The 245815-nt window shown below is 51.3% G+C and overlaps 4 protein-coding genes across 8 annotated transcripts; 2 read left to right on the forward strand and 2 right to left on the reverse strand.

Moving 5' to 3' along the window:
* The first annotated feature begins 868 nt into the window (after nt 1–868).
* On the forward strand, nt 869–41115 carry ACSF3 (acyl-CoA synthetase family member 3). Its single transcript, XM_061138371.1, has 10 exons — nt 869–978; nt 7391–8087; nt 9219–9374; nt 11886–12040; nt 12854–12999; nt 16574–16686; nt 30894–31020; nt 38033–38167; nt 38501–38612; nt 40778–41115. The coding sequence occupies exons 2-10, from the start codon at nt 7419–7421 to the stop codon at nt 40923–40925; spliced, it is 1761 nt and encodes a 586-aa protein (XP_060994354.1). The 5' UTR covers nt 869–978; nt 7391–7418; the 3' UTR covers nt 40926–41115.
* Nucleotides 41116–51120: 10005 nt separating this feature from the next.
* Nucleotides 51121–70537, forward strand: CDH15 (cadherin 15). Its single transcript, XM_061134309.1, has 15 exons — nt 51121–51130; nt 51504–51596; nt 57652–57810; nt 57976–58131; nt 59126–59270; nt 64678–64838; nt 65525–65653; nt 66043–66228; nt 67127–67380; nt 68018–68160; nt 68321–68557; nt 68791–69030; nt 69221–69357; nt 69476–69643; nt 69941–70537. The coding sequence occupies exons 2-15, from the start codon at nt 51555–51557 to the stop codon at nt 70139–70141; spliced, it is 2358 nt and encodes a 785-aa protein (XP_060990292.1). The 5' UTR covers nt 51121–51130; nt 51504–51554; the 3' UTR covers nt 70142–70537.
* A 307-nt stretch (nt 70538–70844) lies between these two features.
* On the reverse strand, nt 70845–75323 carry SLC22A31 (solute carrier family 22 member 31). The gene is made up of 9 exons (XM_061134320.1): nt 75021–75323; nt 73758–73861; nt 73511–73669; nt 73061–73103; nt 72741–72886; nt 72537–72641; nt 72208–72422; nt 71526–71637; nt 70845–71151 (listed from the first exon to the last, which is right to left on the reverse strand). Exons 1-9 carry the CDS (start codon nt 75321–75323, stop codon nt 70845–70847), a joined length of 1494 nt encoding a protein of 497 aa, XP_060990303.1.
* A 36063-nt stretch (nt 75324–111386) lies between these two features.
* ANKRD11 (ankyrin repeat domain containing 11) lies at nt 111387–230799 on the reverse strand. Of its 5 annotated transcripts, none has more exons than XM_061138377.1 (14): nt 230677–230798; nt 179357–179438; nt 138610–138750; nt 134063–134201; nt 127999–128095; nt 127403–127573; nt 127114–127317; nt 126479–126621; nt 124219–124366; nt 117531–123928; nt 115721–115819; nt 115507–115650; nt 114218–114310; nt 111387–112335 (listed from the first exon to the last, which is right to left on the reverse strand). In XM_061138377.1, the coding sequence occupies exons 4-14, from the start codon at nt 134087–134089 to the stop codon at nt 112150–112152; spliced, it is 7710 nt and encodes a 2569-aa protein (XP_060994360.1). In that variant the 5' UTR covers nt 134090–134201; nt 138610–138750; nt 179357–179438; nt 230677–230798; the 3' UTR covers nt 111387–112149. The 5 variants fall into 5 exon arrangements, with proteins under 5 accessions (XP_060994360.1, XP_060994356.1, XP_060994355.1 ...); XM_061138375.1 differs by lacking the exon at nt 127999–128095 and adding an exon at nt 113882–114041 and having other exon boundaries at nt 112196–112335; nt 230677–230799; XM_061138373.1 differs by lacking the exon at nt 127999–128095 and having other exon boundaries at nt 138610–138753; nt 230677–230799.
* Between the last annotated feature and the right edge of the window lie 15016 nt (nt 230800–245815).

A 245815-nucleotide genomic window follows, 5' to 3' on the forward strand; every position in this document is an offset into this window, starting at 1 on the left:
GGGTCCTTTCACTGTACCCTCACCTGGAGAAGGGGGTGAGGGAGCCCTTGGGGTCTCTTTTCTAGGAACACTGATCCCATTCATGGAACCCCTGCCCTAAGGACCTAATCACTTCCCTGAAGCTCCCCCACCTCCTGACACCATCACACTGAGGGGTCCAGGCTTCAACAAAAGAATTTGTCCGGGGCACAGACATTCAGATCATAGCAAGGAAGATCCCGAGTTCTCGTGGGGCCACGTCCACGTAGCTATCAGGTCAAGTGGGCGGTTAGGATCGTCCCCAACCCCAGGCTCGGAAACAGCCCCGTTGTTCGCCCAAGGTCTCTGGGTCTACTGCCACTCACTCCCACCAGGAGCTTCTGCTGATTTTCTTGAATTTCTTCGGTGATTCCTCCTTTGTCTTGTCTGCGGTCCCTTCCTGAAACGATTACACTTTTCTTACTGGACTGCTCGGAGGCCCAGGGATCTTGTCGTCTTCCCTCTCCATCGCAGTCGTTCTGCTGCTCCTGGGAGATTCCCAACCTCTCTTCCCTCAGGATCCGCGTCTTCAGCCCCCCGGGGGTTCACGACCCCGAAGGTGCAGCGGTCCAGCCCTGGATCGGCCCGCCCCGGCCCGCGGCGCCGCGGGAGGAGGGAGGGAAGCGCGCTGGCTCTAACCGTGTGTCTGCGGCCCCACAGAGTGCGTGTTTATTGATTTGTTACTTAGGAGAAGTCTCACGTTTCGGTCAAGTGGACTTCGTGCCCAGCTCCGCCCCACAGGGAGTTAGCATACCTGCGGCGCCTGATTCCCAGCCCGCTTTGGGGCCAGGAGCGGCGCCGACCCCCTGAGGGGAACGTTCGCGCCCGGAACCCTCGGCGCCGCGCCGCGTCGCACTGGGGGAACGCGGCTGGGTGCAGGACGCGCTGTGCGCGGGTACTGCGGTTCCTGTTCCGGTGTTGACCCGGCTAGGAGGAGGCGCGCGATCCCGGCCTGCGGAGGTAGAGCCCGCCCCCTCACCCCTCACCCTTCACCCCCCTCACCCCGCCCACCGCGTCCCGTCCCGCCCCGCCCCCTCCCACTCAAGGGCCGCGTCACGTGGGGACCCTGCCTGGCCTTCTGGGCGCTGAGGCGACGTCCAGGCCCCTAATGGTGTGGGAGGGAGTCAAGTTCAAGTTCAACCAGCGTTGGAGGGGAACTTGATCTGTTGTGACAGAAGCAAATCCATTTCCTTCCTCGTTGGCCGATGGAATTCTCGTCAAAGCACCCCCACACAGTTTTTCACACTAAAGAGAAGGTGGTAGTGAAGGGGACTCTGAAGGATGATTAGGAGTTTACCGAAAAGGGGAAGGATGACAACGTAGAAGCGGGAAGAGGAATCACGTGTTTGGGAAGTCTGTAGGTTTCCAGCCTGGGGAGGGGCGATGTTTGTCTGGAGGCCTAGGCAGGGACATTTGGGGGTAGGGGGCACCGGTGCTGAGCCCAGGAGCACACAGGTCCACAATGGGCTTCCGAGGGCCCCTGGCGGTTCTGATGTGAAACGTGACAGACCAGCAAGTCTAGCGACCTTTCTTCTCAGCCCCTGCTGGGCCCCAGCTACGCGCAAAAGATCCACTCTTCAAGGCAGACAGATTAAACCACGGGCCAGGGGTCATAAGCTTCTTCCTTCCAGCTGGCATCTTTAAAATGGTATTTTATGCCCAAATATGGATATGGATTTAAGCATTTGTTTTCTTCCTTTTTTTTTTTTTTTTTTTTAATACAGTGTGAATGTCTGTTACTTAAAAATGTAACTTTGAAAACAGCTCCCAAACCGCAGGTGGCGTGCTGAAACAAGTGTTCCACCCTAGAGGGAGAGTGTGATCCCCTCTCCTGCCCCACACCTCCACCCAGGCCTCAAGACAGCGGGCAGGAGGGTGGGGGAAGGTGGTGCTGACCCATCAGGTGCCATTTTATTCATTTCGAAACCAGCCGCCTTCATTTGAATGCAAGTATCATTCTTATCGAGTAATTTTTGTCACACGGCTCCGTGGTGAGCAAGGTGCTGAGCATGGCTGGTCCACTTGCCTCCCCCCTCCGTCAGTTCTCACAGGAACTGAAGGCTCAGACAGGTGAGGAAAACTCAGAAGAACCAGTGAATGTTTCAGTCTGGGTCTGTTTTGACTAAAATCTGTGCTGTCAACCAGCACCCTGGTTAGGACACGACAGATGTTATCATCTTCCAGGTGTCAGGCTTGTGTCCTGAGAGGGCCGTGCGCCTCAGTGCTCTGACCCGAGAACCTGATGGTCAGAGCACCGAGTGGCCTCTGCCGGGTCTCTGCTGGGCTCCAGCCACCTGGCGGAATCTGAACACAGGGTGGCCTTCCTAGGAGCAGGCATCTGGCTCACCACAACTCAGGTTTCCGTGCTCTTGGCTGGGATCCTTTCCTGTTGCACACTGTGACAGTGGTCTCATGATGTTGGTTGACTGAGACAGGGAAGATTCATGGCCATGTTGCACTTACTTGGTGGCAGCATCACTCCAGTCTGTACCATGGTGGGTGAGGGCAGCCTGTGACGAAGCGCACCTGTGGTTAGGAGGCAGGGCTCTTCCTGAGGCAGCTGACACAGTCCTCTGCCCTGACCTGATGCTTTTTGCTGCTCCCATGACCTTGGACATGTCTGTGACCGTGGACGGAAGAGCCTGGCAGGCTATAGTCCGTGGAGTCACAAGAGTAGGGCACGACTTAGCAACTAAGCCACCACTATGACCTTGGAGGTTTTAGCTCTATTGAACGACTGAAAGATGAGTGGCTTCAGGAGCACATGAAAGCTGTTCTGAAGGGGTGACCCCTGTTCCCACACATTTGGCCGGAGAATAAGTTAGTGCAACCTCTCTGGAGGCCACTTGGGCCATATTTACCCAGTTGAAAATCACTGTTGTTGTAAGGCTCAAGGGTGAGCAGGAGGGGCCCTTCTCAGCCTCTGCTTCACAGAAACCCCTGGGTGAGCACAGCTAAACATCCCCCCAGCTTTCTTCCCTGCAGGCTGATATGATAGCCCAGCCCCACTGTGCCATGGAACACCCATCTCCACATGGAGCTAGCCGATCTCGCCACCTCCCAGCTCTGGGGCACTGGGGTCAGGTCACTGCTGTTGGATACCAGCCTGGCGGTGCTCTGAGCGCCAGTGTAGCAGGCCTTCCAACCAACTTGATAACTGAATTCTTCATTCTCCACGTGAGACTTTTGTGAACTGCTAGCTTTAATTAAGAGAAGAAGGCCGTTGTCTCATTTTTACTTGCTTCTGTCATTTTGAGAAATTAATGAGTTAACTGATAATTACAAACACCCTGTAGAAACACCATCCAGAACACATAATTTTAATATTTTCTTGTTTCTTTTCTGTATCAAAATGTTTATCCTGGGGTTGAAATATCTCCATTTTAAAATATAAGCATCATTTACTAAACTTTTATTTTCTTGGGCTCCAAAATCACTGCAGATGGTGACTGCAGCCATGAAATTAAAAGATGCTTGTTCCTTGGAAGAAAAGCTATGACAAACCTAGACAGTGTATTAAAAAGCAGAGACATTACTTTGCCACCAAAGGTGCATATAGTCAAAGCTATGGTTTTTCCAGTAGTCACGTATGAATGTGAGAGTTGGACCATAAAGAAGGCTGAGCGCTGAAAAATTGATGCTTTTGAACTGTGGTGTTGGAGAAGACTCTTGAGAGTCCCTTGGACAGCAAGGAGATCCAACCAGTCCATCCTAAAGGAAATCAGTCCTGAATATTCATTGAAAGGACTGATGCTGAAGCTGAAGCTCCAATACTTTGGCCACCTGATGGGAAGAGCCGAAGCCCCTGATGCTGGGGAAGATCGAAGGTAGGAGAAGGGGATGACAGAGGACAAGATGGTTGGATGACATCACCAACTTGATAGATATGAGTTTGAGCAAGCTCCCGGAGATGGTGAAGGACAGAGAAGCCTGGAGTGTTGGAGTTCATGGGGTCGCAAAGAGTCGGACATGACTGAGAGACTGAACAACAGCTAGACTTTTAAAATCTGATCACAAAAGTCATACATGCTCATTGCATAAAAACTGCAGAGAGTGGAGAAGCACGAAGAAGAAAACAAAAGCCACCTGCCACCTGGAGGCTCACCTTCCTGTCCCTGAGTGGAATGTCCCTCCCCTGGGCCTCGCTGAGGGGGCTTGTGCGGTCAGGCTGTGGCCCAGCCCCACACACGTGTGTGCACCCTGCTTCCCTCAGATATTCCGGATCACCCAGGTCAGCCCCAGTTTTTCAGTATCAGAAATAATGCTGCAGTGAAGACCCATGGTGAACCTTCACGTACATCGCTGATTATTTCCTTAGGACGCATTTGAAAAACAGCCGTAGGAACAGAGGGCTTGCATTTCCTATTTTCATGTTTCATCTTGAAGGGACTACTGAATGTCCACTCAGATGGCTGAGCCGAGGCCCCAAGCCTCACTAGGCTGGGGGCACTGGCCAGTTAATGTGTGGTGTCTCTTGGGGCAACTCACAGCATGGTCTTGACCTTCCTTGCCCAAGGCCTTTCTCACCACTCATGGTGTCACAGAGTGGTCAGGGCCTGTGGGCCAGCCAGGCCTAGGTCTGGGAGCTGCTTTTCCTGCTCCTCTGCGGCCCTGGGCAGGTGGCTTCCCCTCTCTGTCTTTCTTGGAGGCACTACTCTGACTGCTGGCTCACTGCATCCGTTCCCGCCTGCCCCATGTGCAGTCAGAGGTCAGCTAGCCCTCCTGCCCTGGCCGGGAAGGGGGGTAGGGAGGTGGGCAGGGAAAGTGGGGTTCAGCCCTGTTTTTTCCAGTTCAAGTCCTAGAACCCCAGCTTTTCGCTGGGGTGGTGCAGCCCCTGATTCCCCAGAGGGAGCAGGCAGATGGCTCACCCCTCCTTGGCCCCTTGTGGTGTTAGAGGAAGGCCGCTCCAGTGGTCTCTCTGGCAGCAGTGTGACACTGCCCGTGACACCCTGTGAGGCCTGGTGGGTAGATGGATGGGAGCAGCAGCCACTCCTGGCCATCCATCTGTCTGCTCCTCGGCACCCCAGAAAATGCTGCCACCTCAGCAGGCATCCCTGAACATCTCTCTTGCCTTGTCACCAGCAAAAGTCAGGCCTCGGGCCGTAACCCAGAAACAGGCAGTAGGTTTTCTGTTTACGGTTTCCCTTTGTTTTTGTTTCTCTGCCCTTAAAGCAAATAGAGAAGGATTTGCTAGAAGTGAGAACGGGAAGCACTGAACCCCTGGTTTGCTTTTCAGTGTCTCACTTTCTCTCTGAAACTGTCACGTCCCACATGTTCATCACATCTCTTGTTTTCTCTGGTCCAGCTGAACTGTTTTCTTAGAACTTGTCAGGTTTCTTTATGGTAACAAAAATCCAGAGGTGTGAACGGCTGCGAGCCCACCTCTGAACCCTGCATAGAGGGTAAGCCATAAGACACTCCAGCTTTTGGTCACTGCCTCTGAAAGGGGTGTGGGCCACGTGCCCTGGAGGGTCCGTGATGGTGGAGGCCTGGAGCCTTCCGGAGCAGCTGCTGGGCCACGCAGGCGTCTCCCCTGTTCCAGCTTCTGCCTGCTGGGCCTGGAGGCTGGCAGACCTTGTGTCAGGAGCCCATGCTGCAGGGAGCAGGTGGCCGGCAGCCTTCACGAGGAGAGGCTCAGGACAGGCCTTCACTGCTGGGGGCTGTGTTTGTTTTGTTAGGTGATTATACAGTACTGTGTGTAATCTTTTTTTTAATGAAAAACAGAGGGCAAAACTGTTTGGTACATGATAACAGACACAACACATTCTCTTTCCCCTGGAGCAAGTTAGTGACAAAGGGAGGCTTGTCAGGAACAGGATGCCTGAATCCAGGGCAGGGTGGGGGGGCTGGGGTGGGGGGCAAGCCACCGAGCCATGGGTGAGGGGCCACCTGCTCATTTTAGCCCCTGACATTCAGAAGAGCCCTCTGGGGTCCCTGTGCCTGTCCTCTGCCCCTTGAACATAGAGAGATGCTTCCCCCACAGCGCAGCCAGGATCAGGCCATTTCCTTGTGCTCTCGTGGGCGAGGCGGATGTGAGGTCTGGCATGGTGGCTGGTGGGGGACGATGGCTGGGGGTGAAAGGCTCTGGCTGGACTCTGGGCTCTGATTTAGGAGCAGCCTGACTTGGAATTTTCTCCTGGGTGAGATAGGGTTAACAGATGTTGCCCTGTTTACTGAATAAGGCAGTTGAAGATGAAAACACATCATGATATATTAAGTATAGTATCACTGTCAAATAACACTTATTAAAAATTCTCTAGGAGGACTTGCCTCATGGTGCAGTGGCTAATAAGAGTCCGCTCCCAGTGCAGGAAGCCTGGGTTCAATCCCTGATCAGGGAACTAGATCCTACATGCTGCAACTAACACCCACTGCAGCCAATTAAATAAATATTTTAAAAAGTCCTTTAGGAACAACTCGGAAAGCTAGTCCGCCCATCATCTCCTGGTCAGGGACACTGCTCTGGCCAAGAGCACCGAGGTGGAACAGAAGTGGGCCTTGGGACAGGGCAGGCAGTGTTCTATGGACCTCGCAGGACACCCTGGTGCTGGGTCGGAACCATCTTCAGTGGTACTGAGTGGCAGGCGGTTCCTGACTGCTCCAGGTGGGGGGAGGCGTGGAGAGGGTGTGCCCAGGTCCCTGGCCACCCAGGGTGGGTGGGATCCTAGAGCAGGGCATAGAGTCGGACTGGCCCTTCCTCAGGCTTCCTCCTCTCAGGCAGTCTGAAGAATTCCAGGTGCGTGTGGCGGGTCATGGCCCTCCTTCTGGCTGTGTTTGTCGTTCTTTTGTCATCAAGTTGTGGGGGAGAAGGAGGGAGATCTCTTCTCACTTAAAGAACAGACACGCAGGCTGTGAGCATGCTGCCTCTGAGGGTCTGCTTTGCTTTAGACAAGTTCCTGGGTGACCACAGTGGGGCAAGTGTCCAGAGCAGAAGCGAGCCCTGTGTCTATATCCAGCTCGCTGGAGCCTCCAGGCCCCTGTTGAGGGCGAGGGAGCACAGTCTGGGGGGCTGGGGTGGGAGTTAAAGCACCGACCCCACACAGCTAGAAATCCAGGTAACCTCACAGTCAGCCCTCCTGTGCATCCCCAGTCTCCATGTTCATGTCATGGAAGGACGTAAGTAGTTGAGTTCTGTTTGTCCTTGACTTACCTAATTTAGTTCATTGTTTTAGAATCTTGTATGTTTTTTAAAATCCTTAACATAATGAGATTAAACAAAAAGCCATTTAAGTTCCAAAGGCATGCATCGAGAGGGCATTAGTGTTTCCTATCTTGGGACAACCCCCGACTGGAGGTGAGGCTGCCTTTCCTGGCCGCCGTGGGAGTCAGGCCAGGACAGGCTGTGACCTCAGCGCACTCTTTTCCCACCCAGGTACCGCCAGCTGGCATCTGCTGCCGCGATGCCGTCGCCACACGTGGGGATGGCCCTCCGGCGCCTGGCCTGGGCCGTGGCTTCCCGCCGGCTGGCCCCCTGGACACGTGGAGCGAGTGGCCACCTCCACACAGCCCCAGCTGCACGCGCGGACTGCGGTGCCCCGGTCTTCAGCCGCGCCCCGGCCTTCGGGGACAGGCTCGCCCTTGTCGACCAGCATGGCCGCCACACGTACAAGGACCTCTACTCTCGCAGCCTCCGCCTGTCCCGGGAGATCTGCCAGCTCCGCGCGTGTGCCGACGGGGACCTCCGGGAGGAGCGGGTCTCCCTCCTGTGCTCCAACGACGTCTCCTTCGTGGTGGCGCAGTGGGCCGCGTGGATGAGCGGCGGCGTGGCCGTCCCCCTCTACAGGAAGCACCCCCGGGCCCAGCTGGAGTACTTCATCCAGGACTCGCGCAGCTCCGTGGTCCTTGCCGGCCCGGAGCATGTGGAACTCCTAAGCCCAGTGGCCCAGAAGCTGGGAGTCCCGCTCTTACCTCTCCCACCCACAGTCTACCAGGGGGTGGCCGAGGACCCCGAAGAGGGCTGGGTGCCAGAGCGGGACTGGAGAGACCGGGGCGCCATGATCATCTACACCAGCGGGACCACGGGGAGGCCCAAGGGCGTCCTGAGCACCCATGACAACATCAGGGCCGTGGTGAGTGACTGGGGTGCCACCTTCCAGAGGGGTGAGCTCTGTCCCTGCGGTCAGTCCCTGCAACAGCCATGGCCAGACAAGTGCCTTCCTGGTGGCCTTCTCTTCACAGGCCCGTGACAGCTCTCACCATCACCCCCACCCTGCTAGAAGCACCCAGAGATGTAGGGCCAGAGCCGTGGGACCACCAGCCCCACTGGCCATGTAGGGGCGCTGTGCCCAGGTGCCAGGGTTATGGGCCCCCCAGGCTTCTCCAGCTCAGGATGGGTCACTGTACATGGGGGGAGGTTTTCAAAGAAACCAGCTGCAAGTGAGTACCAGGACGGTGCCCTCAGCATCTTGAAGCACAGCTTCTTTGGGAAGCAAGAGAGCAGGAGGTGCGTGCCACGGCTCAGGTATTACTCTGCATACTCAGTTACTGTCTTTGTAAAGCTCTGCAGCTGCTTTATTCATCTGTAGTTTATACTCTTCTTGCTTCCGAAATGTATGTGCATGTACAGCAGGAGCAGGAAATAGAAGTTCAGACCCACCAGAGTGAGACCAGAGGTCTGGCTAATTCAGTCCAGCTAAGTCAGCATGAACTGAGTCGGGCTGGCTGCAGGCCAAGCGAGATTACAGACTGTCTCTGTCTCCCAGGAGAGGCCATCTCTGGGCCAGTATTTCGGGGGGGTGGCAGTCACCACGACACGCACAAGGATGAGCTCGGCAGTGACTCGGGAGTTTTTGGTGGAGCTGGGGAGAAAGAGGTGCTGGAATCAGTAGGCTCAGACTGGAAGCTGGATTTAAGCCTGGGCTTGAGTCTACAGGTAGCACCTGTAGATTCTCTGACCGCCTTGGGGGAGAGCTGCCCAGAGTCTGCAGAGGCCTTAGGACCCCAAATCTAAGGTCCTTTTAAACTGGCTGAAGCCCCTGACTGCATGCAGCCCTGTTCTCCAACAGAAGGGTTGGTGGCTAGACAGACAGCCCTGGGTCAGACCCGAGGTCATTTCGTTATCAGCTCCCCGGGATGCCCCAAGGACGGGCCAACGGGTCTCCCGCCTGCCCTTCCCCCTCTTCCTGCCACCCTCCCCCCTCTCCCCACATTGGCCAGGGAGGCCAGCCCTCCTGCCCTGAGGCTGTGCTGTCGTCCTGCAGGTGACTGGGCTGGTCCACAAGTGGGCCTGGACAAAGGACGACGTGATCCTCCACATCCTCCCACTGCACCACGCCCACGGTGTGGTCAACAAGCTGCTGTGCCCACTCTGGGTAGGGGCCACCTGTGTGATGCTGCCCGAGTTCAGTGCTCAGCTGGTAAGTTGGGGACAAGCTCTTAGCATTGCCGGCCAGGCCCACAGGGGGCGCAGGCACCCAGCAGGGAGTTTCCTACTGCAGCTGGAGCCAGGGATCCCGAGTTGGGGCTTCAGGCAGCACAAGTTATTCTGTCAGTTCTGGAAGTCCAAGTCCAGAAGGGTCTCACGGAGCTGGGGTCCAGGTGTCACGGGCCTGATTCTTTCTGGAGGCCCCAGCAGGATTTGCTCCTGCCTCTCTCAGCTTGTGGAGGTACCTGCATCACTCCAGCCTCTGCTTCCGTGTCCTCATGGCCGCCTCCCTTCTGTGGTCAGACCTCTGCTGCCCGCCTCTCATAAGAACCCTGTGATTGCATCGGACCCACCCAGCGTCTGGTCTGGTGGAGTGTGTCCCTGTGGTGTTGTCTAGTGTGTCTCACTGTCCCTTCTTCTTCGAGAGGTGTGATGCCAAACTGTTTCCCAGAGTGGCGGTTGTGTTCACGTTCTCACCAACAAATGCACAAGGACGCCAGCTCCCCCACATCTCACCAGCATTCATTATCTCACTGTGGTTTAAGTTTGTGTTTCCCTGATGACTGAGGATAGCATTTTTTCATGGTCTTATTTGCATCTGTGTATCTTCTTTGGTGAACTGTCTATTCAGATGTTTTGCCCATTTTAAAGTCAGGTTGTTTGACTTCTTAAGTTTGTTTATTCTGGATGCTGGTCCCTCATCACATAGATGGTTTGCAGGTATTTTCACCCATTTTGGCTTGTCTTCTCATTTTCTTAATGACATCTTTTGAAGCACACATGCTTTTAATTTTTTTTATGAAACCCATTTCATCAGCTTTTTTCATTTCTTAGATCATGTTTTTGCTGCCATACCTAAGAAATCTTCACCTAACCAAAAGTCATGAAGATTTTCTCCTATGGTTTTTCCTTGAAGTTTTATGGTTTTAACTGATACATTTAAGTCTCTGACCCACTTTGGATTACTTCTTAGGTATGGTGAGAAATGAATCTAGAAGTCCTCTTTTTGGATGTGGATATTCAGTTGTCTCTGCACTGTTAGTTGGAAAGATTGTCCTACTGGAGTGATATGGTGCCCCTGTCACAGATCAATTGGCCATCATTGTATTGATTGTTTCTGGAATTTCGTCTGCTCCAATGGTCTGTGTATCTGACCTTACACCAGCATCACATGCTGTTGAATGTAGCGCTCTAGAGTCAGTTTGGGGGCATTCTCCACTTTCCTCCCTCCTTTTCCCATTTGTTTTGATTCCTCCGAGTCCTCTACCTTTTCCTGTTAATTGTAGGGTCAGCCTGTTGATTTCTGCAAAACAGAGCATGCTGGGGTTTGGGGAGAACTGCTGTCTTAGCAACACTGGGTCTTCCCACCCATGGACATGGATGCATCTCTACTGACCGAGCACTCTGTCTCTCCTGACGTGTCATGTTGTGTCATCTCGTCCTACACACGGTGACACTCTTCTTTCTCCTCTTCTCTCCTGTGTGTATTTCTGTTGAGACCATCTCCATTGACTTGTGCCTGACTTCTGTCTTTTCTCCGCTGCGTTTAGTCTGTTAAGTGTTTGCAGTGAATTCCTAGGTTCACATAATGTACTTTCCAGCTTATAATGGTTCTCTTGTATTTCTACTTCTCTGATGAAGTCCTTGATCATCCCCCAATTCACTTATGTTCTCAAATTTCTTAACCTATCTATTAATTTATACTCCTTGCCATAATTTCAACATGTGTATTCTGAGGGTCTGCTCCTATTGACTTTTCTTCTTTTCATACAGGCTTTATAATGGGGCGGGGTTGTCTGTAAAAGAACAATAGTTTTCTTTCTACAGAGGCACGCCTTTCCTGTGGAGTAGCTCAGGTGAGGAACTAGTTACCAGCGTCTGATTAGGAACTGGGGCTGGGGCTGCCTCTGGGGGAGGCTATCTGTGTGAGGTGTGCTGAACCCCTGTCCCGCCCTGACCACATGGTGCAGTGGCTCCATGGAGATGAGGGTGAGCACACATGAGCACTTTGTCAGCGTGAGCTGAAAAACTTGAAGCATCTCTATATTACAACAAGAAACATCTGTTAAAGAGAATAAAATACAAAATTCATGTGACTTCTTCGGATACAACAGCCCCACTCTCTACCCCCGTTGTGCGTGGTCTGTGCTGCGCTCCGGGCTGCATGGCCCTTTGCCCAGCTGCATCCATGCTCGTCTGCATGGCTGGAAAAGTCTGAGGTGCCACCTCTCCCCTGATGGCAGATCTGAGGCCAGTCCCTGAGCCAGGACCCATCCCCACCCCCTGATCCCCTTCCTCCTCAGACCAGATGCCAGGGTCCCCTGCACAGTGACTCCACGAGGGCCAGGAGCTTCTGTCACCCTGTGAAAGTGAGACCCTCTGACACTTGAGAAAAGGGGGTCCTCTGCTGATAGCACTATTCCTGGAGCTGAAGGCCCACACACCTGTCTGTGCAGGTGTGTCTTCTAGTCTCTTTGCTGTCTGTGTCCTCTTCTCTTTTTAGGTTTGGGAGAAGTTCTTAAGTTCTGAAGCTCCCCAGATTAATGTATTTATGGCAGTGCCTACCATCTACAGCAAGTTGATGGATTATTATGACAAGCATTTTACCCAGCCTCACGTCCAGGATTTTGTGCGTGCAGTTTGTGAAGAAAAAATCAGGTTGGTGAACATAGTCCACCTTCCCATCTGGAAAGTTCTAAAGATTCGCAAATGTAGCTTACATTTAGTGAGTCAGTTCTACTAAGTTTTAGGAAGCACTGTGTTCTGTTTACTTTAAAATGTGTCTCTACATCTCTCTCTACACACCTGTGTTCTCAGCACAGCTGCCTGGGTTCTGCATCCATGTCTCTGTTCTGTCTCTGGGTCCCTCTGTCTGTCTGTCTCTGTCTACCCACCCGTCTTCCAGTGGAGTCTGAAGGATGAGGGTAAATGTCCTGAGCCCACATCTGCAGGCTCTCAGCAGCCCCCCAACCCCCACTCAGACCCCCTTCCTAAAAGACATGCTGGCTCTTTGGCCCCATCGGTGGCGTGTTTGGTCTCCATGTTCCCACAAGTCTGCAGACCACGGCTCCCCTCCGTTTGTAGTTGGGCAGTTCACTTGAGAGTGCATGGAAGTGACTAGTTTGGCAGGTCTTTACAGACCTGATGACATGTGCACCAAGAGCCCAGACAGCCATGAACTTTGCACCCTCTGTGCATCTGATTCCTGGTCCTTATGAGGAGCTCACGAAGGGTTTCCTGGAGAGAGTTCCCGACTGCCCGAGATGAATACCTGATCTGGCCCTTCTGCTTCCGTTTAACCGCTCTCTGCTCCTCTTCTGTAAGATGCTTGGTGGAACTGGAGCCCTCTGTGAGGATGCCACCCTCCCACGAGGCACTGCTCTGGGGCCCCCAGGACAAGAATGGTGTGCACTGTGCTGAAGCAGCCGTGTGCTCGTGAGAGACTGAGGTGCCTGTGGTTGTGCTGGGCAGGTTGATGGTCTCGGGCTCTGCTGCGCTGCCCCTGCCGGTGCTGGAGAAGTGGAAAGGCATCACCGGCCACACACTGCTGGAGAGGTACGGGATGACGGAGATTGGCATGGCCCTGTCCAACCCCCTGACCGCAGCTCGCCAGCCAGGTATGAGCAGTGCCCGCCAGCTGTGTCCTCCCTCTGCTCTGGGTCCTCGGGTGGACCAGTCTACAGGCAGTGCTGCCCTGCTGGGTTAGGGGAGCCTCCCCAGGTGACCCTGGATTCCAGGTGACCCAGAAGCTATGTGCTTGGTAGGGCACACCCGGGCTGGGTGCTGCTTCCTCCAGACCAGGTCACCTGTGGCCCAGAGCCTCCCATCCAGGTGCCCTGAGCCACACAAGGGTAATGGCAACAGAGGAGAAGGCGGGTGTGGGGGGCAGTGGAGCAAGGCCCCCACCTGTGCTTGGTGACCTATGTGCCTCTGGATGGCCTGCTGCTCTGGGAGGCCTCCTGCCCTTTGGTCTTCCTGTTCCTCCTTCTCTAGGGCATTCCACACAAACAGCCTTCGGGTCTCAGATCCCTGAGAGGAAACCTGAGGGCAGAATCCAAGGCCTGAGATGTGAGCCTGTTCTGTTCTGTTCTGGGCTCTTTTCCAGCCCTCGTGGTCTGTCTCCTCCAGTTTGTCCAAAACACAGGAGTCTCAGAAATAAATCTAAGGTGATTCTGTGCCTGTACTTCTGTCTGTCCATTCACTTGTCTTGCATGGACAGTAAAAGGTACCCTTCTTGGGGGGTGGTCTGTGAGTTCTCAGTATGTCCACCATCACTGTCAGGTAGACGACTCTGAGTCACCTCAAGAGTCTCCCCATTTTGTGATCAGCACCTCCTCTCTGGCCAGCGAGCAGGTCCCTGGTTGCACTCCCTGTAGCTGTGCATCTCCTGGACAGTCACACAGACTCGGCCTCTGGTCCTGCCTTTGGGGTCTGTCTACTCTCATGTGGCAGGACGAGTCTGAGACACATCCTGTGCCGAGCAGCATCTATGGTGTGCATGGGCTGCCTTTTGCTAACCTGTCCACCACCAACGGACACTGGGTTGTGTCCAGTCTTGGACAGTTTACTAGTCAGGCTGTTGTGAAGGTTTGTGTGCAGGCTGCTGTGTGAACACGTCCTCACATCTCGTGGGCAGATACCTCAGAATGCAACTGCTAGGTCAAGAGGTAGGTGTGAACTGTGCACAGAACAGCCCTGAAGTGGAGCTGATACCCCCCTGACAGATGAGGACCCTGAGGCTTGAGCAGGTGTTCATGCTCAGTTGCCACTAAAGACGGCCAGGTCTGGGGTAAGAGAGGGGCCAAGAGGTGGGCAGGGAATCTCCTGGTCAAGACCAAGAGCAAGCTCAGGCTGGGAGCCGGGACCAGGGCCGGGATAGGATTCAGCAGCACAGGGCCACTCGGGCGTCTGCAGGAAGGTGTGGAGCGTGCTTGGGGTGGAGTCAGAGGCCGGGGAAAGAGGGACCTGCGCCAGCGCCCTCCTAGGGTGAGGCCCCGGGGGTGACCTGGACAGACACTGACGGGAGGCTGCCAGCACTTACTGGACCCGGCCGAACAGGCAGCCCAGGACCCAGTGCAGGGCGGCCTCCTGCCCCAGAAGCCAGGAGGGGCCATAAGACAAAGTCACCCGGACACAGCTAACAACCATTCTAAAGGGAAGTGGAAGGATGGAGTGATCCTGACCACAGCCAGCATGCTCTTTGGTGGACAAAAGTCCATGCAGTGTGGGAGGGGCTGTGTCCCCGCGCTGTGGGAGGGGTCGTCATGCCGTGTGGGAGGGGTCACGCCGCACGCTGTGGGCGGGTCTGTGTGACGCAGTGTGGGAGAGGACTCGTTCCGTGTTGTCGGAGGGGCGGTGTCCAAGCAGTGTGGGAGGAGTCACGTCCCATAGTATGAAAGGGGTTGCGTCATGCACTGTGGGCGGGGCCACACCCACGCAGCGTGGGATGGCTTTGTCACGTGGTGTGGAAGGGGCTGCGTCATGCAGCGTGGGAGGGTCTGTCACGCACCGTGGGCAGGCCGGTAATGTTCACGCCATGGGGGAGGGGCCATGTCAACATCGTGTGGGACAGGTTTCTTTTTGGACTGACAGAAAGTTCTGGAACTCGATAGAGGTGCTGCTTGCACAACGTTGTGAATGTACTAAATGCCACTGAGTTCTATGCCTTATACTAAATAACTGCATCATATATAGATTTTGCTTCAGCTTTAAAAACCTTTGGGAGCAAAAGAGGAGGAGGTCCCTAGAACCTTAAAAGACAGGCTGAAATGAACAAGACGGCACCATCTAGCAAACTGAGATCCGGTCATAGACTCTCCCAAGAAGTGTGGATCCCAGAATACTGGGCAGCTCGTGGAGTTTGCCACCTGGCTTTCCTGGGGGGTTTTCAGCTCAGTTCAGTCGCTCAGTCGTGTCCGACTCTTTGCAACCCCATGAACCGCAGCACGCCAGGCCTCCCTGTCCATCACCAACTCCTGGAGTCCACCCAAACCCATGTCCATTGAGTTGGTGATGCCATCCAACCATCTCATCCTCTGTCGTCCCCTTCTCCTCCTGCCTTCAATCTTTCCCAGCATCAGGGTCTTTTCAAATGAGTCAGCTCTTCGCATCAGGTGGCCAAAGTATTGGAGCTTCAGCTTCAGCATCAGTCCTACCAATGAATATTCAGGACTGATTTCCTTTAGGATGGACTGGTTGGATCTCCTTGCCGTCCAAGGGACTCTCAAGAATCTTCTCCAACACCACAGTTCAAAAGCATCAATTCTTCGGTGCTCAGCTTTCTTTATAGTTCAACTCTCATATCCATACATGACCACTGGAAAAACCATAGCCTTGATTAGATGGACCTTTGTTGACAAAGTAATGTCTCTGTTTTTCAGTATGCGGTCTAGGTTGGTCATAACTTTCCTTCTAAGGAGTAAGCGTCTTTTAATTTCATGGCTGCAATCACCATCTGCAGTGATTTTGGAGCCCAGAAAAATAAAGTCAGCCCTTGTTTCCCCATCTATTTGCCATGAAGTGAGTTTTTATCCTGTGACAAATGTTGAAATAAAGGGCCTGAAACCTTGAATTGAAGGCTCAGACACCAGGCCTCTAGCCCTGGAGGCTCTGTCCCACCTCAGCTGTTCATTACAGTGTCGTTGCGGCCACCACCTGCCCTCACTTTTCCAGGTTCAAAAGTTGATTGTAACTACGCAGGGGAATGCACTGAGCAAACTACAGGCATCTAATAAGTGAGCCAGGATGCTGGCTGCATCACCCCTGCTGTGAGGATGCCCACCGCCCCCGCCCTACACCCATTCCACTCCTGCCCCTCACCAGCGACAAATTACAGTCACCAAGGCCCTGACTACCCAGACAGGTGCTCCAGTGAGGCAGACGTGCCCTGCATCTAGCTCTGGGTGCTGGGTGACCCCCGAGGTGACCTGAAGACCTTCTGGGGCATTCAGAGCCCCAGCTGCTCTGTGAGTCCCGCCTAAGGCTGTGCTCTCAGCTGCTGGTGCTTTGCCCCTCAGTGCGCACCTGACCCCAGGCGGGATCCCCCTGTCTGTGCATGTGACGACCACGGGTCTCCCCCACCCCACCCCCGTGTGCGCTCAACGTCAGGCATCTCCCAGCACCTCCACATGCCAGCACTCTCCAGAATCCTACTGACCGCCTCTGTTGCTTGTGCCTCCCGGCCCCTTGCAGGCTCTGTGGGGACCCCCCTGCCCGGCGTCGAGGTGCGCATTGTGTCAGAAAACCCACAGAAGGATGGCTGCCCCTACGTTATCCATGCAGAGGGAAACGAAGAGGACACTAAGGTGAGTCTGTTCACACTGGTGGCAACTGGGCATCGCGCCGGCCGCAGCCACCCAGAAGGCTGGCAGCAGAGGTGAAGTCCCCACCGTGCAGGGCAGCCCCTGGACCAGAGCGGCACTGGTGGGCCTTGATTACGGGCACTGATGTTTGGGGCGCTGTCTGCCATGTGGACAGTGCAGAGCAGAGTGAGGCCAGGCTTCACCCCAGGTGCTTCCTTCACACCGCATTGAGATGAGTCAGGAGGGCCGCGGCTAGGACAGCCGGAGCTGACGGTGTGACTGGCCCCCCAGCCTAACCGTCACCCCTTTGGAGAAATTCACTGGAAGCGGAGGTACCCACTTGGGAAGCGACTGTTGTCTGCTTTCTGTGTTGTTCTAAGATCCAGAGGTGAAGGGAAACAAGGACTGTGGTCTCGTTTCAGTGAGGCCTGTCACAGCCACAGGCCTGCTGGTCACAAGTGATCAGGGTCACAGAAGAAGCTGGGATTGGTGGGAAGGAGAATTTTTAAGAGATGGTTTTTTCTACATCTGCTCTTTATACTGTGGACTTGTGTTAAATCTGAAAGCAGCAGTGGTTCCTCATTTCAGAGTTTTTCTTCTTCCTGCACACATTCTGGCGTCACTCCCTGCACCCTCCCACCCCACCCCTCACCTGTGCCTGGAGGGGCCCAGGCAGCCCTGCCCTTGTGGACCTTGATCTCATCATGGGAGATGGCAGCATCCAGGAGATAGTTGTTGAATGTCTGAGCTCAAACACCTGGGGGGGAGCGTGGGTGGTTTTTACTGTAATTATATGAAAAATGACAGCAATGCCATGGTCTTTGCATGGGTTGAAAAGAATTTCCAGAAAAAAGGCAGAATGAGAGGAGAATGGAGTTTATTAGGATGGGAGACACTGAGCTGACACCTTTCGTGGGCTAGGAGCCAGTTTTTACAGCCTCAAGACAAAGCTACTGGAAGGGTGGCATTAGATGATTGGTTAGGGTGCTATAAGGTGGGTCTTTTTAGCTAATGTGAGGTCAGGGAGCTGCTGGTTTAGGTCCTGGGGACTCATGGCAGTGGTTGCTATGGGACTGGGTTGTTCTGGAGATGACCTTAGTATAGGGCTCCACAATCAAGAAGTATGTTCCTTTAACTCAAGAACCTCTCATCTGGGTTGCTTTTGCTGGGCATGTGCCCTCTTGGCCTCTCCTCCCAGGCGTAATGGGCCTTTAGACCAGCCTTGCTCATGTCCACAGTGTGTGGGCAGCTTTCAGGGTGGCCTAGAGGTCCCCAGCCCTGGTCATCACTCCCTGACCATGCTCTGCCTGGGCTCTAACATCAGCCCAGCTGGTCTAGGGCCAACAGCCACACTCGCATCCCAGGATCCTTTTCTGGCTCTTGGCCTGTACCGTGAGGTCTCCTCTCCCTCCTCATGGACTCCTGCGCGCACCCAAGTCACCTGCCCCAAACTTTCAGCCCTCCCTGCAGTATCGGGCAGCCTCCTCCCACTCCCCGCCACCCTCCAGATGCTCAGCCTGCCCCCATTTTTGGTGTGATTCCAGGGACCCCGCACTGGAGGAGGTCTCCCCAGCAGAGGAACAGTGTGGGTAGCTGGGCGCATAGGCGCCAGTAGCACAGACGGCGTGGGGGCCCCTGCACCACCCTCCTCTGGGTGCCTGAGCACCTTTCTGTGGGATGTCTCAGGGAACCTGACAGAGAGAAGGTGGGCTGGGGAGCGGGTCCCTTCTCAGTCACAGCTAAGCCTAGTGACTTTGCGCCTGTGGGGCGAGCAGTCCGCCCCATCCAGCAGCTCCTTCTCCAGCTTTTAGGGCCTTCCTCACTGAAACATGCTCAGAATAGGAGGTTCTGAAGCGGCAGCCCGGGCCCTGAGCATCTTGACAGTCAGAGAAGGAAGCGAGTGGTCCACAGGGGTGGGGGCTCCAGGACCCTGGAGCAGAGGTGAGGAAGCTTGGGACTTGGAGCTCTAGGCGGCGTGCTCCGGAGTGTTTGCAGTTCAGTCGAAGGGCCCATGGGAATGGAGCTGTCTGGATGGCTCACCAACAGGTCTTTTGCCCCCTCTGCCACACGCCCCTTCCTCATGCTTGTGCTCACAAGAGGGGTGGCAGCCCACCCCCACTCTGAGGCTGGGTGGGACTCGGGGTACTTCTCACCACCCCGACCCTGTAGGGAGAAGAAAGCAAGTCTCCGCACAGGGGCAAAACCCACGTGGAGCCTCCGCCCGGCTCCCTGCACTTATCGAGACATAGCAGCCAGGGTGGGGCCCAGAGGCACAGCACCCAGGCTCAGGCCTTGCTGGGGGTAGCTGGACGCAGGTACTGCCCACTGCTGACGGCCGTAGAGGAGGATGCGGGCTCCCAGGTGCTCACCTGGTCTGAACACGTTGCTGAGAAGTACTGGTTGTGTCCCTAACCCGGGACTCGCAGCAAAACCCTCCAGCTCCTATATGATGACTGCCGGCACGCCACACAGTCCAGACAGGAGTGACTATAATGTTCAGAAGTCAGGGGGTCTACTGCTGATGTGGTTCAGGGGTTTTGTTAACATCTAATTGGAAATCACTTCAAACTTACAGGAAAGTTGCAAAAATACCTGAGTCAGGAAAGCCCGCTGGCCTGCGCCCAGTGCACCTGTCCTTCCCCACACATGCGGGCTTACCCTCCTGACAGTGGCCCCAGGCAGGCGTCCACTCCTGCCGGTCCTTGGCTCACTGCCTACACACCCTGCCACCCCACCTCTGTGCATTGACACCACATGGCAACTTCCTCCCTGTAGGCTCATCAGGGGTCTTATTTTTTCCATATGGAAATCCAGTTGTTCATACACTATTTGCTGAGATTACTCTTTCTTTTTTGTGAAGTGTATACCTTTTGAATATATGTGGTGTTGTTTAGTTGCTCAGTCCTGTCTGACTCTTTTCCACCTCAAGGGTAGCCTACCAGGCTCCTCTGTCCATGGGATTTCCCAGGCAATAATACTGGAGTGGGTTGCCATTTCCTTTGCTAGATCTTCCCCACCCAGGGACTGAACTGATGACTCCTCCATTGCAGGCAAATTCTTTACTGCTGAGCCCCCAGATATATTTTCTTCCATTGATACGTGATCTGTTCTTCTGCAATTCCACAGTCTTGACCACTGTGACTTTATAGTAAATCTCAAAATTGTAGTGTTAATCTAGCAACTTTATTCTTATTCAAAGTTTTTTTGGCTGTTCTAGTTCTCTTGCTTGCCCATACCATTTTAGAAAGAGTTTGCCTATATCTTCAAAAAATCCTTTTGGGAGCTTGGTGAAAAATGCATTCAATTACATATCAGTTTGGGGAGAGTTAACATCTCTACTCTGAGGAGTCTTTCAATCTGTAAACATGGTACACCTCCCCATTTACTTAGTTCTGCTTTGGCAGGGGTTGTGTGAGTGAGATCTTCAGCATGCTGCTGCTACATATTCTGTTAGAGTCATACCTGAATATTTCCTCCTTTCTCCATCTCTTACTCCTTTTCCTCTTTTTCAATGACTGTAAGTGCAGGATTTTTTTGGTTTTTGTTTCTAATTATTTATCACTAGTATATAGAAATACAATTGATTCAAGCTATTGACTTTGTATCTTGGTAAATTCATTTTTTAACTTTCAGTTCAGTCTCTCAGTTGTGTCTGACTCTTTGTGACCCCATGGACTGCAGCACACCAGGCCTCCCTGTCCATCATCAACTCCCAGAGTTTACTCAAACTCATGTCTGTTGAGTCGGTGATGCCATCCAACCATCTCATCTCTCGTCCCCTTCTCCTTCCGCCTTCAATCTTCCCAGCATCAGGGTCTTTTCCAGCGAGTCCGTTCTTCGCATCAGGTGGCCAAAGTATTGGAGTTTTAACTTCAGCATCAGTCCTTCCAATGAATATTCAGAACTGATTTCCCTTAGGTTGGACTGGTTGGATCTCCTTGCTGTCCAAGGGATTCTCGAGAGTCTTCTCCAACACCACAGTTCAAAAGTATCAATTCTTCAGCGCTCAGTTTTCTTTATGGTCTAACTCTCACATCCATACATGACTACTGGAAAAACCGTAGCTTTCACTAGACAGACCTTTGTTGGCAAAGTAATGTCTCTACTTTTTAATATGCTGTCTAGGTTGGTCATAGCTTTTCTTTCAAGGAGCAAGCGTCTTAATTTCATGGCTACAGTCACCATCTGCAGTGATTTGGGAGCCCAAAAAAATAGTCTGTCACTGTCTCCATTGTTTCCCCATCTATTTGCCATGAAGTGATAGAACCAGATGCCATGATCTTAGTTTTCTGAATGCTGAGTTTTAAGCCAACTTTTTCACTCTCCTCTTTCACTTTCATCAAGAGGCTCTTTAGTTCTTCTCTTTCTGCCATAAGGGTGGTGTCATCTGCATATCTGAGGTTATTGATATTTCTCCCTGCAGTCTTGATTCCAGCTTGTGCTTCATCCAATCCAGTATTTCTCATGATGTACTCTGCACATAAGTTAAATAAGCAGGGTGACAATATACAGCCTTGACATACTCCTTTCCTGATTAGGAACCAGTCTGTTGTTCCATATCCAGTTCCAACTTTTGCTTCTTGACCTGCATGCAGCTTTCTTAGGAGACAGGTCAGGTGGTCTGGTATTCCCATCTCTTTAAAAATTTTCCAGTTTGTTGTGATCCACACAGTCAAAGTCTTTGGCATAGTCAATAAAGCAGAAGTAGATGTTTTTCTGGAAATCTCTTGCTTTTTTGATGATCCAACAGATGTTGGCAATTTGTTCTCTGGTTTCTCTGCCTTTTCTAAATCTAGCTTGAATGTCTGGAAGTTCATGGCTCATGTATTGTTGAAGCCTGGCTTGGAGAATTTTGAGCATTACTTTGCTAGTGTGTGAGATGAGTGCAGTTGTGTAGTCGTTTGAGCATTCTTTGGCATTGCCTTTCTTTGGGATTGGAATGAAAACTGACCTTTTCCAGTCCTGAGGTCACTGCTGAGTTTTCCAAATTTGTTGGCATATTGAGTGCAGCACTTTCACAGCATCATCTTTTAGGATTTGAAATAGCTCAACTGGAATTCCAACACCTCCACTAGCTTTGTTCATAGTGATGCTTCCTAAGGCCCACTTGACTTTGCATTCCAGGATGTCTGGCTCTAAGTGAGTGATCATACCATCGTGATTATCTGGGTCATGAAGATCTTTTTTGTATAGTTCTATGTATTCTTGTCACCCCTTCTTAATATCTTCTGCTTCTGTTAGGTCCGTACCATTTCTGCCCTTTATTATGCCCATCGTTGCATGAAATGTTCCCTTGGTAGCTCTAAGTTTCTTGAAGAGATCTCTAGTCTTTCCCATTCTGTTGTTTTCCTCTATTTCTTTACATTGATCACTTAGGAAGACTTTCTTATCTCTCCTTGCTATTCTTTGGCACTCTGCTTTCAAGTGGGAATATCTTTTCTTTTCTTTTCTCCCTTGCCTTTTGCTTCTCTTCTTTTCACAGCTATTTGTAAGGCGTCCTCAGACAACCATTTTGCCTTTTTGCATTTCTTTTTCTTGGTGATAGTCTTGATCACTGCTTCCTGTACAATGTCACGAACCTCCATCCATAGTTCTTCAGGCACTCTGTCAATCAGATCTAATCCCTTGAATCTATTTCTCACTTCCACTGTATAATTGTAAGGGATTTGATTTAGGTCATACCTGAATGGTCTAGTGATTTTCCCTACTTTCTTCAATTTAAGTCTGAATTTGACGATAAGGAATTCATGATCTGAGCCACAGTCAGCTCCCAGTCTTGTTTTTGCTGACTGTATAGAGCTTCTCCATTGTTAGCTGCAAAGAATATAATCAATCTGAATTCATCGTTGCCCATCTGGTGATGTCCATGTGAAGTCTTCTCTTGTGTTGTTGGAAGAGGGTATTCGCTATGACCAGTGTGTTCTCTTGGCAAAACTCTATTAGCCTTTGCCCTGCTTCATTCTGTACTCCAAGGCCAAATTTGCTTGTTACTCCAGGTATTTCTTGACTTCCTACTTTTTAGCTTTAGGACTTTTTTTTTAATGCCTTGAGATTTTCTACATAAGCAGTTGTTTTCTGCAAATAGAACAGTTTTATTTCTTCTTTTCCAGTCTGTATCCCTCATTTCTTTTTCTTGCCTTATTGCCCTGACTAGGATTTCCCGTATGATGTCAAATAAGAGTAATGAGAGTGAATGTCCTTATCCTATTTCTGATCTTATGGGGAAGGTATTTGGTCTTTCACTGGTAAGCATGACAGTAGCTAGACTTTTTGTAGAGCCCATTCCATTTTTGATATGCTGAGGGTTTTTTCTCATGAATGGATATTTTCAAATGTCTTTTCTGCATTAATTTCTTCTTCGTTGTTTGGCTGCTAATATGATGGATTATGGCCTTCCCTAGTGGCTCAGACAGTAAAGAGTCTCCCTGCAATGCAGGAGACCCAAGTTCAATCCCTGGGTTGGGAAAATCCCCTCGAGAAGGGAATGGCAGCCCACCCCAGTATTCTGGCCTGGCGAATCCCCTGGACAGAGGAGCCTGGTGGGCTGCAGTCCACTGGGTTGGACACAACTGAGCGACTAACTCACATGGTGATTGCACTGAATGATTTTTCTTTTTTTACCATTTACTTATTTATTTGGCTGTATCAGGCCTTAGTTGTGGCACTGGGAATCTTGGTTGCCTCATGCAATAGTCTCTCACTGTGCTGCACGGGCTCTTTAGCTATGACCCCATGAACTGTAGCCCACATGTGGGACCTTAGCTCCTTGACCAGGGATCAAACCCCTGTCCCTTGCATTGTACAGTGGATTCTTAACCACTGGACTACCAGCGAAGTCCCTGCATGGTTTTTCTAATAATGAATCAGCCTTGCATTTCCAGGACACACCCCACTTGGTTATGGTATATCATTCTTTCTATATAGTATTGAATTTGCGTTACTGACATTTGTTGAGTATTTTTACATCTGTGTTCATGAGGGGTTTTAGTCTGTAGTTTTCTTGTACTGTTTTCTGTCTTGCATATGAAGACATATGCTGGCATCATAAAATTACTGGCATCATAAAATTACTTGGGAGGTGCTCCCTCTTTTATTTTCTAGAGAAGATTGCATATAATTTGTGTTATATATTTTATAGAATTTCTACTGAACCATCAGCCCTAGTGGTTTCTTTTTTTTTTATTTTTTATTTTTGGAAGGTTTTAACTATGAATTAATTTCTCTAATAGTTATAGACTATTCAGGTCATCTCTTGCATTTGGGGTGAGCTTTGGTAGATTGTGGCTTTTGAGATACTGAATACTTTATGCATGGAGTTTTTCACTGTATTCCCTTATTGACCTTTTAATGTCTGCTTAGTATAAAGTGGTATCCTTCTCACAACACATATTCACAATTTGTCTCTTCTATTTATTTTTTTCTTTGTTATTCTTGCTAGAATTTTATCCATTTTTAAAATGTCTTTTTAAAAAATTCACTTCAGGATTCCTTGATTTTTCTCTTATTTCTTTTCTCTTTTCAATTTTAATTGATTTCAGTTTTAATTTATATTGTTTCTTTTCTTCTGCTTGCTTTTGGCTTACTTTTCTATTTTTCTAGTTTCTTAAGGTAAAACTTTGGGTTATTGATTTGAGACTCCCTTTTTTCTAATATATGCATTTAATGATATGAACTTCCCTCTAAACGTTGCTTTACCTTTGGTGGTTTAGTTGCTAAGTCGTGTCTGACTCTTGCAACCCCATGAACTGTAGCCCACCAGGCTCCTCTTTCCATGGAATTTTCCAGGCAAGAGTGCTGGAATGGGTTGCCATTTCCTTCTCCAAGGGATCTTCCCAACCCAGGGATCGAACCCTTTGACTCTTGCATTGCAGGTGATTTCTTTACCACTGAGCCACCACGGAAGCCTTACCTCTGAAATTTTGATATGTTGTATTTTAATTTTCATTATGTTCAAAATATTTTCTAATTTCCCTTAAAATTTTTTCTTTGACTGATAGATAAGTTAGAAGTATGTTGTTTCTTTTCCAAGTTTAAAAAAATTTTTCTTTTATTGATTTCCAATTTAATTCCACTGCAGTCAGAAAACATAGTCAGTATTATTTCAGTTTTTATAAATTTGTTGAGATGTGTTTTATGTCTCAGAATGTGGTCTTTCTTGGTGACTGTTCTGGTGCACTTGAACAGTGTGTATTCTGCTGATTTTGGTTGGGGTGTAAATGTCCCTTAGATGAAAATGGTTGATGGTGTTGTTCAGGTTTCTCTCATATCTGTGCTGGTTTTCTGACAACAAGTTCTAGTACCACGTGAGGAGTGTTGAATTCCCCAGCCACAGTTGTCTGTTTCTCCTGTCAGTCATGTGCAGCTTGTGGGATTTTAGTTCCTTGACCACGCATCGAACGCAGGCCCGCAGGAATAAGAGTGCAGAACCCCAGCCCCTTTACCCCCAGGGAATTCCCTCCTGTCAGTCTTTTGTTTTATGCACTTTGAAAGTCTGTTGCTTGGTGAATACACATTTATAATTGCTCTGCCTTCTTGGTGAATTGACTTTTTATCATCATGTAAGGTCTTCTTCAATAAACAATGCAAAGAAATAGAGGAAAACAATAGAATGGGAAAGATTAGAGGCTCTTCAAGAAAACTGGAGATACCAAGGGAACATTTCACCAAGGATGGGAACAATAAAGAATAGAAACGATTCGGACCTAAAGAAGCAGAAGAGTTAAGAAGAGGTGGCAAGAATATACAGAAGAGCTATACAAAAAAAAGGTCTTAATGACCTGGATAACCACGATGGTATGGTCACTTACCTAGAGCCAGACATCCTGGAATGTGAAGTCAGTGGACCTTAGGAAGCATTTTTACAAACAAAGCTAGTGGCGGTGATGGAGTTTCACCTGAACTATTTAAAATCCTAAAAGATGATGCTGTTAAAAGTGCTGTGCTCAGTATGTCAGAAAATTTGGAAAACTCAGCAGTGGCCACAGGACTGGAAAAGTTCAGTTTTCATTCTAATCCAAAGAAGAGCAGTGCCACGGAATGTTTAAACTACTGTACAGTTGCACTCATTTCACATGCTAGTAAGGCAGTGCTCAGAATCCTTCCAGTTAGGCTTAAGCAGTACATGAATTGAAAATTTCCAAGTGTACAAGCTGGGTTTAGACAAGGCAGAAGAACCAGAGATCAAATTGTCAACATTTGTTGGATCATAGAGAAGACAAGAGAATGCACAAAAACATCTACTTCTGCTTCACTGACTGCACAAAAGCTTTTGACTGTGTGAATCACAACAAACTGTGAAAATTTTTTAGAGATAGGAATACCAGACCACCTTACCTGTTTGCTGAGAATCCTGTATGTGGGTCAAGAAGCAACAGTTAGAACCAGACCTGGAACAACTGACTGGTTCAAAACTGGGAAAGGATTATGACAAGGCTGTATGCTGTCACCCTGATTATTTAGTTTATATGCAGAGTACATCATATGAAATACCGGGCTGGATGAATCACAAGCTGGAATCAAAACTGCCGGGAGAAATACCAATAGTCTCATATGTGCGTATGATACCCCTCTAATGGCAGAAAGTGAAGAGGAACTAAAGAGCCTCTTGATGAGGGTGAAAGAGGGGAGTGAAAAAGCTGGCTTAAAACTCAGCATTCAAAAACTGAGGACATGGCATCTGATCCCATCACTTCATGGCAAATATAAGGGGGGAAAGTCGAAGCAATGACAGGTTTTCTTTCCTTGGGCTCCAAAATCACTGCAGATGGTGATTGCAGCCATGAAATTCAAAGACACTTGCTCCTTGGAGGGAAAGCTGTGACAAACCTAGACAGGGTATTAAAAAGCAGAGACATCACTTTGCCGACAAAGGTCCATTTAGTCAAAGCTTTGGTTTTTCCAGCAGTCATGTATGGATGTGAGAGGTGGGCCATAAAGAAGGCTGAGCACTGAAGAATTGATGCTTTCAAATTGTGGTGCTGGAGAAGACTCTTGAGAGTCCCTTGGACTGCAAGGAGATCAAACCAGTCAATCCTAAGGGAAATCAATCCTGAAGATTCACTGGAAGGACTAATGCTAAAGCTAAAGCTCCAATGCTTTGGCCACATGATGCAAAGAGTTGAATTACTGGAAAAGACCCGGATGCTGGGAAAGATTGAAAGCAAAAGGAGGAGGGGGCAGCAGAAGATGAGATGGTTAGATATTATCACTGACTTAATGGACATGAATTTGTGCAAACTTCTGAAGATAGTGGAGGACAGAGGAGCCTGGCATTCTGCAGTCCATGGGGTCACAAGAGTTGGACACGACTTAGTGACTCTGCAACCACGAAGCTGCTGGTAACATTCTGCTGTTAAGTTCATTTTGTTTGTATTAATATAGACTCCTCCTGATACATGGCTTGGTTTCTTCTGATTGATGTTTGCATGGCATATATTGTTCCATCTCTTTGCTCCTAACCTGCCATGTAACTGTATTTGAAGTGAGTTTCTTATAGATAGCACTTGTGTGTGTTAGTCGCTCAGTCATGTCCGTCTCTTTGCAACCCCATAGACTGTAACCCACCAGTCTCCTTTGTCCATGGAATTCTCCAGGCAAGAATACTGGAGTGGGTTACCATGCCCTCCTCCAGGGGATCTTCCTGACCCAGGGATTGAACCAGGTTCTTCCGCATTGCAGGCAGATTCTTTACCTTCTGAGCCACCAAGGAAGCCCTGCAGATAGCACATAGTTGGATCATGTATGTCTTTTAATCTGATTTGAAGTTTGTCTTCTAATTGTTATTTCCAGACCACGTGTAGACCATGTACATTTAATGTGACTGTTAATATGTTTGAATTTAAGCCTCTCATTTGTTATTTGCTTACTGTTCTGGCCCTCAGTTTTTCATTGCTTGGCTTTCCTCCAACTGCCCTGTTTGGGGTCATTATTTTTAGTATTTCATTTTAATTTTTCTGCCGAGTTTTTGAACATACATCTTACAGTTTTTAGTAATTGGTCTAAGGACTACAAAATACATGCTTCACTGTTTGAGATCTACTTAGACTCAACATTGTGACACTTCCAGCAGGACACAGAACTACTACTGCCAAAGAAAGGGTAATCATCGCTCTTGTTAAGTGCTGAGGCTGACGAGGACCCACGTGATGGGCGTAGGGACCTCTCATGGGAAATGCAGAAGGGAGAGAGACTGGGCTCAGCCCTGAAAAGAGCATCAGCAAGAGGGGCTGACAGCCAAGGAGCAGTGGGGGTCACAGGATGGAAGTTTACGAAGAGGAAACCTCATGGGTCAGGGGGATCCTGGCTAAACAGGAACCTAACAGGATTTGTGCTGAAGGCCAGCTGGGTGGGTGGTCAGCCATCACCAGCGAGGTGACAGGGGACAAGGACCGGACAGATAGGAGGGTGAGCAGATATCTGAGTGGAGGGGCCTCTCACTACACTGACTTAGCTGAGTTCTTGCTAAAACTGGCTTTCATAGGAAGTACACTTTAGCTCAGTTGGTAAAGAATCCACCTGCAATGCAGGAGACCCTGGTTCGATTCCTGGGTCCAGAAGATCTGCTGGAAAAGGGTTAGGCTACCCACTCCAGTATTCTTGGGCTTCCCTTGTGGCTTAGCTGGTAAAGAATCTGCCTGCAATGCGCGAGACCTAGGTTTGATCCCTGGGTTGGGAAGATCCCCTGGAGAAGGGAAAGGCTACCCACTCCAGTATTCTGCCCTGGAGAATTCCATGGACTGTATAGTCCATGGGGTCGCAAAGAGTTGGACACGACTGAGCAACTTTCACTTTCACTTTCACACTGATGGGCCTAGGAGGGGTTTAGGAGGCTGACCACAGTTGAGTGGAGCAGAGGGTCTTTGTCACACCACATGGGTCACTGTGCCCTCTCGCTTTTAGGTTGTCGTTGTCATATGTAATGGCCCGGTATATGGCAAGCTTCCTTAGACAGTGGTACAATTTTTACTTTCAGTGGTCAAAAATTCATAAGGAAAAGAAGTGTCAGTTTTATTCAACCAAATATTTACCAATTCTGTTGCTTTTTCTTTACTTCTGATCTTCCAGGTTCATTCTGACTGAGGAATTTTGTAGTAACTTTTCTAGGTCAGATTTGCTGATGACAGATTCTTTTATTTCTTTCTTCATCTAAGACTGTCTTTACTTTATCTTCATTCTTGAAAGTTATTTTCACTGGATTTGAAATTCTGGGTTGACAGTTATTTCAATGCCTAAAACACGTTATTCTGTTGTTGTTTGTTTTTTTTTTTCTGGTCTCCATTGTTTCCGCAGAGAAGTCAGTAGTTGTTTGAATGCCTCAAAGTTATGCCCTGATGTCAAGAGTTTTGTCTTTCTTTTTAGTTTTCAGTGATTGGATTATGATATGTCTTGGTTTGTATTTCTTTGGGCTTATTTGGGGCTCTTGTAGCTTCTTGAGTCTTGAATCTTGAGCTTCTTGAATACATTTATGTATTTCACCAAACTTGAGGGATTTTACGCCAAATTTTATCAAGTATCTTTGTGTCCCTAGCAGTCACTTAGTCGTGTCCAACTCTTTGTGACCCCATGTACTATAGCCCACCAGGCTCCTCTGTCCGTGGGATTTCCCAGGCAAGAATACTGGAGTGGGTTGCCATTTCCTTCTCCAAGGGATTTTCCCGACCCAGGGATTGAGCCCAGGTCTCCTGCATTGCAGGCAGCTTCTTTGCCATCTGAGCCACCAGGGAGCCTGTTCAGTAAGTTTTCCTTCTTTCTGTTGTTGTAGTTTTAGTTCTAAAATTTCTGTTTGGTTCTGCCCTGTGTCTTTTATTTCTCTGCTGAGACTCTGTGTTCCCACGTATCTGCAGTGTTTGCCCTTACCTATCGGAGCATCTTGATAATCTGTGCTTTAGCATCTTTCTAGGTGCACCCGGCGCCTGTACCTTCTGGTGTTTTCCCACACTGATGCCCTTTTCCCTTAAGCGTTGGCACTTTCTTGGCATTTCACCTGCTGAGTTAATTTTGCATTGTGTCCTGGACACTCTGAGTATTGTGTTATGAGACTCTGGATCTTGTTCACGTCCAGTGGAGAGGTCGGTATTTTACTGTTACTGTTATCTAGTTGGTCTAAGTCTGTAGCCTGCCATCTCTGGGGTCGGTTTCCATGTCAGTTTCATTTTCACAGCCTCTGCTTTACTGTGCATACCTGCCCTGCAGATATGGCACCCCGTGGCCAGGCCGACGTTAGCAGGGCAGCAGATGAAGGATGGCAGTGGGAAAAACGGTGAAATTCAAATAAAGTCTGTGGTGTAATTGAAAAAACAAACACCTCCTCTGAGCAGGCTGGATGGCAGAAGCCCTGCTGGCCCGGAACACGCAGCCCCATCCCCCTGAGTGACATCACTCCTTGTGGGAGCCAGGCGGTGGGGAGGGTCCCCTCACTGTCCACCCACTGTGTCGGTCCCAGGGGCATTCAGCTTTCCATCCAGGCCTCAGACAACTCAGATGATTTTACAGCACATTTCCAAGGGTGTCTTTTCTTTAAAATAGGGGGATGTTCTCTCCCACAAAAAGCTCATCCCAAGTGGGAGCTGATGAGCTGAGCAGGGTTGTCTGGGGGCACTTGGTCTCGTGGGTCATGGTTACGTTGCTGTCAGCCGAGCCGTGAGTGCAGAGCCAGCGAGGCCCCACTGAACGTGGTTCCACCTTTGCTCTGTCCTTTCCCGGAATTGCAGACCCCGACTCCATGTCTTAGCCCTCTTCCGCCCTCACCGTGCCCACAGCGGGGAGACTCTGGGGTTCCTGCTCATGACCACCTAGCTCTCTCTCCCAGGTGCCCGGCTCCTCCCCCCATAACTGGCTGCCCCGTGGGCCCCCTTCCCACCCTGCAAAGCCACCAACCCCAAGCTTTTCCCAGCAGCCATGGCCGGTGTGGGCAGCTGCCCACTTTTCCCGTGTCCAAGCTCAGTCTAAGAGACACCCTGAAGACAGTTTCACAGGAGCCTGGCCCTCAGAAGTGGACAGACAGGCCAATCGGGCCGGGCTGTGAGCTCTGGGATGGGGTGGGCACAGAGGCCTCGGGCGGCGTTTCTGAGGTGGGGGCATGAAAAGCTGGTTGATGCTTCCCACCAAAGTATCTAATTTCAGTAGAGCGTGTGGGCCTCGGGAGGAGCCGGGGTGGTAGAGACCAGCCCGAAGGGGTGAACTCTGACGCCCACCTTTCTGTCCCACCACAGGTGACCCCAGGGTTCGAGGAGAAGGAGGGTGAACTCCTGGTCAGGGGGCCCTCTGTGTTCCGAGAATACTGGGACAGGCCGGAGGAAACAAAAGCTGCCTTCACCTCAGACGGCTGGTTCAAAACAGGTAGGCGGGTGGCTCCAGAGGGGATGAAGCGGAGCCAGTGCCACTGCACTGGGACACCCCCAGAATCCTCCCTGGAGAGGGGAAGGGGGCACTTTGCATCTCCTGTCTTTAAAGCTGCACCCCTGACACTGTACCCCAGCCCCCTGCAGCCTCTAGAAAGAAGGTGCTGAGGCTGTGAACCTCAGGGGCCAGCTTCCCCAAGCCCTGCGGCCAGACTCTGGCCCTGTCCCTCGCCCGGCCACCATGCATGTGGTGGTCTGTCTGCCCCTCGAAGGTCAGGATTCCCCCTCCTGAGGGACCGCTGCTCTCCACATCAGAGACCCTCCCCGCCTTCCCATCCCTACTCCCCCTGCTTCCTAACTCCGCCCCCATCCCCACAGAAGGAGTTTGCGTGTGGTTTGTTTCGGTCCCTGAAGTCTGCTCTCTGTCACCTGCCTGCAGAGTGTGTAGCTAGAGCCTGGGGCCCTGTGCAAGGGCAGGCAGGGGTCCCCCAATGTCTGCCTGCCCAGAGACTGCTCTGAGGTGCCTCACGCCCCTGTCCGCTGTGCCCTTCTCCTTGGTCCCAGTGGTCCCGTCGAGTATGAGGCCAATTCAGCAGATCCTGGGAGTGTTCGAGTTTGTAGCTGCGTGGATTCCCTGGTGTATGCTCACACAGGACACTCCCAGCAGTTCCTGACAGCCAGGAGAGGGGCCCCAGGCATTTGTCCTTTGCTTGTTGCCTGTCTGAATTTCTAAAACTTGCATGCTGAGCATGCATTATGTCACAATAATCTTAATAATCTTACAGCAATATTTTCCAAAAAGAAAGGCCTTCCTCTCTGTTGTCGTGAGACGGCTTCCTAATTAGAAATGCACCTCTTGGCAGTTCCTCTGTGGGCAGCAGAGCTGAGGAGAGAGTGATGGGCAGCCGTGAGGGCACACGGGTGCATCTGGGGGTGGGAGAGGCAGTGGGTGTGCCCTTGGCCTGGTGATCCCCTGGGAACCACTTCTGGCCGAGGCACACATGTGAGTCTTCGTGGGCTCAGGCAGTGTGGGTTCTCAGGGTAGAATTCACTCTCCAGTCTGCCGCCATCGTGGGCCTCAGGTCACCGGGTGACAGAGCAGGGCCATGCGCACACCCTCCAGCATTCCTGGGATGCTGGGGGCCCGTCAGGTGGGGTTCAAGGGAGAAGGGGCAGATGAGAGTTCCCCAGAGCAGAGTAGAGGCCTGCGCCAGGAGCCCTGGCTGGTGCCGGCAGAGGGCTCAGTGGTTGGGCCCCGGGGCTGGGGCAGCTGTTCACGTACTCCAGCTTCCCCTTGTAAATGTTGAATTCGTACAGGCCAGCCTGGTGGCAACAAGATTACTGCTGCCCTTCAAATGCAGGGTTTAAGAAATACAACTTTGGGCTCATCCTGCTTTTGCGTGTCCCTCCTGGAGCCCTCAGAGCATCCTGACTTGGAAATCTGACTTCTTTGTGGCCATCTTCCTTTATTTTTAAACTCAGCTAAAGAGCTGCAGTCTTTTTCTTTAAAAGCACGGGAACCAAAGCCCTGTGGACTTTGCCAATAGCAGGGCTTGCGCACGCCGGGCCGGCAGCATGCAAAGTGAGGGGCAGTCAGCATAACACGTCTCAGTCCCTGGTCGTGATGAATATTTCAGTTGAAAGGAATAGCATGCATTAATTATCGTAAAGAGATGTCTTTAGGAGAAAATGATTTTGAAATTCAGTTTAATTTCATTGTAATGCGCAGCAAACAGGAAGGGAGTCTGTGTGTTTAATTGGCTCTCGGGGGTGAGGCCTGGAAGCCGCGTGCCTTTGTCACAGGCCATTAGTGATACAGGCTGCATAATGTGCGCGGCAATCAGCTCACAGCTGCCGCTCCTGCGGGGCAAGCAAGCGGGATATTAAGTAGAAATCAGGATGAATTAAACTTAACCCTTTCCCCGACCAGCCCTCCTGCCACACACATTCTGGCCCAGGCTGCAGGGGGCTGCATCCATGGCTTCTCAGAGGATGAGGGGAGAGAGGCTGCCCTCCCTGGCCTGCACAGAGCCCAGTTTCCATCACCGGGAGTTCCCTGCCAGCCCCTGGGGTCCTGGCTGCTGCTCAGGCAGGAAATCAGAGCCCTCCCTTCTGGAGCGCCCCCGATGATGACCCTAACTGCATCCCACCTTCCACACGGGTGAGCACACTGGCTCAGTGCTGGCCCCCGGGGTGGGGAAATGGTGATGCCAGAACTCCCTCCTCAGGGCTTTACACTGACCCTGCTATCAAAGACGAGGATGCAGGACGACAGGTGTAAGGACACAGGATGGAGCTAAGATGGAGATGTGGACACAGACAACCTGAGGCAGAGATGATGACCAGGACAGAGCTGAGGACACAGGACAGACATGGGGACATGGCATGTATATGGGGATGTAGAACTGAGCCGAGCCAGCACTGCAATCCTCCTGCCCTCTGGATGTGGTAGAGCGACTGGCAACTGAACAAGGAAACAGAAATGGCACCTCTGCCTTATTCTAAAGAAGATCTCCTGGGGCTTCTCTGGTGGCCCAGAGGTAAAGAATCCGCCTGCCAACGGAGACGCAGGTCCATCCCTGACCCAGGAGGACCGCACATGCCATGGAGGAACTGAGCCCATGTGCCCTAGAGCCCAGGCTCTGCAATAAGAGAGGCCACCACAGGGAGAGGTCCACTCGCTCGCCACGACTAGAGAAAGCCTGCCCACCAGCAAAGACGCAGCACAGCCAGTTAAATTAAACGTATGAAAAAAGAGACAAAGTCTCTACCCTTTAAAGGTCTCCTCACACAGTTTGCTGTTAGAAAGTGACACAGGAGATGGAACATCCCTGATGATAAATCCACACATTTATAGAAGCTCAGGTAACTGGGGGAAGGGTGCGTAAGAAGTCCACCAGAATGTAACAGGGTACCTTGGCACTGAGTTGCTGATCCCTTTTTCTCTGTTAAAGAGCACACAATGCTATTACCAGAGAAAAACCTTAAAGGATATTTATCTAAGAAAGAAGAAGACTCATCAGCAGAAAACAGAAGGGAGCTGTTCTGTGGCCCTGTGCACACTCGGCTGAGCGTGGGGTCTGCTGAGAGTTTGGGGAACCTGGGACATGAGGGCTGACCCAGGCCAAGAGTGTGGCCCCCTGCGCCCAGAGCCCAGGAGGAAAATAAGGCCACAGGCAGGTGGAGGGGAAGTGCAGTCAGCCATAAAAATGGGGAAACTGTTTCACTTCCCAGTGGTGAAAGGCAAGTATGGAGACAGACTCCATCCACTAAACTGGCAGGGACTCTTCCGGAACCGACGCTCGGTGCTGCGAGGCGGGTGCTTGGCTCCCACGGGCAGGGTGCGTGTGAGGAGGGCTCCTGGGAATCCATTCACAGGAGACAGAGGTGGAGGCTCCGATGTTTATAGACCCCTGGTTTGGTGCTGGGTTTGTGGGCGCCTCGGGTGCGTCCAAACCGCGGAAGATCGCAAGCCTTCTGCACCCACGGCTTGAGTTATCCCAGCCTCAGGGAGCCCTGCTGGCGTGTGCCACACACGCGTGTCCGTGGGTGTGCGCGGCCATCACACACGGGTTTGCACACCATGCGCAAGACACTAGCTGCTGTCTCTGCATGACTCCCTCTAGTCCTTTGTTTTCTCTCAGCAGAATTTCCCGGGTGAGCTGTGTCCTCCACCGCCACAGGTGAGGGTGAGACTCTCTCAGTTGTCTGAGACAAAGGTCCCCCCTGCCTAGCGCTCACCCTGCGCCAGGCTCACCTGCGCTGTGCTCACCCGGTGCACTCTGAGCTCTGACATGTTTCTTCCATGACCCGTGCATCCATTGTGACCAACAACAGTCAGGAATCAGGCAGCGTATTGAAAAAGAGGGGGTTTCTTGTTAGGGTGTGACAGCACGTGTAGCTGGAGGATGTCAACCCCCTTTGTGTCTGCAGACAGTGAACAACTAGCACGTCCGTGCCCCCCAGCAGGGCCCAGCAAGTCCCCAGGATGCGCAGTGCGGGCAGGCCGCTGACCCCCTGGCCCCTGCCACCCCGCGGGGCACAGCCTGTGTGGCGGGCTGTGGCGCTGCCTGGCAGCCGTCCCTTTGTATGGGCTTTACTTTGTGTCTTGCGTGAAACCCTTTGTTCCCCGGTGGTCGCCGAGATCTGCTTCTCTGTGTCTCCTGGCACACCCCGCTTTGCTTCGCCTGGCACAGCTCCTGTGCGGACGACGGGTCCCATCCGGTCTCACTCCTGCTGGGCCTCTGTGCTGCCCTTTGGCCTCCATGTCTGCCCAGGCTGGCCCAGGCCTCTGGGCAGAGGGTCCCTGTTTTCATCAAGGTCCCATACAGGCAGCTGGGAGACTCCAGGCCGTCTGTCAGGTTTGGGGAGGAGTCCTCGTACCCCAGCTGTGTCCACACCGGCAATTGGAAGGCGCCCAGGGACTGCCAGATACTCGTGGACACACTGTTCGGGGCTTCCTGAGTTGGGGTGCTGGTCTGTCCAGTCCCCCCAAGAGATCCCCCAGTGCCCCCCCTCTCCCACACCAGCACACAGCTCCCACCCGCCTCCTCCTTCCTCCAGGGTCACGTCTGTCCCTGCACCCCTGCGTCCTCCTCCTCGGCTCGGGCCATGTCCACTGGCATACTCGTCTGGCTGGGTCGGGCACAGAGCTCTAGTGTCCGGCTTTCAGGGGCAGTGCTGGCCGCAGCCGCCTTGCTCCTGGTGCGTCGTGACCTTTCCCCTCTCTCGAATCTCTTTGCCCTGGGAGCCCTCTGGTTGACAAGCCCCCTGCCTCCGGGGCTCTGACTGTCCTGTCTCGCCAGAGCACTTGATGGCTGAGTTCTCCTCGCCGATGTCAGCGGGGGTCTGAGAGCAGGAGGCGGGGTTGGGGAGGCCCCTGGGCTCCATGCTGCTGTCCACCTCCTCTGTCCCCAGAGCATGAGCGGTGGCCGTGCACTGAGGGCCAGTGCCCCTGCCGCGTGCTCTCAGCCATCCTCTGCGCCTCCCCCAGGGCACCTGCCAGCCCGGCTGTAAACGACCCACAGAGTCTGTCTACCTGCCTTCCAGCTGCCAGTTTTCTCAACAACACGCCCTCTCCTGTTCCCTCTGCATAACTTTTGTGCCTTAAAAAACGGTTGCTGTTGACTTTATTCCAGGAGGGAGCGATCCGAGCTCCCTGCCTCTGTGGTCCTAGGAAGCTGTGTTGAGGCAGGCCCCGCTCAAGGGAGATGTCGTGTGTCTGTTTTCCTTCTCCTATCCTTCTTGGCCTCCTGCTCGGCCACGCTGAGGGGCGCAGACCCACAGGTACCTTCTGCCTCCATCCTCATGTCCTGTGTCCGTCTGTCTGTCTCAAATCTCCGTCTTCTTCCCTTTTATGAGGTCATTGTGACCAATTTGAGGCCGCCGAGTAATCAAGGACTGCCATGATGTGTGTCCTTACTTCCTGCCTGACGGTGACCCCAGGAAGTAGCAGGGTCTCCCACCGGCCTTTCCTCACTCAGCACACAGACCCGGGACCTCCCCCAGTATGGCGTCCATGTGTCCTCCCACCAGCCCTGCCATCTCGGGGCTGGCTTTGCTCAAAGACCCTAGTCTCGCTGCTCTTCATGTGGCTGGAGGAGGTCAGTAAGTGGACCACCTGGTGTGCAGGGGGCGGCGGAGGGGGATGGCAGGGAGGTGAGTAGCGGGGGAGGCAGCAGGTGAGGCCATGGGAGTGACGTCTGAGCGGAGCAGCGGACAGGTGGAGAAGCAGACGCTGCCAGTGGGTGGCGGGTGTGAGGACCCCTGGGCGAGGGGCATGGCCGGGGGTCTGCCGGAGGGCGTGGGTGCGGCCATTGGGAGCTCTCGCCCTGGGTTAAGTTGACATCAGAGCAGGGAGGGTGCAGGTGTTGTGGCCAGGGGCCCTGAGGCCACCTCAGCCTTGGTGTGGGCATTGGGGGTGTCCCTGGCAGGACCAGGTGTGGGACGCAGAGCCCAGGGCAGGGCAGTGACCCCCACACCCCTGGGTCTCTGGCAGGCGGAGGCCGGTGGGAGCCGGGTCTGGAAGCCGCAGGAGGAACCACCTTGGGCCAGGGTTGGTATTTAGGGATGGAGAAGCCGTCCAGTGTGGAGAGGATGCGGCCAGAGCCAGAGACACACAGCAGGCGCCCTGGTCGGCCTCGGGGGATGGGGCACCCTATGTCCTGTCCCTGCAGCCTGCCTGTCACTCTTGTCACACGCGTCCTTCCCTGCCATCCACCTACCCATCACGCATCCAGGGACCACGGTGGCTCCCAGGACCTCCCCTTCCTCCTGCTTAGTGTTGGGCAGGAGGGCCCCCACCTCAGGAGCCCAGCTCCTGCCGTGGCCAGCCGGGCACAGCCATCCATCTTGTTTAATAGGCTGGGGTGCCCCACGCGGCTGGGCTCCAGGAGAGCGAGCTGATGGATGGGCCTCCTGCGTTGGACGGCAATGTATCATGAAATATTGATTTATTCCAGCTAATCAGCCGCGTGAAGTGTGTGAGAGCAGACGGTGGTGCGTCAGTGTGGCTCTCAGAGCACGGGCAGGCGTTCCCATGTGCACAGTCTCACACATGCGTGCACACTTGTGTGAGCGCACTCACCCTCAGCCCTGCTCCCCGTTCCCGCGATGCCCCAGTGGGCATGTGCCCCGTGCCCTTGCCGGGGTGGGAAGCACCCACACTGAGCATGGCAGGGGGGGGCCCTTCCTCCTGCCAGATCCCCCACGCGACACCACATGTGGCCCACGCCCAGTCGGGAAGGGTCTGCCCTGATGCCCACGCCAGGCCCTTCTGTGGCTAGAACCCAGGGAGGCCCTGTGGGTTGTATCTCCTGCCTCCGTGGTCCTGGGAAGCTGTGGGCTATTTCTCACAATGGTCCCTGTGGGATGTGGTCGCAGATGTGTCTGTGTGGGCATCACGCAAGGCCCCAGCTGTCCACGTGGCACTAGCCAGCTTGTTCCAGAGAGATGTAGATGCCCTGAGACACAGGGCCACACCCAGCCGGCTGACCCAGGCCTCTTCCCAGGTGACACGGCAGTGTTCAAGGATGGCAGCTACTGGATCCGCGGCCGCACCTCTGTGGACATCATCAAGAGTGGCGGCTATAAGGTCAGCGCCCTGGAGGTGGAGCGGCTCCTGCTGGCCCATCCCAGCATCACTGGTGAGTGGCCCTGTGACCCTGCCCTTTAGCTGACACAGCTGCTCTCGGCTCTCCGGGCCATCTTGGGACCGGTCCAGATGCAGCTTCCTGTGTGTGTATTGGGGCATACCATCAGGTCCTCTGCTCCCCTCACCGTCCCACCTCGCAGGTCCAGGCTGGCCAGTGCAGGCCATGACCCCGTGGTCAGGAATGGTGGTGTCCTGGGCTCTCCTGACACCCCAGGGGTGCCCTGTGCCCCCGTTTCTGGCCACTCGGGCTTCTCTGGGTCCTTCCTGCAGCCTTCGGTGCTCGTTCTCGTGTGTCCTGAGATCCCTCCCTCTGCTTCCTCCACAGACGTCGCTGTGATTGGAGTTCCAGACATCACGTGGGGCCAGCGGGTCACTGCAGTGGTGACCCTTCAAGAAGGCCACTCGCTGTCCCACCGGGAGCTCAAGGAGTGGGCCAGGTGAGGGCTGAGCTATGTGGTCTTTATAGGAGCTGCCCCTGCCATACACACAGACACTCGAGGTGTTAAGGACCCGAAGACAGCTATGTAGTGATGGCTAGCAGGCAACGTGTTCCTCACAGGAGCTGCCCCCACATACATAGACATAAGGCGTGAAGGTAGTCCTTAAGGACCTGTCCCCTCCCCCACACATACACATGCGAGGCATGAAGGACCCCGAGAAGGCTGCGTTGTGATGGCAGGAGCAGATGTAGGACCCTGACCCTTGACTCAGGTCTGAGCTTCCGAGGCACGTTCTGAGGCAGATGGGGGCACACATGAGCACCTGCATCCTCTCCTGGGTGTAGGAGGGACATTGTCAGGGAAGGTCCATTTGCAGAGCCCAGCTCAGAGGACCCTGGGGCAAACTGAGCAGGCTAGGGGTGCCGTTGAGCTTGGGGCATCGCAGGGGCCTGTGGGTGCTCGCTGCTGGCCCGAGCTCAGAGAGAAGCTGTTAGTTCCGTCCCCAGGTTCTTTATCTTAGATGTAGGAGGTTCCTCCTCTCCCCTCCCCACCCCCCCTTCTGCCTCCTCCTCAACACTGAAGATACTTGTGGCTCTCCCAGCGGGGTCTCGGGAGCTGTCGGAGTCCTTGTTTATCGGGCAGCACAGCTGGGCCATTAGATTCCCCTGGATTTGCAGAATCACAGCTGGAACGTTATAGTTTCACAAAGGCGTGAGCAGGATTCTAGTTGGCTTTGCCGCTTTGCTTAAACAGTCGCTTTGTTAAAAGGCAGAGCTCGCCATCCTGTGCCAAGAGCCGGCCTCCCAACATTAGAGATGCTCCTTGTCGCCCCAGGCTCCCGGCGTCCCTCTGCGGGGTCTGCTGCCTGCCGAGAGCTTAGGGTCCTGGGAGATGCTCCCCGCAGGGTGGGCCTGGGGCAGCTGGCACCCTGGGCTTTGTGTTCTCACACTGGGTGGCCACGGACAGTGACCCCGCGACTGCCCACCCTGTGGAGGGACGGCAAAGGTCCTCCTCTCAGAGGGCAGGGCCGGCTCCAGACCTGTCTGCACTCCCAGTGGGGGAGTATGCAGGAGGGTCCTCACTCCAGTCGCTCTTGACACTTGGCTCAGTGAAGCTGCCGTTTCTGTGTCGTGTTTGTTGCCATATGAGGGTCTTTTTTAAAGGTTATTTAAAAATAATGTTTTCCCCTCCGCTGCTGTTTTTTCATTCCTGAAGATTCTTGCCTCACAGTCTGTCTGCCCCTCAGTAAAGGTCCATCCTGCCCCTTCCCCCAGACCGTTATGCTCCTAGCGGAGTGGGGAGAAGCTGGCAGCCACCCCCTCCCCAGCTCAGGCACTGGGACACTGTGGGTGAGCACGGCTTGGGGCTGGGCAGCAGTGCCACATTCCCTAGTCTGGACACAGCCCGCCCACCACACTGTCCAGTCGCAGAGGCCCATGTGGGGCTTACACCCCCTGGGCGGGGACGGGGGGTGTAGTTCAGGAATCCCGTGCCTAGATGGAGCTCTGTGGGATCAGGTCTTGAGCAGGGACGGTGCTCCCAAGGGGCTGAGCGGTGGGGATTTCCCTGCAAGGAAGCTCTGGAACAAACAGCTCAGTTCTGCGGGGTTCCCGCTCTGGCGGCATTTTGCCCTGACCGGTTCCTCCCAGACCACTTGCTGAGCTGATGCTCTCCAGAGGAGAACGGGTCTGTTCTCAGAAATGGCGAGCTCACAGGCTTTTAGACTGGGCCCCTCCATGCCTGCAACTTCTCTTCCGTTTTGGTGACTGTGGGTTGGGGTTCGGGCTGCGCATCCTGCCTCTATTGCCCCTCTGCCCCAGGCAGCACCTGTGCTTCTGCTGGTCTCTTAGAAAGGGGCCGAGTGCGGTCATGGTGCAGGGAGCTCTGCTCGGGATAGCCGCCCGTGCCTGCAGCCTCCACGTGCTGCCTGGGGCTGGGCCCCCAGGGGGCTGTTCACAGGAGGACGCCTCTTCCAACGGGGCCCCTCTCACTTTGTGGACATCGGCTCTGGTGTGGGAGGGGCAGTGCTAGCCGGTGTGCATGCATGGTCAGGACACCCAGGGGTGTGCGAGGTGCCAACCACCCCCCTCCGGTAACCTCCCACTGGAGAAAGGTGCCAACCACCCCCGCGGCCCCTGCACTCAGGCCCCTTGTCTCTGCAGAGGCGTCCTGGCCCCGTACGCGGTGCCCTCAGAGCTGCTGCTGGTGGAGGAGATCCCGCGGAACCAGATGGGGAAGGTCAACAAGCGAGACCTCGTCCGGCAGCTTTACCCACACAAGAAGGGCACCCCTGAGGCTGGGCACCAGTGAGCCAGCCTCCCGCGTGGCCAGAATGAAACCACTGTAAATCCTGCAACGGCATTGTGGCTGCAGCCAGACCTCACAGTTCCATATGCTCGGCACCCTTGAAACCCGGGTCCCTGCGTGTCCAGAGGTGTCTCGGGGAAGCCGGTCTCCCTGGAAACTCAATAAAGGCCTCGCAGAGAAGCCAGTGCCTGTCCAGTGATCCTGCCTGGGCCTGTCTGGTCCCTGCCCCCACATGGGGAGGGCGCAGTCTGCACGTGTGTGCACACTGCAGGGCAGGGTGGACGGCGGCCCTGGGCATCCAGGGGAGGGCGTTTCCCGCAACAAGAGCAGGTGGCTGTGGGGTGTCCAGCACCTATGGCCCTGGCCGAGGCTCACTAGGCCTTCAGGGCCAGGGCTGTGGCTCAGGCGACCAGAGGGCAGGGACTGCCTGACTCTTGGCCCCAGAGTGGCCACCTAGACCAGGGACGAGCTGGGAGCCAGTATCTGGGATTCTGGGGCCACTTGTTCCCGGTCATGGTTGCAGCCTGGATCCCACCATCCTCAGGGTCCAGAGTGCTCAGTAGCCAGAGGTTGACCACGAATGGCCCCACTACTGCACCCCTGACCCTTGACCCCACCTCTCCCCTGTACTGTCCCTCTGCAACACCCCCAGTCCCCTTCGGTCTTCGGTCTTCGTCTGGATATCTCCCTCTCCTTCCCAGACCCCCACCGGCCCCTACTGCCCGGCCCCAGGCCCCCCTGCCCTCCACAACCAAAGGCAGAGGTGCCCTCAGAGGCCCAAGGGTCATGGGGAGGCTGAGTGGGAACCAGGACAGAGCCAAGGCCTAGGTGGGCAGCATGTGGGGCCAGGACCCCTGCCCCACCCCAGTGCGTGGCCCAAGACTGCCTGAGGCCAGCCCCGGGCGCATCCACCTCAGCACCCTCCCGCGAGAGGCCTGGCCATGCACAGTCACCACCCATGCAGCAGGCTGGCCTCCCCAGCTGGGCGCTGGCCAGCGGCCAGTCCTCTTGGGCGGCACTGGACCTCTGGCTCCCGCTGTCCTCGTGTCGCCAGGTCTTTTCCTGATCCCACTGGCTGACTCTGGGCTGAGGGGGTTGCAGGGGTAAGAGTTAGTCGTTCTTTAACTTAGTTGTTCATTTTTCTTTTTGTCCAGGAAAAGCATCGGCAGGTTGGACAATGCATGGTGTCCACTCAGGAGAGTGTGAGTCAGGAGTCAGTTTTGGCTGCCTAGTGATGTCACCCCTATAATTAGGTTCTTGTAAGAGAGGGGGAGAGAGCTGCCTTCACCTTGCCAAACCTGCCACAGACACCTGGAGATGGAGTCCCCACACACTGGCCAGGGGTCTCACTTAGGGCTCTGAGGGAGGGTGAGACTGGCCCGAGACCCCCAGGGCCAGCGGTCTCCTCAGTTGGGCTGGGCTGTCTTGGTGACGGATTTGGGTTCTTTGGGGGTTACTGGTTTATTCAGAGTTATTACTTCCATTTAAGGACCTGAATCGTCGATAAAGCCATTCACTTCATCCAGGTTTCAGACTTACTGACACGAAGTCACTCACCAGTCTTGCTAGTGCATCTGGCTGACTCTCCTTTTTGTTGGCTCATCCTCCTCCCGGTTTCTTCTGTTTCTTTAGCATCTCTTTTCCTGGTGGCTGACCGGACCTGCCCTCACTGTCTTCACCTGGCTGTTCTCCTAACCCTCACCTGGGCGCCTCCCTCCCCACCCAGCTCCAAACTCTGGGTCACTTCTGCTTTGATTTTTTTCCCTTAATTTTTAAATTTTGCTTTGTTTTTGGCTGCGCTGGGTCTTCGTTGCTGCGTGCAGGCTTTCTCTATTTTCAGTGAGCCAGGGCTACTCTCCAGTTGTGGTGCACAGGCTTCTCGTTGTGGTGGCTTCTTTCATTGCAGTGAGAACACAGACTCAGTAGTTGGGTCTCCCGGGCTTAGTTGCTCCACAGCATGTGGAATCCTTCTTTAACCAGGGATTGAGCCGATTTTTAATCACTGGACCACCAGAGAAGTCCGTTGCTTTGATTTACTCTCTTAACCCATAAGTGATGAGAGCACGTCCTGTGTCCACCGTTTCCCCACTAGTCTCTGCCACGACCCTGAGAATGTGGGCCACAGGGCTCCAGTGCTTTGGAGTGCCCCCTTCACAGCAGCAACTTCTGTCCCTTTGGGAGGCTGCTCTTCTGAGATGTTTCAGCACTAGGTGCTTAGCCCCTGGTCATACCCCATTATTACATATCAGTTCAATTCATTTGCTCAGTCATGTGGCTGACTCTTTGTGACCCCATGGACTGCAGCACACCAGGCTTCCCTGTCTGTCACCTACTCCCGGAGCTTGCTCAAACTCATGTCCATCAAGTCAGTGATGCCATCCAACCATCTAACCCTCTGTCATCCCCTTCTCCTCCTGCCTTCAATCTTTCCCAGCATCAGGGTCTTTTTCAATGAGTCAGTTTTTTGCATCAAGTGGCCAAAGTATTAGAGCTTCAGTTTCAGCATCAGTCCTTCCAATGAATATTCAGGACTGATTTCCTTTAGGATTGACTGGTTTGATCTCCTTGCAGTCCTAGGGACTCACAAGAGTCTTCTCCAAAACCACATTTCAAATTACATATAGAGTCTATCTTTATCTCTATTTGAGTTTCCCTGTTAAGTCACAAACTGTCTGAGTTCAGTACTGCTGTCCAGCTTCTGGGGTTGGTGTTTGAGTGTTCTATCTCTGGGCTCCACACCCCGCCCCCATGTAGCTGTACTGTCTCGTGAGCAGCGCAACTAGGTCTGGTGTTTTTACTCCAGTCTCTCCTTTAGTGAGCAAATGCAATGCATTTATTGTGACTGTTGATGTCTTTGGACTTATCTCCACAATCCCTAGTTGTGTTCTCTGCCGCCACCTTAGGGATGTGGGGTTGCTGTTTTGCCTCTTCTTTCATTGTAGTAATAAACTTCTCTACTTTTTTCTCTTTGTTCGGAAAGAGTACCCTTTTTTTTTTTTTTTTTTTTGAGTACCCTTAAGACGTTTAAATACTGGCTAATATTAAAAAGCAGAGACATTACTTTGCCAACAAAGGTCTGATAGTCAAAGCTATGGTTTTTCCAGTAGTCATGCATGGATGTGAGAGTTGGACTATAAAGAAAGCTAAGTGCCAAAGAATTGATGCTTTTGAACTGTGGTGTGGGAGAAGACTATTGAGAGTCCCTTGGGCTACAAGGAGATCCAGCCAGTCAGTCCTAAAGGAAGTCAGTCCTAAATATTCATTGGAAGGACTGATGCTTAAACTGAAGCTCCAATACTTTGGCCATCTGCTGTTGGGAAAGATTGAAGGCAGGAGGAGGAGGGGACGACAGAGGATGAGATGGTTAGATGACATCACCGACTCAATGGACATGAGTATGGGTGAACTTCGGGAATTGGTGATGGACAGGGAGGCCTGGGGTCGCAAAGAGCTGGACACGACTGAGTGACTAAACTGAACTGATGCAAAGAACTGACTCATTGGAAAAGACCCTGATGCTGGGAAAGATTGAAGGCAGGAGGAGAAGGGGACGACAGAGGTTGAGATGGTTGGATGGCATTACTGACACGATGGACATGAGTTTGAACAAGTTCCAAGAGTTGGTGATGGACAGGGAAGCCTGGTGTGCTGCAGTCCATGGGGTTGCAGAGTCAGACACGACTGAGCGACTGAACTGATAAAGCCTTAAGTTCTTCACGGTTATGCAGCACAGGGCTCCCCCATGGCCAGGATGATGCCTGCCAGTACCTGCCCCACTGCCATCTCAATAGGTTTCTGTAACATCTCAGTTTTGGTTTTGATACAAAAATTAATAGGCTTCTGGGCTTCCCTGGTGGTCCAGTGGTTAAGAGTCCACCTGCCAGTGCAGGGGCGTGGGTTTGATCCCTGGATCACCGGACTGAGAAGATCGCACAGGCCTAGAGGCAGCTAAGGCCGTGTGCCACGCTACTGAGCTCGAGCTCTGGAGCCTGAGGGCTGCAGCTACTGAGGCTGCACAGCCTGAGCCTGTGCTCCACAGCAGGAGGAGCCCCGGCGATGAGAAGGCCGCACACCACAACTGGAGAGCAGCCCCCCCACCCCCGTGACTAGAGAAAAGCCAGCACAGCAACAAAGACCCAGCACAGCCAAAAATAAATAAAATTTTAAAAAATTACTATACTTTTCCACGGTCATTAAATTTCCTGAAATTTTATCCACTTCTTGGCTCAATGGGATTTCATTTTAACCAGAAATTCTCTGCAATTGTTTCAGTAACGCAGCTGAGGGTGTATAGGAGTCCCTACTTATCCTCACTCTCGAGTGACGGGCTGTCTGCTCCTCTAGTGCCGAAAAGGTTTTCCTTGTCCTGGACACCAGTAAGTGTCTGCCTCACTCACACCTAGGACGGAGCCCTGAGGGCCTGGGTTGGGGCAGGTCCAGAGGAGGACTGACAGGAGGGGAGCCACAGGGCACGACAGTCTGGGAGGTTCTGGTCCCCAGCAGTCGGGGTGGAGAACGTGTGGGGAAAGGGGCGGAGGTGGGGCTGGGCTACCTGCCAGGTGCGCAAAGGCTCCCAGCTTTCAGGAGAGAGCGGGGCTTCAGGACCAAGGAGAGTGGCCGAAACGTATGACTCTTCTCTGAGAGAGGCCAGAAGGCTGCCAGCTGGGCGCTGCACTGTGGGGCCCGGGTCTGCAGCTCCGACCAGTGCAGGTCTCTCCCTGGACGTTTTGCCGGGGTCCTGTGCCTGGAGGAGAAAGGCCGACAGGAAGGGCCCAGGTCCCCAAGCCCACCCAGCCCGCATCTTCCTCCTCAGGCGGGTCCCAGGAGAGGGCCGCCGGGTGAGCGGGCGGGCCAGTGAGCTCCCGCCCTCGCGGAATGGGCGGGGTGACTCGTTTCCCCGCCCCCTGGGTGGGCGTGTCCGGGTCCTCTTAAAGTGGCTGATTTACTCTGGTGGTTAATGTGGTTTATGTAGCAGTTTGGGATCCTTTGCTCCCAAGTTTGTCACCAGTCCTCTTGGTATTGATTGAGAGACAGTATCGCTGATGCCCAGTCGGGCGGGCTGGGGATGGGGAGAGAGAGTCTGCCTCTGCAGACGGGGACCCTACGTTCCTTCTGGAGGTCCCTCCTGGCGCACCACATGTCCCCCTCCCATGCCAGCACCCCTCCATTCCTCCTGGCCCTCATCAGCTCTGATTGGGGAGGTGCCAAGGAACTGCTGCGCTGGTGGCATCTCTGCGCCTGGGAAGAGCCTAGAGGCAGATGAAAGGACTGGTGCCCTGCAGCCTGGGGATCCTGTGGTGCCCGTGGTGCCCGGGAACAGCCCCTGACCTCCCCTCCCCTCTCCCCAGGCCAGAAGGACCAGCCACTGAGCGGCCTCATTTGCCAGAGCCCATCATTGGATCATAGAGAAAAAAAGGGTGTTCCAGAAAACATCTGCTTCATTGACTACACAAAAATCTTTGTGTGGATCACAACAAACTGTGGAAAATTCTTAAAGACATGGGAATACCAGACCACCTTACCTGCCTCCTGAGAAACCTGTATGCAGGTCAAGAAAGCCAGTTAGAGCCAGACATGGAACAATAGACTGGTTCAAAATTAGGAAAGGGGTATGACAAGACTGTATGTTGTCACCCTGCTTATTTAACTTATGTGCAGAGTACATCCTGCAAAATACTGAGCTGGGTGAATCATTACCCGGAATCAAGATTGCCCAGAGAAATATCAGAGACCTCAGATTTGCAGATGATACCACCCTTATGGCAGAAATCGAAGAGGAACTAAAGAGCCTCTTGATGAAGGTGCAAGAAGAGAGGCCTCTGCTATGGCCCCAGGAGCTCCACATCAGAACCAAGAGCCCCAGGCAGCACCATGGGTCTCTCCCAACATTTTCTTCATGCCCCACCAGGAACACAAAAAGAAAGTGGAAAAGCTGGCTTAAAACCCAACATTGAAAAAACTAAGGTCATGGCATCTGATCCCGTTACTTTGTGGCAAATAGAAGGGGGAAAAGTGGATGCAGTGACAGATTTTCTTTTCTTGGGCTCCAAAATCACTGTAGACAGTGACTGCAGCCACCAAATCAAAAGATGCTTGCTCATTGGAAGAAAAGCTGTGACAAACCTAGACCATGTATTAAAAAGCAGAGACATCACTTGGCCAACAAAGGTCCGTATAGTCAATGGTTTTTCCATATGGTTTTTCCAGTAGTCATGTATGGATGTCAGAGTGGACTACAAAGACTACAAAGCGCTGAAGAATTGATGCTTTCGAATAGTGGTGCTGGAGAAGACTCTTGAAAGTCCCTGGACTGCAAGGAGAGCAAACCTAAATCTTAAAGAAAATCAACCCTGAATATTCATTGTAAGGACTGATGGTGAAGCTCCAATACTTTGGCCATCTGATGCAAAGAGCTGACTCATTGGAAAAGACCCTGATGCTAGGAAAGATTGAATGCAAAAGAAGGGGGCGACAGAGGATGAGATGGTTAGATGGCATCACCAACTCAATGGACATGAATCTGAGCAAACTCCGGGAGATAGTGGAAGACAGGGAAGCTGGTGTGCCGCAGTCCATGGAGTCCCACAGATTCAGACAGGACTTAGGGACTAAACAACAACATCCCCCCAGTTTCTTTAAGACAAGGACCCTCTCCAGCCCAGGCTTGTACCAGGTGTACATGACGTTCACATGATGTGGCTCACGAGGGCTGTGACATGACGTGTGTGCAGGGCACAGGCTCACTGAGGCCTCTGAGTGAGCAGGACAGGGGCGTGCACTCCTGCCCTGGAGTCTTAGGGTGCAGGGGTGCCCTGGCCCTGCCCGCTTGGTCAAGGTTTTTCCTGGAGTGGGTTTTTCCATGAGAACCACCCCAGTTATGTTTACAAATTGCTTTCAAGCTTGACCATTTGAGCCCAGAGACCTCTGTTCTCTGGCCTGTCCTGCAACACGTCAGTGTGGCTAGGCCTGGTCCCCTGGACCTTGCAGGTATCCACCACGGCCTGAGGCTCAGGCTGGCCTCAGGGGCTCAGGATTCTGGTGGGGCAGCCTGGTTTGGTCATTGAAGATGCCACTTGGCAGAGGCCATGCCCTCCAGACTCAGGGCCGGCTGCATCAGGGAGGACCAGACAACCACCTCCACCTTACCTGGAGCCACACTGCCCTCTGCTGGTGTTGCTGGGCCTAGCAGGGATAGATGGAGGAGGTATCCCTTCCCTCCTTCTGCTCCAGTACCTGTTGGGACCCTCCATCCCTTGTGTCAGGGCTGCTGGGCAGGAAGGACCCTGGTCCCAGAAGCTGGGGGGCGGTGGGGGGGGGGGTAGTTTGGAACTCAGAGACAGCCCTGGGGATGGCCGGGACAGAACCTGCCACCCCAGGGCCTCTAGCCCGGCTCCCATTTTCTCAGGGCTATAGGGCCAGCAGGAGCTGCCAGTTCCCCCAGCTCCTGCTCTGTCTTCTGTCTCTGTCCATCTGTTTGCCAACGTCTTCTTTGGACCCAAGACTTTAGAAACAGTTTGAGAATGACCATTCGGTGTGTGTTTGGGAACCGTCACTGGGCTCCAGAATATGCAAGGCCCCCCCAAATCTGCCTGTGGACACTCATACCTGTGCCGTCCTGGAAGGCCCTGCCTGGCTGTGCTGTGGCCGCCAGGGGGCGCACACAGCCTGGACGGGGTAGTGACACCCTGCGTTGCCCATGCTCCAGCCCACCCCTCTGTCCTCTCTGACCCTGGGCCGCATTTAAGAGACAGGAAGCCCTCTGCAGGGCCCTACTGCTCCATCCTGACCATGGGGCCAGGCAGCGCTTCAGGACCCTCCCAGATCTGCCCCACTGTTTGCCTGACTCCATTGAAGACCACCCCCGGCCCCCAACACATGCTGCCTCACCACGTTGGGATCTGTTGGTGCCTGACTTCCCAGGGAGGGCAGCCTTGTGAGAGCTGATGCCCCAGAGCCTGGAAGGGGCCTGGCACGGGAAACTGCATAGTGGGAGGGTTGGGAGGGGGACACAGGGAGGAGAAAGAGCCTCCACCCAGGCTTCAGACCAGGCTTGAACTTGGAAAGGGCGAGGGTCTTGCAGCCTGTTGCCTGGACTCCTTCCCAGACCCCACCAATATTGGCTGTGTCACCTTGGCCTCTGGGTCCTTGCCTGGTAAAATGGGGCTCCACAGGGGCCAGCCACTATGGGGTGAGATCAGTGCCTGGCCCCCCTGGAGCAACACTGCCCTTGACAGTTGTTACCAACAGCGGCCCCTGGGCACCTCCACCTGGACGACTACAGGCACTCCGTTCATGTCCACAAGAAACCTGTCCTCATCCAGGTCAATGCCTAGTGTCCAGGTCACCTCCTTTCTGTCCAATCCTCCTGAACCCCCAGGCATTCTCCCTCCCCTCTGTGTCCCCATTCTAGACACAGAGCCTGAAGCCTGGGTGGGCGGGTGGGCACCCCTCTGCAGCCCCAGGAGCTAGTCATCTGGCCATCTGTCCCCTTGCCACACGACCCTAGCTGACCCTCTCTTGCAGAATAGGCATGTGCACCATGGAGCCCTGGGCAGACAGGGCCAAGGGTGGGGGCATGCAATTATCCCAGGGAGCCCAGCGAACAAATGCCCACTTGAATACCAGCAGTGCGGCCCAGTTACACACCGACTACATTGCCAGGAAGTTACTGTAAACTTAGCAGCTGAAACAACTTTATAACCTCACAGTTTTATTCTTTTACATGTAATAATAATCCTTGTTACACTATCATTATGTTATTATTGATATAACTACATTATTTTTTAAAATTATAGGAGCTTCACTTCCCTGCTGAAAGCCTCAGTGCCTCTCTTTTATCAAGAGAAAGCTGCAAATTCCTAAACAGGTAGATGAACCTCCCAAAGTTTGACCCCCACCTCCCACACCCCCTACACCTACTGCCTCCTCCAAGGCTCCCCCTAGTGCAGCCTCTGCCCTCCACCCAGTTCACAGGTGCCTAAGCCCCACCAGAATCAGGGGAGACCATCTAGGGAAGGGGGTCCAGACCCCTCAGGGCTGGGTGAGGACTCCCATGCCTCAGGCCCTGCACATTGACACAGGACCCCAGGGAGGGTCTGCTGGTGGTGAAGGGTTGAACTCTGGGGTTGGCAGCCTGGGGTCTGCAGAGTTGGGAAGGGGAGGGGATGCCCAGAGGGTCAGTAGCCCTGAGTCCACTGGGAAAAAGGCCAACTAGCCCTGGCACCCTGGGGTGGACCAGTGCTGGATAGGCCCTCGAGGCTCAGACATAAGCAGTCAGCAGAGAGAACTTCCTGTGCAAGGCCCAGAGCTGAACTGGGCCCCAGGCTTCCACATCTCTTGGGCCACCCCCCACCCCCCACCCCCGCACAGCTCCACGACCAGGTCCAGCTCACCCTCCCCCTGGAGCCCCCACCCCCAGAGGTTGTTGAGGGGACAGATGGTGCAGAGCAGGGATGGACTAGCGAGAGGAGAGAGTGCCTGAGGGTAATCAGGAGACTTGGGCACTCAGCGTCCCCCCCCCCCCTTATCCCCTGTACCTCACCTATGGGGGCAGAAACCCAAAAGCATTCAGAGGGCTCCTCCTCCTTCCGGGTTTGAGGTCCCTGACCTCAGAGGCGGACGGTGGCCTCCAGGAACTGTTCAGCATCAGGGCCTCAGAGCCTGCAGATGGAAGGGACTCCCGCCCTCCACCCCCACCCTGGAGCCATGAGTGCCAGGGATACAGTCACTGCCGGAGCCCCCACCCCACCCCGGCAGCCGGGCCTCCTTCCAAGCAGGCTACGGGCACAGATGGTGCTGCACCTGCTCAACCTAGAGAGGAGGGCAGAGGCCCCATGCCTGCTTCTGCCGCGGAGACCAGCTCCCGCACAGGACACTCCTCACTCCCCTCCTCACTCCGCAGGGCACCCCTTACCTCCCTACCTCCTGCCCTCCCCTGGTTCTGAGCGACACACCAGGAGGTCGGCCTGGGAGGGGAGAGACAGCCTGCCCCTTCCACCGAGTAGTTTCCAACCGAGGAGGAAGGAAAGGAGGGTGCAGGCAGGGCTGGGCTCTCTTTCCTGTACGCTAGCCCTAGGGGGCAGCCAGGGTCAACCCGCCCTGAGGAGCTCCACCCACAGCGGGAACACTAAATGAACACGCCAATTGTGATCCGAGCCCTCAAGGCGGCAAGCGCCTTGCCGTGGGATTGGAGCCTGACGGCAGTCTGGGTAAAGGCATGGCCAGTGCAAAGGCCCTGAGGCAGGAGCACGAAGGTGCTTAGTATGAGAAAATGCTCGCAGCCTTTCTGACAGGCTTCCTCTCCACCGCCTGAGCCAGAGCCCAGCTTTCGGCTCCGCCCTGGACACGTGCTGTCACTCAGCCGCAGGCTCCGCCCAGGCCCCGCCCCACCTCGCCCCCGCACACGTGCTGTCACTCAGCCGCAGGCTCCGCCCAGGCCCCGCCCCACCTCGCCCCCGCACACGTGCTGTCACTCAGCCGCAGGCTCCGCCCAGGCCCCGCCCCACCTCGCCCCCGCACACGTGCTGTCACTCCCTCGCCTGCACACTTGTGCTGTCACTCAGCCGGGTCCTGTCCCAGCAGAAGGCGCCGCTCCCGCCGCCCGACACTCTGCCCGCCGCCTGCAACCGGCCCATGGACGCCGCTCTCCTCCTCGCCCTCGGGCTGCTGGCCCAGGTAAGGCCCCCGCGCTAAGCACCGCGTCTCAGAGTGGGGCACCCCGGCCTCCGGCCTCCGGGACCACTGGCTCTGGGTTCCCGTGGGCGGCTGTGAGCTGAGGGGCCCGGGGTAAGTTCTGGGTGGGGTAGTCCTGTCGAGCGTGCTCTGTGCCCCTGGGGGAGAGTAGTGTAACCGCCTCCAGTGGACGGGACTGGAGCCAAGTTCAGGGACCGAGGATAGAGGACCCAGAAGGCTGCCCTCACGCTGGAGGTGCTGGCCTTAGCCCTAGGGTTTGGGGGTATTCAGTCTTCAGGGGTGCATGGGAAGAGGGGGCAGCAGGAGCACCCCTGGCTGGGAAAGCCTGGAGGCCAGGTTCCGGCCACGGCAACCCCCCATGAGTTGGCTCCTGACCGGCCTAGTTGGATGGAGCCCAAGGCCCCCTTGTGTCCGGTGGGGAGGGGCAGCTCTGCCCTCCAGGAACCCACTCTCCTTGGGGAGCCCCGTGCCCAATAGAGACAGGTCCCAGCACACATAGTCGCTGCCTCCACAGTTCCTGCTGGCCCTCCAGCACCCTAGCCCTGTGGCCTCTGAAGCCTGGGAGCCAGCAGCTGGGGGGAAGCACAGAGCCCCCACTCCGCACATGGCACCCCAGGATACGACCGGGTTCTCACAATCCTTAGCTGCTGGGCAGGTGCTGGGCTGGGCCCAGGAGTGGAGTGTGTGAACCAGGGCCGCTGGTGAGGCTGGAGGGGACAGCCTCAGACCTCTTAGCCTGGACAGGTGATGATCACGGGGGCGAGGAGCCGCGCTCAGGACCCGTTGTTTGTTGTTACACTTCCACACCCACCAAGGCATCCCCTCTCATCCCCATAGACCCTCCCACGGCTCCCGTGTGCCAGCTTGGGTTTCAGCCCCTGGCTGCTAAGTGCCTGCCATCTGGACGCTCCAGTGGCTGGCCCCTCAGGCCCCCAGCCCCACAGCTCCAGACACCTCCACGCCTGCCTTTGGGCCCTTTCACTGACATCCCCACCCGCTGTAGACCATGCTCACCACTCCCCACTGTTGTGTTTAGCTAGCTCAGAGAGGTCATGGTCACCCTCTGCCCAGCACAGCCCAGCTGCCCACGACCTGTGCCCCTCAACCCCCTGCTAGGAGCTCGTTGGGTGCAGTGGGCTCTCTGCTTCTCCCAAGCCAGGCCCAGATGCCCCACACACTCCAGAAGGCTCCACTCGGTCCAGGAACAGCGTTCTGGCCCCTGGTTCCCAGAGACCCACTCCTTTGAGACTGAGGGTATCATCCTCTTACCAGGCCCCAAGGGAGGGGAGGAGAGCTCAGATTCCTCTCCCCTCCCCCAGGGCTAGTGCAGAATGCACCCCCTCCCAGACAGCTGGGACTGCAAGGATTCTGGGGGGCGGGAGTTGGGGGTAGACCAGTCAGTGGTCCTGGCCGCTCATGTTCCTTCACTCAGTCCAGCTCGGATCAGTACCCAAGCGAGGGGAGCATCCCCTGGACCGGCCCTCCCCAACCCAGTTCAGCTTTCAGACTTTTGTCCCTTCCTGTCCAGCCACAGGGGTCCTGTGGCTGCTTCCTAGACACATCTTCCTTCCCCTCCGAGAGGCACTGAGCAGGCTGTCTGGGGTGGGCTCCTGGGGTGGGGCCTGTTGACCAGACTCTGTGCAGGCCTATTGCCAGCTTGGTGGGCTTGAAGGAGGCTCACCTCCCCGCTGCCTGTGTCCCCTGAAATCTCAGCCAGGGGGCTTTGTGTGTGTCTTTTCAGAGCCGGCCTCTGTCAGTCCCTCCCCTGTGCCCAGAGTGTCCCCAGTAGCTGGGTCCATACTGGGACCCCACACCAGGACCCCACCCTGCCTGGGGGTGGGGAGCAGATAGTTCAGAGCTGACCCACACACTGCTGGAAGGAGCCCCCAGCTCCGGTGAGCTGCATGGTAGACCTTGCACTTGTGTGTGGGGACACCCCTCCAACATCACTTCCGAGCCTGGGTTCCTCAGATTTTAGGGACCCGGGGGAGGCCTGGAGCCTTGGGTCATGTGGGTGCGGTTTGCCTGGGCCAGGGAGAGGCCGAGGTACATTGTGGGCAAAACGTTCCCAGTCTGGTTTCCCCCGCAAGCTTCCCAGGCCTGAGCCCCTTCCCCCCACCTCCTGGGCTGGAATCCAGGCCACCCCGTTCCTGGATGGCCTGGCAGGCATCAGGCACGCCAGGAATGGAGCCAGCTGTCCGCCTGGCCCAGAGGCCCTGTGGTTCTCCCTTGAGCCCCCCTCCAGCTGTTGCAGGCCTCAGCGGAGGGACAGGACGGTGAGGCAGAGGACAGCTGTTCCCCCCACCCCCACTGGGGCAAGCACCATGCTCCCCGCTGTCCCGCCCACCATGGGAGGGCGGCACCTCAGCTTCCCTCCCTGCAGCCCCGCTTACTGTCATGCTGACATGGGGCTGAACCCCTGGCCTGCTCTGGAGGAAACCGTGGGTCTGCTGTGGGGGCTGCCCTCTTCCAGGACTTTCTTGTTGTCCCAGGGGGTCTTCAGAGTTTGCAGAGCCCCTGGAGCATGGCTGAGGTTTCCTCCCAGAGGCCACATGACTCAGCAGAGCCCCAGAACCCCTTCCCCAGTCCACGGCGACCTCTGCTTGCACCGGGCAGGGAGATTGAAAACACCCTTCTGTCAGCAAAGACGCACGGGGGTCCGCTGCCCACCACTCACAGGGACCCCTGGAGGCCACAGGGCCAGGAGCTGAAGCAGGCTCTCCCTGCTGTCCCACTGGCTGCCCTGATCACCAGTGTCTCTACGCAGCATGGGGGAGTGTCCAACTCTTTTCCCCGGGCCCCTGGGAGACAGCCTGCCTCGTAATTCTTTGTTCTAAGCCTGAGGATTGGTGAAGACAGCAAAGAGCTCTGCAGGCTGCCTCCAGGCCCCCAGGCAGGATGGACCCCAGTGGAGGTCAAGGGCAGCTGGCCGCTGCTCTGGGGTTCTGGCACTTCTTTACTTCTGTACAGTCGATGGTAGGGATGGATCCACCAGGGACCCTGACACCAGCCCACACACAGAGCCTCTGAGAGGTGGGGTGGAGCCTGGTTGGGGTCCCCCAGCCCTACCTTTCAGCCCCATGCCTACCTGGATTCCCAACTCAGTAGGTCTGGGGTGAACTGGTGAAATCTGTCCGTGTTGTTTACCGATCCTGGTTGATTCTGATGACAAGTCAAGCTGAAGTAGCCCAGCCGCACTGTGGCAGCCAGGTGGAGAAGGCACCCCACAGGTCCCAGGGGATGAGCGGTCCTGGGCCAGAAAGGCCCCAGAAGGAGGTTTTGGCCTCGGGGCCTGGCCCTGGGTAGCCCGCAGCTGGACAGTGTCACCCCCTCCAGCCCTTGCCTGGTCTGGGGTGGGCAAGGCCATTCCTGCCCCTGCTGCCAGTTTGTGGGGCGCTCACCACAGGCTGGGCCCCATGAACTCCAAATGCAGCAGGGAGCTCTATTACTCAGGAGCCTTGGGGTTGGGGGCCCAAGAGCAGGGCAGGGGTCCCGGCATCTCTAGGGGTTCCAAGTGTTGTACTCAGCTCTTGGTTAAGGGTGGGGATGAGGGTAAACCTGAGGAGCTGCAGGACACCCGCTGGGGGAAGGGGGCCCCTGACACCCACTGCTTCTGTGTGGCACATGGGCTTTTGTGAGCTACTTCCAGTCAATGTCCACAGTTCTGTCCACGTGGCTTCATTCCAGATTGATGTTTTGTGATTCCTAGGCAGCTCCCAGGCCTTCACTGACCACCAGTGTCTCTGGGAAGGGGGTGTCAGGAGAACAAAGGACAAACTGAGGCACATCCCCAGAGTGGGAAATGGGCTACAGCCCCACCCCTTGCAGCCTCTCATTTGGGCGAGGGGCCCCTGCCAAGGCTCCGTGGCTTCTGCTGACCTTGTGACCTTGGGCTGGGGAGAGAGTCTGGTGGCCGGGACTCCCACAGCCCGCCCTGGCCACTTGCCCTGTGCCAAGTTGGTGGGCATCATGGGGTGTCGCCAAGGCCGGAAGTGGGGAAGAGTCAGCCAGAGGCTCGATGGGGGTCTGTAGGAGGGTAAGGGCCAGTGCAGGTGTGGACAGGGCAAAGTGTGTCCCTCAGGGTCCCTCCAAGAGCCTAAGGTCAAGGAGTACCTGCAGACTATTCCCCACACCTGCCTAGCCCAGCCCCCCACCAAGTTGAGGTCAGGGCAGGGCCTCTGTGTCACTGGGTGGCTCAGAAACGCTTCTCTTGATGGAGGTTCCAGCGTTGGTGGTCCTGGGGCTCCCGGCTCTGCTGCTCCCTGAGGGCCATCGGGAGGGGCAGGCAGGGTAGGGTGGGGGGCAAAGGAGCTGCTGCCTTGAGATGCCCAGGAAACAGACGTTGTCCCCTGAGCCTGTGACAAAGGCCAGCAGGTCCTTGCCTGGCGGGAGCACCACGCTGGCCTATGCTTGGTGAGAGGCCAGCGGCCTGGGAGCTTGGAAGCCTTGTGGCCATCTGTCAGGCTGCAGGGAGCTTGGGGGCCTGGTGAAACGCCTGGTCCTCTCTCCTAATCGAGTTTGCTACTTTCTGGACCGCAGGCTCCTGGCACTTCAGGTGATGGGGCAGGACGGGCACTCAGAAGTGTGGAGGTGGCCCGGGGCCCCTAGGGAGGCCAGCCTTAGTCCGGGTGTCGCTGTGGTTCTGTAAGCAAAGTGTGCGAGGACCCAGCTGGGCAGAACAAGGAGGCTGTGCTGGGGAGGGGGGCGTAGGCCAGAGGTTGCCCGGAACAGCAGCCTCCTGGCTGAGGGGCTTCTCATCCCTCTCAGCCCCCACCCTGAGACCCCCCCCCACTCACCAGTCACCTCGCCCTCCTTTCCTGAAGCCACCAGCCCAGTTGGGGGGCTCATAACAGCCATGAAAAGCACATTGCTCACATTCTCCTATAGCCACGCCAAGCTAGGTCCCCGCAGTGCCACCACCCCGCCCCACCTTGGGCCCTGACAGGCCTCATCCAAGACCACCCAGGCTCCGTGTCCCCCAAAAGTGCACCAGCCTCAGCCCCACTCACCACTCTGGGAGCGTGGAGGACCCCTAATACCTCTGTGCTCAGCTGGCCACAGTGCCTGAGCCAGGCTCAGACCAGTCACTCCCCGATCAAGGAGCGGACACAGAAATCACGTGCTTCAACCAGGCCTCAGGAAACTCTGGGTCTTAGCTGGGGCTGCTGTCAGCTTTGCCTCAGGCCCCAACTGGGTTCCTTCTCTGGGCCTCAGCTTCCTTTCTGAGTGTGGCAGTGGGGTGAGCTCACGGTGGGTCTGGGAGCATTTTGGCAGGTGCTCTGTCTCCCAGCAGGCTCCGTACTGGCCTGGTTCTGAGTCCAGAGCTCAATAGGTGGCAATCAGGCAGGGCCTGGGAGGTGGGTGATGTGCCCACTCCTGCCTGTTGGGTAGACTTGGGGAAGCATGGCAGCCTTACACAGCGGCCCCACACGCTGTCCTGCCTCCCCTGGCCCAATTCCTGGAGGAGGAGGTCTGTGCATGGGGGAGCCTGCACCCTCCCCAGTCTGGCAAAGGAGGCTTGCAGTGTGCGCAGCTGCCCTGGGTGTGGGAGGGGTGCCCCTGCCCCTGCCTCTTTGGACAGAAGCGTTGGCCTGGTCAGTCTCAATCAACCATCAAGAACTCAAACCATGGTGAGGCCTGGGATGGCCGTGTGTCACTCCCACTGTCCCCAGCCAGGAGTCTCTCACTCACCTCTGGCAAATCAGCCATGTGGGGGGAGGCTGATCTCTTCCTGCCCCTACACCCTGTTATCTGCACTCCTTACCCACAAAGTGGGGGGAGGCGTGGGAGGGCTGCCCAGCTTGGCCCAGCTGTCTTTTCTGGACAACCCACCTCCCCCACCCCCTGCCTCCCCAGGATCCTGGGAGCCAAGCCACCTTCTGTCCTCCTGAGCTCCCCATGCCACCCAGGTCCTGGCCCTGTAGCCTCCCCTGGCCACACAGGGGAGGGCCTGGCATCCAGGGAGGGCACGTCCGGGCTGTGGCGGGGGAGCCCTGGCCTCTGCTGTGCTGGTGACGGCCGTTCTTCTTCGTTGCAGAGCTTGTGCCCCTCAGCAGGGGTCCCCAGGCTGAGGCAGCCCCGCACCCTGTACCCCTGGCGCCGGGCACCCACGCTGGGTCGCGTGCGGAGAGCCTGGGTCATCCCTCCCATCAGCGTGTCGGAGAACCACAAGCGCCTCCCTTTCCCCCTGGTGCAGGTGAGGAGCCAAGTGGAGGGGGACCCTGAGGGTGTGTGCTTTAGGAAGGGGGAACCCTGGGGCCACAGGCCGAGTGCCTTCGTCCTAGCTGGGGGAGGGGCCAAGGACTAGGGGAGAGACCCCTCCCCTGGGGGCACCTTCCCCAGCCGGTTTCCTGGCCCGCAGATCAAGTCGGACAAACAGCAGCTGGGCAGCGTCATCTACAGTATCCAGGGGCCCGGTGTGGACGAGGAGCCGCGAGGCGTGTTCTCCATAGACAAGTTCACCGGGAAGGTGTCCCTGAACGCGATGCTGGACCGAGAGAAGACCGACCGCTTCAGGGTGGGCCACGCCACGCCACGCCCATCCCCTCCGGGGCCCCGCCCACACCCCCGCCTGCAAGACTAGCGTCCTTAGCTGGGCGGCGCGGGCAGGATTTGGGACCCGCTCCCACAGAGGGAGGTGTTCAGGGTCGCTCGCCCATCGGACAGATGCGCGTGAGCAGGCTGAGGGCTGCATCCTGCCCGGGAGGACTGGGCAGCCAGCAGCAGGGTGGGCGTCAGCTTTCCCAGGTGTGGGCGGTTCTCCCCCCAGACTGCTTAGTGTGGCGGGGACCGGGCGCCGTGGGGAAACCCACGGAATTGGCCACACGCAACGCAGCTGCCCCATAGTGACTGTCAGGGTGGGGTGGGTGGCAGGGGACCTGCCCGTTGGAGGTCTTGGGATTGTGGAGCCTGAGAGGAAGGGCGGGGGAGGGGGGTGAGGACTGGGTGAGCCAGGCGTGGAAGAGGGGAACCTGGCATTCACCCGAGTCTCCTGTAAACAGAGGATCAGCCCCCCAGCCTGGCCCAGGGAGGGAGCTTCGGATTTTGTTTTCATGTGCTCTGAGTTGTCCCAGACTTTGAGAGGCTAGTTCCCTTACACAGAGTCAGAGAGCGTGTTTCCCTGGAAGTTGTATCAAGTCTATCCTCCAAAGGGACAGAAGCTGGCTTAATTTAAAATTTCACGTGTGAAGAGGAAACTTCAAAAGCAGCCAAAACCGTTTACAGAAAAAGGGCCCCGAGACCAGGAGCAATTAGGGAGCGCTCCAGGCACACTTAACACAAGGCTGTGACTTCCCGGAAAGTGGGCAGGCTTGGTGGCTGGCTGGCTTGTTGGGATGACGCAGGCGCCCCCTGGTGGGGAAATGCCGCCTGCCCAGCACTGCAGGGCCGCGGGCCGCTTCTCACCTATTCGCTGCAGGAAGCAAAATAGGCTCTCACTGTCCCTGTCGCCCTCGTGGGAGCTACTGGAAATTGGGGGCCACAGTGCCAGCCCTTGCTGTCTGCTTCACTAGCTCAGGGCCTTTGCTCTGGACCTGGGGGGGTCCACCCTGGAGGAGCCCACGGACCTGGAGATCGTGGTGGTGGACCAGAACGACAACCGGCCTGTCTTCAGGCAGGAGGTGTTCACTGGCCGGGTGCTGGAGGGTGCCGTCCCAGGTGAGCCGGGTGGGGTCCCAGTGGGGGAGGGGGCTTTGCCATGGGCACTGGTGGTTCAGAAGTCCAGGATTTCCCGTCAGTGAGAACTTGAGAGGTCCTTCAGAGAGTCTTCAAGATGGAGGGAATTTCCACAAGTCAAGTCAAGTCACTTCCTGTTGCAATATAAATTTCTATGCCCCAGTCTTCCAAAATGCAGAGATGGAAAAAAAACAAAACAAAATGCAGAGATGGCAGATCCTGGATGGTAAACCTCTGGTGGTTTCTGTTGCCCTCCCCTTCTGCTTCTACCTCCTTCCCTTCCTCTCCCTCCCACCCCTCCTTCCTCTTCCCCACTTCTCCTTCTAAATAGAGGTGAATTCACATAATGTAAAATTATGCATTTTGAAGTGAACATTCAGTGGTGTTTACCACATTCACAGTGTTGTGAAACCAGCACCTCTGTTCCTTCCGAAACAGTCTCAGGCCCAAGAGGAGACCCCCTGCTCATTATCGGCACTGCTTTTACTGCTTATTAATTCTACACTTTGATTGCGGAACCCCCCACCCTCTACCCCTCATGAGTCCTCGCAGGACGGACTCGCTGGCCTGATTCTGTTCCAAAGAAGACAGACATTGCAGACAGCAGTCTACCCCTGCCCCTCCCACCCTGGTCCCAGGGGCTCCAGTCTGATCCCCAGCCAGTAGTGCTGCAGAGGTGGGAAGGCTCAGGGTCACCACCAACGCATGCCCATCCTTTGCCACATGCGTGTGTGTATGTTTAATCTGACTGTGCTGGGTCTTAGCTGCAGCATACAGTCTTCAGTTTCCACACTGAACTCTTACTTGTGGCATACGGGATCTAGTTCCCCAACCAGGGGTTGAACCTGGGGCCCCTGCTTTGTGAGCCCAGAGTCTTAGCCGCTGGACCACCAGAGAAGTCCCCACGTGTGTTTATGTCATCCCATTGTATGCTTTTCAAGACTTCAAATGACAATAACTTCTTTTTTTTTTTACTTCTAATTTCTCATTCTGACATGGTTTCAGAGTTTCAGGAAAGTTGCCCTAAATCCCTGGACAGGCATCAGAGAGGTGCACTGTGTATCGTGTTTGCCTCAGCCACTGTTTCCTTGTTTCCCATCCTTCCTGTCTGGACCTGGTTACAGACGTGAGGCCTTCAGAGCACACACTTCAGTGACTTAGTGTCACCATCATCAGGAGGCGACACAGTTACTGACACAGTAACATCTCGCCTACGGCCTCAGTGGGTGCATGGGGAAGGGCGCCGCCCCCCGTGTGGGCACCAGTGGCTGCGACGGCCTCGGCTCCTCTTCCTGCTTCCACGGGGCACTCTTCCTGCTATACCGGGGGGCCCCCATGTGTACAACTCCCTGGGGGCCACTCACAGCCTGGACCCCCAGGACGTCAGGTCGCCTGTGCCCCACCGTCTGACATGCTCACACAGGGGTGATCTTGAGAATTCCCCCTTGTTCTGGTTGTGGGGCAAGACTGACACCCCCACCTGCTCATCCCCCCTTGTTGGGGACAGTTCCTAGGCCACTAGGTCTTCACAATGCTGCCTTTTGTTTTGCAAACTTTTATTGTAGCAAAATGCATTTAAGAAAATTTACCCTCATAACCATCTCTAAGTGGCTTTAAGTCCATTCACATTGCTGTGCAGCTACCACCACCATAGTATTTTCTCATTTTCCCAAACCAAAACTCTGTCTCCATTAAATACTAGCTCTCCATTTCCCCTCTCCAGCCCCCGGCACCTACTGGCTACTTTTTCCTGCATGACTTGACTGTGTATGGGTGAAATCACACAGCATTTGTCCATCCATGTCTGGCCTATTTCACTGAGTGTCACGTCCTCAAGGTTCGTCAGTGTGGTGCCCGGGTCAGCATCACCTTCCTTTTCAAGCCTGAATAACACTCGCTGGATGTTTGTACCACATTTTGCTGATCTGCTTATTCTTCAGTGGACACTTGGGTTGCTTTCACTTTTTAGCTGTTGTGAGTAGTGCCGTACTGGACATGGGTGTGCAAATATGTCTTTGAGACCCTGCTTTCAAATCCTTTGGGTACGTACCCAGGTGGGATTTCTAGATCATGTAGTTCTATTTTTAACTTTTTGAGGATCTTCCATAGTGTTCTCCATCATGGCTGCACCATTTTTCATTCCCACCAACAGTGTAGGAGGGTCCCAGTTTCCGCACATCCTCACCAGCACCTGCTGTTTTCTGTTTTGTTGTTGTGTTGTCAGCAGCCATCCTGTGAGGCTGCTAACAAAGCAGGGGCCCAGGTTCAATCCCTGGTTGTGTGACTGGTGTCAGGAGGTATCTCATGTGGTTCTCATTTGCTTTTCCCCAGTGATTAGTCATGTAGAGCATTTGTTCATGTGTTTATTGACCATTTGTACATCTTCCTTGGAGAAAGGACTGTCCAGTCTTTTGCCCATTTTTTGAATAGAGTTGTTTGTTTTTTGTGTGTGGTTGAGTTTTACAGGTTCTCTACATATCCTGGATATCATATCCCTTATCCCTTAACAAACAGATGATTTGAAAATGTTCTGTAGATCTCACGGGTTGTCTTCTTGCTCTGTTGATTGTGTCTTTTGATGCATTTCTGATGCATCATGAAGTTCAGTTCATCTGTTCTTGCTGCTGTTGACTATGCCTTTATTGTCATAAACAAGAAATCATTGCCAAATCCAGCATTGTAAAGTTTTTGCACTGTGTTTTCTTCTAGGAGTTTTATAGTTTTGGGTTGTACTTTTAGACTTGATCCCCTTTGAGTTGTTTTTTGTATGTTGTGTTAAGTAATTCCAGGTCCAGCTCCATCCTTCTGCAGGGGGATATTCAGCTTTTGCAGCACCGTTTGCTGGGAGACGGCCTGCTCCCTGTTGAACGGTCCTGGTGTCCTGTGTAGACTCACCTGCCCAGGGGGGTAAGGCTTATACCTGGGGTCTCTGTTCTGTTCCATTGGCCTGTGTGTCTGTCTTGAGGGCAAATGCGCACGGATTACTGTACCTGTGGAGAAAGCTTTGAAATCAGGAAGTGTGTCCTCTAACTTTGTTCTTTTTCAAAATTGTTTTAGCTGTTCAGGGTCCCTTGAGATTAGACAGGAACTTTAGAATGATTTTTTTTTTTAATGTGAAGAAAATATCCTTGGGATTTTGAGAAGGCTTGCATTGAATCTGTAGGTCACTCTGGGTGGTACTGACAACTTGGCAGCAAGTCTTCCAGCCCACGATCATGGGCTGTGTGTCCATTTATTTATGTTTTCTCCAACTTCTCTTGCTGACGTTTTATAATTTTCATTGTGAAAAGTCTCTTGCCTCATTGGTCATGACACTGACATCCTGAGGTATGTAGGCAGTCACTGTGAACCTTGTCTCTGAGTGAGGCTGTGTGGCTGGACCCCCTCAGGAGATGCACAGGTCCTGTTCCTGGAGATGCCTGACTTTGGCCAGTGGTTAGAAGGGTGTCTGCCAGGCGTCTCCGCTGTGATTGTTCTACTTTTCTCTTCGTGGAGATCCTTTGAGACGGTGCAGGTGTCCCCTCATGCTTACACAGAAGCTTTAATGTCCCTGAGGCTCCTGCCTGCCAGGTATTAACTGTCCTGATGGTTAGGAAGTGACAGGGTTCTAGTTCCATCTTTTCCCCTTTGTCATCACTTGGCTTTCTATTACATGATAGAACTTTCAGTCCCCGCTTTATGAATGTATGAGTGTATGTGTTGCCCACCAAGGTGCTTGGCCTCCTTAATCAATATAAGTTATTCAAAGGCCAGGCAAGAAATTCAGGCAAGGCTTTATTGAGTCTTCTGCACAGGAGTGGGGGACAAATACAAGTAACAGATTTCTTTGTTCACTCCCCAAGTGGGGGCAAGCTTGTTCCTTATATGGGGTGAGGGGAAGAGGTATCCAGGGTTCAGGGGTCAGGTGGGAGGTTGTGGCTTAAATGATTTGCCCACCCCTTAATGGGTGTTGAGTGCAGAGCGCATGCGCAGTACCCTGCTTTTGCTTCCAACCCCGTTTTTGCTCTTCAAAAGTGGCAGTTGGGGCTTTTTTGGTCTTTTTTATCTTGTCCATAATTTGACCCACTGCACATGCACACAGGCATGCAGCTACTTTCAATCCATTAGTTTCTTTGTATTTGTTGATTGAGGAGAAGTCTGTCCAGATGCAAGCACTGCAGCACTGGGTCTCAGATCCCAGCCTGTCTCATATGTATTTTGTTCATATGTATCAGTCTGCCTTTATGGAGTCTCTCTTCATTCAATGAGTTATTATTCTTTGCACCATTATTTTGAAGCTGAAAGCTTCACTGATCAGAAGATCATCAAAGCAGCCCAGGCCCTTTCAGTAGCTGAAGCTGCTCATGTATAGAGTCCAGAGTGTGTGTGTGCATGTTTGTATGTGTGTTTGTGCATATATGTGTGCTCACTCACAGCCATGTTTGCACATGTTTCTACCTTCATCACAAGTCATGAGTCCTCTGTGGCACTTCCACTTCTGATCCAGCTCCATAGATCCCTTCTGCATCTCTGACAGTGAGAAGCTGGTCTCCCATCACCCCAGGAGTTTGCTCACTTGCTTGGTCGTATAGAGCATGGCAGGTGCTTTAGGAAGCGCTCACTTGCCTACCGGTGCCTGTTCTAAGCATTCTTTTTGGCTTCAGCCTGGGGTCCAACATTGTGCCAGGAGTTGGTAGCTCCCCACCTCTAAGGCTAGGCCAATGGCTCAGTCATTACTGCTCATCAGACACCAGCGTGACTCTCAGATGACCCGACAGGGCCCAGGAGGGTCTGCGGTGAGCCCAGTCACAGGTTGAGGGGCAGCTCCCCAGATGGTCCGAGGCCAGCCCACCTCATTGGGTTCACTTAGTACGCAGGAGCTGGGGTGAGGGGTCAGGTCTGAATCGCTGCAGAGGAAAAGCAAGGTGGGCACAGGTGCTGAGGTGTCTCCAGGGGCTGGTGGACCCCCCTCTCCTGAGATTGAGAACACCAGTGGGCACAGGTGCCGAGTGCCTGGGGGGCCCACGTGCCCCTCTCTTGAGATATGGGGCCATGTTTGGCCCAGAGTGCAGGTACAACCCAGGCACTGCTTCACTCTGCAGGTGGGCTGAGGTCAGGGCCTGCTCAGTGGTGGGCTCACCAGCTACCTCCCCAGGGGCTGGTTCCCAGTGAGCTTGCCTGGTCCGTCTTGGGGTCCTGTGGGAGACAGGTGTCAGCTGTGTGCACTGGACACCCCGCCTCCTCCCCGACAAGCAGCACAAGCCAGGATGCTGGGACGTTCGTGTGTGCACAGGCTGACCGAGGGCCTGGAACTGGCACGGTTGCATGCCGCAGGGGAGCAGGCAATGCACCCTGGAGCTGGAGGCTGGCACCCGTGGGCATCACCCCCACATGTCCCTGTCCTTCACAGGCACCTATGTGACCAGGGCTGAGGCCACGGATGCAGACGATCCGGAGACAGACAATGCAGCGCTGCGGTATTCCATCCTGGAACAGGGTGGCCCCCAGCTCTTCAGTATCGACCCGCTCACGGGGGAGATCCGCACGGTGCAAGTGGGCCTGGACCGCGAGGTGAGGCCACACCGCTGTGCCTCAACAGCTGGACAGGGCAGTCCGCACTAGGGGCCTGATTGCCACAGACCCTCCCAGTTGCCCTGGGCTCCCGCAGACCTGCCTTGTGGGTGGTTGTGCCGTTGGATGCAAAGACAGTGTGAGGGGCCCTCAGCTTGTTTTCTGTTGAAAAATCTCCCTCACCTCATTGCCTGCAAAGCAGTCGGGCTCCCTGGCCTGGGTTAGGGCCACCAAAAAGTGCCCCTCACCTCTTGGGCCCCATGGTGTCTGCTCATTCTCTGTGGGGCCCCTGCAGCCCCTCACTGCCAGGCATCTGTGTGGCATTGGCACCTCCAGGAAATCCTCCTTGGTTTCCCCAGGGCCAGTCACTATGTTAGCTGATCTCTGTCCCCTCTCTTGGCCATTGCTCCTGTCTCTCCAGGGCAGAGACCTGTCCCCCAAAGCACTTATCCAGTGTGGCAGCTGACCTCTTGCCTACTCACAGGCTGGGGCAGAGTCTGGGGTCAGCAGTAGTGCCATCCAACCCCGAGAGGACAGGCAGCCTCTTTTGCTCCAGAGCTTGGGAGCAGGATAGGAGCTGGAGCCTCCTGGAGTATGCATGCCCTTCCCCCCAGGCCCTAAGGTGGCCAACCAACCTTGCCCTGTGCTCCACCTGGGTGTCCTGACCCCCATCACTGTGTCCCCAGGTGGTCGCCGTGTACAATCTGACCTTGCAGGTGGCGGACATGTCTGGAGACGGCCTTACCGCCACCGCCTCAGCCATCATCACGCTGGAGGACATCAATGACAACGCCCCTGAGTTCACTGGGGACCAGGTGCCACCTCTACCTGCTGTTGCCCGGGGCTGCCCTCCCCCATTCCTGGTTGTCGGAGGACTGGGAGGCTGGGTGCTCAGAGGAGGCACCCTGCGTGGGTTGTGCAGGACCCCAGGCTAGAGGCCAGCATGGGGCCTGTGAGCATGTCAGGAGCTGGAGGGCCCTGGAGGGAAGCCACCGAGACCCTGGGTTAGGATGTGTCCCCAGTTCCTCCTAGGTGGGAGTGGGGGCAGCCCTGCTCCAGGGGAGGACGCGCCCAGGGCATGGCTGAACCTGGAGGGGGCTCCCTGGGTCCTGGACTCCCCGAATGTAGGTAGCAGGAGGGTGAGCCCCCAGGGGACCATTGCCCACCCCGCCTGCCAGTGAGTAATGGGGCTGGGTTCCCGCAGTTCTTCATGGAGGCCTCAGAGGCTGTCAGTGGAGTGGATGTGGGGCGGCTTGAGGTGGAGGACCGGGACCTGCCTGGCTCCCCCAACTGGGCAGCCCGGTTCACCATCCTGGAGGGTGACCCCGACGGGCAGTTCACCATCCGCACCGACCCCAGGACCAACGAGGGTGTGCTGTCCGTGGTGAAGGTGAGCTGAGGAAGGCGCCTCTCCTTATACTCTGGAAGCCTGTTTGGACCCTCTGTGCATCCTAAGAATGGAACCGAGGGGACTGGGAACACAGACTGGGGCCACGCTGACCACACAGGGCCAGGGCTGAATGGAGTGGGCAGCCCCCAAGCCCATGTGTTATTTCTGGTATTTTGCCCCTTAATGTAAGTGATCAATGTGCACAAGTACAGACTTCATGTGTCAGCCAGCCAGAGACAAAACCAGCAGGAGATATGTGTGCACACATGCACATACACACCCATGCCTACACACGTGCCTCCACACATCTGCAGAGAGACACAGATGTAGCTATCGCTATATGAAGACCTTTCTTGCAAGAGACTGACTTGAGCTGGCCAGCCAGGTGGTTGTGAGGGCAGCTGGTGAGTCCAGAATCTGCAAGGCTGCGAGAAGCTGCAGAGTCAAGAGCTGAGGCTATGTCAGAGGCAGGATCCCATCTTCCTAGGGGAAACCTCAGGTTTGCTCTCAGAGACTTACCCACACATGAGACCCACCCAGGTTCTCCAGGATCATCTTTATTTACAGTCAGCTGGTTGTACAGGTCAGTTCAACCACATTCACCAGACATCTTCTTAGCAATAAGACCCAGATCACTGTCTGCTTGAGTCACTGAGGAGGAAGCCTGGCCAGGGGATGGAAACTGACCTCACAACACCTGACAGGCATTCGAGTGTTGAGAGTATTTTCCCGTTATTCTCTCTGCATAGTTTTTATCTTTCCAAGGCTACAAAGAAGAAGGAAAGAAGGCACTCCGAGGAAAGAGCAGGAGAGGCCTCGCCAGCCTATAGCTGCCTCTGGGTGCCCTGAATGTGGGGTCCAGAGTCCTGACGGGCCACCACCCTGCTTCCTCCTACAGCCCCTGGACTATGAGAGTCGGGAGCGGTATGACCTCAAAGTGGCCGTGCAGAATGAGGCCCCCCTGCAGGCAGCTGCCCCCAGGGCTGAGCGGGGCCAGGCCAGGGTCAGCGTGCAGGTGCGGGATGTCAACGAGGCACCTGTGTTCCAGGAGAATCCACTGCGGACCAGCTTAGCTGAGGGGGCTGCCCCAGGAACGCCTGTGGCCACCTTCTCTGCCCGGGACCCTGACACACAGCAGCCACAGAGGCTCAGGTGAGGGCCCACCCCTCTGCCTCCCAGCCAGGGCAGGAGCACAGCTAAGGGGACACAGCCCTGTGTCCTAGGGATTCTCTTCCCATGAGAGACCCGGCCAGAGGGCGGAGGGCTTCTCTGCGTGGTCACTGAGGGCTCAGGGGCTCTCAAGGGCCTGTGTGCTTGTTCACACGACCTCATCCTGTAGGCAGGGCTGGGCTCCAGATGGCACATGCCTACACAACCAGTCTGTGTTGGCCAGCCTCTGGGTGTCTGGCCCTGTCCATTCTGGGGAGCCCTTGCTCCCTGGGACTGGTTGTCACTGTGTTGGATTTCACCCCCTTCCCTGGCCCTGTTTGTCTGTGTTTGTATCCATTGTGCCCACCAGTGTGTCTTGGCTATCACCTCTGGCCATGGGGCCTGGGCAGCTCCCCTGCCCCACCCAAGCCTGTTTCTTCGTCTGTTGATTGGGACAGAAAACACCTGGCCCACCTGGGCTGTGGGAGGACTATCCTTAAAGGGGGCATGTGTGTGTGAGTGTGTGTGTGTGTGTAAGTGTGTGTGTGAGTGTGCTCCCATCTACACATGACTACGCACCTCTGGGAGTTCTGCTCAGGCTCAGTGCCATTCTGCACCCTCCTCCCCTCCTCACCAACAGCTACTCCAAGGACTATGACCCTGAGGACTGGCTGCAGGTAGATGGGGCCACTGGCCAGGTCCAGACTCAGCGAGTGCTCAGCCCCGCATCCCCCTTCCTCAAGGATGGCTGGTACAGGGCCATCATCCTGGCCCGAGATGATGGTGAGTGGGGAGCCCAGCCTGGTTCCTGGGCTCCCTAATCCAAGCTGAGGCCCCCGCTGCTGCCCAAGAGCTGAGAGCCGGGCGCTCCACTCAGCAGGCTTACAGGGTGGGCAGGGGCTCTGCAGGGGCCAGGGGCCCACTAGGCCTCTCCCACCTGCAGCCTCCCCACCCAGCACGGCCACTGGGACCCTGTCCATTGAGATCCTGGAGGTCAACGACCACGCCCCTGAGCTGTCCCCGCCTTGGGGCAGCCTGTGCAGCACACCAGACCGGGGTTCTGGCCTTCTCTTGGGGGCCACGGATGAGGACCTGCCCCCCCACGGGGCTCCCTTCCACTTCCAGCTGAGCCCCAGGGTCCCAGAGCTGGCCCGGAACTGGAGCCTCAGCCAGGTTAATGGTGAGCCCCCCCACACACACCCCTGGGGTTCAGAGCCTGGGGGAGGTTCCCGCTGGTGCCACATCAGCGCACCCTCAGGCCTGGCAAGGATTGGTTATCAGACGCAGAGGACGGATGGGGAAACCGAGGCCTAGCGTGCCAGGAGCGCCACCCAGTCGGCTGCTTCCCGGTGCACAGGCACGGAGGGGTACGGCCGCCCCCGGCCCTGGCTTGACCGCAAGCGCCCTCCGCAGTGAGCCACGCGCGCCTGCGGCCGAGGCTCCGGGTCCCGGAGGGGCTGCACCGCCTCAGCCTGCTGCTCCAGGACTCCGGACAGCCGCCCCAGCAGCGCGAGCAGCCCCTGAACGTGACCGTGTGCCGCTGCGGCCAGGACGGCGCCTGCCTGCCGGGAGCCGCTGCACTGCGGGCGGGCGGCGCGGGCATCAGCCTAGGTGCCCTGGTCATCATGCTGGCCAGCGTCATCCTGCTGCTCTGTGAGTGCCGGCGCCCGCAGGCCCTAGCCCTTGGACCCCAGCCTCCTGGCAGCCCCACCCGCCCTCTAGCCCCGCCCCCGGCAGCCCACTCGCCCTCCGGCCCCCGCCCCCTGCGCTCCCCTCGGCCCCGCGCCCCACCCCCGCGCTCCACCCCACCCCGACCCCGACCTCCGCCCCGAACCCCACCCAGTGCTCGCCCTGCTGGTGGCCCTCCTGGCGCGGTTCCGGCAGCAGTCCTGGGACAAGAGGCTTCTGCATGGACTGCAGGACGACCTCCGGGACAACATCCTTAACTACGACGAACAGGGGGGCGGGGAGGAGGACCAGGTGAGGGAGCCGGGGCGGCTTACAAGTGCTGCGGGTAGGGCCAGGGGCCCCAGCTGGCCCGCAGCCTCCCTACCCGCGACGGTTGCGGCTGACTCGAACGCGCTCCGTTCGCCCTCAGGACGCCTACGACATGGACCAGCTGCGCCACCCAGCAGAACTGGCGGCCCTCGGCCCCTCCTCGGGACGGCCGCCGCTGCGCAGAGACGCCCCGTTCGGCCGAGCGCGCCCCCAGGTGACCCGCGCGCTGCCCACCAGCCCCGCAGACATCGCGGACTTCATCAACGACGTAGGTGCCCCGGGGGTGCCCCTTACCCCCCCTCTCCGAAGCCTGAGGCATCGCTCTGGAGCGGGATAGGGAGGTGGTGGCTACAGACTAAGGAAAGAGAACCGCCCAGAGGAAACTTGCCTTTAATCGCCTTCTGGGGCAGGGGCAGCACAGGGCTCCGAGCTGCTCTGAGTACCTTCGGCCTCCACTTAGGCCTCCTCTGCCCCCTCCCCTTCCCGGTTCCAGGCCTCGCCCCAGCCGGTGGCGTAGGGCACCCGGCCAGCATGTGCTGGTCCTGAGACCCCGGCCTCTCCACAGGGTTTGGAGGCCGCGGACAGTGACCCCAGCGTCCCGCCCTACGACACGGCTCTCATCTATGACTACGAGGGGGACGGCTCCGTGGCAGGGACACTGAGCTCCATCCTGTCCAGCCTGGACGATGAGGACCAGGACTACAGCTGCCTCCGGGAATGGGGCCCCCGTTTCTCCCGCCTGGCTGACTTGTATGGGCCCCCATGAGGGCGCAAGGGCTCTCTGTTGGGGACCTGCACCGCCCAGTGGAGGGCACAGCCTCCTGGACACAGAGGGCAGACCTCAGGGGCCAGAGCGGACACACCTAACTGGGCTGTGTACCTGGGAATTCCAGCGGACCTCCATCAAGGTGGAAGACGGCTCTGGGCCCCACCCTGGCTCCTTGGTCCTTGGTCAGTCTGGTTTGCCCCAGGGGAGGTCAAGGCTCAGAGCTGGAGTGGGGCAGCCAGAAGGAAACACCCCTCCTGCCCCTGTCAGTTGCCTACAGTGGGGTCAGGCCCCATTCCCAGCTGGGCCTCCCACCCACGCTGACCTTATCTCTGTGTGAAAGAGCGCAGCCCTGGGGCAAATGTGAATTAAAAGTGTGCTCCTCTCTTCCTTGCACGGTTGGCCGCCTCCACCTCACTTCTACCAGAGCTGTGACAGCCGGCTGGCCCCCAGCTGCTCCTGGGGTGGGGGGCCATGGGAGGGGCTGTGGATGCTGGTTGTGAGGGGGAGGTGGACGCCAGAAGCCCATTTCAGCCAAGAGTAGGGCCTGAGGGAAGAGCCAGAGAGGAAGCCAAGTTCCACACACACCTTTATCTTCCCCACTTGGAGGGGGGCCAGGGCCCCTGAAAACAAGCCGGCTCCCCACCACCCTCCTGAGACCCTTCCACCAGCACTGGTGGGTGGCAGTGTCTCTGCAGCCTGGTCACCCCTCCTGGACCAGCTGTGTCCCTGCCCCAGGGAGGGAGGCTGGCAGCAGGGGCAGGAGGTCTTGGTGTGGGCAGCCCCGAAGGAGCGGGGAGCGGCGCAGGCGGTCAGCGTCCTGCAGTGAGTGGGGCAGCGCGCGGCCGCGGCTCTCTGGCAGCAGCAGGATGCACAGAAGGGCAAGGAGAGCGAAAGATGTGAAGACCACGTGTTGCAGGAAGAAGCCATGCCGGCCGTGCATTTTGGTGAGCGGGGCGGCTGACTGGCCCAGGAACCCAGCTCCCAGCACCAGGCCCAGCCCGGCCCCCCTGCAAGAGAGGGCGGTAGAACATGGCTCCCATAGGGCAGGCACCCAGTGCTCCTGGGGTGGGTACCCTTAGTGGGGGCCAAGGTGTGGGGGCCCCAGGAAAGCAGCTGAAAAGTCTGAGGGAAAGCTGCCCTGGAACCAGAGTTGTCCTTTCCTTTAGAAAATCCAAAGCCAATTTTCCTCTGGAATCCCACCCTCTCTGGGGGCTTTCACTTCTGACCACCCCATCCTCCACTCCTGAGCTGATGGGGCCAACCGTTCTGGGACCAGTGTCCCCCTCACCACCCAGGAAGAGACAGCTGAACTCCCGTCCTGAGGGCACAGAGCTGGGGAGTGTAGGGAGCATTTTGGGGTGTGTTGGCAGGGCCTGCTCACCTGATCACTGTGGGGAAGACCTCAGCTGAAAAGAGACTGCTGAGGGCAGACACGGCCTGGGAGGCCAAGAGCCCCAGGACAGAGAGGAACAGCACGGTCCAGCTGGGCAGGTCTGGGGAGGAGAAGAGTCTCCCATACTGCCCATGCACCCACACTGCCCACGCACCCTCCCTCCTCTCACCATGTCTCAGGGCTCTGGGCCTCGCCAGCCTTCCCTCTCTGCTCCTACACTTGGGAGTTGGGGGGTCATAGGCTGCCCTTATTCAAAAGTGTTAGTCTATTAATTGTTTCCGACTCTGCAACCTTGTGAACCGTAACCCACCAGGCTCTCCTGTCCATGGGATTCTCCAGGCAAGAATACTGGAGAGGGTAGGTGGGTTCCCTTCTCCCAACCTAGGGATCGAACCAGGTCCCCTGCATTGCAGGCAGATTCTCTACCATCTGAGCCACCAGGGAAGCCCTCGTCCAATCCAAACCCTTACATTTAACCTCTTCTACTGAATCATTTTGGGCCTCAGTTTCTCCGGGTGCACAGTGGGGAGATGATGGATGGGGTGAACAGCAACATTATCCTGCCTCCCCAGCTCTGGGAGGGGGCTCATCTCAGAACTCCCCCCACACACATTGGGCAAACCCCAGCCAAACACGACAGCCCTGCCAGCCTGCAGGACCCCACACTCACACTGGGCCCCTGCAAGGAGCAGCAGGGATGCCAGGCCCAGGATCAAGGTGCTCAGTAGCAGGACTGAGCGGCGCCCCCAGAGATCCGCTGTCAGGAGCAGGAAGATGGTGGCTGCTGCCTCCAGGCCAGCCACCAGGAAGTAAGGCCAATAGAAGCTGGGATCACTTGGGACCAGGCTGTGCAGGAAGCTGGCTCTGATGCCCCCACTGATGAGCCTGGGAGGGATGCAAAGTTACAAGCCCAGCCAGAGGCGGGACTCTCACCCAGGGGGAAGAGGAAGACCCCTCCCTCCCTCCCTTAGCCTGCCCATACCCCCCCTCCTCACGAACTGAAGCCCAGGATGAGTGCATTCTTCCAGGTGACGTGTGTATGCCGGAGTTCCAGGACCGAGTGGTGCCGGGGCTGGGGGCATCCCGCGCACAGCACATCCAGCTCTGTGGCCCAGGGGACACAGTGGGGCACCAGTGAAGGAATGATGCTTCTCCTCCTTCCTCTAGCACCCAAGTCTCTTTTCTCCCTAGCTGGTCAATTACCCATAGCCAGGGAGCTTTCCTCCTCCCTGCTGTCCTCGGGGTCCACACCGCTGGCTTTGGCAAAGTGCCACAAGATCCTCCTGGCTCGGGCCGGCTGTCCTGTGGCCAGCAGCCAGCAGGGAGACTCGGGGAACACAGCTGGAAACCTGTGGGGGTTGAGTGAGGATGCTGCAGGACCTCCCCATAGGGCAGGACCCAGTGGGGATACACAAAGCATGACTTTCTGTGTCCCTGTCCTGTGCCCACCTGCGTGGTGTTGAACAGTCAGAGGGAAGCAACACACATGGTCTCTGCAGTGGACATGACCCCAGCTCACTTACCCCCAAAAGAGCAGCAGCAGTCCCGTTGTCAGGGCGCTCAGTCCTTGCAAGAGGTGCCAGTCCTGGGCGAGCAAGGCCAGGCCAGGCAGCAGCAGTGTGCCCACCACTGAGAAGAGGCCAGCCCCCATGGAGAATGCCAGGCGGTTTGGGGGGTCACACAGCTCCAGGCCTGGGCAGACACGGATAGCCTGAGGCCCAGGCCTCTCAGGAGGACTGCTTTGTCCAGGGAGGTGAGGGCCAGTGGCTGACCTGACCAGGACCTGGACGTCTGAGGCCAACATGCAGCCCGCTCTGTCACCCGGGCCTGCCCATGAAAAGCAGAGCCCACAGAGTGAACAGTGTCTCTCCTGCCTTCTGGAGAAGGGCCCTCAACTGGAGTGCTAGAAAGGCACCCTCCAATGGGTCAGAGGCCTAGCCTGAATGGGCGCCTCCCAGGGCCCCCCATGGTACTCACGAGCCACGTAGAGGGCAAGGGAGGCCCCTGCCAAGGCCCCGCCCCGAAGCAGCCGCAGAATCAGCAGGGTGGGAAAGCTGGCAACCAGGGCCTCACCGGCCCCCAGGCCCGTGGCCAGTACCAGGGAGCCCACAAACACAGCCCGGCGGCCAAACCTGGTGGGCAGCAGGGGACACACATTGATTCAATCAGGAGAACTCCGGGGAGGGCTGTCAGAGTAGGAGGGAAGGGGCAGCACCTCACCAGTCACAGCCCAGGCCCAGGAGGACACAGCCCAGCAACCAGCCCAGGAGGTGGTCCACCTGCTCCAGGGGTAACTTCCAGTCATCCTCACACACGAGGTTCCTCTGTAGGGGACACCAGTTACCCGTCAGCTAGCCAAGACCCTCCTCTCCCTCTCCGGCTGGAGTTCCCTGAATGTCAGGGTGGAAAGGACCGTAGAGGTGTTGCCCCAATGCCTCCCTGGGCGGGGCTGCACCCACTTTCTCCAGCCATCACCCTCCCCCAGGCTGGCCCCAAGGCCTCTCCCGAACCTCCCCTGCCCTCCACACTTCAAGAGCCACTTCCAGAACAGGTTGTGGGGCCTTGCTCACCGTTTTTTCCCGGCCAAGGGCCCTTGACCTCAGCTTTGCAGCTCCCTGCCTACCCTGTTCCTTCTCCCTAAGCCTAACATTATTTTGGGTCACACTACATCAGAGATTTTGTTTTAAAATCTGGCTGCTAAAAAAAATAAAATAAAATCTGACTGCTTGTGAAAGCTGGTAGACATGAATCTGTCACCACACCAAACAGGTGGGCAGGAAGAAGAGGCACAGCTGGTTCAAGGCCCCAGAAGAGCCTGAGCAGGGATGTGGCAACCCTGTCCCAGTTTCCAGTTAGGGGCCCTTCCTCCCAGGGGTAGGGTGTGGCTGCCGCACATAGGCTGCCAAGAGGGAGGCAGGGGTGAGTAGGCCCTAGTTGGGAGGGGGATATGGGGTGGGAGTTGGGGGTGTGAGAGTGGGGGGGGGTGGGTGGGAGGTTCCAGTTACCCCCTCCCAGAGTCCTGGGATGTCTCCATGGCACCCCTACCTCTAGGCCAGCCTGCACACACCTCACAGTGGAGAGACCTGCTGTTCAAAACGAACTGACCAAATCACTCCTTGGACTCAAAGTATTGGGAATCCAGTCTGGACACCTGCACAGGCTGCTCGATTGTTCATGGCACTGCTGACCTCTGTGAACTCACCTGCTCAGCTTCAGTTTACCGGCTCCGTCTCCCCAGACTGCTTGCCTACCTGGGCAGCCCCCAGCCTCAGACTCTGCCTTTAGGCCTGGCACCCTGCCTACTGGGACATCTGCTACACCATCAGACAGGAGGGGGCTGACCCCCCAATCAAAAGCCCCAGGATGACAGCCCCCGTCGAGCGAGGAGGACCCGAGGAGGGGACAGAGGGCAGGGGGATGGAGGGTGGGGGAGACAGAGCAGGGAAGCAGAGGACGAGGGACAGAGGGGCAAGTAAAGAAGACCTGGGTGACCGGGCTGCGCAGCAGGTCGGCGGCGGGCTGCGCGTAGTACCAGCCGCGTGAGCAGGGCCGAGAGTCGTAGGAGCCAGCGCGCGGCACGGACTCCGGGTAGCTTAGCGGCAGGCAGGTGCTCGGGGCGCGCGCGGGGTCTGAGCCGCAGTGGTGCGCCGGCAGCGCGGTGAGCAGGAGCTCCGAGCCCAGCGCCAACGCCAGCGCCACGCACGGTAGCCACGAAGCGGCGGCCAGGAGGCACCGGGCCCGGCCGAAGCCGCCGGCTAAGCGAAGCACCCGCACCTCGGGCTCCATCCGAGGCCTCTGCGCCCTGGTGGCGGGTGGTGGCGGGGCTTGAGAGGGACAGTGTGTGAGGGGCGGGGCCGATAGGGGCGTTGTCTGCGCTCTAGCTGTTAGTGGGGCGGGACCTGGGCGGGGCACGGAGAGAGGTGGGGCGGGGCCTTGGAAGGCAAACACAGTCTCTGGGCGGGGCCTGTGAGGAAAGCCCGGGTGAAGGGCGGGGCGGGTGGGGGTGTGGCCTGGAGCTGACGGAGGGCGGGGCCCTCGAGGACCTGGCAGGTGAGGGGCCTGGGCCCGTGGTCGCGGGGGCGTGGTTAGCGAGACGTCCTGGCGCGGAGCGTGGTTTGGGGCGTGGCCAGAGGGGCGCTCACGTGCGCGCGAGGTCGGAGCGGCGTGAGGCAGCGGGCGACTTGCGAGGCGGCTTCTCCGTCGTGCCCGCGGACCTGGCCGGACGCTCTCTCAGGAGGCTCCGATCCGGGGCGACGTGCAGCGGTGGCGGGCCGGATACTTCCTGGACCCCATGCCGGCCTGAGACCGGGCCTGCGGAGCGCGGGCCACCACTGCTCCCAGGCGGCCGGCCGCGGCGCTGCAGCGTGCGAGCGAGCGGCTTCGTCCGTCCAGCGCGGACCGTCCAGCTCCTGTGGCTTGCTCTGACCTTCCTGCGTGGCCACCAGGCTGCGGCCCCGGGGAAGCGTGGTGTCCGGAAGGGAGGGACCCCGCTCGGTGCTGCGCGCCCTCAGAAGTTTGAGGCTTATTGAAGGGATAAGCGGAACGAGCTCATTCGTCCGGGGCTGGGCCTCCCTTGAGCTGGGCTCGGATTCGCTGCGCTTCGGCTTCTTCCGTCTCGGGAACAAGGTAAGTCGAGTTTGTTTTTCATTTTCCTTCTTCACAGGAAGGAAACTTAAAATAGGTCCTATAGATTACGCTTAAATTTTGGTTTTTTCTCCTAAGGAGAAATTCACATCGCATAAAACTAACCATGTTTGGTACCGCCACCTTTCTCACCGCAGAAGAAAACCTGGTACCAATTAAGTAACGGCAGAGTAATCACCGCTATCCCCCCGCCCCAACCACCTGGCGACCGCCCGCCAGCCCGCGCGTGGCCTTTGGGGGTCTGGCTGCTTTCACTTAGAATAATGTTTTCCAGGTTCACCCACAGTGTCGCAGGTATCAGGACTTCATTCCCTTTTATGGCTGCATAATATTCCATTATGTAGATTCGTCACATTGTGAATGTCCATTCATCCTTTGGTGGACATTTAGGTTGATTCCACTATTTGTTGTGACTAATATTGTCGTGAACATTTGTGTACAAGTGTTTGAGTCCCTATTTTCACTTCTTTCGGGTGTATACCTTGGAGTGGAATGGCTGGGTCCTGTGGTGAGTCTGTTTAATTTTTTGAGGAACCACCAGGCCATTTTCCACAGTGGTTGGGTATTTTGCATTCCCACCTGAGATATATGAGGGTTCCAAGTTCTCCATCTCCTTGCCAGCACCTGTTTTCTCTTTAAAAAAAGAAAAAAAAAAATGATCTATCTACATCCTGGTTGATGTGAGATATTTCAGTGCGGTGTGTGTTTTTATTTTTTGTTTTGGCCCTACTGCAAAGCTTGTGGGGGTCCAGTTTCCCCAACCAGCGATCAACCTTGGGCCCTGGCAGTGAAAGCTCAGAGGCTTTTTTTTTTTTTTTTAAGCTTATTTCTTTATTTTTATTTATATTTGGCTACACTGGGTCTCTGTTGCTGCAGGCGGGCTTTCTCTAGCTGCGGCAAGTGGGGTTACTCTCTAGTTCCGGTGCGCGGGCTTCTCATTTCGGTGGCTTCTTAGTTGTGCAGCATGGGCTCAAGGGCGCAGGCTCAGTAGTTGTGGCGCCGGGGCTTGGTTGCCCTGCCGCATGTGGAATCTTCTTGGGCCAGGGATCGAACTGGTTTCCATGGCATTGGTAGGCATTCTTAACTACTGGACCACCAGGGAAGTCCCTGTTTTTGTTTCTAAATATTTATTTATTTGGCTGCCCCCGGGCTTAGTTGTGGCATGTGGGATCTGGTTTCCTGACCTGGATGGAACCCGGGCCCTCTCTGTTGGGAGCCCAAAGTCTTAGCCACTCATCCACCAGGGAAGTTCCTCAGGGAGGTTTTGATTTCCATTTTCCTAATGGCTAGTGATGTTGAGCAGATTTTCATATGCTTGTTGGATGTTTTGTCTTTGGAGAAGTCACTGCTGAGATGTTTTGCCCGTTTTTTACTTGGGGTGCCTGTCTTTTTGTTGTTGAGTTGTATGAGTTCTTTACCTGTTGTTCTGAATCCTGGCATCATTAAATATATGATGTGCAAATATTTTCTCCTATTCTGTAGGTTGCCTTTTCACTTTCTTGATTGTGTCTTTTGATGTACATATGTTTTTAATGCTGATGAACTTCAATTAATTTTTTCTTTATGCTCATGCTTGTAGTGTCATGTAAGAAACCATGACCAAATTCAAGACCATGAAAACTTACGACTTCTAACTGTTTTATAGTTTCCACTCTTGATTTAGGGCTTTAATCTAAATTAATTTAATTTTATATATGTGATAAGGGTCCAACTTCATTGTTTTGCATGTGAATATCCAGACTTCCAAGCATCATTTGTTGAAAGATGTATTTTTTTCCCATTGCATCATGTTGGCACCCTTAATTAAACCAGTCATGTGGTTAATATATGGACTCTGAATTTTGTTCCATTGATCTATGTCTGACCTCATGTCAGAAACATAACGTCTTGAAAACTGGAGCTTTGTGCTACAGTTTTGAAATAGAGAAGTGTGGGCCCACCAATGCTATTTTTTTTTTAAATGACTTTGACTATTTGACTATTTTTCACTAGCAACTCCATGTGAATTTTAAAATCACATTTTCTGTTTCTGCAAAAAAAAATGTTGGGGAATCTGTAGAATGCTTGAGGAATACTGCCCTCTTAACCATTTTAAGTTTCACAAGATGTCTTTTCATTAATTTAAATTGTCTTTAGTTTCTTTCAGAAGGGTTTTATGGTTTGGGTATATAAATCTTGGACATGATTAAATTTATTCCTAATTTTTAAATTGTTTTTATGCTATTGTAAATGAGAGGTTATCTAATAAATTTCCTTTTTAGATTGCTTACTGCTTGTGTAATAAGGCTTCCCAGGTGGCGCTAGTGGTAAAGAATCCACTTGCCAGTGCAGGAGATGCAAAAGACATGGCTTCCCTGGGTTGGGAAGATCCCCTGGAGAAAGGAATGGCAACCCACTGCAGTATTCTTGCCTGGAGAATTCCATGGACAGAGAGGAGCCTGGCGGGCTACAGTCCATGGGGTCGCAGAGAGTCAGATACGACCAAGCACAAAGCACAGCAAGCATGTAGAAGTACAAGTCATTAAACAAACAGACTCATCTGGTGTCCAGCAGTCTGGCTGAACTTCTTTATCAGGACTTTCTATTAATACATATGACACCAAGTCATCTGCCTATAGAGACAATTCTACTTCTTATCTAATTTGGATGCCTTTTATTTCTTTCTCTGACTAGAACTTCTGTTATAGTGTTGAATGTGTGTGTGTGTTAGTCGTTCAGTTGTGTCTGACTCTTTGCGACCCCAGGGACTATAGCCTGCCAGGCCCCTCTGTCCCTGGAATTATCAAGGCAAGAATACTGGAGTGGGTTGCCATTCCCTTCTCCAGACGATCTTCCTGACCCAGGGATTGAACCCAGGTCTCCTGTATTACAGGCCGATTCTTTACTGTCTGAGCCACCAGGGAATAGAAGTGGTGAAAGCAGTCCTCCTTGTCTTGCACCAGATCTCAGAGGGAAAGTTTTCAGTCTCTCATCACTGATTATTGTATTAGCTTTGGGTATTTGGGATGTCAGCTTGGGGGCATGTTGAGGTACTCTCCTATTACTGGTTTGAAAAGTGTTTTATCATGAAATGATGCTGGATTTTATTGAATGTCTTTTCTGTATTAATTGAGATGATCATATGGTTTTTTCTTTCTTCTATTCATGTGATGTATTATGTTGATTGATTTTTTCGCGTGGAACCACCCTTCTATTTCTTGGATAAGTCCCATGTGATCATAGTGTATAATCATTCTAATGTTCTAGTGGATTCAACTTGCTAGTATTTTCTTTCTTTTTTAAAAGAATTTTATTTATAGATGATTTACAGTATTGTGTTAGTTTCAGTGTCCAGCAAAGTGTTTCAGTTATACATATATCCATTCTTTTTCAGATTCTTTTCTCATAGAGGTTATCACAGAATATTGAGTAGAGTTCTCTCTGCTATACAGTAGGTCCTTGTTGATTATTATATATGGTATTTTGTGTATCTTAATCCCAAGACCCTGATTTATCCCCACCCCATGTCACCCCTTTGGTAATCATAAATTTGTTTTTGATGTCTATAAGTCTGTTTCTGCTTGGTAAATACATTCATTTGTATAATCTTTAAAATTCCACGTGTGAGTGATATTTGATAGTATTTTCCTGAGGATATTAGCATCTGTTTTCTTAGGCTCCTGGTTTGTAGTTTTTTGCTTTGGTGTCTTTGACTTTGGAATCAAGGTTGTGCTGTCCTCATAACTTAGGGCATGTCGAGTAACTTCAGTGATGTTCCTTCCTCTTCTACTTCTTGGAAGAGTGTGGTATGGATTGGGGTGAATTCCTTAATGTTTGGTAGAATTCACCTGTGAAGTCATCCGATTCTGGGCTTGCTTGCTTGCTTGGGCTGTTTTTGTTTCCTGACTTAGCCTCTTTATTTCTTATAGGTCTATTTAGATTTTTGTTTCCTCTTTAATCAGTTTGGGTAGTTTGTGTGTTTCTAGGCATTTGTCCTTTTCATCTAGGTTTTCTAATATGCTGGCATTGTTTATTGTATGACCTTTCCTTGTTTCTGCAAAATTCATAGTAATGCCACTTTGTTCACTCCTGTTTATAGTAATTTGAGTCTTTTTTCTTAGCTTATATAGAGAATTGTTCATTCTATTGAACTTTTCAAAGAACCAACTTGTTTTGCTGATTCTGTTGTTTATTTCATGTACCTCCACTTCAGTCTTTGTCCTTTCCCACTTCTAGTGGCTTTCGGTTTAGTTTTCCCCTCTTTTTCTTGTTCCTTAAAGTGTGCTTATTGATTTCATTGCTTTCTATGTAGCAGTCATTCACAGCAGTAAGAGTCCCTCAGTGTTCCTCTGCATTCACCACATCCTTTGTGTTTTTTCATTTTCTATATTCTCAAAGCATTTTTTAAAGTTTCCCTTGTGACTTCTTCTTTGACTCGTTGGTTACGTAAGTGTTCTTTAATTTCCACATGTTTGGGATTTTCCACTTTCCTTTCTGTTATTGATTTCTAGCTTCGTTCCACCATGGTCAGAGAAGATTATTTGTGTTGTTCCAGTCGTTTCAGATTTATTGGGTGTTGTCTTATGCCCAGTGAGTGACCTGTTGCTTTTGAGATTGCTCCATGTGCACATGAGAAGAGTGTGTGTTCTGCTTTAGGTGAAATGTTCTCTATATGCCTGTTAACTCTGACTAGTGTATAGTGTTCAGGTCCTCTGTATCCTTACTGAATTTCTATCCATTATGAAAGTGAGGAATTGAAGTTTTCAACTATTGTTGAAGAACCATCTATTTCTGCCTTCAATTCTGTCAATGTTTAGTTCATGCATTTGGGGGCTCTGTTATTTGGTGTGTATATAATTGTTATATCTCCTTGATGGGTTGACTTTTTAAAAATCAATATATAATGTCATTCTTTGATTCTGGTAACAATTTTAGGTCATATTCTATTCTGTCTGATTTTAGTATAACCACCCCAGCTCTCTTTTGGATTTACTTCTGCATTAATTTGTTTTATGTATGTGTTGTGTTTTTGTTGATGTTGCTCAGTTCTTCTGTTACTGCCTGCTTTTGTATTTAGTTCATTTTTTTAAGCATACATCTTGATTCCATTCTCTTTTCCCATATTTTTTTTAGTGATTTGTTCATGGTTACCTTGGGGATACAGTTAATATCTTATGGCAACCTTAGTTAAACTTACTTGAATTATCATTTAAATGGAATTTAATAATACCATGTTTGTATTATTTGAATAATACCAGTTTGTTTCAGTAATATATACCTTGTTCCTGTATGTCTCTGTCTCTCCTTTAGATTGTTATTTTAATAGATTACATCTTTTTTACAGATTACATCTTTATATGTTTTAATATTTATAATGATTATCTATTAAATAATACAGGGAAAAGTGTAGTTACAAGCCAAAGTACAGTAATAGTGGCTTTTTAAAATATTTTTTATTTTTAGCTTTTCTTCACTTAATATTCGTTGCTAATTTCTTGTCAGGACTTTATACCAGTAGTGTCCTTTTTTCTTTTTTTAATTTAATTTAATTTTTAATTGGAGGATAATTATTTTTCAATATTGTGATGGTTTCTGCCATACATCAACATGAATCAGCCACGTGTGCATGCTCAGAAGCTTCAGTTGTGTCCAGCTATGCTACCCCATGGACTGTAGCCCACCAGGCTCCTTTGTCCTTCACTGTCTCCTGGAGTTTGCTCAAATTCATGGCCGTTGAGTCAGTGATGATATTTAACCATCTCATCCTCTGGTGCACCCTTCTCCTTTTACCTTCAATCTTTCCCAGCATCAGAGTCTTTTCCAGAGTCGTCTCTTCGCATCAGGTAGCCAACGTATTGGAGCTTAACCTTTGGCATCAGTCCTTCCAATGAACATTCAGGGTCGATCCCTTTTAGGATTGACTGGTTTGATCTCCTTGCAGTCCAGGGACTCTTCAAGAGTCTTCTCCAGCACTACAATTCAAAAGCATCAGTTCTTTGGCACTCAGCCTTCTTTATGGTCCACCTATCACATCTGTACATGACTACTGGAAAAACTATAGCTTTGACTATGAGGACCTTTGTCAGCAAAGTGATGTCTCTGCTTTTTAATATGCTGTGTAGGTTTGTCATATTTTTTCTTCCAAGGAGCAGGCATCTTTTAGTTTCATGGCTGTAGTCCCTATTCGCTGTGATTTTGGAGCCCAAGAAAATAAAGTCTGTCACTATTCCCCATCTATTTGCCATGAACTAGCAAATAGATGGGCCTGGATGCCATGATCTTAGTTTTTTGAATGTTGAGGTGTAAGCCAGCTTTTTCACTCTCCTTTTTCACCCTCATCAAGAGTCTCTTTAGTTTGTCTTCACTTTCTGCTGTTAGAGCGGTATCATCTGCATATCTGAGGTTGTTGATATTTCTCCCAGCAACCTTAATTCCAACTTGTGATTCATCCAACCTGGCATTTCACGTGATGTACTTCATGTAAGTTAAGTAAACAGGGTGACAATATACAGCCTTAATGTACTCCTTTCCCAATATTGAACCAGTCCATTGTCCCATGTCTGGTTCTAACTGTTGCTTCTTGACCTGCATACAGCTTTCTCAGGAGACAAGTAAGGTGGTCTAGTATTCCCATCTCTTTAAGAATTCTCCACAGTTTGTTGTGATCCACACAATCAAAGGCTTTGGAATAGTCAGTGAAGCAGAAGTAGATTTTTTTTTTAATTCTCTTGCTTTTTCTATGATTCAAGAGATGTTGGCAGTTTGATCTCTGGTTCCTCTGCCTTTTCTGAATCCAACTTGAACATCTGGAAGTCCTCAGTTCACAAACTGTTGAAGCCTAGCTTGAAGGATTTTGAGCATTACCTCGCTAGCATGTGAGATGAGCACAATTGTACAGTAGTTTGAACATTCTTTGGCATTGCCCTTCTTTGGGTTGGAATGAAAACTGAACCTTTTCCATTCCTGTGGCCACTGCTGAATTTTTCAAATTTGCTGGCATACTGAATGCAGCACTTTAACAGCATCATCTTTTAGGATTTGAAATAGCTTCAGCTTTAATTCCATCACCTCCCTTAGCTTTGTTTGTAATAATGCTTCCTAAGGCCCACTTGACTTCACATTCTAGGTTGTCTGGCTCTAGGTGAGTGACCACACCATCGTGATTATCTGGGTCATTAAGACCTTTTTCGTATAGTTCTTCTGTGTATTCTTGCCACTTCTTAATGTCTTCTGCTTCTGTTAGATCCTTGCTGTTTCTGTCTTTTATTTTGCCCATCTTTGCATGAAATGTTCCCTTGGTGTCTCTAATTTTCTTTAAAACATCTCTTTATCTTTTCCATTCTATTGTTTTCCTCTGTTTCTTTGCATTGTTCACTTAAGGCTTTCTTATTTCTCCTTGCTATTCTCTGGAACTCTGCTTTCAGTTGGGTTTATCTTTCCCTTTCTCCTTTGCCTTTTGCTTCTCTTTTCTCATATTGTCACATAAAATGAGAAATGTTCAATAAAATGATGTATAGCATAACCACATTTATTAAGAATGATTCCAGTATCAAATGCCAAATTTCAACAATATGAAAACTGCGATTATGTTTGCACCAACCCAATACAATTTGGGTTCATAAAAAAGAAAATTTGAATTTTTAAACTTTATTCTTTTGACATTGGAAACTAGATCTGTTAGCTCCATACCACAGTCTCTAGCTTTGTAAATGTGAATATGGTACAATTCTCAAATCTCTCCACTTTTGACCTGTTAATGTTGTTATATTTAAAGTTTGTTTCTTGTTGTTGTTGTCATTGTCTAGTCACTAAGTCGTGTCCGACTCTTTGTGACCTCATGGACTGAGCCCTCCAGCTCCTCTGTCCATGGGATTTTCCAGGCAAGAATACTAGAGTGGGTTGCCATTTTCTTCCTCTAAGGGATGTTCCCAGCCCAGGGACTGAACCCATGTCTCCTGCATTGGCACGTGGGTTCTTGACCACTGAGCCACCCAGGAAGCCCATGTGTTTCTTACAGGCAGCATACAGTTGGGTCTCTGCCTGTTGTAACGTTCAGGACAGTGACACCTTCACACTTGGTGTGACTGCTGCCCTGCTCTTTGTTCTCTGCTGGTCCCATCTCTTCTTTATTCTTCTATTTCTGCTTTTGGATCTTTTTAATGATTTCATTTTATTTCTATTGTTTTATTAGTTGTAGCTTTTTGTTTTGTTATTCTCTTCTTTGCATTAGGGTTTTTAATATATGTGTAACTTAACAATCTGTCTTCAAGTGATGGGGTGCCATTTTGTACCCTGGAAGACCACGGTTCTTGGCCTTCCCCAATTTGATCAGGGGCCAGATGAGAAATCGAGAGAAGGCTTTATTGGGGCCCCTACTGCAGCAGGAGGAGCGAGCAAGTAGCAGGTCCCCTTGCTCACTCCCCAAAAAGGGGTGAGCTGGTTTCTTACGTGGGGGGGAGGGGAGAGGTATGTCCAGGGGTTGGGCCGCAGGATGGCTGGGGTGGTTTGCCCACCCCTTCGGTGGTGCTGCCATGCAGGGGCATGCTCAGTACCGTGCTCTTGCTCCCTGCTCGTCAGAAATGGCAGTTGGGTTTTCTGGTCTCAAATCTTTTGTCCATAATTTGCCACACAGCACCTGCAGGCAGCCATTTTTAGTCCCTTATAGTTTCTTTGTATTTGTTGATCAGGGAGACATCTGTCCAGGTACAAGCATTGCAGCACTGCCAGGAAGGGTCTTAGGTCCCAGGCTGCCTGGTTCCCCCAAGAAACTCTACACCCTTATTCCTAAGGGGATGTGGCCTAAGGTCTCTTCTAGACTTCCCCCTGCTTGACAGGGGCCACAGACCCCCGCCTGCCTTGGAGGTGTGAAGCTCCTCGCTGAGTGTTCTGGGAAGCTGGGGGTACTCATGCCACTCTCCCCTGGAATGGGCTGGATTCCTTGCGTCATTTTGAGCCTCACTCCAAACTGTTGGAGCCTAAAAGACACAAACTTAACCAGAAGGTTAAACAAACAAGGCCAGAAAAGGGAGAAAACAACAATATCCATTAAAGGGCCTAGAAAGAGGAAGAACCAGGGTAACTTTGAAAGGGCCTCCTTAACTGTTGACCAGACAGGTTAGGCAGTACTATCCTTGCCAAAATTAGGAAGCCATTCTGCTTGGCTGTATATTTTTGTTAACCTCAGGGTTAAAGTTTAACATGTCTGTCTATTTTTAGAATGGAAGATCTGGACCTGTTGGTCACAGGTCTCCTTGTGGACCAGAAAGTCTTAGTCACAGATTCACAATAGTAGGGAAGACAACAAAACACTATAAATGAGATGCAGCATAAAACAGCATGGTTGAAAAGAGGAGGGTTATGAGAAAATGAAAACCTCCTGCCAGAAAGTTTTTTTTATATTTATTTATTTTTAATTGATTGCTTTACAGTATTGGTTTAACTTCTGCCATATATCAACATGAATTAGCCATAGGTGTACATATGTCTCCCCCTTTTTGAACCTCCCTCCCTTTCCCACCCTCTAGGTTGTTACAGAGCCCCGGTTTGAGCCCCAGTTCGAGTTCCCTGAGTCATATAGTAAATTTCCATTGGCTATTTATTTACATATGGCATAAAGTTTTTTATACCTGTGGGATCCACAAGAATAAACTAGAGAACCAGTTTTCAGTGTCCTCACCCATGTTGAATAGCAAGGATTGACAGCTACTTGTGTTTGTGTTGGTTTTTGTTTTTAAAATTTTTATTGGAGTATAGTTGATTTAACAGAGAAGGCAGTGGCAACCCACTCCAATACTCTTGCCTGGAAAATCCCATGGACAGAGGAACCTGGTGGGCTGCAGTCCATGGGGTCTCGAAGAGTTGGAAACGACTGAGTGACTTCACTTTCACTTTTCCCTTTCATGCACTGGAGAAGAAAATGGCAACCCACTCCAGTGTTCTTGCCTGGAGAATCCCAGGGACGGCGGAGCCTGGTGGGCTGCCATCTATGGGGTCGCACAGAGTCAGACACAACTGAAGCGACTTAGCAGCAGTAGCAGCAGTTGATTTAAAGTGTTGTGATTTTAAAAAAATTTTTTATTGGACTGTTGTGTTTGGTTTTGAACCACTTCTGTGAGATGTAAAAATCTCAGCCCCATATTTTACATGGGAATTTTTTGCATTCCTCTTTTCTTACCATATAGCTGCATGGGCATATAAGACAAGGAAACATATTTTGAGTCTGTGTATAATTTTTCCTTCCCCTCAGGTTAAGGCTCAAGTCAGGGCTATTATCTCAGCCCTCTGGGCTCAAGTGTTGGATTCAGAGGTTTTGCTTCCGTAGCACTGTGGGTGCTTCCCAGAGCATGCCGTGCCCTCTTGACTCCATCTGTAAGGAAGCTGCGGCCAAGTCAGTAAACCAGGCTCCTCAGGGTCTTCCGTGGCCTGCTCTGTAAGATCAGATAGACCTGGTCAAGGTTCCAGAGCAGCAGTGTGTTACATCTGGGCTTTCCATGGGCATTCGTGTAACCGAGTCAGGGTGTGGCAGGTTAGAGGATTAGCTCTGGGCAGTCAAGGAGCAAAGCCTGGTCCTTAGTTAAGTGGCCTCCTGTTAGCCAGGGGTGACCTTTAGTCTCCAGGAGCCCCTGTACTTGATGATGGGTCCTGGACCTCCAGAGACTGTGCAAAGGTAAGCTTGTTAGCTTCTTCCACCAATAAAGTGGGGGAGCTGCAACCTGGAGGCATCCAGGCCAACCTTGGGGCACAGACTCTAGTTGTTTGGAAGAATAAATAGCCAAGAGTCGGAGGAACTTCTCTTAGCTTTTGTACAGGAACTCCCAGAATGTCCCCTGTGTTCAGCTTTGTACGGTTAAATTGTTTTTTTAATTGGGGAGATGCAGAGCAGGGGCTCGGGTGGTATTATTAAAAGCTTTTCTGTGTTCCCCAGTCCAAAGTAACAGTTCTGTATCTGGATCTGCAGTGACTTCATCTGTAGGGACTTAGCCCTTAGGCCAAATCCTGGAAATCAAATTCTGAAAAATCCTGCCTTGCCTAAAAAAGTACAAAGATGTTTCTTTGTCTTTGGGGTACGTAGGCCTAACAGCTTGTTTTCCCTATCAAGATAGCTGTTTACCTCCAGGGCTTATAATATATCCCAGATATTTAACTTGATTGTGCTTTTTCTCTGAGGTACCCTATAGCCCTGGGCTCCAAGGAAATGAAGGATTTCAGTGATGTTCTGCTCTGAGGGCTCCATGATGGGACTACTTGTTCGTATGTCATCTACATACTGTAGAATAACTCCTCCATGGTTAATATATCATCTACTGTAGAATAACTCCTCTCTTTAGCTGTGTTTCCCTTAGTTCTTTACCTAGGGTCTGGGCAAACATATGTGGGCTGTCCTGAAACCTTTGAGGCAGTACTGTCCAGGTACTGGACTACTATACTATATATAGTATAGTACTATATTGTTGCATTTGGCCCAAGTGGAGGTTAGGCCACTCGAAAGCAAACAGATACTGAGATGAGGCATAAACTGGGATGCAAAAGAAAGCATCCTTGAGGTCAAGCACAGAGAACTGTTTGGCATCTCCAGGATTCTAGACTGATATATAACAAGGATTGGCCACAGGGGGATAGGTAGGGACCCCTGCCTCATTTCCTGCCCCTAGATCTTGTGCCATCCTGTATTCCCCATTTGACTTAACAACTGGCAGAATAGGGGTTTGACAGGGAGATTGATGGGGCCACAAGATGCCGTGTTTTAAGGACTCATCTACAAGGGGTTGCAGACCTTTTCTGCTTCCAGCTTTATGAAGTCTTGTCTCTAGTTAGGATAAGTGGCTTCTGGTTTAAGGCTAACTTTTACAGGTTGGGCATTTATAGCCTTCCCAGGGATCTCTTTGTTCCAAACTGCCTGGTTTTGTTGTTATTCATTTGCTCAGTCATGTCTGACTTTTTTTGACCCCATGGACTGTAGCACACCAGGCTTCCCTGTCCTTCACCATCTCCCAAAGCTTGCTCAAACTCATGTCCATTGAGTCAGTGATGCCATCCAACCATCTCGTCCTCTGTCATCCCCTTCTCCTCCTGCCTTCAGTCTTTCCCAGTATCAGCATTTTTTCTAATGAGTCAACTTTTCACATCAGGTGGCCAAATTATTGGAACTTCAGCTTCAACATCAGTCTTTCCAATGCATATTCAGGATTGATTTCCTTTAGAATTGCCTAGTTTGATCTCCTTGCAGTCCAAGGGACTCTGAATAATCTTCTCCAACACCACAGTTCAAAAGCATGAATTCTTCAGTGCTCAGCTTTCTTGATAGTCCAACTCTCATGTCCATACATGACTACTGGATAAACCATAGCTTTGACTAGATGGACCTTTGTTGGCAAAATAATGTCTCTGCTTTTTAGTACGCTGTCTAGGTTTGTCATAGCTTTCCTTCCAAGTTCAGCTCAGTCGTGTCCGACTCTTTGCAACCCCATGGTTTCTTCCAAAGAGCAATTAAATGTCTTTTCATTTCATGGTTGCAGTCACCATCTGCAATGATTTTGGAGCCCAAGAAAATAAAGTCTGTCACTGTTTCCATTGTTTCCCCATCTATTTGCCATGAACGATGGGACCGGGTGCCATTATCTTCGTTTTTTTGAATATTGAGTTTTAAGCCAGCTTTTTCACTCTCCTCTTTCACCTTCATCAAGAGGCTGTTTAGTTCCTCTTCGCTTTCTGCCATAAGGTTGGTGTTATCTGCATATCTGAGGTTATTGATATTTCTCCCGGCAATCTTGATTCCAGGTTGCGCTTCATCCAGCCTGGCATTTCTCATGATGTACTCTGCATGTAAATTAAATAAGCAGAGTGACAAAATACAGCCTTGATGTACTCCTTTCCCAATTTGGAACCCGTCCGTTGTTCCATGTCCGATTCTAACTGTGCTTCTTGACCTGCATACACGTTTTTCAGAAGGAAGTGTTTACTGCGTGTAGAATACAGCTGGGAACAGGCCATTGCTCTTTCAGTTAATCTGTCTAGAGTCAAGAAAAGCGGTTGCTCAGGGTCTCCTAATGATGTGACTCCGAGAAAGCCCAGAGTGGGGTAGGACATGCAGGCGCACCTGAAAAGGCATGTAAGATCAGATGCTGTTCAGATTGGCCAGTTAGAGGCCCAGCAAAGAAACAGATGCGAGGTTTTCTGTCCACACGAGTCACAGTACAGCTTTTGGAGGCCCAGCATGAGAGGTCAGGACAGAGTGGTAAATGGCTCCCATGTCAGTTAAAAAAAACTGGCTGTCTTGCGTGCCTCATCAAGGACACCTGGCGCTTCCGATGGGGACAGACATCTTGTTTCAGGGAGCTGCCAGAATCCCCGGGCCGCCTCAGTTGCCCAGCACCGCTCTCTGTGGAGCGGGAGCCCCCCTTCCCTTTCAGGACTGGGGTAGTCCCATTTCCAGTGACCTGTTTGTTTGCGGGCTGGGCATGGTCCAAGGGGTGGTTTTTGGCACTGTGGGGCCCAGTGGCCGGCTGACTTAGATTTGAAGCCTTCCCCTTCTGGTTTTATCTCCAGGTGGATGGTTAAACTTCTTTGATCCTTGGTTGTCCTGAGGTCGAAAGATGTAGTTGACAGCTCAGTTTAGCTTGAGCCCTGACCTTCCTGTTTTCACGTTGGGTTTTCTCTTCCTCCTCAGCTTGATCTGGGTTATTAAATAGCCCAAAGATCGTCTCTAGAAGTTGGGGCGTCAGAGTTTGTGGGCCTAATTGTAACTTTTGGAGTTTCTGCCTAATATGAGGGGGATACTGGCTGAGAAAATGTTGTCCCAGCAGGATTAACCCTTGGGGAGATGGGTCAACATTAGTCAGTTTTCTAAAAGCCTCCACAAGCTGTGCCTGAAAGAGGGCTCGGTTTTCTTTTCCTTTTTGGTCACTCCTTTAGCCCTTTCATAGTTAACCAGCTTTTTGATACACTTTCTAATCCCTGCTAATGCACAGTAGATTGTGTGCTCCCTGGCTTCTGTTCCCTCCTGGGAATTATAATTCCTCATTTGGGACCACACCCATAGCAAAATGTTTGGATTGGTCCCTGGGAAGCTGGTCAGCCTGCCCCTGGGCTGCTGCCCAAAGTCTCTGTGTGTCCTCACAGGCACAGCAAGTAGGCAGGACCACTTGGACACCCTTCCAAATTAAATCAAAGGCCAGAGTTAAGGCTGAAACCCTTCCACAAATTCACCAGCATCTTTGGAAACCCTCCAGGCTCTGTCTGCATCGGGCTGAGTGGGTTGGACGGGCATGTACTCTGCTTGTCCCTTTGCCATTTGCCACTTCCTGAGAGGGTGCACTTTTCCCCATCTTGGGTTACCGCAGAGGTTCTGGTCTCTTTCCTGAAGTAACGGAGGATGTGAGGGACACAGGGAGGCGGAGTGTGGGATGGTCAGAGGAGTCTGGAGAGGTGGGTGGGGCTCAATTCCCCCTGAGAGTTGGGGAGGCTTAGAAGGGATTGTCTGGAATGTTGGGAGTACTTTGTGACTCCCCAAGCACAGGAGCTGCACAGATCAGGGATTGGTCAAGTGCCATGAAGGCTTGGACACAGGGAACCTCAGTCCATTTTCCCATCTTGTTACAATAAAGAGCCAGTTGCAAGATGGTGTTGTAATTTAGAACCCATTTTCAGGCCATTTTTCTCTACCCCCTCACCCAACTCATATAAAGGTCAGGCAGTGTTACAATACAGGTTAAGTTTTTCCCTTTTCAGTCTGTCTTTTTTTTTTTTTTAATGTTTATTTATTTGGCTGCTCCAGGTCTTAGTTGCAGCATGTGGGATCTAGTTTGCCAATCAGTGATCGAACCTTGGCCTCCTGCCTTGGGAGCACTAAGACTTAGCCATTGGACCCTTAGGGAAGTCCCGACCCATCTCTTTCTAAAGATATTAATCCTTAAAAATGTATTTGGCCATGCCGGGTCTTAGTCGCGGTGTGCAGATTCTTTAGTTGCACCATGCACTCTTAGTTTCAGCATGTGGGATCTACTTCCCTAACTAGGGATGGAACTTGGGTCCCCTGCAGTGGGAGTGCGAAGTCTAGCCACTGGACCACCAGGGAAGTCCAGGATTTTTATTTTCCAAGGATATACTCCAGGGGTGTCTCTTCTGGCTTAGAAGAGGATCCTGCTGTGTTGAGTAACCTGCACCTGAGAAAGAGCGCTCCTAGAAATGAAGTCCTGCGTTCTGGAGACGTTGTACCAGGAGGCTGTGTGGAAAGGCGGTCGGGGTAATCCTCCAGGTTCCCTTCTCACCTAATGGGGTTTGGAGCACCCTCTCCTCTCCCAGCACCTGACCAGACGTCTCTGGTTGACCTAGGCCCCCCATGAGAGTAGTCCCTGAGAGGGGGGCATTTGAACCAGTCCCAGTGCATTCCCAGGGCTCCCCAAGGGGGTCTGTTGTCTATAAAGCTAATGTCTGGGACTTCCCTGGTGGTCCACTGGTTAAGACTCCACGCTTCCAGGGCCGAGATTCAATCCCTGGTTGGGGAGCTAGATCCCACACGCCAAGTGGCACAGCCAGCAAAGCACGCCTGTGTCCTGTGGTCAGTGTCCCTGTGTTGGGGTGTGTTCCTTGAGACTGAGCATCTGTAGAGGTTACAGTGCAGGCTTCTGGGCAGCCCCCAGCCCAGTAGGTTGTCCGTAGCCTTGGATGTGCTGCCGCAGCCTGTACTGAAGTGGTCCTGCAGGTGCAGAAAGGACCTCCTGGAGGAGCTGGAGCTGGGCACAGTGGAAAATGCCATGAGGTCAGGACCGTCTGATGGCCTGGAGGTGGGAGTATTCACACAGGGGATTTGGGACATAAAGTTAAAAGACTAGATAGAAGAAGAAGCTGAAACCCTGTGATAAAACTGGGGAGAGGCTGATGATTCCATCCGACACAAGCAACAGCGTGTCAGAGGAGCCCAGCTAGTGTAGGGTCTCTTTGGGATGCTCCAGGGGCCCTTTGAAGTAGTCCAGAGTTAGCTAGAGATCAAAAGCACTTTAGTTAGAATTTGATGTTTGGAAAGTCTGTCAAAAGCTTTAAAATACCTGGTCAGATAGAATGATAGGTTGCTGTGAAACAGTTATCCTAATGTGAAAAAAAGATTTCAAAGTAAATGCAGATCACTTAAAGACACAGAAACTCACACAATTTTATATCAAGAGCAGTGTTCCAAGAAAGCTTTGTTCTCTTGTGAGAGAGAAAAACCAAATCCAGTCTTGCATAGCCTACTTTTAATAGAATCCATTTACCTAATTAAATTTAATCCAGCCTTAGAATTCCTGACCACATACAAAAATATATTCTCAGTGTTCCTTTTCTGCAAACATTCTGTAACTTTCTGTAAGCATATTTTCTCCCATTCAGAAACAGCCAGCTTTATTTTAAAAATCCTCTTTTTTCCTGTCAATTATGTTTCCATTTCTCATACCTTCCTTTCTTATAGCACACATCCTACTTTCCATAAGCAACCAGGAATTGTCTTTTACATTATATCCTATAGATTGATAGAGAACTCAAGTGGCACCAGACAGCTTTAGTTTCTCCCTCATAAGAAGACAAATGTAGGTAAATCTAGACCTACTTAGCAGTTAACTTTCCAATAGTTCATCTTATTTGAAGTGGCCTGGATATTCAATGAACTCCTATTTTTTAATTTAGTTTCAAGTTTCCAACATTTGGTGATGGACATTTCTGCAACATAGTCATTCCCATAGAGTTGACCAATAAGCTCTTATCTCAGTTACATTTATTTAAAAATTTGACTGTATCAGGTTATTCTCCTTGATGACAGACCTTATGACAGAAACAATATGCACATACTGACTTTCAGTGACCCTTGGTACAACAGAAGGCAGGAATACTGGAGTGGGTTGCCATTTCCTACTCCAGGGTATCTTCTGGACCCAGGGATCGAACCCACATCTCTTTCCCCTCCTGCATTGCAGGCAGATTCTTTACCATTGCCCCACCTGGGAAACCCGACAATAAAAGTATTATGCTTAAGGTCTATGGACTGTATAGTCCATGGGGTTGCAGAGTCGGACATGACTGAGCGACTTTCACTTTAATGTCGATGACTGTAAAGACAAGTCTGTGTTAATTAAATCCGCAAGCTTCAGCCAGCTCTAGTACCAGCTATTAATTCAATATTGAATGTTTCCCAAATCACAAGATCCTGAAGTACTCACCTGAATACATTCTGGTGAGTTTTCTTTCACATTTCTGGTAATATATACATGCACGCACTTTCCTTTAAGCCAATTAAATACAGTTCACTTGCAAGTTAGTTGTTACATAAAGACAGAACCAGAGACCTCATAGTTTTGTTGTTTGACTTTTGAAAGGCATCTTTCCCTCCTTGTCTGGGGACTACAGATGGGTCGGGAGGTTCCTGAGAGCCCAGGCGGAAGAGTCACTGTGAAAACAGGAGAGATGACGCTCCTGCTCCCGGAAGTGACCCAAGGCTGGAGCCTCAGGATATGTGGGGCCCGCTTGTATTTCAAGATTTAAATGCTCCATCGTGCCTGCAGTGTCGACAGACAAAACAGCATAAAACCAAGATGTCAATGATGAAAACCTAAAGACACAATCAAGAAATTTGGGGATAAAGCGGACGGGAGTGTAGGTGTAAGGGTCAAGAGGGAGGGACAGAAGAAGCTGAAAAAGAAAACAAGATGGCAGGGAAATAAAGGCGAGAACACTGGGACGGTAGGACTTCCAGCCACTACATGACTAGGGTCTGAACTGCTGTCCCTCTCCTCTCTAGTTAGGGGGATCCTGCTGGACCAGGGTCTGCTCGGGGCGAGGCCAGCCCCTCTTCCTCCGCCTGTCACCTGTCAGAGGGAGCAGGTTCACAGGCCGAGCTAGAGGAGTGAGACTGTAGCTGCCTGACATCCACTCTCTCAGTGAGAAGACAGAGACGTAGAGAGATTTCAGGGAGGGAAAGTGCTGCCTGAATGAGGGTCTGAGGCCCCAGGGGCCAGGAAGGCAGACTTACAAACATGGTGATGCTGAAGTAAGAAATTCAGGCAGCCACTCGTCACCCGAGGGGAAGCTCTGTTCAGCGGGCCCGGAGGTGCCCAGCCCCTCTCCTCGGAAGGGGACAGCTGCCCCCCGTTGGGTCCCACGAAGTCTTTATGGACCGGGGTTCCTAGCCTCCTCCTCATCAAGAGAAATTGGCTAGAGGTCAGACGAGAAGTTCAGGCAAGGCTTTATTGGGGCCCCTGCTTGCCTGCTCCCTGGGAGTGGGGGAGCTGGTTCCTTCTGGGAGGGGAGGGGAGAGGTGTGTCCAGGACTCGGGCCACGGCAGGGCTTGGGTGGTCTGCCCAGCCCTTCGGTGGTGGCGTATGTGCAGCACTGAGCTCTTAGGTGGCAGCTGGGACTCGTTAGGGCTTGGTGTATCTCACTGTCTGTAATCTGCCCCAGCTGCTGGGAGAAGAGGCCTGGCCAGGTGCCAGCACTGCAGCCAGGGGTCCCAGGTCCCACCCAGTCTGTCTCAGTTTCATATTCCCATCTCTCCCATACTTTTCTTGAGCTGTTGTTAACATTTATTTTCATGTTTATTCCATAAGTGCACTGTTATTTATTAAACAGGCAATTATGTTTTGAAGAAATACGTAAGATATACCTACCTTATCTGTTTAGCCATGTAATTGACAGTTCTAAAGATCTCTGCGTCCTTAGGTAGATGCAGGATTCTCTGATGTTACTTTACTTTTGTCTGGACTTCTTTTAACACTTCTTGAAGGACGGGTCTATTTGAGATTAATTATTTTTACTTTGTATTACATTGTAGATATCTTTATTTCATTCAAGGTTTTCTTTTTATTGTGTTAAAATACGCATAACACAAATTTACCATTTAACCACTATTTAGGGTACAGATCAGTGGTATTAAATACTTCCACATTATTGTGTAGCCCTCACTACCCTCCATCCACATAACTCTCTTCATCTTGTAAAACTGAAACTCTATACCTATTAAATAACGCCTGGTTCTCCCATCCCCCTGGTGACCACCATTGTATATTGTGTCTCTCTGATTTTGACTACAGTATTAATCTCACATAAGTGGAATCATCCAGCATTTGTCTTACTTCATTTAGCATAATGCCCTTAAAGTTCCTCCATGCTGTAAGCATCTGTCAGTACTGCATTTCTTGTAAATGCTGAAAAAATACCAATGTCTGCATACACCACCTTTTCCTTATCCATTCACCTGCCAATGGGTAGTGGGTTTGCTCCATGTTTTAGCTGTTGTGAATAGTACTGCAAAGAACATGGGTGTACATGTGCATCTTTGAGACCTTGGTTTCAATTACTTTGGGGTATGTACCCAGAAGTCAGTGATTTTAAAATGTTCTGTCTGATCTCACAGGTTGTCTTCTTGCTCTGTCTATGGTGTCTTTTGAGGCATTTCTGATGCATCATGAAGTCCAGTTTGTCTGTTTTTGCTGCTGTTGCCTGGGCCTTTGTTGTCGTAAACAAGAAATCATCTCTAAATCCAGCATTGTAAAGCTTTTGTTCTGTGTTTTCTTCTAAGAGTTTTATAGTTTTGGGTTGTACTTTTAGACTTGATCCATTTTGAGTTGTTTCTTTGGTATGTGGTGGTAAGTAATTCCAGGTCCAGCTCCATCCTTCTGCAGGGGGATATTCAGCTTTTGCAGCACCGTTTGCTGGGAGACGGCCTGCTCCCTGTTGAACGGTCCTGGCGTCCTGTGTAGACTCACCTGTCCAGGGGGGTGAGGCTTATTCTTGGGGTCTCTGTTCTGTTCCATTGGCCTGTGTGTCTGTCTTGAGGGCAGATGCACACGGATTACTGTACCTGTGGAGAAAGCTTTGAAATCAGGAAGTGTGTATTGTAACTTTGTTCTTTTTCAAGATCATTTTGGCTGCTCAGGGTCCCTTGAGATTGGACAGGAACTTTAGAATGAATTTTTTTTAATGTGAAGAAAATATCCTTGGGATTTTTTGAGGGCTTGTGTTGAATCTGTAGTCACTCTGGGTGGTACTGACATCTTGGCAACATGAAATCTTCCAACCCATGATCATGGGCTGTGTGTCCATTTATTTATGTTTTCTTTTAAGTTCTTTTATAGTTTTCACTGTGTAATTCTTCACTCCATTAAGTTAATTCCTAAAAATTTTGTGTTTTTATGAAGTTTTGTAAAAGAACTTTTCTTAGTCATTTCCTTTTCAGATTATTCATTTCTTTTTCTTTAGCTTTCCCCAGTTTGATTATGATTTACTTGGGTATGGCTTCCTTTGGGTTTACCTTCTTTAGGGTTTTCTTAGCTTTTTGAATCTTTGGTTTATATCTTTTGCCCAGCTGGAACGTATTTTTTTAGTTTTTTATTTCCTCAACCTTTGCAGCACTGTCTTTCTTCTCTCCTCCTTCCGCGACTCCAGTTTCACACGAATGTTAGACCTACTGTTTACGTCCCCCGAGGTACCTATGGATCTGTTCTTTCTTAAAAATGTTCTTTAACTTTATAATTAAAACTGAACAATTTCTATTGATTTCTCTTCAAGTTCACTGACTCTTTCCATTCTACGGTTAAGTGCACACAATGAGTTTATTGTGCCTATTACTTTATTTTTCAGTTTTAAAATTTCAACTTGGGTTTTCTTTATATCTTTTATTTCTTTTATGAGATGTTTTATTTTTTAACATTTGTTTGAAGAACGTTAGTGATTACAGTTTGTGTATTTGCATAGTCAGTACTTTATCATATTTGTGAGAGAATTCCCACATCGTTGCCATTTTTGCACTGGAGTATCTGTTGATTGACTTCCTGTGTGAATTGAAATTCTTCTGGTTTTCATATGCTGAAGAGTCTTTTAAATTGTATCCCTTCCCTGATTATGGGATGCTGGATCTTGTTTAAAAATTATGAAGCTAGGTATATTAGTTTTATTGGGCAGCCCACCTGGATAGAGTCAAGCTGTAAGTTCCAGCCTGTGTCTGTGGGCTCCAGCTCAGAGCCTTCCTGGCTGCTTCTCATCTGTCCCAGATGGGCATCACACAAGGCAGTCTGTGGTCTGGGAGTGCATGGTCCCTGCTCCAGAGTTTGTCCCGTGCTCATTAGAGACAAACCCATGTGTGTATGGGTGGGGCTGAGCCCTGGAGTGAAAAGATCACCTGGGGACTCAACGTTTCTGAGCTCCTCGCCACCCACAGTCTCCTGGTGCTCCCTTCACCCCTTTGATCCTCAGGCAGATACTTGGGCCTCTAGTTAGTTACCCAGCTCTGCTGTGAACTTGGGTGTGGGTCCATATCCAGGACCACCTACTGGGAGACTTGTTGTTTAGTCGCTAAGTCGTATCCGACTCTTTTGTGACCCTGTGGACAGTAGCCTGCCAAGCTTCTCTGGCTGTGGGATTTCCCCGGCAAGAATACTGGAGCAGGTTACTGTTTGCTTCTCCAGGGGATCTTCCCAACCCAGGGATCAAACCCGCATCTTCTGCATTGCAAGGTGGATTCTTCCTTACCACTGAGCCACCAGGGAAACCTAGTGGGAGGACAGAGAGAGAAAAAAGCCATGGGAGTTGGCCCACCTCTTGGTCTCAGAGCTGCTCTCAGCAGAAAAAGTTTCCATTCCTCAGTATTGGCCCTCCCGGACCCCACCTCACCACCCAGCTCCTTTACCAGCTATTGCCAGTCCCACCACAGAGTTGCCTGGACTGGGACATTAGAAGATGGAGGAGAAGGAACAGGGGATTTCCATGCTCAGTCTGACCATTAGGAATCCCTGCTTTCCCTCCTCCAGCCAGCAGTGTTTTCTCCTGGATCTCAGATCATGTAGTTCAAGCTGGGTGACACTTCAGGAAAAGACAGTTGTAGACATAGGGCTGGGTCGGCAGTACTTGAGGTCTGTGTCTCCCAGCTCTGTCTACTGGCTGTGCTCCCTTTCTGCTCAAGTTCAGCGCTGTATCAGCAGAGAAGGAGGTGGAGTGTGTTGGCTCCGTCTCACCTGGGGGTCGTGACTCTTACCCTCTGGTCGTGGTGCTGGCCTCAGGGATGTCCTCGGGCGTCCCTGTTCCGGTGGCTCAGCACACAGGCTCAGTGGGCACCCTTCCCACATGTTTCTATTGCTAATTCTGTGGTGCATTAGCTCCATTTTTTTCTATTAAGTTTCTCAGAGTATGTTCTGATTTTTCTTGTAACCTCTTATGTGAATATTTATGAGTGTGGTATCTAATTTCCACATAATTTTTGTATTTTCCAAATTCTCACCTGTTACTGATTTCTGATTTTATTCCATTGTGGTTGGAATGGAATAAAATGGAATGGTGTACTTTATCTCAGTACTGAGCCTTGATTTATGGCCTAACTGATTGTCTTTCCTGGAGAATATTCCTTGTGCACTTGAGAAGAATTAGTGTTCTATAGAAGTCTCATTGGTTTATGGTGTCAAGTGTTCTGTTTCCTCATTGATGTTCTGCCTACCTACCCCATCCATTATGAAAAATGAGAGTGACATCTCCAGCTATGATTGTTGTCTGTCTAGTTCTCCTTTCTAGAGTGCCAGTTTTTGCTGAGTCTCTTGTTGGTAGCGTGTGTGTGCGCACACGCATGTGCACGCACTCAGCCCCTCAGTCGTGTCTGACTGTGACTTTGTGGACTATAGCCCGCCAGGCTCCTCTGTCCATGGTATTTTCCAGTCAAGAATAATGGACTGGATTGCTATTTCCTTCTCCAGGGGAACTTCCTGACCCAGGGATCAAACTCCAGAGGGTAACAAATAGTTGAGTCATAATCTTTTTAAAATTAATTCTGCCAGTCTCTGCCTTTTAATTGGAGAGTTTTAACTCACGTATATTTAAAGTAATTACTAATAAGGCTTCTGACATTTTGCTGTTTTTATGTGTTGTTGAATCTGTTTTGTCAGTTCCTCCATCACTGCCTTCTTTTGTTCAGTTTTCTAGTATTCCATGTAAATTTCTATTTCTTTTACTGTATATTAAAAAAAAATTGGTGTGGGGCTTCCAATTAACATCTTCACTAAAACACTGTAGCTTAAGTGAACAGTAAGGGATTTCCATAATATCCAAAAGTTTTGCTCCAACATAGCGGTCTCCTTCCTGCCTTTGTGCTGCAAATTACATACAAATCACATCTTTATACATTATAAATGCATGAACAGTTTTATAATTACTGCTTTGTGTAGTTGTCTTCTAAATAAAGCAGAAGTTTAAAACAGAAATGCACTCACACTGTCTTTTATGTTTGTCCATGTAGTTGCTTTAGCAGTGTCTTTTTATTAATTCCTGTAAATTCAAGTTATTGTTGTTTTTCATTTGAGCCAGAGGGGCTCTTTTTTTGTATTACTTGAAGGGCAGATATGCTAGCAATAAGTTTTCTGTTTTTGTCTATTTGGAAATGGCCTACTGTCACCTTCATTTTTTGGATAGTTCCACCAGGTATAGAAGTCTGGGTTGACAGCCTTTTAGTGCCTTGAATATGTCATCCCACTGCCTTCCGGCCTCTGTGGTTTCTGATAAGAAATCAGCTGTAAATCCTACTGGAGGTCTGTCCTGAGGGCTGAAATGACTTCTCTTGCTACTTTCAAGATTTGTTTTTTAGCTTTTGACAATCAGATCTTGATGCACCCAGGTGTGGATCTCTTATCCTCCTTGTAGTTCATTGAACTTTTTGAAGATAGTTTTTTTCAGTAAATTTGGATAAGTTTTGGCCATTATTTCTTCAAATATTCTTTCTGCCCCCATTGTCTCTGTCCAGGATTCCCGCTGTGAGTAAGTCGGTACCCTCGAGAGCAACCACTGTGTCTCTAAGGCTCTTTTTATTCAGTCTTTCTCTTTCTCTTCCTCAAATAGATGATCTTAATTGACTTAACTCCAAATTTTCTGACTCTTCTACCAACTCAAATGCAGCTTTTGTACTTTTCAATTACATAATTTCCCCTTGGGTCTTTTTAAAAAGTATTTATTTATTTGGCTGTGTTGGGTCTTAGTTGCAATATGCAGGATCTTTGTTGTGGCATGTGAGATCTTTTAATTGTGGCATGTGGAATATTTAATTGCAGCATGTGGGATCTAGTTCCCTGACCAGGGATCAAACCCAGCCCCACTGTGTTGGAAATGGCAGTCTTAGCCACTGGACCACCAGGCAAGTCCCTCCCCTTTGGTCTTTAAACATTTTGATTCTCTCTCTTTATTGGTATCTTCTACTTGTTAAGATAGCCATTCTCTTAACTGTCATATTAATTATTTAGACATGATTTCCTTTAGTATTTGTACATAACTTATAAAAAGTGGTTCTTTACTTTGATGTATTAGGGTTCTCCAAGGAAACAGAATCATTAGAAGATATTATACGTAGATGGGTAGATAGGTAGGTTTCAGGACTTGGTTTCCATGATTATGGAGGCTGGCAGGCCAAAGACTCAGGGATGAGTGGATGCTGCATTTGAGTTTTAAAAAAGTCTGGGGCCAGTTCCCCTCATCTCTATGGGATTCAGTCATTTTCTGTTAAGGCCTTGAAGTGACTGGGTGGCAACTTGCTGTGAGCCCCATAATATCTACTTTACTCAGCCTCTTGTGATTTACAGTAGATATTAACCTCATCTAAAATATCCTCACAGAAGCATCTAGAGGGATATTTGGTTGAATTTCTGGGTACTGTGGCCTAGCCACATATGTAAAATTAACCATCTTCCCTTTTGTCTCTTTCTTTCTGGCCCTCCCTTTCAGTATATTGATACCCTTGGTCACATCCTGAGGGTCTCTGGAACTGTTCCTTTTCCTTCATTGTTTTTTTCTGGTCCTCACATTATAATAATCTCAGTTGACGTGTCTTCAGGTTTGCTGGTTCTTCTGCTCACTCAAAGGCTTCCCTTGTGGCTCAGCTGGTAAAGAATCTGCGTACTATGCAGGAGACCTGGGTTCGATCCCTGGGTTAGGAAGATCCCCTGGAGAAGGGAAAGGCTACCCACTCCAGTATTCTGGCCTGGAGAATTCCATGGATTGTATAGTCCATGGGGTCACAAAAGAGTCAGACATGACTGAGCAACTTTTACTTTCACTTTCTTTCTGCCCACTCAAATTCTGTTAATGTACTTTCAACTGCAGAATTTGTTTTCTTTTTAAAATAATTTTTCTCTTTACTAGTATTCTGTTGGTGAAAACCATTCTGTCATATTAATTCCTTAGACATAGTTTCATTTAGTTCTTTGAACCTGATTTTTGAAAACTGACTTTGTCTTATCTAGTACGTTTAACATTTGAGCATACTCAGAGATAGTATCTATTAGTTTCTTTTTGAAAACTTTCCTAGTTGATGGGCCATATTTCGTTCCTTTGTATAACTAAGTTTCTGCTCAAAAGTATTCATTTTAAATAACATCAGTATAATGTGGTGACTCAAGAAATCAGTTTCCTGCTTCCCAGACTTTTTGTCTCCCTTCTGTGTTTAGTGACTTTCCTGAAAAGATTCTGTAAAGTCTGAGACCCTGCTGTGTGTGGGTCAGGAGGTCTCTGTGCTCTTAGCTTGTTGCTCAGCTGATGACTAGACAGAGATGTCTGTGATCCAGTTAGTCATCTCTCCTTTACCCAAAGACTCTTAAATTCCCTCAGGTTACAGCTCTGCCTTGGCCTTCACTTCCTGCCTCACGAGGTCTCAGGGTTCTGTTATTTCCTACACAGACCTACACATGTGCATGGCCTTGTGTGTTCCCAGGTATGTCAGAACATTAAAGAGTATTTTGGGGCATTTTATTCCCCAGGTCTTCCTCCCCGCCCCAGCTTTATATGTTTATATATATATGTATGTGTCTGTGTGTGGACATATATGTGTGTGTATATTATGTGTATGTGTGTACATGTGTATATCATGTGCGACTGTGTGTGTAATTATATGTATGTGTGTATGTGTGTGTACATGTGCATGTGTGTATATATGTGTATTGTGTGTATATTATGTGTGTATGTGTGTATACATGTGTGTATATGTATGAATGTTGCACATGTGTATTGTGTGTGCGTATACACGCATGTGTTGTGTGTGCATGTGTGTACATATGTATTATGTGTATGCATGTATTTGTGTGTACATGTGTATACACGTGTGTGTTATTTATATGTAAATGCATACGTGTGTGTGTGTGTGTGTGTGTGTGTGGTTTTCTTGAAGTAAAGTTGACTTACAATGTTGTATTAGTAACTGCTGTCAGCAAAATGTTTCTGTCATATACAGCTGTTCTTTTTATTGTATTCTTTTCTATTATGGTTTATCATAGAACATTGAATATAGTTCTCTGTGCTATACAGTGGGACCTTGTTTATCCATTCTATATATAATAGTTTGCATCTGCTAACTCCAACCTCCCATTCCATCCCTCCTCCAGCCCCCATCCCCTTGGCAAACACCAATCTGTGCTCTGTATCTGTGATTGTTTGTTTCACAGATAGGTTCGTGTTGTCATATTTTAGATTACACACATTAAGTGATATCATATGGTATTTGGTTTTTTGTTACTTCACTTATTATGATAATCTCTAGTTGCATCAGTGTTGGCATTATTCATTCTTTTTTATGCCTAAGTAGAATTTCATTGTATATACTAAATGCATATATATATATATCACATGTTCTTTATCCATTCATCTGCTGATGGACATTGAGGTTTCTTCCATGTCTTGGCTGTTATGAATAGGCTGCTATGAACATAGTGGCTCATGTATCTTAATTCTTTGAATTACAGTTTTGTTTGGATATATATCCAGGGGTAGGATTGCTGGATGATGTTTTGTGAGAAACCTCTGTACTGTTTTCCTCAGTGGCTGCACCAGCTCACATTCCCACTAACAGTGCAGAAGGGTTCCCTTTTCCCCTCACCATCGCCAGCATTTATTTTTAATTTGGCTGCATCAGATCTTAGTTGCAGTATGTGGGATATTTGTTGTGTCATATGGGATCTTTCATTGCAGCATGCCGACTCTCTATTTGTGTTGTGTGGGCTCAGTAGTTGTGGAACATGGGCATCAGATCCAGCATTTGTTTTTGTAGACTTTTTAATGATGGCCATTTTGACCAGTGTGAGGTGGTACCTCACTGTAGTTTTGATTTGCATTTCTCTGATCACTAGCGATGTTGAGCATGTTTTCCTGTCCCTATTGGCCATCTGTATTTCTTCTCTGGAGAGATGTCTATGTAGGTCTAATGTCCTTTTTTCAATTGGGTGGTTTGGTTTTTGTTATTGAGTTGTATGAGCTGTTTGTATCTTTTGGAAATTAAATCCTTGTTGGTCACATCATTTGCAAATATTTTTTCCTATTCTGTAGATTGTCTTTTTGTTTTGTTTATGGTTTCCTGTGCTGTGCAAAAGTGTGATTGGATCTCATTTGTTTATTTTTGTTTTCTATTTCCTTAGGAGACTGATGTTACAAAAACTTTAGTAAGATTTATGTCAGAGAATGTTTTGCCTGTGCTCTCTTCTAGGAGTTTTATGGTATCTTATATTTAAGTCTTTAAGCCATTTTGAGTTTATTTTTGTGAATGGTGAGTGTGTTCTAAATAACTTCATTGATTTACATGCAGCTGTCCAGCTTTCTTAACGCCACTTGTTGAAGACACTTTTGCCCATTTCCCATATTCTTGCCTCCTTTGTCAAAGATTGATTTGTGTGGGTTTCTTTCTGGGTTCTGTGTTCTGTTCCATTGATTCATATGTCTTGTTTTTTGCCAGTGCCACACTGTTTTTATTACTGTAGCTTTATAGTATTGTCTGAAGTCTGGAAGGGTTATGCCTCCTGTTTTGTTCTTTTTCTTCAGGTTTGCTGTGGCAATTCTGGGTCTTTTATGGTTCCATATGAATTTCAGGATTACTTTGTTCTAGTTCTGTGAAAAACATCATGGGTAACTTGATAGAAATCACATTATATCTGTAGATTGCTCTGAAAAATATGACTGTTTAACAATATTCTTCCAATCCAAGAGCATGGGATATCTTTCTATTTCTTTGAATCATCTTTGATTCCCTTTATCAACCTTACAGGTCTCAGTGTATAAGTCTTTCACCTCCTTGGTCAGGTTTATTCCCAAACACTTTATTTTGGGGAGTACAATTTTAAAAGATATTGTTGGACTTCCCTGGCAGTTCAGTGGTTAAGACTCTGCACTTCCACTACAAGGTACATGGGTTTAATTCCTGGTCAGGGGACTAAGATGCTTGCATGCTGCATGGCATGGCAAAACAAACAAACAGTTACTGTTTAAATACCTTTCTGCTGTTTCATCGTTGGTGTGAAGAATGCAGCCCATTTCTTACGTTAATCTTGTATCCCACCTACCTTGCTGAATTTGTTCATCAGTTCTAGTAGTTTTTGCATGAAGTCTAGGGTTTTCAGTATACAGTAGTATATTACCTGCATATAGTGAATTTTACCTCTTCCCTTCCAGTTTGGGTACCTTTTCTTTCTTTTTCTTTTATTCTGTAGCTGGGACGTCCAGTCTTCTGTGTTGAATAGAAGAGGTGACAGTGGGCATCCTTATTTTGCTCCAGATTTTAGTGGGAAGGTTTTCAGTTTTTCACCATTATTATTATGTTGGCTGTGGGTTTGTCATCAGTTCAGTTCAGTCACTCAGTCATGTCCGACTCTTTGCAACCCCGTGAACTGCAGCACGCCAGGGCTTCCTGTCCATCACCAACTCCCGGAGTCCACCCAAACCCATGTCCATTGAGTCGGTGATGGTTGGCCATCCAACCATCTCATCCTCTGTCGTCCCCTTCTCTTCCTGCCCTCAATCTTTCCGAGCATCCGGGTCTTTTCAAATGAGTCAGCTCTTCGCATCAGGTGGCCAAAGTATTGGAGTTTCAGCTTCAACATCAGTCCCTCCAATGAACACCCAGGACTGATCTCTTTTAAGATGGACTGGTTGGATCTCCTTGCAGTCCAAGGGACTCTCAAGAGTCTTCTCCAACACCACAGTTCAAAAGCATCAATTCTTTGGTGCTCAGCTTTCTTTATAGTCCAACTCTCACATCCATACATGACCACTGGAAAAATCACAGCCTTGACTAGATGGACCTTTGTTGACAAAGTGATGTCTCTGCTTTTTAATATGCTGTCTAAGTTGGTCATAACTTTCCTTCCAAGGATTAAGCGTCTTTTAATTTCATGGCTGCAGTCACCATCTGCAGTGATTTTGGAGCCCAAAAAAATAAAGTCTGTCACTGTTTCCATTGTTTCCCCATCTATTTGCCATGAAGTGATGGGACCGGATGCCATGATCTTAGTTTTCTGAATGTTAAGCTTTAAGCCAACTTTTTCACTGTGCTCTTTCACTTTCATCAAGAGGCTCTTTAGTTCTTCTATTTCTGTCATAAGGGTGGTGTCATCTGCATATCTGAGGTTATTGATATTTCTCCCGCCCGGCAATCTTGATTCCAGCTTGTGCTTCTTCCAGCCCAGCGTTTCTCATGATGTACTCTGCATATAAGTTAAATAAGCAGGGTGATAATATACAGCCTTGATGTACTCCTTTTCCTATTTGGAACCAGTCTGTTGTTCCATGTCTAGTTCTAACTGTTGTTTCCTGACTTGCATACGGGTTTCTCAAGAGGCAGGTCAGGTGGTCTGGTATTCCCATCTCTTTCAGAATTTTCCACAGTTTATTGTCATAAATAGCTTTAAAAAATACATATATATATATATATATATATATATATATATACATATATATATTTGATGTTGTTGTTACTCTGGGTCTTTGTGGGTATGTGCAGGCTTCTCACTGTGATGGCTTCTCTTGTTGTGGAGCAGGGGCTTTAGATGTGCAGGCTTCAGTGGTTGTGACACACAGGCTTAGTTGCCCTGAGGCAAGTACATGTGGGATCTTCCTGGACCAGGGGTCAAACCAGTGTCCCTTGCATTGCAAAGTGGATTCTTAACCACCGGACCATCAAAGAAGCCTCATAAATAGCTTTTATTATATTGAGGTATGTTCCCCCCATACTCACTTTGCTAAGAGTTTTTATCACGAATGGATGTTGAATTTTGTCAAATGCTTTTCTGCATCTGTTGAGATGATTGTGTTTTTGTCTCTTATGTGGCGTATCACATTGACTGATTTATCTATATTGAACCATCCTTAAGAACCTGCGATGAATCTCACTTGGTTTTGGTTTGTTCTTTTTATGTGTTGTTCGATTTGGTTTGCTAATATTTTGTTGAGGATTTTTGCATCTGTGTTCATCAAAGACATTGGCCTGTAATTGTGTTTGGTTTTGGTATCAGGGTAATGGTGGCTTTATAGCATGTCTCTGAGAGTGTTCCCTCCTCTTCTTTTTGTGGGGGAAAGAAGAGTTTGAGAAGAATCTATATAAGTTCTTTATATGTTTGGTAGAATTCACCCCTGGAGCCATCTGGTTCTGGACTTACATTTATAGGGTTTTCTTTAAAAAATTATTTACATTTGGCAGTGCTGGGTCTTTGTTGCTGCATGTTTTCTCCTCTAGTGTGTAGAGTAGGGGCTACTCTCTCATGGTGGCACGTGGGCTGAACAGCTGTGGCTGCTGGCCTCTGGAGCACAGGCTCAGTAGCTGTGGCTTAATACATGGCATGTGGGATCTTCCCAGATCAGGGGGCAAACCCGTCTCCTGCACTGGCAGGTGGATTGTTTGTCACTGAGCAACCAAGGAAGTGTGGGAGGTTTTTTTGTTTTTTGGGTTTTTTTGTTTTTTTTTTTTTTTAATTACAGATTTTTTTTCACTTCTAATGATTGGTCTCTTCAAATTATGTTTCTTCTTCAGTTTTGGTGGACTGTGTATTTCTAGAAACTTATCCATTTCTTTTAGGTTGTCAAATGTGTTAGCATATAATCGTACGTAGTATCCCCTTACGGTTTCTGTATTTCTGTGGTATGAGCTGTTATGGTTGTTTTCGTTCATTTGGGTCCTCTCTTCTCGGTGCGCCTGGTCAGAGCTGTCACCTGTTTACCCTTAAAGAGAAACAACTCTTGTTCTATTTATTTTTTCTGTTCTTTTTAAATACCTACTTCCTCTCTGTTGTTTATCTTCTTCCTTGTGCTGATTTTAGTTTTTTGTTTGTTCTTCTAATTCTTTTAAGTGGTAGGTTAGATTGTTTGAGATCTTCCTTGTTTTTGGAGGAAGGCCTATATCACTATGAACTTCCTTCTAAGAACTTCTTTTGCCACATTCTGTAGCTTTTGAATGGTTGTATTTTGATTTTCTCAAGGTATTTTTTAATTTCCTCTTTGATTTCATCACTGACCTATTTTTTTTTAAACAAATTATTTATTTTTGGCTGGGCTGGGTCTTCGTTGCTGTGTGGGCTGCCTCTAGTTGCAGCGAGTGGGCGCTGCACACGGTTGCGGTGTGCGGGCTCTCACTGCGGCAGCCACTCCCGTTGTGGAGTGTGGGCTCTAGGCGGGTGCAGTAGGCGCGGTGTGTGGGCGCAGTATCTGTGCTGCGTGGGCTTAGTTGCCCCACAGCATGTGGGATCTTCCTGGACCAGGGATCAAACCTCAGTGCCCTGTGTTGGCAGGCAGATTCTTAACCACTCAAAGTCTTGACCCATTGGTTTTCCAGTAGCATGTTGTTTAGCATGTGATTTTCTGTTTTTCCTCCTTTCTTTCTTTTATTCCTGATGTCTGAGCTTATTTACTTGTTACTCTAAGAATATCTCATTTTTGACTGGGTTCAGGTAGACACTATCAGAGAGGACAGCCTCCCCCTCTTGGCAGTCTACTCCTGGCATTTTTCTTTGGATAAGAGGATGAAGGAGGCCAACTACTTAGCATATTCTGCAGCCTCTTGCTTATTTTTCCTGATATGCTGATTCTTCAGAGCAGGACACTGACATTTGTGTTGCAGAATGGAGTGGAGAAGAAAGACACTGAATCTAAGGTGTGTTGATGGTTTCTTACCTTCTCTGTTTAGGATCTTTCTCACAGTGTCCTGGTGGACATCACATTACTTAGAGATTGAAAAATCTGTGGATTCTGCAGCTTTTGGGGGCCCCAGGCAGTGAGGTATAGTAGTGTCAGGGAGTCCAGGAATGTTTTTCTACCCTCCCTTTTTTTTAATAATGACCAAATTGAGAACACTCAGATTGGCATCCAGAAAGCAACTTGGTACAGACTTGGACAGGAATGTCCCTTACTCAGTGGCAGGCAGACTCAGCCATGGGGCAGGACATCAGCTTTGTGGAGAAGCCTTGTCTGTCATCCCCACCACTGACTCAGACCACATGACCTTCCTGTGTTTTTCACCCAGAGGGCCAGCAGCAACTTCTTTGGCCACACGCTTCTCATAAAAGGTACAAAGTGTTACTCATCATCCACCAGGAAAGAGACGTTCAGCTTCGTCCTACAATGGCAGAGCGCCTCCACGGTGCCACAGGGAAGAGCAGCCGTTTGTTTCCTGTGATCAGTTTGTTTCACGCCATTGTGGTCAGAGAAGACGCCCGGGGTCACTTCTGTCCTCTTAAATGTGTCAAGGCTTGCTTTATGCCCTGGTTTGTGGTCCTGGCGGCTTCCCGGGTGACGCTAGTGGTAAAGAGCCGGTCTGCCAATGCAGGAGATGCAAGAGACATGGGTTTGCTCCCTGAGTCGGAAAGATCCTCTGGAGAAGGGCAAGGCAATCCACTCCAGTATTTTTGCTGGGGAAATCCTATGGACAGAGGAGCCTGACGGGAAACAGCCGGTAGGGTTGCAAAGAGTTGGACATGACTAAAGTGACTTAGCACAGCATGGCACATGCAGTACTACAGAATGTTCTGTGTGTGTGCACTTGAAAAGAATGTGTATTCAGGGTTTTTGGATGTAAGGTCCTGAAAAGATCAATTAAAGTCTGTTTTCTCGTGTCATTTAGGATCTCTACTGCTTCATTGATTCTCTGTTGAAGATCTCTCCATTGGTGTGAGTGGGGTGTTAGTTTCCTACTATTACTGTATTCCTGTCGATTTCTCCCTTTACATGTTAGTACCATTGTTGTTCAGTCACTGAGTTGTGTCCAACTCTCTGCAACCCCATGAACTGCAGCAGGCCAGGCTTCCCTGTCCTTTAACTGTCTCCCGGAGTTTGCTCAAACTCATGTCCATTGACTTGGTGATAGCATTCAACCATCTTGCCCTCTGTCGTCCCCTTCTCCTCCCGCCTTCAGTCTTTCCCAGCATCAGGGCCTTTTCCAGTGAGTCAGCTCTTTGCACCAGGTGGCCAGAGTATTGGAGCCTGAGCTTCAGCATCAGTCATTCCAACAAATATTCAGGGTTGATTTCCTTTAAAAGGATTGACTGGTTTGATCTCCTTGCTCCCCAAAGGACTCTCAAGAGTCTTCTCCAACACCACAGTTCAAAAGCATCAATTCTTTGGTGCTCAGATTTCTTTATAGTCCAACTCTCACATCCATACGTGACTACAAACCACAGTTTTAACTAGATGGAACTTTGTTGGCAAAGAAATGTCTCTGCTTTTTAATATGCCGCCTAGGTTTGTCATAGCTTTCCTTCCAAGAAGCAAGCAACTTTTAATTTTATGACTGCAGTCACCATCTGCAGTGATTTTGGAGCCCAGGAAAATAAAGTGTGTCATATTTTGTCTGAGTTTGATTACTCATAAGTATGTCATGTAAGTGAAACGGTCCAGTATTTGTCTTATAGTATAATGTCATTAAGGTTCATCCATCATGCCTCGTTTTAAGGCTGAAAAACTTCACCTTTTCCTGGTCCATTCATCTGTCAGTGGATAGTTCAGGTTGACTCCGTGTTGTAGCTGTTGTGGACAGTGCTGTAGTGAACATTGGGGTGTAGACATGTCTTTGAAACCCTGCTTTCAGTTCCTGTGGCGTGTGGTCCTAGAAGTTGGATCAATGGATTATGTTACTTACATTTCTTGAAGAACCTCCAGTCTTCTCCATCATGGCTGCACCACTTTTCATTCCCACCAGCAGTGCAGGAGGATCCCACTTTCTGCACATCTTCACCAGCACCTGATGTTTTTTATTTGTTCTTGTGTTGTTAGCAGCCATCCTGATGGGTGTAAGGGGGTATCTCATCGTGGTTCTGGTTTGCTTTTCCCCAGGGATTAGTCATGTTGAGCATTTGTTCATGTGTTTATTGACCATTTGTTCATCTTCTTTGGAGAAAGGATTGTTCAAATCTTTTGCCCACTTTTGAACAGAATTGTTTTTTATGGTTGAGTTTTACAGCTTCTCTACGTATCCTGAAATTTAATTCCTTTTTGTTCTCTGGGTCCCACCCCTGCACAGGCATGCAGATGACAGCATCTGTGACGTTTGTCTCTCGTGGGCAGGAGTCGTACGTGATGCCACTGTGGTTCAGACCTGCCAGAACACAGGGCACGCTTCTGCACAGGTTCGTTGGTGCAGAACCAGCACCTGCAGCAGGCGGGACCGACACCAGGTGTGGGCTCCGCCAGGTGCAGGATCTCCACGGGGGTGGCCTGAAGGTGCTGAGGCCAGGATGGGCCAGGTGAACGGGTGTGGCCTAATTCCTGATGTTGAGAAAGGTGCCAGGCGATGAAGAGGAACACAAAGTTGGCGGGCTGGTGAGAGCTTAGGCCAGGGAGCCCACAAAGAGGAAACTGAATGGGGTCGTGTCTGCAGCTCCCACCCCTACCAGGTATTGAAAAGCACGGGAGTGGGGGTCAAGGTGCCCAGGGATACACCCTAAGGCCAGGCTTACCCCAGCTTGGTCCTGTGGCCTACACCTGTCGCCTTCCACCTGGGGCCAGCCATTGGACAGGGCGTTATGAACTTAGCGGGCAGGGCACCTCTGCTCAGAAGACACCCCTGGCCTGAGACGAGCACAGACCCCAAGATGTAATGAGCTTAGATCTCTGACTCCTAGAGATCAGAGTACGTGATTTCAGGCGGGACTTGTGTCCTAAGTGGGGACCCTGCGTGGCGGGGTCCCATGGGGAACTACGAGACCAGGGATCCATATTTGCACTGCCCAGGGCACCAGCTGTCCCATGGCTCACACCTCACCTGTCTCCTCCCACACTCTGATGGGCCCTGGGGACACAGCCTCTGGGTGACCTCCACCCTCACGGCCACCTAGTTGTGAGCAAAGGACAGCCCCTTGGGTCCCAGTAAGGGCAGGAAAGGAGGTGCAAGTATAATCTGTCTCAAAAGGAAAAAGGTTGAAGGCATTGGGGTTTCCAGGGAGGGACCCCTCCCCTCACAGCCACATCTGCCCTCCTGAGAGGGGTTGTGTACAAAGAGCATGTAATTAATTTATTTATTTCTTTACACATAACTGAAGTGATGTTACAGTACATAAGTTATTTACAACTGTGCAGTAATGTGTTGCAAAATAAATTATCTAGAAGGCAGCAAAAGTACATTGTGAACGTGTATAAAACTGTACAGCGTTTACGGGTACACTTTTTATATGATTATTGGCTCTGTAGTGTTTCAAGTTATGTTCTCAGAAAGAGAAACAAAATGCCCAAGATTAAAGGAAAAAATATACAAACCACGTGGATTTGACTCCATTAAAAACACAACTGAGTGTCCTGCCTCCATGTCCCTGTGAGGTGGGCGGGCGGCGCAGCCAGGCCCTCGCCCAGCCCAGCGTCCTGGCCCCAGTCGGAGGCCCGAGCCATCGGCAGCTTCGTGGCGACAGGACGGTAGCCGGTCCGGTGCTCTCCCCACCCTCTGACCAGAGACCACTCTTGCTGAGGGGTAGACGCCTTAGTTTTATTCTCTTGAGTCGATCAAAAATGGAACCAGGAATTTAAAGACTGCTCTCCATCCTGCAGCTCCTGAGATGCCTGTGCAGCCGCCAGAGAAGAGCCCGAGGCCACCGTGCCCGTGCCCCCGGCTCCGCGTCCTCCCGCGGGGGCCGGTAGGAAGGAGGCGCACCAGGGACCCAGTGCGGTTTCTCCCTGGGTGTCCCCACTGGGGACGTGGTCTCCTCCCGCCGCCTGGACTCGGCAGCAGACGTCAGGGGGGCTCGCCTGTGTCCTGTGCAGCTGTCCCTGCGCGTCAGGCCGGCAGGAGCACAAAGTCGTCATTGACGTCGACCATGGGCACGTAGAAGGACGGCACCTCATTCACGCACAGGGACTTGTGCCCGGCGGGGTCCAGCTCCTGGACCTTCAGCTGCCACTCCATCCTCTGCACGGCGTTGAGAGCCGCCGCCTCGTGCTGCTGCCGCATCAGGAGACACGTCTGCACGGGAAACGCAGCAGGTGAGGAGGGAGGAGAGACCCTGCCTCACCCACTCCCCCTGCCACAGCGCTTCTGCGAGGTCAGGGCGGGGGACCCTTTTGAGCTCTGGCCTTGGGACGGCCTCTTGCATCTGGGTCTCATCCTGCCCAGTGAGTGGCCTTGCTGAGCACACAGGCGTCTGTCCATCCCTGCTTCATGCCCCTACCCCTGGGGGTTTCGCCTCTAGTCAGAACTTGTAACAGTTTTGCTTTTCTGTTTTCATTTTACAATTACTTTTTTTATGGCTGGTGAGATTGGCTTTATTTGCATTCTCAATATTAGAAATAGGTACCAAGACAAACAGACTGTTAAAGCCTGTGCTGTGTATTTCATGTTAAGAATGCCGAATGTTGAAATGAGGACAGTACCTGGGTTACCCAAGTGGGTCTTAACCCGAGGCAGCACATGTGGACTTGGGGGGTGGTGTGAGGGAGTGAGGGTGCGGGGCACATTTTGGGAACACATGGGAGATGGAAGCATGGCAGGTGGGAGCACAGACTTGGGTTAACAGACCTAACCTTAACGATGTGCCAGTGATTGTGCCGGAAGCTCATCTTATTTTCTTGGATGAGCACACAAGCATTTAGGGCAGGATATCACAATCTCTAGATTGCTTTAAAATAATTCAGTTTAAAAAACTTTCAGAACTAAGCCCCGTGTGCACCAGCAGGCCAGGCGTCCTCGGCACACACAGTCACTCGTGATCCTCAGAGTCACGCTGCTCTTACTTAATTTAAGGTACTACATAGTGTCTCCATCTCTGGGTGCTCCTGAGACGGAGCTACTCCTGGGCTTCTGAACTGCTGTACAGTCCGAGTTTTCAGACTGAAATGAAACTGTTAGGCTGAAACCCCGTGACACCCAACAGGCAGGCCCGTTTACCCAGAAAACTGCCCTGAAGATGTGTCCGCGGCTGCGGGACCTGAGGAGGGCAGCCTGTCTCCTAGTGGGACCTCTTCCACACTGTGGTCCCAAACAAGCGGCCACGCGCAAGGAGCCCGTTCCATGGGGGTATGGCCATTTCGTGCCCCTGCACTCTCTGTACCTCACCAGTTTCTTTTTCTGTCCATTAATTTTTAAGTTCTTGGCACATTAAGGACTTTTTAATGTACCAAGTCTCATTTTACTTTGGTCAAAAAGTATCTCCCTATAGCAAAGTTTTCCACGCAGCTCCCTTCAGGCAGGCTGGTGGTGGGAGGACTGACCATGTGACCTCCACACTGTGACCCTGGAGCTTGTCAGAAACGCGGCCTCAGCCAAGCCTGAATGCCCTGTAAGCTGTTGGCCTCTCTGCTCTGGGCCCCTGGCCACCCCCTTGGGTATGGTGCTGGGGGCAGGGGTCACCGAGGTAAGGTGGGGGTGAGGCTGGCAGCCCAGTGTGGAACCTGGGTCTCGCCTCCATCAACTCCACACTTGGCAGGCCCTGCCTCATGGGCGCTAACTCTGTAGCAGGCGCATCACTGCCGGTGTGTGTTCACGCGCCTACAGAGGAGGACGTGCTTCTTACTTGCTAAGCTCTCTATCTCCCCCCCGTCCTCTGCCTGCTGCACTGGTCAGCATATCCAGGGCAGGGCTGCTGGTGGATGCTGTGACCTTTGAGGAGGGTCAAGGTGGGGTCCCACAGAGGTCTGACCGCCAGCTGGTGACAGGAGCTGCTCCCCGCACACCTGGACAGGAGGGAAGACACTCTAAGAGGCAACATGGGGGCGGGGAGGCCTCGCTCGCTTGCTGCCAGCTGGGCTCAGAGCCGGTGTGAAGCTGCCTCCTCCACACGCAGCCCCACAGCAGCCGCCCCCACCCGGAGAGCCCGGCCCACCGCTGCCGCTCAGGGAGGAGGGCTCACCTTCATGCGGTCGTACTTGTCGTCCACGTCCTGCAGCCAGGATATGAACTGGCGGGCATTGAACCGGTCCCGCACTGACTTGTTCTCATCACCCTGCAGGGAGAGCCAAATGCACGTGAGCATCCGGAAGGGGGAGCTTCCTGGCGGTCAAGACCCCCCCAGTGCCCCCATGTCAAGGGCCAACCGGCAGGACACACACACACCCCCCGCCCTCCTAAGGGGCCCAGGCAGCCACCCCTCCCCAACACTGTCCAGGGTGGAGCCGCCCTGCTCGTGACTCTGGACCCCCCCAGGGTGAGTGCACGATGGTATCTGTCCAGTTTCTTCTTTGTGAAAACTGCAAGTGGTTTTTTCTTTCAAAAGGACACTTGGGAGGCCTGAGGTGGCTGAGGTCCCCTGCAGTGGACAGTGGTTTAGGACCAGGTGTCCCCACTGGCTCCTGCCAGCTGGGTGGGTGGGGGCCACCTGCCTGAAGGGGCCCCAGCCCAAGACCTCCCGTCTCCTGGACCTTCAAGAGGAAACCCAGAAACGCCCTTTCAAGGTCAGCAGATCCTTTTTCCTTTTATATGCAAAAAGCAAAACTTGCACGTGTCACCACTAGCACATCACCTAAGGAAAGCTTTAAAGTTTTTGTATCCTTAAAGATTGTATGTAAGTGAATGGAAAATCTTAAAGTTTCTAACCACTGTTATGTCACATGTGGCGGCCTCCATGTGATCTGCCAGTGGGTGGGGGAACTTGGTGCCGAGGCCTGAACAGGGACAGAGGCAGAAGGCAGGCCTAGAAGGACACACTCTGGGCTGTTTTCAGAGTTGCAGTGGCTGATGAGAGGAGAAAGGTCAGGGTGCACACAAGTTGGCTTGCTTTTTGCACATTAGATCTCTGACATGTCCATGCATGGGGTGGGGGCCCTGAGGGGCACAGGTTCCACCTACTGGGACAGAGGTCAGGCGGGAAAGGTTGTGACCTTGTGGGACAAGTCCACCCCTGGGGGTGGAGAGAGGCGGGCTGGACCCTTGGAGTGGACACGCAGGGCCACCCTAGAGGACCGACGAGGCAGACCGTGTGCTCCAAGAGGTGGCGCCCTGGGCCCTGCCCCAGACCAGCGAGTCACTGGTAACGGGCCCCTGGGGCTGCCTGCTGTTGGTGGCAGCACCGTGTCCCCAGGGCGACGGTCTCTCTGGGTCCTCTGCTCAGAAAGCCCCAGGGCAGCAGCTCTGGCTGCTCGTGTCCAAAATGCATGTGAGCCTCAGAGGAAATGGTCAGCAGATGCCCAGCCCATACCCCACCTGGCTCTCCAGCGGCATGTTGTACACCTCCGAGTCCAGCAGCATGGTGCAAGCACTGAACGGCACCGCCTGGTTCGCGATGGTCCTCGCCGCCCGGCAGTGGACTCGTAGGATCTCCTGTTCGCAGGAGACGATCAGCTTTTCCTGAAGAAGAGGGGCCAGTAAGCTGAGAGGGTGGGAGCCGGGTGCCCCAGGCCCATGGCCGCACACTCACCCGCTCGATGCTGTGCTGCAGGCGAAGCTTCCCCCGCACGGCCTCCTGCTGCTTGAACAGCTCCTTCAGGGGCTCTGCCAGTGAGGGTGGGGGCGCGATCTGTGGTCACAGGAGAGACGGGCTCACCAGGGGCCGGGAGCTGCCCCAGCCCCACTCACCCTGAGGACCACAGTCCCATGATACCAAGCCAGGAGCCCGCAGCAGATGGACACTTTGTCCCTGAGAGCAGGTGAGTGAGCCCCCCTCCCCTGAGAGGGAGTTGCAGGCACCTGTGAAGAGGGCGGGGGACAAGGCAAGGGAAGCCAAGAACCGGGTGTCTGCACTACCCTGGTACGGTGAGGGGACAGAGGACTGGCAGGGTCCTCTGTTTACCACAGGCTTCACGCACCCCAAGTGATATGAGGCCCACTGGGACGCCGCTGCCCAGAGGCAACACAGACAGGACAGTGGGCCTGCCCGTCTCCAGGGTGTAGGGCTCGCCCGGCCACCTTGGAAGAGACATCGCCAGGCCAGAGGAGCCCATGGATGCCAGTGGCGACCCCCCAGGGAGAAGCCAGTGCTTCTGAGTCACACAGGAAACGTGCAGCCATGACCACGGGCTGGAGGGGGCAGGAGGGAGGAACAGCCCCCAGCTGCAGACAGACTGCACTTGAGGCCCACACTTGAGGTATGTGCTGTCTTCCAATCTCTTGGTTTAAAATAGGCTCAAAACTTGAAAAGAGAAACCCAGCTGGGTCTCTTCAGCTGCCTGCCTGCCCCCTCAGGGCCCAGGGCACCTGGCAGATGTCTCTGTCAGGGTCTCGGCCCTGAGAACCCCTCCTCCTACTCCTGAGGGTGGAAGCCCAGGCCCAGCTGCGGGGCAGTCTGCTGTGACCCCGAGCCCTGCACCCCAGACAGGGTTGGCCTGGCACACAGGCAGGCTGCTGGGGGTGAACTCGGGTGGCAGGGGCACAGCGCCCTCAGCTGTTGCCGGTTTTCTAGTTCTGAGTTTTCTACAGACAAACAGCAGAAAGTCCCTCTCCCTGAACAGAGATCCCAGGACAGGTTCCTGAACCTAGTGCCTCAGGCCCCGTCTGTCTGGGGATAGGCCACACATGTGGGACATGGCCAGCCTTGAGCCTGATGGACAGAACAAGAGGAAAGCTGGGTTTTCCGCAGAGGTGGGGGTGGTGTCGATGTAGTGCACACGTGTGAACAGGTGGCGCCTGGGGAGCATCGCGAAGCTCGAGCGGCCAGGCTCTGGCTACGGGTGAAGAGGGGTGGCCCAGCGGGGCTCTCCTGGCCATAAGCCCCGTGCCTGCTCCCGGGTAGGGGGTGGGGGGACAGCCGAACTTGGAGGACACGCTTCCCCAGAGGTCCTTGTGGCAGGACCTGCCCACTGCCCAGATGCAAGTATGAGGATGGGACAGGGGGTGTGCATGGCGGGGCTTGGATGGTCACAGCTGCACGAATGTGGGGTGAACTATGGCACAAGGGAGCATGGGACATGTGAGCAGACGGCCGACAGGCAGGGTAGGGGCCTGTGTCTGGCAGGCCTGCTGGGTGGGGACCTGCTTCAAGGAGGCAGGAGCAGCGCCCTTGGGCCCCTGGGGAAGAGAGGTCTAGGGCCAGGTTCTGTAGAGGCCTCATGCTGTGGGAAGGGCCGCAGAGGGGGTTGGGCATGCCTGAGGCGAGTGGGCCGGGGTCCAAGCACAAGGTGACCTGGTGGCTGCGGGGCAGGAGGCGACACTGGGCAGTGTCGTGGGCAGACGGTGAGTGGCAGAGGCCAGTGTGGAGGGGGCTGCTCCCCGCCTCCTGGGTGGGCACTCACCACGGGGATGTGCAGCTTGCTGAGTGGCTTGCCGTCCAGGAGGTAGGAGCCGGTGTAGGTGACGTACTCGGCGTAGCACTGCGGCGCCTGCGGGCTGATGTAGCACAGGATTTTGCGCTTCTCCTCGATCTTCTTCCGGATCTGCAGGTACTCAAAGTATGGGTTGGACCTGTCGCTGTGGTAAGGCTCAATGGCGTCCAGCTTGATGGCGTCCACGATGGCGGCCAGCGTCTGCTGGATTACCTCACGTGTCTGCCGCGTGGACGTGTGCATCTGCTGGGCCAGCTGCTGGCTGGAGCGCTGGAAGCGGCGTTTGCGTGGGTGCTGGGCCTGGGGGTCGTCATCCTCAGAGCCACGACCCTTGGCCCTGGGGGTGGGCGTGGGCGCGGGCTCCTTTTCAGTGGGCGGTGAGCTCTGCTTGTGCTGGTTGGCCAGCATCTGGGCGCGGGTCCTGGTCATGCGCTGAGGGATCTCCTCCACTTTGGGTGCCTTCGGGGCCTCGGCCATCGGTTTAGGTTCTGGTTCGGTGGATTCAGGCTGGACGCCGTCAGGGGGCCCCTCGAGCCCGGCACTGTCCTGAGGGCCAGCCCCATCTGCCACGTGGGCCTGAGCCGAGCCATCCACGGGGGCGTCAGGGGCGCTGTGGGGCGAGGCCGAGGAGTCTTGGCCCTCAGCCTCCTCACCTCCACTCCCTGGTAGACGCTGCTCTGAGAGGGCTGGTGTGAGCCCTGAGCCAGGGTGGGAGTCCTCGGGCGCTCTCCCCTCTGGCCTGGACCCTGCCTCTGCCGTGGCCTCAGGCAGCACTGCTGGCTTCGGCTCCTCCGGGGGCTCCGTTGCGGCTTCGGTGGGGAGCCGGGCGGCCACCTGGTCAGGAGGCGACACCAGCTGTTGGTCAGCAGCTGCCCCAGTGGGCTCCCCGCCGCCTGGGAGCACAGGGGCCCCCAAGGGGGTGTTCTCTGGAGGAACGAGAGGAGACTCTTCCACAGGCTCTGCTTCCACGTCAGGAACATCCTTGGTCTGGAGAGGGAGCTCTGGCAGTGAGAAAGGCCCCAGGTCGAGGTCATCCTCGGCAGCGGGGAAGGCACCGGGCCAGGGCACCGGCTCCACCTGGCCGAGCGCCGACAGGTTGTGACCCCCTTCCAGGAAGTTATTCTCCAGGGGCCCCAGTGCCTCCACCTGAGCCACAGCCGTCACACACGCAGGCTCTGGGGGCGCGTCAGGGGGCGCGTCCGGAAGGGGCTTGCAGTTACTGAAGAAGGACTCCAGCCGAGAGGGAGGGGCGAACGCGCCCGACTCCTCGGAAGTGTTCACTGCGGCTGGGGCTGCTCCCTCGGCCTCGTCCTTAGCTTCCAGTCCTGGCTCGGGGACCGGCAGAGGGTATGAGACAGGGGATGCCGGGTAAGGGGGCTCAGGATGGAGCGACTCGGCCGGGCAGAAATGTTTCGGGGACTCTGGGAACCTCTGTGGGGACTTAAGTAGGAGGTCCGACCCCACAGGCCAACTGGCTGTGTCACCAGGAGCACCCCCAATAAGGCCAGGGGGCAGGCCCTGCTCTGCGGCAGTAGGATGCGCCCATTCGACTGGCTCCTCTGTGATGACCGTGCTGAAAGGGCCCTCATCCAGGGGCTCCAGGAAGCTGGGCTCTGGGGGGATGATGGCTGCAGTGGCCTGCTGGTCCTCCGTGGCATCCAGGGGAATGCCAAGGTCAGGGGGGAGGGCCCCCTCCATGGACGGGGCCAAAAGCTCATCTCTGTGTGAAGGGGGGGACTTGGCTTGTAAACTAACGAAGGCGCCCTCTGGGGAGGGGGTGAGGTTGACTGTGGCCGCAGGCGGGCAGTGCAAGGTGTCGACTTTGGGGGAGGGCATGCCGTAGTCCGGGGAGTAATACCCTGGAGACAGGCAGGCGAACTTTTCCGCAGGTGCTGGCGGGCCAGGGGCTTTGTCCTCGGGATGCTGCCCTGGCGAGCTGTAGCTGGGTGCAGCGGGGACGCTCTGCTGTCTGAACAGCTTGTCCCCAAGGCCAAACTCCTCCTCGGGGGTCCTCCTGACGTCCACGGAGACCGAGCGGTAAAGGTTCGTGCACAGTGGCCTCGTTGGTGTCTGGCTCGGGGTCTCTGAAATCCCACTTGTGGCCACGGAGAACCTGTCAAAGAAAGAGGGTGAGCAGGCGCTGGCGGAGGTGCTGGACATCGGCTGGGGGTCCGTGCAGTCAAACATGAGGTCGGGGTAGTCGTCAGCGCTGCAGGACGGGGTCCGGGGTGTGTGCATGGCCTCCTCGTAGCTGGGGCAGGACACTACCGAGGCAGGGGTGGGGACCCCAGTGGGCCGGCCATGGTCAGGCCTGGGGGACGCAGGCAAGACCTCTTTCATGTGGGGTCCCGCCAGCCAGTCCCGGGGGTCCACTGCTAGTCCTGGGTGGGGCTTGTTCTCGGCGGCAGAGGCAGGAGGAGCAGACTCCTTAGGTTTTCTGTCCTTCGGGGCAAGGTCGGGACCAGGCGGCTTCTTGGGCGGGCCGTCCAGACTCTTCTTGCGCGCGTCCTCGGCGGGCCGCGCCTTCTCCTTGAGCTTGGGGTCCCCGGAGCGGTGCCGCAGCTTCTCCATCTGCCTCATCCTCTCCTTGTGCCGCTTGTGCCGCTCCTCGATCTCCAGGTCCTTCTGGGACAGCATCCGCTCGAAGCTGGTCATCATCAGGTCCCCGTCGCCCAGAAGCTTCTCCCGGGGTCTCACATCTTTCTTGCCCGGGTCTCTGGTCGGGAGCAGCTTGTCATTTCCATTGCTGAGCTTCGTGGGGTCACCCTTCTCCTTCTCAGGATTCTCCTTGATCTTCTCCTTCAGCCTGGCCTCACCAAGCTTCCCACCCTCGTCCTTGGCCTTGTCTCGGAAGGCACCGGGGGCAGTGTCCCTGGCCAGGGGCTTGGGCTCCTCGCGATGGTGCCGCTCCCGGTGCCGCTCCTTGTCCTCCCGCCACCGCTCGCGGTGCTTCTCCCGCCGCCGCTTCTCCTTCAGGAGGCTGAGGGCGCTGGAGCCATAAGGCCGCAGCTCCTTCTCCACCTTCTTGGGGGGTTCTCGTTCAGGATCGTTTTTCTCCTTCTTTTCAGTAGAAAACAACTCAAGGGCTTTATCCAGCTCATCCTCTGCGTCAGCTTTGGAGCTGTAGGAGGTGCCGTAAGCATCGCTGTCCAGGAGCTCCTTCTCGTACTGGCTGGTGTCCTTCCGGCTGCTTGCGTCCTTATAGTCATCGCTCTTGTCCTTCTTCTCGAGCTTGTCCTTCTTGCCCCGCTCTCGATCGTGGCTCTTCTTGGAGGATGATGAGGCGTGCCGGTGCCGCTCCCTCTCCCGCACCCGCTCCTCTGGGGGCTCCGGGAAGGACACGTCCAGGAGGGCGCTGAGGCTGGGGTCCTGGCCGCGGTCGGGGAAGCCGTCGGAGGATGCCTCACTGGCCTTGTCATTGGAGTCCTCCCGGAAGTCCTGCAGGGCCTCCTCCTCCAGCCGCTCCAGCAGGCTCTTTTCCGCCTCGGCGCCCTTGCTGGCCTTCCTCTCACGGCCCTGCTCTCGGTCCGGCCTCTCCCGGTGCCTGGTCTTGGTCTTGTCTTCCACAGGGGGCCTTTTCTCCCCCTTCTCGGGCGGCTTCTGCTTGCTCCTCTTGTCCTGCACAGAGTCCACAGACGTGCGGTCCTTCCTGTCCTTCTTCTCCTTGTGCTTCTCAAAGGTCTTCTCCCTCCTGTCCTTCCCCCCGTCTGTGGCCCCCTTCTCCTTCTTCTTCTCCCTCATTTCTTTGTCCTTCTGCTTCTCAGCATGGGGTTGCCTGTCGGCTGAGTGCTTCCGGTGCCGGTCAGGGGGGTGCACCTCCCGCCCGTCCTCCCTCTCTGGGGGGCCGTCCCCTCGCCCCTCACTCGCCTCCCCAACTTTGAATCCGCTGGCTGTGTAGTCGTCTTTTTCATCTTCACTTTCATCTGTGAAGATATCTGCAATATACCAGCTCTTCTCTTTGCCCTTTTTCTCGTCTTTTTTTTCAGAGAAGTCCTCAGAGAGTATTCCAGGGAAGGCCTTCTCCCGTTTGTCTCTGCCTTGGTCAAGGGATGCCTTCCTTTCCTTGTCTTTGCTGTGCATGTCTTTATGCTTTTCCTTGGCATCCTTTTTCTCTTTAAAACACTTATCAAACTCTCTGTCCCTCTGACATTTCTCAAGGATGAGTTTTTCGCTTTTGTCCTTGTCGCTGGACTTCTCCTTGTGCTTCTCCAGCTTCAGCTTCTCCTTCTTCTCCTTCTCCCTCCCTGGGTGGTGCCTCTCCCAGGGTTCCAGGCTCTTCCCAAAGTCACAGCCATACTCCTTCAGGTCCTCCCTGTGTGCCTCCTCGGGCTTCACGCGGCCATCTCTCCGCTCCTTAGCAGCCTCCAGTGGCTCCTTGCGGTCCCGGCTGCCCTCGGTGGACTCGCGCCGCCGTTTGTCCTTCTCACAGAGAAAGCTGGGGACAGCCCTGTGCCTGTCAGCCACATGCTCTCGCCGCCGCTCCAGGCCATCCCTGTCCTTCTTACGAGAGAAGACGTCTCTGTCACCGCGCTTCTCCCGGGCCTTGCTCTCCCGCCTCTTCTCCTTGCTGTCCTCCTTTACCGTCTCCAGGATCAGCCTGGCCACAGAGTCGCTCTTCATGTCCCTGTAGTCTGTCACTGGGGAGTCCCAGCTGTCTTCCCCTTTGAAATCGAAGGAGGAATCTGACAGGTCCGAGAACCAGCGATCCTGCTGGTCATCAGAGAGACTGAACTTGGTGTCTTCGTTTTCCAGAAACTGACTTTTGTTACAGTACTCGTCAAAAGCAGAGTCCTCCCGATACCCTTTTTCTTTTCTGAGTTTTTCTTTATCCTCCTTGAAGATCTTCTCCTTCTCTTTGGGAATTTTTTCGTCCTTAAAGTCATTCTTTTTCTCTAACTTTGAGGGCCTGTCTTTGGACTTCTTCTTTCTTTCCTCTTTGTAGAGTCGCAGCTTCTCCTCTTTAGGAGACTTTTCCTTCAGCAGCCTCTCCTTCTCGGCCTTGTTTGAACGGTCCTTCTCCTCCCGGAAGGCCCTGCCCCCGTCCTTGTTCAGGTCCCTGATTCTCTTCAGCGACTTCTCCTCTCTGGAGACCTTGATCATCTCGTCCTTAAAGAGCCAGTCTTTCTCTTCTGACTTCATCTTGCTGAGCTTCTCCTCTTTCTTGCAGTGGTCTCTCTCATGCTTCAGGCCCTTCAGCTTGTTCTCAGCGGGCACGTCATCCAGGAGGATGGCCTTGTCTGCCCTCTGCTTCGAGTCCTCGTACTCGTAGGTAAAGCTCTTCAGCTTCAGTTCCTGGCTGACAGAGCACAACCCCTTCTCCTTGCTTTTGTGTTTATGTTTAGTCTTGTGTTTCTTGACAACTTTGCCCTCCTTGTCCAGCTTGGGGATGGCGCCATCCCCGCTAGGGTGGAAGGAGTTCTTCCTGTCAGGTAGTGTGCCCTGCAGGCCGGCCCTCTTTTTGTGCTCCTGCCTCTTCCTGACTGGCTTCAGTGACTCCACGCTGGAGCCTTCGGAGGAGCCATCAGACTCACTGCTCAGTCTTGTCCTGGTGGAGTCTGACAAGGAGCTGACCTCGGACCAGGCAGGAGAGGAAATGGTTTTCCAATTGTCTGTCCGCCAGTGCTTGGCGTGTGGGTCCGCGTGGCCGGTGTTATGCTTCTGGGCAGTGGAGCTGCCGTGGGATGAGGTGGAGGAGGCAGACAAGGAGCTGAACAGGGCGGGGTCCTTCAGCACCAGTGGGGACTCCTTGAGGCAGCCCGGGCTCCCCGCCGAGTCCCCACCATCCTCGCCGCTCTCCGAGGACTCGCTCTCAGACTCAGACGAGCAGAACGTGTCACCCCTCTTCCCAAACCGTACTTCTTTGCCCTTTATTTCTTTCTTTCGCTTCTTTTTCACTTTATTTCTTTCCTTCTGCTGCTTGCAGTTCGAAGGCTCCCGGGTCTTGTTGCCAGGCAGCATGGTGTGGGCTGAGAGTCTCAGCTTCTCCCCCGCCCCCACGGCGACGCCGACGTCCTCCTCGTCAGACGTGTCCGACAGGATGCGATGAGACGCCTTCTTTGGTGCAATCGTGCTGTTTTTAGTGTAGCTTTTCACTTCCATCTTGGGTATAGAAATAAAACTATTTGACTTGGCCTCTCTTCTGTAGTCCTTTTTCAGTAAGTGTTTGTCGTCCACTGGGGGGGTTCTGTCCTGCTCGTCATCCTCGTCAAACTCATACTCGTCCTTGACCGGGGTCACGGTTTTCTGCGGCTCCGGATTCTTGGCCTTGTGCTTTAGGCCCTTCTCAAACTCAGAGTCTGTGTTATTGCCATCGACCGAGCTGGAAGGTGCGAATGATGGGGCGTCCTCCTCCTCCTCCTCGGAGCTCTCTGCAGGAACAGGGAGAAAGGCGTCAGGAGCTGTTCAGGCAGGGACAGTGGTGGACAAGCCCAGAACTTCAGTAATGTGACTGAGGCTGGCCCTGGGCCAAGTGGCCAGACAGGGGTCTGCACAGACAAGGGGCTGGAGATCTCGCACAAGAGCCCCTATCCAGGGTGGGGTGCCCTCACAGTCCGGAAGCTCCCATCAGCGCCAGGCATCCAAGCAGGCTGCCTGCAGTGGAACTACCTGTCCTGCCCCCCCCCCCCTCCGTTTCCCTGCTCCCCCCCACAGCACTGACCAGCTGAGCTCTCCTCACTAGACGTGTAGGTGCCCTTGCCCAGAAGCAGGTTCACCATGGTCGGGGAGCTGGCCACCTTCAGCGGTGTCTCGCCCTTCCTGTTGCTCTGCTGAGGGTTCCCTCCATACCGGAGCAGCAGCTTCACCACCTGTGTAGCAGCGAGAGGCACATCAGGGACATGAGGAAGGTGGAGCGGCCACCACACCAGTGCCTGGTCATAGGGTCTGGGCAGGACCAGGCTGAGGGCTACAGGCTGTGTGTGCTACCCACCGGGCCGCTCCCCACCACAGACCCATCACACAGGCTCCTGGTATTTGGATGAAAGTTGTGTACTGGGTAAGGGGGGGAGGGGGGGAAAGCTGTTACAGAGTAGGGAAAACAAAGACCAAGCCTCCACAAGCAGGTCTATTTCATGTTTTTTATTTTAAAAGTAAGATCACCTGTTTCTAGTCTGTGCCCAGGACCACTGAACCCAAGGACAGGCAGACCTTGATTTGTCATACTTTATAGAGATGAAGGTCTGTGACAACCCTCCCTGTACCCAGCAAGTCTATCGGCACCATTTCCCTGAAGACATTTGCTTCCTTGGTGTCTCTGTTACATTTTGGTGATTGTCAGGATATTTCAAACCCTCTACCAGCAAAAAGATGACTGGCTGCAGATGATAGTTACATTTTTAGTAATAATGTATTTCCTTTCTTTAAGGCCCTGCCATGGCCCATTTGGGATCTTAGTTCCCTGACTAAGGGGTGGAACTCGTGCCTCCTGCAGAGGAAGTGTGGAGTCCTAAGCACTGGACCTCCAGGCAAGTCTTGGAATAACGTATTTTTTAACTGGGGTGTAGTTAATGTTTTACACTCTTTTTTGATGTGGACCTTTTTTAAAGTCTTTGTTGAATTTGTTAAGATTTGCTTCTGTGTGTGTTTTTCTAGGCTGTGAGGCATGTGGAATCTGCACTCCCTGACCAGGGGCTGAAGTGGCGTCCGCTGCACTGGAAAGCAAAATCTTAACCACCAGACCACCAGGCAAGTCCCCTAGTTGATGTATCTGTCTTGACGAACAGGTGCAGGTTGTTCACAGACACTACTACTGCACACCCAACAGCGACCAGACAGTGGTCAGGTGCATCAGGAAACCACTGCTCCGTTGCAGTCCTCACTCCGGTGGCCTCCCCGAGATGGCTGGCAGACAGGACAGGGAGAGCAGCAGCTGTGTTTCCACTGCAGGGGCTCCCCTGCCCTCTGGGACCGTGGACAACCCTGGGGCCGGAGGCTGGGCTCCAGGGCTGTGTCCTTGCTGCCTGCCAGCCAAGGGCCAGCCACCCCAGCGCTGTGGTCCCTCCCTGTAAGACTGGCAATGCAGGCCAGTCCCCTTTACATGGAGAAAGGGTCTCTGCTGTACGCACCCTTGTCCCCCTGTACAGTCCAGGGTCACTTCCCATCTCCTGGTCTTTCAGCTCCCCTCTGCAGAGGTCCCCTGTCCACAGGCCTCGTTGCATGGTATACCTGCCCACTGCCCCGGGGATATTTTTACCAAATCCTTTGATATTTCATGAATTTCTCAGCCTATTTCTCTAAAAGGGCTCTTAAGAAAGAAAAACAAAACCCCTCTCATCTTCCCTAAAAGGTTACCTAATTCCTGACCTCAGCGCTTCGGTGTCCACAGGAGCTTTGGCATCTCGAGCCCAGAACCCTTCCCATCTCTCCTGGCACCCACATGTTATTGTCCCGTTATGTCCATCCCCCTGGCCAAGCTGCTGGTTGCCTGGCACCTGCCACCAGTGACCAGCGGGGCCACCACAAAAGACCAGATGTCACACGTCATTACGCTTGCCTCCCATCTCTAGACAGGGGCCTTTTCAGGACATAGTGGTGTGGACGTGGCCAGACCCTCACCTACACGTGTGTCTCCAGTGTTGGACCCGAGGGCTGGCGCCCCAGATGCTCATGGCTCCTAGGCTTGTCACACAGGTCACCCTGTGTGGCTGCACCTGTCCAACGTGCCTGGTCTGACAGCACAGGTATGAGGACAGACACAGCTCCTGCTCTGGGGCTGGCCGCTCAACCTTCTAACATCCAACCATACCTGCGTGGCCAGAGCAGGGCCCTGACACACAAGCCACAGCAGGTGTGTAGAAAGCTGGGCTGAGCAGGGGTGGGGGGTGGTCAAAGACTCACTTCCTAGTCGCCCTGCCACTAGGAAAGAGAGAGATCAAGAAGCTGCAGCAGGCCCACCCGGGGGTCTGTGGGGAGGCACCCACCTTGTAGTGCCCATTGTTGGCGGCATCGTGCAAGGGTGTATCATCATCCAGGCCCTTGGTGTTCACCTCCGCGCCCGCGGCCAGCAGCTGCTTCGCAACATCATAGTAGCCCCGGTTACAGGCCTCATGCAATGCCGTCCAGCCTGGAAACAGACACTCAGCACGTATGTGACTTAACCTTCAAGGCCACTTCACCTTGGGCGGCACAGGAAACTCTAAGGACAGGCGCCCAGCCTGGGTGTTCTTTCCTGGGGCACCTCTGGGTTGCCCATGACCGCTAGCGGTTAACCCTACAGACTAGGAAGCTGTGAAGGGTCCGGACAGATGAGCAGTATCATCACACAGGAAAGCAGAGCAGACCGTGGGTTTGGACAGGCCTCCGTGCAGCAAGCGCCGAGGCCTCCCAGGGAGTGACCGCCCCAGGGACTGGTCCCAGGGTTTTGGAAAAATTCAAGTTAGCACCTCTTAAAAATATCAGTATTCCTAAGTTAGGTTTGAATCAGACACATGAGGGTCCCGCTCGGCAGGGGTCCTGGGGTCCCAGGCCTCCTGAGAAGGCAGCTCTGGGCGCACAGGCAAGAGAAGAGGGTGCCGTGTCAGAGAGTCTGCCCTGGTCCTACCCTCCGAGCGCTCACCCGCAAAGTCCTTGACATTGACGTCCGCCCCCTCGCTGATGAGCTCCTTGATGCGCCGGGCATCCCCCCGGATGGCCGCCCGGTGCAGGCGGGTCTCCCCACGCTCGTTCCTCTTGTTCACTTTATCTTTGGTTTTTGAGGCAGAGTTGGGCGTCCCCTTCTGACAGACTGTCGACTGGGAGGGGTGCTTTGGTGTCATGTCCACTGCCGGCCAAGCAGAGGATGGCGGAGGTTAGCAGGTGGAACCCTTGGGGCTGGGCCCCCCCAGCCCTGGACCCCCCGGGCTCACCTGGGCTGTTAGCAGATTCCTCGGCTGTCATCTGCATGAGCAGAGCCACCTGCTGGCGCTCGGAGAGAGGGTAGCCAGCGCGGATCCCAGACAGCCCCATGCCGAAGAGCAGCCCGGCCTTGCGGGTGACGGGCTCCTTCCTGATCCGCTTCCGCTCAGGACCCTGCTTCTCTGTGAGGCGTGGGGGAGAGAGGGGACACTTCATGCCACGGAGCCCTCGACCCCGGAGCCTCACCTGGCCGCGCGGGAAGGGAAGGGACAGCTGGCGGCACGCAGGCCGCCCGGCATCACCTCTTCCGGCAGTAACTGTGCTGGGGACACAATTCCAACACCTCGTCACCAGCCACTGAAGCCAAGCCTGGCCCCCACCGACCATCCACTGCTCCAGGTGCCTCCCCAGACCGTTCCCTGCACGCCAGGCGGCGGGACGGCCAACCCGAGTCCCCGCTCACACAGGACGGGCCTCGGTCTAGCAACTGCTCGTGCCTGTGGTCCAGGGCCTCCGCCCCACCCGCCTCCGAGACAGTTCAGATGTAAAATGCAAACACAGTTTAGAGACCCATGGAGAGGTCAAGGCTGACTGGGCGGTACTGTACCTTTCTTCTTGCTTCTAGGAGCCTCCATCTCATGCCATGGCGCTTCGAGGAGCGAACCAGCCTTGCAGTACCACGGCGTGGACTGAGCTGGAGGCATCTAAAGGCATCAACACAGAGCACTAACAAGATACGGGGCCAGCCCGGCGCCCCCTCAGCCTCCTCACGACAAGCACGCTGCGCTCCTCAGGCCCCTCACACACACCCTGTTGGCCGCAGACAGCCACAGTGCCCGTGTCTCTCACGGGGCAGGGGTGATAGAGAGAAAAACACTCCGACTCCTGGGATCAGGAGCCCAAAAAAAGCTCATGGGAATTGGGGATCCACCAAGTCTCAGATCCCTCCCCTGCAGCCCTGTGTGTTCTGGGAGAGCCCCTGTGTGGGGTGTCCTAGGTCATGGGGTGCAGACCACAAGGTCGCCACAGGGGCCACGCTCGAGAGGTTCTCCCTGCACCCCTGGGCTGGGTCAGACACCCAGAGAGAGGCAACGTCTCCACTCCCAGAACCACATACCTGGACCGCTCACCACCTCAGGCCCCGCAAGCATATCACTTTCCATATTCTTAAGAGTTTTCACTGCTATTTCCTTAAACTGCTTGTTTATAAAAACTATAGCTGTGACTTGCTGACAGTGCTAATCTGTGTCTTACGTGATCACCCCTCAAGCCACCCCACCAACTACTGATTTTTAACCTACCCCCAAGGCACAGGCCCAAGGAAGGAAATTCAGAAAAGATGCTCCTCCCCCATAAGCTGTGAAGGCAGTAAGGAGGTGGCGGCACAAGGGCCCTAGCCGCAGAGGCCCTTGCACCAGACGCGGCTGGCAGAGCAGGAACCTGGTGGCTCCAGGGAGTCCTGAGAAATGAAGCCATGATAGGATGGCAGTCAAGCCGCAGGGCCCAGCCCAGAAGCTACGCCACAGCTGAGCGGTCACGCAGATCTGTCTGGGCACAGCCTCGCAATGTGGAAGGGCCTCAGACAGTCGGGGGTGTGTGGCCTCCCAAGGGCCCAGGGACAATGCAGACATGAATTCCCCGGACACAAGGACAGAAGCACAGCCTCCCACCAGGCTGCCCTGCCAAGTCCACGAGGTCACCCTGGGGTAGAAGCAAGCAGACCAGCAGCACTCCTCTTCCGCTGCACAGAGGTCTTCGGGACAGACACGCCATGCCCGTGATTGTAAGACAGCAGAGGAACCAGCAGAAGGGCCACAGCCGACGCTCCTCCAGTGGCTGTGCAGGCAGTGACACCCAGGGCCAGGGTGCGCCTCGAGGGCTCCACCTGCTGCCCAGAGACTGACCCCAGCTGCAGGGCAGGGCCCCGGAGACCCAGGCCTGCGGTCTCAGGAAGAATGAAAGCCACCCATGGGTAGACTGAGCACATGGCAGGCAGGCCCCCCACCCTCGGGGATAGGAGAGCTGAGGCACCCCCAGCAGGAGTCCTCACGTGCCCTGTGTGAGGAGGTCTCACCCCACAGGTAGAGGTTTCCCAAGGCTTATCACAAAGGAATCCCTAAATGTAATCCCATCTCCTAAGATGCCGGCTTCTCCACACTGAAGTGCAGTTTTTATCCTACAGGTGCGGCGGCTGCCAGTATCTAGAGGAGCCCACGTCTGGCTGGGCTGTGAGTCCCGGATGGAGTAGGCGCCCACGGAAGCTTGGCCACAGAGGAGTGGAGACTGGGGTGCTGGTGCTGTAGGAGGGCCCGCCTGCCTGGCTGCTTTGTCCTGTCAGCAAGCATCCACCCCAGCAAGGCCTCCTTCGTGCCCTGTGTGACGACCCTGAGGACACGGCAGAGGAAGTGTCCCAGGCAGTGGGCCACTCCTCGTGTTCGGCTAAGGTTCTGTTTCCTACATCCACCCAGAAGCAAAGCAGAACCTACAGGAAGCCCAGACGGCAGGTGCCAAGTTAAGAGACGTGGACACTGACAGGTGCGTGGGAGCAGCAAGGGCAGGCCAGGGATGATGTGTGGGGGCTGGAGGCACCGTGCCCTTCTCTGGAGACCTGCCCCTTCCCAGGCTGATGGGGGAGTGGTCTCGTGAGCTGAATGTCCCCTCACCGCTAGGAAAGCGTGACTATGTGACTCAGCACCCTGATTCTCAAGCTTGGTCACCTTGCTGGTCCTCTGTGAAGTCAGCGCATGTTTATCATCTCTTCCCGGGACGTGATCACCCACCCGCAGCTGCAAGGATTCCAGCAGCCCTCAGGCCTTCGCTGGTGTCCCCCCAAGAGGCCACTGGGAGACGGCTCTGCTCCCCCCCACAACTGCCCAGCTGGGGCTGTGGAGAGAGCAGCCCTGAGTACCTCTGTTTCAGAACCTGGCATGCAGAGTTGTGCCCCCTGGCCCCAGCAGAACTGACAGCATCCAGCAGAGAAGAACCCCTGAGTCAGTGAATCCTGGCAGCAAGGACGCAGGGTGAGTCTCGGGGAGAAGACCTCCCTATGAAACCAGGGCCACCTCTGGCTTTCGGGCAAGCTCTGCAGATGCCTTCCCCTCCACATCCCCCGGTCTACCTGACCGTCTTGCGTGGGGCCCGCTCTCACACCTACACAGCCACTGGGCGACCATGTGCTCCTCCAGAGCCAGGCTGGATGCCCCAGCCCCCTTCTGCGCCTCACTGAGGGCTCACACCCTGCTGCCTGTGCCGTTTCCCAGTGCGGGAGCCCCATCCGCTCCAGAAGGCCATCTGGTCTCCTCGAACCAGCTTCCCCATGCAGCCCATCCCGCTGCTGCCACCTGGGGGTCTGTCCTCGCTTCCACCTATCCAGACAGAGTGGACAACAGCTGTTTCCAGCAGAAGCCATCCCGCAGGGGCAGGATGGCATGAGCCTGGGAGACCTCACGGCACCTGGGCGAAGGACAGCGTCCTCCGGCCCAAGGTATCATACAGCAGGCAGGCTGCCCTTGGCCTGTCGCTGCCACCAGAAGCCTGTGTCTGGAGCACAGGGTGAGTACCCGTCATCACACAGGCCTAGGCTTCCCAGCAGAGGGGTCTCTCTGAAGACTGGTTTGGCACAACAGTGGGGAATCGATGACCCCCTCAGATGTCACCACCACCTACACCCCGCCCTGAAGGGTGGGCAGGCATCCACAGTCCCCATGAAGTCGCAGGGCTCGGCTGCAGCAGCAGGAGGTGGGGTCAGTGCCAGGACCTGGCATCCTGACAGTGTCCTATCTCTTAGTCTCAGGAGCACACAGTCCACCACACAGGACAGTCACAAGACAGGCTTCTGACCAAGAAGCCAGCCTAGGCACAGTCCATACATGACAGATGCTGTCAGGGGACGGCTACATGGGGTCCTACCCATGTTACACTCTGGCCCTCTGAATGCCCCTAGACCAGCACAGGGCCTGTCACTCAGGCTGCAGATAACCTGCTATCTCCTTTTCTGTTTAAAAAAAATTAACCATCACTGATCAGCGAAAAAGAGATCTATGTGGCCTTCAGTAAGTCCCTGACCTGAAGGGGGTCGGGGTCGGGGGCAGTCTTTCTCTCCCCTTCCTCACTAAGGCTTCTTCAGCTCCTGGCGAGGGTGACAGAGCATATTACACAGGACCAGATCAGGAGGCCAGAATCTATGAGGTAAGGTCAGCATGAAGGGACTGGACAACAGGTTTTCCCAACCACGGACCCCAGCTTTTACTTCACCAACCCCTGCAAACTGAAATCAGAACTCCAGCAACACACAGACGGGTCCTCCACTCTGCTGGTCCAGCCCATCTGGAGGCCTCCAAGCACCCCTCAGGCCCCCATCCCCGAACCCTGGCGACCAGTGGGCAGAGCAGCCACCTGACCCAGACCAGAGACAAGTGGGCCCAGCCACACCCACCAGACTCAGCCCAAGATGGAGCTGGCCAGCACCCCACACCAGTCCTGCTCTCACTGGGGTCCTGAGGACTCCAGAGTCATGGCATGGGTGGCGCTCAGAGTGCTACTCTGCTTTGGTCCATACCCAGCAGGTGGCCAAGCACCTGTGTGGTCACAAAGGTGGCCTCCAGCACTCAGCAGGGTGTGTTCTCAGAACTCCAGGACCCAGAGCCCAGCACATCCCCCTGGAGCAGGCCCTGCCCCTCAGGGAAGCACATGCAGCCACCTCTGTCCCCAGGTGGGGGCAGTGAGACTGTCATGAGACTAAGCAGGAAGCCTGGTGTGTGGTGGTCAGGTAGGTGTGTGCAGAGTTAAGCTCTGGGGAAAATAAAAAGCAGAGCAATCTGAAGCAGGTCCCAGTCCCACCAAGACTGGCACTGGGCAATGGCAGCGGGCAGGAGGATGCCCCCTCCGGACTGTCCTGGGTGCATGTTCTCAGCAGGGTGGCCCCCGGGGCAGAGGGCGGGGCTCTGGGGCACAGCTGAGGAGCCACCACTGGTGGCTCAGAACCAGGCTGCATGTCCCAGCAGGGGGCGCCGGAGGGATGTGGGCACGCACCAGGGAGCAAGCGCTGGCGGGGGGGGGGGGGGGAGGAGATGGGGAGGACTTCAGCCCACCTGCCCAGATGACTGCTCACCGGGAAAGGCAGGCAGGGTCAGTGACCAGAGCTGCGGGCGAGGTGCCCAGTACTGGCCCGAAGGACATGACGCTCCCCATTACTGGAGTCTGGTTTGCCCCATGAACAAACCAAATGGCTAAGAGAGCTGTACAGTGGGCCCCTGGGGGTCACAGTCACGCGAGGTGGGGGAGGCCTCTGCTCCAGCAGGCAGCTCATATCCTGCTGGTGAAGGGTCACTGGTCCAGCAGGACCCGTCCCCAAAGGGGCGATGAGGACCAGGAGGAGGGCGAGTGCTGTGCCCTGCGTTGAGCCTCTGTACACAGTCACCCCCCAGGCCTCATGCGGAGGTGATCCCAGCCCCTGGCTGCCCCCTCCTGGAGCAGCAGTCTTCCTGCGAGTGACAGGAAAGCCCTGCAGGAGGACACTGACCTGCAGGTGCCCAGCATCCAAGAAGCCTGAAACCAAACAACAACACTGCACCGTGCACAAACCAGGACTGGCCAAGGTGCTCAAGCCTAAGCACGTGTCTGGGCCGGCCCGTGTCCTCTGCACCAGACCTGACACAGAGGGTCCCTGGGAGGATGCCCACGACTCTCCTTGTGAAGGACCCCATGGAGGCTGGACCACCTTCCCGGTAACCAAGTCGTACCCCAGCTGGCACCACCACCCCCACCACCCTGCACCAGTGGCCTGCAGCCCATGAGCCTGGGTGCCTACTCAGGGCTGGGAGCCCAGGGATCACATGCTGGGGGGGGGGGGGCGCACACCTGTGCAAGGGCTTGAGGAGGAAAGAGACCCCTTCTAGCCTTCTCCCTCTGCCACTTCTCCCAACTTTCTCACGTCTGTCTCATTTCTGTGCCTGTCCTTGTCCTGTGAACTGACGCAAACCCTCACACAGCAGGGCCTGCACCCCACCTCATCCTGGCAGGACCTCTGCTCCTTCCCCTGTGGCTGCATCCTGAGGGAAGCAGGACCCCTTTGTGGCGCCATGGATTCACCCATGCCTGCCCCTGGCTCGGGGTCTGCCATCAGATGACCAGCAGGCTGGGAAGGCTCTGGCCCCTGGGCCAAGAGGAGGGGAGTGAGCTGGCCAGCAGGGGGGCCAGGTTCTTGCCTGGACCCAGCACATCCCTGTGAGCAACTCAAGATGGAACGGACCTGGGAGCACGGGCACCATGCGGCGGTCTCCGGTCCTCCTGCACGCGCTCCCACCGCACGTGAGGGAAGACGGAACTTGCTTCTGCCTGTTTCACAGTACCCTTTGGCAACTGGGTTAACTTATGTACATGTGGCAGCCCTGGGGGTAACCCGTTTATCCTCCCATGTAAAGCTCTCCAGAGGCTGAGCAGAGTGCAGGTGCCTGGGAGTCAGAGGAAGAGGGGCCGGTGGTCACACACATACGGTGGACAACATGGGAGGCCCCTGGGTCGGGGCGATTCTCTCCAGGAAACCTTCCCTATCAGCTCCCAGTCGCCCCACCATCAGTGAAGAGCCTCACCCAGCACCCTCCCAGGCCTTCAAGAAGAACCCCCTGGAGTCAGCGCAGAGCCCAGGCTGCGAGGGTGGGCAAGAGTGGTACCTGTGTCCGAGTCCTTCTGCTCTCCATTGGCCCCCACGGTGAAGGGCAGCTTCCTCTTGGGCGCACGCTCTCTCACCTCCTTCCCACCATCGCTGCGGTCCAGCTTTGGGGTCTTGGTTAGAGAAACTTTATCTTTGTCCTGGAAAAGAAAGTAACACCTTCAAATACCATCCCCACATTAAAGTTTCAACGTCCTCACATCTTCAAGGACTTCACTTCCTGTGCCAGGAGAACACACCTCATATTTGGTAATGGAGCCTTCTACCCAGCCATGGCACTGCCCCTGGGACGGACTCGGAGGTGAGCGAACACACCTTCAGAGAGGCTTGACCAATGGTGCCCACTGTGTGCTATAAAGCCTCCCACTGGACAGGAGCGTGTCTGCCCAAGACAGTGGGCTCCCCTTTCTGTGCATCTTTCTGCAGCCCCCTGCCTGCTCCATGCTCCAGTCAACTCTGGCCTTGCTGTAGGCCTGTGACCCTGCGGGTGGCCCCAGGGTGGGCGGCCCACCCCACTGCAGGAGCTGGCCCAGATGGTGGTCGGGTGTGGCCATCACTCCCAGCCCTGCTGGCCTCTCGGCAGGTTAAGGACCCAGAAGCCCGCATTCCAGCCCCATCCTGGGAAGTCCAGCCACGCATCTGCCTTGGTGTCACTGTCTGCAGAAGCAGAGGTGATGCCCGCCTCGCAGGAGGGGTGGAGGGCTCAGACTCCACAAGGCCCCACCCAGAAAGAGCAGCACGCAGAGCCCTGGGGGTGGGGTGGGACAGGGCGCACTCGGTGCCACCTCCGACTATGCAGTGCCTGGCTCACCGGCCCACAGGGCGCCGCACGGGCCACTAGGCTCGCGCTGACATGGAAGACAGCACTGCTGCCGCCATGCAGCTCCCTTCCCCAGCGACAAGCTTTCTTTCTGGAATCCTCCCCACACACACCACCCTCGCAACACCGAGGCCTCAGGTGATCCTGGGAGGGTACACTGAGGCCTGAATGCTGCACAGCCCTGTCTCCTGGGACCCCAACAGCCCTCCGGTCTCTGGAGGTAACAAGACACCCTCGGTGACCAGGGGTCCCACCAGAGCACACCACAAGCTGCAGGGGCATCTGGAGCGCGCAGAGGGGCCAGCAGGCAAGGCCCGACACAGGCCCGCCTGTCCCCACCTGCACCCCACCCCCACCAGCCAAGCCCCAGAATGTCCTCAGCACCTTCCCACCAAGAAAACTGGCCCAGCTGATGAATCTGGTATTTAGACAGAAAAAAGATAATCCAAATCAAAATTTTTCAGAAATGCAAAACATCTGAAAAATCAATGTAATTCACATTAAGAAAATGAAGTACAGAAATCATGACCCTCTCAACTGCAGAAATGGCCTGAGGTCCTGACACCAACCCCCAGCACACTGTGAGAAGGGTGTCCCCACTCGACACAGGCTCCACTGCAGAAGATCGGGTGCACCCCCGAGACAGGGTTCAAGGCAAGAATACCTATAATCACCACAACTACTGAAAAACAAAACCACTTTTTAATAAGCAAAAGAATATGAGTGTGCACTTAAGAAAATATCCACATAGCCAGTTCACATTTGGAGAGGTGTTTGGAGACAGGAAAACACAAATTAAAACCAGGAGGTGACACCCGTGCTCCCACCAGACAGGCCGATGGGACAGGCTAAGCAACTGGCCTTGGGCTGCTGGGGACCCTCAAAGCTTCCAACAGAGTCCACAGCACAAGCCACGTGTCACACGACTTAGTTTTGTTAACAGTGAAGAAACAGCAGTCACCCAGCAAAAGGCAAATGGGTGCCTCCACTCCAGCACAGACGTGGGTGGGGGCTCCCACCCGGACAACAGCCTTGGGGGGTGGCTCCTCCAGTCAGAGCAGGGCCCCCCGAAACCCTGATCTTCCTGAGGGATGGCAGGATTGGACACCTGAAAGAATCATGAGGAATATACAGTCCAATTCTTCAGATTGGTAAGTGGGTGAGGGAGGCTGCTGGAAAGAAAGTGGGTGGTTCCCACATGCTACAGACAACCAGGAAGTCACGCTGAAGCATGCTGTGTTAATATCAAGAGACATCAAACACACAGGAATAAACCTAACAAAAGATGCTCAAGGCCTCTATGCATATGATAAACCCCTGAGAACAGAAACAGGACTGATAAAATGGAGGCCACTTGTGTTCATCACTATTAACCCAGCAGATCTCCCAAATGCATCTTCACATTCAGAGCAGTCAAAGCCCAGCACATCAACCAGCTTTTCCAAAATGTACGTGGAAACCAAAGGTGCAAGAATAACACGGACAATTCTGGAGAACAATGCAAGCGGACAAGTTAAATTACCAGGTACCAAGATTACACAACAGGTGGCCCTAAGCTAAAGGCCAAAGGTCCAGAGCAAAGAGCAGAAGTGAGCCCCACCTGACCTCCACAACCCAGGAGGAACAGACAGCCTTCCAGTGACAGTGACCAGGTGAACATCCACAGGAAGAAAGTAAACGTTGACCCTCCTTCACAGCTCAGAACAGAACAGCCCAGATGGGTCACAGAGAGCCTGCAGACAACAGGAAAACACCTGTCTGTCTACAGAGGTCACTGTCAGCATGGACTGGGTCCACCTCGACCAGGTTCTGGGGTGCAGAACTGTGCAGTCACTTTAAAAAGTGAAAATTAAGTTGCTCAGTCGTGTCCAATTCTGCGACCCCGTGGACTGTAGCCTACCAGGCTCTTCCATCCATGGGATTTCCCAGGCAAGAGTACTGGAGTGGGTTGCCATTTCCTTCTCCAGGGGATCTTCCAACCCAGGGATCGAACCCAGGTCTCCCGCATTGCAGGCAGATGCTTTGCCATCTGAGCCGCCATCTGAGGAGCAGTCACTTTGACCAACCAGTAAACCGTATCTGCCACTTCTGCAGAAAACCCAATGTATGTGTGTTCACATCCCAGACCTGCATCCGCACAAAGGAGGTGGAGCTGAACATCCACACAGTGGACACCACGCAGCCCCAGAGGGAGAGCCTCCTTCTTGACAGCAAGGGCCTATCCACGGGAAAGCAGCAGAAATCCCAGCCATGGATCCGCATGGCCTGTGGGTGGGGAGGCATGGTTAGAGCAGAGGCTTGGGGGGGGCAGGCGGGGGGGAGGGGGGGTGGCCCCCAAGGACACTGGCGGTGCTGTGAAACCTGGTCTCAATCATGATGCTCCCAGGTTCTAGAAATGATAGGTGCATTTCTGCTTCAATAAAACTTGAGTATCCAGCTGCTGGCTAACAGCGTGCAGGAACACACTGCACACTGCCTCGGCTGTGGGCTTGCCTCCTCACGCCCACTCCCCACAGCTTCCTGCACACCCTGGGAGCTCCTCCACAGACACCCCCACCCCACGGCTGGGTGCTCATTGCCCTCAAGGTCGGACCCATCCTTTCTCCCATGGAGTCTGCCGTGGGCACGTGTGGCTGTCACACAGCTATGCCCGGTGAGCACTCGGGGAGCTACGGCCCAGGTCCTGCAGAGCAGGGCAGGGTGCGGGCTGGACTGGGAGCAGAAGGGGCTAACACTCGGCACAGTCTGTTCCTTGAGGCTTTTTCTCCATTCCTTCTGTGCCCTGACAGACAAGCAGGAGTCCCCAGGCGACACCTGCCTCGCAGGTCACGGGGACCACAGGAGTCCATACAGGATGGCAAAACCCTGACCCTTCGCTGCCACCAGAAAGCCTGTCTGGGGACCCCCCGGGTGGTCCAGAGGTTAAGACTCTGCGCTTCCAGTGGAGGGGGCGCAGGCTCAACCCCTGGACAGGGAACTAAGATCCGGCAGACCCCTGCCCCTGCCGCCCTTCTGGGCTTCAGCATCTGCACGTGGATCCTGAGAACCAGCACTCCTACAGTTGCCCAGCATTCAGAGGAGCAGGGAGTCTGAGGCCTCGTCCAAGACCTGCTCAAAAACCAAGCAGCACCAAGCCACACCCAGCTTCCACATGAGCTCATCTGCACCGCCCCCTCCTCCTGGACAGGAGCCAGGGCACAGGCCACAGACCGCCTTCACGGGTGGCCCTCCCTCAGGAAGGCTGTGAGTCTGGGATTCTGCAGACCAGCCTGGAGGGAACACTGGGGTCACGGGGTCCAGGGCACCAGCACATTAACAGGACACAAGGATGCAGGTCGACATCCTGTTTCCTGTTCACACTGGGTTGAGCAAAACTGGGAGTGCAGTTGCCCAGCAGCATCTCGGTTAGGACCACTCACACGGCCACTGTCACATTTGGTCTGCCCGCAGCTGAGGTCAGAACCCAGGGTCGTGGGGTCTCTCAGACAGGCACCAGCTTCTGTCCATGGACCCAGTGCTGAAAGCACTCTGCTGTCAAACACATCCTCCAGAGGAAGCTGGTGCTGTCGTCCACAGCCACCCAGACCACAGCAGCTCCTCCCTTGCTGGCCCCAGAGGGGGCCCAACACCAGCACCGGGCACAAGGAGGGCAGAGGGACAAGCAGAGCAGCCTGGGCAGGCAGGCAGGCGACACCCGGGTCTAACCCCGCACGGACGCGGGAGCTCACCTTTTTCCCGGGCTGCTTCTCCACCATGTCGCTGCTCAGGGAACGCTCTTCCTGCTGTGGGGTTCTAGAACACCCACCCTTGGGCATCGTTTCTCCTCACTGGGCCTTCATTCACGCCGCCATCGCTTCATCATCAACCGTCTGCTTCAAAACAGAGGACATGGGATTAAGGTTCGGTGACCCCACAGGAAACCCAGGCACCTCCAGTCAGCATCACACGATGCACTGGTGCAGTGACTTTTCTGAAGGGGTCCCCTCCCCTGTCAGGGTCCAGGACAGGGCTTCTCCTGAAGCACCACCCAGTGGTCAGCTCCGGCAGGGCACTGTCTACACCCCACGAAAGAGAACACAGCAGGGCCTTGGGGTTCACATGGGAGTCCAGCTACCAGGCAACTAGAGACCCCCCCCCTGCATCCCACGGAGTTGGTCAGTCCCACCCACCACCCTCCCCAGAAACCCAGCAGAGGCTCTGCCCGACTCGATGTCTCACTACCGTGTGCTGCTCCCTGACCGCCCGGCGCACACCAGCCTCTCTCTGCACCTGTTCCTGAGTCTCTTCTGCCTGCGGCCACACTGACCCAACCCAACCCGAGCCTGCCCGGCGTGGACAGTGCTGCACATCCCGTCCATCACATCCAGGCTGTTCACTGTGTTTGGCAGAAGGAACAGGGAAAGCATGTCTGCTCTGTCTTCCTGGCAGTGCCCTCCTCAGACCTCATCCTCACAGTCAGAGAGAGCATGTCACACCAACCAGATCACACCCCCAGGGCCTGCCGTGCTGGACGAGGGTCTCTGCACACAGCTCACCAGAATTAGAATCAGCCTCTACTCTGAACAGCTTTGCAGACATACTGTTCGGAAGCATCTGGAGTGGGAGCTCCAACCTGCCCTTCGCCAGCCTCCCAAGAACCTGTCTTCTTTCTCCATGTCAACTGATACGAGTTCACAAAGGACCCCTGGCATGTAGCTGGCTGACACAATCTAGTGGCACAGCACCGCACGGGGGCCCAGGTTTGCCTCCGCACATCCCAGGGCTGAGGCCGGAAATGACATTTCCTGTCTATAATTGAAACTGGGAATTCCAAGCTTTCTTCCATTTTCCTACTACAAAACTGGACCATCTCAGCCTAAATTGTGGCATCTCAGAACCTGACTCAGGACAGCGGCTGAAGTTCCATACTACCTGGGAACTCATCAGTAATGTTTCCATAAAAACTTAAAAGATTATGCAGAAGATAAATTTTAAAAAAACCGACTGCCTAGTCTCAAGATGAAGATGAGAAAAATTGAGCCGAGGAGCCCTGGGACACTCACCCCTCTTGCTCCAAGACATGGGCACCTCTGAGTGTGTATGGCCACCTCAGAGATCCGTGCGTTCTGGACCCTGATCTCATGGTGTCCAGACCAGGAGGGCATGCAGAGGGCCAGTCCACACTTTCAAAACTCGTCTTAGTACATGCCCTGTGGATCTGAGCTGCACAAAGCCAGGCCACTCTTCATTAATCTTGTTTCCTTTTGTAAAATAGTTACTTTTCAGTAAAGGTCTACTGTGGCGAACCCTCAGGCATGTGAGGATTCAGGCCCAGCCGCTGAGCACCTGTGTAGTGACCCCGGGCACAGGGAGGAGCAGGAGGACTTGCTGTCGGGAGCACGGTCAGGAAACCCCCAGTGTCCCCTGTGCAGAAGCCCACGTCGGCAGGAGTAAAGTAGGGAAAAATCTTGTAGAAAGAAAGAAAGGAACCCTGCTAATAAACCTAACAAGGAAAGTAGAGAACCTCACGTTCCATAAATAAATATTAATTTAAAAAATTAATGTCACAGTTTTAAAGAGCTGAAGAACAGTGCTGACACAGCCTGACGCTGACACGGACCCCCCACAGGCTGAGCCTGTGTGCAGGTGAGCTGCATTCCCACTGAGGACTGTGCCGCCGGCAGAGTCCACGTGCAGAAACGACAGTGATCCCCACCCTGCCCCCCACAGAACCCACAGACCAGCACGAACAGGCCACTGGACAACAGACAGAGAACGTCTCCGCAGCCTCAAGATAAGAAGACACCTGCACAGCCAGAACACTGACCATGATGGCCAAGTCTGCAAATTCTGACACCTGGAAAGCAGCACATTTTGTTCATTAAAGGTCACCGTCCCACAGGAGAAGATGGAGCTTCCTACATACACACCTGCCAGCAAGCCCTTTAAGCAGCCTCTGCAGAGAGCACCCACAAACCGGCAAGCCAGAGAGTGGACGTCCACTGCAGACATGGACACGAGACTTAAATAGGCCCTTCACAAGAGAAGAAATCCAGATGAGAAATTCAAACAAAAACCAAAACAAGATACAGAGCATCAGCAAGAACGCAGAGCAGAGGAACCGACGGCCTGAGGGCGCGCAGGCAGAGCCACGCACACGGGCCCACACACGGGCCCAGGCGGCCCCAGGGGCAGCTGAGTCACACAGGTCCAACCACGCCACAAGTCACAGGGAAAAAGGGCACACTGTCTGTCTGCCTAACTGAGGCGACAGGACGACCAACACATCAAGTGGTGATCGCCGTAAAAGTGTGGACGGGAGTCACGCCCGAGAGTGTGACAGGAGTTTAGTACACAAAGGCCACACCCATGTGCACTTTGTGAGAATGACATTCTACATTTTTATCAATACTTGGCAGACGTTTAGATGTTATGTTACATTTCACAGTAATAAAGTTTAAAATGCTGGTTATGGACAGACTGCACCCTAGGAGGTTATTAGAAAGTCGGGGGCTGGTTGCCAGGCTCTGTTCCAGGACCATCTCCCTTTTGGGGGCCCCATGCCTCGTACAGAAAGGCAGGTCACTGGACACGGGGCAGCAGCTCCGGGCTCCCCGGCTGCAGGGAGACCCTCCCCTTGCACAGAGCACACGACAAGCACTGTAACTGTGGCCAGAATGGGAACGAAAACCTCATCAATTAAAGGTGAACACACAGCTAGGAAGATGGGGGTGAAGGGGCTGGAAACACAGGAGGAAAAACAGCCATCTTACACAGAAAGGACAAAGATGCACAGGAAATGCAGGAGAAGACAGGGACAGGCTGGCCTGAGAACTCAGGTGACCAAGAGCACAGGGGGCAAGTCCACACACCTCCACAGCTGATCCACAGAGAAAGAAAGGGAGAGAGATGACCAAGAGACAAAAGCACAAGCCAGAGGAAGACCAGACCGAAGACCCAGAGGAGGACAGCTCTGGGGAGAGACAGGACAGTGACCCTGCGACCCTGCAGCAGGACCCCGGGCGACCCTGCAGCACTGCCAAAAGCTGGGGACACAAAGCCCACCCACTAGGCGGCTGCAGGACAAATGGGGAGAAGAGCCAGCACCAGGTCTAGAGTGACCCCCGCAGGGTCACCACGTGGAGGCGGTGACCGGAGAGGTTGGGCAGCAACGCTGATGTTAGAAACCTCCAAACCTGGTCCAGTGCTTGAAAACTAATCAACACAACCCACCACATCAACAGGTCAGGGAAGAAGAATCCTAACGACTGATGCAGAAAAGTATCTGGCATTCAAAGACCCTCGGCACCACAGGGTCCAGGAACCCCTCAGAGAGGAGGGGAGTGGACAGCACCATCAGCCAGCATCGCCCTGACAGTGAGACACAGGACACGCCTCCCTCCCACTCCTGCTTCTGGACATCGTCCTTGAAGCACCAGTCAGCGAATGAGGAAGAAAAGGGGGAAAAGAGACAAACGGATTGGGACAGAAAAATAAAACATTCTACCTGATAATGACATGACTGTCTATCTAAAAAATTGCAAGGAATCAACCAAAAACTCCTAGATACAGTGAGCTCAAAGAGGTTGCAAAATAGCAGATCAACACACAAAAATCCACCCTATGTCTACAAATTAGCAAGAACATGTAAAAACAACAAAAACACAGTATCATTAACAAGTGCTCCAAATAATAATGGAATACTCACGTATACATCTTAAAAAAAAAAACAAAAGAAACTATAAAAACCTGTACAAATTTTAGGAAAAACAGTAGGAGAAATCTTCGAGACCTCAGGTAGGCAGCATTCTTAGACATGACACCAGCAGTGCCATTCATTCAAAAAGGGAAACACTGGTCCTCTGCATCTCAACCAAACTGAAAGCCGCTCAGTGAAGACCTGATTAACAGGATGAAGAGACAAAGTGCACACCACAAGTCAGAAAAACGAAAAACATCCAAACAGAAAATGGACAAAAGACACAAGCAGACTTTTCACCAAAGGAGAAACATGAGCATGAGAGGGACTCTGGGGCAGTGCCCTGAGATGCAGTTCACCTCCTGCGGGCTTCCTGACCATACTTAGTCCCACTATTGCTTCAGCATGTTCAACAGTCATGTTTTAGAAAGTGGAATAACACACAACACAGAGTACCAGGAGGCATCACACTCACATCTCATGAAAGTCACCTGTGAACATGTTTCCAGGGTATGTTAAGGGCAAAGACAGAAACAGACTGTTTTCCTCACAATGAGAAGCTGTCAGGACACTTCAGAAACACTGGCCTAAGTGGGTAAGGACAGAAATCTGTTGCTTTTCTATACACTAATAATGAACTGTCAGAAAGAAAAAAATCCCATTTTGAATGGCAGGAAAGAATAAAATACCTAGGAATACACTTATCTACAGAGATGAAAGATCTACACTGTAAAAACTACAAAACATTGATGAAGGAAATGTGAAGGTGATATTAAAAAATGGAAAGATATCTTGTGCTCTTTAGTTGGACAAACTAATACTGTTAAGATGACCAGATTACCCAAAGAAATCTACCAATTTAACACAATCTCTATCATAATATCTATGACATTTTCCACAGAACTAAAACAAATAACCCTAAAATTTACACAGAACCACAAATTTTGCCAAATTGCCAAAGCAGTCTTTTTTTTAAAGGCTGCTTTGTGTGGCCTGCAGGAGCATGGTTCTCCAACCAGGGATCACACGTGTGCCCCTTGTCTCGGGAGCACAGAATCTTAACCACTGGATGGTGAGGGAGTTACTGCCAAACCAGCCCTAAGGGGAAGGAACAAAGCTGGAGGAATCATGCTCCCTGACTTGAGACTAGACTATAGAGCTCCGAAAGTCAGAACAGTATGGTGCTGACAGACAGACATTTAGGTCACAGATCAATGTAACAGGACAGAGACCCAAAAAACCTATGGCAAATCAATCTATGACGAAGAATATACATGGAGAAAAGACAGTCTCTTCAATAAGTGGTCCTGGGAAAACTGGTAAAAGATTAAAGATTAGAACATTTCCCCACACCATATACAAAAATAAATTAAAATGGATTAAACACCTAAATGTAAGACTGCAAACCATACAACTCCTAGAAGAAAACACAGGCAGAACTTTCTCTGACGTAAGTCGTAGCAATGTTTTTTTGGATCCATCTCTAAAGGCAAAAGAAATAAAAGCAAAAATAAAGGGTATCTTCAGAAAACTAAGATCATGGCATCTGGTCCCATCACCTCAGGGGAAATAGATGGGGAGACAGTGGAAACAGTGTCAGACTTTATTTTTTTGGGCTCCAAAATCACTGCAGATGGTGACTGCAGCCAAGAAATTAAAAGATGCTTACTTCTTGGAAAATTATGACCAACCTAGATAGCATATTAAAAAGCAGAGACATTACTTTGCCAACAAAGGTCCGTCTAGTCAAAGGCTATGGTTTTTTCAGTGGTCATGTATGGATGAGAGAGTTGGACTGTGAAGAAAGCTGAGCGCCCAGAAATTGATGCTTTTGAACTATGGTGTTGGAGAACACTCTTTAGAGTCCCTTGGACTGCAAGGAGATCCAACCAGTCCATCCCGAAGGAGCTAAGTCCTGGGTGTTCACTGGAAGGACTGATGCTGAAGCTGAAACTCCAATACTTTGGCCACCTCATGCAAAGAGTTGACTCATTGGAAAAGACCCTGATGCTGGGAGGGATTGGGGGAAGGAGGAGAAGGGGACAACAGAGGATGAGATGGCTGGATGGCATCACTGACTCGATGGGCATGAGTTTGAGTAAACTCCGGGAGTTTGTGATGGACAGGGAGGCCTGGCGTGCTGCAATTCATGGGGTCGCAAAGAGTCAGACACGACAGAGCAACTGAACTGAACTGAAGTAAATTTTAAACTTTTGCACAACAAAAGAAATCATAAAAAGGACAACTTACTGAGTGGAAGAAAACACCTGCAGATGATATAACCAAAAGGGGTTAATATCCAAATGATATAAACATGAATCTCCTGGCAGTCCAGTGGTTAGGACTCCACACTTGCACTGCTAAGGGAATAGGTTCAGTCCCTGGTCGAGGAATTAAGATCCCACAAGCCTCATACTGTGGCCATATGTGTGTGTGTATATATATATAGATATATGTATATTACATGTAAATATATATACAACATATAAAGAATTTAGACACTGAAAACATTTTAAAAAAAAATCGGAAAATGGGCAAGAGACCTGAATAGACACTCTTCCAAAGAAGACACACAGACGACCAACAGGCACATGAGAAGATGCTTCACGCTGCTAATGATGAGAGAATGTAAATGAAAACCACAGTGTGGTATCACTTCACACTGTTCAGAATGGCCGTCATTAAAGCATACAAATAACAAACACTGGAGAGAATGTGGAGAAAGAGAGCCCTCCTGCACTGTTGGTGGGAATGTGGACTGGTGTGGCCACGGTGGAGAATAGTATGAGGTTCCTTAAAAAACTAAAGACAGAACTATCATATGACCCAGCAATTCCACTCTGGAATATGTCTGGGAAAAAAACAAAAATACTAATTCAAGATGATACATGCACCCCAATGTTCACAGCAGCACTAGTCAGAATAGCCAAGACTTAGAAAACAACCTAAATGGCCATCTACAGATGAATGGATAAAGAAGATGTGATGTGTATACACGCACACGCACACACACAATGGACTATTACTCAGCCATAAAAAATGAAATTTTGCAGCAACATAGATGGATTTGGAGAGCATTACGCTAAGCCCAGTAGGTCAGACAGGCAAAGACACACACTGCATGGTAACACTTCTGTATGGAATCTAAAACATACAACAGACTGGTGACTAGACTCAAAGATGTCAAGGACAAACCAGCGGTCGGTCACCAGCAAGCAGATGTAAGGCAGAGGGGCAGGAGAGAGGTGTGGACTTAACAGATACAAACTCCTGTGTATAATAGAAATAAGCTGCAAGGATACACTCCATAGCACAGGGAATTATAGACAGTATGTTACAGTAACTGTATTGGAGTCTAATCTATAAAAACACTGAATCACTATCTTGTATACCTGAAACATACATAACAATATGGCAAATCAAGTACACTTCAATGAAGGAAAACAAAGAACCTTAGTTTTGTGACTGGGCAGGAGGGTCTGTGCTGGAGACCCCAGGACCCAGTGACCTCACGGCGGCTTACCCAGGCCCCCAGCCACCCCAGGTTGTCACATGCAGACTGTGGGCAGCAAGACCCAAGTCAGTGGGAGGCTGGACACTGCCTCTGCTGTGATCACTATATCACAACAGGGACATGCTCCACCCCCCCCCCCCCATGACACCCTTGGGTAGATCTTTCATCAGTTTCTAAATTAAGACGTGATGGCAGCTTCACAGGAAACTCGACACTCTTCCAGCCAGTTGGTTTGAAAAGGCCTTAATTGTGACTTTGACGATGGGTTTCCAGCCACGTGACCAGGCAGCCAGGTGGCTTGAGGACTCAGCACCACGATCCTCAAGCGTGGGCAAGGCCCCGGGTCGAGATGAAGACACTGCCTCCACCAACCTAGAGCAGCCTGAACACACACACACACACACACACACACACACCCCTTACAGTCTGGGCCACCAGCCCGGTGTGAAAGCGCTAACACGTCCCCTGTCCTGGCACTTTCCCACAAGGCTCAGATAACAGCCATCACCACTGTGGGAACCAGGCTCCCAGGAGCCCCGAGGCACCTGGCCTACACAAGGTGCCTTCTGAGGAAGAGGAGGGGCTGCCTGCCCAGAGCTGGGGCCTCAGGGGGCCCTCCCACTCTGCATGGCCCTTAATACCTCCCTGTGCCCCCAGGATGGCCTACGCCGCTGGACAAACCAAAGGACAGCTGACAGAAGAGTTCTGTACAAGCCTAACATCCTGGACATAAAGGGACGTCTCCCCAGTCAGGAAACTAGGCAGAGGGACTGACACAGGGCAGAGCACCGAGGCGGGAGGCGCTGGCCCAGCCGCGTGTGGCCGGCGCGTGGGGACCACAGCTGCCCGCTGCCGATGGGGGTGCCATCCGGGCAAGCCCAAGAGGACAACGTGCTGTCTGCCCCTCCTCCTCCGGGGGACCCAGCGCCCACGCACAGGTGACCGAGCAGGGGTCTCTCCGGGGGTCTGGTCCTACAGCCCACGCGCCCCACTGAGGGGGGGGTGCATTCCCGTAGCGCGTCCTCACTGAGGACACGCGTCACCCAGTCCCCCACTCTTCTAGAATTGCTTTTTAAAAAGGCCGTTCACGTCAGCCTGCTGGGCCATGTGCTCTGACAGTGCGCTCGCCCCGTGTGGCCGGCAGCGCCTCAGCTGGTTGTCTGCTAGGCCTGTGTGAACTTGGGAGAATTTTAGGGGAAGACTGCAGGTTGGCCTCTGGGCAAGTCTGGGAGGGTGCCTTGCTTTTTGGTAGCCTTTTTCTACAAAACACTTTGTGTTTTAGGAAGCAGAATGTACCTGGATGCAGTGTTTCCAGCACAGGTAGGTCCCGTCCAGGCTGCTGTGAGTCTGGCAGCAGTGACCCTTCTGACAGAAGGCTGGGCCAGGGTGGCCTTGGCCCCGGGAAAACCTCAGCAGCACATGACAGGGGCAGCAGCCTCAGCGGTGCCCAGCTTGGACAGGTGGACGTGCAGGGCTGCAGGCGTGTCATCGTGGGGCCCAGCGGAGGACGCGTCAGGGGGGTGCTCACACCTGTCCGGTGACATCGTGAGAGATGGTGATGCTGCTGCACTAGGAGGCACTCACAGCTGCATTTCGCGTGTCTCACGGCAGAGGAGCCTTGGAGACCAGTTCACTGGGTCTGGGCTCCCGCTGCAGGCTGAGAACAAAAGCAAGAGGAGGAAGCTTCTTGGCAGGTTTGTCCATGTCACAGGACAGACATGAGCACCCACCTTGCAGTGGGCAGTGCCCCTAGACGCGTCCTCCGCTGGGCCCCATGATGACACCCCTGTACCCTGCACGTCTGTTTGTCCAAGCCAGGCACTGTCAAGGCCACTGCCCCCGTCACGTGCGGCTGAGGTTTTCCTGGGACCAAGGCCACCCTGGCCCAGCCATCTGTCAGACAGGACACTGCTGCCAGACTCATGGTAGCCTGGAAGGGACCTATCTGTGCTGGAAACACTGTGTCCACATACACTCTGCTTCCTAAAACAGAAAGCTTTTTGTAGAAATAGAAAAAGGCTACCAAAAAAAACGATCATCTCTGCTTTCCTTACATTTAAATAATCGGCTGGTAATTTCCCTCTTTTAATAGGAAGGTTTGCCAGGGGGATACATGGAACAAAACAAGCCTAATGAGTTAACAGATAAATCATCCAGAAATAAACCCATAATGAAGCTGCCTCTTTTGCCCCAAAAGTCACCATCAGCCAGCCTTGGGGATGAGGGACCAGGGAGGGACGCAGTGTCCTCAGCTCCCGATGTGTCACCGTGGAACTTGAGCAAGGAGACATCGGCTGACCTCTCAGAGCAACTGCACTGGCCGGGACCTTCTAGACACAGGTCTAGCACCACAGACAGGAGCTGTACGTGCACACCCCAGCCTCAAGCCCTGCTCGTAGTGACCCTGTGCCTTTGTGACACTGGGGGCGTGGCCTATGCCTCCCCCAAGGGCCTGGGGACGGTTCCCGGGCACTGGCACCACTCACTCAGAGCAGAACATGCGCTGACCATGGCAGACGCTCGCCCAGATTCATCTCCTCCCTGGAGAGCCGGCTTTGGCAAAACCCAAGAGAAAGCCACTCCTGGGTGGGGCAGCTGAGTTCCCAGAGAAAGAGAGTGATTGTCCCTCAGTGAGAGGGCACTGGGAATGCAGGGAAAGTGCATTAGCCCCAACAGCCCACTTTCTGTGGGAGAGGGGCCACGTGCACGACGGCTGCAAACTGCAAACAAAGCGTGTCCACAACTCAGTGAGCGGCTGGGAGCACCCGGCACATGGAGCATCCACAGTGGACCCTGCAGGTCACGAAGAGCTGTCTCGACGGGTTGAGTCCCAGGTGAGCACACTTATGCTGCACACCTAAAACTTGTGTGTTTACAAGAGAAGAGCTCCACATTTCCCTCCAGGAGACACTGGAAGGGGCTGAATGGCAGACCCAAAGGTCTCTCCACCCGGCACTTGTAAGCGCAACCTGACTGGGCAAGAGGGAACCAAGTGAGGGTCTCAAGGGCTCTGAGCAGACCCTCCCCCCAGCACAGGTGTCCTGGTGAGAGAAAGGGGATGGTGCTGTGGCCACAACCCAGGGATCTGGGGATGGCCGGGGCCTCTGCCAGGCTTGGCGAGGGGCGTCCCACCAGCACCCCCACCCTGAAGAACTGAGGACGTGCTTGTGCCGCCCCTGCTGCCTGCTGCCTGGTGCCTTACTGTGGCCCTAGGGACTGACACAATATCTGTGCAAGAGCAACCGGCCGGCCGCTCACTCCCCAGGCTTCTCCCCGCGTCCTGGCACTGCGGCCCCTCAGACCCCTGGCTTCAGGGTCACCTCCACCTGAAGAAGGCCCCAGGCCTGGCTCTCTGGCTGCTCCCCTCGCCCAGGGAAAGGGACTCTGACCGTGGCTAGTCCGAGCCAGGGAGTGGTCATCACAGAACCTGGGGTTTGTTCACAGCAAATTAACAACATTCTCAGTTTAGCCCAAAGCTTCAAGAAGCTGGTCATTTGAAAAGACCCTGATGCTGGGAATGATTGAAGGCAGGAGGAAAAGGGGGCGACAGAGGATGAGATGATTGGATGGCATCACCGACTCAATGGACATGAGTTTGAGTAAACTCGGGGAGTTGGTGAAGGACAGGGAAGCCCGGCATGCTGCAGTCCATGGGGTCACAAAGAGTCAGACACAACTAAGCGACTGAACTGAACTGAAGAGGCTGGTGGGCACTTACTGCTCCCTCCCTGGAGAAAACGGACGGCTGGGAGGGGACCCAGCAGGGACTGCTGACAGCCCTCGCATTGCCAGTGCACGCTTTCCTCCCCACCAGACCCTCCCTGGAGTCACCAGCATGTCAATACCTGTAAATAGTGGTCCTAGTACCTCTTAGGTGGCAAAGCCTGAGGTATTTCCCCTGGCCCTATGAGAAAAAGACGGTTAATCCTGTGCCAGCCCAAGGCTCTGACAGACACTGAAGGGCAGGTCACAGCTGCTCTGAGGTCTGAGACGGAAAGGCAGAGACCGCTGGGTAAGAAAGCAGCAGTTACAAAGATAGTAGGATCTCGTTTTTGCTAAAATCCAAGAGGTAATAATAAAATATAATTAATTCACAAAGCAAGAATCCAGAAAAGCAAGTAACACAGGGATCCCAGCGGGAATGTGTTTCTGATCTTATTTGTATTTTATAATCTTCCACTATGCACATACAGTGCCTCTGTCATCCCGTTAACAGAATCAAGCTGATGGAACTGCAAACTGCCTCCATAAACCTCATTTAAGATTCTGTGTTTTACTAATCATTTTACCTGTATAATATGGAGAAACTCTACAAGGTTGGCCCTAGGACAGTTATTTCACAGGCACTGTGGGAATGAGTGTCCCAAGTGAGCAAGTGAAAAGCTCAGAGAGTCCAGAGTAGAACCATGTCCCACCCAGAAACCCTTCCAGGCCAGGAAGCTGGAGGCTTCAAGGGGACTCTGCCTGTCACAAGTCCCATTCAGGTAAGACAGGGACAGGAGGTGAGGTCTAAGCACTGCAGTGAGAGCTGGAACTGGGTCATGAAGGGACCTGGGGGCTCCTCTGGACACAAGCCAGGGTGTGCCAAATGGCCAGCTTGGTTCAAACCGTAGCACCTGCCAATTAAAAACAAAACACAGGTACTTCCTTGGTGGGCCAGCAACTCCGCGCTCCCTATGCAGGAGGCTGGGGTTCAGTCCCTGGTCAGGGAACCAGATCCCACATGCTGCAACTAAAACTTCCTTCAAGCTGCAACTAAGACCTGGTGCAACCAAAAGGAATGAATAAATAAATATTAAAAAAAAAAAAGATCACAAAAAACCTAAGAAACTTTAAAAAAATTACAGGCTGGGCGAGCCAGTCAACAGCAGCAACTGAGGTCAATTCTGCATCCTCAAAGCCCACAGCACCACTGTCTGACGCACATGTTCAGAGTGTTGAGGTTTAGTTCTTTTCCAAACCATTCCAGGAATCTGGAGGGCTGTAAACATGTTTAAATCCAGTTGGTTCCTTTTGTGATTTCCTCACAGGAAGGATTATCTACCCTTGTCATCTTACAATAAAGTAGCAATGCAGAAGCAAACAGAAAAGTATGAGGAGTAATTAAAGAAACACTGATGCATCCATCGTCTGTTCATTTTGCCATATTTGGTCTGGAATGTATTATATAAAATAATACATGTGTAGCTGCAGCCCCGATGAATCCTGCTGTTTCCTCCTCTCTGAAGATTCTGGATTCCGAGGCTAATCCTCACCATACACGTCTTCACACTCGTGCTACACACAGTGTGTACACTGTCAGCCTCTACACACGACACGTGGTTTTCTTACAGGAAACAGGCTGCGCAGATTCTCATATACCTTTGCCCTCCAGAATGCTCTGGGGATTCATCCAGGCTTCTGTTAAATGTAGTTCTACTTTATTATGACTGCAGTGTGGTGTTTATTTTCTCTTGTTGACTGGCATTTGTGTTGTTTCAACTCTGGCAATACAAACAGTGCTACAGTGAACACCTGTCTACACTTCTGTACCCGTATACCGAAAAGTTTAAGGCTTACCACTAGAAATCAGACTACAAGAAACTAAGTCCTTGTAAAAACCTGACACAGGACTTAACTGGTAGCTCCGTGGTAAAGAATTTGCCTGCCAGTGCAGGCGACACGGGTTTGATCCCTGATCCAGGAAGACCCCACATGGCGCCTGGTAGTTACCAAACTAAGCCCATGTGCCACAACTACTAAGCCTATGCTCTAGAGCCCGGGAGTCACAACTACTGAAGCCTGCAAGCCCTAAAGCCTGTGCTCCACAATGTAAGAAGTCACTGCAATGAGAAGGCTGAGCACTGCAACTTAGCCCCCACTCATCACAACTAAAGAAAAGCCCGTGCAGCAACCACGACCCAGCACAGTTAATAAATTTTTTTAAAAACCTGATGCAGCTTCACACTGGCACAGTCATTCACACCACTCTCTCTATCACTTCTGGTGGTGGCATATGTCTTCAGTTGTAAAACTATCAAGAGATGTTGACTGAGAAAGAGGAAAAGGAATTCTGCATGTAAGAGAGTCTTCTGTGGAATAAGACCAGGTTCTACCCAAAGTCACTAATCAGGAACTTTCATCTAAACAGAAACTGAATTTGAAGTTCTGAGACAAAGTTCAAGGGCAGCAGAGGTGACAGCACAAGGGTCGGGGAGCCCTGAGGCCCCAGAAACTCTGAAGGAACAGAGACAGTCCATTCCCAGCTTTACCCCAGTCCTCAGAGGGGTCAGGACCCAAACAAGGTTGATGGTTTTCTGTTCCTGGAAGTGCACAGCGAAGTGGCAGGTGAATAGGAGAAGGCCCCGAATGAAACACAAGTATACCTGTGCAAACAACCTTCAGAGAGATGGAATGGAGAGCATCGCTATAATATACATGACTTCAGGCTCCTTTAACCCAGGGGAAAAACCTGTAAATCATAACCCAAGTCATGACTAAAGTTGCTTATATGCAATATTTTTAAATGTTTAAATGGCTATTTCCACTGACAAACACATGAAGCCCAAGTCACTTGTGTGTTTCTAAGAAGGTCGGCTGAAAACAACCAGAGGCAACATGGGTCCCCTTCTCTCCATGGGAAACGTATCACAGGATTTTTTTTTTCAAGTTACCAGGGAAAGCAGTCAAGCCATCAAGCTACAAGGGGGCAGCCTGTGGACCTCTTAGTGGACAGACCCCGCCAGGCAGCCCCTCCCAGCAGGACTGTGTGGGCAATGAGATGAGGCTCGTCACCTTGGCAACAGCTCTAAACATATGTGCAGTGACACCAGATGATTCCTGAAAGCTGTAAATAGAGGATAATGTCACAAAAATTCCAGATTAAAGGAGCACCCATCCCCTCCCCTTATTACCCTGTCCACGGTTTAAATCCCACTGGTACCAGTGAAAGCAATTCCATGTATGCAAACGTGTTTCCAATCCCCAAACACTGCAAAATTATATACCTGCAGAAGCAAAGTAAGGCCCCTGGATGAACCATGTTTGTGCAAACTCGTGTACGGACATCAAGTGGCCACGAGACGGCAGCCTCGTGGCACAGGGCGAGAGCCACCTCAGAGGCGTCTAGTCTTCCTTCCCACACATCACCTGAGCCTCCCCAGGCCCGTGGGTCCAAGGTTCCCAGGACTGGCTCCCCATCCAGCTTCACAGGCAACCAGGAAGTCCCAGGAGAGAGGGAGGGTGGCAGCCACAGCCTGAGGAGCCAGCCTGAGGGAGGGCCCAGCCAGACCGTCTAAGGTTCGAGCCTCAGAACCCAGTTCCAACTTCATTTGGAAAACAGAGTCCATTTCATCTTTGGAGAGTTTGAGACCTTGGAGCCAAACGATTCAGTCCAGGATAAACCAGCAGTATAAATAGGGGAGCTCCTGACAGGCTTGCAGAGAGATGGCCCAACATGAACCAAACAGCACAGAAGGGAAGCAGGCGTGCCCTGGTGCAACTCCAGCACCGTCTCCGTGGATCGGAAGCGTCTGCCCTGTCCCCTTCGGTCTTCCAGTCTGTGATGTGGAGAAGAGAAACACACTTTCCTCCTATCTTCTTCCTACCATATTTTTAAACCACTGTACAGAAAACAAGGCAAATAAACCCCTGGATCATGAGCTCACATTTTTAAGAGGAAAAAACAAACTTGATATTTCATGTTGCAAAATCTATTTACGGGCCCTACAGATACACTTCTCAGTACAGTCATCATTAGAATCAAATACTAAATATTTCCAGGAAGAAAACAAGTGTATGTTAAAAATGTTCTGAGAAATTGTTTTTATAGAATAACCAAACTTTCATTTATTCAGTGTCTTCTTCAGTAACCCCTCCACATGGCAAAGGGCGGAAGGCAGAGGGGAGGTGTGGACAGGGGCCTGGGCAGGTCCTGGACTCAGGAGGGCCTCCAGCCACAACCACTCACAAACCTAACTTCCTGAACAGACATATAAACCAACAGCTATAAACTCCAGTGCTTTGTTTTAAAGATTCAGCTATTTAAACTGCATCTGTGGCAGATTCTTTCAAAGCATGTATCAACTCAGATTGCCTTCTGTGTGATCCCCTGTATGTCACAGTACACAGGTGTTCCCAGGCACACGAGGCTGGCATGGCGCGCGGGGAGCACAACAGGCAAGCCCCATGTCTCCTGTTAACAACCTGCTCCAGAGAGAGGACCTGGTCCCGAGTCCACTCCAGGGAGGAAACACACGTGAGTGAGGGTGCGTCCGGCACCAGGTTCACTGCCAACACTCACTGCTCTTGCTTCCTGGTGTTCACACAAGTGCCTTGGGCCCTGAGAGAGAATCCCAGGACCATGGAAGGCTCCCTCCCCTGTTCTGGCTCCAAACCTGATGGAGTAGAGAGAGTGAAGGCCTGCATGACAGGCTGCTTCAGGCCAGGGCTTCAGAAAGTTGGGCCCCTCACTGCCTACGGGGTTGCTGCGGCCACGGCACACACTTCATGCTCACAGGCTGAAGTGAGCAAGCCATTCAACCCGCCGCTCCATCTCCCTATCTATAAATGAGGACAAGCATCACTGCCCTGTGAAGCCACATGGACCCAGGCAAGTGCCCAGGACCCAAAGCAACTGTCAGCAATGACAGCGCCCACTCCTCAGGGAGCCTGTGGGGCTTAACGATCCATTTCAATTGCATTTGCACGGAGCTGTATTCTCAAGTGTTATTTTATTTACAGCCCCTGACGAGTCTCAGCTGAACAGATGGTACTGTCTGGGCTCAGGTAATCGCGGGGGTACTGACCAGGCTTCTGTGCAGGGAGGGCATCCAAGGACCAGCTCTCAGGACCATGGCCACTAGGTCAGCAGCTCCAAGTGAACCGACCAACACAGACTTGAGAGGATAAAATAATTCCATCTTTCAAAATTACACTGAATCGAGGAGTCAGGGACAAACGCAGGCACTCCTCTGCAGCCTGGAGAAGGCGTCTGGGAGTAGGAGAACCAGGGGCGAGAGCGAGGCTTGCGTCGCAGGCAGGCAGGAGCCTGGCCAAGGCCTCAAGGTCAGGGCCGGCTCTCCACTCTCTTCACCTTCAGCAAACACTCAAGTGCACTTCTCTGGTTTCATTATGAAGCTTCAGTAAAGAAGATCATTCAGAAGAAGTGAAAGTTGCAGGTGAAAATATATAAACACATACACAGCACAGTGGAAATGAGATGAGAACTGTGAGGAAAGGCGAGTGGGCTATATATCCTAGGTGGGTCAAAGAGTCAAGGGGTCATTTCCCCATATCTCAACTGAACTTCTTCAGAGCCATACAGGTTTCAAAATCTTCAAAAGCCATACAGCCACCAGGAAACCAAGAGAAAGGCTGGTTTGTCACACATCACTAACTTACAAGGTGACCACGAAAATGTATAATTCCCAAACTTGTAGAGAAAAAAACTAAAAAGGCAAAATAGGAAAGAAAAAAGAAACGGAAGTCAAGTGTGACAATGTGACAGAACTAAATGTTTATTAAGTACAAAAGTGAGAGGACCGAGAAACAGCTGAAAGACGAAGTATGTCAGACGAATGGAAAATGCATCCACCTAGCTCAGAATGAGCAAGGAACGTCGAAAATGTAACAACCCAGGAAGATTTCAAGAGGATAGAAAAGATACTGGGTTAACCAGCAAGCAGAGAGGACACAACCAGAGAGGAAGTAGCCACCTCTGCAGAGCAGAGGCTCGCTTCAGGAGACGGGAGGATGCCTTGGAGTCAAGAGCAAACCCTGATACAATGCCAGAACAGACACTACAGCACCCTGCAGGAGCTGATGGGCCATGGACGCCAGCCCAGCAAACATCAGAACACAGTAGCCAGTCTGACCCGAAGAGCACACACAACACTCCAGCCACTCATCGCACAATGAATGCCCTTGCTTTTCAAAGACACGGGACAAGCAGTCATGAAAACGGTCCACACCAGGCCCACAGAGCAAGTCTAACAAACCTGAAAGGACTGACCTCTTAACACCGGAGTGCAGCGTACTAGGGTGGAGAGACCACAGACATCCTAAGTCTGAGAACTAAGAACAAGGGTCAGAAAGAGAGGAAACTACACTGGGAATTAAGTCTTTAAAACCGGGGATGACAAAATGCTACACAGTTAACTGGGAGACGCCGATAACAGTGATTCTTAGAGAAAAAAAAAGATAAAATTAAGTGTTTACTTCCAAAAAATATCTCAATAAAGAGGCTTTTCAAATCAGACTATATCTAACAGTGTGGAAGAAAAGTGATGAAGGTAGTAACACAAAACCAATAAAAAACAGACATGTAACAGAGTCTAAACAAAGTCAAAAGTGGACTTTCACTTTAATGACCCATAAAAACAGGCAAGCTGAAAGGCACAGCCAAGGCACTAATGCAGAAGGGCAGAGGCAGAGAAGGAGGGCTTGGTGGGCGGGGCGGGAACTGTGTCAGGGAAAGGCCGGGGGTGGGGCGGATGTTGGACCCTGCACCCTGGAGGCCTCCCCATGGTCCCACAGTAGTCGAGACAGAGCTCGCTGACACATAGGCAACAATCACCGACTGTAAAGACAGGACTATACAATTAATAAATACATATTACATGCTCGTCAGCCAGGGTTCCATCAGAAACACAGATATGCGTATTAAGAGGTTTATTGCAAGGAATCAGCTCCCAGGGCGTGAGTGCAGCCCCGAGCAGGAGCCTTCCCCCAGATGCAGTCAGGCCACTCCTTCACCCCAGCCACTGAGCACTGAGCACAGGGCTGCCTACACAGCTGCCAACATTCCACAGCAGTGCCGAGGCCAGTGCAGGAACACATGGACCCTGCAGCCTTACCGGCACAACACATGCACTGCTGTTGTCTGCTGCTGTGCAGTCACTCAGTCGTATTCAACTCTGCAGCCCCATGGACCGCAGCACACCAGGCTTCCCTGTCCTTCACCGTCTCCCGGAGTTTGCTCAAACCCACGTCCATTGAGTCAATGATGCCATCCACCATCTCATCCTCTGTCACCCCCTTCTTCTCCTGCCTTCTATCTTCCCCAGCATCAGGGTCTTTTCTAACGAGTCGGCTCTTCTCATCAGGTGGCCAAGGTATTGGAGCTTCAGTTTCAGCATCAGTCCTTCCAATGAATATTCAGGACTGATTTCCTTTAGGGATGACTGGTTGGATCTCCTTGTAGTCCAAGGGACTCTCAAGAGTTTTCTCCAACACCACAGCTCAAAAGCATCAATTCCTCAGCGCTCAGCCTTCTTTATAGTCCAACTCTCACATCCATACATGACTACTGGAAAAACCATAGCTTTGACTAGACGGACCTTGGTCTGCAAAGTGATGTCTCTGCTTTTTAATATGCTGTCTAGGCTTGTCATAGCTTTTCTTTCAAGAAGCAAGCGTTTTTTAATTTCCTGGCTGCAGTCACCATCTGCAGTGATTTTGGAGCCAAGAAAATAAAGTCTGTCACTGTTTCTATTGTTTCCCCATCTATTTGCCATAAAGTGATGGGACCGGATGCCATGATCTTTGTTTTTTGAATGCTGAGTTTTAAGCCAACTTTTTCACTCTCCTCTTTCACTTTCATCAAGAGGTTCTTTAGTTCCTCTTAGTTTTTTGCCATAAGGGTGGTGTCATCTGCCTATCTGAGGTTATTAATATTTCTCCCAGCATATCTTGATTCCAGCTTGTGCTTCATCCAGCCTGGCATTTCTCATGATATACTCTGCATATGCTAAATAAGCAGGGTGACAATATACAGCCTTGATGTACTCCTTTCCCAAATGTGAACCAGTCTATTGTTCCATGGCCAGTATTAACTGTTACTTCTTGACCTGCATACAGGTTTCGCAAGAAGCAGGTAAGATGGTCTGGTATTCCCATCTCTGTAGGAGGTTTTCCATAGATTGTTGGGAACCACACAGTCAAAGGCTTTAGTGTAGTCAATGAAGCAGATGTTTTTCTGGAATTCTGTTGCTTTTTCTATGATCCAACTGACGTTGGCAATTTGATCTCTGGTTCCTCTGCCTTTTCTAAATCCAGCTTGAACATCTCAAAGTTCTTACTTCACGTACTGTTGAAGCCTAGCTTGGAGAATTTTGAGCATTACTTTGCTAGCATGTGAAATTGAGTGCAACTGTGCAGTAGTTTGAGCATTCTTTGGCATTGCCTTTCTTTGGGACTGGAATGAAAACTGACCTTTTCCAGCCCTGTGGCCACTGCTGAGTTTTCCAAATTTGCTGGCATATTGTGTGCAGCACTTTTACAGCATCATCTTTTCAGATTTGAAATAGTTCAGCTGGATTTCCATCACCTCCACTAGCTTTGTTCATAGTGATGCTTCCTAAGGCCCACTTGACTGCACACTCCAAGATGTCTGTCTCTAGGTGAGTAATCACACCTTCACTTTAAGATCTTTTTGTATAGCTCATTAAGATCTTTTTTGTACAGTTCATCTGTGTATTCCTGCCACCTCTTCTTAACCTCCTCTACTTCTATTAGGTCCACACCTTTTCTGTCCTTTATTGTGCCCATCTCTGCATGTATGCCCATGTGTAAACACACACACACACACAAGCTCTCTTCTCCAGATGATGAAAATATGGTATTTTATCATTCCTTATTACTATTTCCTAATTTTCCACAATGCAGAAGCAGAGTATTGCTTCAGCAGTAAGGTTATGTTTAAGAAGAGAACAAAAGAGGTGCCTACAGCAGCCCACTTTCACCTGGTGTCAGGAAAGGACTCAGCCGGGCTATTCACAGGTAAGTGCATCCAGCCATGGCAGGGCTCCCAGCTGCTCAGCAGATGGAAGGAGGCCTTCTGAACTTGGCATGAAGGGGTATGGGGTTTTGTCACTTTCTTTTCTTTGCATCTTTCAAGATGATCTCCCAGTTTTTCTTTTTCAGGTGTCAGTCTGGCGTGTTACGGTGATTGATTTTTGAATGTTAAATCCAATGTGAGCTTCTGAGGTAAATCCTACCTGCATTACTATCCTTTTAAATTGCTAATCTACTTTGCTTCAAAGTCAGGGTCTTTACAGCCACATTCATGTGAGAACTGGCTTGTGGCTTTTTCAGCACGACCTTCTCTGATTACAGAAACCAGGTAACCCTGCCTCAAGGACAGAGGGGAAGCCTGTGTATGACGGACGCTCCCCGCTCTTTAAGGGATGGTAGAAATCACCAGTGAGGACACCAGGGACTGAAGGCTTCTTTGTGTCAAGATCTTAATTAAAAATTCAATTTCGTTAACAGACACAGGGTTACTCAGGGGATCCATCGCTTCTTCAGTGAACTTAGGGAATTTGTGTCTTTTAAGGAATTCGTCCAAATTTATTGGCATAAAAGTGTTCATATGCCAGTTGAACTGTTGTTTCCAGAACAACACTGCAGATTCAAGTGTCAGTTCTGTGAAAAAGGTACGGTGCAATTTTGGGGATCCCCCTAAAAGGACATGGTGGTGCAATGGTTGAGACTCCACTCTCCCAACACAGGGGCCCAGGTCCCATCCCTGGCCAGGACACTAGATCCCACATGCTGCAACCGAAGATCCTGCGAGGCCACAACTAAGACCCAGTGCAGTCAAGTGATTTTTTTTTTTTTTTTAAAGGACATCACACATAATAGATGTCAACAGAAGCCAGGCTGTTGCCTCCAAGGGCTGATCCCAGGCCCTTCAGCCATCACCTCCAAAGCCCAGGACCTGCTATTGGCAGGGGTGGCTCCTGGACCTGTGGTGCACTGCTGGGAGAACGTAAGGCGCCACAGCCACTGGGCAGGGCCATAAAAAGCCCAACTCCTAATTACCATGTGACCCCACAGGTCCACTCCTGAGCACACACCCTCCCTGCAAATGAGAGCAGGGTTCCAGAGAGTTATTTGCTCTCATATTCACAGCAGCGTTACTCATAAGAGTCAGAACATGGACACAACCCAAGTGTCCATCAACAAATGAATGGATGACAAAATGTGGTTTATCTATACAATAGAATATTCATCATTCAGCCTTAAAAAGGAAGGAAATCCTGCAATATGCTACCACACAGGATTTTGAGGAACAGAACATTGAGGACATTATGCTCAGTAGGCAGCCAGTCACAGAAAGACAAATACTGTAAGATTCCACGGATATGAGGTCCTTGGAAGAGTCAAAGCCACAGAGAGACACAGTAGACGGGATGACAAAGGGCTGTTTGTAACCCTGGCATCACAGTCCCTCCCAGCCCGCCTCCTTCCTCGGCAGGATGGCCCTTCTCCCTGGACAAGGAGGAGCACAAAGAGGTTCTCCTGAAGGTGACCCCTGCAAGGGAGCCAGGAAGGGGCTGCCCCCGTGAGCCCCTCTGGACTCCGGTATGGGGAGTGCCCGCAGATGCTCCTGTGCTGGGATTGGGGTGGGGGGAGCGGGGGTGACAGAGCCAGGAGCAAGCTGGGTGCTCTGGGTGAAGGAAGGGCCTTGGGGAGGGGCTGACGACACCCCGCCCTCCCCCAGCACACCTCCTCTGCTCCATTCTTTCTGTGAAGAACGCTGGGCTGAGAGCAAGGAGAAGCAGCAAGCCCTTGACAACACGAGTCAGGCATAATTACTCTGCTGACTGCTGACATCTGGTCCTTTTCCTTCTGTGAGGCCACACCCATGTCTCACAACCACAGCCCCCAGGCTCCTCCAGGGGCATGTGGTGCAGGGACCTCCTCACACGCCACCAGCAACAAGCACATCCACAAACTTGGGTCCCAAAGACCCCTCCACACCCCCACACACACCCTCACACAAACCCTACACACACCCTCACATAAACACAACCCACCCACAACCCACCCACTCCACACACATACCCACACCCTGCTGCCAGTTTTAATGAAGGAGAGACTGTGGGTCTAGCTGCAACTTCCAGCCCCACCTCACAGGTCCCTGTGAACAGCGGGGCTGCAGCCTCTGGGCTCTTGCCCACGTCACAGGGGCTTCACACCCACATCCACTCCCCGTGTCTACACGTGTGCAGATCAGTGGCAACACAGGCAGCAAGCAGTGCACATGTGCCTCGATCCTGGGACCAGGTTTCCAGGCCAGGCTGGCACTGAGCCCTGGTAGCAACTTGGGTGAGACCTTTCCCTCACGGCCCTCCCCATGGGCCTCCCACAGAGGGGAGTTCAACCAAGTGGGTGTTCTGTGCAGAAAGGTCAGAGAGCAGCAGCTTGAGGTTCAGCTCTGCTGTGTGACCAGTGGGGGCCTCTGTGGACATTCTCTGAACTTTGTTTCTCAAAGCAAGAGCAGCTAGGCCCAGAGGCTTCTGTGCTGAGGATAGGCCCCACACACACTCGCTCCACACAGGTCTCAGAAGGTGATGCTCTGAAAGCCCAAAAAGTGAAGAAGAAAGGATGCCTTGAACACAGAGAACCAGACCACCTGACACCTAGGCATCTTTCTGATGAATCACCATAACTACTGTGACACAGGGCGCTGCCTGCAGCCAACTTAACAACCGTCAAAAGTGCTAGACTTTCCGTTTGTGCGCTGAGGAGCCAAGCAGAACAGAGGAAAACAATTAATCCACCAAGAACTCTAAGTGGAGTGAAAAATTTCAGGATAATAATTAAAAAAAAAAAAAAAATCAAATGTCAACCAACTGAACAGGGCTCTTGGTCTGCCCTGAAAACTGAACGTGGGGTTAGGGGGCCGCTGGGCTGGAGAGACGCGGCCTGGATGCGGCCAGCCGTGCCCGATGCCCAGCCTTAGCGGCTGCTACACAGTGCTAACCCAGGTCCCGGTGATGTGCGGTGCATGCCCTCGCGCTTACAGAAGTGGGAACCGAGGCGGAGGGCAAACGAGGTACCAGCTCCATTCACGTCATTGTTTTCATCAAAGATTCTTATAAACAGAAAAACAAAAAATTTAGAAGGAAATGACCTGCTACAGACACTTGCCATTTCAATTTCCTCATCGCTCAAAAATAAACACTTTCATCTTTATTCACCAAACACTCCATTTTCTGCATCTCCAAACTACTCAATTCAGGTCCAAAGATAAATGGGTATATAAAAAGCACCTCCTTTCTACCAAGCAATTCACTGTGAAGAGATGGTTATTTCTGGCCCCCAGGTACAGAATACCAATACGATTTTAACTCCTTTGCTCCCAGGTTGGCTAAGCCACAGGCTCCTCCAGAGCCCCTGGTGGCTACACCTGTGTTCTTGGGGGCCCCAGAGGGGGGTGCTCTGGCTGGTAGACAGTCACCATGTGCACGGGAAGCCATAGCCACCTCTGCTGAAAAGCAACAACCCAGAGCACACAGGCTCACGGGCCAAGAGAAGACACACAGGCACCGCTGAGTGCACTTGCCAGTCTCCACATGAATGACCCACACGAGGCCTGGTGTCTAAAGGAGGAGAGAGGCTGAGTGGGTCTTGCCTGAAATATAGCCCTGGTAACAAACATCATGCCAGACACGGCTCCAACAGGTCCCAGGGCCCAACCCTGAGAGGAGAGCAAGTTACTGACCCACACGGCTGCACAAGCCTGGGTGACCGAGGGAGTGCTGCAGGAAGAAACCACAACACCCCTGGGCGGGCAGCCCAAAGGGGCAGCGGCCCTCCTGTGACCTGCCCCTCAATCGTTCGCCACCAACAAAGAGCCACGCGGGACAAGCATTCTGTCCAAAAACCATGTGAGGCGACTCCATGGGATAGCCCACTCCCAGCTCTCACAAGCAGGCGGACTTGCTCCTGCACCAAGGCCCACGGGGCAGTCACATGGGGGAGTCAGCGCACAGCCCGGCCCGCCACCCCTCCGTCGCAGACACGTGCCCATCGCAGTCGCCTCACCTCTAGGGTCTGCATTGGCAGCTGGTTCCACGTGAAGAAGCCTCGGGACACGTCTAGAAGGAGACTTTCGTGCAAAGGGGAAGCCACACCTCAATCAGACCTGCAGAGCTGGACTGTCAAGTGCCCAACAGGGATGTGCTGCAGCGCTGCCAGCAGGCCCCGAGTGAGGCCCCAGTTCCAGAGCAGGGGCCCAGGGCCTGCCTAGAGCCCAGAGCCCTGTCCACAGGCTCATCAGGACACACGAACCACAGCACCAAACCTTCAGAATTCTCCTCACAAGAAATGAATGTCCCGTGACTACTCAGATCCTGCCTGGAGAGTATCTGTTGGTGGACATGTTTGTGTATACACACACACATAGACACACACCCCAGAGTTACTCACTTCACCATCCAGTGTTGGTGAACATCTTCAGCCCCAGGAATGAATGTCAGGCGGGTGGTAGATGGCTGGGCCTGGCATGGCTCACCCGCTGGGTGACACAGCACAGCCAGGCCAGCTCTCTGGGCCGTGGCCACCCAGCGTTGTTCAGACCATGTCTGCTTTCTCCCCCTAGACCACTGGGGACCCTTCGAGTCCAGGTGCCGTGTGGCCATACTGTGGAGGCCAGGAAGGCAGCAGGGGGCAGAGACCCCTGCTCAGACCCACCTCCTCCTTCCCCGGAGCCCAGGAAGCCAAGGTAGACGCGTCAGACTGTGCCCAGTGCAGGGGCCAAGGCGGAGCTGAAAGCAATCATTACTGCAGCCTCCACTGCACCAGGCTCTCCAGAGCTAGAGATCAACAGTCTGTCCTGGCCTTATAGCCTAACCCAAAAATAAAACTGCAGTTTTTAAAACACAAGGTCATTTATTTATTCAAACTATGCTCTGTCAAATAACTTTTTTGTCTGGATTTTCAACTTTCATACCACTGTCAATTATCTTAAAACAGTTAATGTTATTTTTGTTCACTTGCTAAGTCAAGTCCAACTTTTTGCAACCCCAAGGACTGCAGCATGCCAGGCTTCCCTGTCCTTCACCATCTCCCAGAGCTTACTCAAACTCATGTCCATTGAGTCAGCGATGCCATCCAACCATCTCGTTCTCTGTCGTCCCCTTCTCTTCTCACCTTCAATCTTCCCAACAATCTTTTCCACTGAGTCGGCTCTTCACATCAGGTGGCCAAAGTATTGGAGTTCAGCATCAGTCCTTCCAGTGAATATTCAGGGTTGATTTCCTTTAGGATTGACTGGTTTGAACTCCTTGCTGCCCAAGGGACTCTCAAGAGTCTTCTCCAGCACCACAGTTCAAAAGCATCAATTCTTCAGTGCTCAGCGGTCCTTATGGTCCAACTCTCACAACCATACACAACTACTGGAAAAACCATAGCTTTGACTAGATGGAGTTTTGTCAGCAAAGTAATGTCTCTGCTTTTTAATACATTATCTAGGTTTGTCATAGCTTTTCTTCCAAGGACTCAGGCCCCCAACCCCTCACAACACAGTCCAATTGCTGGGCTCAGGGCTTGAGACAGGAAGAGAGGTGAGGCAGGCTCTGTCTTCATTGTAAAAAATTTGGATAGTATTGATACACTAAAAGAAAACTAAAGACAAATCCCCCACCTTCCAGTCTCCAGTGAAACACTGAATCAGTATTTCCCCCTCTCCACTTAAGATTACAAGTGTTACTCAAGAGCAGCCTTCCCTAAAGTAACACAGAAACACGTGGTTGAGTCCCCAGATCTGCAGGGCTTCCCACTAACCTGTACAATTGCCAGGACTGGTCATCAGGCCCTATCTCCACCACTGCTCTGTGCAGGAACAGAACAGTGGGAAGCAACATGTTACGTCCCAGGCTGTGGGGCGCACTCTCTTCACCTAGAATACCACCTCAGGAAACAGTCCCTCTCAAGCCCTGTCCCCCTCCTCGGACCACCACTGCCTGGTTCTCCAGGAGCCTCCTGCCACTTGGAAATGCCCACCTGTGACCTAAGGCAGAAGAAGATGCCCCAGTGCTGACTAAGGTCCAGACAGGCGTGAGAACCAAGGTCACCTGGGGTAGGAGTGGGAGGAACCACGGAGGAGAGGATGAGCCTGTGTATGAAAGTTCCAACAGGACAGAAACCTGCCAGGAGTCAGCCCTGAGGGAGCATGGACATCCAACCTCAGCTGGAACAGTGGGGACAGGCCCTTCCTGAGGCTGCTTCCTGTCTGACTTCAGGCCTCCTCATCACACTGTGTGGACACCTGCCATTTAACATGTGTCTGCAGTGACAGAGCTGTGCCAGGGCAGCGCAGCCTGCAGGCAGCAGCGGGAGCCCAGGGCCCCACACAGCCAGGCACAGCGGGGGGACAGCCCATGACAAGAGTCAAGAGGCAGACACCAAGTGCACACATGCGGGCCCCACTGACCCTGGAGAGGCCTCCCCCCACCGCGCCCACAAGGGGAGGTGATGGTGCTCACACTCACCACAGAGGGAGGCGCTCTAAGACCCACAGGTGAGATAAAGAACCTACAACACCTCACCTGTCCTGAGTCCTGAACTCCCCTGGAAGGAGAACATTCCCTAAGCTGAAGCCTGGCCCAGACTCCACCCTCAGGCCCTGCGACGGGGGCATGCCAAAGGGACTGGCCAGCTGCTTGACACGCCTGCAAGTCTAGCCCTGAGCCAAACCCAGAGCCTGCCTGGAGGGTAAGGGAATTACTAGCCACAGCCTGCTCACCCAGACAGGTCAAGCACATCTCAGGAAGCAGGTGAGACCCATCTGCAACCTCCCCCCGTTGTGCGGAGGAGCCACCTGCCCTGAAGTTGTTCTGAGACAAAGGCGTGTGCCTTAGCTCCCATACGGACACTGATCCAGAGCACAAGAGCGATCAACACACACGCAGAGCTGAGAGGGAGACCATGAGAGGCAGCTGGTGCAGAGAGGCAGGTGTGGTAGAGGAAGGAGACTGCAGAGAGGGCAGAGCGGTCTTCCAAGTTCTCATCACAAGAAACAGCATTTGCCGCTGTGTGAGGTGACAGATGACTAGACTTCATGGGGTCACTTCTCTGCACACCTGAAACTTACACAAGGTGAAATGTCAATGTGTCTCAATAACACTGGGGCGAAATGAAACATAAAAAAATTTTAAACTTAGAGACAGGGAATGATCTTTTCCTTCCTTTTGCCTCAAACACATGGCCTTTGGTCTGACAACATTTTACACCAGCCCACATTTAGTATATGCAGAATTCAATCCCAAAGACAGCCCCACAGGTGTCTGCATCATGGAAGGTCAGTGAGGAGTTTGCTGGTGCACACGTGAGAGCCTGTGTGTGTGTGCACATACATGAGCACAGACATAAGCACACACCAAGAGGCCACTTTTCACAGCAGAGTTTATTAGAGAGGCAAGGGCTTCCAGGCCACAAAAAGGAAACGAGATCTGTCCTCCAGCACAGGGAAGCCTGTGGCACAGAGCACGCCCCCACACACAGCAAGAGAACCCCCTCCCAGGAAGTCTGGCTGGATTCCGGCCAGAGATGAGCCACAGGAGGGAAGGCACCCAATAGCATCCAAGCCACCGCCAACTCTGCTGCAGAAATGCAGCTAATCCCCACATCCCGAGCAACCAACAGATGTTGTATGCCACCTGTAACCTCTACCCTCTTCACAACTTTCTAGTTGGACCACTGTGTTAAAGAAAACACCAACTAAATGCTTTCTAGGCAGCCCTGAAGCCAATACCTAATGAACAAAACCTACTGCTCCTCTACTCTAGCTTTCCTGAACACAGGCTCAGAGAGAAGGTTCAAAGAAACACCAATTCTCCATGGCCAGGACCCAGAACATCTGAGTAAATGCATTCCCCAGACAGCTACAGCACCCATGGTGCTCGCATCTTGAGACCTCAGCCCAGGCGCCTGCCCCCTCCCTGCTGGAGATGGAGACACCCTGGTCCAAAGGAGGGAGGCTCAGAGGGACTCCCATGTTGCAGGCTGGCCAAGGGCTGCCCTCTGTGGCAAGAAAGAGGGCAAAGAAACTGGTCCGACAAGAAAACAGAACCAAAGGACCAGGCCTTCACTCCTCAGAAATTATATTCACTAGAGGCTTCCCTGGTGACTCAATGGCAAAAAATCCGCCTGCCAATGCAGGAGACACGGGTTTGATAACCCTGGTCTGGGACGATCCGACATGCATTAGAGCAGCTAAGCCTGTGTGCCACAACTACTGAGCCAAGGGGTCCTAGAGCCCGTGCTCCCCAACGAGAGAAGCCCTTGCTCCCCAACAAGAGAGCAGCCCCCACTCGCTGCAACGAGCAAAAGCCCGTGTCAGGCTGGATGAGTCACAAGCTGGAATCAAGACTGCTGGGAGAAATATCAGCAACCTCAAATATGCAGATGATATCACTCTCATAATAAAAAATAAAGAGGAACTAAAGAGCCTCTTGATGAAAGTGAAAGAAGAGACTGAAAAAGCTGGCTTAAAACTCACCATTCTAAAAACTTAAGAACGTGACATGTAGTCCCACCACTTCATGGCATACAGAAGGGGGAAAAGTGGAAACAGTGACAGATTTTACTTTCTTGGGCTCCAAAATCACTGCAGACAGTTGACTGCAGCCATGAAATTAAAAGACATTTGCTCCTTCGTTGTAAGGACTATTGCTGAAGCTCCAATACTTTGGCCACCTGATGAGAAGAACCACCTCATTAGAAAAGACCCTGATGCTGGGCAAGATTGAAGGCAAAAAGGAGAAGGGGGCGGCAGAGGATGAGATGGTTAGTCAGCATCACTGACTCAAGGGACATGAATTTGAGCAAACTCCAAGAGATAATGGAGGACAGGAAAGCCAGGCGTTCTGCAGTCCATGAGGTCGCAAACAGACACAACCTAATGACTGAACAACATCATACAGAACTCCAAACCAGCAACTGTGTACCAATATATTTTGAGTCATCACAATCGAGATCATCTTAAAAGATCTGCAAAATCTGGAAAAATAAAGACAAAATTTTAGATCAAGTGATGAGGCTGAACCACAAAAGACAAAACTTCATTCAGCCAAGTGTGAGCTACCTGGTTCAAAGGACCAAGAGAATCAGTGTTTAAAGCTGTGAGACGCACAGCCAGTCTGGAGACAGCTTCTCTGCAGGTAGAATTATGCAAGGAAACTGGCTGAGGCCCAGGGAGGGGCGGGCGCTGCTAGAGGAGGGGGGCTGGATGGCGCCCAGCAACCTGTCCTGGGAGCAGAGTCCACGTGCCCCCTCCAACCCCGGCCCTCTGAGAGCAAAGGCACACAGGATGCCTAGCATTCTGCTTTCTTCTGCCTTTCTGCTGCCAGTCTGCACAAAAAGAGGGGAAACCAGCTTAGGGCACTGACCCAACAGCTGAGAATGTGTGCTCCTGAGTCTGTGAGCTCACCAAAAGACCAACACGGGAGACACACGCAGACACCTCTCTGAAGGGGGCCAATGTTCACGTCCCCTTGACAACTACAGGAGGGGACTTACCACCAAGGGTCCACCGAATCAGGAGCCCTCTGAAAACGCACACAAACTCAGGCGCTGGCGTACTGGGGAGAAGCAATGCGCACACTGGGAGTTTCCCGAGGCTGTGACATTCTGAGTGACCAACAAGCATGGAAGCTGACTTGATTTGTTCAACTACGATTTCTCACACAGGCTGAAGAGCTCAGTATAGCTGTTTATAAAATGTGGTCCAAGGACCCTAAGGAATTCTGGCAACCCGCTTTTAGAAACTTTTTTCATAGCAACACTGCCTCTTTGGCTGGGGTGATATTTTCACTCATGATGCAAAGGTGATGGTCCAATATGCCTGAGAACCTCCATGATGAAGTAGTAACTGTTAGTTTCATTAAATACCAGGCCTTTCCACACTTGTCGTTTTCATATTCTATGTGACAAAATATGAAATGCACATGAAACATTTATTCTATGTACCAATAATAGCTGCCTCCAGCAAAAGCATTTTTTCAGGGAAAACCATTTTTATATGGAAGAATGACTGACAGGCAGGCTCTAGAGACACAGGAATTTGGCAGACTGCTTCTAGAAAATGAACAAAATGAGACTGCCACTTCCAGGAAAACACCTGAACTTTTGTTTTAATTTTAGTTTTTATTTTTGGCCACACAGCTTGAGAGATCTGATTTCCCCACACTGGGACTGAACCCAGGCCCCCGGTATCAAAAGCTCAGGGTCCTAACCACCGGGAATTCCCTGACCTACTTTTTGCCAATGCTAAAATTCAAGTATTTGATCAAACAAAATTCAAGTATTTGATCAAATATCAGAATTTTGGAAAACTCTATGAACAGACAGCTTCTGGTGGCTTAAAGGCTCCTCTGATGAGAGAGCTAACAAGAAAAACAAAAGCAGCAAAATAAAATACGTTAGCATCTGAGAGATGGAAAGTACTGAGTACACCACAGCTGACCAACTGCCCATGGGCACTGCTGCAGAACTCAAAACAGGTAAAAGGTCTGGTTACAGTGCAAAGAAGACCAAAGGGTCAAACACAGCTGAGAAGAACTAACTGGGACCCAGAGCAGGACCCTGCACTTCCTCTGACCTTCACCACATGGCCATTCGTTAGGTTTCAGTATCATATCAAACAACACCTCCAAAACTATACCAGAAAGCCATTACAGGGAATTCCCTGGTGATCCAGGGGTTAGAACTTGGTGCTTTCACCGCCATGCCTGTGCATGCTAAGTCACTTCAGTCGTGTCCGACTCTGTGCAACCCTACAGACTGTAGCCTACCAGGCTCCTCTGTCCATGGAATTCTCCAAGCAAGAATACTGGAGTGGGTTGCCATCCCCTCCTCCAAGGGGTCTTCCCAACTCAGGGATCGAACCCTTGTCTCTTATGTCTCCTGCACCGGCAGGCAGGTTCTTTACCACTAGTGCTACCTGGGAAGCCCCAGGCCTACCAAGGGCCTGGGTTCAATCCCTGGTCAGGGAACAAAGATTCTGCAAGCTACAGGGTGTGGCCCTCAAAAAAGCGATTCAAATATTCTTTCCTATTCCAACTACATTTTTTCTGGTATACTTTAATCAAAAGAACATATGGCAGTTTTTCATTTTGGAAAATACAGCAGTTTTTGAGTAAAGCTGTGCTATTTAGAGTAATGTGCAGTGGGTTTATTACTCCTACTTTTAAACAAAATGAGTAAATGAGCGTTTTAATTGATAGATGTCCCTACACAGACAGGAGTCATTTGGGCCCCGCGGTGCTCCCAAGATGAAGAGTTCCCAAAACGACAGGGTCCAGGAACACAGGTGGGCAGGAAAGATGCCTACTCCAGGCTCCATTCCTTCAGAGACCCTCCCCAAGACTGCACCAACAATGTAACCCTAATACATGTGTGTGAGAAGAAGTAAAAGATGAACATACACAAAATCTGAGCACTTCTCTCCAGGAAGCGCCGGCTTTCTGTCTCCCTGGTGGTAGCTGGTACCCAGGGCCGTGTGGACAGAGGCGACTGGAGCAGGGAAGCAGGCCTGTCTGTTGGTTCTCCTCCCCGGACACAAGGGAGGGCCCTGTGCCCCGGGCAGGCAGGACCGGGCCTGCATGCTTCCTGCTCAGCAGACTGAACAGCACCCCTGTGCAGACCCGGCACTCGGTACTCTGAGGGTCAGGATGAAAGGGTTCAGAATCTCGTCGTTTACAGATGGGCTGAAGGCCTTAAAGTGAAGCTGCGGAACAGGGGTGGATGGACGGTCCCGAACCACTGGGCAGACCTGCTTCAGAACAGGGCTCAGGCCCCGAGCATCAACCCCACTGCTGAGTCTGGGAGCAGAGCCCACTCTCGAAAACGCAGCGTGGGTCGAGTCTGGAGACTCTGGCGGCATGCAAATGGCTACAGACCTCATGACTCTACATGTTTAAGCCCAGGCTAAATACTGCTGGTCTAGTCTCTGAAAGGAAAGTTAAGTGGTGTGGCCCAAAGCACACTGACAGGACAGGCACACAGGCTCCCTTGGGCCCAGTGAGGGCCCTGCACCACCTCTGGACTGGGGTGCGTGCCCTCAGACCCCTGGAGACCAGGGCCCAAGGTCATCCTTCTCCCTGTCGCCCATCACCGGCTTCGCACTGTTGGGGGGATGGCTTCCCCGAGAGGCATCTCAGGAGTCCCCTGGACGGAGGGCTGCAGTGTTCTGGAGCAACATCCCGTACAGTCCAGGGCTCTCGGAAATGGAGGACAACATAGCACAAGTGTCCAGGTGGCAACGCCCCCTTTTCCAAGCAGTTCAGAGAGGTCAGAACTGAGTTCAGAGGTCAGCAGCGGGCTTTGTTTACTGTCTACTTCCCATTCAAGAAGACCAGAGAGACAATAAAGTGATCCAAGATGCCCTTCAGCAGGTGAACGGATAAACAAACTGTGGGACATCCAGATGGTGGGCTATTATTCAGCACTAAAAAAGAAAAAGAAAAATGAGCTATCAAGCCTTGAAAGGACATGGAGGCCCCTTAAATGCATATTACTAAGTGGTAGGAGCCAACCTGAGAAGGCAGTATGAGCCTGACCACAGGATGTTCTGGAGAAGGCAAGAGTGCAGACAGGGGAGGTGGGGGGAGACAGGAGCGCTCCTGCGGGGGGAGACGCCGCAGCACACACGGAGCCGCCAGCACCCAGAGGGAGGCTGGACGCAGCCTATGGACCTGGGGACCCCGAGTCTGGGCAGCATCGTTATCAACCACAGGCGCCTGGTGGCACAGAGGATAGGAATCCGCCTACCAACGTGAGGGGCACAGCCAGGAAGATCCCACACGCCACAGGGCGACTGAGCCCATGCCCACACCGACTGAGCTTGCACTGCAGAGACTGGGCTCCGCACACCGCAGCTAGAGAGGACTCTCCTCCTGCCGCAACCAGAGAAAGCCCGAGCAGCAGCAAATACACAGTGCAGCCAAAAATAAATAAGATTTTAATAAATAAATACACAGACCAATCCCTCCCCTGGGGTGAGTAAGTGGGCACTGAGTGTGTATGGGAAATCTCCGCACCTTGCTGTTTGATTCTGTTGTGAGTCTAAAACAGAGTAACAGAGTGCTGGGCTTCCGTAAGAGAGGTAGCCTGACAGGCTGGGCCGGGCCCCCGCTGCCAGCCCAGCCTCCCATCTCACCTCCTCCCCACCCAGTGCCCAGGCTCTGCCCTCCTCAGGCTCAAGGGGCCCCTCTGCTGTGGGAGGGCAGACAGGGTATACGACTCCACCTTTGGCCAAGCTGACAAATGATCAGGTCAAGAACGAAGACACCGGCAGCAGTGTGGGATCACGGCTGTCCTTTCCCAGCCACCCCAGCAGGGCCTCCCGGGCGCTGCCCGCTTCCACACAGGCAGCCACGAACCCCCAGGGGCCGACAGCTGGGCGGTCTCCACCTGCCACCCTCTTAGGGGGCTGCAGATGCTGCGGACTCCTTTGAGGCCACTGTCCTGGGGACATGAAGCAAAGTTCAGTTAAGCCTCAGGACAAAGAGTGAAATGCTCAGAGTGAACAGAACAGCAGCTTCTTCCCTGGACAAGAAACAGACCATGATGGCAGGCACAGGGCCTCTAGAAAAGCAGCTCTGCCGTCAGCCTGGCGCGGGAACCTGGTCTGTCTGCCCTGCGCCCAGGCTTCACCCTGCACTGAGCACTGCGTGACGGCCCGAGATGCCACCCCCACCACACACACAGCACCCCCCACCAGAGATATGCCACACACCCGCCACAAACCCACACGCAGCACCCCACCACAATACCCCCAACCACACACACAGAGCACCCACCCCACCCCAGACACCCCACACACATACCACAAACCCACACACACACACACAGAGGGCACCCCACCACGACATACCCCCCCACCACGGATATGCCACATACCCACCACAAACACACACCCACACACAGCACCCCACCACTATACCCCCCACCACAGATAAGCCACACACCCACCACACACACACACACACAGCACCCCACCAGACACCCCACAAACCCACATACATATACACACACAGCACCCCACCACTATACCCCCCACCACAGATAAGCCACACACCCACCGCACCCCACCAGACACCCCACAAACCCACATACATATACACACACGGCACCCCACCACTATACCCCCCACCACAGATAAGCCACACACCCACCACACACACAGAGCACCCCACCAGACACCCCACAAACCCACATACATATACACACACAGCACCCCACCACCACAGACCTTCACCCATACATACACACACACACACAGCACCCCACCACCACATACACCACACAGCCACCACAAACCCACATACACAGCACCACACATGTCCCTCACCAGATACACAGTATACACACCACAAGCCCACACTCACATACATACACACACACAGAGCACCCCACCACCACATATCCCCACCACAGATACACCACACAGCCACCACAAACCCACACCCGCTCCCACCACACGCACTGGGGCACCATCGTGGCACAGGTGTGAGAGGGGCCCCCTGCACTCACTCCCTGCCCCTCCCCTCAAGGCAGGCGCCTGCAGAGTGACCTCTCCCCTCAGTGTAACAAGGACTCCAGGACGCACTCAGTTTGCTGCTGGTAGCTACGGAACCTTGAAAACCCTACTGTTCAACACCTTTGAGGCCTAGAGCCTTATGATAAAAACGTGGGGAATGGGGAAGAAATACAGAAGTGAAGGTGTCTGGACAGTCGGTGCTGCTCACAGCCCTCTGGGGTTCCTGGAAGAGTGGGACCCCTCCCACATGAGCCACGGGAGATGGAGACACCCCCCCCCTCCCGAGACCTGGAAGAACAGCTGTCACCAGATGGAGGATGCCAGGGAGATGTCCTGTGGAGACTCAAACACAAAGAAAAGGGATTTTTTTCTTCTAAAAAAAAAAATGAGGCATTAGCTAAAGGAGATTAGAGGAGCTTACACAGCTGATCATAGCTTTTCCCATAAAAAATACCCACAACAGGGTTTCTCCAGCTGTGCCCCCACCCCCACCCAGGCAGGGCTGCAAACCCTAACCCTAACTCTAACCCTCTGTTCTTCCCCTGACCCATCCATGCCACGGGCCTCAAGCCAAGACAGCATCTGACATGCTAGCTGTGAGGCTGGGCTGCAGCAGAGCCGACTCCACAGGCTCCAGCACCCAACTCACACACACTGTGCCAGAGAAGCAACCCCCCCCCCGACACACACACACACGGGCAGGGACCCCACACACACACACACACACGGGCAGGGACCCCACACACACACACACACGGGCAGGGACCCCACACACACACGGGCAGGGACCCCACACACACACACACACACACACACACGGGCAGGGACACACATACACACACACACACACACACGGGCAGGGACCCACACACACACACACACGGGCAGGGACCCCACACACACACACACACGGGCAGGGACCCCACACACACACACGGGCAGGGACACACACACACACACGGGCAGGGACACACACACACACACACACACACACGGGCAGGGACCCACACACACACACACACACAGGCAGGGACCCCCCCCACACACACACACACACACACGGGCAGGGACACACACACACACACACGGGCAGGGAGACACACACACACACACACACACACACGGGCAGGGAGACACACACACACACACATGGGCAGGGACCCACACACACACGGGCAGGGACACACACACGGGCAGGGACCCCACACACACACACACACACACACACACACACAGGCAGGGACCCCACACACACACACACACACACACACACACACACACACGGGCAGGGACCCCACACACACACACACACACGGGCAGGGACCCCCCCCACACACACACACACACGGGCAGGGACCCCACACACACACACACACACACGGGCAGGGACCCCACACACACACACATACACGGGCAGGGACACACACACACACACACACACACACACACAGAGGCAGGGACCCCCCCTCCCCCCCCCCACACACACACACGGGGGCAGGGGCCCACCGTCCTGCTTCTGCAGCCCAGGCTTCCTGCGGCTCCTCCCTACGTCCGCCGCGCTGCCCGAGGCCAAGACGAAAACACACAGGGGTGCCAGGCGCAGGGGAGGTAAGCTAGACAGTAAACTTTTCAAAAGAACAGAAAATTTAAAAAGTAAAAAAATCCTTGTCCAAAAAATTAACAAGAACAAATTTTAAACCCAGGCTGACCCTAACTAGGAGATGGAGAAAACAGACAAGGAGAAGGTTCCTGGAGGAGGCTGGGAGTGTACAGTCGGCTGGGAACCACATGCAGATGCACTGCCCACGAGACCCCACCCACCCAGACAGCCGGGACCCTCCAAGGTGCTCAAGGGCTCCGGGTTTACTTCTGATAAACAAACCACCCGTTCACAAAAGGTCCACAGAGTCTGAGGCGGTAAGTGCCACATGACTTCCCAAGAGCTGGTTCCCACCCCCTCCTTCCTCCCGGCACTCCGGCCCCACCCCAGGGCCTCTGCCTGGACAGAAGCAGGGAGCGGGCAGGCGCTGAGACAGCAGGCGCACGAGCACCGCCTGCCCCGCCTGCCCGATGGCAACCTGGGGGCCCACGCTGCCCTCGGCCACGGTCCCGCACTGCTGTTGGCTCTGCTCTGCTTCCCTTCCTCACCTCCTGGTCAGCCCTCAGTCCACCTGCAGCACCCCCAGCAGGCGACTCTGCGGATCAAACACGGCATCCTCACCCTCAGAACACAGCAAACCTAGAGCCTCACCACCATTCCTTTTCTTGATGCTAAGAATACCCAAATCCCTATTCCCCAGGAGCAACACAAATGTCTGGCTTCCCTGGTGGCTCAGTGGTAAAGAATTCTCCTGCCAATGCAGGAGACATGGATTCGATCCCTGAGTCAGGAAGATCCTCTGGAGAAGGGAATGGCAACCCATTCCAGTATTCTTGCCTGGAGAATCCCATGAACAGAGAAGCCTGATGGGCTACAGCCCAAAGGGTCACAAAGAGATAGTTCAACTGAGCGACTAAACAACACAAGTGACGATCAAAGTACCAATTCTATGACACATAAGCACTACTATGTATAGAACTGATAACTCTAGGGAACTCCATCAGCACTCTGTGATGACCTATGTGGAAACAGAATCTAAAGAAGAGTGGAGACATGTGTATGTGTAACTGAGCCACTTTGCCGTACAGCAGAAACTAACACACACTGTACGTACACTAGACACCAACAAAAATTAGTTTTTTAAAAAAGGTATCTATTCTAGAGTGAACACGGTCCAGCCACAAAGGCACGTCCCCACCTCTGCCCTGGTCAGCCCCCAGACGGCCCACCAGCCCACAGCACCTCCACCACCTTACCTGACCTCCTCCTCCCGTCCAGGTCCAGTGGGCTCAGGAACGGCCTCAGAAACACTGACCTCAGAAACACAGGCAGCCTCACAGCGCCCGGTCCTGAGGGGCGGCAGGAAGGAGGCGGGACTCCATGCTGGTCCCACAGGCAAGTCCAGCTCGGGTTCCAGAGAAGCTGTGCAGCTCTGCTCTGAGGCAGACGCAGGCCATCTCTTCACCCTCCAACATAACACTTGGAGGAAATCCCTTTAGCCAGGTTTTATGAGCTGATGGCATCAAAAAATAAAATAGGGAGTTCCTGGTGGTCAGGACTCCACACTTTCGCTGCCGAAGCCCGGGTTCAAGCCCTGGTCGGGGAACTCAGATTCCACAAGGGGCACAGTACACTCAAATAAATATAAATAAATACAATGAACACTGGCTCCATGAGAATCCCTGTTGCTAACAATGGAAGGAAAATGACTGCAATATCATAAGCAACAAATGAGCCACTACTAACAGCCCACAAGCCCTTCCAGCCCTTTCCTGCCCAGCACAGCTGCGGAACCAGAGCCCTGAGGCCGCTGCAGCCAGAAACACCCAGAGGAACTGGGGTGCAAGCTGGGCCCAGACGCCCTGTCTCTGACCTGCCAGCTTCCCAAACCCTCTCCTTGGCCACACAAGTTTTCCCAGCACCTCAAACGTCTTGGCGTAAGAAAACTGATGTTCTACTGACCACCAAGACCTGTGGTGGGCAAGAGTGAGAACTTTTCTGGGAAAGCATGTAAACACAATGGCCAATTTTTATATGAACAAAAAGTACACATTTAATGAAACCTAATTTAAATGACATCTAATATTCCATACTTTGTATGTATTTTAAGAGAACCTAGAGCAGCCAGAACTCTAAAATTACAATAAAAAGTTATTATACTCAAAAATCTAGAATACAGAAGTTTTACTGGTATAATTAGCTATGCATATTTCTTTGAGAAAGAAGCAAAAGTGCGCTTCGTTACCTATTTTTAAATCCTGACAAATATCTCTGTTAAACAGGCAAATGTATTATTAGCACAGGATCTATGAGCGTCTCACCAACTGCAAATCCACCCACCACCGCCCTGCAGCCCAGGCACATCGTGCGTGCTGTGATGTGAGGGGCCACAGCCACCAGCGGCCGAACGCTCCTCAGGTGGCAGCAGGGTCAGTAACTGTAACACAGTATAACCTTCAAAACTTGTGATCAAAAAAAAAAAAAAAACTTGCAAATCCAATCAGCCCATTATGGACCCCAGAGCCACAGTCATTCCAGACCAGCCCAGAGTCTATCCAAACTGGGCCCTAAAGGATGCCCAGGAGGGAGACGAGCACAGATGGAAACACATAGGGTCTTTAACAAGCCCACTTCTGTTGGAAAAGGTGACCTCAGACGGGACCTCTGTGGTTCATATTCCACCTTATGTGATCAGAATGAAAATTAAGAATAATGGATAATATGAATAACAACGAAAAAGCATTACAAAGCCTGCAAAATTATTGTGTTTTTAAAACTTGTGCCTTTGGATGCCAGGAAAGGTCATGGAATGTAGACCCTTCCACTGTTCATACCCACAGTCACACCTTTATCTCTATCCCATCCAAACAGTGGATTTCTGAAGACAATTATAATCAGTGTAATCAGTATTGACTGAATATTTATGGTTCATAAAAGTGATCAACAGCATTAGATACCCCGGATTACCTGTGATTCACTGTCAAAATGCCAACCCTTCCATCTCAGACAACATTCCAAACAGGAACACGCCCAATCCACCAGAACCATCAGGCCAGCCCCGGAATCTGTCAGCAGCCTGGCTGGTAAATTGTTTTCTTTTCATCAAGGATCACCAAATGCTTACTAATTACCTCATTTAGGCAGCATCTTGTTTTTTCTTGTCATAAATTAAGGCCAGCTTCCAGTCTCCAAACAAAGGCCAAGCTCAAGCATGCAGGTGTGGGTCGGCCTAGCTCCCCTCTGCCCGCCCCCACCCCGGGGCAGAGGCTCTCAGTGGCTGCCCTGAGGTCCAAGACAGCTGAAGGCATGGGCTCTTCCTGGAAGATCGCCCTGGGGGCCTCCCGGGTACAACAAAGCCCACCATACCCCCACCCTGCACCACCCACTGCTGGCTGCTCTCCCACCCCAGACCACCCTGCAGACTAAGAGTTCTCCATCACACTCAACCCCGTTTCCAAGGAAACACTTCCTTCATCAGGGAGGCCGGCCAGGTGCATCTCAAAGTGGCCGCACACAGGACGGCTGAGACAGGGTTGGGTCCATGGGGTTGAGCAGCAGGAAAGGCTTCTTCCCTGTCTGTCGGAAACAGCACAAAACGCAGAGAATACACTCTGGTGCTGTTGGCTTTAAAACCCTAATACCTGGCCAAGGTGTGAAACACTGAAAGGAGCCAACAGTTTTCTTTCCAACTGCTATCAATCCACAGATCAGAAGACACAAGCAACTGCCCCTGGGACACGTCCCCTAAGGGAAGAGGACTCTGTCCTAGAGCACGAGTGTCCAGTCAGGCTGAGGCTGCATCAGGACTCCCAGGAGAAGGCAAGCTCAAGGCAACCCGGCCAAGAGCCCACCCCACACCCACCAACCACACACGGGCCTCAAACCTGAGGAAATTCACGTGTGCCTACTCGCTGGCCCACACACTGGACACAGGGCAGCATGGGCCACCCCGCTTCCCCAGCGGACGGGTGACAGCACTCAGGTGGTACAAGCATGACAGGCCCAGAGCACGAGACAGTACAGCAAGCGGGTCTGCGGGCTCCAGGTCACTTGAGGACAGAGCCACTAAGACAAAGAGTTGGTAAGAAGTCAACTTTCTGCACAGACCAGGCTACCCAGTGTCTTCATGTGTCCATAGGCCTCCTCTCCCTGGGACACCAGGGAAGCTACCTACTGACCCACAGGGTTCACCACCACCCTACAGCCCCTTGTCTCCCTGAAATCCAAGACAAAACCCAGACACTGAGACAAAACTAGCAAGCCCAAGAAAACCAGCAGGAAGACATAAGAATGACTTTAATACTTCTTTTTACAAACCAATGAAAACAATACAAACTGTTGAGAGAGAGCTGGTGCAATAAAATCCTTACCGAGTCCATCGCTGAAAGCTGTGGTTGCTGACTGTGAATTAAATCCAACAGAGGCGTGTCCCAGAGCAGCGGTGAGGAGTTTCTGAAACAAGAGAATCCAGTGAGCGCCTATAAATACTAATTACCCCTCAGTTCTTTTCATAATGTCGCCCCTCTCTGTGTGGACCACACCATGGCCCTTCCTTCACTTTGGTCTCTCTGACAACTCCAAGGTTTTAGGGTGCCTGGCTGTATGGGAGAGGCGCTCACGCCCGGGACTCAGGGAGGGCACCCCAAGCAGACACCTCTGTCTGGACTCCGCTCCTGGACAGCAGTGCCCAGAAAGGCCAGTTAAGGAGAGAACACCGGAACGGGTGTCATTCTCCCCAGAGCAGATGCCTGAGGCCTGGGGCCCTCGCAGGGTCATCTGCAGATGTTCTCCTTTCAGGAGTTTGACAATAAGCCTTTGCCAGAGTTACAGATTTTGTAGCTTCTACAGACTCACTGTCACACTCAAGAGTAAAATCTGAACTCACCCTTTGCTGACAAAACCCGCACGCCAGCCTCGCCTGCCCCTCAGATGGGCCAGTCCCGCCACACTGTCCCCTCCCCACCCCCTCCCTCCATCTACCCACAGACCTGCCCGCAAACGCAAAGGACCATGATTCAGACCAAATGAGCTCCCAGGATCTAAGGTCAGAGACGTGCCTCTAGGTCCAGTGCAGGAGAAGCCAGAGGACCTGGGCGACCCCAAAAGAACGAGCACATGTCAACAATGTCACTAAGAAATATCATACAGAGGGGCCTCGTGGGCAGGCCAGCCACAGGCAAACAGCCCCCTTACTCATAAGTAAGCTGCAGCTACACATATCAACAGAATTGAATCTCAAAAATTTTATCAACAAATGAAAAAATGTCTCAGAGGAATATACTGAATATATCTGGGTCTTTCAAAAACACATGAAACTTGGGACTTCCCTGGCAGTTCAGTGGCTATCTGCCTGCCAGTGCAGGGTGCACGGGTTTGACCCCTGGTCTGGGATGATTTCACAAGCCGAGGGGCAAGCAAGCCCATGTACCCCCACTACTGAAGCCTGCCCGCTCGAGAGCAGATGCTCTGCAATGAGAAGCCACTGCAACAAGAAGCCTGTGCACCACAACGAAGAGCAGCCCCTCCCCACCACAACCAGAGGAAGCCCCCACACTGCAACGAAGACCCAGCAAAGCCAAAAATAAAATAATAATAAAAAATTTAGGTACATGAAATAATACATTTGATTTATCACATATTCATTCAAAACTAGGAGTTTAAAGGTACAGAGACAACATCTTTTCATTGATCAAACATTTTTACATCAAAACAGCAATTTCAACTATTTGAAAGTAAACTCAAAGTCTAGTATCAAAAGAAAAGCAAACGGCACCACATGTGATCTTCCAAAAACACTATTAAAAAAAAACACAGATTTTATTGAGAAGCCTCTCCAAAGACCTATGCCAGAAATCAAATCAATGGACACTGTGGCCTGGCCATATGAACAAGCAACACTGCCGGTGAGAAGGGGAGGTGACACTGCAGGGTCACAGCAACACTGCTCTTCCAAGAGAGTTGTGCGATCTCAGGAATACACAAACCTGGTTTCCACAATGCCATGGGAGTTTACAATCCCATCAAGCACCGTCCCGTCTCCAAACACACCAGTGGTGCCGTGTCAGGATGGGACGCGCAGACAGGAACCAGGCACGGCTGGCGGGACAAGCGCTTGTGGACAGCAGACTTCCAAGGTCTGCACACGAGCTACACGTGTGTGTGCACAGCTGGGTCAGGACTTTTTTGTCCTTCTGTTGCTGGCACAGAATTTCTGAAGCTGACGTTAACCACAAGCACTAGAAAAGCAGCTTCCAACCACACCTTGGTTTTCTTGAAAAGCACAAGCTGCTCACTAAGCTTCTCGATTTTCCTATAAAGATGGTAACAGAACAACATAGTGTTTATGATGAAGCAGACACCTAGAATACACCAAATAACAACAACTACTCTTCAGTCTCTGAAACCAGCACACTGTCACCCGGTCCATACCACCCTCTGCCATCCTGGGCACTTCCTGGGCCTAGGGTGCTAACCCATGCCCCTTCCACACAACAAGCCACACACGGAGCACGGTCACTCAGACATCACAGACACACTGGAGACCCTGACCAACGAGACAGGAGATAGCTTTCCTGGGGGTCTAAGTCAGGCAACAGATTACCAGTGTCTAGCTCTCAGCAAACTCAGAATTCCCAGGCAGCACCCCGCTCTCCACAGGGAGGGCAGTGGCACCCGGCCCTAAAGACACAGCATCTCAGGAGCCAGGGCTGTGGCCGTAACACTTCACTTGTGTCCAGAACCACAGCCCACTGCACCTCTCTGCTCTCAGGGCTCCTGCTCCTGCAGACCCTCCAGGGGCAATCGGACCAGCCCTGCTGGTAGACCCCCATTCCCGATCTCCAGCTCAGAGCTCCCCACTAAACTCACAAAGCTCACCACACCAGAGACATGCCATACCACACACGTGCACAGATGAGCCCCAACGTGATTATGACTGTATTTCCTGCCCTGGTTCTAGAAGATCCTCCAAGTCCAAACCTGCTGTGCCCAGCTCACAACTAAAACACAGACGGAAGCCTGGAGTCATCCAGCTCCAAACCTCTGCTCTCTCAGCCCCCACCACCCAGCCAGACTCCTGACTCAGCAGTCCCAGGGCTTCCCCACCCATGTCATCACAACCCCCACCAGGCTGCTGAGAAGGGGAAGCGCCGTGTCTGGTTTACCCCTACACACCCCACTCCGCCCACAAGAGTCACTGGGCTCACAAGGGGTGGATTCGAGTCCAAACTTCAGACGCCACCCTGACGACGCACATGCATTATGTGCACACATGTACATGCACACACGTACACACACACAGAGAGCAAAGGAGCTCCCACTTTGCTGCTGGGAGGGTAGGTTCTCACTGCAGGCACCCCACTAAAGGTGAGTGCCCCAGGGACACAGGCACCCCGGCAACTCCAGACTGCTTCCAGTTTCTGGAAGACACGCCGTTTCTCTCACAGGAGACGCCTCCCCTCCGCTCCCGTGTCCTGAGGCTGTTCTCCAGGCCCTCTCTCTGGTTCTCCGTCAGGTCGTCAGGTCGCCATCATGCTGGAGGACAACTATTATGCTCCACTCCGAAGCTGCACACTGCGCCCTGGTCACTAGCAGGCACACAGCAGGAGGCCCAGCGTTGGCCTCGGAGCACAAGAACACAACTGACCCCTGCGTGAGCAGGTGTGGAAAGGAGGCTACTTCCCAAGGTCACAGTCAAGTGCCCAGCTCCAGACCTCTGAGCATCTGTGCCCTTCCAATCCACCCAGCTTTCAATCACCCTTTGACCCAGGTAAAAATTCACCCCAAATACATGTGGTTAATGGACAAAATTCATCAGAGGTAAAAACACAGTAAGAAAGATGCCCTCCCCAGCCAGTGCGTCCCTCTAGCCCAGCCAAGCGGTGGTGCCCGGCAGGGTCCTGAGCAGCTCTCGGGGTCACAGGCCCAGCATGCCATCTCCCAGAGCACCGGGCACTGCCTCGCCTCCAAGTCAGCACACGTCCAGAAACAAAGTGTCCATGGTCTACTTTCCAGACTCACCAACTCCAAGAGCATTGCGACAGCTCTCGCTGTACCCACCTGCACACTGCTTTCCTCCTCCGCCTCGCTACCACCACAAAGCTTTCAAACCAGACGATTACTGAATGCAAAGCAAGGTGTGTTCACCAGCCCCATTCAAGCCAGATTAAGTGTTCAGACTGGAAGTACTCCCTCAGCCTGCAGAGACTGGGTGAGGAAACAACTGCATTAACACACAGATGTACTCTTCTTTAACCACAGAAACCGGGCCAATGACACAGACAGGACACTGGCCTCCAAGTCTCCAGCTCCCACCAGGAATTTAAGACCCCACCACCACCCAGGATTTTCCACGCTCCAGGTGGAAACAAGTGGCTCAGAAGAAACAACAGGTTGCTCAGAAGACATGCCCTTGTATTTCAGTTCAGTTCAGTCGCTCAGTCGTGTCCGACTCTTTGCAACCCCATGAAGTGTAGTACACCAGGCCTCCCTGTCCATCACCAACTCCCGGAGTCCACCCAAACCCATGTCCATTGTGTCGGTGATGCCATCCAACCATCTCATCCTCTGTCGTCCCCTTCTCCTCCTGCCCTCAATCCTTCCCAGCATCAGGGTCTTTTCAAATGAGTCAGCTCTCCGCATCAGGTGGCCAAAGCATTGGAGTTTCAGCTTCAACATCAGTCCCTCACAATGAACACCCAGGACTGATTTCCTTTAGGATGGACTGGTTGGATCTCCTTGTAGTCCAAGGGACTCTCAAGAGTCTTCTCCAACACCACAGTTCAAAAGCATCAATTCTTCTGCACTCAGCTTTCTTTATGGTCCAACTCTTACCTCTATACATGACTACTGGAAAAACCATAGCCTTGACTAGACGGACGTTTGTTGACAAAGTAACGTCTCTGCTTTTTAATAAGCTGTCTAGGTTGGTCATAACTTTCCTTCCAAGGAGCAGGGTCCTTGCTTCCAAGGAGCAAGATTTCCTGGCTGAAATCACCAACTGCAGTGATTCTGGAGCCCAGAACAATAAAGTCAGCCACTGTTTCCCCGTCTATTTGCCATGAAGTGATTGGACCGGAAGCCATGATCTTAGTTTTCTGAATGTTCAGCTTTAAGCCAAGTTTTTCACTCTCCTCTTTCACTTTCATCAAGAGGCACTTTAGTTCTTCTTCACTTTCTGCCATAAGGGTGGTGTCATCTGCATCTGAGGTTACTGATATTTCTCCCGGCATTTCAAAGACTTAAATCTCAAGTGATTTGTTCCTGACACATTCTCACCCCGGAAGATGCCTCAGATTCTGTGTGTCTGGGGGGTGAGTGTTGCAAAACTGTTTTAATATTTTCCAAGCAAATTTAATAAATAATCGCTGCTCTAGTCCCATTTGCCTACCCAAACCCCTAAATACAAAACCTTGAGAATCCTTACTACCCTCACCCTCTAAATAAGTTGGAGAGGGCTGGCTTGAGATGGAAGACCACAGAAATGACAGGCTTCCACAGAAGTCAATGAAGCAGGATCAGCCTCAAGCTCAGAGGGGACCCAAAGCCCCAGCTGTCAACACAAGGCCATAGGGATGCCAGCTGCTGGTCCACTGACCATGCTCCAGCCCAGCTGCCTGGCCACCAAACGAAAGCCTACCCAACAGCCTGACATGATATCTGCCAAGACACATGGTCTCCTGGGTCCAAAATCTGCTCTGAGGGACAGGACCCAAACCTTCCTAATAAAGCAGAGAGTGTGGCCCAGCTAGGCCACGCCACTCACGGAAGTCAGTACTCAAGTCAAGATCGTCTTTGGGCTACCAGTGATCTAGTGTGTCGTGAGTGATCTGTGCTATGATCCTGGGCGTGAGAGGGCTCCCCACCCTGAAGACTACAAAAACACACAATCACAGCAACGGCACCCTGAAACGCCTCGTGCGAAGGGCTACAGGGTGGGGTGCGGCCTAACCTGCAGGTGTGTGTAAAAGTGTGGTGACTGGCCTGCTGGGAGCCCGACGCCCACCCACCAGCCCTCAGTCACGGTCGCCCTGCCTGCACAACCAAATGTGCTTTCAACTTGTCAGGTCAAGGAAGGAGAGATCTTTCTCTTTTAAATTTCTATGTTTAATCCAATGTGCTGGTGCTGCTCTTCATTTCTAAACCACTTCAAATTTCCAGAAGACACTGTTGCAGTGACAGTGCTAGACTGTTACAGTGACAAGCACATCAGCCAACAGGTTCTGCAGTCAAGCTAGGAGACGCCCGCTGATCCACACGCGGCCCCTCTGCCCAGTCTCCCAGGATACCCCTCAAGCAGAGTCTCCATTCTGAAAAGTGGAGTAAATTCTTCTTCTACTAAAATATTAAAATCCAAGTTTCCTTCCTGGCAGATGACCCTCAGCAAGAAGAGAAACTCCAGTAGAAAAGACACACTGTTTCCTAACAGCAAGTATTACTAGGAAATCTCAAACCCTGGGTGTGAGAAGAGAAAGAAGCAGAATGATCATTCAGCAAGAATAAGGCAACTCAGATCAAAATGCACGAGAGCATCAGGGCAGCCCTTGCCTCCTGGAGCCGCTATCTGCTTTCTTCAGACTTAAATACATCAACAACTGTATTAAATGCATCAACACTGCAGACACATACAAACAAAACATTCTGACTGTATACTTTTCTCTTTTTCTATTATTTTTAAAAATAATTTTATGTGTTTGTTTCTGACTCTGCTGAGTTCGTGGCTCTCTAGTCTCAGCGAGCAGGGCTCCTCTCTGCCGCGGTGCGCAGGCTCCTCACTGCAGTCAGGGCTCCCCTCAGCGCGGGCACAGCGCCGAGGGCACGCAGGCCCGGCTGCTGCTGCTGCTCCGGGGCGCTGGAGCACAGCTCCCTCGTTGTGGCATGTGGGCTCAGCTGCTCTGCAGCATGTGGGATCTTCCCAGACCAGGGATCGAACCCGTGTCTCCTGCATTGACAGACGAATTCTTTACCACTGAGCCACCAGGGAAGCCCTAACTACATATTTTTCAATAATTATAATTACAAGAGTAAACTAACCAATTATCAGCTGAGACATCTTGAAGTAAGGATGAGGGGCTTCTCTGGTGGCTCGGACGGTAAAGAGTCTGCCTGAAATACAGAAGATCCTGGTTCAATCCCTGGGTCAGAAAGATCCCCTGGAGAAGGGAATGGCACCCCACTCCAGCATTCTTGTCTGGAGAATCCCATGGACAGAGGAGCCTAGTGGGCTACAGTCCAAGGGGTCGAAAAGAGTTGGACATGACTGAGTGATTGACACTTTCACTTTTCAATGATACTTTTTTTTTTAACATTAGTCACATTTTGCTCTTAGATAGACTGACCCGCTTACCCTAAGTTAGTAAAATTCTGAATTTAATATACATTTATCAATGGCATCTTTAAAAAGATGGGAGGGGGCCTCACAACTCAGCACAAACTGTCCCCAATCTCCTAAAAGCTGACAAGAAAGAAGAATTGTGAAGAAAAACCATACTCACCCAAACCTAGCCTGACATGTATGCTACCATTTTCAGAAAAATGACGCTAGCATTAAGTTAGATTCCTGAGAAGAGGCCCACAGTGAAAACACAGGACAGATCTCCAAGTGAAGAAGTAACGTCAATTTATAAGCTGCGAGGGGACAGGACATGGCTCTCATTCCATAAGTCAAAAAAGACACTTACAGGGCTTCCTTGGTGGCTCAGTGGTAATGAATTCGCCTGCCAATGCAGGAGACACGGGTTTGATCCCTGGTCCAGGAAGATCCCACGTGCTATGGAGCAACTAAGCCCGGGCACCACAAATACCGAGCCTGTGCTCCAGAGCCCGGGAGCCGCAGCTACTGAAGCCCGCGCGCCCCAGAGCTCCTGCTCCACAAGAAGAGAAGCCACTACAGTAAGAAGCCCTTGCACCACAACTAGAGAGTAGCCCCGCTCACTGCAACCAGAGAAAAGCCCACCCAGCAACAAAGACCCAGCACAGCCAATAAAATGAATAAATAAACTTCAAAAAAAGACACTTATGTATTCTATGACTGAGAATACAAGACAGAAGTCACACAAAGTCTTCAATATACACCAAAAACAGAGCACTGTCTGCCTCGGTGCCTGCATCCCTCCCAGCAGCAGGCAGGCCCAAAGTGAGGCACTGCCCCTAGGGCCTCCTTCTGAGAGGGCTGCACACCTCCACTGACTTTGCCGTCGCAGAGCTTACACCTGGGCACAGCTCTACTGCCCCTGATGCACCTGTGAGTGCCAGCTTACCACCTTCACAAGCAACCAGGTTAATTTCCTGAAGATCAATGTGAGGACATGCATGTAAGCTCAGATCAGTCAGTGGCGTCTAATGGCCATTGTTAAAATTCTGACCATGCCACTGTATTGGCAGTGACCCTGGGTACATTCTAACAGCCTGTGTCATTCTTAAGTTTTCTCATCTGTAGAAAAAGAAGTTTCTGGATACAAAATACAAAATGAACAAATACAAGCAAGTTGCATTTCAAGACATTAGCACAGTTAGAACCTATGATGAAAAAGGGGACAGTGTCACCAGGACAGACAAGGCGACCAATGGGACACACACAAGCTCCACCACCATGTGGGCACACACAGGGAGACCCCATTCATGACAGCAAGCACTCCAGATCAGCAAGCAAAGGACAGTCCACTCATGGATGAAGCTGTGAGCAATCAGCTCGTGCACAGACATCAGTCTGGGACACAGTACAGGATCAAACATAAACAGCAGAAGTACAACAACATTTTCAGACGGTACAGAAAGCTGTGTCTATGTCCTTGGGGCAGGGAGATTTTCTTAACTAAGAATGACGGGTCATGATTCACATTTTGGAAGACACTGTGTCTAGGACAGTGTCTCTAGAGGATCTCACACAAATCCGTCAAAATAAAAGGACTCAATCTCAAACATCAAATGTAACTGCATCCTTCTGTTCATCTCACAGGTAACTAGCATGACAGAGCATCACCTTCATGCATGGCAGATGTTGTTCAAAACGCACATATGTACACAACAACAACAAAACCTTTAACTTTCCTACTCAGCACTGAAGGTTAAGTAAGTTCCACTGTCTTTGGTAAAACAAAAGATTTCTGAAAGATGGACAATATTTAGGTAAAAGCAGCTCTATGTATGAATCATGAGCACAATTATATTGGGTTAGCCAAAAAGTTCACTCTGTTTTTTCCATAAGATGGCTCTCTCCAGTAGTGCTTAGATGTCTCTAACTTGATTCAAAACAATTTTGTTAGATTGTATTGTGATGGCTGTCACATCAGCACACATTTTCTAAAAAATCAAAAATGGTGAATTTTTGTGTGTGCATTTTAATATTGAATATGGAAAAAAAAGCAACATTTTCAGTATATTATGCTTTACTATTTCAAGAAAGGTAAAATCACAACTGAAATGCAAAGAAAAGATTTGTGCTGTGTATGGACACGGGGCTGTGACTGACCAAACGTGTCAAAAGTGGTTTGCAAAGTTTCGTCCTAGAGGTTTCTCCCTGGATGATTCTCCAGAGTCAGGCAGACTAGTTGAAGCTGGCAGCGATCAAATCAATACATTAGCTGGGAATAATCAACGTTACATCACGAGGGAGAGAGCTGACACACTCAAAATATCCAAATCAAGCAGCGAAAATCATTTGCACCATCTAGATTATGTTTATCACTTTGATGTTAACATTCCACATAAAGTTAAGCAAAAAAAGAAAAAAAAAAAAAAAAAAACTTATTGACCGTATTCCCACGTGCAATTCTCTTCTTAAATGTAAACAAAAATGTTCCAATTTTAAAACAAACTGTGACAGGCAATGAAAAGTGTATACTGCACAATAATGTGGAACAGAAGAGATCTTGGGGCAAGCGAAATGAACCACCACTAACCTCCCCAAAGGCCAGTGGTGGTGTGCATAGCGTGGGATTGGAAGGGAGTCCTCTATTATGAGCTCCTTCTGGAAAACCAAATGATTAATTCAATAATGCTCCCAATCACACCAACTGAAAGCAGCACTCAACGAAAAGCAGCCAGAATCAGCCAACAGAAAACACATAATCTTCCATCAGGATAACACAAGAATGCATGTTTCTTTGATGACCAGGCAGTAGCTGTTACAGCTTGGCTGGGAAGTTCTGATACATCTGCCATAGTCAGCAGACATTGCACCTTCAGATTTCCATTATACTTGAGTCTTTACAAAATTCTCTTAATGGAAAAAATTTCAATTCCCTGGAAGACTGTAAAAGGCACCAGGAACAGTTCTTTGCTCAAAAAGATAAAATGTTTTGGAAAGACAGATTTTTATGAAATTACCTGAAAAATGGCAGAAGGTAGTGGAACAAAACAGTGAATACATTGTTCGATAAAGTTCTTGGTAAAAATGAAAAATGTATCTTATTTTTACTTTAAAATGGAAGGAATTTGTGACCCAACCCAATATGTGACCTCTGAATGTGTAACACAAAGTTAATGGTTTTACTTCTAAGAAAGTGGAATCAAATACATATGCCCTTTTAGTGCTAAAAACTGCATCAAAAGGAAAAACAAGTGACAAAGGTCTCCGTGTAAAACAGTGATGAAGAGGTGTGAGTGAGGGGATTCCCCGCAGTCCAGTGGTTAGGACTGGGCACTCTCACTGCCAGGGGCCCGGCCGGGCTCAGCCCCTGCTCAGGGAACTAAGATCCCACAAGCTGCGCAGTGTCCAGGCTGCTGCTGGCCTGAGTTCACATTAACATGATTATTAAATTGCTACTTATAAAAATTTTGTGGGGGGTGGTGTGTGTACGAAAACTGATCTAAAATGAAAGCAATATTCAAGATGAAGTTGAAACACACAGGACAGACCTCAGCACTGAGGCCTGTGAAAACGGCCACGCTGTCCACAAAGCAACACTGGTCCCACGGCAACAGCCTCATGAGCCATGCCCAGCTCCACAGGCAAACCCAGCCCAGCACAGCGTCCACTCCACGTGTTCACACACAGACCCCAGGCAAGCTAAGCAGTCACCACAGCAGAGGTCAATCGGGTCTGGACCCACGGCCTGCCTGAGGCAGAGAGCTCTGCAGCACCAAGGGCCACACCTTCTGCTTATCCTTGGTTTGAGAGCTGAGTCAAGCCCACCTTTTCAACTCTGTGATCTGTGACTTTGCTCTCAGAAGAAGAGCTGCAGAAGGATTCACTGCAAGGTCTGAAACATACAGTGCCCTCGCTTCCAGCTCTGAACTCTTTCTACTACATGACTCTCCCTGCCTCTTTCTCCTCTCCGGTCTTCAAGGGGTCAATGGAACGATTCACACCACAGGCATCCTCCAAAGAGCCCAGGGTGCTGCAGCTGAACACACACATCGGGATAAAATGTCTATGGTCCCCGCGGAGGGGCGCATGGGAACCAGAGCATTAAGAAAGACAAGCCCAACTAAGGGTCCAGAAAAGTACGGCTGAAACAGCAAAGGGCCGGAGCCATGGAGAGGGCTGTGGGCCAGAAAGAGGGATACCCAGTCTGGGGGCTGCGAGTCCTGCTGGCGCCTCCTCCAGTCTCCCCACAGCACTGCACATGTGGTCAAACTCTCTGGGAGACAAGTCTGGAAATATTGAAGTGAATTTTCATTCTGAAAAGACTGAAGAAATTTACACAACAGTCTATTACAGATTTTTTTTTTAATTTCACAAATCCAGTGTCAGAGTATATTTTGCCACCCAATAACAAATGCAAAGTCATAAAAAAAAAATCAATCTTCAAAAGAAGAATGACTTCGAAGACGTGCAAACCTGATTCTAATAAATTAAACTTACCCTGCATAATTAAACAGAAGCTGCACGCAGCAGTCCACGTAACCCAGTGTTGCCATAGTGACCTCATGACGCTGGTCAATGACTGCCACTCCCGGAAACCTACTTTCCCACACCCTCCCTGGGCGACTTTAGCACTTTTTTAAAGTCACCAGAGAGTTCAACCTGGCACTGCATTTGTTAGGAGATTTCAAAACAATTTGTTCCAGTTTAAATAGCTCTTAATTAAAAGTCTGTCAGTTAAAAATGCTCGCTTAGAAAGCAAAATAAAGGTGAACGGCGACTAAAATCCTAGAAATATAACATTTTTTTAGTAAAGTAGTAAGCATTAATCCAGTGATCTGTGAAGGGTTAGGTAGGCCTGAACGTCCCTCATGGACACCAAGCATGCACGGACAGGACAAGGGGTGCAGGAACTGGAAAGGACAGAGGAGGGAGGGGGCGGCCGGGCGGACGCAAGTGCCTGGGAGAGGTGACAGGCCCGGCCTCCTCCCTTCTTACTGGGACTTAATCTCAAGAGTCCACATTCTAACTCTTCAAAACATAATTAAGACTATGTTTTTGGACATGATGAATCTTGTGTAAACAAACTTTGGAAACTTCTCAGAAAGCCACCTGTTAACAAGGGAAAAGACTGTTCCTTTTCCTTTCCCTAGAGTTGTGTTCAAAACAGACGCTGAACAAAGACAATTCTAGGGAATTCCCTGGTGGTCCAGTGGTTAGGACTCAGCGCTTTCACTGTCAAGGCCTGGGTTCAATCCCTGGTTGGGGGACAAGATCCCGCAAGCTTGTCTTCATCTCTCTCTCTCAATACCTCTAGGTTCTGGGCAAAACAAATCCATTTTACTGAGCTGGAGTATGTCATTCAGTAGCAGTTTTACACACACTAACACTGGTTTCCAAAAGATGTCCGTAAACAGCTTGTGGAGAAGCCTGCATCCTAAAAGGGCAGACTCAGGTTGGTTCAGCCTCTTCCCCAGACCCTCACAGGAGACCCCACTCCCCCAGCAGCAGGAAGGCCTGGGCTCCCAGCTGCCTCCGACCCCATCATGGCCCCTCGGCCCCAGCCAGCCTCCAAGCTGTCACCCTCACCCTCCCAGCTGGCTTGCAGCCACTCTTAGCAGCACTTCACCACCAAGAGCCAGTCTCTCTCCCTCTTTCACTAGAAAGATAAATAGGAATTTTTACTCTAGCCAAGAATCCTGTCAAATGTGAAGTATCTGATGCTAGGCCTGTTCTCAGCAAAAACAAACAGCCACCTGCACTCAAGGCATCAGGAGCCCTCAGTCAAGGGGGGGTGATACAAGGAGGAGGCACACTCCCCAGGCAAACGCCCTGCACACCTGTGAGGGTGCCAGTCACACACGCCACCTACCCACGACACGTGGACACTGTGGGAGCGACACCCTCCCCACCCAGGGCCAACCAGACCTGTTAATCCCTTTCAACAGGTTTTACAAGCAACAGAAATGAATTAAGGACACTGTAGGGACAAGTAAGGAACACCCTTTTATACATGTAAAGAGATACACAAACGGGACGAATTAAGCAGGGGCACAAAACAATGACCTATGACCAAGAGAGGCTCAGAAGAACGCACCTTGAGAACAAAGAGGTCTGTCCCTGGAGGGTGGGAACCAAGCCTGTGCTGACACGTGCCTGTGGTGAGCCGGGATACAGCACCTGCCAGGCTGGACAGGCTGCGTCTCAGGCCAGGTACACCGCTTCAGCGGGACATCCACATGCACCAGGGCTGGGGCAAAAGCTGATGCAAAGTTTCAATCTGAAATCAACAATAACTGGCTGAGATGTTTTACCAAGGAAAGTAGTTATGTAAGTTCTATTCTCCTGTGTAAAACAGTAACAAGACTCAACACAGATAAACAGGGCTGTGCAACTTTCAAACAACAACACACTGCACCGCAAGCCTCCACATCAAACAGCAGTGAGCACAAGACTTTATCAGTGAAAAAGGTTTTCATGCCCAGAGACTCTCTAGTTATAACTTCTGTCTGAAATGGAACTGAACAGACGGAAAACTGCAAGTGGCTGCTCGCCCAAGATCTGCTGTGCATAAAAGGCTTTCTGCTGGGAGAAGCAGCTGAGCATGAAAACACACTTTCTCAGACAGCCTCCTTTCGGGACAGAGGGTGCAGGGCCAGCTGTCAGCATCAGCCGCTTTACCCACTGCAGAGGCCTGGACCTCGGTCCCAGGACTCCGTCCATCCCTGGACCGCACCTGAAATTCGACAGACCAAGAGCACCAGAGGAGCCAAGCAAGCAACTTCTGTCCACCGCCTCTTCTCCCAGACGTGGGAAGGGATGGAGGCCAGTGCGCATGGGCCACCAGGGGGCTTAGCAGCACACAGCCCACCTTCCCCGATTCTAACAAACAGAAATCAACCACAAGTACCAACCAAAGACCAGGCAGGGCTCCACCCACAAGGTGCGAGGGGGCAAGCCGGGCAGTAGGGGTCTGGAGGCATCCACGGCACCCGCCAGGCATGATCCAGCCCCAAGGCCAGGACCAGCACAGGGCACCCAGGCACGAGCTTCCCGAAGCCCACATCGTGGCTCAGCAGGCCAGAGGTGACTGCAAACAGCTGACTCGTCCCTGGAAGGCTAAGCCCTGGTTTCAGGTTGCTCGTCAAAGGACATCAGACTGTGTGGAGAAGGCGAGGCGCACCACCATCCATCAGACAGCCCAGCACCCGCTCTGCCTCGAGCGCTCCAGCCCCACGACTCTAGTCTGGAGCGCTGCCTCACCACCCCACATGCGTGTGCACACACGTGACCAGACTACCACCCATCCCCACCCCCCCACCCCCTGCCCACAGGGGACACGTCTCCCTACACGTTGAGTGGTGAGAGCAGAGCCTTTTCTGTGGAACACAGCAACAGGCAGGGACCCAGGTTTTCAGGACATAGACAAATGTCGGGGAGCAACACTGGGGTCACTGAGGGAAGGGCCGCAGGAGACGGGCTCCAAGGCCACAGGCCATCCTTGACCCCACAAACCCAGGATGAGCCTGCCAGCTCTTCAGAGCCCAGGATGCTGCTCCTGGAGCCACACCCTACCCCCACAGCACCCCTAACCCCATCCTCTCCCCGGGACAGATGCCTGAGCGCCCAGCAATCACCCCACATCCTCCAACTGCCAGGAACACAGGGGAGCATCGTCACAGACGCAGTGACCACACCCCTCCTACATCCATCCCTACTCTGACTTTGATATCCTGACAGCCTCAGGTTTTTAAAAAGGAAGAACTAGCCTAGCCTAACATACGTCCTGCAACAAGTAAACAGCAAAGAAAACATGAAGTTTTGCTTTTGAGAAGAATACACCTAAAACCACTCTCCTGAGGAGTAGTGCCTGCACAGTCTATTTACAGTTCTATTTCCAAGGTAATTTTCAAAGAGCCTCCTAACTGCACTTGTGCAGGATGTAAGAAATGCACGCATGATCAGCTCCTAGTTAGATGTGATAATGCACTACCGTGAGGGAGAGCCAAGCCCCGTCGGCAGAGGCCCCAAGGGTGCCCAGACCCTGGCAGGGACAGAAGGGGCACCAGAAGCCAGATGTAGAAAAGGTCTTCACCCTGAAGCTTGGGCAAAAATCCTGAGTGTCAAGAATATGAAAAAGAAGCCAGGTTTTCCTTGGTGCTCACACCTAAAAGAAGCATAAGACAAAATCAACCAGGTCAGCAGGTCACAAGGGGCCTGGAGGTGAGATCATGAAATCCCCAGCCGGAGCCTGGACGCACAGAGGGTGCCCAAGAAGCTTGGCCCAGGCGGGGCCCCTACCCCTGCGCTCTGCACCTGCTTAAGGCTTCCGGGAAGCAGAGTTTGGGAAGAGCCCAGCGCAAGGCCTGGGCCACAGTCCAGCTGCTGCTAACGACAGAGCCCTCTCGGCCTGCGCCAGCCGCAGGAGGACACAGCCCGCTGCAGGAATGACACATAAGTGCAGGTTGCAGCGTCCACACCACATGGGGCCCATTCTCCAGGCCTCAGGATCCCCTCACACGTCCCCTGTGTGGCCCAGGTGCTCCCTCTTCTCCCCAACTTGTTCAGTCGCTCAGGTGTACCCCTCTTTGTGACCCCGTGGACTATAGCCTGCAGGCTCCTGTGTCCATGGGATTCTCCAGGCAAGAACATCGGAGTGTGTTGCCATTTCCTACTCCAGGGGATCTTCCTGACCCAGGGATCAAACCCACATCTCTGGCGTCTCCTGCATTGGCAGGCGGGTTCTTTACCGCTGAGCCACCAAAAAAGCCTGCCCAGAATGACTACTTATGTACTTTAATAGAAATTCAGGTATAAATAAAAATGGATAAAGTTCATCACACCATCTTCTTCCTGGAGCTCCTTTCTATCTTAGACACAAGAAATTATTAGAAGGGAAAAATTAAAATATTTGAACTATACCAGAATATAACTAAATTCTGCTCCCAGAAAAGTCTCAGAAAATCCCAAAGCAAGTCTCAGTTCTACAGCACACAGCCAACTGCCCCAAGTCCCACTGGATGTTGCATTATGCACGAAAGAGCAGAAACAAATACAAGTCAGAAGCCACCCACGACTCCAGTCACAAAGTGGAAGCCAACTTACACAGGCTTCCCCACTGCTAGTGATACCTGGACACTCGTGAGTCCTCCAAACGCCACGTTAAGAACAAAGGCCACAGGCCAGAACCCCAACACCCTGGAACAATCTGGTGGGGGACTCTCACTCACTTCCACCTTTGTTGAAAGATGGCTCAGCAAAGAATTCCCTCAGGAAGAGGCTGCAAAGGGCCCAGCACCCAAGGAAGCGTACACACGGTCATTTCCCATGGCCTGTGTGTCCTGGGAGCCACCAGGCAGGGGTGGGAAGACCACAGGGCAAGGGAGGTTCCCTCAGGGAACCAGCTCCCTGCAAGCAGGGGTCACCGCTGCCCAGCACCTGCGGGGAGACACCTGTGAAGAGACACCTGTAAAGGGAAGAGGGGCACATGGGTGCCATGACTAAAAAAAAATATCATCCTGTTTTTAATGCTATCCTGGGAAACTTCTGTATTCTTTCCTCAGATTCCAAATGAACATCCAGCAATTCAAGAAGTGAAGAGATGCGCACAATGTAATAAGAGGAAAAAAGAGAATACTATATGTCTTAGTGTACAAAGGCCTCTAACTTTCACTCACATTTCTAACTTCCATTTTAACATATACACACACCTATTCTCACAGGCCTGTGACAGGCACTGAGCCTCCAGAGGAAGACACAACCAACCAACCCACCCTCCCACCCCTTCCCTCTCTGTGATGGGACCACACATGTGCATGGCCACTCTGTGCTGCACCTTTACAAACTGGAGAAGGGAATTTTCCCATTTTTGTAAAGAAGTAAATAAAAACTGAAGACTCTGACAAGGAGTCTGTTCTTTCCTTGGGCTCCAAATCACTGCTGATGGTGACTGCAGCCATGAAATTAAAAGATGCTTGCTCCTTGAAAGAAAAACTATGAAAAACCTAGACAGCACATTAAAAAGCAGAGACATTACTTTGCTGACAAAGGTCTGTTTAGTCAAAGATATGGTTTTTCCAGTAGTCATGTATGGATGTGAGAGTTGGACCATAAAGAAAGCTGAGCACTGAATAATTGATGCTTTTGAACTGTGATGTTGGAGAAGACTCTTGAGAGTCCCTTGGACTGCAGGGAGATCCAACCTGTCAATCTTAAAGGAAATCAGTCCTGAATATTCACTGGAGGGACTGATGCTGAAGCTGAAGCTCCAATACTTTTGGCCACCTGATGCGAAGAACCGACTCATTTGAAAAGACCATGATGCTGGGAAAGATTGAAGGCAGGAGAAGAGGACAACAGAGGATGAGATGGTTGAATGGCATCTCTGACTCGATGGACATGAGTTTGAGCAAGCTCCAGGAGTTGGTGATAGTCAGGGAAGCCTGGTATGCTGCAGTCCATGGGGTCACAAAGAGTCAAACACGACTGAGCGGCTGAACTGAACTGACATGGAAAGTAAGACACAGCACAGCCAGCTAGAGAGGCAACTCCCACAATAACAACCTCTTTCCAGGGAAGAGGGGCTGCAGGCCAAAACCCGTACCTGATGGTGCAGGAGGCCTTGTTTTCCCAGTTAAATGTGACGGATCCATATTTACAGTCACCAAGTTTGGGGGATTTCCTTGGCAGTCCAGTGGCTAACACTCCATGTTAACTGCAAGGGGAAGGGGTTTGATCCCTGGTCAAGGAATTAAGACCCTACAAGCCATGAGGTGTGGCCAATAAATTAATTAAACAAGATGCAAGTCCAAAATCTACTCATTTTCATATTTACTGCTGCTGAGTGCCTTTTTATGATCCTATAAAACCCAAATCTTTTCTCATGATTACCATTCCCAAACTCTTTCTAAAACTTACTACTATACATGCACTCCTAAATTCCTCATTTCTCTGAATCACTAGGGTCATCTAAATTCCAGCTTTATCTTCCCAGATATCTTCACATTTTATAGAACTTCACACATCCCCCAGAAATTAAGTAGGTATGTTCTCCATCAGCCATCAACATGTCACACCACTGGAGAAAGGGACAGGAAGTCCGCAAGAAGTGCACTCCACACAGGACATGTAGCCACAACCTGGGGAGCCAAGGACTAGTTCTGTCAAGGGCTCTCCTGATTCCTTCCCATTCCCCACCACTATTCTCATGGTTCAACAGCAAAGCGGGGTACTTTTGACAGACACCCGTGGCCCACAGAGTCCAAAATACTGACCACCTGGTCCTCTATGTCAGACTGCAAGGTTTTACTCAAAGATAAAGTGCGCCTTCATACAGACAAGTGAGGAAGCTGTGTCTGCTGCCTTTAAAGGTGTTTAAGGGCTTTATATTAAAGTTAATTATCTACAAAGGCAAAACTACAGAAATGGTAAGCAGACAAGCAAGTGGTTGGGTTAAGTGCAGAAACAGGAACTGGAAATAGGTAAAAGCATTCTTACACAGTAAACCTTGGAAAAATCACTAAATTATACACATTATATAAGTCCATTTGGGCTTCCCAAGTGGGGCTCAGTGGTAAAGGACCTGCATGCCAGTGTTTGATCCCTGGGTCAGGCAGATCCCCTGGAGAAGCAAACAGCAACCTAATCCAGTATTCTTGCCTGGAGAATCCCATAGATAGAGCAGCCTGGCAGGCTCTGGTCCATGGTGTCACAAAGAGATGGACATGAATGACCAACTGAGCACACATGCATGAGTCCATTTATGCTATAAAAATTAAACCTCAATAAATTCTAAAAAAAACTTAAGTTTGTTATCTGTGTAACTGTGCTTTTGTCATCTATGACCAAAGCTGAGGGTACAACTCACAGTAATTCTCTACAGATTCCTCTTACACATGTATCCTGTATCTTAACCCTGTGATCTATGACAGCAGGCAGCTCAATGTGGCTGGAGGGATGTGCACCGTGAGGCCAGGCAATCCGTGCGTGGCCCACCACATCTCCAGTGCCACCGCCAACCCCCATCTCTTCACCCTCTATCCACCCAAGTCCTCAAAGATGAGGGTGTCCACATTCTGGATCTGGGTTAACCAAATAACAACTTGCACTTAGTAACCGCAGAGGTGAACATGGTCATTCACCTGTCACAGGTCAAGAATACTTTATGAGGAGAAACACATCTTCAGCACATTTTCAGTATTCTCTACTATGGACTACTGGTGGTCCTACTAGACCCTGATGGTCCAGGGTTAAGACTCAATGCTTCCACTGCAGGGGCCATGGGTTCAATCCCTGGTCAGAGAACAAGATCCCATATGCCTCAACTAAAGATCCTGCTTACTACAACTGAGACCCAGTGCAGCCAAATGTTTCTTTAAAAACAAAATAAAACTGAACAAAACCACAAAAAAACAAGTTATACAACTACTCTGGCATTTAAAAAAATAAAAATATATTTATACTTATGTACAAATATATATAAAATATATGTATGTGTATGAATATATGGGACAAGCTTAACCATAAATGAAAAATGTTTAAAAGTTGTATTTAAAAAAATTTTAATAAAAATAAGGAGTTTGGGATTAACAGATACACACTACGATATATAAAATAGATAACCAGCAAGAACTACTATATAGCACAGGGAACCATATTCAGTATCTTGTAATAAGCTGTAGTGGAAAAGAATCTAGCATCTGCATCACTTTGCTGCACATGTGAAACTCACAGTTTGTAAATCAATTAACAGTTCAAATAAACAGAGGCAAGAATCCCTCAGACAGTGCCTATACTTCTATTAACATTCCTAAAAGGAATTTATAGCTGAGTTAAAGTACTGAAGCTGCTAAATCAATGCAAGTTCTCTCCCTTTACAAAATGACCCTTCTGCCAGGCAAGCTGCCTTCCCTCTGAGCAGGAACTGACTGCCAAGGACCCCGGGACAGTACCACCAGCAGCTCAGAGCAGCCACACAGGACGTCCACAGCACAGCTGACACAGGGGCCGACAGATGCTCCTGCGAGAAGGCACATCATCAACACGAGATCACGGTGCAGCGAGAGGGAGGACAGTCACTCCCCACTGTACTACCTGCTGGAGACACAGCCACCCACACAACACATGGCATTTACTGTATGGCAGAGAAGGAGGTTATTACAGAACACGTGACCAGAGGTGGGGCTCTGGAGCCAGGCTGCCCAGGGCCCAAGGCGAGCCTCACCACTCATGATCTGTGCGGCCTCTCTGGGCCTGGATTTACTCGTCTCGACAACAGAGATGAGCGGGTCTACCCCTCAGGAGTCAACAAGATCAAATGAGCAGATCTTGTGAACCAGGCAGAATGGCACCTGGCAAGTAGTGCATGTTTTATAGCTGTTCCTTCAGTGATGGACAGAAATGATGCGCTCACTGAATACACAGGGGAAACTGAGTCACCAAGGGCCTGGGGACTTGCCTGGCACCCAGCAGTTAGGACCCCAGACTCCACCACAGGAGCAATCCCTGGTCAGGGAACGAAACTCCCGCCTGCTGTGCGGCACAGCCAAAACAATAAATTAAAAATAAATTTTAAAAAAATTAGGCACAGAACTGTCACACGGCCAGTAATACCACTCCCAGGCAAACACCAACTAGGTGTTCCAAGGAAACTTTACACACTTGCTCACAGCAGCACTGTTCACTATAGCCAGAGGTGGAAACAGCCCACGTGTGCATCAAGATGAATGGAAACAAAGAGGTGCATACCCCTACAATGAAACACTTTTCAAACATGAAAGAGAATGGAGGCCAGTACACGCTACAACAAGGATGAGCCCTGAAAATATTGGGATACAGAAGACCAACCGTGGAAAGCTCCCTTGACCTGCAATGTCTAGAGCAGGCAAATCCACAGAACACCAAAGCAGAGGAGTGGCAGTGAGGGGCTGAGGGCCCACAAAGAGTAACTGCTGAATGGGGACAGGGATTCCCTTTGGGTAATAAAATCGTCCAGAACAAGACAGTAGTGGGGGTGACACAACACCATGAGTGTGTCACAGGGCACAGAACCATACACTCAGAGACAGTTAAAACAGCAGATTTTTCCATGTGAATTTTATCTCGATTCTTTTAAAAATCACACGAGAATAATGTGAGATGCAAAAAGAGCACATCCTGTGTGATTCCATTCATGAGAAACTCTGATAAAACAGACAAAACTAATCCATGACAAGAACAGAATAGGTGGTGGCTGGGGCATTCAGAGCTACAGGAACTTCTAGGAGCTGCCAGCCACATGGAGTAGGATAACTGCGGAAATGCACCTGGCAATAGACTTTACAACAAGCACTGTTACTGCGGAGGCTGCACCTGCAGAGATGTCACTAAAACCATCACAGGCACACGAGTCATTTCCCTGAGAAACACAATGCAGGTCAGACAGACAAGAGAAATGACACGCTCCGGCTAACATCAGATCAAGTGAAGGCCCAGAGGCTCCACCTGAGGACGGGTTGCCCCCACAGAAAGCGCCCCCAGAGCCCCAGAGATGCCCTTCCTTGGAAGAGAGGCCAGAGCACAGCTGCCTTCTGTCCTCAGAGGGACCCGCCTCTACAAGGCAACCAAGGGAAGACAGTGGTGCTAAGACAAGAGTCTTCTGAAATGATTTTTAAAAGTTTATTTAAAATAAAATCCAGTCAACTTTGTTCTTCAAAATATATATCCCGGCTCCTGCACGACCTGAGCACTCAGGTTACGAGATTCAGTCTGCGGCAGGGCTTTCGCAGACGTCATGAGTCCACTGGACATCTTCCACTCATCTCCAAAGCTGGCGGCCACATAAAGCCGCTGCACTCAACAACACTTCTTCACACAAAATCCAAACTTCTCTTACCTAAGGTAGCAAAACTGGATTAAAATTCTCCAAAAGAGAAATAAGCCTACAGTGCATCTTCTCCACCTTAAAAATACCTCCAGCCCCTCCAGCCCCTCCAGCCCCTGGGCTCAGCACTAGCCCCTCTGGACACATCTCACTGAGCGGTGGCGGGGCTGTGAGCTCAGAGCCAGGTCAGCACAGAAAGGCCAGGTCCTCCCCGGACCAACGCCTGCAGGGCAGGTCCCCGCTGCCACTGTGCCACACGCACAACAGCGCTGTCCTCACAGCCACATGACTGCAACTCTACGTGCAATGTCCTGTCCCCGTAACAACCCTTACTGTTCTGATCCACCAGGAAGAGGCCCACACTGCTCCACACTGCGACAGAAGCAAGAGGGCCCACGGCACACCTCTGAAGACAGCCTGGGGCTCCATGGGCCGCCATCTGAGCTGCATTGGCTCCTGGGGGCCCAATCTGACATGGGCAAATGAAGGACAAACCTAGTTTTTCAAGTAAACAACTGTGAGTATCTTTGGTCAATTATAAAATCTAAGCTTTCAAGCAAAAATACTAAAATTCTGGAAAATGTCTATCTCAGCTTCCTTTCTGACCAACATGGAATAGAAGGAATACATTCATCCCCCTGGCCCTGGACAAAAGTAAGGAACAGCGATCTCCAGACTGAACACCAGGCAAGGGGAAGGTGACCCCAAGAGGTGAGAAGCAGGGGAGGGAGAGGGCGTGGGCAGAGGGGCCTGGAGAGGACGGAGCTGCTCCAGGCAGGCTCACAAGCAACCTGCACAGACACCAAGGGGCCAAAGAGCGGGAACACCTGCCCTGGACTGACCACTGCTCTGGTCCCACCTGGCAAAGCTGCAAACAAAGAACTGAAAGAAGCCACCGGTTCAAAGGATCTTGACTATCCCCAAGAACAAAGCCCAGGGATGTTTATAGTAACATAAAAATATCCAGCCACAACACAGTACAATGAACAATGCCTGGCACACAATCAGAAATGACCAACACGCAGAGAAACAGGAGAGTGTGGGTAACAACAGGGAGCTTGCCAGATGGACTTGGACTCAGATGCTGAAGACTCACCTGCTAATCCGACAGATGAAGACCTGAAGGACTCAAGTCAAACTACCGACAAATTAAAATTTCTACAACGTATGACGTAAAATTTTCTGAGACAAAAATGTCTGGCAGCCATCAAAGAATTAAGAGTGGTGCACTGAGAGACACAACAATAAGAAATGTCCAAAACATGAACTAGAGGACACAGGGCACCACTGTGCTGGGTGACATTTAGGCAATCGCCGCACACACGTAAGTGGAGTCTCCAAAAGAGAAAGGGAGGAACAGAAAATTATTTGAAAACAATAATGGCCAAGACCTGAGAGACACTGCAAACCCACAGACCCATAAAGCTCAACAAACGCCAAGCACAAGAAACATGAATAAAACCACTCTATATTGGGCTCCCTGGCAGTTTCAATGGTTAAGAATCCGCCTTCCTAAGGCAGGGGACATCAGTCTGACCCCGGGTCCAGGAAGATTCTACGTGTCTCAGGGCAACGAAGCCTGTGGGTCACATCAACGGAAGCCAGCTCGCTCTAGAGCCCGTGCTCCGCAACAAGAAAGAGAAGCCACCGCAGTGAGAAGTCCAAGCACAAGCAGCCACTGCTCACCGAAACTAGACAAAGCCTGCACAGCAACCAACCCAGAGTAGCCCTAAGAAAAGTAAGCAAATAAAAATGCTCTTAATAATAAAGGAAATAGGAAAATTTTTAAAAGAAACTATGCTGCATTATAAACCAAATAACCTGAACTCTCAACAGCCTTCAGAGGAAAAGGCCTGTATCACACAGAGGAATGAGGACTTTGGCTGGAGACAGTGCATGTCAGAACCAGTGGAGCAACACTAACAAAAAGCACTTGGAGAACAGGGTCAGCCTACAAAATACCTCTCAAACAACAGCAAAAGAAACACACAGTGAGGCAGACAGAAGCTGGAAAAACTCAAATCTGAGTCCACAGTGAGCACACCACAGAGAGGGACGATGAACCAGAACATGGCAACCACCCAGCTTCTCCGCAGTTTTAACTTCTAAATCTTACAGAACTGCTAACTACACCATATGATTTAGGTTACCTGAAAAATTCTTGAAGTCTAGGTTTTAAAACCTTTTAACCTTTTTATTTAAATCTCCTTAGAAGAAAAATAGCCATTTAAAGCAAAAATAACATAGCATGCATTCTATAACATGTAGAAGATGTATCAGAGCAACAAGACAGCCCCCAGTCATGAGGTGTCCCCAGGATGTGCAAAGGCCCCTCAGCATCCCTTCAATCAACGAGATACTCCTCTTGTCACGCTTCATTTCACAAGCAGCCTCATTATAAACACTCATCAATCATCATACTCTATCCCAATGTGCTACTGCACAAAGTGTTCAGTTTACAACTCAAAATTAATTCCTCAAGCTGGCATATGCACATGATGTTAACTGTTCAAGTTTAATATTCCCACAGCTTTCAACATGAGGAAAAAATCTGTTTCTTCTGTACAAGTCAAAACATGCTTGGAAAAAGAAAGTACTTCCTGTTCAGAGTGCAACTATGTTTACAAAAAGATTGATCCTAGTACATTACAATAGTGGACTATATCCTTCAGTCTAAAATTTCTTAAAAGTGGCAAACATCTTAGAAAAAATAAATCTACAACAGCACTGAGAACCAGACCGATGTATCAGAAGCTGACCAGATCAGACAGACCAATCATCACATCCAGGGAAACCACACAGCAAACAGTTCAGTTCAGTTACTCAATCGTGTCCAACTCTTTGCAACCCCATGGACTTCAGCACACCAGGCCTCCCCGTCCATCACCAATTCCCAGAGTTTACTCAAATTCACGTCCATCAAGTTGGTGATGCCATTCAACCATCTCATCCTCTGTCATCCCCTTCTCCTCCCGCATTCAATCTTTCCCAGCATCAGGGTCTTTTCCAATGAGTCAGTTCTTCGCATCAGGTGGCCAAAGTATTGAAGTTTCAGCTTCAGCATCAGTCCTTCCAATGAATATTCAGGACTGATTTTCTTTAGGATTGACTGGTTGGATCTCCCTGCAGTCCAAGGGACTCTCAAGAGTCTTCTCCAACACCACAGTTCAAAAGCATCAATTCTTCGGTGCTCAGCTTTCTTTATAGTCCAACTCTCACATCCATACATGACTACTGGCAAAACCATAGCTTTGACTAGACAAGCTTCTGTTGGCAAAGTAATGTCTTTGCTTTTTAATATGCTGTCTAGGTTGGTCATAGCTTTTCTTACAAACTATAAGAAGGCCTGAAGTCGAGACTGCTGCAGTTAAAAGAAAGCTGCAAGGACAAATATCAATGAACTGATGCACTTCCAAATTCATCCAGTATGTCAGGGTTTAGCAAGCGGGGGTCAGAGGGCAAGCCTGTCCCACTGCTGTTTTTGACACAGTCCACAACCTAAGAATGATTTTATATGTGTATCTAATCTAAAAATGAAGACTATTTTGTGACAAGAGAAGATTACATGAAACTCAACATTTCAGTTTCAATAAATAGTAACACAGCCAGGCTCCTTTGTTACATATGGTCTATGGGGCCTCCATTGCAGAGCTGAGCAGGTGCAATGGAGGCCATGCACCCCAAAGTCTTCAACTTACTACCTGGCCCCTTACAGGAAACCTTTGAGAGATGAATTTTAAAAAAGACAAGTTTGCATGCTCGAAGAGCTAATACTGATAAGAAAGTCAAATACCAAGATGAGAAAGTCAAACCCAAATCAGACGCCCACAAAAGGCAAAAACTCTACATGTCACTATGAAGTCCTAAGAGATAACCTACACAGAATCATTAATCAGACTGCTGTCAGATGCCACGTGATACAGAACAGGGGTCTGAAAGCGCTGATGTTCAGGGCACTGGTGCTGGAACCACTTGAGCAGCACAGCTGTGTGCTGGCCGGAGAACAGCTGTCCCCTGCTCCCACTCATTCCACATGCCCCCAGTCTGCCTGTGTCCAGCAACAAACACAGGGTTCTTGGTGACTCCCAAGAAGTCACAGCCACAGCTACAATCACCAATCACACGTTCAGAAACGTCAGGATGCTGACGGCAACAGGGACTGTGAGAACAAGGCTGTATCTGAATCTGGCAGGATGCTATGGGGCGGCCACCTCATTCCACTACTACACTCTGTAACAAGCCCAACTTTGCTGGCAGTTCAACTGTCTGAAAAAGAAATGACTCTCAAATTTATCTAAAACCTGAGAACCTGACTCCTTAACCTCTCACTAAACCTCAGTTTGGCCATCAGTCAAGCAGAAACCATCCTGCCAACCACACAAGATCGCCAGGCAGATACCGAGCACTGGGATGATGACTGGAACACAAACAACTAAGCACCTGACAAATGTTAGCATTACGTGTTGGCTAAAAACTAAGTAAATTTTGGAAGAAAATCACACCAACATCAAAGGGAAAAAACAAAGCTTAACTGCTCCCTAAGCTCAGGAGAGCCAGGCCAAGCCCCTCAATGAATAGTCTGACCGTGTAAACTTAGCATCAAAGGAGCTGTCAGATCAGAAGGAAGAGTGCGCCGTGCACAGGGCCATGAACAGCACTTGCCCCATCAGCCCACCTGCACACACACACGTGTGTACATACACAAATCCACATGTGCACACATGGATGCACAGTCAGTCAAGATGTCACAAGATAACACTGAATTTATAAGTCACACGCAACAACTCAGTTAATTGCTGCCCTCGTTCTTTTGGCCTTGACTCACAGCTCGTAGGAACTTAGTTCCCTGATCAGGGACTGAACCCAGGCCCTAGCAGTGACAGTATCGAGTCCTAACCACTGGACCAGCAAGGAATTCCCACTCCCCAAGTTATTTAACACTCCTGACACTGTAGTCAGGATCCACTAGTTTAGTGTTAACTTGAAAAGGAAAACCAAAACGGAGAACCAGAAGGTAGTTAGAGTAACAACAGCAAGAGAAGGAGGATCTGGGGTGTGCTGTCAAACACCTATGCCCCCAGATGACCATGGAAAGGCATCTTCCCTGGCTTGTCATCCACACTGGCAGACCGCAAGGTGAGCAACCACCTCCGTCTCACACCCCTTCAACATGGGCTAACCCCACAAAATGCTCTGCCTGGCAGGATGGGGCAGAAGTGACATTATGCAGCTCAGGCCTCGGTGGTCACATGGCACCTGCCCTCTGGTTCACTATCCAGGAAGCATGTCGAAGGGCGCACACCCTGCCACCTGTCAGCCAGCCACCAAGACAGTCAATTAGCCCATGGAACTAAGGGTTTAACTCTCAAAAACAAGATTGGTTTCATACTCAAAATACAGTCCATGTAATTCACAGATTTTACAAACCAGAAAAGCAAAATCATACAATCAACTCAAATAGGTGCAAAAAGTGTGGGTTCTGTTTTGTCTAATATTTATTTGGCTGTGCCGGGCCTTAGTTGCATCATGTGGATTCTCTAGTTGTGGCCCATGGGCTCCACAACTGTGGTGTGCAAGCTGAGCTGCTCTGCGGCATGTGGGATCTTAGCTCCCAGACCAGGGTTCGAACCCGAGTCCCCAGCACTGCAAGGTGGATTCTTTTTATTTTATTATTTATTTTTTTTTGCAAGGTGGATTCTTAACAACTGCACCACCAAGGAAGCCCCACAAAAAGTTTTTGATAAAATCCAACGTCCATTCCTGATAAAGAAAAAAAAAAGAACTCAGCATATCTGGAATAAAACGGAACCTCCTCAACCTATGAAAACCCTACAGCTAGTTAATGGTGAATCCCAGTTAATGGTGAAAAGTGACAGCTTCCCCACAGTCAGGAACAAGTCTCAGACCGGTGGCTACTGCCCCTGCTTCTTTCCATCCCTGCACTGAAGGGTCTGGTCAGGGCAGTCAGATCAAGAGGAGACAAAAAGACACCAGAGTAAAGGAAGGAGTAAAGTTGCCTTCCTGTGTGGGCGGCACCGTCGTCTTCGAGACAAGATACCCAAAACGAGTAGACAGCCACCGGAACCAGCCACTGAGTTTAGCATGGCGGCAGGATCCAAGGTTAATAAAAAATTTCAACCTCTCTACTAGCACAAAATAATAGTAATTTGGGGAATTTCCCAGTGAGCTGGTGGTTAAGACTCGGGGCTTTCACTGCTGAGGGCCTGGGTTCAATCCCTGGTTGGGGAACTAAGCTGCCACAAGCCACACAGTGCAGTTTTTTAAAAAGTTTCTCTTAACCATGGAATATTACTCAGCCGTTAAAAAGAATTCATTTGAATCAGTCCTAATGAGATGGATGAAACTGGAGCCCATTATACAGAGTGAAGTAAGCCAGAAAGATAAAGAACATTACAGCATACTAACACATATATATGGAATTTAGAAAGATGGTAATGATAACCCTATATGCAAAACAGAAAAAGAGACACAGAAATACAGAACAGACTTTTGAACTCTGTGGGAGAAGGTGAGGGTGGGATGTTTCAAAAGAACAGCATGTATACTATCTATGGTGAAACAGATCACCAGCCCAGGTGGGATGCATGAGACAAGTGCTCGGGCCTGGTGCACTGGGAAGACCCAGAGGAATCGGGTGGAGAGGGAGGTGGGAGGGGGGATTGGGATGGGAAATACGTGTAAATCTATGGCTGATTCATATCAATGTATGACAAAACCCACTGAAATGTTGTGAAGTAATTAGCCTCCAACTAATAAAAAAATAAATAAATAAATAATTTAAAAAATTTAAAAAAAGTTTCTTTTAAAAAAAGAAAATTTTGAAAAAAATGTATCATTTACAGCAGCATCAAAATATGAACTACTTCAGAGGAAAATGTGACAAAAGACGTATAAGACTCTAAGCCTGATTAGTGAAGCCTCACTAAGGGAGAACACAGGATACAGAGCCGGCAGAGAGACCCCCAGCATCCATGGCCAGGAGGCTCCAGTCTGCTCAACTTAAGAGTCAATGCGAACCAAAACCCCAGCCAGCTTCTCTGTGAAACGTGACAAAAAGCAGGAAATAAGAGTCTGAGAAAGAAAACTGAGTCTGCAGGCCTCTCTGTGCAGCTCCAGGAACCACATTGGGTGCTGCAGTCAGAGACAGCGAAAGACAACCGACAGAGGGGCGTCAAGACAACAGACAGACAAACGGACACAGCTGAGTCTCCACCAAGCACAAGGGCGATGGAGAGGAAAACAGATTCCATCTATACAAAGTTCTGGAAAACACAAAGTACTCTGCAGCAAGTCAGGAGCAAGAGAGAGGTGGGGTGGGGGAGGGGCCCTGGACTCTGGGGGTGACAGATACATTAACTTTCTTAAGTGTGCTAAAACCACACACTTTAATAGTAAGTACAGTCTACTGCATGTCAGTAACAGCTGAGTAAAGCTAGAACAAAACAACACTTAGCTGGCATCAAAGGTCACCCTTGGCCAAGTGAAACAGGTGAGGAAAGATAAGCAAAATTATCATAATTTAGGGCTTGTGTGGTGGCTGCTTTAATAGTTATCAGCTCACTGGGATGCGGGGGGGGGGGGGGGGGGGGGTAGCGCTGAGAGGCAGATGTAATCCCAATTCTAATCAGAACAACAAGAGATGCAGTGACCCATGCTCAGTCCTGGCTCTGACCCCACCTAACCCCTGCAGAGGAAGACCAAGGAGCCACGGCCTGGGCCCAGCAGTCGCAGGGCAGGGTGCCCAGTGGCCAGGCTGCAGATGCAGACAGGTGACCATGGGCTTTGTGTGTCCAGAGCAGACGTAAGTAGAAAAACTGATGAAGCTAACAGATTAAAGGAAAAGCAGAGTATCAGTCTCAGGAAGGGTAAAAATCAATCTCTTCTCCTCTATATCCTAAACTGAAAAGCACTACTGAACTGCAAACTAGAGACTCTGGCATTTCTAACAATTTCCCTGCCACAGTCTTTGAGCAACTGAGCACAAAACCCAAAGGACTAGTAACCTCAGCCCCTGAGCACCCCGATGTCACACCCTCAGAAACACAAACCTGAACCAGGTGATGACAGCAAGTCAAGGAAAGCTCACAATACAGCAAGAACCCACCAAACTGCCCCAGAGGCCTGCTGCCCCGCAGCAAGGGCTCTGCAGAGGCCACCCCGGGCAAAAGCGTGCGGTCACGGTCAGGAGGAAGCACAACACGGTGGGTTTAAGGTACAACCCACCACCCAAATCATACCCTCAGGTCCCATGCAGCAACGCACAGAAGAGGGAAAAGGAACCCTTCTCTAGCTATGTATTTGCTTCAGGGCCTTAGTACCCTAACCACCAGGCCCTGCCCACCACACACGGGGCAGCTTAGTGGTGTCCTCAGCTGCGCCGAGCACCACGGCAGTCACTTTATCTTAATTTTTACACTATATTCACTCTCTGCCAAAGGGTCCATGAGGGATAAACTTAGTATAATTAGCACTTTTCCCCACGTACCAGGCATACATCATCACTCACAGACAGACAAAGATCTGTAAACAAACAAGAGGCCCCTCCAGAGCGCCACCACACAAGCAGGAGCGGGCAGAGGTGGGGACAGAGAAGGAAAAGGGCAGGTGGTTGACGCTCCAGATCAAACCGCGGGCATCCCACCTTCTCTCTGAGATAGAGCTGCCGCGTGTACACCCAGGACCAGGGCACAAAAGGCACAGCTCAGCAGGGGGCAGAAGACTAGGAGCCAAGCAGGGCGGCCGAGCACCCTCTCCACGTGCCAAGGCTGGGCACAACACATTCTTATTTTTGCACAAAAGTGGGAAGAGAGTGCCAAAATCTATAAGTTGGGTGTGATATTTAGGAGATACAGACAGTAACTAAAAAGAAATCACTTCAGACTCCCACAACAAACCCAAGGCATGGAACCCAGCCATGGAGATGGACACAGAAGCAAGGGAGATGCAGCGGGGTCCAGACAGCCAGAGCCGACGGCCGCCACAACACCTGCTCCAGGGGGACCACCACGTACCAAAACAGCTTCATGGGTGGGAAGACAGTTCACTGAAGGACAACTGTTACACAGAACAGGAACCCACAACCAGAAAGGGGAGCGGGGACGTCCCCTAGAGACGGAGGATGAGAATCCACCAAGGGGGTGCCGACGGCACAGCCAACGAAGGAGCAGTCGTAACATGAAGAAAGCTGACTGGGGAGCGGAGGCCAAGGGTGAGGGGGTGGCACCAGACACGGGGCAAGTGGGGAGAAGGGACTCCCAGGCAGGAAGCACCCCATTTAAGACCTAGAAGAGGGCCATCTCCTTAAGGAAGAGAGCAATGGAGTCAGAGCTCCATTTCAGAAACTCACTTTGGTAACTGTGGAAGCATCAGGGACCAAGACAAAAGGGAGAGAAGGACCAGCAGTAAGGGAGGGATGACGGGGAGAGAGCTGAGTGGAGAAACAGGAAGGAGGGTGTTTACAGGAAAACACGGAGAGAGACCTCAGAGAACGCCCCACACAGAGGCTGAGCCCAGCTGGAGGAGCTAGAGGTTTGAAAGCTGCAGTCAGGATCACCCTCTACCGCCTCCTGCAAGAGGAGCCTGGAGTATGGAGGGGGGTTCAGCCCAGAGCCCTGCCCGGGGTTCCCTGACACATCCATCACCGCCCAGCTCTGCCAGGCAGGTACACACTTGAGCCTCGAGATCCCACATGTGCAAGCAGGCCCAAGAGGGCGGGGAGCAGGGGCACCACGCAGCCAGATCCAGGAGCCAGAGTTCTCAGAGGCCCCATCCCAGGAGCCGCCCGGGGTGAACACTCAGCGCATGCCCGGGCCTGGGTGGGGCCCCTGCTGGGAGAAGGGCCTTCAAGATGCAGGCCCAAGAGGGGGCTCCAGGGCCAGGAGGGGAGGAAGCAGACCCCGAGGGCATGAGGAGGGGACCACTCTCCCGATGCCTGGCCGTTGACCAGGTGAGCCCGAGCGAGAACCCCAGACTCCGCGCAGCGGGCGCTCAAGCCTCCGTGGTCACCTGTGAGGTGTCGTGAGCACCCACCAGCCCCTCCTGCCTCACCTCCTCACACAAACAAGTAACAACAGGGGACATGTTGCCAAAAGGGTGTACAGGCCTCTCGGACCCAAAGTTCAAGAGAAGAACACCAGAACAGAAAGGGTTCTGTCACTCAAAGGGAGGCTGAGCCACACTGTGCTGAACTGCCGAGAGCCTGTCAGGAGGCCTGGTAGCTCAGCCCTGACCAGCACTCACCACCACGCTGGACTGTTTCCACAGCAACCAGAAAGGAAATACAAGGCAATCAGTTTTACATGAAAATTATTCTCCATTACAATAAAATGCTACAGTCAGGAAAAACATTTTGAACTAGGTAAACAACATCCATAATGTTAATGCTAATTATTTATTCACCATCCAAACAACTTTTCCTTATGTTCTAAAATACTTTGTATTATATTACACCAGAAATTTGAAGGCTATTTCGTGAGCACTAAATATTACTGTCAATAAAGCACGCTGGGTCTTCCATCCTTAAATGAGAAAAAAGTGGCAGATGACATCACAAAAGCAAGTCAACAAATACAAAAATTACAATCAAATCAAACATCTTTTCTCCACTATCTTCATGGATCAAGAAATGCCCTCAGAAGTCTGAAGAAAGATTAGACATAAAAACAGCTGAGCAAGACAAAGATGAAAAGATAGAAATACACAAATTCTAAGAACAAAACCATCTTAGCCAATGCCTTCTCACATCAAAACCACCAAGTTACAAACACAATTCAGGCACATCAACCAATTCTCAAAAACCAGAATCAAATTCAAAAGTCCCCGTCTTCCGCACCCCCAAGGCTGCCTGTATCCTGTCACAGCCTGAGGAGCTCGGCACCATGAGGACAGTCACACGCCACGAGAGCGCTCAGAACTGAGGGGATACGGCACAAAGCAAACCTGGCGCCGAGGAAAGGGGCGCGGCTCGCTGGGCCACAGCCGCCTCCGAGCAGCCCCACAGGTCCCGGCTCGGCGGCCGCGGCTCTCCCACGATGGCGATGGCTGACGCGGGCACCGGGCTGCCCCATCTCCCGCCTGACCAGGGGTGACTGGTTCTTCCACAAAGAGGCCCTAGCATCTCACCTGCCAACAGCACTGTGATCACTGCCGTCCTCACACAGGCCAGAGAAGAGGCCTGGGCCAGCAACTGACCCCATGACCAACACAAGGCCCACCACCTCTGCGCCTTGACTGGTATTCCTTCCCCAGACCAGTTTCCAGTTATGTCTGTAAACTCTCCAATCCAAAGAGAAGAAAGATAGCCTGCAAGATGCCATCCCCTCCCCTCCTGACCCACACGTTGGTCTGAAGGTGACTGAGTCTGGAGGGGCGGGCACTCACCACGGTTACATGCTCTCTGTGGTCCAGAAGGACCTTCACGATCTAATAAACGTGCAGATGCTGCCAGCATTAACTACAAACTAAAACCATGACAAATTTTAGTAAGACCAACTCTCTAACCAATAACTTTTTCAGCCTTTTCTAGAGAGAAATCTCTAAAATACAAGCACCCACCAAATACCAGTCCCTCAATGTATGGAAGCTTTCACCTGTTCAGAAAGCCTGGCCGTCCTGACAAACCTCTCAAAGGTCAGAACTGCGCTGCTTTTTTAAAACAAATCAAAAGCACTCAGATCCCACTGGTGGGCCATGAGCCAACACAGTCTCAGCAAAGCTCTGACCTCACAATCCTAGGAACGGAACCCACAGCTGACACTCATACCAGAAGGATGCACAAAGCTGTCATTCTGTCACAGCGAGATGCTGGAAACAAGAAAATGTCATCAGGAATAGGCGAGTTAGGTAAGTTGTGGCACATATACATTACCACGATGGAAAACATGAAGCAGCTCCACAGGTATTAACACAGAACAATCTCAAAGAATAAGTGGAAAAAACAAAGTATGGAAAAGCATCTATCCGCACAAACTCATAGACTCACACACACGAGGCCACCCAATGGACATGAAGGGAGCGCCCTGGAACTCAGCACTGGGGGACAAGAGCCAAGGCTTCCTGTGCCAGCCCACAGAGAAAACCTTGTTTTCAATAGAAACTCGAGCATAAAGACTAAAGTGGAAAAAAAAAATTAAAAAAAAACTGTGGGAAGACAAACAGTATAGCTTTGGCCATCACAGCAGGGGTGATCTACCCCATTACCACAACTCTCAACAGTCCAAAGCAGAGGAATTTTTGCTTTCTCCTATTTGATCTGAAAACCCTAGGCCAGCAAGGCCCACACACATACACCTGTCCAACTGCTGGGGTTACTTCCATGTTCCCTAGGCTGACCTGACGCACACCCTGGAAGTGTCCCCTGGAAGCATTCCTCACTGTGCTCACAGCAGAGCAGACCTCGAGTCCCGAGAAGCTGGCCTCTCTGAGGGCATCAGAAGTTCTGAGGTGGGGCCCAGACACACTGTGCACTTCAGCGTTCCCTCTGGGCAGAGAACACCCACACACAGGGGTGCACAGGCCAGCACCCTGGACCACACAGAGCTGGTGAAAGTTTGCCCGCAAGCAGCCTCCGTGGCCTCCTCCACCACAAAATCACTCTTAAATCTGAGCAAATTAACAATGACTCACCAATACCACCTGACACCTGGTTCATATTTAAATATCCATGTGTCCTCAAAACACTTTAATTGAGGTGTAACTGACAGGTACTTCAAAACTTTTTTTAAAGCTCTTCTGTCCTCTCCCTCCAAACCAGGACCCAAGCAAGGCTTCCTCACTGCCTGTGGTCACTAACACGCATTACACATCAGCACAGGACTTCCTTGGTGCTCCAGGGGTTGGGAGTCCACCTGCCAGTGCGGGGGTCACAGGTTCAATCCCTGGTCCAGGAAGATCCCACATGCCACGGGGCAGCTAAGCCCACAGGTCACAACTACTGAAGCCCAAGCACCTAGGACCCGTGATCCTCAGCAATGGAAGCCACCGCAATGAGAAGCCTGTGCACCTCAACTAGAGAATAGCTCCTGCTCGCCACAGCTAGAAAAAGCCCATGCGCAGCAACAAACATCCAGCGCAGCCATAAATAAATAAATAAAAATTCTAAAAAACATCAGCACAGCTCACAGATAATACCAACCACAGCATCAGTGACACTGAGTTCACCACCTGGCTGAGGTGGGACCACAGGTCTTTCTACTAGAATGACCACAAGTCCTTCTGCAACCTAGAAGTCATCAGTGGGGTGGCCTTTTGTCAGTACTTGAATATTTTGAACCAAAAATTTTACCCATAATGGTAAAAACATTTAATCCAACTCTAATCCAGACTTTCAACCAAACGTCCAGTTAACAGGAAACACAGGACAAAGGAAGAACAAGTCAGACCCCAGAGCTAGACAACTCAAGGATGTTCTTCCATCTATGGATGACTGATCTGGCTTCAGGAGTAAGAAACAAACAGGGTGCCTGATGCTAAAGACCCTAAAGGAAAGGTGTAAACACAGCTTGGGGTCAGCCAGGACCTAAGTAGGGCCCCCACAAGCCGTGCTATAGCCCACAGCACTAAACAGCTCAACACATTGGTGAGGGTGAGATGTCAGAAGGTCTCCCTCTTGTTTCCAAATTGCCAGGCAGTGTACACACCCCACAGACAAAGCCAACAGGACAAACTGTTAACAAGAGTTGAATCCAGACGGTAGCACATGGGTGATCACTGTACTCTTCCTGACTCTGTATATTTCTGAAAATTTTCATACTCAAAAATTGGAGCAATGGGACTCCCTAGTGGTCCAGTGGCTAAGATTCTGTGCTCCCAATGCAAGGGGCCTGGGTTCAATCCCTGGTCAGGGAACTAGACCCCACATGCTACAACTACAGCCCAGTGCTACCAAACAAATAAATAAAAATTTTTAATTGAAGGAAAAATTGAAAACATTTTTTTTTCCCACTCAAGTTTGCTGAACTTAATAATAGGTACTTACAAAATCAACTAAAAGTACTCGTTAAACTGGGTATCAGATGATACGGAATTGTTTATTCTGTTAAGTATGGCAAAGGTAACATGATTGTGTGAGCAACTGGCCTAAATGAAGTTATTATGGACCTGTAGTTTGCTTTAAAATACTTCAACAACATAATAATTAAGCAAATATGGCAAAATGCTGTTAAATCTAAATGATACATACAGGATATTTATTTTACCATTCTGTCCTCCTTTTAAAAAAAGTGCTCCTTTAAAAAAAAAAAGTGTTACTGGTGCAGCTGCTGTGGAAAACACTCTGGCAGTTCCTCAGAAGTTAGACACAGAACCTCCGTGTGATCCACCAATCCCACTTCTGGGTGTGCACCCAAAGAACTGAAAGCAGGAACCTAAACCAGCATTTGCACACCCACGTTCACAGCAGCACTATTCAGAACAGCCAAAACATGGAAACCTAACTGGCCATCAACAGCGAAATGGAGAAACAAAATGTGCTCTATACATACAACTCAGCCTTTACAAAGGAGGAAGTGACGCCACAACAGAGACAAACCATGCAAACATCATGCTAAGGAGAAGAAGCCAGGCACAAAGGGTTAAGTACGCAGAGTCCACGTCCAGGGCCCTCTAGACAAGTCAGTTTCATAGAGGTGGGGGAAGGGAAGCTGGGACAGTCTCCGTGAGTGAAGGTAAAGGAGTTCTGAAACAGTAGTAATGGTCAAATGACACTGTTGATGTACTTAATGCCACTGATTTGGACATTTCAAAATGGTTAAAATGGTCAATTTTATGTTATTTTATCACAATAAGTGAAGTGAAGTCATTCAGTTGTGTCCGACTCTGCGATCCAATGGACTGTAACCTACCATGCTCCTCTGTCCATGGGATTTTCCAGGTAAGTGTACTGGAGTGGGTTGCCATTTCCTTCTCCAGAGGATCTTCCCAACCCAGGGATCGAACCTGGGTCTCCCGCATTGTAGACAGATGCTCTACCATCTGAACCACCAGGGAAGTCTTATCACAATAAAAATTTTTTAAAAACCGAAGGATGAGACTACTTTGGCCACCTGATGCAAAGAGCTGACTCACTGGAAAAGACCCTGATGCTGGGAAACATTGAGGGCAGGAGGAGAAGGAGGCAACAGAGGATGAGATGGTTGGATGGCATCACCCACTCAATGGATATGTATTTCAGCAAACTCCAGGAGATAGTGAAGGACAGGGAAGCCTAGCTCGCCATGCGGTCAGGAAGAGTTGGATACAACTTAGCAACTGAACAACAACAACAAAGGATGAGAAAAGTTGAAGAACATATAGATCGAGATAACAGCCCCCAACTCTACACCAAAGAGTGCCTAGAGAGGACTCCATCTAAAATTGAACAAGTGAAAAGCAAAACCAACACAGCAGGCAAGAGCTTTCTAAGCTGCTTCCAGAAAGCACAGGTCAGTGTCAAGGCACCTAAGACGAGGGCCACCCCTCCTAATGAGCCTGTTTCTACTACATCTTCCCTGAGCCCACACACCAAACAAAAAGTTCTCACCCACAAGTAAGAAGCATTAAGCTTTCTTAATGGCGAGGACCTGGACTGACTGGCTTCCCAGGAAGTGGGAGACTGTGGGTACAGAGCTAGAATTCCCTTCTCTCTCCAACCTGCCTTTCTCTTCCTTCACCCACGTGCTGTCAGAGCACTGGTGACAATATATCTTTGAATATTATTAGCTGTGCTCCATGGGAAAACAGGTCCCATGACTGATAAATTTTAAATCTTAAAAATTAGACCTTATATTTGTTTTTTTGGTGTTTTCTTCTATCTCCAATTTATTATGGCTTCGAGAGAAACCAAGGGAAGGGGGAAATGGCTTACTGTGGGGAGTGCTCAGTAAATTGGTTCTGCACCCGCCTCTACAGGAACAGTCTCCATCGGGACGCCACAGACAGGGCACAGCAGTAGTAGCCGGGTGCTCACCCACCCAGCCTGGACGTGGGTTCTGGGAAGGAGCACACAGAAGGCCCTCTGGACTGGCAGTCCCCAAGCCTCGAGGACCTTACCTTTACAGTCATGTCTGACAAAACTGGAGGGCACATGTGAACAAACACCCTAATGGACACTGACTGCAAAAATGAGAGAGGGATAGACAAAAACTGGAAGGCAAGTAAAACCGAAGTGTTGAAGTTGGTTTTTCTTTTGAAATCCCTCAAATCTGTCTAAAATTAAGATATCCTATCCCAAACACCTCAGTAAAAAATAAAGGCCCTACACCCTTAACCAACCTGATGCCTTCAGCCCACACATGAACCTTCCCCACAAGTCGTCAGGGCCTGGCTGCCACCGGAGGCAACCTGGACGTCCTGCCCCAACAAGCAGCACCCCAGCGGGGGGACAGGCACGCACTGGTGGGGCTGCCCCTGCCTCACGCCCGCTCCACAGCGGGCTGCTGGAGAGTGGTGCTCACACACCCCCACTCCTGGTAAAGTCTGCCAACAACCAGCAGCTGCTTCCTACCTTTGTCATCACCAATTCTGGATAAGTAGTGAAAAACCCTCACTATAACGCTAACCTCAAAGCACCACCCCTCAGCAGAATGAAGCCTTGATTATTCCGAAGTTCTCCAGGACGAGGTGATCTGGAAAGCTCACCATGCCTGAACTGAGACATCTCACAGTGACATACCTGGGCACCAACATCAACGATCCCAAGCAGGTAAGCATCCCACTACTGGCACAGACACCACGTGCCCTGCTCCCCACGTGTCCCCCACCCAACAGTCAGGCCCTGGAGACTCAGTCCTAAAGGGTTTTAGCTGCAGATAATTGACCTCGGGAAAGTGCAGGGCCACAAGAAGGCAGGTTTGTTCCCGCATAAAACAAATATGACCCGAAATAAAAAATATCCTACTACTCAAAAAAAAAAAAATCCTACTACTCAAAGTGACTTTTAATGAAACTGAAGGCTATTTAAAGCAGCCAACTTCCCTAGATTCATCAGCACTTAATACTTGCTTCTGTATAACCTCAACTTATAAACTGTGTTTACCCTGTTATATTTTTAAGCAAATACAGGTACAGATATAGTAACAAGGACAGGCTCAAAGCAGTCCCCAGGTGGGCAGCAGGCAGGCTCGCCCTCTGCACTCCCACGACTAGATCTTGTAGCCAACTTTGGTATTTTTTTCATTTTACTGAAAAATAACTGACTTAGATTACTATATAAATTGAAGGTGTACAGCATGATGGTCTGATTAACAGACACTGTGAAATGATTACACTAGGTTCAGCTGACGTCCATCTTCTCATTAGACACAAACAAACAAAGAAAAGGAAAACACCCTCTCCTTTCCCTGAAGACTCTCAGGACTTCCTCTCCCGGGTGTGGCACACCACACCCAGAACTCAGCTGTCTCACAACTGGGTTTGTACCTCTGACCACCTTCCTCTAGTTCCCCTCTCCCCTCCTCTGTCTCTTTTCTGTGACTTCAGGGTTTTGTTTTCTTTTGTTTTAGGTCCCACAGAAAAGTGGCTCATACAGCATTTGTCTTTCTCTGACTGATTTCACTTACATAACACCCTCAAGGTCCATCCATGTTGCTGCAAATAACAGGCTTGCCTCATTTTTATGGCTGAGTAATACTCCATTGGATATCTATACTACATTTCCCTTATTCATTTATCTATTAACAGATACTTAAGTTGTTTCTCTATCTTAGCTACTGAAAATAATGCTTCAGTGAACATGGAGGTGCATATATCTTTTCAAAGCAGTATTTTCATTCTCTTAGGATAAATACATAAGTGTGAAGCTGTTGGATCATACAATCGTTCTATTTTTAATTTTTTGAGGAACCATCACACTGTTTCCATGGTGGCTGTACCAGTTTACATTCCTACCAACACTTGTTAGCTGTCTTGTTGATAACAGCCCACTCTGACAGGTGTGAGGTGATAGCTCACTGTCGTTTGGATTTGCAATTCCCTTGATTATTCGTGATGCTGAGTACCTTTTCATATACCTGTTGGCCATTCATATACTTTCTTTGGGGCAATCTCTACTCAGGTCCCTTGGCCATTTTTTTTTTTTTTTTTTAGTGGTTTGAACAACAGAGGTTTATTGTCTTAGTTCTGGAAACTAGAAGCCCAAGATCAAAAAGTTGGTGGGGCCAGGACCTTCCGTCTCCTAACTTTTGGCTGTGGCACCATAAGCATAACATTCACATGCTCCTCTCTCTATGTACATGTCTGTCTCTGTGAACAAATGTTCACATTTTATGAGGACATTAGTCAGAAAGTCCTTGGCCATTTTTTAAATTGCACTATTTGTTTTTTTGCTATTGAGTTGTATGAGTTCTTTCTGTATTTTGGGTATTAACTCCCTATCAAATACATGGTTTACAAGTATTTTCTCCCAATTCCATACATTTTCTTTTCACTTTGATAATAGTTTTCTTTTTAAATTAAACTAAATTATTAACATAAATTTGCTAACATCTAGAATTAACTTGACTTTTACATTTTACATCCCCAAAGAGTAGTTTTCATTACTTAATCAGTCTGTAACATTTGCAAAATAGGCCCCTGGGGATGAAACCAGCCAGCACCACCTCGCCCACGCAGCACAGGGAGCCTTTGGGCAAGCAATCTGGTGTGCTCTCCCTACAAGGGCCAGGACAGCCTTTTTTCCCTTCTGATGCAGGGACAATACCTGGAGACTCTACTACTAGACAGCATCAACTATTAACAATGAGGGCTTACTTCTCTGAACTACAGGCTAGGTTTCCAAGTCAAACTGGAAATTCATTTAATTCAAGGGAGAAAGTCTTGTGAGCAGAGTCTCATCTGTGTGACTTAGCTCTAAATCTTACAGGTGATTAGTTGTATTTTCAGCAGTAAAGCCACAGTTTAGGGAATGTAGCCACTAACGACAGTCATCTACATGAGAAGTTTAGAAGGTACCTTAGCTTTCGGTAAGGACATGAGTCCTAACCAACTCTCAGGTCACTGCCCTGTAAACACCCAGACAGGCCACGCAGGAAATAAACTCGTCAACATTAATCTGTTTGCTACAAATCTCTCTGCCTCCTTTAGAGGCCCACAACCCACTTCCAGCCTCCACTGGGAGGACAGAAGCTGCCATTTCCAAACTCGCAAAGCTTGGCCCCTTAGCACAGACACCTGGCACCCCTGCAGCTGGTATTTGCTGCCGTGAGGACTTCAGCCTGCAAGCAGCTCAGTAAGAAGAGTCTGTGCAGGGGAGCACAGATTGCTTCCTTAGCTTAAAACCAAGAGCCCAAACATGGACTTCAGCCCCACTTGCAAACACTTGGAAACCAAGTAGCCTTTGCCCGTTTAGGAGCTTTTATAAATGAGGTTTAACGAATACCAACTTACAGGTGTTAGTAGAGCAAGTCACTAGCAGGGTGTGCAGCTGCAGTGACACCAAGGCTGCAGCAGTCTGTGTAGCCTCAAGTCTCCAAGGACATTTACATCTTAAAATCACAGGATATTCCTTTCCTGTCTGCATTTTTTTTTTTAAGTTATTTTTACAGAACCCTCTTCGCTGAAAGCCCAACCCTCAAAAGCAGCCCTGGATAAACAAAGAAATAGTGCCAAGCCTGCCTCGGGGAGGGTGAGAAAAGGCCAGAGGGCACCGGCCGCCTGAGCCCCCGCCCACCCCAGCCCCACTTCTGTGCTGATGCGCAGTCATCATCACTGCAGTTAGTTCGGAAGCAACGAGGAAGACGAGTTCTCTCCCTGCAGTGAGCAGCAGCTGTCAGCCAGCAGAGGTGAAATGCTTTACTGTCATGGAGGGGTGGTGACACAGGGCCCTGGCAGAGCACGGAGAGCTTAAGTGAGAATGAACACAAAGCCAAGCACCTCGCAGCTGAGCAGCCCAAAACGTCCACTTCTGCAACTGCGATGAGACTGTGAGCATTTCAGAGCCCTGCCAGAAACAGTACAGCCTACACAGACCATCCCCCGCTGAAGGCTCCCAGCCAGACGCCCTGAGTGTCACTGCTGCCCCGCCCACGGTCAGACCAAAGGACGAAGTCCTTGTGACACGGCACATGACCAGCGTGCTGTGACAGAGCAGGACAGAGGCTCTGTTCTGATGGCGTGAAGCCAACCAACCGCGCCTACTCTCACGCAAGCAGGCCCCCACACAGCCTCAAAGCACATGAGCTCCAAGCAGAGAAATGAGGATCTCCTGCCAGGTGCCACGCCTTTCTCAGCCGAGAGCCTAACTTTTAACATCGATCTTTTGGGCAAACACTGGCTAAGCATCTAATCCTACGTGCATAACATGTGCACACAACTATGAGAGACACAAAGCAGACAGCATCCAAGAGAAGCCTAAGATAGGGGTGGTCTTTCTCCTCTGGATGCATCCACATCTCCACCGCAGGCTGCTTCTCCAGCTCCTCCTACCCAGACCCAGAGCTACTCTGCTGGGCCTGCAGTTGAACGTATGGGACAAAAGAGGTGTTCGAGCCAATCACAGGCTTCTGGGGAGCGGCCCACTCCTCCCCGCACGGGTCCAGCACCAGAGACAGGGCACCTGGGTCTGTCACAGCTCCACAGTCAGGACACCTTCCATAAACATGGTCATCAGTCTCAGGCGACCCTCAAGTATCAACAACTTGTCAGCAAACACCATCCTGCCCACACAGCCCACTTTCAAGATTCCTGGATGCTCTGAGGACCGCTTTATGATGGGAGGCCCTCCCTGTCCCCTGAGCGGCCTCAGGCCAGGATCCAGCAGACACACTTCACTCCTCGATCACTTTCCCAGAACGGCATCTCTGCCATGTATGTGAACTCAGGCATCATTCCTACAGCAAAATCTCAACCCCATCATCCATCTCTTCCTGGTCATCATCACATACTTTTCCCCAGAAAATGGTGTTCCCACTTTCCCTAACAGTGTCTCTTCCACTGAGACCTTTTTAAACCTGATATTCATCCCAAAGCAAAGGACAGCAGGGGGACAAGAACAGCCAGAAGATGAGGCAGGGCCTCTCGTGAGCAGTGGCCACCTGGCCACTCTCCCTCCACCCGAGCCCTAGATGCTGCCTTCTCCCGGCCCCGGATCTAGGCACGGGGTGCTCACTGCCAAGCCTTCTGCCCACCAGGCACTGGTGTTTCTCTAGCCTCTCTGACACCACCCACGCCCCGCGTGGTCTCCGCCTCCCCATGTCCATCAGCAAGGCCCTCGTCCCCAGAACACACATTCAGACCGCGCTCTGCTTTCCTGGCTTCGGCCACTACCGGCTCCTTCATGGGCTCCGGGCTGTCCTCATGTTACCACCCACGCTGCCTGCCTTTGCCCAGAGCCTTCTGACTCTGCTGCTGCCCCTGCTCTGCGCACCCAGAGCGCTTCCTCCAGCACACCTCCCAGAGCTCGCAGTGCCCTGGCCCCTGCGGGCAGCTCCGGCCCCACATCCTCCTTCCTCTCCCTGCATCTACCACGCAGTCCTGCACACAGCGAGCAACCAATGAACATCTGACTACACCAGTGGAACGTGGGGAAAGCTGTCTGTCCAGTCTCAGAGGCCCCTCCCTAAGACGTGTACTCACCCCAGTTCCCAACTGTCCTCCCAATCCACAGCAGGCCACATTCAGAAAAACCAGAAGTCAGCTACACGACTGCCGATACACAGTGGCTTTACACAGCACCAAATGGGTGAATGGTTATGACGACGGAAAAACAAAGACTGTACTCTTCACGAGTGCCAAGGTCATGAAAAACAAGGAAAGACTGAAAAACTGTTACAGACAGGAGGAGACTAAGGAGACATGCAACTAAATGCCATGTGGGATCCTGGAGAAGGAAAAGGACATTAGTGGGAAGTGAGTGAAATCTAAATGCATCAGGGATTGAATTAACAGCATAACGTATCAATGCTAATTTCTTAGCTTTGCCAACTTTAACACTGCTATGTAAGATGTTAATAACAGAGGACCTGGGTAAAGAATATAAAGGAACTCTCTATTATGTCTGCAACTTTTCTGTATATCTAAAATTATTCCAAAAAAGACAGTTTATTTAAAACAAAAACTTGGGACTTCCCAGCAGTCCAGTGGTTAAGACCATGCTTTCACTGCAAGGGGCACATGATGGATCCCTGGTCAGGAAACTAAAATACTGCATGCCAAGTGACGCAGCCAAAAAAATAAGACATTTAATTTTTAAAATGAAATTAAATTTTTTAAATAAAATTTTAAAATAAAACTGTACTTTATACAGAATGTGCATTTCCACCATACCCTGTCAATGCCAAACTACACTAGCTGACCAATGAGAGAGAGCTCTGAGAGAGATCAACCAAGAGAGCTCTGATGAATCGAGGCCAAGTGCCAGAGCCTACTGCACACTGACCTGACCCAACCTCACCTGTAAGGACAGCATCTAAGGACTCTAAGCCTAGTGTGGTCAGCAGAGTAACTCCCCCAAAGAGGTCCACACCCTGGCACCTCTAGGCATCTCAGGCTAGTAATCAGCAGACAGGGGACTGACTACCATGGATGATTCTGGTCAGCCCAACATAATCACAGGGGTCTTTAAAAGTGGAAGACGGAGGCAGAAGACAGTCAGAAGAGGATGTGACTTTGGAATAAGGTCAGAGAGATGCAAGGTTGCCAGCTTTAAAGATAGAGGAAGGGGCCATGTGAAGAGCCTCCAAAAGATGAAGAGGCAAGGAAATGAAGTCTCCCTGGAACTGGCAAAAGCAACCAACCCTTGTAAGCCTCTGGTCATTTGTTACACAATGACAGAAAATAAGCAGTGACAGCACTGAAATGGAAAACTCACAAGTGCTTCTCCAAACCCTTAGACCGTGTTTCCCCCACCCTTCACAGCCTCCTGAGTCACCCCTCCACCCCTCTTCCGGGTCCCACCTCCCTCCAGCCAACAGACTTGGAGGCTTAGAAGAAAAACATCAAGGAAAAGGAGATGCTATGGGTTAAATTCTAAGAGATTTTCTCCCCAACTTTTTTAAATTGCACTGTGCCATTAAAAAACTTTTTTAAAAAGATTAGTTATTGCTTAAACATACTCTTTAAAAATCAGTCATCTGATGAGAACCCAGATTCAGCAGAATCAGATCTAATCACTTTACCAAAGAAAAACAAAGTTCACATGTACCTCATTAAGGTCATATCTGCTGAAATCACTCAGGATATGAGTGAAAGCACATGTTACCTTTCTAAGCTTCATATTAAATGATAAGACACTTCAAAGATCACCTTTCCCAAGTATTAGGGAAAATTTTTCCCCATAAGAAAACATTCTAAGTTTAAGCATATTTCATATATTAATCTCTAAACTCAAAAACTTCAAATTCTAGATGGACTCTTCTCAAGGTAATGGAAATATGTATGTAGGTAAGCTAAAGTTAAATATATTAGGAGCCAATCATACAACTCCGGCAAAGAAAGAATTCTCAAAGTCTAGAAATTCCTTGAAAACAGAATCACCTTGAGGGCTAGAATTTCTGACCCCTAAGGCTGGCCATTCTCCTCTGTAAGCATCCAAAAGGGTAAGATTTGTTATAAAATGTTCTGTACATCCTTTAATTAGTCAGGCGTTTTAGTAATTTTTTTTTTTTTTTTAGTTAATTCCTTCAAGAGTGGTGTCTTGGGGTTTTGTTGAGTTTTTATTTTTACTTCCTGTTTTACAGGATGTAAAACCGCACTTAGAAACACACTAGCAAGGCTTAATTTCTTAAGAGTAATAAGGTTCTCCACTGCATTTCTCATGCTCTCTGTTTTAGGTTAAGTTTACACAATATAGCCATAATATCTTCAAGTCTACATTTTCACCCTAAATTAAACGAAAGTTTTACTTTGCTGGATATGAATGAAGTAAAAAAGAAAAAACAAAATCACTATAACTTTAGCCCAAACCTTATGAACCAAGCACCTTCCGGCAATGTCTTCATTATTTAGTAACATTCATTATTCCAGCACATTCACATTCTAGGTCTGAAGACGACCATTGAAAGGGGAAGAAGACAGGACACTCACTACTGACGAGCTGAGAACAATCTACTTGCTTTATTTTAGATGAAAAATAATCTCTGATATCAGAAAGTTATTAGGCATTTACAAATTAAATTTCAATCCCAGTTCTCTTTTTTTTTCCCCCCAGCTCTTCTTAAACGTCACCTTTTTTAGTTGAACAAGTAGCTGGAGAAGAAAGGATTTTATGAATTTTACTTAACCTTGACCAATAAAACACTTCTTTTTCCATCTAAATGATCAAAAATGTTTTTAATTGAGAAAAGGCCAACATTATGTCATGATGAGGCACACACTGGTTTCTTTACAAGTGGAAAAAGAACACCTACAGATTTTCAGGATAATAAATAATTCACTGCACAGATGCCAAGGGCAGGACTGGACATGCGGGTCTTGCCCAGCCAGCAAGCACTCTGTAACTCAGACAGCACTGCTCACCTCAATACTAGCCGGGGTGGGCTTCCCAGAAGCCGTACTCTGCAACAGGATTTTCAGTCATTTCAGCCCTTCAAATATCAGAGCTATATTAATAAGCCAGACTTATTTTATTTTCACACTGAAAACCCCCTTAACTGTTTACTCACAGGATCATAGTTGGAACTGACGGTTTTCTCAAGTTCTAGAATGATGTCTTTAGTTTCAAAAACAACCAATCCCCCTCACCTAAAATGTTAAAACCACACAAACCTAAACCTACTGTTATCTAAACCAAGAACTCAAGTCTTTATCACCCAAATTATGTCCACAATTAGGATTTTCAATAACAACCTTTTCCCAAGTCCATAACAGGTTCATTTTTTAAACTTTATAGAAACATAAACCACACACAACCCTATTTTTGTGCATTTCTCCCCAAAGAGATTTTTTTTCCTTCATTAAAATACCAAAATTGAGCAGGGAGATAAGGGATAAAAGTAAAGGGGGCTGACTCCATTCTGGAGAATTTATATTGCTTTGGCCTTTTTTATTACAACTGCTCAGGAAGTTTAAAACTAAATCAAAAGATGCTAAACCTTTCAAAAGACTCCACTATGACATTAAACACTGTTGACATGACACATGAGCAGCACCAGCAGCAAAGTACACCTGGCCAGCCTGACTGTGGCCCCAACACAGCAGTCCTACCAAAACTGCTTTCACAGAGAACATTCTTCTTCTTCCACAAAGACAACCTTCCTTCAATTACGGACATTTTCCTTTGTCTCTTGTTTTGTGCCAACTGTAAAAGCCATGCCCCCCACCTTCCTCTAGATTGTAAAGGTAAACTTGTAATGATAACAAATGAGAAAACAGCTAAGATGTACCTAGCATAATTTCTAGTCAGTCAAATAAATGTTCATAATCCTAAGTTTGTCCTTTCAAAATTACTCTAATACTTCCATACACAGTCCTTAAACAATTCAACAAATACTTCTTGAGCCAATTCTATGACCATGGTCATTCCTAGCCTGCAACTCGGATGACAAAGAGACCATGACTACCTTTATTAAGCTTACAGCCCTGCTATCACGGGGCACATACAAACCAATCACATCTGATCAACTGTATCAAGTTCTACGTGGCTATTACAAGGTGGGGTTATAAGAAGACTCTATGAGGAAGCATATTTAACTAACACCCAAAGGCTGAGCAGGGGTTATCTTAGAGGTTTTGGAGTGGGGGCAAGTAGGGAAGACTTGCAAGGGAGACGATAATGGATACTCAGCAAGACCCTGGTCCAGGCAGAGGGTCACCTAGGAAATGAAAGGCCAATGGAGCCAAAGCATCAGGAGTTGAAAAGACCTGAGTGAAGTGTGTGTGTGGGGGGGGGGGGGGGGGGGGCAGGGAGGGGGGTTCACACAATCAGGGTTAGACTGATTAATAATCATCTGGGACACTTTTCATAAAAATGCTTGTAGTTCTAGCATATACATAAAACACTAAATAAATAACACACTATTTGGGCTTCCCTGGTAGCTCAGTGGTAAAAAATCGGCCTGCCAATGCAGGAGACATGTCATCCCTGGTCCAGAGAGATCCCAAGAGCCAAGGAGCAACTAAGCCCCTGCACCACAACTTCTGAGCCTACAGGCCGCAACTACTGAAGCCTGGGCCCCTAAAGTCGGTGCTCCACAACAAGAGAAGCCAATTCGATGGGAAGTTTTCGAACTGCAGCTGGAGAAAAGGTCCACGTAGCAATGAAGACGCAGCACAGTCATATATATAAAAAAGAAAAAAAAAATTTGGCCCAAAAGTGAATTTGAAGGAAATTCTAAATATGGAGAAGGAGGAATGGGAGTTAAGAAAAGCACAGAAGAATGCTAACAAAAACATACATTTATGTACACAGCTGAGCCTGACTGGCTTAAAAGATATCAAGACTAACATCCATCAAACAACAACAACAAAACCACTTGGAATAGAAACATCTCTACCAGAATTAACAAAGTAGGTGTTAAAGTGGATCCTTTCCTAAGCCTTTTTAAAAAGGTTTTCTAACTGCCTGCATTCCAGGTACCAGGGATTGACCCTTTTTTCCCCCGTATAGCTTTAAGATAAAACTGGAAAAGTTGAACTGCAAAGAAATTCCATTTGAAATTCAAATTAAGAGAACACACATGAAAACATTTCAAGACAGTTTAACTTTCAGTTATTTGCGTTCACTTATTTTTTCTGTAAGTTTACCAAACTGCCGAGCTCAATCCCCAAAGAGCACTGACTGAACAATAGTGAACTGACACGGTGCACAGCCAGACAAGCAGAGCAGCTTCAGTCTCACCTATTAACTAGCGAGTATTTTGCTATTAAAGGAAGTTCATCCATTACACTTTCATTTGAGACATGAAGGGACTTACACAGGATAATGGACAGATCAAAACACTTATTTTGGCAACAAATGACGATTATGCCCTGAACCAGCATTTACTGACACTCTCTAATTATGTTATTTAATTGATGATGGGCTCAGTGCCATCCTATGCAAAGTAACTCCTCTCTCATACTGGGTGAAATGTAACCTTACTATGTCAAATGTACTTAAAAACTCAAGGATCACAAAGCATCTTGACAAATACTCTTCAATACAAATAGCATAGTTTCTTTAATTCTATGTGTAGAAAGTTCTACTTGTCACTGTATCAACACTGTAATTAGAGCTGAGATGACAGCCACTGGTCCCAAGCAGCCCATCTGGTTTGGAGAGATGAAAGGCCTGCTGTGCGGTGTGATTATCACGGCAGGGCCCGCAGCACACCCAGAGAAAAACATCCAACAGTGGCAACCCAGAGGTACAACTGCAAAGGAGGAATTCATGATTACGTGACACCTTTAAAAACAAACTTCTGGTAAATCCTGTTATGTGCATTTTCCCACAATAAAAAAAAAAAAAAAACTTAGAAGAAAAAGAGCTTTTCCAAGTTCCAAATCTGGGTCAAATTTGGCACTATCTTTGGGCAGCTTTTTAACTAACTCAGGAGGCACGCACAAAGAACAGAGGAAAATGTCACAGCAACTTGGTCTTTGTTTCCTCTGTCCAGAGAGCCAGCCTATCAAAGGCGAGCCTGCTCCTGAGCGTGACACCACAGAGGGCGGACAACAGCTGAATGGAGGGCGGGGGACCAAGGGTCACAATCTAGGTTGAGCAAGATGTGTTCCCTTTTTCTTCTCTAAGGACAGTTTCAAAGTAATACCAGAGTACTTGTGCAATCATCCTCAAAAGACACAAACAGAACTCAGGTCCTCCAGGATGGCAACACTGAGGAAGAGCAATCAAGGTCCTACAGAGAGCAAATGCAGTCTCAGGGTCTCTGATTTAGAACTATCCAAGTTATGCCATTGACTGGGTCTGCAGGAACCAAAAATAGTAACTGTTTCAATGGCACTTTTTCCACAAGCAGAATCATCTTACATCTTTTGGCTAAGAGCATTTCATCACCGCCCCCCCACCACCAAAGGATCAGAATAGTCTTAAGTTTTGCAATTCAACAACTGCATACACTCTCACTCCTCAGTGGAGAAGGAATGTGAAGGATATTGCGCAAGTCACTTCAGAAGACCCTCTCACCATATAAGAAAGTCTGAAATTTGACTATGGAGAAATTCTTGCAAACGAACATAAAGCTTCTCATAGCCTATAGAAACCATGAAACCTAAGCCTGCTGCATCTGAACTGCTAGAAAGAAAATGGTTCTGAGAGCACGGAGCCCTTTAGGCCAGCTTAATCTTCCAAAACTCTTCGGAAGTTGGGATAGGAAACACAACAGAAGCAGAAAACCTTGACAGGACAACAAGAGCAGCCCCCAGAAAAATTAAGACTCCCCGCAAAACGCCAGAGATACAAGACTCAACACAATCCCTCTTTGAGAGGGGACTGAAACCATGTGGCAGGGCCAACCCTACATACACACTCACACATACACACACACACACATATACACACACACTCTCACAGCTACCGCCCTGCCAGGGGATGATGAAATGAGGAACGGAAATTAACATTTCAGGCAACGTCTCACATTGTTCCTTGAGGCCAAGGGCTGCTGCTGGTGCAGCCGCCGCCGCCGCTTCCCTCCCACCCGCCCCCAGTCCCGCCTACCCTCCCCCCGAAACACCCCCGCGCCGCTGCCCCGCATTCCTGCCCCTCCGCGGGCCCACGCGCCTCCCGCGGCCCCAGCGCCCCCTCTCCCTCCAGGGCCCCGGCTCTCCCGCCCCCTCCGGCTTGGAGCCCGAAGCCGCCTGCTCCCATTTCAAAACAGCGATAATAATAGGGACGCTGGGAATAACAACTACAGCCCACACCGCGAAAGCGCCCCTCCCGCGGGTCAGAGGTCGGCGCCCAGCTCTCCAGGTGCCCGGGGCCCTCCGCAGCGCCAGAACGGCCTTTCAAGGTTGCCTGGGCCCCCCAGGCCCGCCTGGAACGTTCAACGGCCCCCCATCTGCCCCTGGCGCTGCCCCGAGACCCCTAGGTCCCCAGGCCCAGCCGAAGCGTCCCGTCGGCCCCTCGGGCTTCCCAGGCTCACTCAGAGCCCACCCTCAGCCGCCTACGAGCTCCCCCCGCCAGGCCTGCCCCGAGCCCCTGTCGGCTCCTCAGAACCCCTGAAGACCCCCGTCGGCCCCTGCCCGCCCACAGTCCATCCTCTGCCCCCCAAGGCTGCCCGAGACCCCTGTAACCGCCCCCCGCCAAGGCCCCAGGCCCGCCAAGAGCTCCTCGTCGGCCCTCTGGGCCCTCCAGGCCCACCCCGAGCCCACCCTAGCCCTCGTCTGCCCCTCAGGCCAGCCTGGAGTCTCTCGTCAGCCCCCGGCCCCCAAGTCCGCCCGAAGGCCACCGCCGACCCGCCCGGCTGCCCCCCACAGGCCCACCTGAATCCCCCCACAAGTCCGTCCGGAGACCCAGAGCGCCGTCACCACTGCCCCGGACCCCGGACCCCGGACCCCAGGCCCGCAGGAGCCCGCCGCGCTGCTCCGCTCGGCGCGCAAGGCCTGCAGGCCGCGAGGCCGCCCCACGGCCGCCCCGAACCCCGCGCGGCCGCGGCTCTCACCGGCTCCGGCTCCGACTCCGGCTCCGGCTCTGGCCCGCGGCTCAGCGGCGGCGCGCGGGCGAGGCCATGCAGCCCCGGCCCGTCACCGGCCCGCGGCCCGAGCGGGAAGGCGGCGCGGGCTCCGAGCGCCGGCGAGGCGGGCGGAGACGAGCCCGCCCTCGGGCGGCGCCGCGGCGGTCGGGCTCTCACTGAGGGGGCGTCGGGCCGCGCGCTCGGTGGCGCCTCCCCGCTTGGGGCCCTCGCTCCATCGCGCTCCGGCTCGGGCGGCCTCTGGCTCCGGGACCCGGCGGCGGCTGCGGCGGCGCCGGCAGCATGAGACGTTACCTCCCATTGGCCCGCTGTATCCGCCACCACCATTGGTCCGCCGAGTTCGGGCACAGGGATGCTTACGTCACGGCGTCGGGGAGGAAGTGAGCCTGGGGCCAAGGGAGACGGCGAGATTGACAGTATCTGTGAAGGGCTGGGGCGGGACCAGAAGGACGTCCGGGGTCGGATTGGACAAGGTCGTGCGTCCAGGCGCAAGAGTCACTGAGGTAGCGAGAAGCTGGATTGGCTATGTATTTCGCACATGGGGCGGGTCTTTGGGCCTCAGGCATGACGATTGGCCTTTTCAAGTGCCGGAAGCGGCGAAGGGAACTGTCGGGAGCGGGTCTGGGCGGAAGGCGCTAGAAGGCGCGGTGTGGCGGGCCGCCCACTGGTAGGGAGGCACGCCCGCGAGTGCAGGGCCGGGGAGGGGGCGGTTGGTGCTCTGTCAGCTCACACCCAGACCATTCTGCTCTGGTTGCACCTGCTGCTGGCGCAGGGACGCTTGACCACCGTCCACCGACCGAGTTGCCTCTCAGATCTGCTTTTTTAAAGGGAACGAAGATCCTTCAAGCCGCGCGGCGGGGCCAAAGAGAAAAACACTGACTTCAACCAAATAGGGAATTAAAATTAGGAAATATGAATAAGGAGGCAGTTTGCCTAGAAGTAATCTGAGAACATACTAAAGCAAAAGCAAAGTGAAGTTCCACAGAAGCAGAACTTATGAATAAAAATATACAGTAGCGAAAAGAAGTGCAGAGAAAAGGAAAGAATGAAACCTTTGAACACATTAATTCACAAATGTTTACTGAGTGTCTGTTACCGGCCAGGCACTAAATCAGGCACTGAAAACGAGCTGGAACGGCGGCTCTATCTACCAGCATGTGGTTTCTCACCATGGAGGGAAGACACACGTTCGTTGAATAGTCATACAAGTACCTAATTACAGGCTGTGATAAGTGCTTTGAAAGAGAAGTATAGGGAGTTATGAAGGAATACTGAGTGAAAATCAGGTCTAGTCTGGGCAGTGGCTTGACACTTAAGGTGCTGCCAGAAGGCTGAAGAAGTAAGAGTAAGATGTGGTGGAGAACATCCAGTAAGGTGGCTTCTAGCCACATGTGACAAGCACTGGAAATGTGGCAAGTCCAGGTTGACATGTGCTGTGAATATAAAATATCGGATTTCGAAGGTGTGGTGTGAAGAAAGTAATGTAAAATGTAAATAAGTAAATCTTTGTATTTATTACATGTGGTGTGTGAGCTTAGTCACTCACCCTTTGCAACCCTATGGACTGTAGCCCACCAGGCTCCTCAATCCATGGGCTTCTCCAGGCAAGAATACTGCAATGAGTTGCCATGCCATGCCCTGCTCCAAGGGATCTTCCCAACCTAGGGATAGAACCCACATCTCCTGCATTACAGGCAGATTCTTTATTGCTGAACCACTGGGGCAGCCCTACTATATGTGGAAATGATAGTGTTTGGGACAATTGCATTAAAATATAGTGTTAACGTTAATTAAATCTTTTTTCTTTTTAATTGTAGCCACTTGGGAATTTTAAATGACATCCTGGCTGCATTCCATTTCTGTTGGACCACCCTGGGCAAAGGGACAGCCTAACCTATGTCCTTAAGGTGCAGAGAGGCCTGGTGGCTGGAGGGACAGCATTCATTTATTCAAAGCACACTGAGGGCTTTTGAGTGCCTACTATGTGCCTGGAACAATTCTAAAAGTGAAAAAATGAATGTTAGTCCCTCAGTTGTGTCTGACTCTTTGGGACCCTATGGACTGTAGCCCACCAGGCTCCTCTGTCCATGGGATTCTCCAGGTAAGAATAATGGAGTGGGTTGCCTTGCCCTTCTCCAAGAAATCTTCCCGACCCAGGGATCAAACCTGTGTTTGCCTTCATTGTAGATAGGTTCTTTACCTTATGAGCCATAAGGGAAGACCAGCACAATTCTAAGGTCTGTGTTAAATATGGGGTAGTGGGGGCCTCAGATTAGATCACCTTTGAGCTGAATCACAAAGGAAGCAAGGCATGTGGATTGGGGAAGAGCACCCCAGCACTCACAGGAAGGAGCCTCAGCAACCACAGAGCAAAGCTGGAGCAAATGAGATGAGGGAAGTGCCTGGTAAGAGTCCCAATTCAGAGTTGAAATTTCACTCTAAATGAAAACTAAACCACAGAGAGTCTCAGGAAGGTGAGGGGACCCACTGTTGAAAGGGTCACTCTGGAGCTGATGGGAGCATGGAGGAGGTGGCTGTGATGTCCACACTGGTGAGACAGTGGCATCTGGGATGTGTTTTGAAGATAGAGTAGGCATGATTTTGTGAGCTGTGAGAGAAAGAGACAGGTCTGGGATGCAGTCAACATTGGCTGGAAAGACAGGGAGGAATAGGTCTGGGTCACAAAACTGGGAATTTAGTTTTATACAGTTAAGTCTCAGATGCTTGGGCCTCCTCATGGAATACTAGGGGGACAGCAGCAGAGAGGTGGCCAGACCTCTGGAGGCCTCCAGGCACAGGGCTGGATCTCAGCCTGCAAGTAGCACCTGCAGTGAAGGGCTCAGAGGCAGCAACTCCCAAAACAGTGCGAACTTGACAGGGGGCTAGCAGGAAAGCTGTCACAGTGGCTCTGGAGAAAAGAGACACAGGAAGAGTGATGGGGACCTAAAGAAGGTGGACAGTGGCAGGGTGGTGGGACAGGGGTCAGGAGCCAACCGCCTGCTGGGCTAGGGGGTTGGAAGGGGCCTGCCAGAGCCAGCATTGCCACATCTTCTAGTTTTTTATTGGAAAATAAATTCTGATTGGACGTTTCAAGAAGAGCACATTTCAATAAGAGTTCAACAATCTGTCAAACATTGTGCGGCCAAACAAAACATCAGATCTACAAATTCCTGACCTTTATCCCTAAGGGGCAGTTCTCCAGCCCTTGCCTGTGACGTCTGCTTTCCTTCAGCAGTTACCTGGGCTCACCTCCAGGTTCTGGCCCAGAAGCTCTGGGAGAAGCCCAGAGCATCCCCAAGCCCAGTCAGGAAGGCCTGGCCCAGCAGCATCTGTGCTTGAGCATCTCCCATACTGCTCTCTGAGTGTATGCACCACCGCCCATACCTCCCTATCCACCCCCCACCCAAAGCTCCTAGGTTCACCTTGCAAACACCTATTCAGGCCTGTGTTTGCCAGGAACTGACCTGAGAACTGTGTACTGAGCCACGAACAAAACCAGGTTCCTGCCAAAGGCACTCATGTTCTAGCATGTCTGTGTCTCTGGAACCCAATGGAGCTCATAGTTGACCAGACACAAGCCAGCCCATGGCTCCCCCAGTGATGCTGGGTGCCCTCCTGGAGAAGAAATGATGCATCCTACCTGGCTCTTCCCTGAGTGAAGGCACAAGCACCTTTCTGCACTCACCAGCCACCTACACCCCTGTGCCATGTAAGGCCTGGGAGAGTGGCGGGCTGCTGTGCCCAGTGGAACTCCTCCCTCCGTTGCAGAGTGGTCAGAGCAGGCCCACAGCCTGGCACCTCCCTTCTTCTTTTTCCCTGGGGCCCTGTGTTAAGAACTGGCATCTGGGTTTGGGCCTAACTGGCCCAGCCTCAGCCCTGTGCTCGACCCCAGCTTGCTAGCATTCTCAGCATTAGAATCTGGAACCCAGGTTCATTTCACAGTAAATTATTACACGTTTCACTTTCCAGTTACCATAGCTCTGTGTTGCTCAGTTGTGTCCGACCATGGGATTTTCCAGGCAAGTGTACCGGAGTGGGTTGCCATTTCCTTCTCCAAGCTTTGTGTTGTATTATCCCCCAAACCTCAAGAGGAGGAGGAACTGTGGCAGAAAGCAGGATTCAGATATTCCTGTGGCCCCTGAACTTGGGGCCATCAGAACACCCCCTCAATTTTTAAAACTCTCCTCCCAGTACTTTTCCTGTAGTCCTACAAGTTTTGATGTCATGTTAAGAGTTGAAATATGATGATGTAATTTTTTCTTTAATCAATTCATCACAAATCCAACTAGAAGACTGAGAGTGAAAATAAGTCTTCCTAAGACATTTCCTAATCACACTGTCCTACACTTGCACAGTGAATTTCCACCTGCAGAAGGCGAGGGCCTTGCTCAGTTGGGAGATGGACACATGCTCATTCAGCAAATGATTGGATGCCGGATACGTGTGCTGGACAATAGTACAGCCTCAAAAAAAAAAAAAAACACAAAAATGTGTTGACACTTTCACAGTCAGATAGTCAGGACTTGACACACCATCTTGTAATAATGTAACTGGAGTGGGATGTGCCAGAAGCTTTCTCAGGCAGCCACACTCAGTCAGGGGCATGATACCCGCCTGCAGCCCCCTCCTTGGGTTTCTGAGAAAGCCACAGACATCCCTGTGCTTCTTGCCATCCATGGAAAGCCACCCCTGGGGACACAACTGAGCTCTGCTGGTGACAGTGGTTGGGACAGCAGTCCTCTGGCTAGTGCCAATTCTTCAACTAACTACAATGATTATTTTCCAGGATGGTAAATTCAGACCGTTTTACTAATACTGAATTCAGTAAAGACTTTATATGAAAAACAAATTCCCCAAATTGTCCCTCGGTACTTAGCTGGAGAGGTGCCCAGAGGAACAATGTTTTTTATTTTATTTTTTTTTTTGGAACAATGTTTTTTAATTTTTTTTTCAATTGAAGTATAGTTAATTTATAATGTTTTCTTAGTTTCAAATGTACAGCAAAGTTATTCAATTATACATATATATGCATGTTCTTTTTCAGATTCCTTTCCATTATAGGTTATTACAAGGTATTTTATACAGTAGTGTGTGTATGTTAATCCCAAACTCCTAATTTATCTCACCCTGCCCCCAAACCCTTTGGTGACCATAAGTCTGTTTCTCTATGTCTGTGAGTCTATTTCTGTTTTATAAATAAGTTCATTTGTGTCATATTTTACATTCCACATGTAAGCAGTATCATATATTTTTCTGTCTCTGACTTCACTTCATGAGATAGTCTCTAGGTCCATCCAAAGAATAATCTCGAATCTAAGTTCCCTTCTTAAATGTATGATGCTCATAGATGTCTTTGGTGGAAAATAATTCTAGTTACATCAGAATTGCCATGTTTGACTTAGACCACTAGCTTGCAAGTGAAGTTCCAGAGGGTCCTGGGGGAGGTACACAGGACCCTCTGTGCAAGTTGGCAAAGTTCAGCTCTCTTCCTGATGGTACTAGTTGGTGTCTGTCTGTTTCCCTCTCCTCCTGAGTGCACGTCCATGACGCGGGACAACCACATCCCTCTGACACTGAGGAGTGTACTTTCTTGTATTTTAAACATTTCTCAGTTCTGATAGGAATATGGTAAATATCCGTAGACACAACCCACGTAAACAAAAACTCTTTGGATGTGCTTCCCCAGTGGTCCAGTGGTTAAGAATCCACCTGCCAAGGCCAGGGACACAGGTTCGATCCCTGGTCTGGGAAGATTCCACATGCCTCAGGGCAACTAAGCCTGTGTGCCACAACTACTAAAGCCCTCTTGCCTAGAGCATGTGCTTTGCAACAAGAGGAGCCGCTGCAATGAGAAGCCCATGCAGTGCAACTAGAGATTAGACCCTACTCGACACAACTAGAGAAAGCCCTTGCGCAGCCACAAAGACCCAGCATGGTGAAAAATAAAAATAAAGTATTGGGCTATTCCATAGAATCTACAAGGGCCTCCTAGGTGGTTCAGTGGGTAAAGAATCCTCCTGCCAATGCAGGAGACTTGGGTTTGATCCCTGGGTTGGGAAGATCCCTGGAGAAGGAAATGGCAATCCACTCCAGTATTCTTGCCTGCGAAATCCTATGGGCGGAGGAACCTGGTGTGATGCAGTTCAAGGGGCTGCAAAAGGTTGGACACAACTAAGTGACTAAACAACAGCAACATAGAATCTGCATATTTAAGGGCTTAGCTGGAGCCAAAGGTGATGTAGCTGTGAGCACAGCAGGCCTTCACCGACCAGGCAATAATCATGCTAAGGTCAAGTCCCAAAGGATACAAAGACATTTTAAAATAGTGCCTTGAAAGTCGCTCAGTCGTGTCCAACTCTGCGACAGTCCATGGAATTCTCTAGGCCAGGATACTGGAGTGGGCAGCCTTTCCCTTCTCTAGGGGATCTTTCCAACCCAAGGGTCAACTCAATCTCTCGCATTGCAGGTGGATTTTTTTTACCAGCTGAGCTACAAGAGAAGCCCAAGAATACTGGAGTGGGTAGCCTATCCCTTCTCCAGCAGATCTTCCCAACCCAGGGATCGAACCGGGTGCCTCCTGCATTGCAGGTGGATTCCTTACCAGCTGAGCCATCAGGGAAGCCCCAAAGTAGTGCATGATGTGCATATAATACATAGAGTAAGATTGTGACTGCGGACTCTGGAGTGGGCTTGTGCTCAGTGTTTTGCAGACCAGTCTCCACACATCCTCTCCCGCAGCAGTCGTCAGGAAGGGCATGGGCTCTGGGACCAGTCTGTGTGGGCTCAGACCCCAACACCGCCCCTACTAACTGTGATCCAGAACAGCGGATTCACTCAGGGTCTTGGTTCTCTACCTACAGCGGGGGATGTGAGCACCAACCCAGTGTGCCCAACACAGCAGAGACCTGTTGACCGTGACTGCAAACCTAAGGGAATGCCCACATTAGACCTGTGGGTGTCCTTCCGTATCTGATTTCCAGAGGTCCCCTGCCATCTTGCTCCAGTTCTGAATGCCCATGGGAGCAAGCCCGGGGCATGCACGGGCCTCTGTGACAATAGATGTTCCATAGCCTGGGGACTGAGGCTGGGCTGCAGGGATGGGTGTTCTGGAAGAAGGAGCTGGGTGTCACCAGACAGGGTGGATGCACAGCAAGGAGGGAGAGAGAGCCAGCCCTGGGCACTGCAGAAGATGGTGGGGGCAGCATGTAAAGGTGGGACTGGGCTGGTCCTCAGCATCTCCTGAGCTTGCACATGGCCCTGGGGCTGCCCCTTGTGTCACTTACACACCTGCTGACAGATTTGGTGTGGGGGACGTGCCCTGACCAGGCCAGCTCTTGCCCTGAGTCGCTGCTGAGAACTGGCCCCGTGCCTGCTTCCACCAAGTCCTGGGTGGGGCTCCAGGCCTGCACCTACTCCCATGACACAGTCACCTGATGCCAGCAACAGTGTAGGCGCTCAGTGTTGTAGGAATTAATGGTTTGTCATTGCAACCCAGCTTTACTGTACAACTTTCAAAGGTATCCAGAAACCAAAAGGACAGATGTCACAGGAGTTAATGTAGAAGCACTCTGGCTGGCCTGCACTTCAGTGTCCAGAGCTGTGACCTGTTTTGTGCCCTCAGAGTCCAGCCAGGCCAGGTGCTCCCCAGCCACCCCCACAAGTGCTTCAGTTTTTCCCTCTGCCACAGATTGTAAACACAGTCTATTGGGTTTGCTTTATTTTGTTTATTATGTTCACAAAGCTGTAATCTCGTATAGGATCACCTTAAGACCCAAGTTCCAAATAAACTGTCAAAGGAAATAAAACATAAAGCAGCAGGGGTGGCGATGGCAAAGGCCAAACTGCATACTGCGATCTGAGAGTCTGTGAAACCCAAGCACCCTCTTGCCTCCAAGTAATCTCCAAATTAACCTGATCAACTTTCCACTACCCCCAACCAGGGCTGGCTGTGAATTCCAAAGACACAGGACCCCGTGGCAGAAGCTGCTGAGAGATGCTGGCGCCCACCTCCTGTGCCCTGTGTTTTTTTTTTTCTAACAATCCAGGGGGAGGGGGACTTAAATGAGCATAGTTCAATTCTCTGTGGAAGCAGCCGCCTCTTCCTCTGTCAAACCAATGACAAAGAAAAGGAGACAGTGTCCCATTCGCCTTAGACCTGGGCCTCTGCCCCCGCAGCCTGTCCTGGAGGGAGGCCTGACTGGGACTTCCTGAGACTCCCCTGGGGCTGCAGGGCAAGCCCAGTGGCCCACCACTGGGGTAAACTGGAAGCTCCCCAGGTTTCCACTGCCTCCAGGAGACCAGCCCCTCTCCCCCACCTCCCCTTCCCCCATACAGGGTCTTCCTGTCCTCCCCTTCCCCACGGCATTCTCTCTGGAGTTTGTTCTCCAGGAAGCAGTCCAAGTCATGCTTCTAAAACACACCAAGTGGTCCTAGGCTCAGAATCCTTCAGTCCCTCCAACATAGAGGCAGGGTCCTGAGTAAGGCATATTCTACCACAGTTTTTAAATGCTCCCTTCTAGGCGCCCTTCTCTGTGTTTTGTCCGTCTCCATGGGAAAGCACTTTCCGTGCGCGGTGTGGGCTCAGTTTACTGTGGTTTCTCCCTGGTCAGAAGAGTGAGAACCACAGAGGCCAGGCATCACTTTGTTCGTGGCTGTGTCCTCCACATCTAGAACACAGCCATGCAGTGGACATCTGTCAAAGGCAATTCCAGTTTGTCCCACAGAAATCTCCTTTGCCCCCCATTTCCTTCCTTCTCTGTTTCAAAGGCCTCTCACCAATCCTCCCAAAACTTATCACAGAAGCTCCAGCCTCCTTCCCCATCTCCCCATCAGCTATGCTCTGGTGTTCCTCCTCCATGCCCTGCCTTGCTTGTCCTTTCTCCTTCTATTCTGCATTACAGCACATCGAGAATGGGCCAGCCATCTCTGAGTTTAAGGGAATAGGGCAGGAGGTTGGAGGAAGTCAGGTTGTCCTTAGTGGACTCGAGGAGAGCACTTGCCTGTCACTGTCTTTCCCCGTTATGCCTGGGGCTGTCTGCCTTGAGTGCAATCTCCAAAATGACAGAATGAGCTCTGTTCGTTTCCATGGCAAACCATTCAATATCATAGTAATCCAAGTCTATGCCCCAACCACTAATGCCAAAGAAGCTGAATTTGAATGATTCTATGAAGACCTAAAAGACCTTCTAGAACTAACACCCAAAAAAATGTCCTTTTCATCATAGGGGACTGGAATGCAAAAGTAGGAAGTCAAGAGATACCTGGAGTAGCAGGAAAGTTTGGCCTTGGAGTACAAAATCAAGTAGGGCAAAGGCTAATAGAGTTTTGCCAAGATAATGCACCGGTCATAGCAAACACCCTCTTCCAACAACACAAGAGAAGACTCTACACATGGACATCACCAGATTGTCAACACTGAAATCAGATGGATTATATTCTTTGCAGCCAAAGATAGAGAAGCTCTATACAGTCAGCAAAAACAAGACTGGGAGCTGACTATGGCTCAGATCATGAACCCCTTTATTGCCAAATTCAGACTTAAATTGAAGTACGTAGGGAAAACTACTAGACCATTCAAGTATGACCTAAATAAAATCCCTTATGATTATACAGTGGAAGTGACGGATAGATCCAAAGGATTAGATCTGATAGATAAGAGTGCCAGAAGAACTGTGGACAGAGGTTTGTAACACTGTACAGGAGGTGGTAATCAAAACCGTTCCCAAGAAGAAACGTAAAAAGGCAAAATGGTTGTCTGAGGAGGCCTTACAAATAGTTGAAAAAAGAAGAGAAGCGAAAGGCAAAGGAGAAAAGGAAAGATATATCCATGTGAATGCAGAGTTCCAAAGAATAGCAAGGAGAGATAAGAAAGCCTTCCTCAGTGATCAATGCAAAGAAATAGAGAAAAACAATAGAATGGGAAAGACTAGAGATCTCTTCAAGAAAATGAGAGATACCAAGGGAACATTTCATGCAAAGATGGGCACAATAAAGGACAGAAACGGTATGGACCTAACAGAAGTAGAAGATATTAAGAAGAGGTGGCAAGAATACACAGAAGAACTACACAAAAAAGACCTCAATGACCCAGATAACCATGATGCTGTGATTACTTACATAGAGCCAGATATCCTGGAGTGCAAAGTCAAGTGGTCTTTAGGAGGCATCACTACAAACAAAGCTAGTGGAGGTGATGGAATTCCAGCTGAGCTATTTCAAATCCTAAAAGATGATGCTGTGAAAGTGCTGCTCTCAATATGCCAGCAAATTTGGAAAACCCAGCAATGGCCACAGGACTGGAAAAGGTCAGTTTTCATTCCAATTCCAAAGAAAGGCAATGCCAGAGAATGTTGAAACTACTGCACAATTGCACTCAACTCACACACTAGCAAAGTAATGCTCAAAATTCTCCAAGCTAGGCTTCAACAGTACGTGAACCAAGAACTCCCAGATGTTCAAGCTGGATTTAGAAAAGGCAGAGGAACCAGAGATCAAATTGCCAACATCCGTTGGATCATAGAAAAAGCAAGAGAATTTCAGAAAAACGTCTGCTTCATTGATTACACTAAAGCCTTTGACTGTGTGGATCACAACAAACTGGAAAATTCTTCAAGAGATGGGAATACCAGACCTCCTTACCTGTCTTCTGAGAAATCTGTATGCAGGTCAAGAAGCAACTGTTAGAACTGGACATGGAACAACAGACTGGTTCCAAATTGGGAAAGGAGTATGTCAAGGCTGTATATTGTCACCCTGCTTATTTAACTTATATTCAGAGTACCTCATGTGAAATGCTGGGTTGGATGAAGCACAAGTTGGAATCAAGATTTCCAGGATAAATATCAATAACCTCATATACACAGATGACACCACCCTTATGTCAAAAAGTGAAGAAGAACGAAAGAGCCTCTTGATGAAAGTGAAAGAGGAGAATGAAAAAGTTGGCTTAAAACTCAACATTCAAAAAACCAAGATCATGGAATCTGCCTCATGCCATGGCAAAGAGATGGGGGAACAATGGAAACAGTGACAGACTTTATTTTCTTGGGCTCCAAAATCACTGCAGATGGTGACTGCAGCCATGAAATTAAAAGACACTTGCTTCTTGCAAGAAAAGCTATGACCAGCCTAGACAGCATTTTAAAAAGCAAAGACATTACTTAGCCAACAAAGGTATGTCTAGTCAAAGCTATGGTTTTTCCAGTAGTCATGTATGGATGTGAGAGTTAGACTATAAAGAAAGTTGAGCACTGAAGAATTGATACTTTTGAACTGTGGTATTGGAGAAGACTCTTGAGAGTCCCTTGGATCACAAGGAGATCCAACTAGTCATTCCTAAAGGAAATCAGTCCTGAATATTCACTGGAAGTACTGAAGCTGAAGCTGAAGCTCCAATACTTTGGCCACCTGATGCAAAGAACTGACTCATTGGAAAAGACCCTGATGCTGGGCAAGACTGAAGGCAGGAGGAGAAGGGGATGACAGAGGATGAGATGGTTGGATGGCATCACTGACTCGATGGACATGAGTTTGAGCAAACTCCAGGAGTTGATGGACAGGAAAGCCTTATGTGCTGCAGTCCATGGTGTGGCAAAGAGTTAGACAGAACCGAGCGACTGAACTGAACAGTCCACCTTCAGCGTGGTTTGTGGAACACCTACAGAGGCAAGCCCACTACTGATGTGTTGAAAAGTCATAATGGCCACAGACCTCTGGGCTCCAGAACCAGCCAAGGAGCACTCTGTCTTAGTACAGAAGGGTATAGAGGCCTAGGTCCATCCTCCTTCAGGGAGACGGTGTGCTCTGTGCAGCAGATGAAATGGAGGGGTGAAATGGAACTGCTGGCTGGGTGTTATGAGCGCACAACCTGACCAGTGGCTACAGGATCCCAGAGCAATCTATTGGCTGCAGGGCGTGTCCAGCAGGAGCTCCTGGGAGACCAAATCCAGAGCAGCGAAGCCTTCTGTCTTCCCTTGTCTTATCATCTCCTTAACAAGTAACCCACAGGACCAGAGGGATATAAGCCAGTGACTTTCAGATACAGGCTATACTGCACATCTAAACAAGGTCCCTCTCTCCTGGTAACTGGACACAGACGGTGTTTTGCAATGGCGCCGGGGCACAGAGGTGAACCTCATGTGTCCAGCTATGTCTCCCCAGTGGCTAAAGACTGGACAGACAAACCCCAACTTGGACAGATGGAAAATCCACTGCAAACTCACACTGTAGGAAAAGGGTTGGCTTGTGACAAGGGAATGCCCACTCCAACCACAGCCGGGAGAGTGCTGGCAGCCCTGTCAACACACATCTCTTCTATAACCCAAAGGCAGGGGCTGCTCCTCATCTTCACATACAAGTCCTGGGACTTGCCAGTGGTTAGAACTCAGCACTTTCACTGCTAGAACACCGGTTCAGTCCCTGATCAGGGAACTAAGATCCCACAAGCCATGTGTCTCAGCCAAAAAAAAAAAAAAAAAAAGGTTACGAGTCCTAAGAAATGACTTGGGGAATGTCCATGAACTAACCAGTGTGGTGACTAGTGTGACAAAGGGCTAGGGCCACCAACGGGGGAAGTGAGGAACCCAGCGGTCAGGCTTTGCCAAGCAGATATGAACAGTAGGCATCTCTAGTCATTACTGCGGGCAGCAGCCTCCAAGCTGGAGGCTTGGTGACCCTTGCCTCGGTGACCCTTGCCCCCTGGACTTCACACCCTTGGGTTGACCGGGCCACATGGCACCACGTCACCTGAGAAGCCCGTGGAGAGTCACATGGTGAGCAGCTGCCACTGGCCGGCCAGGAGCCAGGCAAGGGCATCCCCTTGGCAGCTTGGCAAGTTTCAAATGACTGCATCCCTGGGTGTGATGTGCACTGCATCTTGGTGAGATGCCCTAAGCCAGAGCCAGCCAAACACTCAGGAGTGGTGAGGCCTTGAATGATGGTTGCTCTAACTTGCTGAGTTTAGGGTAATCTGTTACATAGCAATAGGTAGCTGATACAATCAACAGAGCAAGTGGTTACTTTAATGAATTTGGCATGTGCTTTCGATCTCTGGGAGGTGATGCAGACCTGCCCTTTCCAGGCCCTCCTACATACACATACTGAGAACCATGAGGGACAGGTAGCTACCTAGTCATATGCAAACTCCTGGACAGGTTTTCTGCTGGTAATAATGGAGTCTTCCCCTTTCTTTCAATAAATATTTATTTGGCTGCTCCAGGTCCTACTTGCAGTGGCACGCAGGTTCTTTGATCTTTGTTGTGACATGTGGAATACTTTTTTTTTTTTTGTAGTTGCATCATGCAGAATCTTTAGTTGCAGATGCCAACTTTTAGTTTCATCAGGATCTAGGATCTTGGATCGAACCCAGGCCCCCTGCATGGGAAGAACAGAGTCTTAGCCACTGGACCACCAGGGAAGTCCCAAGGGCTTTTCTCCTTTCAAGAACAAATCGAACATTACAAAATCTTGTTGTACATGTGATATATAAAACCCAATAATGAGCCATACGAACAACAATTGTTTCCTAAGAAAGATGCTAAGTTCAGAAGCAAAATTTACCAAAGTTCAGAGAGATGACAATTTTATTCAAACATTCCACCGGGGAGTCTATTTTGTAAATGACATCCTAACATTGGCCAAAAACTCAGGTGTAGGCCAGGTCATTCAAAGCAGCAAGACAGCCTCAGCCAGAAGCTTGCCACCGTGGGCACAGGTACAGCCATGACAGCCTAGGGGTTCCAAGGCCAGGCAAAGTGTGGAGTCACTGGGCCTTTTTCTAAAAACTTTGATTGAAATGTAGTTGATTTACAATGTTGTATTAGTTGCAGGTTAGAGCAAACTGATTCAGCTATACATACATAGATACATGCATTCTTTTTCAGATTCTTTTACATTATAAGATACTGAGCAGAGTTCCCTGTGCTATACATTAGATCCCTGTCAGACCTGTGATTTTTTATTATTTTTTTAAGACCTGTGATTTTTTAAAAACAAGTTTAGCACTTTGCTTCTGTTGCTGCCAAGCTGCCTAATTTGGGAAAAAGCAAATAATTATTTGCTCTGATATTAATAACGAAGTTAGATATTAAAGCCAAAAATGGCCCCAAAGATCAACTTCTGTCCCCAGACTGCAAAAGTATTATCTCTATTTTACAGACAAGGCAATGGAGCGACATCCCCTGAGCAGCTTGCCTGAAGCCCCGGGGAGTCCCAAAAGCCCGGGGAGAAGGAGTGCCCTGCCTGCTTCCTTGCCCTTCCAGCAACCCCCACTCCCCACTCCCCAGCCCCCGCCCCCAGCCAGTCCCCGCTTTGTGTGAGGTGTTGGGGAGGTGATACAGCAACCTCGGCATGCCCTGGTCAGAGCCAGCTCACCATGAGATCACCTCTCACACAATTAAGGGGAGCTGAGCCCAAAGGTCCTGATATGCACAGGGTTCAGAGGGCTGAGGAAGTCGAAATGAGTAAACACAAGTCACAAGGTACAGAAAGAAGAGAGAGCAGGTGAAGAACAGGAAGGGCTCAGGAAAATGCAGGCGGTGCCTCAGGAGTGGGGCCTAGGAGGAGCCAGGTCAGCTGAGGCCACCCCACCCCACCCCACCCCCTTCTCTTCCGGAGTCCAGGCCACAGGGCATCTGAGTCCTCTAACTAAACACCTGTCCCCGAGGCCACTGCAGAGGTGGGACTGAGCAGGACAGGGTTCAGAGTCAAGGTCCACCTCCTCCTTGAGTCTGGCCAGCTCTCAAAGCACAGTTGTTCAGTAAATCTGTTTAGACGAGCGAATTAATGTTTCCCAGCAACTCATTTCCCGTGACATCCTGGATGCTTTCACTTCAGTTGCATTTTATCTTTACAACAAACTTGAGGGACACCCAATATCAGCCTGGCTCTGCAGATAATTTTATCTCCATTTTCCTGATGAGAAGATTGAGGCTCAGAAGGGCAAAAGCCAGCACGCTTTCTCCAGAGCCCAGCTCCTGCCATCACCCTGCACTGCTTTCTGATGAATCTCCTGAAAAGAGCTTAAATTCCAATAACGCTTTTTATTTCAAGCAATGTTAATGAGACTGCATCTTACACTATCCCCAAACACGTTCAAATTTGTTAGAGGCTC

The sequence above is a fragment of the Dama dama genome, chromosome 4, assembly GCF_033118175.1.
Source record: "Dama dama isolate Ldn47 chromosome 4, ASM3311817v1, whole genome shotgun sequence".
Classification (NCBI taxonomy): domain Eukaryota; kingdom Metazoa; phylum Chordata; class Mammalia; order Artiodactyla; family Cervidae; genus Dama; species Dama dama.

Bases quoted from the DNA above. Each gene is read 5' to 3' on its own strand.
- ACSF3 (XM_061138371.1), top strand. From the start codon at position 7,419: ATGCCGTCGCCACACGTGGGGATGGCCCTCCGGCGCCTGGCCTGGGCC. The intron at 31,021-38,032 runs GTAGGCGGGTGG...GCCTCTTCCCAG, and splicing joins AGACGGCTGGTTCAAAACAG to GTGACACGGCAGTGTTCAAG. The intron at 38,168-38,500 runs GTGAGTGGCCCT...CTTCCTCCACAG, and splicing joins GGCCCATCCCAGCATCACTG to ACGTCGCTGTGATTGGAGTT.
- CDH15 (XM_061134309.1), top strand. From the start codon at position 51,555: ATGGACGCCGCTCTCCTCCTCGCCCTCGGGCTGCTGGCCCAG. The intron at 57,811-57,975 runs GTGAGGAGCCAA...CCTGGCCCGCAG, and splicing joins TCCCTTTCCCCCTGGTGCAG to ATCAAGTCGGACAAACAGCA. The intron at 67,381-68,017 runs GTGAGGGCCCAC...CCTCACCAACAG, and splicing joins CAGCAGCCACAGAGGCTCAG to CTACTCCAAGGACTATGACC.
- SLC22A31 (XM_061134320.1), bottom strand. From the start codon at position 75,323: ATGGAGCCCGAGGTGCGGGTGCTTCGCTTAGCCGGCGGCTTCGGCCGG. The intron at 73,104-73,510 runs GTACCATGGGGG...ACCTCTTGCAAG, and splicing joins GCCCTCTACGTGGCTCGTGA to GACTGAGCGCCCTGACAACG. The intron at 71,638-72,207 runs GTGAGTGTGGGG...TCTCCTCCCCAG, and splicing joins GCTCCTTGCAGGGGCCCAGT to ACCTGCCCAGCTGGACCGTG.
- ANKRD11 (XM_061138373.1), bottom strand. From the start codon at position 138,696: ATGCCCAAGGGTGGGTGTTCTAGAACCCCACAGCAGGAAGAGCGTTCC. The intron at 126,622-127,113 runs GTGAGCGCTCGG...GTCTGTTTCCAG, and splicing joins CAATGTCAAGGACTTTGCGG to GCTGGACGGCATTGCATGAG. The intron at 112,336-114,217 runs GTGAGCCCTCCT...TTTCCCGTGCAG, and splicing joins ACAAGTACGACCGCATGAAG to ACGTGTCTCCTGATGCGGCA.